Source organism: Melopsittacus undulatus, chromosome 4 (assembly GCF_012275295.1).
Source record: "Melopsittacus undulatus isolate bMelUnd1 chromosome 4, bMelUnd1.mat.Z, whole genome shotgun sequence".
In the NCBI taxonomy this organism is placed as follows: Eukaryota; Metazoa; Chordata; class Aves; order Psittaciformes; family Psittaculidae; genus Melopsittacus; species Melopsittacus undulatus.
Window position 1 is genome coordinate 64,616,459 of NC_047530.1, and position 288,358 is coordinate 64,904,816.

Below are 288,358 nucleotides of genomic sequence, written 5' to 3' on the forward strand. Positions count from 1 at the left end.
CAGCCTAGATTTTATGTTGATCCTGTAACACTGAATAAAATCAAACCTGACAGAACTGCTACTGCAGCTGTTACAGATGTAATTGCGAAGAAGGCCATTTGAGACAACTCTTGTTTCCCTGAATATGCTGTTTGGAAAGTATGCAGATTATATAAAAAATGGCTTTGTATGTCCTTATTGTGTGTTTTTTTACTAGAAGAAAAAGATGCTATATTATTAAGTGGTTTATTAACATTTCTGATCACAGCTTTTTTTACTTTGAAAATAATTGTTCCATTGTGTGCTGTGAAGCTGCCTGTAAACAACTGACAAAGGGGTATGCTGCTTTGTATTCTTCATGGAGAAAATATCAAATTCAATTGATTAATCAAAGGGGACATTCTTTGATGGAAGGGAATCTTTTCAAACTTTATTAAAAATATTGAATAAACCATGAGCAATCAAAGTTCATAATCTGAACTCCTGCTCTACTTTCTCGGATACAGTAAACCTTCAAAATAACTCATAAAGTGGCAGATGAGATGTCTGTAATAAAATACATATATATAAATATAAGAAAAAAGGCAACTCAGAGCAGCATATTCCAAAACCTTTATCTTGGTCTGGATATCAGCTGCACCATTGTGCTTCCTCTGCTTGTACTGGAGTCACTCTGTATTTCCACTATAGAGGCTGATAATAGGAATTGAGCTTTTGACTTTTTTCACTGAGTAATTAGGAGCATCCTTGCACACTCTTGTCTTTTCATGGAGGCTTTTCCCCTTATTCTAAAAGAAGAAATCAGATTGCTATCAGCAAAGCTGCCTAGTGATGAAAGATAATCTAGGTATATGACCTGCAGGCTGAATGACTGTCCTCTCTGTTTCATGTTCCAGGAAGGAAAGCGATCATATGGCCAAATGCAGGATGGCTGGTGGAAATGAAGACAAGTGAAATGGAAATTCCCAGAGCTGAGGAGAAGTCAGAACTCAGACAGGTGGGACTATCATATCTCTATCTTGCAGTTAGCACTAAAATCATGGGCCCTATGTGAAATATTATGTATAATATTGTGCTGTTCAAGATCAAATTCAAGTGGACATTAGCAAATAAAATGCTCATATTTAGCAGCAGGAAAAAGTTACTGGAATTCTTCCAGGTATTTTGATGGGAAGAAAAAGAACTAAAAAAAAAAACCAAACCAAAAACAATTTAGGGAAAGAATAATTGAAAATATATAAGCCGAGAGTGAATGAGAGGAAGTGAACACACTGATCATGACACAGTAATCTGATGCCATTTTTGGTTAGGTCACAAGATAGAGCAAGCTCAGAATAAGAAGCATTGAGACAGCACAGAGTGAAAGGTGTCCTCTGTGGTCACAGGGGCCCAGGTGTAGACATGAGTGAGACCCTCAGCAAGCCGTTAGCCCATATAACTGTATGACAGCAACAAGAAACACAAGGATTTCATGGGCACCCTCTGAACAGGCTGAACCTCACAGAGGGATTTTCACAACTGCACCAGACCAGGAGGTGAGAGGGGCTAAAGTACAACTCCTGCCCAAAAGAACTGTTTGGCATCTGTCAGCAAAGCCTCTGTCTCTAGTTGAGTCCTTTGCACTGGAAGCAGAGATTCGCAATGAAGACTCTTGCCAATTCTCCACCAGGGTAAATACAAAACCTGTAAAACTTTGATTAGTTGTTCGGGTTGAAAGAGATCATACTACACAAAAAACAACCTTCCTGCGTGTTATCCCACCCTGTGCAGTACTCCTATTGAAAGGGCTTATTCTAAATACTCCATTCTGATACAAAACACATTACAAAGGAAAAAGGACACTTTATTAAAAAAGAAGCCCTTTCACAGAGTGACAGATGAATGTAATGACAGATTAATATAAATTTTAAAACCTGAACATTATCCTCCAAGGGAAAAAGCTCCTAAATACACATGCAAAACAAAAACGGAAGAGAAAAATCTCTGACAATGCATTGTACAGAATCATTAGGTCCCTGTAAGTCATCATTTACATGAAACTTGCATTTAATCTAGTATTCAACCATTCCCTTTTATCTTTTGGCCACATATGTTTGTGGAAGACAGTGGTCCTGCATCCTGTCTCATCTCCCCGTACCAAGCTGCTTTTTTTCACTGGAGTGTACATGCAGGGGGACATAAGGCAGAGAAGGGAATTTTAATATCCCCGTTTCAAACTCTTTCTGATTCTGGCTTAGACAAAAAAGGAGAATAACCACCTCTGCTTTAGAGGTGAGCAGGTTCTTTCAGAAACAAATAAAGCCTCTGTTGTCCTTTTGGCAGTACAGCCTTTTTGGGTCAAAGCACAGGGGAACTGTATATAAGCTATAATGCAGTCTAGGGTGCAGTGCACATAAATATTAGCTTCATTACACTTTGTTGATAGACTCTTTCTGGGATGTTAGTAATAGCATGTGGGCTAAATACACAAATTATTTACTTGCACTGCTGTTGCTAAAGCATCTGAGTGAGGTATTTCAGAACTAGCCCCATGTATCTGCACATGTGGCCATCACTGAAATCATTGCAGTGTGAACTCAGCCTAATACCCTGGATTTCATCTGAGAACTGTTGCACACCTGGGTTGAGAGTTAAAGCCATGTCCTTTACCTGCTCCTAAAACTAGTTTGCTTGGGGAAGTCAGCATGATGTGAAATGGTCTCCTCTCTCAAAACAAGGTGGCTTACTCCTTCTCTAGGCCAAACTGACACCTCTTGTCAAACATAGGTGGACAGCACAGGTATAATACTTGCTTTGGAGATCTCAAAATCTAAGTGCTTTCCCATGTAACCCCTTGTGGTGTGTGCCCAGCTGCCTTGCTAGTCTCCACCACTGACTTCAGTGAATGACAGCCAAAGGCATTTCATACTGAAAGGAGGTATTTAAATACTGTCAGGAACAACAGATAAAATGACCTCAAACAATCCCACATAAAGTCCTTTGTTATTTTCAAAGCACTTTCACAGCTTGACACCTTTGCTTTTTTATATCCAATATAAAATTCAAAATGTTTTATTCCAGTGCAGTACATGAATATAAAATAAAAATATATCAAACTTCACACTACAATTTTTGTGCTACTGCTTTGAAAAGGGACCTGAAGTAAACCCAGTGTAAAGATTGAGAAAATTATTGAGAAAATTCCACTTCTCAAACTTTTGTTTCTCATTGTTTCTCATTGTTGCCCATGGCAGGGGGGGTGGAACTAGATGATCTTCAGGTCCTTTCCAATCCTAACTATTCTATGATTCTATGATTGTCTTGTATATTTTTAGAGCAACTTTGCTCAAGCAAGCATGCTTACAGCAGTGAGGAGCAGCCTGGTTGCAGATGGCTCTGTGGTGAACAGCTTAGGACTACTTGGGGATGAGCACAGTGAGCTATTTCAGATATCCCTTACACTGGGATCCCACAGATAGACTGGCTGTCCACTCCCCCAGAACACCATCCCCTGACACCTGTGCTGCTCCTCTCCATGCCCATGGCTTTTTTCCTTTACACATCTTGTCATTATAATACTCTAGTTGTTGCCAACTTCTTGTCAAAGACAGAGGTTTCTCTTATGCAGCTGCCAAAGGGGCAGAATCTGTTCCACTCACCTTTATATTCTCTTAGGCTCTGTATTGCTCAAGTATGACCCTCACTACCACCTCTCCTTTCTTAGTTACTACCATTACCTGTGTTATTGATATTACTGGGGAACTTACTTCCATGCTGCTGCCTTCCTCCTGTCCAGTAAACATGGCATCCTGCTGGTGCTCACTATTTTACAAGGTTTCTTCAGACCTGCTCAGTATACAGATTAGTACAAGAAGCAGCATAATGAATTCCATGCTGTGCATGGCTTGGGATAAATCAGTCCTTCTGGTCAGGAGCAGGGGAGAGAGCTGGAGTGAAGAAACACAGTCCCATCTCTCAGAAAAGTACCGGGGGCTGTGCAGTGAGGACCAGCATGAAGGTGCAGGGGCTGGAAATCCTGCTGGTTTCCTGACACCCTTTCTCTACGATGCAAAAGAACAGTAGAAATGGTCTGTTACGGTACTACACCCAGAAAGTTGATATCTGATTTCTTTCTCTTCTGCTAATTGCTGTTATTAAATGGCTTTGAAATTATCTCAGAGTAACTGGTTACAGGTTTGGGGGCCATGTGCACACAGAAATTGAAGTAAATCAGTTCAAAGATGTTTGGAGTAGACATAGCTGGCAGCACTCAGCAAAGCAAATAGTTGGGTGAATTTGCATCTTACTTAGTATGTCAAAAATTTTTAAGCTGTGACTTGGAGAAATCAAGCCAGGAACAATAAGCTTGTCTGGAGAATTCTGGTATTAGAAACTAAAGGATATGGAATTGTGTCCAAGGTAAATATTGACATGACTCAATATGAACTAGTAAAACTTTTAATGAAGCTGAAAATAAGGCATCTGGGATAAATGTTTATTGTTAAAAATGAAACATTCAAGCAAAAGTAGCATAGTGATGATGGAGGTTATTCATAGGGAAGCCAAGTTGGGGAAACAGCATCATCTGAAAGAAACTGACTCCAGCTATTTGTGAAACATGGAAAAAAATAGAATTATAACAGAGCTAAAAATGTAAGTGAATAGAAGCAGTCGTTATAGACATTCAGAGTGGATTGTGGAGAATGAATCATACCAAGGGACAAATTACTCAGGTGTCAAGAATAACTCTATTAACTTTGACAGATTTCTGTGTATTTGCCTTTGTGCAATTGAGAGTTTAATCCCCTGCACCATGTGAGGACTGAATATTAAGAAACTTCGAGAAAAAATACTGACTTTTGTTCATTCCAGTATCATTCTCTTGCTGATAGAGTAAGTCACATTAGCTTCACAAGGCATTTCAGGAACACATTAGGAGCTTTTTTCCTTTTGTGCAACAGGGAAAAGAAAAAAAAACACAAAAAATCTTGTACAGTGCTGTGAAAATAATCAGAAAAGCTCCATTACACTGGAAATTGGAATAAGTTGTGCTGCTATATTGGAAGTCTTACTCACATGCAAGTCTATGGTGTTATCAAAATGCTCTATTGTGAAATCCATTACGCCAGACAGTGGTGAGCCAACATTACATTCACATGTTCACCAGTGGTGGAGATATTGGGGAAGAGATGCCAAAAGTTGAAATTGTCTGCTTAGGAGTGCACTGAAAACCAGCTGTTTTCTACCTCACTTATGCAACACTGATGCCTAACGACTGATGCATAAGAACTGATTACATATGAAAGGTATGTTCCCATGTAGCATGCCTATAGTTGTAGTGGCATTGCTATGTTATATATATAGAAAAAGTAGAGCGTGAGAACATATATGTATGTGTATATATAAACTCAACAAACTATCTGGTTATTATGTACATGCAGCTGCAGTCCCCCAGACGTATTAAAGCGCAGTACAAGGGCACGCATTCCCCCAGCCCCAAGGCCCAAGATAATCCCTATGGCTGACCATGTGGCAGAACAAATAGAGACAGGGCAGGAGGAGAAAGAGGGAGGGATGCCCAAGGAAGATGGCAATCAGGAGAGCCTGCCATGCTGGTGCAGTGCTTCCATCTTTGCTCCTTGGCTGCTTCTGATGGATTCAGGAAAACAGGAATTACAGAGTTTGGCTCTGCTCTATTTCTCAGAGCTTTTATCCTAGGAAGTGGCAAATGCTACAATTTCTCTTTGTCCCCCAAGCAATCTTTTGGAAAGATGTGGTCCAAAATAATGTAAAAATTTAAGCGTAACTACCAGCTTCTTGGACTAGATTTAGAAAATCCACAGCCAACCCATCCACTTCCTTCATCTCCTGTTTATTGAGAAGGTTTCCTTTGTCTAGGCTTCTTGTTAAGGCCATGATCAAATCATTGTTGCTGGCAGATTTTATTACTAACATAAACAAATAGCAGGTTATTTTGTTATTGTCCCAAAGCTTCAAAGCTGAAGCTGGTCTTAGCATCAGTAGGTTCTACCAGTACTGACATGCAATTGGAATACAAAGGAAATGTTGATAATATAAAACATCTTGTTTATGTAGATCGTTGAGAGTCACTTAAATGTTCTCTGCAAAGCACCTCGGCATGTTGATTGACTAGTAACCCCAGCCAAAATAATGCTAGAGCTGCAAATTCTTTGAGAGGTGGCAAAGTGGCAGCCCAAAGGGTGCTCTTCCCACCACTGCTCACACCAGAGGAGGATGTTGACACAAGTGGTAGATATGTAGGATTACTCCTGGCACTGCTCTCTGAAAGTTATGATGCTGCAAAGGTCTTCTCTGGGCATAGCAAGAAGGATTTAGTGGTTATAAAAATACGTCATTAGCAAATAAGGGCTTTTTGTTGCCACTGCCCCTTCTCCCACTTCCCCTTCCCCCCACAGTACTTTATTGGTTATATGCTCACAAAAAAATTAGCTGATTAACTCACTATCAGAAATGCAAAGCTGCTAACTAAAAGATGTGCACAAAACTAGATAGGTGTAATGCCTTGTTAGTGGTAGGGTGAGATTTTTCTTTTTCCTGCTTCCTTAATTTTAAAATCCAGCCAATATAACTTTTCTCTGCCATCGCAACATTTGGTGCTACTCCCATATGTACAGGTTGCAACATCTGCAAGTTTTAAAAATTAATATAAAGTTCTGTAATTGTATAAGCCTTGCTCATTTTAATGGTCCTAAACAAGCAACTTAGCTTTGATGCAAACCAAGATGCAGTCAGTAGATAAAGCTCTTTACTTGTACAAAGCAGATTGTTCTAATGGGTCTGGTATGTCCATTTAGTTAATGCTTATGTGAATGATGATCACAGTGAAAGATCATGCTGTTGAGGAACAGAATGTGGACTTAAGTTGCTGGCACACAGAAACTTAGTAAGTGGAATCACAGGTATTAAATTGCAAGGCAATTGCATTTGTTAGAGCTTATTTCTGTCACTCACTGTACATTGAGATCCAGGAGGAAGGTATTCACAAGGAGATGATAACCTGTTGTCTTCTGCACTGCTAGAGATATTTGTCATCATTATGCATTGATCACAAGGTGATGCACAAGCAATAGGAAGCTTTGTGGAGGCCAGACAGTCATGCAGGAGGTGACAGAGCAGGCTGTGAGTGTCCTGGCTCTACTCATTAGCCCAAGTCATTGCATTGAGAAGTATTGTGCTGATTACAGAAGAGCTTTCCATCATGAAGGGAGAGAAACCTGTTTACAAGTTGCCATTTATTATCTGTTGCCATTTATTATCTGTGCTTCTCTTTGCCATATAGATTTAGTGTTAAAAACTGAAAGTTAAACATTTAACTCTTTTAACTGTGTCTAAAAATACGATGATTGTGTTGTGGGGGAGAATTTGCCACAATAGAAGGATTCCTGGAACTGCCTGTTTATCTGTGGCTGCAGCCAGTTAGCATCCTGCACTGGGTAGCTTGTTGTTGCTGTGATGCATGTTCTGGAAGCAGAGAGGCAGCAGTCTGAGACTGCTTCCCAAGAGTAGCTGCTCCTGTATTTGCAGCTCTAGCACTAGTTCTTGGTACTGTAGTCACTGTACTCTCCTCCAGCATCTTCCTGTGAAGAGGGGGCTTAGCATCAATGTGGCTGATGTTACAGTCCAGATAGTTTAAAAGTTAAATCAAACAAGAGCATAAATTGTGGGCCGTGCAAGACACAACACACGTAATCACTGCTGATGTGTTCCAAGGAGCAAGTCACCTGTCTCTGGGCTTCTTTTTTTCCTTTAATTCTTGTATTGCTAGGTTTGGTGTTTAAAGTTTCATTTTGTCTCTCTGAAAAGCATATTGCATGTGGCTGTGTACTTGACTTTGCATGTATCTTACTGAAAGCCATAAAATGACCTAGTCATTACAGGTTCAGAGATGTTGGAAGTATGGTTCAGTATTCCAGGTTTATTGAAATAATGGTCCCTCGTTTGTTTTCCTAGAGGCAGGCAAAGTAGAAACATAGCAAAGAGCAATAGCATAAACCTCACTACTACCAAGCACTTGTCAAGCAGTTTTAGGAATGCTTCTGCTTTTCTTATATGTATATAAAGCCTTAGAGAACTCTCTGACTGCAATGTATTTCAGTGTAAGGGAAGAAGAAATAAAACCCAGGCCCTATATTTCATGTGTTTGGTAATGGAGGATCAAAGCAGGAAGAGGCAGGTGCTTTTCGAAAAGAATGAAAGAGATGAGCAGCTGATTCATGGTGAAGTAATATGCTTTTAGGTTTATTGTAGCTGAACCTCATGACATCCCTCTAGCTGATATCTTAGATGAATCAGCAACTTGCTAGTTTTATCTCAGCTGTACCAATAGAGTTTATAATATTGTTCTGTCACTGCTATTTATACATCATCACATGCCTGACTACTCCAGGCTCTGCTTTTTTCGCACAGTCTTGGATGATGTCATTGTGAAGTAGGCAGTTGTATTGAACAAAGGCTTTCTCCAGAACAGAAACAATTAAAGCTTATGGCAGAGTGCAATGCCAGATGCCATTGAAATACAGAGACAAGCTCCCTTTAGTTTTAAGGTAGCTCTAGACAGGGCTTCCAATGCTTCTGTAGCTGGTTCCCCTGGGGAGTAGCTTGAAGAGAAGTACTGCAGCTGACAGAGCCACACCTGACCTTGGAAATGTGTAGGGAGCAGCATGCTCTGCACAGAGAACTCACTGTGTAATTATTCAGAGGGAAAAAAAAACAGCCTTCTCCAAGAAGGGAGATTTTCTGCTGTGAACCCAGCCTAAATCTTCACTCAGCCACAAACAGAGAAATGGGGTTTCTCCTTTCTTCTCCCTGAAGATATTCATCCACCTTAAATGTGTTTTTTTTCCTGTATTGGGAGGTTTTCAGGATGCCTGAGTGCACTTGGCCAATCTGGAAGCCTGCAGCCCTCTCCTGTGTGTCTTCCCAAAGCCAGGGTGCTGAAGCCCATTCTAGTATGAAGCAGTGAAAGATCTACAGATGATTTTCAAAGGAATCCTCAGTTGATTGCCTTTTCATTTGTGATGTTCCAACGAGCCTGAAATTCTTCACTCCATCCCTTTTCCCCAGTGTGTCACGTGCATTTCCAGCTGTTCATCATCATTCCACAAGGCCAGCAACATGTCAGCATCAACAGCTGTGCTCTTCTCATCTGCTACTTGTATTTGAGCTCTTAGTTTTAACCACTGAAACTGTTGATTGGTACTGTTCAGATGCAGTGTGTACAGGTTTTTCTGGAAGCAGTTTCTCAGGATCTCCATATGTCCTCCAGCCAAGCCATGACAAACATGTCACTGGATCACAGATGAAGGCAAAGGACAGAAAGTGCTAACCTCCACCCTCTGCCTATGTTTTGCAGTATGAACACAGTAACTGAGCAATTTATTTCAGAAGTAGTCATCAGACACAATTACTGGCTACCCCAGAGACAGAGCTGGGACATGCTTATGTTGTGGTTTTCAACCTCTCTTGATTTGAAGACCTCTACCTCCATTTTCCAATAGAAGTTTAGAGCCAGGTGTGGAAAGCTGCTGTCAACAAGGTTAGTCTTTTCCCCGTTAGCCTTCATAGACTTTTCAGGATGTTCCACAGACCCCCAGGGACCTGCTGGGTCTTGCCAGGCAGAACACTGGCCTAGGCCTTCAGAAAACCAACCCAGCTGCCTTTTACAGTTACAGCAGCCACCCCTCTCTTGGGTGCTGCACTTCCCATGCTTTGGCATTTTTTAATGCCCCCTTAAATGACTTCTTTCCAAAGTCTGACTCTGTATAACACATGTCAGCATATGATAAAGGCTCAAACCAGAAACATTATGGTATAAATAGAAATTTAGTAAATCAGGAAGAGGTACCAAATGAGCAAAACCCTAATGGTACTGTGGCTGAGTGTGCATGTGCGGTGCAACCTCCAGCACTCCAGCAACTTGACACTGAGTGTCAAGCTGCCCCTCAGTATTCTTAGAAACATGGCTTGGACAAGCTTTCCCAGCTTCCCACAGACTCTTTAGAAAGCTTGAGGTCCTGCTGAGATTTGGTACCAGAGCCCCCACCAAGCCTCTCTGTGGCTGGATTGTTTTCCTACGCTTGGTAAGTTGTGCTTGCACCATCTTGTCAATGCAAATAGTCTTACCCTCCAACCAAATTGTGTGGAAACTGTGGTCTACCTATGTTGTCAACTATGTCATGATACTGTGTGGTTTACTTCCCTCATGAACCAGATGAAACCTGGGCTAGGTTCCCTGGTCTTAGAAATCAGCATCACTAAGTTGAAGTAATGTGTACTGCTTGATGGTCTTCATTATAGCCAGGGCTGGAAGGATAGAGCACATTATTTGCTACTTACTCATTATTGATGCTGGGTTTTCCACAGGGTCATTGATCACAGGAGATAAATCAGTGACAGCCATTCCCTGTAAGTTGCACAACAACAGTGATTTCCAGGTTGAGATCCTTCCAGAAATGTGGTGTTGGGTCTGCTCAGGTAGCCCTGAGCCCTTCAGCTGGGCTCCTGCCAGTTTTTGCCTTTCCATGGAGGGCAGCTTGCAGTTTGGTCCCCACAGAGCTGTGCTGGATGTCACCCACCCCAGGCTTTTGTCAGTCTTGTTTTTCATCCTCACTTCTCTTTATTTTGCAAATCAGGACATTCTTAGTTTGAAAATACAGTCAAGATTTTAGGAAAGCTTTTGGGATGAGAAGAAGATACAGAGACTGGGGAGGAGGAATGAAACAACATGTCACTCTTGGGCTGCTAAGCCTATGCATATATTTTGGCCCTACTGTATATTGAATTGAGGACCTGTGTTTATAAGAGAGAAAGGGAGATTTATTAGGTCTTTATGGGATGCTGCCTTGCTTGAATTTTTGCTGATACAGATTGCCTTGTGCTGAATCTTTCTTGCCTTTTGCTGTGTCCTGATGCTCCTCCTTGCCAGCTTGGCTTGCAGGTATGTGGGAGGTGGAGGGACTCCGGGCATGGGAGAGGTAATATTTGCTCTTCTGTGAAAAGCTTTGGTCTCCTGAAGCTCGAGGCAGCTGCCAAGTACAAGCAGAAAGCAGACACAAACTGGAGGTTGTCTTCAATGCCACAAAAGAAATGGGGAAACTGAAGTGGTGTTTTAGGGAAAGATAACATCTCCTGTTAGACCAACTGATGCACTCAGGAAAAAGCGGACAAGGTTTTTGGGCACATGATCCTGTGTAATTAAAAGGAGCATGCTGAATGAATGGGCCTGGAGTAAGGGAGGCAAAAATAGAAACAGCCATCTGTCAGTGCACTACTGGATGGCTAATTAGGAAGCCTCAGTTCTCAACTGCTAAATGTCCTGCCTCATTTCCTTGCAAAACAGAGACAACATCAGCAACCTCTCCTTGGGGACTGGGCACAGCTCAGTGCAAAGGGGTATGTGGGTGAGCTCGCTTAATGCATTGCTGCAGCAGGTTGGATGCTGCAGCATGTGCCAGGAAGTATTTCTGTCCTGAGGACCACCATCTTCCTGTGGCCAGGCAACAGGAAATGTCCTCATGGCAGAAGAGGTAGCAAAAGGACTTGAGGCAGGTTCATATCTGCTGTCTCCACCTGCTTGTCCAGGAGAATTTACTTCACAGTGAACAGCCCAGCTGCAAAGCCTAAAACAGAGAGGAGGCAGTCCTGTGGGGGCTGTACTTGAGCATTACAAATATACATGCAACCTGTATGTAATGGTTGATTTCATAGTCACCACACATGCTGGAAACATCATTAATGTTATGCTATAGACAGGATTTAATCGAAATTAAAGGCAGGAGATTCCAAGGTGGTGGAAACTGTGATAGCCAAATTATATGGGCTTCTTACGGGACTAAAGATAACCCCATTCATAGGAGATAAACACATTATGTACGAACAAGGAAACTGGATTGCAGTTGCAGTGGGAGCTGTAAGTCTGAATATCTTGACTATTCTGTGCAGTAAATAGAAACTTCAACATGCTATTATATTAATTTGGTACTTCTTATTTAGGGACATCTTGAAATTCTCCATAGAACTCCAGTGGAGCTAATGGAGAGTTTTTAATCTAGAAGGATTCAGACATGGGGATTCAATGTCCGGTTCATATAGGTAAGATGAACTTCTATCTTGATTGTTTCTTCTGTCTTGGCTTGGTGGAAGGAAAGCATCCTGTGTAGTCTTCCTCATTGCTGGGAGGAGGCTGTGTGACATGTAAACAAATACTGGAATTCATTTCTTGCTGATCACAGTCTCCCCTTCTGGGACAAAAACTCCAGGATCCTGGAGAATAAAAGCCATCTGACAACATCCATGGTGCATCCCAAGGGTCTTGTACCCCTTCCCACCACACTTGTCTGTTCATTAACTGGGCACTCACAGGCTGTGTACAGCTTCTCAACACTTCTTGGGATGACCACTGGGACAAATGTCAGATATATCTGTTGCCATCAGCCCTGCTGTGCCCTTCCAGCTGCCAGGCAGTTCGCTTGGCAGAGGAGCACTTTGGTCTGAGGAGAGCATCCTCAGTGGAATTCACTGTTACCTTTGTTTGGGGACCACTAAAAGAGGCAATGGGTTTTGGTATCTGCTGTTCCTACAGAGTGTTCATCCAGAGGGAGCATCCTGGCAGCTGCTAAGCCAAGCTCCAGGCAGGCAAGGGGAAGGGATGCCTGTGCTAGCAGATCTGCAAGGGGATGCTCTCCTTCTAGCATCAAGTCAGAATTTTACAGTATGAAAAACTGCTCAATGTATTTCAGCTGGTTGTTCTTCATGCCGTGTTTGAAACCTGGCATCCATGCACTGGCTGCAGTTCTGAGACCCAGGGGAGCAGCCAGTCAGTTGGGCTTTCTCTCTGTGCTGGGCTCAGGCTCAGGCTCTGCCCCAGCTCTGGCAGAAAATGATGTCTGGGTTTTCCAGGGTGGCTATGGGAGAAGTTTTTCTGTGTTTTTATTGCAGCACCCCAACCTCGCCACTGATGTTCCTGCTCTAGGGCAGGAATTGGCCTGTTTTTTTTGCCATAACATTACACACCTGGAATTTGAAACATTTTGCTTCTGCTTTGCTTTGTTTTAATCAGGCTTGCTTGAAATGTCATGTTTAAATGAGACAAATGCCAAGCTGTAGAAATCTCAGCCATAGACGGCAAGGCAGTAACTGTGTACAGAGCTTGGCATGAGGCACTGGGACTACCTGAGATCTCTAACTGCTACCTATAAATATCAAATATCAGTGCATATAAAGGTGAGTGCAGAGGACAGAAAATAGTTCTACTCTATGCTGTAGTATGATTCATGCTTTTAAGATCAAGATTAAAAGTCTCTGTTAGGTTCCAGACCATGATTTTATTTTCATTTACATCAAAGGATTTAAGAGCCTTCAAAACCCAGCATTTTTAAAAATAACTTAAAACATACTGTCTGGCAATGTGAGTCCCAGTTAGCGCAGAAGCAGCCAGGCTCTCCTCATACAAAGCAAATAACTGAAAAATCAGAATTAAAGAAATGCCTTGTCCTCAATTTAACTCTAACAGCTTGCATTGTACTTGTGTTTCAGGAAAAATACTTCATGAAAGGTAGGCCCCTGTAGCCAGGACATAGCCCTGGGTGGTAAACCCTGCAGATCACCAAAAGCCACGCACCATAAGAGCTCGTGCTTTTATGCAAGGTTCGGAGCCTTCATTTGAATTTTTGGGCTTGTTTGTGTTTCAAATCAAAGCTACTGAAATGCAACTTGAAAACCATGTTCCAGTGTAGGTTTCTTCAAAACACAGCCTAGGTTTGATCAAAAGGTTCTCAAGTCTGCAAACCTTTTGACAAACCCAATGAATGTTTATGTTTTCTAAATAAATTCCAAACCAAGTGCATCTTCACGGACTCTGGCACCTTGCTGTGGAGCTTTTTGGTTTGAACTTTTTCCCCCAGTTCCTGCCAAAATCCCATCTCTGCCACGGAAGTGGGCTTTCAAGGTGGGAATTCTAGCATTTTTATTGATAAACAGGGCAGCAGGCACAGAAAATAAACATCTAGACCCAAACAAAATATTTAGCTGTATTTGTACAGCACCGAATGAAAAGCAGGTTTGTGTTTTGGTTTAATGTCCGTTCCTGTGGATCAGACTGCACAGTGTTCACTTGTCCAAACCACTGAGATAATCCTTGCTGCATATAGAAATACATTTTAATTACAGAGGAATAAATAATGTGGGATTTTTTCCTTTTTCTTTGCTCTATGAATTTTTCTATCAGCAGACAAAAGCTGACATTTATTTTACTGATAGCCCTGTATTTCCCCTCTCGCTACCACTGCAGCAGAATTTCTTTTGCCCAAGGAAATTGAGAGGATCAGAGCACATCTGATGTCCCATTAATTTAAAACGACTGCCGGGACTTGCATATTGTAGCAGCTTTAAAGTGATTGAATTTGGATTATTTCAAACTCTGGAAAGTCCTGCCTCGCCTGACAGAGGCATATCAAGTGACAAAATAAAATACGACCCCGGTGCAAGATATCTGCACTTACATGCGTTCTCCTCCCCGCACATGCAGTCGTACAGCAGACAGATTAGAGGCAATAGAAATAAAACCCCGAATGTATTTCCCCCCTGTTTTGTTGGGTTTTAAGTTGGTCGCAGCCCCCTTTCTGGAGCTGTAGCCCAGCTAAGTGGAGACACCTGGTGTTTGCTGCAGCAAGTTCACTGCAAAGCGTGTGAGAGGGGGCGAGGAGAGCAGGGGTGCCCGGGGTGCTTGGCCATGCAGCTGAAGGATCCATCTCATCCCTGCTGCCAGGGCCTGCTAGCAGCCCGCTGCCTTCCTCCGCTCTCAGCGCCCGGACACAGAAGGGCTGTTACACGAGAGCTGTGTGCTGGGGGGGGGGGGGGGGGGGGGGGGACGGGACGGGACACACACTTCAGCCTGTCAGGTGTTAAATTTAAGCACTAACTTTTGGGTAATAACTGTTTTGTAATGCTTGGTGAGTAACTTGTGCAACGTAGGTCCAAAAGCAGAAACAGTTTACACACGGCCAAAGGAATATTAAAGTTTCACTACAAAAGAAATAGAGTGGCTGCCAAGGCCTGATTACTCATAAAATCCACAGCATTATCACCATCCATCACTGCCGCTCTTTTAATGACCAGACTAAAAAGAGAGACATCAAAGTTGGGGGGGTGGTGTCGTCGTCATTTTTTGAGGGTAAGTTTCCCTAAATACAGGATGAATACTAGAGCTCAACATATTTTTCAGCAAAAAAAAAAAAAAATCTTTTGAATGAATCACAAAACATATGTTATGTTTTGCTGTAAAAGCCATGAAGTTTATGCAGTGCTCTATTATGGTGACTGCTTGGCTTTTCATGCATTCCTAAATTACCATGTAATCTAAAACCTTGTTTTCAGCTGCTCTATATTGGAAAGTCCCCTGCAATAATCAGGATGATTACAGGCTAGTGCAGAGAACAAAACTTGTTTGTATTATTGCAAATAAAAATGTGGTTTATCAGAAATTTTACCTTTCAAGGGAAAAATAAAAACAACAATAATGATAAACTTTCTCTTTTCTCTTGCTGGAAATATTTTAAGCATGAAATTAATTTTGGCCACTCTACAACTTAAAAACACGTGGATACTTGATGTAAAAATATGTTTCTTTCCTGTAGGGACTTGACTCTAATCAGTGAGCCAAAACTATCTCACAGAGATTTCATTGTCTTATCTACTTACATCATCTTAATGTGATTTTATTTTACTTTGTCAAAGTCATATTAATGTAAATGTGTTCTTGATAGCAAACAGAGTTCTTTTTTATGCTAAACAGGATTCAGCTGACTCTAATAAAACAGCTTGCAATCCATTAGACTATAACTGTAATATAGTTATTTTGTTTCCCAAATAGAGACTGTGTCAGAAAGCTGTATAAGGATTTTTGTCTTGTTTTTCCACAATAATTGCTTGGGTGGGGTTACATTCTGATCTTTAAATGAATAGTATCGCTTGGAACAACACTTCATATATCTTTTATCTTCCCCTTGCAATACAGTTCTGAGTTTTCTTTGAAAATGCAAAGCTACTTTTCCAGATAAGTCATCAAAATGTTTCCAAAGTATTTTAACTGCCAGATTAACTGTATCTTGAATACAAAGATAGATGGCTTACATTCTTTATGCAGAAATCCTGCCAATGCATAGCAACTAGCAACAAATTAATTTCTTTTGCAACAGTGGGGGGGGACGGACGAAGGGGAGAAGAAAACCCTGCTTTGCTATGCAAAGCTCAAAAAGGTAAATAGATATTTAAAGAGAAAATAAGGTTACTCGTTCTGAAAGAGTAATCTGTAAGCAAAGAACAGAGGATTAAACACACATTTGCTCTCTTTTCAGAGTCTGTGTTCTAGCCTTCTCTTAATGTATTCAGCTAATTAAGGGCTGCAGTGACCTTGTGGCAGATTTTGAAATCTAGGAATTTCTTTTTTATTTATTTATTTGATTTCTTTTAATGCTGCCTCCCCCACAGAGCTTAATACAATCTGTTTCAGGTCAAAGTCTGTTTATGTCAGCAATGTTCATCCTACACAACTAAAATGTTTTAACGCATTTATCAACTGGAAAATATTGCAAACATTTCATTTCCTTTGATACAGACACAAAAAACCCTCTGCCTTCATTGCAAATTCTTGTTCATATGAATCACTCTGAGTAATATTTGCTTTAACTTTCGTGTGGTTCTACAAACAGCCTTTATATGGCTGGACTTCAAAGCTGGTAGAAATAAAGGTTAGAAATGTGATAGGAGTAATCTATTATTAGGCATGAAACATTAAACCACTTTTAGTTATAAGCCTTAAAACCTGAATAATCTGGGTTTTTAACTTGCTGCATATTTATTGTGTTTTCAGTTACTTAAGTCATTTAGAGTGGAGGGACTGTTTTGAACAGAAATATTTTCCATAGGGATACGAACCACAATTGGGTTTAATTTCTCCTAATATTTAATTTAGAAAAACTGCAATATTGTAACAGACGTCTCATATGTCAAAGCTGAAATACTCTGCTCCGTGTTTCTCGCAGTGCAAAATTAATCTCTTACCAGCACACTGACCCAAAAGGCAGGTTTTAGTAAAACAGGCACAGGGTGAAGGCAAGGGGGTGGGACGGGAAGATAAAATCTAGTTCTTCATATGGGGGGGGGGGGGGGGAAATAGCACAGAGGAATGTCACAGCCCACCACTGACATTGAATGACAAAACCTGACCCAAATATGAGTGTGAGAAGTTTCTTTGACCCAAACACCCCACACCATCCACCATTCATCCCTAGCTGCCCCACGTAAGGGAACTGGTCATTGTTAGCTCTGCACAAGGGCATTGCTTGTAAGGGAGTGCTTTGGTCTGAGAGCCGGATGTTGTGGGGGGACTGCAGTAGGTTTGGGGGACTTCAGACTGGTTCAGCTGATCAAGGGGTAGGAGCCACAGTCCACAGTGGCAATGTTTTGTTCTTGGTTAAATCTGTGTACTAATACAGTAGATTAAAAATAAGCCCAACAGTCAAGAACACAGAGCAGTTCAAGCCAAACAGGTCAGCCAGAAATAAATCACCATTTGAAATCCAGATTTTTAGACCCTTATTAGTTTGGGAAAGTGCAGGGGTGCAGCCTGGTCCTGATCCTGGTCCCACAGCAGCAGTGGGCATTTTACCATTGACAATGTGAGCCACGTTTCTTTTTCCTGTTGGTTTCAATCCTAAACAATTGATTTTGTTTCCCCAGGTCCTGCTGTGCCAAGTAACTACAGCCACTGGCTTTCTGGCTTCCCTGCACAGGGTCGGACTGGGGGGATTCACTCATCCCTTCCCATGGAGGAGGTATAGTTGAACTCAGCACCACCGTGGGCTCCAGCCCCTCATCAGGACATTGACTGCCTTGCGTTGCATCACCAGAGAGACCTCAGCAATGTGGAAAACCAATCCAAACCATCATCATATCACCTGTCAGAGTGGGTAATATTCATATTTACAGCATGAGTGTGGTGCAGGCAGCGTCTTGGGCTGCCATGCTCTCCCATTGGTGTCATGGATTGTGAGGAATTTGGTGGCTCCCCACAGGTGCATGCAGGACGGTCCCTGGGTGGGCACAGGGGCAGAGCCCAGGGTCACACCTGAACCTGGGTCTGAAGGAGGGAGGTGTCTCAGGACCTTTAGACTGACTGAGCAGTCACCCATGTGTGAAGCTGGAGGCACCAAGCGAGTCCCCTTATGGCAGGGTGTCGGGAAGGTTCCCTTGGCAGCGGCTGTCCCGACGGGGAGTGGAAAACTCTCGCTGGCTATTTATATTTTGTTCAGTGGAAGAAAGAGGCCACACCCCCATCTCATTAGTGTAAAAAAAGCATCGACAGCTCTGTAGCCTCCACCTTTCCTTCTCCCATGCTCTGCTATCGCGCCTGGTCCTGAGCCAGCCTGGTTTAATAGGTTACCCTGCAAACACGGGGACTGCGGTGCTGTGCAAGGTTGCACATTCACAGGAAGCATATGTGCACGAAGCCGTAACAGCAGAAAACTAAGGAGCGATAGCCCTGGCCAGCAACGGCAAGAGATGTTAATATTGCTGGGGAAGGTGAAAACATAATTGAACCCATTTATTTGGGGGCATGTGGGACTGGATGAGGTGATAGTTTCTGAGCAGCAAATATCTGTAATTCACTTGTACCGGTCTTACAGACTTTCTAATTTGCTCTACAAATTTGGTTAGTTGGAGAACATGTAAACACCAAGAACTGCACAGGGCAATCCATTAAACATTAACTTATTGTAGACTTAAAAAAACTCAACCACTCTTATGATATTAAAAACATAAGGGGAAAGAGATGCCAGGCTAGTGAATGAAGCCAGCTGACTGCTGAGAAGAGGCTATGGTTTTGCTCCATAGCTTTGCCGTTTTCAGTAATCTGACTCACTGAGGTATATTTAGACACAGTAACAACCTCTATTGTTAAGTAATTCTTCATTTGAATTTTCCTCAAATTATGCTGTCCTCCTGGCCCCCAAATTCCTTTCTTCAGCGAGGCAGTGCTGCCCTCCATGCCCTGAGGAGGAAGGGGAGCCATGGAGGACTGATGATTTGGACCACATGGTGGAATAAGATAGATCTCAGTGTCAGGTTGGCAGGATATTTCTCTTTCTTCAAAGGTCTCCAAGCCCAGCAAGCTTTTCTTTGATATCTTTCCAAACGGATTTATCCGCATTGGGGCATACATTTGTTTAGATTGTTCCTGTAGGGTGGGACTTTCAAAAGAGCAGAAGAGTGCCAAGTGCCAAATTCTCACCAAGTTCTCCATAAGGATTCCCTTAACTCCCTTTGAAAATCCTTGCTACGTTCCACATTGCGCATCCCCACTGGAACGGTGCCTATGGTACCCTCACAATGTGGGGACAGGGGATACAGGAAATATTGTGACATTTCAAAAAACAGGCAGAGGAAGAACTGGATCTAGACAGAGGAAATGCATGAAAATGTGGAGGTTGGGAGGAAACAAAGAGGGAAATGGAGACCATACTCCCTAGACCCGCCATCTTTCTTTTCCTTTTTTTATCCTTCCTTTCTGTTTACCATTTCTTCTATTGGTTTCCCCCAACATGTTGTTGTTATTATTACAAGAGAGGGGATCATACACTGTGTATAGAGAGCGTGGGCAGAACTCAGATCTCACAGACACCTGCTCACGCTCTGGGCTTCGGGTGTGTTGAAACAGATGCAGGTGACCTGGTGGTGCCAGGTCTGATCCTCCTTTGGTCTCCTAAAGAAAAAGCAGAGGCTGCTGCACTAGGACAGAAGCCACAGAGGTTTGGCATCTGATCATCTTATGTACTTTTCATAAGCAGCAGTTGAGACTGCACCAGTTTTTCTGCACTACCTCAGGAATAAGTGAGACATCTATGGGGAGCTGCATAGGAACATCCAGGCTAGTAGCTACTGAATAACAAATACACTGATGGCCAAGCAAGGGCTGCCAGAGCCATTGTTCCCCTGCCCTGAGGAAAGAGCCTGATGAGGGCTCTTTGGAAAGGATGTCAAGGAAGGAATCTTTATTTTATGAGTAAGGAGAAACATTGGCCATTTCAGATCTGTTACCTGTGCATTAATGATTTGTGAGCTACAGCAGGGTTTGTGTGTCCTGTTTTTTTGGGGCGGACTGGGGGGTGTCAGATTGAGAAGATCCTTCCAAGTTCTCTAATACCATGTTTGTAGTCATGTAACTGGCTGGGGTTTTTTACATAGTAAGTACCTAAGGATTGCCGAGAGCCACATCATGTCTTAAATCTAGTTTCTCCTTACTGCCTCTTGGTTTCCAGATGGAATTTAAGATGCTGATTTTGCTCCCAAACTCCCATGGCTTGGCCTTGGCAAGGAAAAGTGGTACTGTTAAGATTGGTCATACATTACAAGCTCAGTAAGCCTCAGCACATCCCTTCTTGTCCCACATGCATCCAAGGATTAGATGTCAGCTCCCTTATTCAGCCAGGTTGAGCACAGACTTGCTGCAGCAGCTGTGCCCTCTGAGGAGGGCAAGGGCAGTGGGGTGCTGGGGCAGGGAGGGCACAGGTACCCTTGGGTCTGTATCACTCACAGAGAGATGGGGGGCAGAGGCGAGAGCCTGGAGGAGCTTTGGAGGGACTCCCCAGTTTTCACTGGGGCACTGGGCAGTGCTGGCATCTGACCTGGGAGGTTCTCAGATCCCAGGAACTGGTGTTTGAAAGGAGCTTGGTTGGGCACTCCTGTTGGTAAGCTTTGAGAGATCAGAGTCCCTCTTTGATTCATTTCAAACATTCAGCTACCAAGAATAAGATAGGGACCTCTCTTATGTGTTTTGGAGATCTAATAAAACAAGTCTGAAAAAGTCCTTTGCTGTGTGCAATCAAACCAGCATTGCAAATCCATCTGAACGTGGCGCTCCAGCCTCAGCCTCCAGATGCCATGTAATGTGTTTGTGGTTTGATGGTCTTCACTCAGAACGCTGGCTAAAATATTTTTATCTTTAGATTTATTTTTAGAGTTTATGGTTGAAAGATTTCAGCTCTGGGCAGCCCTGCCCATGGCTTTGAGCTGCGACACTTGCAGTTGTGTTTCACATAATTAAACAGCCAACAATACTTAATGAAGAAATAAATAACATCAATAAAGTAGTAAATAATTATATGCAGGCAAACACCAAAGACATTATCCGTCAGGCAACAGCTGTGAGCGTTAGTTTTGATTAATCAATAATGTTGTACAATAGGAGCAGGAATGCTGGCCAGGCCTCTGGGGGAATCACCTCTGCTTTTCCAAGCAGCAAGGTCTGTGATTTTAAGCAGAACTTTCAGCAGAATCCTTAATTAAATGTAACAGCCAGGAGCTACTCCACCAGCAAATGCTCCACTTCCCAAAGCAGGCAGAGTTTAACCAAGGCTGATTTAAGGCCTTGTCTGTATTTTGTTGGTGTATCTGTGTAACGGGGTACCACGTCCATCAGTAAAGGGGCTGTTTGGCTGAGGATGCTTCTGCAGAGTCTAGGCAAACTTGGCAAGGGGTTGGCAATGCCTGGCTTGTGCTGCCTGGGAAGAACAAGCCAGCACCACTTTTTGGCTGTGCCTTCACAAAGGCACCAGCCCAGCCTGCGGCTGGTGGCTGCGGGGCCTCATCCCAGTGCAGGCAGCTTCTGGAGCAAGTGCCAATCTGTATTTGGTTTCAGAATGTAAATAGGGCTGAAATTCCGCACGTGTGGTGTGACTCCTCTGGAATCCAGCAAGGCAGGCTCGTGCCGGCTTCATCTTTAGGTGTCCCTCCTGGACAGAGGAGCTCAACAAAGCTGTCAGGAGAAACGGATCTCCTCCTGAGCACATCCCTCTTCCCGAACGCTCCTGCCACCAGCCCATTGATTTCTGTGGTGCCGCTGCCTCCTCGGGCAGCAGTTCTGACTTGTGCTGAGAGGCTCCTCTCCAGTCGGTCAGCCCGACTGCAGGCTTCTTCCTTGCCTTTTTGGTTTTTTCCTTCTTTAATATACACAGAGCTTTTAAGAATGCAAACCTTTCAGAAAGACTGATCACAGCACTAGATCGCAGCCCAGATAACAGGCACAAGGTTTTACAGCCCTTACCCCATTAAAAGAGAAAGAGAAGGGACAGGAGCGGTTTCTGGTGTGTCAGGGACAGGTTTCCAGAACCCATGAGGGGTTGTTCCTCATGAAGCCAACCATTGATGGCTTCCTGGTGTCTGAATACACAACAGCACCACATCGCTTCCACCGTAAATCCAGTACTGGTGCTACCTGTCTACCAGCAGAGATGGGAGCTCAAGGAGAAAGAAGAGAGCAAGGCAAAGGGCTGTTGCTTGGCTTGAAAGATGGAAACGAAACAGACATGCAGACCCACATCTGAAGGTTATTTTAATTCTGAGTGATGGTGGGTGCACGTACGAATGTTACAAGCCTGAGGCACACAGGTTTGTTGAGCTAGAAATGGCGATGCTTCCCAGAGGTATGGACAGGGAAAGCCCTCAGCTCTTGTTTGAGAAATGGAGGTTTGCAGAAGGCAATGGAGGAAATATTGCGCTGTTTAAAAGCCCGAGCACTTCCCAAAGATCAACCTTGGAGTCGATTTTTTCCAAATGTTATCAGAGGGAGGACCAGGAACAGAAATCTTGCATGATAATTGCTGATAGCACAACAAAACCCAGAGGGTTTCCTTACCCACTTCTCAACGTGCAGGCACTAATAAACTGCTGTGATAACATTAATACTCCTGATAGTCTCTGTGGATTTCTACCAAATGTGAATTTCATTATCATCTGCAAAAGTGAAGTACATTGTGGGTGTTTAAAGGTGTAGCCTGTAAATTGTGGTATTGCTGCCTGTTCACAGCCCATCATATAACCCATTTTCAAAGCACCTGCCAGCAGGTATGGTAGCACTGACTGCACTCCCTGGTCTGGCACAGCAAATAGGTATCACCAAATCTATGCAAATCCAGTCCGGTCCCAGATAAACAATACCATGTGAAATCAAGTGAATAGTGCTCACAGTTCCACTTCAAGATCAGAAGATATGATTATGGGTCTCCTCCTTCACCTGTAAAGTTTATTGAGCTTCCTTACCCCAGCACTGTGCAGAGCCAGTGTATGGTCAGTCATCCCCCACGATACCTGTTGTGTATCCAGGGGCACAGGATACACACACACACGTTTCTCTGTGTGAGCACTAAGGTTGATGAGGATAAATCAAATTTGTTTCCTGCAAAACAAATTTGAATGTCTGAAACATGTTTAAAACAGTTGCATGTTTTAAAATAATGAATGCAGTGTAGGTAATGTATAAAATTTCGCTGCTTTTCTTTTCTTTAGAAGACAGGAAAACATCAATAAGCCACAGGTAAGGGAAAGGTCTGGGGCTGTTTTGAGTTCTTTGTCAACTTCTTTCACAGAGTACCCCACAGGCTGCAGGAGCAGTGTTTATGGAAGGTATTGGTTTGTTCAATGAGGTAAATTAAAAATAAGTACAGACAAAGAAAAGCTTTTGGTAAGATACGGATCTCTCTCCAGAAATCATCGTAATAACAGATAATAATAACAGATAATATTGGCATGACTTCAAAATAAATCCTTATTCTAGGTCCAGAATAAGTACCTTCATAGGTACCTTAATATTTAAGTACCTTAAAGAATTTTTTTTCTTAACTGGAATGAGGTTTGTGCAACCCTTTTTTCCCAAGCAGACAATATTTGTCATCTTGTGCACTGCATCAGATAAGACAAGTGGATGATATTCAGGTATTTCTCTGCAATCCTGTTATTCCTGCTTTGTTTTATTGAGATGAAGATCTGTATTTCTAAACCCAGGAAGGGCAGATCTCAGCAGGCCGCCTCCTTTCTTGCTGTCCTGAGCCTGCGGTTCCCATTGACTCTGCTCAAAACAGGTTTCACTGAAGCTAGTGTTTTCTGATTGTTTCTTGTACAGGGTGGAAGTGATCCCCCCAGATGCGCAGTGTCAGGCAGCCAGGTCTCACCTTGCCTTCAGCAGATGATCCTGGGGCTACCACCATGGACCTACCTGCCCTCTGATTTCACCCAAATTCCGGGGTTGGAAATAAGATCTTTTTGAAGAACCCTTTTTGTTGCAAAGCAAGGTAAAGCACCTCTCGGGATCATTATTCAAATGTGGCATATGTTTTGCTGTGAATTTTCAGTAGAACTGTCTCCAGTGATTTCCAAAATAAATGAGACTTTGCATAGTACTTTTTCCGTATTTAACACTGCCTTCCCAGTGTGGCAGCCAAGGCTTCCTTTTAAAGGCATGTGCATGAGATTATGCAATCGTAGTATTCCGGATACCCAAAGCAATTAAAATAAATCAGGCTAGGTATAATGAAGATGAGCCAAAGCATCTGTTTCTCAAGAGGATTTTTTAACTCAAACCAACTCTATCATCCCCATACGCTTGGATCCATGGTGGTTAGACCTCAGAGAGCCTTGCACTTCGGAAACGTGTCCAGTGCTCACTTGGTAAGAAAAGCTGGAGCTGGGAAGGAGAAGAAAGACTTTCTGGTACGGCAGATATCTGTGCTCCCTGGAAACAGCAGCTGGATAACCCCCTGTGTTTGGCAGAGCTGGACTTGCAGATCAATTATTTTTTCCTTCTAGTATTTTAGTTTGATGTGTGTACCTGAACTGGGGGGAGGAGGGATGATTTCCGTATCCTCTCCAGTGTTTACCACACAAGTCCTGTGTTTATTATCAGTATTTATTTCAGCCCGACTGCAGGGCTGGTTAAGGGCCACAGAAACCACTTTCCCCCCTGACACCAGCACCAGGGACCACAGCGACCCGGGACAGAGGAGCACTCTCTAATAGGGCCAGTTGTCCTGCAGGGCAAGAAACAGCCTTCAGGACACAGAGCTGAGGTACCAGGAGCTATTTTGCTTTGTTTCTCTCCTGCTGCCACTTGGTACCAGATGCCAATAGCCTTTTCCAGGCAAAATTTGGGAGGAAGGGAGTCGCTGGGCAGTCCCCAGCAGATTGTTTGCTGAGCTGCCTCAAGTATGTACTTAGGTGGGAATGGCTTGAAGACAGCTTAGCCAAAGGTTAAATGTTGCTAAACTGTGCTGGATGATTGACTCACCAGTTCTGTTGCATTTGTAACTCAGATAAAGGATGAAGACATGGAAATAAATGTGTAGAAGTGACTGCTACAGTTTGCAGGGGAAAAAATCCCCAAGGTTGTGGTGGGGGACACAGGGACACACCAGCCCTGCATCCTCCAGCTGTGAGCACAGGACTGGCCAGGTACATGGGGGTGTCAGGAGCCCTTCCTCTGTGTTGCTGTATCTCATCCTAGTGATGTTCGAAAAGATCTTGATAACTGAGAGATCAAATGTTCTTGCACAAACCAAACTAGTTAAAAACAGAAAAACTCAATCCCTAAACAGGAAAGTGAGAGTTGGCAGAAGCAGTTAGACAGGCGCAAAGCATTCAAAGTCAATGAAGATGTAAAGTCCTCTGCTTTCGAATGAGGGCAGGGGTGAAAAAAGGCCAGTTTTGAGTTTGGCTGATGCATCCCATGCCTGGGAAACCTGCTTTGCCCTCCCTGGCTTGCCCTCTGGTAGCACTGGCAGCTCCCTCTGGGGTAGCTGCTTACTCTCTCTGGAGCCCGACAACTGTATGAAACAAAAGGGCCATGACGGCTGAGACCTGCTAAACGGAAAGAGGTCAGCTTGTTTACTTAAACCGGGTTAAATCTGGCACACTGAGAATAGCAACTTGCTTTGACCACTGACTTGGGTAAATACGGCCTGGCATTCTTAGGGCGATATTTCCAGCTCCAGCTATCCGCATCACGCAGGGATATATATATACGTATGTGTTTTCAGTAAAAATGGTTAAGGTAAATTATTTGACAGGAGCTGGATGTGAAATGGCTGGCGTGCATTTCCTACATGTCGTTTGGAAACTGAAGCCCATCTGAAGCCTTACCAGGTGACATCCCCTTCTGAGCTTTATGATTAAGGTAGAAATAGTTTTGGTCCAGTGGAGAGATTTTATTTGGGATTTTGTGAGAAGGCGGCTATTTTTAGCAGATAAATTAGCATGTTTTCTGAAGGGATACAGGCAGGGAAGGATAGCCAGGGAGAGCTGGCTGGACAGTGACTGTGCTCCAGCTTTGAAATGACAATTCAGCCCTTCTGACTCAAGATTAAATGATCTCTGTGGCCTCAGCTCCCCTCTTTCTTTCACAGCCATCCACGCTGCCACTGCACATAACAGGACATAATTTTACATAAGTAGAAGACTGTGCTCTAAGCCAATATACAAGTCATACCTGATTGAATATTGCCATTTCAGAACCGCCATCTAATCATATTTTTCGGGTTGTGTGAACAAAATAATGTTGTTATAATTACACACACTGTTTGTGTGTATGCGCGCGTGTGTATTATATATGTATAATGACATTAGGATGATGATATAGCTGTTTCTATTAGCTCTGTGGTATTAATAAGGTATGACAGAAAGTTATTTGATACCATTTGAAATCCCACTTGCATTTTCATATTGCTCTCAGATGTAATTCAGGGACTTGATTTTTATGAGTTATGGCTCTGATGTCACTTGAATTTTTGCCCGTAATAGGTCCCACTGGAGCAAAATTCATCAGACTCAATTAACAGCATCTGAAAAGTGTATCTTGGTTAGCAACCGATCAGGCAGAAACTGCGTGGGCTCTGTTTTAGCTGACCCATCACCCTCTGCCACTACATGAAACCAGCTTTCCAGGCAGCAGGTAGCAGCCACCTCAGCTCACTGTTACCAGGAGACTTCAGCAAGTATTTTGGGGGCTGCTGAACCACTCTTCCCATCCCATGGCTGCACCCGTTCTTATGGGGCTCCCAGTGCTCTGTGACCATCTGGGCACTCTCCTAGTTTCTGCATTTGCAGGTGATTCATGCCCCCACAGTCACTTTTTTACCATTAAAGCACTTGATATTCAGCAATGTTTATTTTTATTAACCAGCCTGGTCCAGGAGCCCTGAGGCAGTGGGGTGCTGCTAATAGTCCTACAGGAGAGCTTCAAAATATGGTGCCAGGACAACAAAAAGAAATGCAAGGTAAATAAAAATAACTCCAAACGCACATGTGAATTAAAGGCTGGGATTTGAAAGCTGATCTCACGTCAGGTTTTATGCTTGGTTAGGTCACTCACTGGGGCTGGTGGACTTTTTGAAGGGAAGATAAATGCTCTGCTCCTGGTATTTTTAATGCTTCGAGCTGGTGATTCAAATGTCTGAGCTGAAGGGCTCCCGAAGAGAGAGACCAATCCTAAAACCTGCTGAATGAACACTGAGCTTCCGGGCACCACCAAAAGGCTTTGCTCCCACCCTATGCAGGAGCAGGAGCAGAGGCTGGCATCACCCTCACAGCTCCACCATGGCTCCAGCTCCCACCCTCAGCACTCACCACAGAACTCCTCCATGTCTTAAAGGCCTGGAAGAGAAAAGCTTCAAATAGAAAATCACCAAGCACCTAAAGCACCCCACAGCAATGCTGGCCTGCCAGCCCCATGCCAGCACAGCCCTCCTTGCAGAGTGGGTCAGCCTGGATTTCCTACAGAGCATCAAACCAGGCTTGAAGGCTCCAATTGCTTCCTGCCTCCCAACATGCCTGACCACAACTATTTTTAATTGTAAGGCATTAAAATAAAGCTATTTAATAAATTAACACTTTGAACGTGTTTTAGTCTGGCTGCTTATTAGGACCAGCCTTATTTGGCTTCTATGTACTCAAATCTAGCTACTGCTCAGTCTGATCCCTATCTTATTCCCTTCGTAATCTACTGATCTTCTGTTGTTATTGTTGCTGTGCTTTATGGTTTTGCATCACTTTATTGACCCGGCATACTGTAGGCTGGTTTTTTTTTCTCCCTCCACTGAAAATAGCCTTTTATGAGAAGCTTAAGCAAAAGCCTGGAATGTCCAAAGGAAAGCACAGAAACTACAACATTTTGCACATTTCTTTTGGCCAAAGAAAATTACAAAATATTCATATGAAGAAACTTATCCAGTGCCTGCAGGACAAAATCCAGCATTTGATTATATGTGGAATTTCAATTTCTGCTATAAACAGGCTGGGTATTTTTTTATTTATCATTTTGAAATATAAAGAGGTTGTTAGGAGGAGAAGGCTCCTATACAATTGATGTAAGAGCAATGATGAATACACATACCCTCGCTGCCAGGATTATGTACTCCTCACACTGCTCCAGACTCTGCTGCTATCCCATTCAAAATGCTACCAACATTAGAAACTCAAGCAGGATGCTGAAAGTCCTACCAGCCAACAGCACTGGCCAAAGAGGCACCATGGGCAGAGGGCTGGAGCTGTGAGGATGGAGGGTGAACCCCTTCTATTGCCCACACTGAACCCCTTCCCCTGCCCTACAGAAACGGAGTTGGGGCAGCAGGGAAGGAACCTGCAGGATGATGGATAGATGAACATGCACAACTCATCCTCTTCGAGTGAAGCAAATCTATACCTGCAGGAGACTACATGTCCTCCGTGAGTGGTGACTGGCCCTCAGGAATTGCCTTTTGCTGCTGTCTAAAACATGAAGTTGGGCCACTAGCTCACTCTGGACACCAAACCTTCGGATAATTGAAGTTCAATGAGAAGAAACCTGCTACTTAGGGGACCTTTTACATCTGGGTCTTCAAGTGAGCATCAGATTGTCCCACCATCTGATTTCTGGCTTTAGATTTAAACTTTACAGACATAAGCTCAACTTTGGAGTTGAGCTCCCTGGAATCTGGAGGTGAGATGGAGCCCTGCAGAAGCTCGGTTCATGGAGTGTTGGCTTGGGTCATCACGCATAAGCCCTGCTTTCCAGCATGTTGCACAGATAAGCAATCCCTATTCAGAGGACCAAAATGTGCCATTGCATGGTTATCCAGCCTCACCACCTTCTTCATAACAGTTACAATGCCATGGCTTAGAGGGGTGCTCACCTCCTGTAGAGTCAGATTGTGGTTGGAGGAAAGGATGGGGCTCTGCAACCCTTAGAGCCACAGGTGATGCTCCATGCAGTGGAGCCAGCACTGAAGCTGCCAGTGATGCCTGGGCCCCAGATGCTGGGGCAGAAGCAGAGGGATTTAGGCACAAATTGAGATGAGAAGTTCTCTTTGCTACTTGGTTATATATTGTGGGAAAGGAGCAGCCCTACTTGCCCGAGATAAAGAAAATGAATAAACAAATAAAAACCTGTTTGTGCCCAATATATTGCAACAATCCTTTGAAAATGTTTTTATCTGTGTGAGAATATAGCCCTGATTAAACACGCCAAAGCCAGTGAAAACAAAGGTGAATTTCTGAAGATATGCAAGTTATTTGTGCCAGGAGTTCATTGGGGGTGAGATGGAGCAGTGCTCCCCATTCTGCAGGGATGTGTCAAGCTGTGGGTCTCACTTGCATCACCTCCCATACCTATCCAGCCTCTGCAAAGCATCATCCCCTAGGGAGACTGAGCTCCCAAGCACAAAGTGTCAGGCCTTAGTGGTCAAAAGAGCTGGCTACACATAACTGTCCTGAGCTGTTCTGCTGGTTTTGCCCATCCAGGACAGACAAAAGCCACTGGTGGCGGGTGAAAGCCCAAGCACTGGTACCTCTGCTGGCTTCCAATCTGCTCCATCCAGCGTTCCAGCATACCCCCAATGCTCACAGACAGCTGCTCTGGCGCTTGTTCTGCCTGCTCCTGGCTTCTGAAGCCCTGGGACAGCACATCAGCTTTCCCACAGCCTGAGCTCCAGCATCTTCATCTCTGGCTCACCAGACACTGGAGGCAAATTCCCCTTCCCTGGCACTGAAGATGCCAATCTTCCACCTCGACACAGTATGAGCTCAAAGGCTGTGGGGCCACAGACTGGACAGATGCTCAGGGCATCTTAGAAGGGCGTAGGGCAGGAAACGTGACACTTTACAAACCAGAAGGAAGAATTTGGCATTTCCTCTACAGGAACTATAAGAAAAGCAGGCTCCCCCTGGAGAAGCGCTCAGCATCCGATGGGAGCCCAGAGCAGGTGCCCAACCAGCACTAAAGATGTTGGAGTGAAGTCCCTTGCACTCATGGTGCCACGGCAAGCACTGCCCAAATTCCCATACCTTCACTGTGCAGTCTGCCCGGGGCCAACAGAACCTTCACCCACACCTCGCACAGGGACTGTTCCTCATTTCCCCTCCCCAAAACCCACGTTTTGTGACACGGAAATCGCGTTTCTTTGCTAAATGTACCCAAAACTGCCTTGGAACGGGGCTCGAAGGGCCGGAACGGAGCAGCGCTGTCCGCGCTAGAGCCGGGGCGGCGGCGGCGCAGAGTACGGCGGGCGGGCGCCAGGGGTCGCCCCGGCAGCGGCGCCACCGCCCGCACTTGTTGCTGCCCCCCGCGCCGCGCTGTGTCGTGATGCACGCAGAGCTGACGTCACCGCTGTCGTCATTAGTAAGGATTGGTATTTATTTATTTATTTATTTATTTATTTATTTATTTATTTATTTATTTATTTATTTATTTTTATTTATTTATTTAGTCTGTATTTATTTATTCCCGTTCCCGCTGTGTCGCGGCTGCAGGGCCGGACCCGGCCCGCTGCGGCAGCTACGAGAGGGTGCCTGTCCCGTCCCCCCCCCTCCCTGGGAGCATAGCCCGTGGGGGGGGCTTGGGGGGAACGAGCCATAAAAGGGGTAGAAAGTGGCAGTACTGGGGAACGGGAGAGGGCAGGTCCCCAAGTAGCCGCTTCGTACCGATCCCCCCGCACCCTCCCTCCCCCCGGAGCCGCGGTTGGCTGCGCTGGCGCGGAGCGAGCAACACCCGAGGAAAAGGACTGAAGCCCCCAAAGTGCCCCTGCCGTCAGTGCGCAGGGGTGGGTGGGGGCTCCGCAGGCGCGGAGGTCCGCGCATCGCCGCAGGACGCACGGGCGTCTACCTGCGGGGCGGCAGCTCATGGGGCCCCCATGGAAACTTTCCGTGCCCAGTGCTGCGAGAGGGCCTTGCGCAGGTGCGGTGCCGGGATCCGCCGGCGCTGATGCTTGCCCACAATGGAGCAGGAGGAGCCTGCCCCTCTAACTCGCCGGGGCTGTATGCAGATGCAGGATGCGCAGAGCCTGCGGCTCTCCCCGACGTGCGGCGCTGCACGGGGGATCGGGCTGGGCTCAGGTGAGCGGCCGAGCCCCCTCCGCGGGGCGAGCGGCCGCCCCACCGGCCACCCCTCGCACCCTTCTCGTCCTCGGGCTGCCGTTGCCTTCAACGCCCGGCGTATCAGCAGTGCCGGCACGTCCCGCTGCGCGGGTGCGGAGGGAGCGCGCCCCCTCCCCTTGTTCCGTTGCTTTTCCAAGCCGAGCCGCGTCCCTCCGCGCGGCGCATGAATATTGATGTGTTTATATAATCGATAACCCACTTTCCTCCTTTCCCGAGGATGAACGATAAGGAAATGACTGACAACCCGCCCGCAATCCCAGGGCTGCCCCGCTGTAAGACACGAGGGTACGGGGACCCAGCGGCCGCGCATCCCCCGCTCTCCGCCCCGCTCCGCAGCCCCGGGCGCTGGGAGCGAGCAGCGCCCCTCGCGCCGCAGGAAATGGTCTTTATATTAGACATATACACGCAGGTCCTGTCAGATCCGCAGCGCGCACGTACCCCCTTTCGGGACCCTAAAAATCACCGGGCGCCCATAGAACCTCCGCCGCCGCCCCGCCGGCCCCGCGCCCCTCTCCCGAGCCCCGTCGCCGCCCCGTGGCATTTTTGCCGTCCCGGCAAAAATGCCACGGGGCGGCGACGGGGCTCGGGAGGGGGGCGCTGGGGCCGGCGGGGCGGCGGCGGAGCGACGGGGAGAGGGGCGGTCGTCGGGGGGTGGTGTCTCCGTGCGCCTTGGGGCGTGGGGCGGCGGTGGCTGCGGGGCGGCTCGGCGTCGGCGGCGACGGGGGGCGGCGGGCGGCGGGGCCGGCTTCGCCCTGCCAGGACCTGCCGGGCTCCATTCACGCCAACAAGTTTGGGAGAATGTTGAGTTCAATCACGCCGGAGCCGCGATGGAGCGCAGCGCACTGCAGGTACCGCGCCGCCCCGCGCCCCGCCCCGCGGAGCCTCCGCGCTGCTGCGCGCACCCTCCCCTTCCCCACCGCCCTCCCTCCGCCCGCCTCCCTCCCTCCGCCCTCCCTCCCTCCCTCCTCCTGCGCGGCGCTGCGCGGCGCGGCGCGGAGCCGGCGCTGATGCCGCTGCCGTGTTGTTGTTCCCCGCAGTGGGTCGGCGCCCCGTGCGGCTCGCACGGCCCCTACGTCTTCTACAGGGCGTTCCGCTTCCAGCGCCGCGGCGGCGGCCGGGCGAGGGTCCTCTCCCTCGGTGACTTCTTCTTCGTGCGGTGCCGTGCGGAGGAGCCCGCCTGCATCGCGGAGCTGCAGCTGCTCTGGGAGGAGCGCACCAGCCGGCAACTTCTCTCCAGCGCCAAACTTTATTTCCTCCCCGAGGACACCCCCCAGGGCAGGACCAGTGACCATGGCGAGGTGGTAAACGCAGCGCCGGCTTCCCCCCTTCCCTCTCCCGTGCCCGTCCCCACCTGCATGCCCAGGCTCGGCTCCCACCCGCGTCCCCTCCCCGCTGTGCGTGGCGGGGCAGCGCGGAGGGGCCGCGCCGTCGGGGCGCACCGGGAACTTGTACGACCGGGGGGGGTGGGAGGGAGATGGGGTCTGGGGCGCCCCCAGCCCGGAGGACAGCGGAGTGCGTACGGAGCTCTCCCTGACCGTGTCCGGCTTCGTTAACAAAAAATCCCTAGAACACACAGAAAAGAAAGAAAAAAAGAAAAAGAAAGAAAGAAAAAACCCAAACCGAAATGGTTGGGGGGATTTCGATATTGTTCGGGGCTTTTTTTTAGTATTAGATATGTTTAAGAGGGCGGAAATTACGAAATGGAGGCTGAGGGAGATCAAAAGCTATTGAGCTGGCAGGGACGTGTTGAATAAAGTGATAAATGACAGGTACGGGAATAATACATTCAAATAACTTGCAGATATGTCTGGGCGTATTTGGGAGCCGCCGTGCGGCCGGCGCAAACACGCTGCTCGCCGGCACCCACCGCCGGCTCCCGCGCAGCCCGGGATGGGGCCGCGCAGGTTGCGCCTCCCGTCCCCGCCCCGGCCGCTCCCCCCGCCCCGGGCCCGCTCCCTCCCGTTATTTGCCTCTCAGGTTTATTGCTCCAGCACGGGCCGTGGTCTGGGGAGGAGGGGGACGGGGGTACCTGAAAGGGCTGCGCGGATGGGGGAGAGGGTCCCCGGGAGGGGCTGGAAACCGGAGGAGGGGGACACGAGATGTTGTGGAGGAACTTGTGTTGGAGATGTGAGGGGGGTGGGGAGTAGGTCCAACGAGGGGCTCCTGTCCACAGGGGCTGTTTCGGAGTCACGCGTGCCGACGTAGCTGTGTACCCTTACACATGCGTACGCAGTCGAAAAGCGTTTCAGAGCCACCTTCACTCGCTGCCACCTCTTTACTTTAATTTTCTGTGCGTGCCACTGAGATAAGGCACCGTTTTCCTAAGAATCAGGAGATGACAGTGAGCAATGGATGCTCTGAAATTGCCCGTGGTGACTATTTAAAACTGTGCCGCTGTGTGTCTCGTGTGTGTGTGTGTGTGTGTGTGTAAAAGGAAAGATATTTGGAAGGGAGGGGGTGGGGAAAGGGACACAAATCATTTTAATACGCCTTAATGATCAGCTCATGTTACTGTGGTAGGAACATCAGAGAAAATTAATCCTACCATTACGAGTAAAACGCTGCTCCAGTACGAGAGTTCTTAGCTGCATGTACCTTCCTAATATTGTGCACAGTTTTATTTATTTTTACATGTAAACACCGCTAGTAATTAGCCGTGTGATTATACTTGTGCATTTCATTGGGGCTTTAACTGATGTCATTCTGCATTATTCAACCATATGAAAACAATTTTCAATTAAGATAATGGCACACCTTGAAATTATGCAAATACGGTTGTATTGTGCAGAATAATTATGACAAATGTAAAGCAGGTAAAAAGTTTCCTAATGCAGTTGTGTTTTACACCCCGGTGATGTCATTTCCCCTCTGGCCTAAGTTAGTCATTCATTAGCAGAGTAGCAGCAGCAGCAGCAACAGCAACAGCTCTGAGTGATACTTCTCTGGCAGGGAGCCTACAGAAACCGGCACTGAGAGCCAGGGCCTAGAGAGGGCAACATAACACTCCCATTAAGAAATGTATTTTGTTTTCACTTACTCCATTAACTTGTTTATAGACATCGGAATGATTTCTTTTATTATTGATTTTTAATAGTTTGGAACGATCTGAGCTGCACTCAGGGACTCGCAGCCAGGCAGCCGAGAGACAAAAGGCTGGGTGCTGTCTGGCGCTTTGCAAAGTGCTGTCTGGGTGGGGGTAATTGGCTTCATCATTGTACAGGGCACCCAGTTCACCCAACCACACCACGGGCACGGTTCCTTACGTAAATGACATCCATTTCTGGCCCCAAAGCAGTGGCAGGGTCTCCTCTGGGGTCACAAGGGCTCCTTCTGCAGGGGGAGATGCAGCTCTTGAGTCAGAGGCAGCTTATAGCCATCAGGGTAGACCTAAGGTGTGGGACTGCTGAGAGGGTAGAACTCCTTGTCTTGCATTCAGAGAGTGGGGATGAAGTGAGCCAGTGCTTAAACATGTATTTCAGATATGTGGTGTCCAAGGCAAGGGCTGACAGAGGTGCTCACTGTCAATAAAATTGTTAGTGAGGGGAGTGAGTGGTTGAATCACAGGCTTGTGATCAAGCCCACTGGAGATTTAGGCATAGTCGCTAGCAGCTACCTGCACTAGCAGCAACCTGCACTAGCAGCATGATTAATAGAAGCAGCTCGCTGCCTGTTTTCTGTAATAGAAGCATTGACACTATAACAATATTCAGCTAGTGGCTGTGAGGAGCAAGGAGAAGCAACGAGATACGTAATGCTTCTGTTACTCAGAAATTTCTGATGGCGTATTTTATCTGATTGCCAAATGTTTGAGCTAATCAGTGATGAGTGTAAATATAAGTCTTTTTATAGCTACCTGAATTCATCATACAGATTTAAATATAACCCCAACTGCTGCTAAAACTGGATGTTTTCATATGCTGTGGCCCAGACCCTGTGAAGGGTTTAAGCCCAGGGGTGCTTCTGCCAAGGCACTCCTTCTTGCGCCTCAGTGTCCACATCCCAGTTAGTATGGCAGAGAAGCTCTCCTTCGGCCCCACATCCCTACGTGTCTCAGTGGATGGCAAACTTGGGATGGGGCTGGTTGCACACTGTCAGTACAAGTGTTCCTGGCCCCAGCTGATGCTCATCGCATTCCAGAGCAACAGGCTGGGACCAGCTCCGGATAATGGTGAGACCAGGAGTCTTACTACACATGAGCAGTGGAGACATTTCTGTGAGAGCAGTGGTGTCGTAGGGGACACTGTCAGATGAGGTAGAAGAGTTTTTTGCTCTTCTTCAGTGAAAAGTTTGTTGCTGCTTTTGTAACACAGGGGCCTGGGTGTGTTGCTTCTGACCTGCCTGTCAAGCCCAAACACTGCAGCAGGTGCAGCACTGGTGAGAGGGCAGGAGCAGCCCTCTCCCCCTTCCTCTAGCAGGGAAGAAGTGGCTGTCCTCACTTCCTGGGAGGGCCACCGCTAAAATGGAGAAAGTGTCTGTTTTGCTGGAGGAAGATGCTGCCTTGCCCTGGTATTCTCCTCTGCTCTTGGGCTGGTGTGGTCCTCCATGTCCTCTCTCTCATGGGATGGGAAGACCTCTGTGACAGCAGGTGCCTGGTTCAGGGCTTAGAGGAGCATGCTGGGATTGCTATGAAGGCTGGGAGGGAGCAGCTGTAAGAACATACAGTCGCTCCTGAAACAGTTCCACAGGGTCTGTGGTGAAAGCAGACCCCCAGCTTTTATAGTGCCCACCTATGAGAAGTAGATGCTGCCTGTCCGCTGGCAGAAAGCCCTTGCCCAGTGTCCTCACACAGCACCCTGGACTTGTGGCACTTGAGGATCATGAGGTGGGCTCAGCCCCAGGCCCTGCAGCCGGTGGGATCCTGTCCAAACCTTCCTCCGGCTCATTTACTCCTCTCTGCTCCAAGGGGTAGCATGACACTATGGAACGACTGACCTTTGCAGAAGCAATTCTAGAGCAAAATGCTTGTTAGTGCCTTGTATTTTCATGTTTTTAAAGGTGTTGGCATTAATTAAACTGGGCTTAAACATATATATCACAGCTCATGCTCGTTAAATCCAGGGATGGTATTTGATGTGATGTGTACAATTTGTAAAACCCCCCAAACAAGGAACTAATATGACATTCCCTGCATTGCCCCCAGTTGTCATCAATGCTGCTTCCACTGAGGCTGGACTGTCAGTAGGGATCTGCCTTTGGTTCATTCATCAGCAGCTAAGTTTACTATGAACTCATGTTGATTTCATCTCTTCTCCCAAACTGGGTATCTGATGCAATGCTTTTCGCCTTGCAAATAATCCTTACTCATGCAAGTAATTTACATGAGTAAGCATTGCTCATACACAGAGGAGAGGAGAGAGCTAGTTTCCTGTAATTATTTCCCTAGCAGTGTTTTGCATTTTCAGACTAATTGGGGGGAAGAAAAAAAACCCAAAGTCACTCCATAAATGTATGTCATTTATAATTGTTGAAGAGATTCTTCCAGAAAGTAATGGGAGGCCTCAGGTTTGGTCTCTCTTCATTTTGGGACAGCTGCTCAACAGCATCCCTTGAAAGCCCTGTTCATTTCTGAGGCACTCTGCGTGTGTGGGAGGTCCTACCCCAGTGCATAAAGGTAGCGCAGGCTGGCCCAAGTGTGGTGTCTTACGCTGCTAGAGCTTACTGCCACCCCCATTGAAAAATGTGCTACTCCCTTTGCACAGTAATAGATTTTTTTGAGAGACGTAGGAATATGTATGCTCTTATTTGAAATGAGAATGGCTCCGTTTTAGTCTCCACGGTGTGTGCCTTATGCTCATATCTGTCAACACTGGTAATGACAACATGTTTCAAACATGCAGATTATGATTATTAAAGGGTGCTTTAAAAATCATGCTAATAGCATCAATCTCCAATGTACACTTGCTCAAATTAATTTAGCTTTGGAAATCAGGCGCACTATAATAGCAGTGTTAGAGAAATGGCATTTGTCATAAAATATCATGGTTTTGGTAATTGCATATCCACTCTGTGTATTTTTTTCTCTCTTTGCAACCAGTAGCATATGCTGGCAAAGCAAGAAGAGGGCAATGATATTACTCAGAGAAGCCACATGTTGCTAGCCATTAGCCAGCAATCTGGCATATCTGGTCACGTAAGGCAGATTCTCCCTTTTTGTTGTTTTTGTTGTTGTTGGGTTTTTTTTCCCTTGTCCCTCCCCTTCCCTGCGCATTCAGACTGTAAAATACACCCACTGCTCTCCAGAGTTGCTGTTCCCAGTCTGATCAGTGGCACTAAACATTAAACTCTTGTCTTTGGAGAATAATAGGCCTCACATGGTACACCCTCAAGCATGTTGAGATACTGTGCAGGCTGGAAAATAAAAATGTTCTAATTGTGTCTTTTAAATAAGCATAGGAGTGAATTAATTAGACTATATTTTGTCTTTAGTTGCTTAGTTACACAATAGTATTCCTAAGCACAAGTAAGATAAATTGGCTCTTTTTGTGCTGCTTGTCCCTTAATCATAATTACTGTATTGCTCAGGAGAGTAACGCATACATAGATTTTGCATTTTTAATAATATTCAAACAATATGCGAATGATATAGAAAGTATGTTCTGATTCAAGCTCTTGTATGCTTTTATTCGGGAAGAAGTTCTAGTGCTATGGGAGCAATATTTGCATTAGTTGCTCAGAGATGTAGTTCTGGGAAATACATAATTGAAATATTCTTGCAATGCTTGTTCTGGCCCTTTCATTCGCATTCAAAATAACAATGCCTTAAGTCTCTGAACAGTCATCCACTCTTGATTTAAGAGCTTTTTTCTTTGTGTGTTTGTGCGTGTGCAGTGTGGGTTCACACCCAGTGTTAACCCTGCAGAACCTAGACGCTCGCGTGATTCATAGTGTCGTATCAAGTTGAGCTTTTTATTTTGTAGCTAAAATGCAGTCAGAAGGTCAGATGAACATCGGCATTTTATGGCATCAATCCAATGACCTTAATGCTTGGCAGGCGTCCATGTTTCTATGCGAAGGTGCCAGGGTTATAGATAATAAAAGAGTTTGTTTTCATTTTCTGGACATTTTAATCTTCCTTTGCAAAGCATCGTCTCAGGTTTGCAGGGCTTGGGGCTGCTCCTGGGGTCCACAACTTTAATGTCTTCCTGGATTGTTGAATGCTAGCTGCTAATGACGGGCAGATTGATACAGATACTGAACAATGGAAGGTTCTGGCAAGAAACCCCCTAGACATGCTCAGTGGATGTATGTGAAAATTGGCTCCATTGTTCTGCTGTATGAAAAGCAAGTAAATTATTTACAGATATTTGCTAATTAAAGCACATATTGTTTTACCAGCACAATAGAACACAATATAACAAAAGACAAAAGAATAAGCTTGCATAATTTAAACCTGCTAATGCAATGTACTCCTTGTTAAGAAAAATATAATTATGTAATCTATGAGGAAAGCTTTTCATACTGTAACTGTAGTAGGCAAAATTAGGAGTGAATTGCTTGTCAACTTGCCTAAACTAAAGCAGCTCTTTGAGATCTGTGAACTATCTGACGGGAAAACATTTTGACTGAAGCCTGTTTTCTCAGTGGTCAGAACTTCTATCTGCAATGACAGATATAAATTCAATTTGAACCTCTCCTCAGGAGTGGGAGGAGGGAATAAAAACACCCCAGAAATGAAGGAGGAGGCTTACAGTAGAAATGTCAAGTCTAGCTGCTCACAGCTGACCGTCCCCTTGTGTACTCTACCTCCACCTCACTTGTGGCCCGCATGTACCACTATCCCACAAAGCATCCTGCAAGAACATGGTGCTGCCATGCCCCAGGACATTCTGTGTGCTTTGCTCTGGAAATACTGAGTTGTGCACAAAAAACTGGTTGCTGATTACAAGGGAAAGTGAATACCATAGGACTTAACGTGCTTCATCTGCATCCTTTGTCTTGGTCTCTTCTTTGGGGTTTTGGACCCCAGCAGAAGGGGTGAACATCTCAGGATGTAAGATTCTCTGTCAGCATGAGTTTCAGACAGCTTTGTGCAGCTGTGCTTAGGCTGGGGAAACAGTGCAGTAGGCTGGGGAAATACCTGTCACCTGAGTTTAATAAGATCATTATAGCCCTTTAAAGTAATTAGTGAAGGATTAACAGATGAAAGGTTTTACCTCGGCCTCTTTAAAATTTTCCCATGTGCCAGGTAAATTCCTTGGCTGTGTTTCCATTGTCAAGTCTTTCCTGTAGGTCAATAGGTAGAGAGTGGTGGTCTCTGTAGGTTCCTGTGTGCTGGTGGCTCTGGGGAGCATTGCAGGCTCAGACCCCAGTGGTCAGTTCTGCTTCATATATCCTTTGGGACATCTCTGTTCACCCTGGGCGAGGAGATGCATGAGGAAACAACACCAAATGAGGTATGCAGCACAGGTAAAGGGGAAAACAAAGCTCCACCTGCAGAATGGGAGCAGTGGTTCTCACCTGGCAGAGCTGTGCCCCAGCCACCCAGGTCTTCAGCCTGCTTAGAAAGGTATGCTGGAAGAGCAACTTGTAATAAGGGAGTATATAGCAGTATTAGTTTTCGTTGTAGGGTGGTTGAATAGGGCACTTCCCAGAGACAGACCTTTACTATGAATCAGCCACAGTTTTTCAGCTAGTCTGTGATCTTGCAGTCTTCAAAGACCCCATGTGTACACCGAGTCCATAGCAGGCAGCAGTGTAATGGGCCCTCTTACTCTGGAGAAAGGCTCTGAGAGCAAAGCAATCTTGTACAAACATTCTCTGCCCCTCTTGGGCTGAATATGGTCGCTGAAGGAAAGCTTGGGAGAAGTGCTGCATGTAGGAGGTGACTCTGGAGACCTGGGTTCAGGTTCCTGAATGACTTTTGGTAAGTGGGTTAGGGCTGAATTGAGATGACCTGGTTTGCACCAGTGTCCCAAAGCCCTGGTAGCATCTGTATGGCAGAGAAGAGTTCTGGACTACAGACTCTGCTAACAGGGGCTTTTGGTTGATTATGCTGTCAAGTAAGGGCAGTGGTGCTTTCCTCAAACACCCAAGTAAATACACTGCTACAGGAGAGGTGCTTATTGGAAGTAAGCCCCCTCTTTCCTTTCTCCACCTCCACAACATGACTTTTCACTCCTCAAAGGGGTCTAGAGCAGGGAACTGGATTCTCAGGGCAAGAACTGTATTGTTGCTCAAGGTGTGGGAAAGTCCTTTTCACCTAAATCCCCAAAAACTAAAAAATACCTGGAATGTAAAAAAAGCCCATCATAATAGAGGCCTTTATGCCCAAATGAAATATGAAGTTCTGTTATCCTTGGTGAATGCAGTCTGTAAAGAGTTGCTCTATATTTTTTGCTTCCATGGATGAATGTATTTTCAGCAGCAGTTTACTGGGCTGTAAAATATGCATCCCCAGCTATCTAGTGTGCTAAAGGTTTCAGTAAAAAGGCTTGAAGATGTTTTTTAGTGCAAATTGTACTGATCAGATAAATGACACACAGTGTCTCCTGTAATTATCAGCAAGAGTTTTCACAGTGTACCTCCTGTTTCTCTCTAGGCCATGTATTTGATGTTAGGAGACAGCCAAGCAGGTGTTCGACTCACTTGTGCCCTCCAGAATTCCTTAAGTGACCTCTGGAAGCACTGGAGTGAAAACAGCCTCAGCACGTCAAAATTTTGAGATATCTCAGTTGCCGTAATTCTTTTAAAGGCTGCCTCGGCGTCTCTAAAACATAAATCTTTCCTAGTTATTGGCACTGTGACGTACCATATGCTGGTGTGCAATCAAGATGTACGACCTCCCTGTGCTGCCCTGTGACTCCCTGCCTTGTAAGAGTTAATATTTCTTCTAAAAAATAATTATCTGCTTTAAACTATTATAACTACCTGACCCCTTTCCCTGAATGTAAGTATTTCAACCATCTGCTGAGTCAGGCAATATAGCATTCTGTGCTTTCGGGAGGCTGTGATGGTTGCTTAGACAACAGTGACATAATATTTAAGCATAACGGCTCTCAAGAAGATGCTGTCCCCTTCTCCCTGGATGACTTCTCTGAAAATGCAAATCTGATACGCTCTCAGAAAAACAAGAGAGCATGACAAGGGTTTATATCACCATCTTTCTTAACCATCTCCCCATTTCCCACTTGATAGGTGAAAGTATCATACATTGCTCCAGGAGTCTCGTAAGATGTGCTAAAAATTGCAGGCTGACTAGGTACCTGTTTTACAGAAACAGAAGACAAAGTGCCTCTTTTTTATGGTCAGTGCTTACTTAGAGATTGAGGAAAACTTTGTGGCTGGGAAAAGTGTTGCCATTGGTCGGTCAGCATCCAAAAAGGCCCATCCAAGAATAATCTCATTCCTGAGCAGAACTGAAATCAGTGCTGGCTGTTTCCTCTTGCAAACCTCATCTTACTGTAGTGGGAAAAAACTGCAATTGAAGACTTAACCATGCAATGGAGTCCTCATAAGCATATCAGAGCATAGCTAATACACCATCAGTTGATTTTTGTATAGATATATATGTAATGTATGCGATGAGGGTGGTTTTCTATGTTTACACAGTTATAATTATGAATGACATGAAGGTTATACAGCAGATTTCTTTAATCTTCTAAAGGTTTGCTAGTCGTGTCACTGTGTACCTGGTTTTTATTTATTCAAAATCTGTATTCCTTTGGCATCCTGTTGATAGTGTTTCTCTAGAAGGGCTGCAGCAGTAGGTGCGCAGCGGTTGTACCAAATGGTTACAACCTGCAGATTCCAAAGCAAGTTTTGTTGTGACACAGGGCTGCAAGATGTTTTTGTTAACAAAAAAGGAGAGGGTCCCTTTTGTCACCTGCTGCTCCAAAAAAACCCAAACCCAAAACTGCCCGCAGCTCATGGTTTGGGTCTGAGTGCTTGGAAGGGTTGCTTAAGAATGTGTGAAAGCTTGGCAAGGGGCATTAAAATCCCAGACCTGATGAAATTGTTGGGTGACCTCTGTTTAGGTGGCATTGGGGCAGATGACCTCTTGTGTTAGCAAACAGCCAAGCTGTGGGGATGACAACCTCTCTGGAACCTGGCTGGGGTTGGGCTCCTCAGAAGGAAGGGGCTGAAGCTACCCGCTGTGTTTCGCTGGGTCACAGTGTTTGTATGATGAGGTACCGTATCTGGAGATACGGTCTGTTGGCTAGCAAGATCAGAGTTGGCAGGGGTGCTTCCAGGAGGACCATGGTCTGACCTGTGACTGCGGTGGTGTGTGGGCATTTGGGGAGAACAGGGATGGTTGTCTCTGAATTGGGCACAAAATGAGCAAGAGGTAAGAGAGAGCAGGTCTGCTCAGTTCCATTGTGTACAGGGTAAGGCAACCTAAGGCAGGCCCCAAAATATATGGGGTATATTTTTGTTTGTTTGGTTTTATTTGGCTGCAAGTGAGCTGGTACATATTGTCCTGGTGCAGCTGTGGTGATCACTAGCGGAGGTGATCATAAGGGGAGGACACGAGGCTGGTGCTGGTGTGGAGCATTCCCAGGCCCCGGGGAGCCACCGCCGCTTGGCCTTCCTCATGAGGGACTCATCCTGCAGCCATGTTTCTGCACGCCAGGCCTGACCTTGGCCCTGTTTCCTTTGACACAACCCCAAGATTCCACAGCAGTGTCTTTAATGTTAGGAACAGCTCTTGCTTTTGGAGGAGTTGATGGCAGTGGAGTTGCAGTTACAGCAGGTGCAAGATACTTCTTCTTAACCCAAAAGCCATAAAGCAGGAGCTGCCACTGTTTGTTAGTGGCACAAGACCCAGACTAGCAGCCATGAGGGCCTCCCGAGATGATCCCAGATGATTTGGGGGCCAGCCTGGTGCCCCTAGGAACATGGCTGTCACAGGGGTGATGGGGATTGATCTCCTGGGGACACAGCTGCTGTGGGGGCAGCGACAGCAAGGGGCCATTGCCTAGCAGGGCCTGCATGGGGAGGTGTAGCCCACGACCTGTGCCATGGTGCAGTAACAGCCCGAACTTCTGTATTTTATATTTGTGCCCTCCTCTTGTATGCTTAGCTCCCCTGTGGTGCCATTCTGGGTGCCCTTTGTGCCACGGTGGCTGTGCTTTAAGAGTCCCAGTGCCATTTTGTGAAAGGCTGAGGCAAGTGCACCATGGTCTTTTCGCAGGATCTTTTCCCATCCCTTCACATCAGTGTGGGGATGCTACACACCATAGGTTTGCATGGCCATGCCACTGCCACAGAAAGCATATGGCGGGGGTAAGTTTGCCCCCGCCTCTGCTGTCCCCCTCCATGGCAGCCTGGGCAGAGGCAGCAGGCGAGCCAACACTGCTTCACCCTTCACCCTTGTTGCAGTAGGGTTTCTTTTTTTATGCCCCTTCCTTTTTTTTCCCCCGTGTACACATCATGTGCGTGTGTGCGAAGGTTGTATTCTCGAAAACAAGTTTATTCATTGATGATGTAATAGTGATTGTACTTTTCTTTTGGTTAATAAATTGTCTGCTCAGCTTACTTTGTATGCCAGCCAAAATTAGTCATACCAGTTCTTGGAAAGGATATGAAGAAACTGGTAATTGAAATCATAATCATTTGATCGTGAAAGCTATTTGGAAAATAATATTTTAACCAAAAACACATCTGATCTCCAAGTCAGGTTGTTTTGGGTTTAGTTTGGGTTTGTTGGGTTTTTTTATACCGTTGCTAAACAGATTTCTCTAGTGTTGAATATTAGAAATTGTGTAGTAGCTGGTGACTGTATTCAACATCCTAACAGAGGATTTAATCCAGAAATTGCTGAGACTGTCTTCAGGCAGGCTGATATTTATATATATGTATTATTTTTTTTCCATCCTGACATTTAATAATCACCATGTAATAGCTATAAAATGCATAGCAACTAGAGCTTTTTTATTTCAAGTGGATGTTGTAATGAAATTGGGTGAAACCATCCATTGAAATTGTAGTACCCAACGCTTGTTTACAAAGTATTGACGTTTGTCATAAACAGAGATTTAAAACATGACTGTTATTGTTTGTTGTTCTGTGGAAGCTCTTACGCTGTGGAGTGATAAAGGCAAAGATTTTATTACAAGCTTGCTTAGCATATGAGCATGCCATTCGTTTCTGACCAAATATTTGTTATTGCACTAAAGGTAATGAAGGTGCCTGCTTATAAAACGATTTTGTGTTATATAAGGGAGAATGCAATATCAGATCTGCTTTTTTTACTGGAGGTACTTCAGGTTTTGTATTGTGTGTAACTTGTCACAATAAACCTTTTTTTTTCCTATTGAGCAGTATTTTATTTCCTGAGGAATGTGTTCAGTGGAAAAAAAAACACACAGAGAGAATCAGTCGTGCTTTTCTCTTTGTTTAATAACTCAAAGAATTTCTCTCCCCTTTGCAAATACTTGTGTTTATTTGAGAGAAAAATTGGATTCTGGTTTATTTATTTCAAGAAGCTGTAACCTTATTTAGCGCTAGAAATGTGCAGTGTGCAAGGTGTGGTCTGCACCGAGCTCTCATTACAACATAAATGATTTCTGATGTTTTAACTAAAAAATCAGGAGTATATCTTTCTGGATATGTGTGTATGTTTGTTTATTTTTGAGGCTTTCTTGAGCTCTTGCTCGCTGGAGTCAGCTATAAAACATTGTGCTTATTCATCATGACTGAGAGGAGTTGATTGTTTCCTGGAAGGTTAAAATCCAGCAATTAGAGCTGTTTAATTCAAGTATATGTTCTGGAAGCTAAACTAAGTTTAAGTGCTTTTCTTAGAATGTATGTTTAAGAAGGGGAAAAAAAATACAGTTCTGATCTTGAAAAAGGTTTTAAGAAACATGAGAATGTGCAAGTTTCTTTTGGTGGGAAGCACATAACATTTATGTAGTATTTCTTTTGGGATTACATCACAGTTTTATTTAATTTTTAGGACAAAAGTTAAATTCAGTATTTGTGTATAAGCCAAGGGAAAATGTACCATAAACACAGGAATTTTCTGGTGAGTCAGAGTTCCAAGAATCTGAGATTTACTTAGTCCATTTATTTCAGGACTAGCTATAACCATTAGTCATCCAGCCATGAATTTTTACATTTGCAGCTAATTGCACCTAAAAAACAAACTTTCCCTCCAGGCCTTGCGTTATATAGAATGTGATTTGGCAACCGGCATTTCAAATGCCTTTTAGGATCAGTGCGCTGGTCCCAGAAATTGTCTTTAGATCGTGTGCATTTGCTGCAAGTAAACAACTAATATTTCCACTTATGTGGTGGGAGGAATAAATTAAGTACTAGCTATTTTGTATTACAGAAACATTCATCTGCCAATAGCAAGATGGGTTTTTCCAATAGCCTATGGCGGGGTGGCATTGTGGGTTTATCCGTCATCATGGAGCCCTGCGTGACATGTCATGTTTTCATTTGCCCACTTCTTGCAGGATGAAGTTATTGCTGTTTCAGAGAAAGTTACTGTAAAGCTTGAGGACTTGGCAAAATGGGCACAGTCCGACTTCTCCAAGTGGAAGTGTGGTTTCCGGGCTGAGCCGGTCAAGCTGATGGATGTGGGGAAGAATGGGCAGAAGGAGGCTTTGATGAGATACAGACAATCCACGCTCAACAGTGGCTTGAACTTCAAAGACATCCTGAAGGAAAAGGCTGACCTTGGTGAGTATCCCACACTTTCTCCCATGGGGAGGGGCCTGTGGGTGGACATCTTTTGAAGACAGATGAGCCCAATCCTGCCAAGCCGTTGCCAATTCCCATTGTGTATCTGTGCTCTGGGTGCAGGTGTGTTGGTGGGATACCCGAGCAGTATGGGTGGTGGTGGGCTCATCACAGGCTCCTTTGAGATTAGCGTGGGGTATCTCTGTGATACCTGTCTGCTCTGTAGACATGTCCCTGAGCACTAAGGCTCAAACCCTGAAGATGAGCACATGAATAATTGTCAAGGGCTCTCCCTGGGGCTCTGTAGGCAGAGGGATCAGGTCAGAGCTGTATATTGTGGGGAGAGGAGCCTGAAGACATCTTCCTGAGGCCTCCTCTGACAGGGAAGAGCAAAGGGGACACTTCTCATGTCCCACCTTCTGGAAACGCAGCATTGTAAACTGCTTCTGGTGCTTCTCCTGCCTCCATATGATTGGCTTTGTGTCTCATTCAGGAGGGAGATGTCCCTTCCATAGCTTTCTATAGCATGTCCGTGTGAGCTGTATGTTACTATACCGCATAGGCCTCCATGAGCACCTCACTGTTTTCTTCAGATAGACCTGTGCTTTCTGTCCCTGTCCATTTTTAGGAAGGAAAATGGTAGCACTGCTACTTTGGATGTTTGCAGACAGGTTTGCAGCTCGGGGGCTTTTTTGGTGTGCAGACACTCACATCTCTAAAATCCAGGGCCCAAGGTCTGACGGAGATGGTCTCCTGTTGGTAAATGTGCCTGTTTGTGATATTAGGACCTTAGATGTGTAATAGCTGTCAGAGATGCTGCTTTGAAGTGCATCCCAAGGATGTTTCTCTGTTGTACCAAGCTTTTAACAAATGTTCCAAGTTTGAATAGCATCAAGTTTAGGCCTTAATGAGTGGAAAGGTAAGAAATTAAAAGCTAAGGCTGATGCATGTGAGGAAATGCTTTTGTACCTACATGAACAGGAGGTGGAGGGCCAAGTTCGGTTTTATAATGGCATGACTGTGTTGGCATCGAAGCCAAGTTACACTAAGCTGAAGATATGTCTTGGAGGATTTATCTTCTGCATCTCATTTTTCTGATCTTAAGTGATTCTGTCAATCTCACATTTCACCATTAGATATGTAGGTTGGAAGTTTGAAGTACAATTGGAAGTTGATCTGATTTTTCATTACAACTCCAAGAAAAAAAAAGCCAACAAAAACATGCAATTCCTTCTCTATTCCTTTGCTTTTCTGTGTGGTTTCTTCTGGATCATAATTACATGCAATAATTTTCTTGGCTATTGCCCTGGCATCTTCTTTATGTGTTACATTTATTTGCATTTGTTTGTTGTGTCAGAACAATCTTCATGTTTTTCAGACAGACCTTTTGTGTGTTAGTGTTTTCTTGGTTTTGTTTGTAACAAACAAAAAACCCTCATGGTAAGTTATGAAATTGCTGTTATGTACCCTAGGAGCCAAAGAAAATTATCTTTAAGCCTAAAGCTTATAGTTACATGTTAAGCCTTTGAAAGTAGGGGTTATACTGAAAACATGTATGGAATGCAAACTATATGGTATAATTTTGATAACCCACATTCTGATGTTACTCATTTTCAGTTGGTGACTCTGGCTTTACTGTTGGTTCTTTATTTTTCTCATTGTTTGGGTTTTGGGTTTTTTTGTTGGGGTTTTTTTTCAGTAGAAAAGAGTATTTTGACTGATGTTTGATTATGATTGCTTTTTTCTCCATAATGACTGGTTGGCAGGAATGATAGGAAAGGTTCAAGAAGACCTCTAGCTGATTAGGCACATTGATACAGATAACTGATGTAGCCTGTTAGAGGCAATCAAAGAAATTCCTTAAATCTAGTACTGAGATGATTTTTTTACTATTTGAGAGACACAAGAATTTAAGCATATTTTGCTTCCCAGATCTGAGAAGAACTCAGAGTGGTGATCTTCATTGCTTGTGAAGCAGCCCTACTAGGTTGTGTCCTGTAGGCAACCGATGAGCTTTAGTGTTTGGCTTAACTGTGGGATGGAGGTTTATCACACATGAGGTGAAGCAGATTTACTTCTCTCATTCAGAGTCAAGGTTGGCATTGGTGTCTGGGATCTGTCATTTACATACCTGCAGGGAAGGGCAGTAGCATAATGTGCAAGTGTCCAAGGCATAGAGATGTGAACTGCTGGAGTTGTATCTTCTCTGCTGTCAGAATGGTGGGTTTACTGCCTGTTATGATGAGTGCCCGCAGATCTTTTTCAATACTCTGCATCTTGCCAACAGAGCAATGCTCAGCTGCAGTGATCAAAGATTTATTAGCAATAACTTCTGCAGTAGGTCTCCAGCACAATGGGATGGGGTATTTTTTCTCTTAAAATGGGGTTGTAAACTGTGAGAGAGTGCAGTGCACTGTCATGCGAAGGTCCCTCTGCGAGAGCATCAGCACAACTATATTAGCACGGCTGGTCAGCCCAAATGGAGAGGTAATCTGCATATACACCATTTCTCACCACCATAGGACAGTTTCCCTCCCAATCAGTTAGTTACTCAGTGATGCATGAATGGGATGTTTTATGAAGGGCTTCCTCACTGAGCAGAGTGGGGTGGCTGTGACAAGGCAGACCACTCTATACAGAATTTGGATCTGAAGGGAAAAATTCCCTTCTTGTGCTAGTCTGGCAGGCAGTGCAGGGATCTGTAGTGATGGCCATATTTAACCCTGAATGTAGATGAGGAAGTTTCTGAACCAGGTATTGAAAAGGCCTAGATAAACAAGGTGATTTCATGGACCCCTTTTTTCCTATGAAACAGCATGTTCCCATTACAGAGAAATCCCTTGAAGGTGAGTAGATTCTGACATTCTTCCTGCTAGATATTTTTGAACTGAGCTGTAGAAGGTACTAGGAAATTATTTCCCTATCAAAGAGCTCAAAAAAAACTTTATAAAAAAATAAAATCAGGTTTCATACACTATCCAGGAGTGGTGCAGGGTGAAATAACCCGGATGAAATGAGAACACGATTGATACAGAACCACAGAAGTGGCACTGCACAAACATATTTAATTAAACACATTGTTACTGGGAGCAAGGTAGCTTTAAACAATAACCAGGCAAAGTCTGAGCAGCGTATACTCTGTGCCATACGTTCTGTGGCACTTGGCTTAGCCAAAACAAAGGTGACACCTGGTTAATCCACAACCTGGAGAAACCAGTGCACCCATAATTGAAAGTTGACCCTAATTCAGACTCGCTAATACTGTTTCCTGTTTTGTTCTTTTTTTCTCTTCTTTTTTTCCCTTTTTTTTTCCTCCTCTTTTTTCCCCCTCTTGTCTTTTTTCTCCCTTCTTCTTTTCTCTCTTTTCTCTTTGCTTTTCTTTTCTACAGTAACAGATATTTTTGTCTGTAAAATGTTGTTGTTTTTATCACCAGTGAATTATGCAGAACTTTTCCTTAGGACTGTATTAAATAAAAGTTCTAGCAATGGCATATATTTTTGTGTGAGCTTCAAGTTTTCAGCCTGAAAAATGATATTAAAGAACTGTTTCTTTCTGCCTGTTGAGATATTTATGTTATACATTCTGTCCCTTTCTACAAATGCGTCAATATTGAGTGCTAGCAGTTTATGTCTTAAGACTATTTATAGTTTTCTGAATATATCTTTCAAATATTGAGAAAAATAAAGAATAACAACAATGCAGCATATAAAAATAGAGTTGCTCAGGAATGTATTATTCATAATGAACATGAGAACCTGTTTTTCCAGAAGAATTGGTCTGATAAAATCATTCACCACTGAGGCCGCTAGTTATTTATTTTTGTCTTTAGTATTATTTAGGGGATTTTTCTTTGTAATAAATGGACTTGTATACCCATATTTGGTAAACCAGTGAGAAGTCACCAAATGAGGAATTACTTCATTTTACAAAATTTTTAGCAACTAAGCAATGTAAACACTGTTGGTTAAATATGGCAAAGTTGCATATTTGTATTCCTTGGGCTATAGTTTGAAAAAAAATTCAAATTATTTTATATAACACTGCTTCTTACAGACTTCCTTTAAGTGAAGTATGAAAGCTGCAGTGTAAGCTTTATTGGCCTATAAATATGTCATTATAGTTGGACTACATTTATATGCTTTGGATTGTTGTTTAAGCCAAGAAAATATGTCTCTACAGGTTGACTTTTTATTGAAACCCTTTGAGGCATACAACAGAATGTATTTTAGGCCAAGGTTATTAAAACAGCATTTTCATTTTTGCAGCAGACTCATTGTCAATTATGCTGCCACAAACTGTCTGTGGATAGGCAGTTATGAATGGTTTCATCTCTAAATGTGTCTTTAGAAAAAGAAATAAAAGATAGAGGAGTCAGAGCTGAAATTGAGAGAAGAGGCTGAGGGGAAAATGACTGAATTTAGTGTTCACTGGCTCTGTTGGTTTGGGTTAGGCTGGGCTGTGGTGTGGTGCTGCCTGGGTTTAGCTGAGCAACAAATGGCCCCTGTGCCTGCACTGGGCGGGGGAGGTGAGAGCTCCTGCTGCCCTGGGCTGGGCAATCTGCATCCCTCTGACACATGAGTCTGTCATGACAGAGGTCTAGGTTTAGTCCCTCAAACTGTCATTGCTGCTCTTTCTGTCCGTCCTTTGTGAGTCTTTATCATGCCAAAATGGATGGTTGATGTTGTTGTACAGTGGATACTCCAATTCCTGCAGTGGCAGCATTGGTAATGGGGATGAGCAAGTTCTGGTGCTTACTGAAGAGGGTCTTGCTGAAGTTATTGCTTGTTTGTTTGGGAAGCCAAAGAAAATTTAGCAGTCAGCCCTGTCCTGTCTTTCATTCTCCACCCCTCCACCCTCCACATTTGGCGGTGTAGAATCTGGATCTCTGTTATCTGAAATCCAAGAAAATCAAGTACGCTAGCTGAGGTTTATATTTTAGCAGTCATCCTTTCTTAGTCTATGGGTGGTGTTCTGTCAGTTGTTTCCTACTTCGCTCTCTTGAACCTTCCAGCAGAGCTTGCTGAGCAGGGGATGGATGCCGTATGACTGGCTCACCCTTCTCATTTCCTTCTCTTCTTTGCCAGTCTCATAATTTGCATAGCTTCACCCAGGAGATTGTGGCTCCTCTTCAGATCTTGTGTTGCTGTATAAACTGGCCAATCTGCAATGGATTGCAGAGAGTTTGGAAGGAAAAGTAAAGCAGGGATGAGCTGTCTTGCAAGAAGGTGCCCAGTCCTCAGTGCCTGGCCAGCCATGGTTGCCTAGCCCCAGCAGGCACTGGGCTGTTGCACAGACCTTCTGATTTCTCCGGCCAGTGGCCTTACAACAAGCATGACTTCTCCAGATGAAGATTATCAAGTTGTAATGTAGTCAAGTCATATTATTATCAAAACTGATATCTGCAGCTGTAGTGTGCAAGAGACACTTGTGGTGACTTCTGAACTGATGCTGACTCTCCTTTTTCATTGTTTGTCGTGTGCTGCTGAGTTCAGGCTTGCCTGGCTTAACTTGATGCAATAATTTTCTGACCAACTAATTGTTAGTCAGAGTACAGCTACTTTGGATACTTTGTGCCTAAGTCATGCTTCTCACTCTCTTCCCCTCCCCTTCTTCTCTGTCTGACTCTGCCTCTTCCTTGTGCCTTCCTGTCCCCGTTGCCCTAACTGAATGCTATTTTGGTCTTGATAAAGGTCATGTAAGTGTCCCATTATCCCTTTTTCCCCTCTCTGCCCTTGTGCACTGGATGTTGGTTTTTGTCTTGTGGATCAAAGTGACCTCTCTAACTCATTTTAACTAGCCCAATTGATGCAGCTCTTTTGCTGTAGATGAGGCTATTACATGGCTTGTCTGCTGTGCTCCACAGAGCCTGAATGGAGGAGGATGGCTCCCTTGGAGAAAAAGGAGTGTGGCCCTGCATTTTCTTCTGTGTTTGTGCAGCTCATGTCACATGTCAGCCCTGCTCCAGCAGAAGAGCACCAGCAGGCTGCAAAGCAGCACTGGGAGAGGGGCTGTGGAGCAGGAAGGCTTCCTTTAGTTATACATTTTTTGTTTTAATTAACACTTACCTTCAATGTTAGCATGTTTGGGATTACAGATAACCTGAGGTGCTCACCAGGCAGGCAAGTTTGTCTGGCCTTGCATGAAAAAGGCAAGAAAGATGTTTATTTTTTTTTTCAACTGGTTGGTTTAAGATCACTGATACTTGCTGTCTTCAGTGGCTGCCTACCTTTTAAACGCTAAAAGGTGATGCTGTTGTTAGGTACAGTGTATCCCTAATACTCTTGTGATAATTACTTTCTTTTTTTTCTGGAGGTGGTAGCAAAAATAGGTACTATCTCCAGTATCTCTAGTAGCAAAAATAGATACTATCTCCAGTAGCAAAAATGCTACTATCTCCAGTAGCATTTTTGGGGTCCCTTCCTTCTCTTGAGCCACTGCTTCTCTCCCCTGCAGCTTCCCCAGCTTCCTTGGGAGGAGGTTGGTGGGGTCCTCAGCAGACTGTCCATAGCCACCTGGTCCTTTCTGAGGCCACGTGTTTGCCTGAGCAATGCTGTGGTGATTTAAGTGCTGTTAATTTCTTCCTTTCTCTGGGGATAGTCTACTTCATTACAGTGGAAGTGTATGGGGTGACAAAAACATTTTAATATGCAGTACTGGCTATGGAAGCCTTTCATTCACCACTGGACTGTGTTGGGCCTCATCTGTTTATGGCTCTTGAAAGGAGTTTTAACACCATGCATCTCAAACTTCAAGTGTGCCTTATCAAAGAGGTAAAATTTGGATTTCTTCTCAAACTTTGACCTGCCTTTGAGCTCTTACAAAAGGGGGTGGTAGTGTTGCCCCTGGGAATTGAGGAGGTGGGTATTTTGTTCTTTGAAATGCAGAGGATCTGCCAAGAAATGTAAACAAAATCCCACATAACTTCTCTCTAGATAGCCCCTAAATCACAGTGCTTGTTCCCCACCCCCACTGATTCCTGCAGCAGGAGCAAGCTAACATGATTATCAGAATTGTGCTGATAGCAGTTGTCACTGTGTCAGCGTTTTCAATTATGAATTGGTATGACAGGGCACTTTGTCGCTGGTGTAGAGCACAGCCATTTGCAATTTCAGTTCTGGTATATTCAGAAACATCAGGGAAGGAGCCACTGCTGCAAAATGAGAAGAGAAAGAGTTAAATTTTACTGCCTTGTGAAGCCAGAGGGAACTGCCCCACGTTCTCCTGAAGCTGAGGTTGCAGAAGTTTGCACCATCAGTAAAAGTTTTGTTGCAGCCTCTGGTTGGAAAAGGAGTAGCCTCCATAATTGCAAAATAAGTAGATAAAAAATAAAGGCTGTTCCCAAACAGTGTCAAAGCAGCCGGTGTGGGACAGTGTCCCTTTAAAAATGTTTGACGGCTTTTTTTATGTTTGTCTGTTTTTAGCACCGAGATTGACCTTGCCAGGCTGTGTAATAACCCACATGTGTCTGCTCTCCAGGATTTTTTCCCTTCTAGTCACTGTTGGATCTTGCATTTAATTCTTACTGACCATGAGGTTTTGTTCCAGTAACTGGAATCGTGTGCCTCCTGGTGCAGCGCTGCTGAGCTCTGAATCTGACTTTATCTCAATGTCTGCCTATTTTTTTTCCCTTTTTTTATTCTTATTTAACTTTCGGGTTTAGAGGGTGCTGTTTTCCTCCCCAGCTTTCCCTCTAGTTTCCGTCCCTGCCCATATTGTTTCTGGGTCCCAGGGGGACACAGTTTGGGATGTCTATTGTTTTGTACTGTGCTTCCCTTACCCAGCACCATGGAGGGAGGTTATCAGCAGTCTCCTCTGTGTGCCACAATTGATGGTTAGAGCCATCAGTCCCTCAGAGATCACCAGTGCCTTTTTTCCTGCATTGTGTCCTTTCCATGCAGCCAGCCAAAAACTGGCTGAGTACCAAGATCTGTAAACGGAACACCTATATAACATGGTATGGTTGGGTGGGCCTCGAGGACATCCTCCTTCTCCTGCCTGGCTGCTTTCCTGTGTTGTAATTCTGCTCTGCAGGAACCCAGGACTTGGAGTCCTCTAGTTAACTGACTCCGAGTGCTCCGTTAATCAAGTTGAAGCTGTCTTCATACCAGCTCATGAATCATTCTAGCTTGTGACCTGTGCTGCAGTGCTGAGATGCTCAGACTTCTCTGTGGGTGCTGTTGACACCATGGTCAGACCTGGGTGTCAGTTCCTTTCCAGTGGGGAGGAGAAAAGCCAGACCAGACTTACTCACCACCTCCTTTCCAAGTAGCTCTTCTGAGTTGCTTTTCATTACTCCCATGCCCTGGAAGATGACTTGCCATTTGTTTACACGTGCAGTGCAGCATGCCTGGCTTGTCATCGTCTGTCTTCCTAAATATCTTATTCTGTTTCTGACTGCTGTGTTGCAGAAAAGCTAGTGCTTGTTCTCTGAGATACAGTATTCATCTTCTTATCGATGACCCATCTTGTGCTATGGGAGTTTGTCAGAGCATCCTGTGTGCATCTGAAATTGAAGGAGGAGACTTGCTTTTTCTCCCCCTTCTCCTTTTGTTCGTAAAATCATTTTCTATGACAGGCAAGCAGGAGCAAAAGCTGGGCTCCCCCAAGCTGTACGGGGCTATAATGCCAGTGAATGGATGCATACGTCAGCATTTATGGGGTCTTCAGCAGGAGGATGTGGAGCTTTGCTTGCAAGGGAAATTGAGTGATGGGTAGGCTAGAAAGAGAAAGAAGGTGTTGGGCAACAGTGTGGGAAGAGTCTTGGCTCCAGCAGCTGAGTGGGCAGTAGCAAACCTGCCTTCTCAACATGGGCAGCCTCGGGGTTCTCCCGCAGCATTTTGTGTCACCTTTGTGAGCACCTAGGGGGGCTGTATGGGTACACTGGAGAAGAGTGTGGTTCAGGCATCCTTGTCCTTGTTAAACTAAGTTTTAAGACTCGGTATCAGTATTCTGACTGCTTAATCTTAATTTGGTTCATGTTTATCTTTGCTGGTTTGGTGATCCTTGCATGATGAGAACACTGATGAGGATATGTGGGAAAGGAAGGGTTAAACCCAGTATATCTATAAATTTGAGTGCAGTTTGTGGGATTGGGTGATAGAGAAAGCATATATTTGAAAAATGTAGTAGCATGAATTATAACTTACTGGGAAGGTTTTGTATTGGAGAGCATTGTGGCATAGCCTTTATTTACTTCATTTAGTAAAATCTGTACCATGTAAAATAAGTTCCTTCTTAATTTTACTGCTAATAGTAATTTGCGTGTAAACATGAATCCTCAGCGCTGTAAAGCTTCAGCTTAGGTCTCTCTTGCTCTATTACATTGTGAAGGACAAATAGTTAACACCATAAAGAAGCTTTTTTTAGTGATAGATAATGTGTATTATTTTAGCAGGAGTATATTTTAGCAGCTTGTGAAAAATCGAGGTGAATTTTTACATCTGTGCACTGCTGCATAATTAATGTATGTAGAAGCTGAAATTCAAAATAAGCTTCTGGAAGAGCACGCATTTGATTTTCCTAAACATTTAAATATATGTATCACACCCTCATTTTAAGATGCTGGTTAATGACTTTATGAGCATGTTGGCAGCCAGAGCATTACATGTGGTTTGAGAAATGTGTCTGGATATGCTTGGTAAGCAGTATTGTTCTGACAGTGTACTAAAGGCCATCTTCAATTTGACTGTGCTCTGTTTTGTTATGCTGTGAAAGAAAAAGATAATTCAGCAGAGCATTGTGCTGTCAGCTGGAGACGCCACACTTCAGAATACAAATACTACTAAGGATAAATGAATCATTAAAAGAACAGTAGCATAAAATATCTGATGAATGAACTCCAGGAGTCCCTGCTGGAATAAATTTAGCATTCATGGACGGTACCATAATATGTGAAATAATAGTATCAGTTCTACATTCAGATGCCAGAAACATTTATGGACCCAGAATAATTGTGAATTACAAGGCTATAAATACATAGAGGGGATTTGGTGATATCATAATAAACCATGAGAAATTCGCTAGGCTGGTTTCTAATGTTACCAGAACCTGGAGATATATTTACAACCTTGTTCACACTCCTGCAGTTTTAGGGGGCAATTCTCCTCTCACAACACGTTCGTCATTCCCATTAGTGCCAAGGGGAGTTATGCATGTGTGTCATGAGTGGAATAGATCCACGCATGTTGTACAATTCAAGGATCCTATAACAAATTGAAAATCTAATTTAAGAAAAAACTGGGAAATGCTCCCTCTCATCTTCCTCCAAGTTCCTCCATGTCCTGTGTTTCTCCTGTGAATGAGGCAAGTGAAGGGAAAAGAGGTGAAGGATCACAAGGTAGCTGCTGTGTTCTGATTGTTTTATCCACAGCTGTATAATTATTTTTTTTCCACACTTTATTACTGAGAAACAAAACAACCAAAGCCCAGATGTTTTGGTTTCTTTAAAGTGCAGGCTAATGCATTTTAAAAACATGCTGTAAATACCCAGAGAAGGGTGGGATTGTCAGCCTGTCCACCAAAAGGAGGCTTTGCTGTTGTGATACCAGATCCATGCCTGATAAGAACAGTTAATTGGGAACTGGGGCTGAACCTGACGTGATATTCAAGAGTGTGTTCAGCTTTCAGCATGTCCCACATCACCTGTTTGTAATTAAGCCTGATGTCCCGTGCCTTCCTGAATTGGGGCAGCGACAGAGTCTCCACAGGTACTTAGTGTCAGTTCACACATCTCAATATTAGCTGGGTTACAGCCCCTGCTGCAGGACCCCCTCCTCTCACCCCCAGCCAGCTGTACAGTGTTGCTGGCCTCATCCTTCTTGTAAATCATCAGCAAAATATGCATGTTCAGCATGGTGCAGAGCAAGTCTGCTCAGTAATTCCACATTCCTTAGTGTTGCAGTTCTCTTGAATGACCAAGCTGCAGTCTCTCTGCTCATCCTTCTTGCAGGTTTGTGCTCCTGGCTGTACACCCAGGCCTTCCAGAGCATTTGTGGCATTTGCAGTGAGAAGGGTGTATGGCTTGGTTGACATCCTTCCACACGATTCCTGTTTTGCTTTTTGTGTCTTGGTAGACTAACCCCCTGATATCAGCAGATGAATCACGTCCTTGAGGTACATCCTGGATCTTCTATTCTTGTCAGCTGATGAAGCGAATGGAAGATAATTACAGGACCAAAAAAAAACAACAGTGGAGTGGTCATCAGGAAGAGGGGGTCCTTGGCAGCCTTGTAGGTGACTTGTAAGCTTTGCTGTGTGTCAGTGATAGGTCCTCACCCCGCTAGTCACTGAGCCCGAGTTTTGTTCGATCGCTGCCAGTTTGTTTCATTCTCTTTCTCTCTTGAATTTGTACATGGGTTTGCTATGGCAAGGTCATGGGATTATTGATTATTTGTTTTAGTTAACTGCTAGTGACTTTAACTTGATATTCGTAGCAATATCTATGTGAATTTTCATGGCAAACCCAGTAGACAGGGTGTAATACAATCTTGATGCATGCTTTTCTCTTTAATTATTTTAAAACCAGTCTCCACTTTTCTTTCACACTGACTATTTCCAGATTAAAAGCTTTGTGGGCTGGAAATTAAATGATAAGGTACTATAAAAATCTATTTCAAGAATCTTGAATGTTTCAGCTCCATCTTTATTTTTAGTTTCCTTACTCCCTGAATGACCCGTATTTGTGACAGTGTTTGTCACTATACACTTCTAGGTTTTTTGCACAGAGAAAATAGCTGGGAAAGTCCTTTCACGCTTGTGATTTTATTCCTCTGTTCACATACTTAAAAATGTGGCCCCATAAGTTCTGTGGTACAGTAAAAGAAAAAGCCAACCCAAATAATTTTGGCAGTTCAAATGCAGAAACTAAAAATAATTTAATCTGCAGTGTGAACATAGTTTCATATTTATACTAGCATCTGGCCTCAGGAATTGAATACTCCATTCTTTAAATAGCTTCACTCCAGCTCTTGAATGCTTTGTGACTAGAACATTACCCTACAGTCATACACCTTGTTTACATATTTCTGTTAAAAGGCGAAAGAACTTAAAGTGCTTCAAAACATTGGTACAAATTCCCTCCTCCCCTCTTGCCTTGGAAAAAGAGAAGTTAAAAAGAACAAAATGAACGAGTGGTCTGGAAGTGTGTTTTAAATTTAGTTCTCTCTGTTTGCTGGTGGGTACATATTTTACTGTCATTTGTATAAAAAAAATGGAAGAAAATTTTCCAAAGAAAATGTGTGCCATTCCAGATGCCCAACAGTAGTCAAACACAAATTTATGTACACTTTATTTGTGTGTTTGTTTTTCATCTGGCAAACGTCTTTGTCTTTAAAAACACTTTGCCTAGAGGCAGTGGATCTTTTTTGTTACACATATGGTATAAATAAGGATTAGGTCCCTGTGAAGGAAAAATATCAGAATAATGTAATAAAAAGGTAAACAGTATAAACGGGTAGCTAATGATTAGCTTCTTGCAGTCTTTAGGGACAAAGTATCTTTTTATAGTTTTATGATCCTTGCCCAGCCCAACTTCAGGAGGGGATTGCATTTTCAGAATTATATATTTGCAACTTCAGCTGAGCTTTACAAATTTAGTAGATCCCTATTTAGTGTGTGTTGGTGAATGTAAGTCCAGCCTAATAGTCTTATTGCTACTTTTTCATTCACATGTCTTGAGGTGAACCTAGGAGCAGAAGAGAAAATATCCCATTTTTAAACCTTAATTCAGAATCCATTCCTATGAGTCATTGAAACAAAATCGTAGTGGTTTGGCTAAAAAAGGCTTCGTGTCCAAAGGGAATGTTCCTTAAAATGCTGGCACTTTTGCCACAATGTTTCTTGAATCTCTTTATATGTTGTCATTGTGCTATTGTAAAGCATCAAAGATTGGATCCCTTAGTTTTATGTGTGGGAGGCTCCTGGTATTTCAGTGGACTGGTCAACTTGCATGAGGGCTTACTCCCTTGAGAGGTATTCAGCTCCATCATCTTCCTGCTCCCCTCCTGCCTTAGGGGACACTTGCTGCTCAGGTAGGGAGAGCTTGAAGGAGTATTTCTTTTTATTGTGGTAGCTATTCAGTGTTGTACCATGGGTTTAGTCTTGGTGCTGCGATGCTTGGTAGCAAACTTTGCAGCCGTGTAAGTGGCAGGAAAATCGGGTTCTGTCTGCCTTTGTGAAAAACTTTGAGGGAGGGTTTGTTGTTCTGTTTTTTTCTACCCAGCTATTATATCCCTCAACAGGAAAGAGCCTCTGGGATAATCATCTCACTTGGGTTTTGGGTGATCAGTGCCATTTTCTGTAGGCTTCAGACTAGCCTGGGATGCGTGAGAATGTCAGTGCCAGCCAAGGCCGTATTCCACCGCAGCCATCAGCTTTGATCCTCCCATGATGGAGCAAGAAAGAGGCAACACAAAGCTGGAATAGGAACAGGGATGAGTATTGCTGCAGATAGCAATAAGGGCTGCTTCTCTACATTGTCACTAGTTTTTGTGGTGTGTGTGGCTTGATTTTTTTTTTTTTTGTTAGCCTTCCCTGCAGGGAAGGTTGGTGCTGAGTTTTTACTTTGATTTTTAGACCTGGGCCCTCTGACTTGCATAGAATGAATGTGAATGGTACAGGATTTAGCCTTTGGTCATTTTAGGTACCATGTGATTCCAAGGCACAAATCATGATTTATTGGGTAAAGCCAATTTAATATCTTAAAAGCATAGAGCAGGAGATCAGATGTGAGCATAGCAGCCTTAAAATTTATTCCCTGACAACATACTTAAGAATGCAGAGGTCTATATGAAATACACAGGAAATGAGGCCAATTTTGTCCCTGCTATTTTGACGGCAGGGTGCTCAGGAGAGAGTGTGGACAGGAATTCGTGTGTTTGATAATGTGAGACCAGCATATTTGCACAACTGGAATAGGAGCATTTTTCACCCTCTGCTGCAGAAACGCTATTGGTAGTTTCTCTGCCTTTTTGAGAGAGTTTTAACTGGTCAGACTTACCAGCAAATCCATATACGTTAATATGAAAAGTCATTCCCTCATCTCTGGCCAGTTGTGTACACTGTTTGCACAAAGCAGTACCTCTTTGCCATATCTGTTGGCTTGGGGCAGCACAGGGACCTGATTCTTCACAAGCGGAGATAAAGTAAAGCTGCTATTCTATATTAAACACTTTATCCCTCATCACTTTGTAGACAAAGTTAGAATAACAGTGAGAAAAAGTTTACATACTTTTTACCAGTTAAGTGTTGTTCCTGAAACAAGAGACTTTCAAGAATACTGAGGCATAGTATATGGCTGGTTTGCTCAAATAAGCACTTTGCTTTCTACATTTTAGGAAAACAATGCGATTAAAGTTCTTATTTGAAGAGGAAGATTGTAACAATAGTGCTTGGAAATTTTACTGTCCTGGCTCTGAAAACATTTTGAGTTCATTTGACTGAAAGCGCCATTTACACCTTGCTGGGCATTTTTACATATGCAAATTTCTTACATAAAATAATGTAACATTTCTTGTGCAGCAGGTATTTTTAGTTGGGCATGTAACTAAGGTTTTACAAATGTTTGATTGGGTGAGTAGAAACTTGGAAAATAAGCTATGGTTCAGTTTTCTCCTGTTTTTACAGTGGTTTTGTCACTTGTGCTTCTTACGGTCACAGCATCTCTAGCTACAGCACAAGCTCTCAGGAAACAGCAGTCTTTGGGCCCAGTCCCATAAAGTACTGAGTGTCACAGGTGGTGTAAGGAATGCTCTGAGCTCATTGAGGCTGACAGGACACTTACTCTGCATCACTGGAGGTTATCAAGACATGACAGAATGGGATGGCATTCACAGAGAAAATGGGACTGCAGTTTCCATTTTGTTGCTCCTTTTCCTTTGGAGCACATCTGTGTGGATTGCATGTAGGACTGCGTTTTCTCTGTGCCTCCTTGAAATCTTTCCCCAGCTATCCATAAGAATTTCCTTCCATCTCCGTTTCCCAGTAAGTTCACTAGCCAGATTACCCATACTAAAATAGGACACAAGGCTCCTTGGAGGAGTAGCTACAGAAACAATTTTCTTTGTCGTGTGCATTCACCAGAGGAAGTGATACCAGTTCCATGCCAATGATTGCTAACTCTGAAGCCAAGAAGCCCTCTCGTGTCTAACAGAGATCAGATTTGTACCAGGTTGAATCCTCAGTTTCGTCTGGTGCAGGAACCATTTTGATATCTCTGCCTAAGATGCAGAGGCATCATGGTATTAGCAACAGAGCTATGGTAAATCTCTGCCATTGCATTCTCCGTTTGTAAACTTGTAGGGATAACTAGTAACTTACGTTTGCCATCCTCACAGCTGTTGACGGCTCCCTCCCTGGTCAGAAAAGCTATGTGTTGAGCACAATAACGCGTTGCAGTCACAGTCATTGCTAGGCACTCTGAAGCTCAGACTACCCTGCCACAGTGTCTCAAAATGAACGTCTTGAGGTATCATTACATGTTGCTGGCTAAGTGTTGGGTAATTCCCATTGAGCTTGGAGACCTTGGGTGATGTACTGTTCCAGTATAGGAATTCAAAGAGCAGCAAAGAAGGAAGCTTCTCCAGTGTCATTCCTGGAGTTGTTTGCAAGATTCAGAGTTTGGGAGAGCATTTTTTCAATCACTAACTCTGTTTAGGTGACAGAGTTAAAACTTCCTTGTACTATCAAGTGAAATGGGATGCTGAACCCAGGACATGTGGCTTGGCAGTCATAGTGAAGACTTCACTGTGGCACATATTGGCTAGCGTAAGAAAAGATCAGTATTTGCGGTTCCTCTAGTAACTGTAACTTTTCCAGATTTTATTATCTGGACACTGTCACTGCCTGTTTTTCAAAGCCCCCTGATAATCACAGTCTTTAATTATAGGGGGGCTCTAGTGTTCCCAGGCTTGTGCTGATGCATGAGGAAGCAGCCCATGAGCCAGGAACAAAACACTTCGCATCTCTCAGAAATTCCTGTCTCATTTGCATCTGGCATAAATGCAGTTTATTGAGTTGCTCATCATGGACACCATGGTTACCATGCAATAAGTAACTATTTTTTTGCATGTTCTTTTCTTCCTTGACATTGTAGGCATTAGTGGATCAGTTGAGTACTGGCGAGAATGACTAAATGAGAGTGAAATGTTACGGGTCATTAAACAAACAAACAGCCCCACCTTCATGTTATTTAAGTTACCTATAAATCTCATCAGTTTTCTTCTTTACAGCTGGTGGACCTGAGGGTCTGTGTGAAAGACTGGGCTGTTAGCTTAGGCAAGTTAGATGGCTTTAAGCAGCTATGAACTAGTTTTACAGGGCTACCAGCCTATTTGGTTTCCAGAAAGTGAAAGTTTGAAGTAGGTCCCAAGTCTGGTTTCTCACATGCAAGATCATTTTGCTACCCATGACCTAGAAATCAACAATGAATGTATAAATTACAGTCAAGAAGAAAATTCTGAATTTACTGTAAGGTGAGTGGAAGTTGAATAATTCCCTGAACTTCAACTGGAAAAAGAGAAAGAGATCACTAAAACAGCCTTCAGTATAGACAAAGAAAATGTTATTTTAGTATAGATTAAACTTATGACTAAGATATAGAGGGATTATTGTGTCTGTTTCAGATGTAATTTCATGCCTGAGAATTTACATTGAAGGCAAACTGGTCTGGATCACATTAGCGAGGGCCCTGTTTTGCTGTCAGTTTAATTAAATGGAAACTGCTGGCAAGGAGACCCGAGTAGTTTTATAGAAGCAATACTATTTTGTATGTTGGAACAGGAAACTGTTAGGTCTTCCAGTTTGAAAGGGACACAAAAATGAAACCTGTGATTCATTTTTGTTTACAAAGTCTCAGCTATATACAATGACCTTAGTGATAAATTAACTGCAATTACATGTTATATGTAGGGGGTTCTACAATAGCTGCAGACTTTGTCGTTACAAAACCCATGATCTTTGACAGGGAGGTTAGAACATGAAGTTTTTCCAAACAGCGCCTAGATCTTCAAAAGTATTCATGTTTCCTTCCCCGTTTCATGTGAGTAGATTGACAAGATGTGTGGTGGGTGTTCTGTTTGCTCACCACAAGATTGTTGTCAGGCAGAAACCCCCCAAAACAAAAAAGCCCGCCCTTCGGGAACATTGATTTATCTGTTAACTGTGCCTGGCATACTGCCTTTTGGCTTTGATTTCAGAGAGAAACATATTTGGTTACTTTAATAGGCAAAAGCACTGAACCTGACTTGTAGGGGAAAAAATTGTTTTCTTTCCCTTTTTCAGTTCTGTTTATCGTATCCTGACGTTCTGTATCGTAATTGTGCAACAGTTCCAAGTTGGAGTAAGGAAAAGTAGAACTGGATGTCAGGCTCCATCAGCCTCATTATTTGAGAGTCAGCTTTTCTAGGTGACTCAGTGGGACTGAAAATTAATGTTTATACCGGTTAATAGCAACCCCGTGACACCAACTTAGATGGTATCAAATGCCTTTTTGTTCTTGAGAATTGTTCACATCACCTATTTATATAGCCTCTTTTTATTTATACTTGCTTTTAGCTTTTAGAAATTTTTGTTGAGCTTGAGTTGACTTGCTTCTTCACCCCAAATCTGTTTGTTCATCCTTTTTTGCTTCTTTCACATATATTGAAAGAGAAGGGGGTTTTCTTACTATTATTCTTTGTTTGAGGAAATTCGGATCGTACCTATTTTCAGCTACCTCATGGTGTCACAGTGTGAGAGTAAAGGTTGAGAATTTCGGGAAGTAAGGATTTTAACCATGTTACAGTGATTATATTATTTATTCTGTATGTATGTACATATAGTTGTCTATGGATATGTGTATACACACAACTGTGTACATTTCTGAGCTCTGATACCCATAAAGCACTTGACGCAAAGTGTATCTTAATTAAATTCTCCACATTCTTCACACAAGTATCGAAAGTAATAAAATACATTGTTTGAGACCTGCAAAGATCAAAAGAGAAAGAATGGAGAAAAAGATACTTAAAAAAAAACCTCCAATAGCAGCAAGAAAAACAGAACAAGAGGGTTCTTGGAGATCTCCATCCCTGTGAATGCAATGTGTTTTTTTTTTCAGTGAAGCTGTAGGAGGAATCCATGTTTTAATATTAACTTCAGTCATACTGTAGCCCAGTGCCTCCAGTGAGCATGAAGCTCTGCATGGCTGGAAGGTAGGTGGAGATGAGATTTGAAGAACTGTTGCGTAACTGTAGGTGAGGGGAGGGAAGAAATGCCTCAGCCAGCAACAGTGCTTTCCCCTCTTACAGTAACTTAACACAATGCAGTCTGTCCCAGAGCACTTGGTGGGGTTTTCATATGCTGGGGGAAGCACTGAAGGGCACTTGTGCTCATCTCTGGACCTCTGCCTCAGCTGGACAGTGGTCTCCAGAGGGCTAGCTCCCGATGGCAGTCGCTTAGTAGTAATTAGAAATCAACGAACAGACAGCAAACTCTCTTCAAATCCAGGGGCTGTCCATCAAAGCTTTCCCCTGGCTCTCACCTCTGTGTCCTGGGGGTAGAAAAAGAGCAAGAAAGGGTCAGTTAGTTTTGATCCTGACTGTGGTGAGGTAAGAAGTGCAGAGAGGTCAGGGAGGAGCTAGTACATTATTTTGTGCAGATAAGCAGCACATGTTGGGACAAAGAATGCTCAGTTGACTCTGCTTCCACAGCAAGGAGGACCTTTAGCTATGTCCCTCAAGGGTTTCTATCATGACCAGCTGGACCAGCAGCAATGACAGTACTCAGCCCCTGAACCTGTGGCCCACCACACAGTTAGATGGCTGCAGGGAGCTTTGAATAGCTTTGTTTCTTCCAGCCGTGGCTCCCCATTACCCTAGACTCAATGGCTGCAGTGCAGACACAACCATCATACTACAGAGTTGTGGAATTCCTCAGTGCAGGCCTGCCAGTTGTGTTGGAAGGCTGTAAGGAGGCAAAGTCTTTCAAGGCAATCTAGGAAGGAGGAAGGCTTATGCAGTTGTAGTAGTGGTGGTGAGACTCAAAGCTAGGAAAGACTTCCAGTCTCTAGAAAGTGAAATGAGATTCTTTACCAGCTAGTTTAATTTTTCTTTTTCTGTTCTGCTTCGTGACAGAACTTCAAATAATTATGTTGATTTATGATTACAGGTATTTTAAAGCTTCAGTATGCTGAAACAAAGCAATGCCAGCTTATTGTTTCTGGCCCTATCCAATTATACAATTGAGTGTAGGCATGTAATAATGTTATAACAGAAATATCCATCATGATGGATTGAATTTCATGAAGTACGACACAAGAATATTTATAGCTCCATTCTTAAAGCCATTTTTGGGTCAGAATATGCCTCTTTGGTATAGCCTTTAAAACCAGGATAAAATCTAAACCTTTTCAGTGTATGGCCCCTACACCAGTCTACCCCAGCCCATTGCCTACATGGGGAGGGCAGTGTAGGTGGATGGTAAGCAGAAAATGATAGAATAGAATAATTATTTCCACTAGAAAATGAGCATTCGGTGTTATTTTTACAGTTACACAGAGTCATTATTTGACTGTGCCACTGTAATGAAACAATAAAGATCATGCTTAATTTAAGTATCATCTCCCAAGACACTTCTTGCTCTCCTTCTACCATTTTGACTATTAAAACAAATTTAAATTGCTGGTCTAGTTTCCCACTGCTTTTCAGAGAGTGGAGTGGGCAAAGCCTCCCCTCCTCCCAGCTCTGTTTAAATGCAGACCTTTGGCATTCCAGAAATCTGACCTTGTTTGTAGGGAATAGCTCATTTTTCTATAATGTAATATGAAGCACTCCTGTGTTTTGATTCCATGAACTACAGAGTTTAATGTTCCAGCTTGCCATGATAAGGATATGATCTGATTGAGATAGAAACACTAAAGGAAATTAGCTATTGTACTATTCTTTAACATATTGTTTGCTTAGCAGTTTCGTTTAGAATCATTTGGAATAATCTCAGAGTACTTTTTTAAAAGGTTTTTTTTTCATTTTTTTTCATTTTTTCTTTTTTTTCGTTTTTTTTTTTTTTTTTTTTTTTGGCCTGCATAAAAAGTGGGGCTTTAAGATATTTCTCCTAAAATAAATGTGAGGCCGCCTCATTTATAGTCAGCATGCCTTGATTACTTGCAGACATGCTGGAAATTTACATGCGCTTTTCTCCATTATAAAACACTGATCTGTTCAGATCATTAGCTCCCTCATGACTAGAGTTTGGCAGCAAGCCAAGCCAGGCTAAATCTGTAGCTGTAAGTCGTGAGTTGAAATAGCAGAAAGTAGATTTGTAACTTAAAAAGTGTAAACAGTTTGGAAAATGAAGTAATTTTAGAGTATGATTGATTGCCTTAAGATTACACTTTAAATTAGCCTAGGATCTCCAATGCAGATATAGGCACTAACTGCTCATTATATATTTTCACTTTTCTTTGGAACAATGGCATTGTTGGTAGGCTTCTAAACAATGTATGCTTCTCCTAGAGTGACCTTTGAGGAAATGAATAGTTTTATTGTGTGTCCATTACTTCGCCTGAAACAACATTTTTGAGTTATTAATTTGGTGTGGACTATAAATAAAGGAATCAAAATGCAAAGCAGCTGTATTATGCTGCATACAGTTCATCAAACTTGTGCTTCAGCATCACCATTTGAGATTGATAATGCATTGTACAAATAATGTTTTTTTCTCCTGAAAAGTAAGTGACCTTTTGTGTAACCTGTGGTTGCTAGAGATTGGTCCTTGAATCTCATGGAAGCAAAAATGAGGATTATTTTTAGCACAGTTAGTCAATGTTCTGGGGGACTGGCACACTGCATTCACTTTTTCAAGGACCCTGGTTTGCTTAATTGTCTAGTTGAGTGTCAGAAATGCACTGCCAAGGGTTTCTGGAATAAGAAATGTGAAACTTGTATGGTCAGTGCTCTTGTCTCCCCGTGGATCTCATGTATGCCGGTGTTCTCAGCACCTCTCTGGAATAGGAGCGATCCACTTATCACCCTGCATTGTGGCATGCTTAATCCTGGACAGTGCTGAGCTCTTACCATGGAGGAAACATCACTTGCCTGCCCATATGAGCAGTGGGCATATGCCAGCATAGCATTCCCCTGGCAGAAATGGGAGAAAGGTAATCCCAGGTTCTGCAGCCTGTGACCAGTGGTAGTCAGTGTGGGTTTCTGGGAGGCAGGCATGCCCAAGCACTGGGTTGTAGTTGCCTGGTGCTGGTGATCCCCAGTGGCCATGGCTGGAGATGAGGAACTATGAAGCATGGGAACACAATGTGGTTATGGGGAGCATAAGGAGTCAGTGGGATGGGGGACTGTGGGCTGAAAGGGAAGGTGTCACTGAGAGGCACATTGTGGCATGTGAAAAACATGTATTAGATTTGGAGTCCTAGTGGTTTAGGGTATAATCTGCCCAGCTCACTCTGTACTGGTCAAGAGGTGTAAGTAGTGGGATCTACAGCATGCAGATGGTTCAAGGAAGTGTGTGCTGTTTAATACCTGGTGTCCTGCGAGCTCTGGCTGTTTGCCAATGGTGGGTGAAACCATTTGCTGCTCATCCCAAAGAGATAAAAAATTCACCAATTTTTGTATTCCTGCCTACCAGGACACTGTGGCATCTAAAGTCACAAAGGTTTCTAGCATGAAACAACGCCTCAGTGTGACTTTATGGGTGTGGGCACATAACTTACGTGTACATATGAAGTGTATTTATTCTGTGTATCCAAAGATTGCTGCCTGCTGCCCTTGCATGTTTGCCATTGTAGAAATTAAGAGTCTAAAGCTATTTGACTGACATTGGTGGTGGTTTCAAATCACAATAAATAGCTGTGGCTGCTTGAAGAGGATATGTAACAGAAACTTACAATTTTGTATCAGAGTGTGCTTTTCATCTCTCTCCTTGTTTGGTATCTGGCATTCAGTAGATACAAGGCTCTGTTTTGTTGCTGTTCTGGAAACTTCTTTCCCAGAGAGTATTTTTTCCCATTGTTATCACCCCTCCTTGATCTTCTTTCCTCTCTTCCTCCACGTTTGAAATGAAGATTTTACATTTGTGAAAGAGGTATGGCTGAGAGGTCTGAGCACAGGTCTGGGAGCCAGGACCTGCTGGGAGCTGAGCTGTGACTCATTCGGTGGCCTTAAGCAAGTCAGAACATCTCTGATGAGGTTATTTCATATGTAAACATGGGAAATAATACTTATCTATCTACCTGCTTCATAGGAATGCCCTGAGGACTAATTAGCGTCCATTAAGTGCTTTGAAATAGACAGCACTATCTATTATTAGAGCAGGTTCCATACTTGTAGATAGTACATGAGGATTGTTTTCTACTTGGGAGCCTTCCTCTCTGATGGGTGTCCCATCCTAAGCCAAGTACAAGCTGCCTGGTGTTTTCTGGTAGATTGGCAGTGCTCTGCTGGGCCCTTCCTGGATAGATTCACTGGAGATTGACTCTTGTTGAAAAGCTGGAAAGAGAGTTTGCCTAGAGAAAGGAGTGGGAGGATACTTGCTTATTCTTTTCAGCTCATAGGCATAACTTGTCCTGAAATCCTTTCTCACCCTGCCTCCACCTGAGGCCTTTTCAGATAATTCAGGTAGCACAGCTTCTCATCTTCTTCAGGAATGATTCCCTGGTCCTGCAGAAGAGGAAGAGAAATCATGTATGAGTTCCCAGGAGGAATATGGGTCTGGGCTGGTAGGTTCCCATCGCAAGGAGCCCTTTCATATTCAAAAGACTGTTCCTCTTTCTTGAAGAGGAAATGCTTGTATTCTTACCCTTCACTGGGTAACACAGTCCTCTGCAAAGTGGTTAGAAGGTAAAATCTGATTTTGGGGATAGGATACTAAGCTCTGCAAGTGTGTGTCAGCTGAAGTCTGTGAGTATTTTTGTCATTGTAACGAGGGTTGTCATCTGACAGGCAGCTCCTTTTGTTCTCTGGTGCATCTTCTCTCACCATATACTTTTGTACCTCGTATGGATGCCATAATAATCTAGTTCAAAGGACCCAGCCCTGTTCTCACTGAAGCCCACAAGCCTGTCTTTCTACCAGTGAGACTAGGACTCAGTCCAAATTGACTGCAGAGAAGCTTTATTTCTCTCCATTTGCTCCTCACGCGTCTCTCAGGCCATGAGTAATGTGCAACGAGACGGCAAAGCCTGTGTGAAATTTTCCAAGGGAATTTTCTGTGTTTTAATAATGTTAATGAAATTGCTTAACACTTCATCAGATTTTTCAGCATATATTGCTTTGACTTTTCTTCAGGCACTCTGACTTTTCTTCAGTACCAAAAGACTCTTCCCTTACAAACAGACTGAAGGCTCATGTGAGCATTTTGTCCAATGATTGGCCCTTAGCCCAGCAGAAACCTTTTTTTTTGCACAGGTATCGGTAGATACCATTTGGAGGAGGCTCTCTGCACCTCCTCTTATGCCTGCAGGAGGGGGAAGGGATCAGGAGCAACTGGCCCACAAGTTCTCACATGCCTGCAGCTAACTCCTTTTCCACAGAAATGAGGCTGTGCCACGGAAGGACCTAATGGTACAACCTTAATTCCACAGGAAGGCCATGGCATTGCTGAACTTCAGCACAATTGGTTTGTTCATTTTGTCCCTACATATCACTTAGTTCTTCATCCTCGTGTTCTAGATGGGGGAGTTCATTGGCTCCCTTTTCCTTTTCACATTCTTCTGTTACTCCTCTTCAGCTTGAGTCTACTTTGTTGTGATGCAGAATTGGATCAAGTGAGGAACCACAGATTTATTCGTATACCTTTAACAGCTATTGAAGCTACATGTGGTTTGTTTCTCAGAGCAATAATTTGGGGTGCAGCATGAGAGGTTCAGTCAGGAGGTGAGAATCCCCAGGTAGCTGAGGGAGTGTGGTGTGGGGGAGTTGGGTCAGTCGCTTGGAGCTGGGCAACTCCCAACTAGTCTTCCCTCCTGATAGTCCTCATGCTGAGTTTCATGCTGCCGCCAGGAAGGGGGGAAGCAGAGTCAGGTTGTATTGGGGAACAGGTATGTACTACATTGGGATGAGATAAAGGATAGCAAATACTTGGGAAAAAAGCACATGGTGCTAGCATTTTTGTAATTGCCTTTTTTTTTTTTTAAAGAAATGGCATCATGCTAATTCTAATTCTGTGCCATTCCTGGATTTAAGCGTTATTACACTGCAGATGATAACACAAGTTTATCTGTAAAATTCTTTAACTGTGGTTTTTGTTTCCCAGCTTGACTTATTTTTCTCTTCTTGTCTTTGATTGGCTTCCAGAAAAGTTATTAACATGTTGCAAAACAAACACAAGGGGCCACTGAAACTTATTAAAAATGGTTTCTTTTGTTCATATCTGGCAGTTGACAAATTGTCTTGTGCTCTATCTTATCTGCTCCCGTGTGAAAGGTTACGTGAGAAAATGGCTGCAAATAAATTGCCATTGAATGTTGTTGAAGACTAAGCATACAGCTTCTCTATTAAGGACCTCTTTTAAAGCTTTCTATTCAGGCTCCCCCCCTGCATGTCTCTCTAACACTTGTCTGTTATATTATGTTTGGCACAGAAGGAAACATTAAATAGAAAAGCAATGTCTGACTGTGGTGTTTCTAGACCCTATTATCCCTCTGTCAAATGTCCACATGAGAAGGGTAAAATTTTTGTCCATATTGATGAAGATTTCTGAAGGTTTTACTAAGTGTCTTCAGAGGGAATTGCTAAAACAAATGAAATTGAAAAGCACATTTTTGCAGCTTTGGAAATCTTACTTAAATCAGTGTAATGAGACACGCTTAGTAAAATGTAATTATTCTCACTTCTCCATGTGTCAGAGAAATCAGCAGTATGGTTAGGGAGCGTAGGGTTACAGTGAGCTTGTTATTTTTGTATGGAGCCAGATACTGCTTGTGTGTAGTAAATTGTAAATAGTAGATAATGCAGTTTTTACGTGTACTAAATACCCTGCAAGAATTAACAGTGTTGTTACTTCATTAAAAGTTTCACAGAGGGCATAAACGTCAAAAATGGAGCTCGACTGTTTAAATCAGTGGACCATTCCCACCCTCCACCCCTCATGTCTCAGCTTTGAGTCCGGCAGCTTCTGCCATTGCTATTTCGAGGAGGGCGCAGTTCCTTTGAATTTTCAGAATGATAGTGAAAGGGCCCCATGTGAAACACCAAGATAAGACTTTGACTCATAGTTTTGTGGGTAATGGAAAATGAAGGCAGTTGATTTTGCTGTGTGGAAGAGGTGGTGTTAACAGTCCCTTATAAATAAGGCTGTGTATGCCTCTCATTTGTGCTTGGATGATGTGTGGAGGTGAAAAAGAGAGGAGATGACTGGAGACCTGGTTACTCTGATGTTAAGCCCAGGTTTTTCATGCCTTAAAATTTTCTCAATCAAACATGGATTTGTCATGAATCTCTAGCAGAGAGGGGAAATAACAGACCACAGATGAGGCTGGAGAATATCTTCAGGTAAAGAAGATTCAGTCTTGAGCACTGGATAGGGGAACTTGTTATATCCGTGTGCTCATTCCAGCAATCAGTTGTCATTGCTGTAAAAATGTGTGTGTCCCTCTCTTGCTAGTGGCTCCAGTTGCACACTTCTCTGCAACACCAGTTTTTCATTCTCCAGTATTTTCTCTGTGCAGTGCTACACATCAGGAGGGAGACCAAGACACATAATCATAGTAATAGTAATAATAATAATAAAAATGATGAGAAGGTGTTGTAGGAGAAGTTACTGGATGTGACCCTCCCTGTGAAGGTGCTTTAGGGAATGTGTAACTTCAGTAACAGCAGCAGTGGAAGTACTTGTGTTTGTAGCATAACTCCCATACTCAAGTATTTGAAGGATCAGGCTTTATGTGTAAGTCCTGAAGTGTAGTTCAGTGGTATGTTGGATGGTGTTCAGAGATTGCTGAAAATGGTGCATTAAATAGCACTTTGAATTGCAAAGTGCTGGTTCAGTTTTGTCTATGAGAATGATAACACTTATTATCTGATTGTTCCCTGTGCAAATCTCACCTCAGGAAAAATTAAATTATGTTTGAATTCAGCTAAAGCAAAGTATATCATTGTTTCCTTTCGTTATTAAAAGGGATTTTTACTGTTCGTTTGTTAAAACTAAAGCAGCTGCCATGTCAGAGCCATGGATGATTTAAAAGCAAATACAGAGGCAGAGCCATTTACAGTGCAATTGGCTTGTTTAATGTGATTTAATTTCTCTTCTTGGCTTCGTCATATTACCAAATTATGTTTTCAGCCCCCTCCCCTTTTTAATTCTTTCTTCTTTTTGTTATCAGCGGAGTTGAAGCTGCTTATCAGTAACCACGACAACCAGAATAAATACTTGTTTTAAAGCTGATGCACATTCAACCTGAATGGTCCACATGACCCAGAACATTCAAGAGGACAGGCAGCATGTGCTCCCTTCTACAATCAGTCCTCACCCCTCCCTCTCCCCCCCCTTCTCCCCATCCCCATCTGCTTTAGAAAGCTAATAGGGCAGTTTAAAAACCTTTTATGTCAGAGTGGTTTTCCATAGCCACCCATGGCTGTTTGGACATGGGCTGGCCCATGCCTGTGACCTGAGCAGTAAGGACAGAAGGAAATTTTGGAGGTAGAGAGACGATTTCACAGCCCAGCTCTGAACTTGGCTGCATCCCCAGCATGGGGTCAGTTTTCTTGTGTTCCTCCAGTTATCATTGCAGCCATCACCTACCATTCTGTGGAAGGGCAAACTACTGCTTTGTAAACACACCATGAAGGGGGAACATAATCCTAGCTGGGCAACAGCTAAATAAAATGAAGGAATGACTGGGATTGTGTGAAACAGTGAAAATAGCTGTGTTAGGAGACAAGCCGCTGCCTGGTTCATCTCCTGACTGTTCTGGAGGCAGGTAGGCTGACAGGGGTGGCCAGAGACAGACAATTCCCTTTTATGGAAACTCAGGAAACTCTCTCTCACCCAGAAATCCCCCCAAAAAGGATTTTTGCCTGGCTTATTTGCTCTCTCCCTTGCCTTCTAAGTTGCTTGATGCTGCAGAATAAATCCTTTAAGCTCTCTCTGTTTCAGTTTCTCTGTGTAATGGGGATAATAATTTTTACTCATCTCCATGAAGCAGTTTGAGGCCTGTGGAAGGGATGTATAACAGTTGGAAATGACGATTGTCAGTCACTCTTCTTTTGATTCTAGAAGCACCTCATAAACCTGCTTCCTAAGGTACAGGAGGATCCTGGGAGTGCAGGGTAGGAGCTGCAGTTAGGAGGAGCTGAATATTTGATTAGGGTCTGAAAAAGAATGTTGAATGCCTGGTTGGAAACTTTTTTAGTATTAAATTTCTTTCACCTTCTTCAAAAATTGGATTTATGATTTGAATTCTAAGTGTTTTAATGAAGTAAATATTATGGAAGATTTGGGGATATGAATGTACTGTCAGTTATCGATCAACATACTTGGGTTCGTCTCCATCAAGTAGCAGAACTGAGATCCAAATCACTGACTAAAATATTCAACCATGTGCTGTCCTTTTTTAATGACTGTATTGCCATTGGTTTGAACAGTAGTTTCAATCTCCAGTAGATTTGTAAGTATTCTCTTTCTTTCAAATGTTAAACTAATCTTAGGAATTCTTTGAATGGCTGATGCTCTGCTGGCACTGTGACAGAAAACAGAGGGCTGGGGAAGTGGCATGAAATTCTGAGAATTAGCTCTGTCTCCTCTTTAAAAGGAAAGACATATCTGATACATGCTGAAAGGCTGTGCATTTATTCCGTACATTGGCAGAAATGGCTTTTGCCTTTTGATCAATTTAAAAGCAAAATCAGGCAGGCAAATGTCCACCTAAGAATTACAGGCAACTTGTTAACAGCATTGTCGTTATCAGGTAAACATAAATGTAATCGCTGTGTTCCCTATCCTGCAACATGTTGCCTTTGTTCTTGATTGCATTAGCATTAAAATAGAGGGGGGTTCTCAACACAAGGATGAGTCCTTCCAACAAAGCAGTATTCCTGTTTTGTCAATAATTTACCCAAATTTATTTAAACCCAAAACCGCAGATTTACTGTCCCATCTCATGGGGCTATATCATCACTGTATTTGCATTTATCTACAAGAGAAATATGATTCTTAAATTAATATTTTTAGGTCTTGTGATTAATTGGCCAGCTAAGGCACACCAAGTGGTGTTACCAGAGTGAACAAAGGCTGTGGGAATGAAAAGGCAGGGTGGATTGGAAGAGCTGTGTTTGATAAGTCTTCCCTAATCACTGGAGAGAAAGTAGATTAGTGTGCTAGAGCATACAGAAGTAGTTTTGTGACAATGATACAGCTATCTGAACCCCTCAGCTGTTGCTCCTAGATCACAGCAACCTGGTGCAAAGGGACGTGAATTCTTGCCTTCTTAGCCTTGTGTCTGCACAGATGCTTCAATGAAATGAAGACAGGCTGAGAAAGTTGGAGCTGTTCAGCCTGGAGAAGAGAAGGCTGCATGGAGACCTCATAGCAGCCTTCCAGTATCTGAAGAGGGCATAGAAGGATGCTGAGGAGTAACTCTTCATAAGGGACTGTAGTGATAGGACAAGGGGTAATGGGTTCAAACTTAAACAGAGGAAGTTTAGGTTAGATACAAGGAAGAAGTTCTTTACTGTGAGGGTGGTGAGGCACTGGAATGGTTTGCCCAAAGAAGTTGTGAATGCTCCATCCCTGGCAGTGTTCAAGGCCAGGTTGGACAGAGCCTTGGGTGACATGGTTTAGTGCAAGGTGTGCCTGCCCATGGCAGGGGGTTGGCACTAGGTGATCTTAAGGTCCTTTCCAATCCTAACTATTCTATGGTTTTATGTTCTATGGTTTTATGATGGTTATTTCATTGGAAGACCCATCCTTTCTCTCACAGGAGTACCCTGAGATGCTGATAATGGTTGTTATTGCTTCTTGGCCAGCCGTAGTTACCTTGGTGATGATTTGGGGGTATTTGGCAGATTATGACTGTACTGTGATATGGGAATGTGTTCTTATTGAACAATTCACCGTACAGGTTTTTAGGTCATGAAGACCCAGTTTCTTTGTCTTTCTGGTTACTCTTTCATTGTTCTGCTGTGTCTGTTGCTTTTATACTTTTTGAGAAGTTCAGGGGTTTTAGTAATTGTGTAGCAAGTTAATTTCTGTCTGCTGGAAAGCTGTGCTATCTCCCTTTGGGTTGTTGTTAGAACAATCCATTTGAGAGGTGCAGAGCCTGTATGACTTGCAGTCACTGATTTTGAGGGGTCAGCTATGCATATCTTTGTCTTGTCTACACCTGTGTTCTCATCCCATACTGCAGAAAGACCTTGACAAAGGAGTAGCACAAGGGAAGAACTGGATCCTATTTTAAGAGCTGGAAGAGCCCAAGTCCATTGCCACAGATGAGATTGACCTTTTTTATCTTGATGGCAGGTGTATCAGCTGGGAGAGGATATTTTACCATGCATTTGGACCATCACTTTGACATAAAGCAGAGTGCTTTGTCACTTACATAGAATTAATTTCACTTGCTTAATTCAATCTACAAGTGAAGACTCCAAACTAAACTAGTTGTTGTTGATGAGGGAGTAGTAGCTCCAAAGAGTGAATTGATCCATGTCTTAAAAAACAGCATGTTGGAAGGCGATCTTTCTGATTACAGAGCAATCTGCACAACTGTCATAGACTAAAACTGCATTATTAGATGTAATAAGTCCCATCATGTGTGTCCTGTGGATTGCTGAGAGTCTTGGGAGGGCAGTGACACTTGAACACTGGTCTGCAATAGTCAAGAGACATCCTATCTTCAGAGTTACAGCCACAGTCATTCAGCACAGCTAAGACTTGCTGTTCCCAGTCCCTCTGGACATCCTGTGTTACCTCTGTGTCTGCTACATATTGATGGTATGGTCAAAGCCATGCATATAAGCAATGATAAACTAATTATGATATGTGCATCCCCTGGGAGACCCCCTTAGTAACCGAAGGTAATGAAAGAAGGCAGAGTAGCGAGGGCATCGTGCAGGAGAGGAGCCTGATGGGCAGAGCCCTGCAACTTCTCTCATTTTCGCTCTGTATTCCAAACAACTCCCTTGCTCAATTTGCTACCCACACACCAAAGCATTGTCCCATTTTGTCTGGTTCCCCTGATACTTCCATTGCTTATCTTATGAAGATCTGTGTCAACATTTATCAAAACAAATGACAGGCCTGGGACCTTTTAAGTAGTTTTTTTAGTTAATAAAACCAATCTTCTACTTCTGTTACGTTAAAAGTACATTATCTTTTTATTACAAACTCTCTGCAGCTCTGTCTGTTTTCCTTCTTGGCAATTTCATGACTGCTCCAGTTGATTGCTGTATGGAGAATTACAAAATCATTAAGGGTGGGGTTTAACCAGCTGACTTACAGTACAAGCCATTTCTCAAAATAACCACAACAGTGCAATACTGATGTGTAATTTACGTCACAGTATGTTTTTATGAAATAGCTTGTGGCTTATTCATTTAGATTTAGAACCAAATATCTCTTCTCTCGCTTTTTAATCAAGCTTTCGTCTTTCTTTTTTTTCTTTTTCTTTTTAATATTTTCCATTCCTCGCCTTGGCTTGCCTCCAATTTACCAACTACAGTCAGGAGAGGAAAAAGATCCTTTTCTTTTTTTTTCCTTTTGACTGCAGTTTAACTGCAAGTCTGTTTTCCTCTTTGATGTACATATTTGTGTTAACTGCCTCAGAAGAGATGGTAGATTTGTGATAGAATATATTGCACAAAGCCTGAGCAGGGAATTGATAAAAGAGATGCAAAAGTTCAGAATTTCAAACCATACCAAGCGACTGACGCTATTTAGCCTCCTGCTCTAGTACATTTCCTTTTTAAAAATTACTTTCTGTATAATGTCTTGTAATTAGAACAGGAAATCATTGAGTAACTGTAAGAAGAATAAGAGCACTTAAACTGAAAAGAAAATTACCTTCCGAGAAATTATATTCACAATTTTTTTTTCCCTTCAATCTTTTCTTTTTCTTCCCTTCACATGAGTGTGTTGGTAATGTTAGTAACAGATGTACATATCCTTATCTGTATCATTGTTCTGCTTATGTTTTTCTGAGTGAAAAAAAAAGGCATTTTCAGTAATACAGAAAATGAATGGACAGAAAAATGGGAAGTGCCTAATTACAAAAAATATTCTGTGTCACAACAGAGTAGCAATTAAATTGAAACTTCAATATAATTATCAATAACAGTCAAGCCTGGAAGGGTGCCAGGCGCGTAAAGTTGGTGCTCAGCCTTTATGTGGTTGCTAGGAGCACGGCGAAAAGTATAAAGCTTAGAGAAAGGAATGTCTAATGTAATAAAGTAACAGAAGGTAGCATAAATCATTGTGAGAGCAGTTCATATTGACATTATTTTACTTAAATTGGGTTGAAACTAGACATTTAGTCTTACAAGAGGCACAAATTCATATTTCTTCCGCAGAAATAACTGTGCTTTCTGGGAAGAAGTGGAGTGTGCTTTCCTAGCACCAGCCTTGTACATATTTGGAATCTTTTAAACAAAAATCTTTAAATGTTTGTTTCTGTTGGCATCCAGATGCATTTGCACTAATACGATTAAAAGAACGAAAGGGCAAAATACTTGGCAGCTTTTGCAGTTGAGGTAATTAGGTACAGGAAGGAACATGCATAGTTTTTCCATCAAGCTCTATAAAATCCTGGTGTGAAGGTCTTTAAAGAAAAAAATGCTTACTGATGTTGAGAGTAGATTATGGCGGTTAGCAATAACATTATAGGCTGATGTTTCCGAAACAAGCAAACAAAAGGCGAGTTACAGTTTTTTATTTCTCTGCTCTCTCTGTAAATAGTTCTGGCTCTGGATGGATTTGTTAAGAATTTGTGCTTTTAGCAGGCTTACTTTTTTTCTTTGGGGGCTTTTAATTGTCTTGTATTGCATATTAAAAATGGTTGTGCTGATTTGAAAGTCAGTTCTTGCATAGATTCATTGTGTTTGGCATTTCATGCATCTCTTACTTACAAAGACAACTTGAAGAACATGTAATCCAACATAAATGCCAGGCTGTGCCAAATCCCGGCTCTCTTTACCCCTCACAAAAGGAACTGTTGGATTACATGTATGCATATATAGGCAGTGCTCAGAAGGCAGAGGTGGAACTTGACTCCTAATTATGGTTTCTCTGTTTTCAGCCCCAAAATACATAAATAAATGAAAAAATGACATTGGAGTGGGTTATTAAAACACATAATTATGATATAAGCATGGAATTAGAGTAATTTCAGTGGAGCCTTACAAGCAGTGTACTGTAGGTGCCATGTTCTCTCAACTGAAGCTAAAATGAGATTCAGAAATAAAGCATCTTGGTTTTCTAAGATCTCAGTTAAATGTTTTTAGAAATGACTTCATTTTTCTTGGTTTTAATGGAATGTGATCCACATTTTGATCACTGCTTCTCCAAAGAGTTAGCTCTAAGATCATATTTATGAAAAGTATTCAGCAATATACACTCCACTGTTAAAACAGCACGTGTTAGATTTTGCTAGAAGAAAAAAAATAGTTCTTTGCATTTGCATTTTATTAGGGATTGTTCTACTTTGATTTATCCTTTCTCACGTGGGCATGGTTGAGAAAAAAAAGTCTTTGTTCCAGGAATGCTCTGTTTGTCTTTCACTAAACAAATCTTCAGTTTATTCAGCCTTTGTTCATTCTTAGATTTATCTGTTGAACCTGGAATGAATAAGGAAAGGAAACAAATGCATCATGAAGTACTCATTGGAGTTGCACAAGCATGTATAAAAGTGATCCTGTAAAAAATTACTTGATTTTAATTTATGCCAGGGGTTTGAGTCAAGTCATCAGTTGTCAGAAGTAGAAAGTTTGTGTAATTCTGCACAGGGATTTACAGCACATTTGTCTAGAAACTAATGGGTTACTACAAAGGCACATGGAATATACATTTATATACACCCTGTTTAGAAAGCTGACCACAACCTGGCATAAGAAAAGTGCTGTCAGATCAACAGATTCAGCTCTCTACTATCTACACAAAGGTATAAAGTAGTAATAATTGTCAGGCAGGCATATATGAAACTCTCGAAAGAGCTAAAGGATGGATCATGTGCTTGTTAATTCCTAGAACAATTTTCCTGATCTGATTTTAGAGTTTCTTAATAAAAGAGCATATTATTCCCAAGAGTAATTGGCTCAATCATGCTGTTGTAGCCTTATGGGATACTTGTTGAAAACAAAGAAAAGTGTGACTTTATTGACCAAGGCATCCTTATTGACTAAAGTGGTTATAGGACGTACATTTTATTTTCTTAGAAAAGTAACGTCAGTTTCCCAAAATGTATTAATGTTACTTTTTTACACATTATTTTTGATCTCCCCACCTACGTCAGGGTAGTGGTGAAAGTTCTGAGGTTTTGAAAGTGATGGCTTTCAGGAGCTGTGCTTGTAAAAACAGTACTTCCCAAGTCCATCTGCCATGCTGATTTTTTTTGCAGCATTGCATTCATCTGCAGTGACGACATTCTAGGTGATTTATCTGCTTCCAAAGACTTCTGAAAGTTTAGCCTTTTATGTGTCAACATTTCCATTGCCTCACCAAATCAAGATGAGTTGTGGCACTGTGTTTAGTTGGGGTGAACTGATACGACAATTTCTTTCAATATCTGAAAGTGATTTTTACTTTAAGGGTAAGAAAGATGATTTCAGTATTGGTAATGGGATTAAACAGACTTTTTGTCTCTGGCAGAAGAAATAGCTGAGTTATTCAGTAATCATAGTACAGGAGAAAACATAAAGTGAATGCTCTTGCTTTGCCTTCATTGGTATGCATGGAAAGGCATGTTCAGTTACCCCACCTGAGGAGATAAATGAGCATAAAAAGAAGCGCTGTTAACTATCAGCTGCATACCTGCAAATGAATAATTTCTCATGTTTACATCTCTGGTTGGGTTTTTTTGCTGTTAGGTTTCCTGCTGGTTATCATATGATGAAACTTGATTGTGATATTTCAAAATCTGCCACCTTTATTTCTAATATTAACTAAAACCTGGGGGAGTGGAAAAGTCCGAGCTCTAGATTGCTTTATATCTTGATCCCACATTTCAACAGTGCGAGTTGTTTGAAAATTAATTTGCTCATTGTGCTCTGCAGGTGTTTTATTGAGTCCTGCTGCATTTGCAGTTAATGTGAGGAAAGTTATTTCCACCTGTTGGGTTAGCTTAGCATCAATGACCAGGTCAGATCAGCCCACCTCCCTGGCCCAGGGCCCTTTAGTAGTTGCCAGTATGAGATACTTCAAAGGAGAATTGATAGTTGTATGCTCCTGGGCTTGTATATTATTAAGATACACTAGCTGGTGTAAATGTGAGTTCAGTAAGGCTGTATAGGGAGCTGAGTGAAAATGACAGATAATATTTCTATCAAAGCAGCCAAGTTGGCAAAGTAGAGCACTTCTATTCAGGCTGTTGGCCAACTTCTGCAGAGCGGTGTTTTCTTACTCATACAGGTAGAGTCCTTGTGGATAAGCATGGAAGGATTGAACAGAAAGCCAGAAAAGAAGCTTTTTCAATAATATTTTTTTTTTCTATTTTTAACCTTTCTTTTGAAAACCACTGTCCCATAGAAGATAGGTCTTGAGAAAAGATTGAACCAGTGGGCCATGGGTTTTCTGACATGTTTGAGTTACAGCTCATGTTTTGTGTTTTTCTGACATACTAAGAGGGTGGTTTTTTAATTTTCTTCTTCCAGGTGAGGATGATGAAGATTCAAACCTACTAATTCTGAGCTACCCACAGTACTGTCGATATCGTTCCATGTTGAAGCGCATTCAGGACAAGCCTTCGTCAATACTAACAGACCAGTTTGTTTTAGCCCTGGGGGGCATTGCAATAACCAGCAAGAATCCCCAAATATTCTACTGTCGGGATACATTTGATCACCCTACTCTAATAGAAAATGAAAGTATATGTGATGAGTTCGGTAAGTTACGTTACAGCTATTTTTCTCAAAAGTAAAGACATTTTCTTCTTTTTAAATTTCCATTGATTTCCATAGGGAAGATGTGATTCCTGTGAAATGAAACAATACTATTTATGTTTGAAATGTTACGTACCGAATGCGCTCTTTCCTCTGTGAGACTGAAGGATTCTAGTCACTGGTGATCTTCATATCGCAACTTGAGTTTATCACAGTTAAAGATCTTGTTACATGGGTAGAGCGTGTAACATGGTTACTCTATATGAGTGAAAGGGTCCCTTGTCTGGATTTGAAATTTATCTACCTTATCTTTTCACCTATAGCTTCTCTTTCCAGAAGCTTTACAAAGTGTGTTGGGGTTTTTTTGAAGTCGTTGTTGGTGCAATATGCTAGCAAATGCAAAATACGAGAGAGTCCCTGCATGTCCCTTTGCTGTTGAAGAGCACTCATCAACTGCACGTATGCTCCCAGGGCCCAAAACAAATGTCAGCTATAGCTGATGTGTTTCTGGCCTTCCTGGAATGTGAGCTTTTTCAGCAGCAGCTTTGCCAGTGCAAGGAGCTTGATTTTACAAGTGCAGGTACACTTCTGGGAGGTGATTTCTTAATTCAAAGGTTTTAGACAATACTCTTCAGCTCCTTACAGCTGGGAGAGAGTGTTGCAAGATTTGATTCCTGATCTCTGTCAGATGATTTCACACTTTTTTTTTGTTTTGTGTCTGATCAACCCAAGGGCAGCAGATGCACTGCTAAATATGTGACAGAATGCACGTTATGTACACACCCAGGGTTATTCTAGCAGTGGGTCCAGTGTAATTTCTTTAGCTGTGAACCTGTGCTGTGAGAATTAAGTTTATTACCCGTATCACCTGATGTATGAGCACTGCACCTAACGCCAGCAAGGTCTGTTTGCAAAGTGATGGGTGCACCTTTGCTGTGCAAGACCCCTGCATCTCTGCAAGGGAGCTCTTGTGATCTCTTAGAGAGAGAATTTCTCATTATGCATTCAAGATGTAATAGTGGGAGTGAGAGGTAAGGCGTTCAGTGATGTCTGTGATCAGAGAATAATCTCCCCCTTTCTTCAAACTCCAGCATGCTGGCTTTGAACTTGATGCCCAGTCCAGGCCTCCTTATGTGACAGAGAAACACTGACCCAGCTGATGGCATTGGTGCATTTTGTGGGTAGCGCAGGACTGCTCCTCTGCTGCTGCACCAGTCAGCTCCCAACAGGCAGGAAAGATCCTTATTCACATGGTGTCATCATTGGAGCACATTACTGCTGTGAATAATTATGATTTTGTCATGTCAAGCTTTTGCAGGATCAGGCCCAAACTGTCATGTCTGCTCACTCTCACACAAAACATTTACAGGCTTTGAATGAACTATGGATAAAACTGCTGGCTGCTCTTAGGGTGGGGGTGGTGAAAAAATGAATGAAATGCCCTGGAAGTTTGGTCCAATAACACAAAAGTATCATGTTGATTTTTATTTACTCTGAGCTCCAGCTCAGAATATAAAGTTCAGTTTTAATTGACTATCCTTTTTATATGGAAAAGGTTATTTTAGGCTTGAAGGCGTTTGATGAGTGTACCATCTGCTTTCTGTGGAGTATTTTATTCAGGGTCATTCCTTGATTACAGGTTTGTTGAAATAGTTGGATCCATAATGTAAGCGTATCATGGAATATTAGTAATAGATGAATCAAAGGCATGTGGAGTGATGCAGAAACTACACTTAGTGAACCATAGCAAGTGCTTTGTTCAGTCTCTGAAAGCTAACTATACCATTCTCTTGACCTTTGCAAGGCAATTATCTCATTATCAAACCAGAGCCACAGAAATCTTAGCCATAGAAAGTAATAATGTGTATTTAAAATTTAGTTTGGTTTAAGAAGCGGATTTTTAAAATGCCTATAAAACCAGGAAAAAAACCATAGTCTTTAAAAGTATTTCCTATGAAAATAATGATGCAGTAAAACTTGCAAGACCTGCTATATTAGGAAGAAAAAATGGCCAATGTATGGTTCCATTTCTGTATTGCAAAGTGTATGGTGTCAATTATACTACCTTTGTTAAGGCAGCAGGCAAAGTGCTATTTTATCCTTTTCTTTGCCAGCAGGATAATAAAATGTACAACACTTTGTTACACAAACAGGTTACATTGATATCATGTAGATTGATGTCACATGTGGAAAGTGATGACTGCTAAAGCTAAACAGAGGCAGGGTGGTACAGTAGATAAACGGATTACTCTAAGGCACTTGTATTTATCAGTCAAATCCAAGGGAGGACCAGATTTCAGAAATATGACTAAAATTCTTAAAGTTGTCTGTAAGGAGATCCAGACACATTTAATTTGAAGAGCTTGGCTATTTCTTACCTTGCAAATGAAGGAAGTGTGCCGAAGGAGCAAGATAGGAACATGTATATTTCCTTATCACATAAAATTCTCCAGATTCTAAAGTGAGTACAAAAGTTGGGAAATACAGTCTACTAATGTCTTTATGTGGGAAGCACTGTCTTCCCATACAGATGCCAGGTCTTCTACAGAAACACTGCTGTTGGGGAAGGTGTTATATGTTCTCTGCATGTTGGAATACTGTGTGACAGATATAGCATGTAACAAGTGAGACATACAAAAAACCTTTACAGAAAGCCCCTCTCACTGCAGTACATAAGCTGTTGTCCTTGTGAGGCAGTTTTAATAGAAATGTTTTTTCCAGGAAGTAGTCTCTCTACTTTTATTATATGTTTAGAACAAAACCAGCTTTAATTTCTGTTCTGACTCCTTCTCATACTCCCTCCTTTTTTTTCCCCATTCTGTGAGGTTTAACAAAAATAAATAAAGAAGGAAATGAGGAAGAAAAATTAAGTTTTGTTGACAGTAAATAATGTGGGGTTTGGTGTGTGACTTTTTTAAGTAGAAAGGGGATGTAGATGCTGTCTGTGAACTCTTCCAGGGCTGGCTGGAAGAGATGCTTTGATAGCTCAGGCAGTCCAGTGTGGATGGCTTCTGTATTTCCATAGAGCTTTGGTAAGGGTTTGGCTGCAGTAAGCTTCTCCACCAGTTTCAGTGTGGGCTACCACAGTCAGTGCACTGCAGCTGCCTGTATTTGCCTCTGTCCCGCCTGTGTGCTGCTCTATGGCACATGCCCAAGTGCCATATATATGCAGGAATACTCGGTCTGTTTTTCTTGTAGAGTCCTTTTCTGATTCTCCTGTAGCTTGGTTCAGTGTGCCACAGCATCCCATCAAGGAGGCCACTGGAGAAGTAGGCTGCAGAGGAACTGGCTTAGCATCTGGAAGGCTCAAAGATTTACATCTATTTCTTTCAAGCCTGACAGGGAAGAACTTGCTCTCCATTTGCAAAGGAAAGACTTCTCCATTTCCAAAGGAAATACTGCTCAAAGTGGGAAGCCTCCTTCTCCCATTCTTCTAGATGTAACTACTGATTAGTTAATATATCTTCCTTGGAGGTTCCCCTCCAGAATGCAGATAGGCATGAAAGCTTCCTTCTATTCAGAACACAGAGGATATAAGCCATGCTTGATGTCTTGATAGCAAAAGTTCATCGATATGACTACAGCCAGATTGTATACTTACTCCCCTCATGAAATATGAGTAATTAGAGGTCTTCACCAGCATGAAACTGTCCAGGTGGATAATGAAATGCTGGTGTTGCTGTCTGGGAACAAGAAATCTGAGATTTTGGACCTGCGCAGGAGGCTAGAGTTGTCCATGGTTGAACTGATGCCTGATGGTGCTGGCAGCCTGTGCAGGCTTACACGTCACACTGAGCAAGGGTCACAGGGAGAGCTCAGGCTGGACTCCATCAGCAGTGGCAGCAGCATCAGGACCAGTGGCACAGCAGGGCAGGCAAATGGGATCAGTTTTCTTGGTGGCCTCATTTTAGTTCTCTGCACAGACTAGAGCTCACCTGTGCATTCTTTTATCTAGCTGCTCCTCTTTATTAGCATGTGGAAAAAAACTAAACCCTATTTCCTCATTCCCCCACCTCCTTAAAATGAAAATGGTATGTGCCAGCTCAACAATTTATTTCAATTCAAGACATTTTTTCAAAATCTTTTTCATTTGTCAGCTGTTTGGGTTACTGTTACTGAATAACTTTTGTAAATGCTTATAATTCACTGGCATTTGCTGTGTGGTCATACATGATGCAAGAGAGAAGGAATGAAAAAATAGGGATCTTAATACTTTTCGTTATAGACCAAAGAGATCTAGCTGGAGGCAAAGCTGCCTGTGTGTCCAGAAGATGTATCTGAGGGTCACTCGGCAGAAACCAGTGTGCACTTGTTGCTAGAGAAGCATGTATTCTCTGCATTTGCTTGCCTGAAGGTGACTTGGCCTTCTACGAGACTCATGCCCGCTCCACTGCATTGACTGAGTTCCTGGGCACATCAATGAACATAGATCCTTTTGTGCCCCAGCTGTGGGCTATGTTGCATGTGCAACATGCATGTGGGCAAATGCATGTGGGCCCCTACAACAAGGGAGTGCAGAGATCTGTCTGCACGGACATCATCAACATGACCTCCATCTTCTGCAGGCCTGGGGACTTAGGGCAGATTAGAAGTAGAAAGGTCAGGTTCTTGAGTGGTGGTGAATTTCTACAGCTCCATCAGCTTTGACAGGTGAAAATCTCGCACAGAAAGATTTTGTCATGGTGCTTTGCTAGATAAATATCAATCCTTCCTGCTAAAGATGAACCAGAAGGCTCACTTTCATTTGTGAGCATGGGGTTGCTTTTTCTATAAACAGCAGTGGGAGAGAATACTGAATACCTTATTTCTTCTTGATTTTTAAAATCTATTTGGTAATTTTTAAACCATTCTGGATTATTTTTACAGCATGCTGGGTCCAATATGCCATTAAACAAGCTGTTTGGTCCCGGGTGTACTGTAAACACTTGTTCACCCCCAAAACAAGATTAAAAGTTTTATTTTTGTATGTAAAGACCATTTTTTTATACAACATTTCATACGCAAAAGTAAGAGAACTACATCCTGCTGTGGCATTAATATAATTTTTTCTCTGAAAAATGAAACTTCTTCATTTTACCATAACGTGAGCAATGCAAATGGAAAAACTGCTCATCGAAGAAAATTATGTATAAAGGGCATTGCAGTCTCCACTTCCCTCCTCTCCCCTTTCCCCCACAAAAAGAATCCTTAATGTGGTATCACTTGCATTGGAAAAATCTTCTACATTCAAAACAAAACAAAAACCAAACCTTCAACAGTTTGGATCTCCCTGTAAACCAGTGCAGAAAGCAGGTTCCCTTACTTCCAGGGCTGGAAGGGAGTGGGTAGGAGTGAGGGATGACTTACCCATCTCTCCTAGCCACCAAGTTTCTGAGCCAAGAATTTCAGAAGGACTTCCATCTTGTCATTGACCAGGGAAGCCATTGCAGGACAGTGCTATGAAGAAGAAGGGACTTTTTAGGGGTAGGTCACGTGCCAGAAAAATTGTGTAGGGTGTAAGCTGATGACTTGAGAATATAGAGAGGTACCATTACTCCTGCAATAGCTGAAATTTGGTCTTTGCTTTTGTTACACATCTCAGTTTACACAAGTTTGTGACTCACAGATAAAATCGGTTGTTTAGGGGAAAAACATAACAAACCAAAACCTTGGCAAGGAATGAGACTTAACAAGAAAAAAAAAAGGAAGAAAGAATGTTTCCAGTCTAAATGAAGTACAGTTTTCCTGTTGGTGGCTTGCTTTATTTGTGTGAGAGTGAGTCAAAGTTAGCTTTTCTTTTAAACCAGCTCTAGTACAAAAAATGTACTTTGGCCTGAAAGGGTGAGGGTGTTTTTAATGTTTCTCAACTGTCATAAAGTATCAGAATTATTGCTATTGACTGTTTTGGCTACCTGCAGGATAATTAGTATCAGTGAAATTGAGAACCCCCTGAAGTTTCCAGATAGATACTTTAGGCTTCGTTTTAACACAAATATGATTTTAGAGTGGGATTGGTGTTAGTGCTCTTCTATGACTAGAATGTTCAAGCATTTAGAACTTCAATAGGAAGAGCATAGAAGCTTTTTATTAGTGTGGATACTGAGACTTCTTTAGCTGGATTTTTATGGTGGCATCTCCAACAGTCTGAAAAATATGCAAATCTTTTCCAAGGTCCTGAGCAGGGTGGCTTAGTTAAATATTTCAAATTTTAGCTCTCTCAAAACAAAAACAGGACATAGCTGGAGGGGAAGTAATGATTAATGCATGATAGTGCTATATACAATATAGATAAATGTACATTTCCTCTTCCCTCCCTCCCCACCTCTGCAAACATAAGCTTTTAGCATGAAAAAGCAAATCTGGAAATGTTCTGGATTCTGGTCAGACGTCTTTCTTATTTTGTTAATTCAACTGTGGAGTAAGATGTTAATGAACCCCAGATGTTGTTTATAATGATTGATTTTTTCAGTTGTGAAAAAATACTTGCAGGTTTTTTAAACAATTGATATTTCATAGTGTGCTCTGCAGCATTTGAATAAAATGTCTGAAGGCAGAGCTGTTTATGTGCCCAACATAATTGCTTCTGTTAAGTGATTTCTTCATTCTTAACATTTTTAGCTCTTAATTGCTTTTCCCCCATACATCTAAAAATAAATATTTGCAAGTTTTGCATTCTGTCACTCATTGAAATGCATAAAATATTTGTATACTCAAAGCAAAAAGCACCGATAAGGGGTCACATTCTGTCTCACTTAGTGGCGTAAATCCAAAATAGCTCGATCCACTTCAGTGGCTGTTACTCAAGATTTTCACCAGTTAACCAAGGGCAGAATGTCACCCAATGTTAACAGCAAGCTGTTAAGCGAACGTAAGTAATGTGTGGCAAAGTAAGATAAAATACCTTTCTGTCTGCAAGAACTTCAATAGAAACAAATATTGTTAATTTGTTTTGGGTGGGGGGTGGGTTTGTTTTGTTTTGGGGTTTTTTTGGTACATTTTCAGGAGCAACCATAGCTGTAACCTGGATGAATATTAAGATAAGGTAATTTTTCACTTTATAATCAAAACTCCTTTATGGACAGCACTGACTTTATTCACGTTGCACATTCCCACTGCCCTCAGGAAAACAGCAGATACTGAGTGGAGGGGCAGGAGCTTCCTGAAAAGCTGCTTACTTCTGAAAAACTGCCTTATGGCTCCTTACTTCTTCAGGTGCCCTTGGGTAGCAGTGCAGGAGGGAGAGGGGCTGACGCTGTGAGCACAGAGTGCCACATGCCCAGCTGCTCAAGGAAGCACCAGGGCTGTGAATTGTGGAGTGGCCAGTATGGCCTCCCTGTGGGAACAGGAGGGGAGTTGAGGTATCCTCACTCCCTTGAAGACTCCATGGGAAAGCTGAGAGCTGCACTTTTAGCTGCTTCTCCTTTCTAATTTTTAATTGAGTAGTGACTGTGTGATGGTATTTTGGGGTTTACATGTTTTATTGGCTGGAGTTTGGCAGAGAATTAGTGTGTCATTCCAGCAAATGAGGGGTTAATAAGTGAGCTGTTGTTCTGTGCCTGATAAATGTAACTTACCACATGGCGTTTTGTCATCTATTACACAGGCGTTGGTTTTATTGGTGTCCATTCCCTAAATGATTGTAGATATAAATTACTAATTCCTCCTATATAAGATTCCCACTCAGTGGCTAGTTTTATGGTGCAGCTATCAAAATGACTTTCTGTCATTATAGTGAAAAGTAAGCCCAGCTGCATTCGTTGTGAGTGTAAGCCATGTCCATCATACATGTTCTCATTTCTGAAGCCATCTTTTCCCCCCACCCCCCAATATCCCTTCATTAGAGCATCCCCATTTGACTGTCCTCCCTGGTTTTGGTGCCTCCCTTGGACCACTGGGCCTGCCCAGACACTTGAGCTTTGTTTTTGGAGAGCTTTTGATCCATTGGCATCCCGAGCCTCATGAGCAGCATCCCTGAGGTGCCAGCGCTCAGAGTGGCTGGGAGCAGGGAAGACCTTTGCACACAGGGAAGGGCCCCTGTTCCCGTGCCTATACAATGGAAAAGAGAAGTGGTTTATGTCAGAATATGGTCACATTCTTCTGATTAAACCCACTCAAAAAAGACAACATTGTAATATTTTCCAATGACTGTTTATCATGAATTACGTCAGCCTTGTTTAAATTGCTATTATTTCTCCTTAATGCTTCTTGGTGCCTGCATAATTTACAGCATTGGCAGCTGCGGGACTATGAAATAACCTTTCACAACCACCATACAATAGTAAAGAACATGAAGTTTTTGTTGTTAATTATTATGGGACTACTTTAAGTTTTTTACAAAGTGACATAAAATATTGTTGAGGTATTTATGGTTAAAGCTACTTTTACATGGATCTATTTTGCTTCTGGCTAGTTCTTAACTAAAGCAGTCATTTGTGGTTATTATGCCTTGGGAGATATTATGTCAGAACTGGTTTAAGAGTATTATTATGTATCACATGTCATATATTACATGTCAGCACTTGAGGCTGTCTTTCAATAAAAACAAATGTAATTTTAGTTAATGGTCTTTTAGGTATAGGCCGTTTGTAAACTTACCTGAGTTCATTTGAAGGTATACTAAAAAGCTTTGTTCTCCCAGAGTGCACTTGAGTAATTTCATTCTCTCTTCGGATGGAATTTCCAAAATATTTATCATTATTTCAATCAGAGGGTGCTGCCTCTAGAAAGCAAATAGTTGCCCAATACTGAGGTTAATGTACACATTTTAAGGAGCTGTAACTGTTACTCATTACTTTGTTTACTTTTCCCCCCTCCCGAGCTGTGTTTCCCAGGTTCCCTACTGGTCAGGCTGACAGTAGTATCCCAGGCAACTAAGCCACCTAATGACGATACTTCACTGCGCTATTTCAATTAACAGTTTATACCTTCTAGATAATCTGGGGGTGAAGGGGGGTAAAGCTTGCAGATGAAGTCTAGGTTCCCTTAAAGTTTCTTTTCAAATCTGAAAAATGCAAACTTGCACAAAGGAAACTTCAAATTAATATGTCATTCCCCTTGGTTCCAAATAGTATGCATATTTTCCAGTACTTTCTTATTTAAAGCAAGAAATGAAGCATACAGGGTGTGCCAGAGCGTTTACAAAGAATGAAAACACATAAATGACTCATGAACTTTTTTTGATTTTTTTCTTAATATGTAATTAATTACTTACTGCTAGGCAAAGGGGGAAAAAAATAGCATGATTTCTTCCACCCTGTCCAATCTATGTTTGAGCACATAACAATGATCAAAGCCCCTGTCCTCCATGGGACTACTCATTTTGGTGACTCTAGTAGGAAAAGGAAACCCTGCTGGGCAAAAAATCAGTCTCTATCCTCCCCCCCCCCCCCCCTCCCCCCCCCCCCCAATGTTCAGGCTGGAGATGTGAAGTTGCAAACATGAAATTAAAAAAGCAAGAAAAGAGCAGGGTGAGCATTTAATGTGTTGCTAAGGTGGAATTTAATAAGAGGAACGTAAAATGGAGCTAAACTTGCCTGGATGCTGTGAGATTTTTTAATATTAGGCAGCATGCTTGATTTCCCTGGAAATGAGCGAGCAATCTGAATTTAGAGTTGTTTGGCAGGGGGAGGGGATGTTTCGTTCTCTTTTTTAATCAAAGGCATTTCACAAGCCGATTGCAAATCAAAGGGGAATCTATCATTACGTAAGAATGTAGCAAACTTTTCCATTTACTGAATGAATATTAGGTATTTCAGGAGCAGATAAAAGAGGAAGACAGAGCTGAAGTCTTAGATATTTTTATAAAGATTGAAGTTAGTAGTGAAAAGGTCAAAGTGCCATTTGTTGAGCCCCTGCTTCTGGCATGGTTTCAAAGCTCTCAGTGCTGACTGGGGGCTGTGATTTGTGTTAATGAACAGTTGTGGCACTTAACTGAGATCATGGGTTGGTCATATGAATATATATAAAAGATATGAGTGAAGATTCCCCCTCCCTTTTTGCTGCAGTTTGGCTGTTGGAAGGACTAAACAATTAAAAGAAATGTTTGAAATACTTGAACACCACATTAAGTCTCCTAGTCTGTAAGGAAAATGAGCTATGAATAATAGAATACTGCTCTAGTTAAATATAGTTATTCAAAATTGTTTTTAGCTACAGATGTTATGCCATTTTAGAAACTTAGACTAAATAATGTCAGATCGTGTTTGCTTTTTTAGTATGTTATTCATTTATTGGGAAATTCAAAATTTAAAACAGCTGGGAAAGGGTTTGGTGTTCACTAAGTAATCTTTAAAATGTGTACATTTCAGCCTTGCTCTTATAGAGCTGTTTAGAAATGACTGAATTGTATATTATAGTTATAAAGTTCTGTAAACATGCTCTACCACGCAGATGACAGGGAAACATGAAATGGGAAAATGAGATAATTCTGGAGCCAAATTTTATATATTGCAGACTTGATAAAACAGCAAATGGCTTTCTCAATTTAAATAATTTGTAACTTTCCAGGAACATGCATGAGTGTTATGAACAGTATGTGTAAAATAGCAGCAGAAAATAATGTTAATTTTCCTTTAATTCTCCCTTTGATGTTTATGTCAAAACGAAGGAGTTAATTTATCTAAGAGTTTCACTGCATGAGTTGGACTGTACAAAACCAATCATGTAGAAATAATAGACTACCATTGGAAGTGCTGTACTATTGCAGTTTTAATAGCTCTTCAGTTCTGCTCAACAATTAGTCCATACATTTTATAGCTGTGTCTTTAAGAAACTGGCACACTCAGCAAAATCACAGTAATTGGGAGATGATGCAATGTGGGGAGAAATCGGAGGAAGAAAATAATTGAAAAATAGTGTTTTGTTCAGATTTGGGTTTGTTTTCTTTTAAAATTTTAAACACTGCAGTAGTAATTACTGATGGGTGAGACTTCAGCAGAATTTAAATTCCATGTGGCTGGGTTTTTGTGAAGTTGTTTTTACATCAAATTGCAAAAGAGGCAAAATTGCACATTAAAATTCTTGCTATGGTTTTCTCTGTCTGAAATCAAGTGAGGGCATTAAGAGTGATCCGGAGGAGGTTTTTTTCCCCCTTTATTGATGTTAGCGCTGTTTGAGTAAGTTCTCATTACCTGTCAGATTCTTCGTAAACCAGGCAGATCACGAGCAATACGTGAATTAGTTTATCATTAACTCAGACAGCTAAAGAGGCCTCAGCAATCCCTTTTTGCTTGTGTCCAGTGAAGAAGGTACCAGTGTGTTATGGTGTGAGCATCCGTCTTCCCAATGATGGCCAGTGGATGCTGGTAGTTTCTTCATAGGGCCTTGTTTTTATGTGTAAGTACTTCATGCATATGAAGGCAAATTAGTAAAGAAAGAGTTGCTTTTTTCTGTAGGTTTATCATTGGCAATTAGAACTCTGTCATGTTTTTTAATTGATTTATTATTCATCATGGGCTAAAGGTCAGTGAAGCAGTGAGAGTTTGCGTTTCAGTTGGAGTTTGGGCCTTGGTATTATATATAGTTGTGTTTTAGTCTTCTAGTGAGCAGACAAGAATTTCAGTGTGCCTCAGGGCTGCCGTGTTGGTCTTAATGCCATTAAATTACTTGAGGGTAATGATAGATAACCAATTGACTGGAGTAGGAAAGCAAACCTGGTTCTTAGATGAATAATCATGGGAATGGTGAGAAGAAATAGAGAGGTATTACTACTGCTGCATAAAATGCTACAGGAAATCATTATCAACCCCCCTAAGAGCTAACATTTTGGTAAGTCAGTCAAATGATGATGGCTTTCTGTGAAAAGGATGATAAAATTTCATGGGATAACTGCACTACTAATACTCAAATGTATTATTCTGAACTATGAGCTGCAGAGGTGGAAGAACATGGAAGAACAGGAAGAGTTTATTAAAGATTTTTCCCCACTTTCAGCTTTGTGCCCGATTCTACCACCCATGCTTTGCACATTGTATTAAAATACTGGACAGGGTTAAGGAAGGACCCAAGAAACAGTTCATAGCACAAAGAACTTGCCTTCAAGTGAAAGACTCTCAATCCACTTAGTGCATGGAGGAGAAGGCTTAAGAAGCAACCTGATCATAGTCTGTTGGTATGTCCATGAGGAGAAAAACCATGATGGTAGAAGCCTCTCTAATTTGCCAAACAGACACATATCAGGACCCCATGCTTCAAAGTGCAAGCAGATAAATTAATGCTGAAACTAAGGCACAATTATCTAGCAGCAAGGGGTAATTAGCGATGTGAACAACTTAGCTAGGAGTAACATAGATTCTTTATTACTTGAATCTTTTAAATCAAGACTGATTTTGAAAAGGCATGATCCTTACTCAAGGAAGAGATACTGTCTTCATCTAGGAATTACTCTTAATTAGCAGTATTTGCAGAAAGTAAACAAAGCACAAAATCCTACCAATTCCTTCTGGTCTTTAAAATGTTACTGTGTTAATATATGTAATTTGTAATATCTGGCCAGCAAAGGCTAGATTATACTGGATCTTGTGTCTGTTACACAATAAAACAAAGCTTCCTAAAATTTGCTTACACTGTTAAAAAGATAAGGCAGAACTTTTCATCTTCTTTGTGGACCAGAAGCTGAGAAACAGGGTTACGGAGGAAACTGGTAGGTTAGGAGCTAAACACCAGTGTCTTCAGTAGTCCACCTTGCTGGCTGCTGATACTTCATGTCCTCTGTTCTCCTTACCTGTCTCCATCCACCATAAGCAGTTGTGTGTCTCAGCACCAACTGGCAGTGTGCTCCTCTGCTCTGGTTTCTGGGGGCCTATCAGTCTCGTGCCTGTTCTCTTTTGGGGAGATCAGCTCAGACAGAATTGGATCTGGTCCATTTTAAGCCACTTCAGTAACTTCTACAAAGGGCTGTCTTCTCAGTTGAAGTATAGAAAGCTATCTTAGTAGCCTCTTATTTAAATGGGCAGCCACACACTGTGGGATCATCAGCAGACTTACTGTACCAACTTCATGAGTCTTCACTGATGGGTCCTTCACAAACATCTCCAGTCACCTTACTGTTTTGCATAATAGCTTTGAAAAACATGTTAATTAAAAAGCAGGTGTTAACAACAAGTAAGTAATAGAGAAGGAGGAATTTATTTGAAATAAGCAGTTTCAGCCTACAGAAAGGGTAAGAGAATATGTGAAAAGGCTAATGGTGATCATCCAGTTAACATGGGTAACACTGGCAGATGCTGCTGCTGTTGCTTCAACAGAGAGGTACTGTGCAGCCTTCCAGCCCTGTCATCACCCTGCAGTGTTTCACTCTGTATTTGCAACTGTTGTACTAGAAGTTAAACTCCCAGTGAAAACAGCTCTTTGCTGTGGGGTGGCATGTTTACTTTAAGTAGGTGTTGATGATTCTGCTTCTCACTTCATTGATAAAATAAGTTGCTTCATCTTCATCTTAAAGTCTTACAAACCTCAGCTGAATTTTGCTGAGATGAGCTTGTGTCCCATTACATACTTTAACAGAGGTAGAGCACAAGTTTGAAAAATGGAAAAGATTATTCCCAGGGTCTTTAGCAGCTCTTACCTCAGAACACCATGTTCAAAATTAGCAATATCGTTGCCCTCATTCTTCTATAGCGTCCCGATTTTGCAACGAACCATAATAATTTGATTTGCCAAAAAATATTATGGTTCTTCAGGGCTTTTTCAATATTTTTTGGTGTTGCTTGTTTTAAAAGGCAACCTGTAATTAAGATGAATACGTGTACATTGTGAGTGTTTAATTGTGGTAGAGATGGGCTTGTTATAATTCAACAAGAACAACAGAAAACACCACCAAAATTACCTAACTGCAAATTATTGCAGTTGTTCCGTTTAGACATTTAAGTCAAGTTATGGAAGTCTGTGTTTACTGTCTTTAGAGCTTGATCATAACATTGGAATGTATTTTGGAAAAAAAGACCCCATAAAATAAAATCCACATTTATGGGTAAGGAGCGCAGAGCACTTAGGATCGGCAGTGAGACTACAATATCTCTTTGAAGTATAGCAAGGAGGAGTACTTGCTGGTGCCATTTTGGGCTTAGAAAGTAGGGAATTAATATACTTGGGTAAATTCTGACACTAGCTGTAACAGCAGCTGACCCAACACCATTAATTTCATGAAAATGTGGATTGTAATATCCCAATGACAGCAGTCAGAAGATAAAACTAGATCTGAAGCTCTTCATTTAAAATAAAACTTTATAATAAAGTCAGGTCTCCTAAGACAATTCTTTTGTGCTTCGCTGCATGGGAATAATCTTGGTGAGTCATCTAGCCTCTGACATACTGCAGCCATCAACATTCCCAGCCGCGAGTGTTGCCCTGCATAAGGGAAATATCCTATTTTTGGTATGGCAATGTCCTCAGTTTTAAAGAATTTTCCTCTTTTAAAGTGCTCAGACAATTAATGCCTCATGCATGTATTCAACAATAGTTGCCTAGCAACCATCAGAAATATTCGGGAGAGCAAAGGAATCCGAGATGAATGAGCAGAAACATCAGCTCCCATTTCAGGTGAGCTGGAGAAGGCGTCAGGGCAGTGCTGAATGTTTAGGTCTAAGCATGAATATCCATTAAAATTGGACAGTCCCAAAGTAGCAAATACAATCTCCAACTTGCATGTCCATCAGATGCAGAGGTGAGACAAATCTCACAGCCGCAAGCACTTGCAGGAGGTTGCAGTCAGTTGGGCTTTCTTAGGTTTAGAGCCTAGACCAAAACAATGTAACAATGATTGAAATAAATTATAGAAAGTCAACTGTGTTGTATTCCACCTGCAGCTAGAGAATGGTTGAACCACTTCCTTTGGTGGAGTTTTTTGGACATGGATCTAAGTATCAGGCAAATTCCCTGCATGGGGCTTGGCTCCAACCCTTCTCTTGCATTTCCACCTGGTTCCCACATTCTCATTTTGCATTTTAGTTCTGGCATAACTTTTACATCACAGAAGGTTTTCTCACTCTTCTGTGTCAAGTCCTTTGTGCCTTTTTTTTTATATCAGAGAGGTTGAAATTAAATGCTTGGACTAGGGTTGGATGGACTGAACTTTATCATGCTGGGTTGACATACTGTGGGGTCAGCTCTGCCACAGTAATGTTGTTGTGGCCACGTCTGGTGCCTGTCCCTGTACCAGATGAGATTTGGTGCTGCTCCAGTCTCCCTAGTGGTTGCTCCATCACAGCGGCTCAGGGCACTCGGTGCTTGACATAGTGGAGTATGGGAGCACAGGACCCTGGGACATATGGTTTAATGAGACAAAAGAGTTTTGATCTGTAGAAGTATTTTCAGTTGGTTTCTTTTCATTAGACACATTAAAATTGAAGAGCCTGATAGTTGCCCATTAATGTTGCTCAGGACATTCTTGACTGCCTGCCCAATTTGAAGAAGATGATGAAATTCTGACATTTTCATATTGGATAGAAAAATCAGATTTATGACCATCTCTACTTCAAAGCTAAAGGTTAAGAGCAGGATTATGATCTCCTTTCCACTCATGTAAATCCACAGCAGTCAATTACTTTGGATTGACAGTGACTTGATTTAGATCAGAATCTGGCATTAAAGCTTTTGGGGGTTTGCTCCTATACCCATTGACTTCAGTGCCACTTGACTGCCGACTCTTTGCTTTTGGTATGTGGTGGTGGTATTTGCATGTGGAAGCGCCTCAGGGGCCCCGCATAAAACACTGGTTCACTAACTTTAGTGGGGTTTTTAGATTAGATGTTAAAATGTTGAAATCAAAATATGTAGGGGGTAGTTGGGAAGTAGCAGATGCACAACAGCGATCAGAATAATGTAATTTTTTAGGTTGCTAACTCATGACTTAGAGCTGAAAAAAATCCTTTCTGTATCTTGGAGATCAGAGACTTACTCTTTCTGATTATAAAAGGCATTTATTTCTGGCCTTGATGGTTCATGAGATATCAAACTTAAAATACGCCATGATCCTATAGTCTGGTAGTGCTTTCTGGCACTGGGCAGTGACTAAATATAGCCAGTTTTGAACTGCTGTGATAAACGTGGAAATAACATTCAGCAGAAAATTCTCAGACAATTCCATAGACAAATGTGGAATATGAAATTACTTTTCTGGATTGCATCTGGTTCATACTGTGTATGTTTTTGTGCCCTGTCTCTCTCATCCCCATGTTTTCCACCATCTATCCTACAAATATTTTGTGGTACAGATAAATCTTAACTGAAGCATCTCAGTGATTCATGTTGGTTCATGCTAAAGCACCAAGTAACAGAAAGGATTTTTAAATCCCAGTTATTTCACGCATTCCTTTTGGCTTTGTAAGCAGTGTTTCTTTGTTTTTACGAAAAGGTGTATTGTAAAAAAAAAAAATTGTAGCATGTGTTTCCAAAAATCAATGATTCAAACAAGCATAGTCCAGGAACATGCAGATTCTTGCGTTGTATTATGGGATTAGTGGTATTCATCTGTCATGCATAATGTGAAGGTGATATTCAGAGGAGGAAAAGAGCCTTTCTGAAAGGATTTTTTTTCTTTTTTTTTTTTAATTATATACTTGCATTTGGGGTTGTTTTTATTTGTGGGGTTTTTTTTCCTTTTTTAAATTCATATATAGTTCTACTAGGCTATGCTTAATTTCAAGATGGTGTCTTTGCTAGAAAGATAATAAAATGTAATGTCTTCCACAACCTCTTCATATGCATGACTGCATAAAGCTTGTGTAACAGTTTATTATTGTAAAATTAGTATAGCATAGCATAGAGCAAACTGGGCCCCTGGCCAGATGAACTAGACAATGAATAGTTATATAAGGTTTTGAAGCACATGTATTAGAACACAAGCGCCCTGTATTTTCTTCTCAATTGTCTGCTGTTTGTTAATGTTTCCCTTTCAACGTGATTGCATCTCAATTTAATAGCACTTGCCATTTCAGGGTTTACTGTGCCAGCGCTCACATAGTTACATCCCCTCTGTGCTGCAAAGCCTGCATGTATATTAAAACTGAACTAGGCATGGTTAGCTAATGGGTACTTCGAGAGATATGCACTTATAGAATTAAGTGATGTATGTAATTGTTAATTTTGTGTTAACAAGTTTGAAAAATGTGTTTCACCAATAATTGTAAAGCTTTGTTCTGTGCAAAGTCTGACATTTTAATTCTTGTAGAGCAGTTTCCTACCTCTGCTCTGTGTTTTCCTGGCAGGGTATTATTTTGCAATCAAGGTAAAAGCGTTATTTATTAAAGTTCTAAAATATTACATTACTGGGAATTTTAAGCTGCAGATAAATCTCCTGTTTCATAAAAGCATTTCATTGATTTATTTTTTTTAATTGGTCTTTGAATGTAAATTTAAGTTCCATGTTATAGATTGCGTATGATTCCAGAAGCAGAGGGATATTTAATTGAAGACTTATTGCAGTTTTAAATGCAACGATGTACCTGTCACAGAACTGTGACAGAACTGTGGGAAAGGCTTGCATTTGGCATATGCAGCTTTGGTACTGTCAGATCCCAGCCTGCTGCATTTTTGGCACAGGGAGTCCATTGACTTGGGCTGTGGGAAACCTACATTCAGCACTATCAGTCCTTGTGTCTTTTTCTGCGCCTCCAAAGGAACTTTTGTTAGAGACTTCACGTCTTTGGGGGTCAAATAACTCTTCCATGCTTTCTGTGGTGCAGGGCAGCCTTTCCACAGGGAGAGGGTGCATGGTAGCCTCTGGCTGCAATAGCCCAGGTGTCACCCAGTGGAAGAGTGACACTTGCACCTGCCTTCAGGGTTTTACTTGCTTTCTGTGTGTCATTCAAACAGCCCAGGAATCTGAGTTCCCCTGTTCCCCATTGCTTCAGTCCTCCTGCTCATCAGTTCCTTGTGCCAGGCATTCATCTGTTGCCCTGCTTCATCACATGGTCCCATCCCTGTCCTCATCCCCACCCTGGTCCCTCTTTGTTATGCCAGAATAATGCCATTTCTCTTGTGGCAGCCCTTGGGGGTTCATTCATGCCATCGCAGATGTTGGACCAAAGTCTACCTGTTACTTCCTCTTGTGGAGAATAAACTAATTCTTGCATCCCTAGTAGGCTAAAACTATGAAATTGCATAGAGCAAGGCTCACGCTTTTCTTCCAGCTAACAATTTGCATGTTCTGTGTCATCTTATCTGTGAAGTCTGACCTCATGCAGACTTACTTGGCTGCCAGTCAGCAAAGGAAGGCAACTGAGAACGGGAGGACCACCACTGTCCCCCACTGAGTTCAGGAACAGCTGTGGCTAGGATTTGACTTCCCAGTAAAGTAAGATTTTCTCATTTGCCAATAAAGATAAAGGGCAGGGTGGGAGAAGCATAATAGGCTTAAAGCACAATAAAAATAGCAAAGGAAACAAACAGTTTGTGACTAATTTGAAACCAACTGATCTCCATGGTGATTGCAACAAATCTGTGCTATGTTTGACTGTTCAGTGAAGACAGAGGTTAGAAATAGGAGTTCATGCAGCATGCTAGACCATTTGAATGAGCAGAGGAGTAGGAGGGTTGGTACTTTCCTGATCATTGAGTGGCTGTGTGAAGGTGCCGAGGACAATTCAGGGAATAACCTCCTTGAAACTCCAGAGGATTTGAGTGTCTTTCTTCCTCATGCATCTTCAGAAAAATCAGCCTTTATAAATTTCCTGGAATTTTTGTTTTCAATGGTGCTGTTTTATGGAAAGAAGAGTCTGTAGCACTGTGGCTTCAGACAAAAATAACATCGGGAGAAGACAGTCAGAAACCAGGCAGTAAGCTTGAAACCTTAGATAAATAATAGGACTAACATACTTGCTACAGTAAATGATTGGCCTGTAACTCCCCCAAAATTCTTGATTGGCATTTTCTCAAAGTAACTCCTTATGTGAAATAGAAGCCTCAGATAAAATTTCAGCCTTAATTTACAGATACTTGAGACGGAGGGAGGAGGGAGTGCATTAATCCTTACCAAAGAGGAAATTCCTGTTCATGGTAGTCTGAAATACTGTCATGTGATGAGTCAAAGTTTTTGTTGTTCCCATCTTCAGAGGTCAGAGCTAATGAGTTTTGGCATGCAGACTGGGCAGGTAGCATTTGCAAATCAACGTCTCCTTTTGCTGAGGCCACAGACACGGAAACCTTCCTGTTTGCAGTAGGTGTGTGTAAGTTTCTGGGGGTTTTAAATATTCATTCTAGAGGGCAGAAAATTATACTTTTGAAATCCTTAGTCATAATGAAAAGATGTCCAGAAGCAGCTGATGAAGACATTCAGAGTGTATGCTACACTACATCAAGATCTAGATTTTCTTGAGTAAATATTGACCAATTTGACCTTTGCTTTTTCCTCGGTCAATATTTATCTCTTGGGACAATGACTCTTCATAGTTGAAATCCAAGTCTACTTAACAGTGTACTTGGAAATTCAGGAGTGGTGCTGATTTGCCTTTTATCTGTTTAATATTAGATATACAGAGTGTTTGGCTACTCACATCACTTTGTCAGGTTTCCTGAACAAAGCAGCATCAGGGTCATGGCTAGTGGGGAGCCTTCTAGGAAAAACCTAGATCTGGCAGCAGGCAGAGTGAAGTGGAGCAATCCCTTTATTGGAAATGAGGGTGAGGATTGCCATACAGTATCAAAGCCCTTCAAGATGCTATCAGGAGAAAGGGACTGACTGGAATTAGTCAGTGAAATTCTTGCTGTGTATTTCATGAGGCAGAAAGAAGATGGTTTTGAGCTTTTTGAACCTCCCACAGTCTTCCAGCAGCCTAATCCCACATTACCCTAATCAGGTATTGTGTAATACTAAAGAAAGGCCCAACCCAGGAGACCAGTCTGTAGGCAAAGGAGACAGTGGGTTACCAGGGGTCCCATCCTTTCTTGAGATACAGGTGTGCGCAGGTAAGTCCCTACACAGCTGGCTTAGTGACCAGTTATTTCCCTATTTGAAATGGCCTTTACAGGTCAGTATTAAAGTTACTCCTCAGCCGCTGCTCCCCACTGCTGGGCTTGTTATGTCCCCCTGACTTGAGAGCTGGGCTTGGAAACCCTGGAAAAGCTTCCTGGGACTTTGAGAGCCAGGGTGCAGTCACAAGGGGCATAGAGCAAATAGAGTAGCCCTGACCACACATGCCCTGTCAAACAGAATGCTAATACCCTCCTTACTATTTCTGTAGCAATTTCAGTATTTTGGGGCCATGGCTTAGGTGAAGCTGAGAGACAACTTTCCCCTAGAAAGTGCAGATGCTGGGGCAGCTTACTTGCTTGATTGCTCTGCATCTCTTCACCGTGTTCCCCAGCATTGCCGGGTGCTGCCAGAAAAAGCCTCCTGTCACCAACAGGGGCAAAACTTTAGGGTAGAAAGTACAATTCCTGTGGTTGGGAGCTACACTGTGGGTGTGAGAACAACTGGAAAGTGCTGTTCAGGCTGTGGAGAAAGGCAGTGCCTTACAGATATCTCCTTATGCAGATCAAATCATTTGTCTTTTCAAATGTTCATTTCGCCTTTTCCCTGATGATATTTTCTGAATTGCCATATGCATTTCCTGTGATATTTCAGTCTTGTCAAATTAAGAAGAGAAAGCCTTATAATTAACTTAGGATATATACCAAATAAAGTAATGTTTGTCATTTTTACTGTGTAATCAGTCAATAATATTACAGATGGCCTGTAAGTTTCAAAAAAAAGGAAGAAAAGTAATCTTACAACTAAAGTTATTTGTTTTGGGTAAGGCATTGAGAAATAGGGTCATTTTAAAATTGCACAGTTACAGTAGAAAAAAATCAGAGCAGGCAACATCATGCATTTCTGAAGAGCACACTGTTTAATTTTATAGAAACAGGATTTTAAGGACGCTGATGGTACATAGGAAAGAGGTGAATACTTATTGCAAAACCGCGATGGTTTGACGTATTCAAAATGGTAAGACTTAATCAGCCCTGGATTTCTTTAAGAAAAAGAGGACATTTGGGGAAAAAAAAACTAAGAAAGAAAAGCCGTCTGAAGCAGTAGTGATTTATCAAAGCAGCATTCAAATAAAACAAAGGTTTGGCATCCTTGCTTAGGCTGGAAAATGCATTTATGTTTTCATGTACCTTTTTTTTTTCCTGATGTGCCTGATTGACTTGTTTTAATACTGGTGTTATTTACATTTCAGGGATGGGCCTCTATTATGCAGGAAATTGTCCAAACCCCTACAGCTGTATTTTAAATTGAAATGATTTTTTTTTATGAAGTGATTGTGCAGACTTAATTTAGTAATCTATTATTAAATTTATAGTTTCAGGCTGTATAAAGTCTTTATATAGAATGAAAATGGGCACATACGAAGATATAGGCTATATATACACCTGGTTTTGTATATTAAATCTTTTACATATGTTGGCCATTTTCAGAAACAAATAAACTGCTGCGTTTGAAAACTCAGCTTCTCTTCCATATTAGGGAAATTTGCAGACTCCCTATGTTCCTTAGCTTCAGTATAATGCTAAATCAGTTTGTACATTAGTCTATTTTTAGTTATGAATGAACTTTATGGAGTGCAGCGCACAGAGTGATTTCAGAGATTCTAGCTCATAAAACCCATGTGTCATGTGCCGCAGTTACAGTGGTAAACATTATGCAAGCTCTGGGCTTACAGGGGCCCAAGCCCTGAAATTTCCAGGAGAGGACAAGCATCCCCTCTCGCTCTTTTATATGAAACATTACTCATCTAGTAAATCTCATCACGTGAAAGCAGGTTAAATTTTGTGACCTTGGCTTCAGCAAGCGCCGGGCAGGCTGCCTTGCATGGCAGCCGGGTGACACTAGAGGGCAACTGAGAGTTTTCTTTAAACCAGCCAAGCTGGAGATGGTTTTAATATCAACTAAGTGTTTAAACTTGGTAAGGATTTATTTTCCTGTCTGCAGATTTCACATAAGTAACCTCCGAGTTTCAAATGACAGCAAGTAATAATCCAACTGAAGTTCTTCTGGGGGAAAATACAGTGGGAGCGGGTCCGAAGCCTGCTTTTGCCCAAATAAGGCTTTTTTTGCAGACCCCATGTGTGTGTGTAGATAATGATCAACTGACAGTCGGTCATGAGTTAATAATGCTGGATGCTGAAATATGCATACCATGTGCTATACAACAGTTCTGTGGGGAGAGACAAACACAGCTATAATTAGACATCTGAAACACAAGGAAGTGTGTAAATTGTTTAATAGTCTTTCCACTTAATTCACTCAGATAATTTCCTAAGAACCAGTATTGACTACGGAAGAATATTGCACAACCAACTTCATATTTAGTTTAAACCCTGACCTGCTCAGATAAATTAATAGATACAACTCAGATTTATTTGGATTTTTCTGAGTGCTAGAGATTTACTGAGGCTGTTATGCAGAGGTGGGCTCAGTTTGGTTTGTGGTGGTGTTTGGGATGATTACACTAAGTTCACAGGCTTGCACTTGTTTAAACTGGGCACATGATCTTACCATCAGGACTTTAAAACCATAATTTTTCACGTGTTTTGGCGGTTATACAGATTCCCTTTCTACTAGTATACAACCTGACAAAGTTATTGGAGTTCCACTACTGTGTTTTACCAATGAAAAAGTGCAGATCTTTCCTCTGCTTAGCAATACCAAGCAGCATCACCTCTGCACTCCAGCATTAAAGAGCTGTGTCAGGTGTATGCAGGTCCCAGGGGTGCCAAGGCTTTGTCCCAGACTCTGTACCAAAGCAGAGTTATTCCTGAACCTCTTTACGGCTATGTGCACTGTGATGGGATGCCTGTCCAGCCAACTGCTGCTGTGAACTTGGTGATGACCCAGAGATATCAATGGGAGCAGGGCTTAGGCTACAGTGGCAGCTGCTCCTGTCTCCACCTAATGCACTGAGTAGTCCACATTGTGGAGGCAGCTGAATGTAGGCATCAAGGGGGAAGCTCTCTAGTTTCTGTGTCACTTCATTAATATCTTCATACAGGTTGATTATGCCTAACAAATTTTGATTACTTCGTAGTGCAATGATCAAGTGCAAAGAAAAAAAAAGAAAATTATAATATTCTTACGGTAAAGAAAAAAAATCTTTCTTATATAATCAGTTACAAATCAGAAATGCAAGAGATGTAAATAATGTATTTGCGATTTTCACGTTGTGTACAAGTGGGTAATCACTGCTTCGTACCTGCTGTTGTCATTCCTGAAATCAAGGTCTCAGGAAAACTATCCATTTTATGCTTCTTGCATTAATTTCTGCCTGTTTAGATTCATGCACAATGTCCAGTCTTTACCAGTCAATTAGCCCCTCTCATCTGTCTGTCTACATGTGTACAACTGGCTATGTGTCTATTGTATTTCTGAGGTATGTAGGTCATGTCTCCATTGGGTACTGCTGACTCCACTAGACAGCAATTTCACAAATGCTGGCTTTTACTGGAGAGAAAAAGAAACATTGCTAGGAAAGCCGCCTTAAGATTTGCCTTTTATTTTCTAAAGCCCTCTAATGGAAAGTCTGCATTGGGTGTTCTGCTGAGTATTGATGAGATAGGCTGACTTGCATGGGTTTGCTGGGCATTTTCACTTCTCACTGCCGTGTTTGCACTGCTTTTCTCTTGGCTATTACATAACCTGTTTATGCCTGCGCAGTCTTTCCTCTCTTTTTTTCTTTTCTTCCTTTTATTTTTTATTATTTTTGTTGTTGTTGTTGTTTAGCCCAGGCTACTCTGAGAAGTCAGATCTGAACTTTTTGAGTATTGCTATGACTCTCCTAAAGAAACTGGAGCTCTTATCCACGGGGTGCAGGGTCCCATGAGCTCACCTTTGGGGGCAGAGGGTTTCGAGGCTGGAGATTGACTGCAGATTTCTGAAGGCAGGGGAAACTTGGTGAACCCATGTCTGATTCTCTGATGCTGCCCAAGCACATGGTGTTTCATAATGAAATATGACAATTTCTTTGTTCAGGGCTTGAATGCTTCTTTCCCACTAGTGACAGAGCCAGTCATGCTGGCTTGGTCATTTTCGATGCTTAACACAGGCTCAGCCTCAAAGATGTAAATAGCTCCAGTGAAGTCATCAGAGGTCCTTGCATGCTCCAGGTCTTTACAAGTTAGGCGTGCACTTTGCTGAATCAAGGCTACAGCTCTTCATGTTCCTTGTCCTGCATAGCACAGTACTTTACTGTATTTGATCCTATACTCATGCAGTTTCTCATCAGAAGAACCACTGAGTCATCTAATATGGTATGAACCCCAAGTAGTGGCTCATCGGCCAAAATTACCAGCAAATGCTTTCATCCAGTTCACCACCTTTTTTCTGCAGGAGAAGGGAAACAGCTGTTTGAGCAAGGACCACAGCCAGACAGCTGGACGCCTCCTCTGTGCAGCCAGCCAGGCTGCAGCAGCCGCCTGCAGTGGCGAGGCTCTCCAGCAGCAGCTTGGACATGGCTCTCACTGTGACTGAGGTGGGACGTCCAGCTTCAGTCTGATACCTTGACAAAGACCCTCAGATGCATTTCTTGCATGCATTTCTTCCTGCACTGTGCACACCAGCTTGTGTCTGGCTCAGGCTTTTCCTGAAAGCGGGTCATATGCATGCCTGTGTGTATTGGCATTAGATGATATGCACTGTCTAGGCATGCCTGGTTATGCCTCCTCGCTTTTTCTCACCTTTGAGGCACTCAGATTACCTGGTGAAATCGCTTCTCAGTCATTTTTGCTCACACTGAGCACACCTTGAGTTATTCAGACTTCCTCCTTGAAGGCAGACCTCCCTTTGGCCACAGCATCTTCCTATCAGGTGTAAGTTGAATTTCCAGTGTGGGGTAGCCTGTGAAGTGTCACCCTTGGCTTGGTGAGTGGGACCTGTAGTCCTTGCTCACAGATTTCATGCTGGAGCCTACAGCAATGAAGAGTATTGTGTTTGCATGGTCCATTTTTCCTTCTGATTACTCATTTGTATGACTCAGTGTTAGCATTGTGTCAGTCCTTTTGTCAGTGTGACTTACTGTCAGGGACTTTATATTTATTTCACTGACAAAAACACAGAATACTAGCAAGACTAAGAGCAACCCCTATAGAATCCCACCAGAAATACTTTCATTTGATAGAAATTCCTCCCTGATGCCTGATTTTAGCTCTGTCATTTAGACAGTTCTTAAACCATTTGATATATGCTTGAGTAAAATTACGTAGTCCTCTTTTTTAATCAAAATGTTATCTAGTATTAAATCAGCTGGCTTACTGAAATGCAGGTAAGTTCCATGCATGCAATTAGTTTCTCTAACCAGGTTTATAGTTCTAAAGTATAAAATAAGGTGCTTTGGTTTTCTTTTCTGTTGTTTTAAGATCTGGTTTCTGTAAAACTAAGTCAATTGACTGGCTTTAATTATATTCTTTTGCAAGCATATCATCTGGCTTTTTTGCAAATACGGAACAAATATTTACCAAACACCTCTGCCTCTTCTTGAATCATTAATAACAATCCGGTCATCTGTAGCCAGAAATAGGCCTACACTGGATTTTTATTACTATTATTATTGTTTTAATTTGCTGTAAGGTCTGCTTGAATGTCATGTATTTATCAGCCATACATTTTTCTCTGAAGTCTTTAGCTTCCCTTTTCAATTTGCCACACTTCATAATTTCTAACACATGTATAGATTATGGGGGAAAAAAACCAAATTTTTTCAGTTTTTTTTTTAAACCAGAATTAGTCAGCAGGACATAAAGAAGCCCAGATCAAGCTAGAAACTTCCAACCATGCTGAAATGAAGAAAACAAGACTCCAAGCCTCATCCTGAATCTTGTCCCCATCTTCCCTGGGAATTAAAAACATGTAATTTTGGCATAATTGGCCAACCTGATATTTGTAATGCCTCTAACTTTTCTGTTAAAAGCAATGCTAGTCTGAACTGTAATCCATGAAAAATACTACCTTTTTGTTTTTTTCCAGAGATTGTCTGGACAGGAGGGGGGTCAAAACAACAGTCTGCAGCAAGTCATGTGTCTCCACATTAATCCACACAAGGAAGTGTCTGTTTCACTTATTTCCAAATGAGGAATGTTTTCTTTAGAGAGGTAGCAAATTGATTTTCCCCACATGGAGCATGGGATATCTCATTTCCAAAACAAAACTTTGAGAAATGGCTTCACAAGTCCGCTCTTTCTCAGTGTGGGTTAGAAAGCAGTGTAGGTCCTTAGTGTTCCCTGCAAGACTGATCACTGCAGCATCTCCAGGTCAGGTCTGGCATGTTCAGTTCTAAAGAAAGGAATAAACAACAGTTTGCACTTTTAAAAAAGTCTAGTGAAAATAATATTAATACTCAAATTATGTGCAGTTTGAGTAAGCAAGAGGTGTGTGTTTGTAGATAGGCTGTGGGACTCCCAGAACTCAATAAGAGCTTCAGTTCTCGATAAGTGCTCATCACTCTTCCACAGGTGTGTTTAGGATCCTGTAGAGAGTTTCCCAAGATCAGCTGATGCTGTTGTTCTTAAACAAAGGTCTGGGTTTCTTTTAGTGCAGTCTGATCTTTTGCTTTGGTTTCCTGTTACTTCAATTTCTGATCCTTTGATATAATACTAGGTTGGTTGCAACTTGCTTCTCTCCACCAGCTCTGCTCAGTGTGCCTGCATAATAAATGCTCCAGGCCCTCTTTCTCAGACCCTGCTTCCAAGAGGCAGAAGCTTTTAAATAAAGTTTGAGGGATGCAAGGAAAAGAAATGAAATGTAAGATCCTGAACTCAGGATGCAGAAAAGAGAATGTGGTGTAGGAGAGAAAACAAAGAGATGGAGACAGTGAGAAAAACAAGGAGGCAGCTGGGACTCCAGAGCAGTATGTGAGATTAACTAACCTTTGAACAGTTTTTGAGACAGTGCTTAAATATAGCAATATGCTTTGCTTAACTTTCAGATATTGCAGAATGCCAGAAGCCCCCTAGAGGGGTAAGTGTTAAAACCATTAAAACTGTTAACTTTCTATTCATTACATTTTAAAAGGTGCAACATGGAAGCATGTTTTTCAGCCAAGAGCTAACTTTTGCTAGGCTGCTTTAGGGGTGTCCTCAGCAACCAGCTATTTGCCACCTGCTAGCAGGCATGGTCACTGCATGGATTTTCTGGAGATCAGGGACCATTCTTCTCACCTCGACATTGTCAGGCACCTACATATGCCACCTCCAGCTTCTGTTTGGCACCTGAATCATGAATAACTCTGTGGTCTGACACATCTTGCCATTTCCACCTGCCTGAGATGGAAAGTCTCCTAGTTTGCTGAGTATCTACTGATACTGGTTTTGGAGCTTAGGGCCAAGTATTCTGGTATCACAGCTTGTGTGTGTGTGTGTGTGTGTGTAAAAACCAGAAGGCTTATGAAGGACTGGCACAGTGCAAAAGGATTCTGTGAGGAGACGTTCTACGAGGTGTCCTACAGGGAAGCAACAGTGTTGATGTATTTAGTAGGTGTGCTGCAGTTTGCCTCTTGCGAGCACACTTTTCTTCTGAATCCAGAACCACAGTACATCCCTGTTTGTTAACTTCTTGCACCTTTCCAGTGCTCCACCTTTGTGGTGCACTTGCACTTGTCATGTTTGGAGTTCGCCTGACTGTGTAAACCCACCCTAAATGTATACCCACATCTTCCACTGGCCCTTCTTTGCTGATGGCCCTGGACATTTTCACAAGCTTGGTTGGGGTTTTTTGTGTTCTCATACTCTTGCAGTTGGCAAAAATGCTGTTCCTTCCTTTTCCTTCATCTTTCCACAGGGCAGGAACATGGTCACAAAAACAACAGGCAGCCAAAATTTGATTGACAGTGTGAGTTGTAAGTGCATTAGCAATGCTGAGCAGCTATCTGGGTACATTCCTCAGTGAAATATGACAGTAGCTGTCCTTTCATTTTCCTTTCCTCTTTACCTTTTTTGTCTCACTTTCTAAGTGTTTCTGAGAAACTGGAGTACCAGCAAGCCAGGACCAGAAGTCCTATCAGGAAATAGTTACACAGATCAGAGAGGCCTGGAAAAGGCAAGAAATTTGATCATGGGCATAACAGTGGCTTAGATGTTGTCTAAAGTAAGTAATGTGGAGTGAACAAGGAAAAGGTACATATTTGAGTCATGAGTACAGTACTGTTTGCTTACATGGTTTTTTGAGCAGCCACCAAGGTCCAAGGTTATTTTGGACTCAGCATGAGTAAGAGATCCAGGTACGACAAATGAGGTAATGCATTCCAGGCTCATTAAAATTGCTTGGCTACAGCACTGATTTTGACAAAGTGCCAACATAGCTTGACCTCAGCTGTGTGAAGGCCACTATTTTTTAACACCCTCCCTATAACAACATATCTTTTACATCAGCCTAAATATGTGCATCTAGAGAGCAGTGTTATGGGGACAGTTGAACTCATTGGACTTCTGGTGATAATCAGAGTCCTAAAAAAATAATAATTCTACTGTATCTAATGTGCTAAAGTGAGGTACCCCAAAACCACAACCATTGTCTCCTGACTTATTTATGCACCTAGCAGTGGCACTGTGTATGCTGTACACTGAATTCTTGGCATGGACATACCTCAAGTGAGGCTGACTTGATCACAGGGAGATGGTAAGTCCAGCAATCACTTCCCCTTCCTGGGGATACAGGTAGAGAAGGTGGCTGGTTGAGATGCTGTCTTCTTGTGGCCACCTATGCTTTTCAGTCATATGTAGTGTTCAATCATGGCTGGCCTCATCAGCTTGCATTCTTTGGTATGTCTCTTTCCCCTGCGTAGAACTTGCATCACTGGGTTTAACTCGGAGCTGGGAGTTGTACTAGGCACTGAGGCTTGGAACTGCTCCTGTTTCCCATGTCCTGAGGAGCAGACAACTTCCCTGAAATCAGAGCAGCTGAGGGTGGTGAAAGTTGAGCAGTATTAGAGCAGTGACCTTTAGAATTTTCTGAATAACTGTCTCCTTCCTCACCTTCTGTCCCTTTCCCAATCACATACAGTATTCTGATGCATGCACAGGCTGATGAGAGTGCTGGAGGGGAAGATGTAAGTTTTGAGCAATGGTACTGTTTCATGGCTTCATGAACAGAGAAGACCTCTAGCTTCAAGAAAACATCTAGCTGCTCTGAGCATTAACCTTGAACTCCTCTCTTTTCTGTGTGACTCTCTTGCTTTGTGGGTCAGAACCTGATACTGAGCTAATCTCCAAAAGCTGGTCTGTAACTATCTGCCACAAGTGCCTTTGGATTCTCCTTGTTCAATTGTGGCGGTCTGTAGGCAGCTTTTAAGAACAGGCTCTGGGCTTCGGGATCACCAGGTCAGCTTCTTCGTGGGGCACATTTTAGTTAGCAGAGATTTGCCAGTATGTATCTAGAGGCTCTGGGCTGCATGTAACACAGGGTTTACATTTAACCTCTCAGGTGTGATGGTTTGTAGTCACATGTAGGGCATTGCTGGTGTTTTGGCACTTAAGAGCTTAGCCACAGTTGGAGAGGAGGGTGCAAGATACAAGTTTCCATCTAGGAAGAAGAGTGATTAAACCTGAATTTCAGATTTTTGAGGTTAGTTACATTTCATCAGGGGCTAAATGCTTTTGATTTTGATAAAGGCAGTTGTGCATGTGAGGATTTGCACAGAAGAAATGGCAGTGGCAGCTTCTGGCCCTTCACCTTCCCTTTCACTCCCTGCTCATGAAGACCATGGCTGAGTGCTCCTCCTTTTGCTCTCCTGCAGGCCAGCAACAGTTGCTTCCCCCACCTAAACAGAAAAAGCTGAGGGCATACTCCTTCTCTCCCTTTCACCCCAGAGCCACATGCAGGGGAGGGAACAGCTGGCCAGGAGGATTATGGCTGCCTCCTCCTGCACCCTACTGACATCACACACTGGAGACTGGCACAGCCTGCTGTGGCCTCTCCCACTATGTGGCACAGAAGGAGCAGGCTGGGGCCACATCTCCCACCTCTCCCCTCTCTGGCTCTCCATCTTCCCTCTGACTTCACTGGCATGGGCCCAAGCTGTTCCTGGTTTTTTCCTCCCCAGTTTCCCTGGGTCCCACTCAGTCATGAGTTAACATTTCATGGTCTTCTGAGAAATACTGATCCCCCATGTTGAATGGCAAACATCAGTCTCTGTGTGATTTTCAGTGAGTACCTATTTCCAGGCAACACCAAGGGGCCCTTTCAAACACGGAGGGGAAGAAATCATTCTTGTCTCTGGACAGATTCCTATAGATAATTTTCTTTTCCTTGAGAATTTACAACCAAGATGGCAATAATGTATATTCCACAATGGGAAGAGTTGTTAAGATACAGTTGTCGTCATGGCTTGTGTAACTGTTGATGATACACATGACATACTCATTTCACATGCTTTCCCTAATAGGGAGCACAAGACTTGTACCACCAAGTAGTAGTCAGCTGAACAATGAAGTCCACACCACATGCATATTAGTTAATAATCACCTTTTGATCTTTATGGTTACAAATGCTTGTGCTTGAATTAGATCTTTGTTTATCTTGGATTCTTGCTTGATTCCTTGTGAAACCCATGTTACAGTCTCAGCATCCTCTGCCATGCTGGGCAGCATTGCAAGCAGTGGTGGTTATGTGGCAGACAGCCAGGTTGATGGGCTCTGAGGGACAGGTTGGTTTAAATGATGCCAGCTGGATCTGCTGCTAAGGGAAACAAGGAATCAACACTGATATAGAACTGGCATCCAAGAAGTGCTGAAATTGTCCCTTTGAACTTAAAGGTAACAGGCACAACAGGGATGTATATGAGAAAGATAACTAGCCCAAGGTGGGAAGTGTGCCCTTGTGCTCCTCCAGCTTTCCAAACAGGAGTTTTAGGTTGTGCTGTGAACATTTTGCAGCAGGGTGTGTTTTACTTGGTCATACGTTAAATGTTTGCTAGGTTAGCAGGTAAAGTGGCTTTCCCTGCCGGGCCCTATAGCTATTGCACCTACAGATTTTGCAGGGAAGATATTTTTTTGTGTGTTGTTGCTGTTTTCCAAATGAACTTGCCTTTTGTGATGACTAGCAAACTTGGGATGAGCTGTAATCTTGAGAAGAGGCTCCTTGAGTCAGCAAGGCACAGGCTTGTGTGGGCTTCAGGTGGATGAACATCCTTTTGCTTCTGGAAGTCTGAACTTGGAGATTTAGGCCATTTGTATTGTACCAAGTGCATGTCTCTGTTGACAGCCCTTCCTTGCCTGCCTACATTGAACAGCAGCAGCTCTCCTCAGGGCATTGTCACCTGCTGATTGCAGGCATGAGGGTGTTCTGGTTTGCATCCCAAACCTCAAGCATACAGAGCACCTATGCTGTGCTAATACCAGTCCTTTGAGCCACACCAAAGTAAAGGCAAAAAAAAATTCCCAGCAACCAGTCAAGCAACCAAAAGTCCCAGTGGATATTTTAGTAGCTGATTTTCCTCCTCTTTCAGATACATCAGGAAGCAAAGAGAAAGAAAGGAAGGTGAAAAAAACACACAAGTTGGCAAAAGCAAACATCTTGTCAAATGCACAGGAAAGAAAGTATTTAAACTGGTGCTACATCATATCTCTAACACTCCTGCTTCAGGCATTTAGACTAAAGAGGTGGCAAATTAATGTGAACTTCTTCCTGTGTGTATTTGTTCCATTTTTACTTTAATTTACTTTGCTTATGTTCACACCTTCTGGGAATGTACAAGTTATCAGGTCTCACTGCCACAAATGCTTTCAGAAAATGAATTGAAAGCCATATTCACAAACATGTGAAGAAATTAAATTGTTTCACATATTCTCAGGTAGTCATGCCAGAAGTTCTTCTCTACCAGAAAGCAAAAGAAAACATGTGGTATTCACTTAGCTGTCCAGTACACACTGAACATCCGGTATCATCAGGAAAACAGTCTGGGACTAAACCACAACATGTTTAAATTTAATTTAATTTAAAATAATTATGAATAACAAATTCAAGAAATCTACAGTGTGCTCATGAGTATGTCATAAATGAAACAAAACCTGAAAAAAATTAAAACAAGTATGTGACGTCCTAGTCATATTTTCTAGCTCAAGAGAACGAAATGGATATAGCTGAAATACAAATAATCTTTGAATAATGCATTTATTTATAATGATTTAGGAAGCCAATATTAATGGCTTTGTTTCAAGTGTGGCTGGAACTATTTCAGATGTTTTCTTTTCTTCAAATGTTTTATGGAGTAGATACTAGAGAGAAGGACCTTCTCTTCTGTTATTAATTCCTGTTGCTACTTTCTTGTTAATTATGTGTCTGATCTGGAATGGCTTAAAGTGATTTACCATGGGATGTGTAGGATGGTCTTCGTGTGTGCTGCAGGCAGACTTTCCCTACTGCAGCTCCTGAGCCACAGGGAGAATACAAATACCCCATTTCATAGTGAGTTTGTGCCAGGTCTGCCATGGAACCCTCCAATTCAAACAGTGTTTATATGCAAGCTCAATATACCTGGAATTTAGAAACAAATGCCTTCTTGCTTTTAAATATTTTAGCAAAATACTAGGAGTGCTTTATAGTATGATACAAAGTACAGAGTACAGTGCCAAAACTCAGGATAACAAGTATGTTTGGAAAACATTAAGCCTTGAACTAGTTTATTTATTAAGAAGAAAGAAAAAGTAATTCACATGCAAGTATCTTTGATCTTAGCTGAACCACATCCCCCTCCAGCCGCTGATTGGACTGGGCTGGGGGATCCGTTCATTCGAAGGTTAACGTTTTATTGTGTGTGCCAGTGTAGTAAGCCAAGGGAACATGGCTGTTTTCTTATTTTTAAAGAAGGTGTGACTGCTGGCGCTAACCATGGTTTGGGATCTGTCCATCCCTTCCAGGTCATGTGCAAAACAAAGTCGGCATCAGGAAGACATCAAAGACAGAGGGATGAGGGTTTATAAATACAGGAGGGCGGCGTGGCTGGGGCTGGCAGTCTGGCAGCCGGCACTGGAGTCCTCGGAGTTCATCCCACGCTCCCGCCGAGTCGCTCATCTCTGTTTATATGAGTAATGGAGCTGCTGGGGGAGGGGATTTGTAAGCACGGAGCAAATACTCTTAGTGTTCATTTTGTGTAAGACTGACATCCACACCAAGTCAAGACTTCCAGCGACGTAGTGTGCAGTCACATGCTATAGCATTCATGAGTACAGATATAAATCAGGCAGATGTTTGTCGACTGGAATGGGTAATAATTTCTTTCTCTCTTTGTTTGATTTTGCATGTTAGCCTCAGATGACAATTTCAGAATTGCTTTCTGACGTACTTTTCAATAAGCAGAATGTGCTTCACTGGAGATAGATGGAGATATTTCTGTAGGGAGATAAACATATTTTTATATAGACACAATTATAGACTTACACACACATTCACATGCATATATATATATTCTTTTTTTTTTTTACCTTGTGGCAGTGCTGGGGGAAGAAAAAGGACATCTCTTTTGGTTTTAAACCCATGGCTTTTCCTCTGAACAGACCAAATATGACACTGTTACTCAAACTATAAGATCAAATTAGCACCCTTTATTGTGTTTTCAAACTAATTAAAATGTAAAATGTCGTGAAACCACTGGCTTACTGTGTGACAAATGTAAGATTAGAAACAATTAGAAGGCACTCAAGAGGTTTGTGGTGTTTAAATTTCTGACATTGTTCTAATCATCCCTTTAAGTAATGAAAACAATGGTTACCTAGAAATTAAAGGTTTAGAGGAAATTATGTTCTTCGGTACAGTGATTAGTTAATGATTATTTATCATTTTAAATGTTGCTATAGTAGTCTGAGGCTGATTTTTAAATCTGAAAGCAGGCAGGACACGTAATAATGAGCAAACATCTGCCTCATCTATTATTTCTACATGTGAACATAATTTATATTGTAATATCACTATGGAAGGATGAGTCTGATATTTTTGATGATGATCCATATCCCATTCTATGTATGGCTCAGAGCTGTTAGAATTTAGTCACTGTGTTATTTCAGAACTGTTTTATCTTAAGAATTGGACAACGCTGAAAGTGATTCATGTTAATTTATATGTGTGGTATGTAACCCTTATGAAACAATCAATCACTTATTTCAGTACTTGTCAAGTTCCAGAATTGTTGTTAAGGGGCTTTTTTGATCCATTTCAGGACTCAAGGGTAATTTTTAAATATTTTTTTTTTACTTTTTTTAGAACTTTGACAAGAATGACAGGATATATAAACATTTCTTGGAGCTGTAAAGAATTTCAACATTTCAGAACATTTCCAAAACCAGATGTTTCCGAAGTTGGAAATTTTAGTTAATACTATTATTTGAAAATTAGAAATAATAAAAGCAGCAGGCTGATTAATGCAAAGTTACCTATTAATATTCTGGGTTATTCTTTTTTGTACCATGGAGAAATATTTGTGCTTTTTCTCTGATTCCTTCGGAGACCAGTGTTTGACTTTATATTAATTAGCTGGGTGAGAGATTAGCTTTGAGGTATATTCTATAGAAACAGATAGCGTGTCAAGATGTAACTCATGGAGGATGGGAATCTTGTAATAAGCATTTACTGTAGACAGATGTGTACATTTCTGTGATGATTCTAGTGGAATTATTTATTATGCTTTCAGCTGTTTAAAATCTAGTATAAGACAGTGTGCTCAAATTGTTCTCCATTAATTTTCAGCACCAAATCTTAAAGGCAGACCACGCAAAAAGAAGCCTTGCCCACAGAGAAGAGATTCATTAAATGGCATTAAGGATTCCAACAATAATTCTGAAAGCAAAGCTGTTGCCAAGGTAAATCACCTAATAATACTCTTTTCAGCACACTCTTCTTTTTTAGGTACAGCCCTGCCTTTGTTTCCCAGCATGCTGTTTCAAATTTAGAATGTAACTTACTTTCTTCGGGGGATAAATGTTATTTTTTTTCAATAGTTTTATTCTTTACTTTAAATCATGTCTGTGTTCAAAGTTACCAGCAACTATAATCACCTAACAACCTACTGCTATCAGCTCATTGGTAACTGGTAGTGCTTAAGCTTTCTTGGCATCTAGTGTTAGTTTTCACATTCTGTGACACACAAACATAGTTTGTGACAGTATCTTTGAATTAAAAATAAACCTGGGAGCAGCTCACGCTCTTACAATGTACTTCTAAATATAAGTTTGACGATAAACAGGCTGTGAAACAAGAGCCACTTCAGTAATGGTTTCTAAGAAGCACACACAAACGACATTACCCTGATGTTACGATCTCAACCTTTTTAAATTAGATTAGGAAAAAAAAAAAAGATAAAGAAATTCAGTACAAAAGCTTTAAAAAAAATTGGGCCATTTCTTTAATACTTAGTGAGCTGTGTGTTCCAGGGTTTGTTGAATAGTGCATGCTTTTACAGAGTCTTCTGTATGTGCTGCAGTGCTTAGCCCATGTTGAAAGTAAAAATTGGATCATTGATTTGTGTGTATAGGCTTAATCATTTAGATATTTATGGGTTTGCATCTCTTCCTTAAAATATTTTAAAATGGAGTTTCTGTAGTGTAATTTACGTCCTGTTTTCTATGTTGTCTAAGGGACTTTAAATAGGAATTTGGTTTCTTCTTTAAAAAAAATCAGCAGCACAAATGGCTCCTTTCAAGATGATTTAATTTGAAACTAAGATGCAAAGATGGAAAATTACTTAGAGCAATACTTACAGATTTTTATCTGAGGCAGAACTTTGTCAGTGTGATACTTTTGAGCTGAACAGCTGAATAGGTTTGCATAGACTGAATTTTTAGGTAAACTCCTCCCAAATCCATTATTTCAATAAATTAGATAGATATGTATCTGAAAAACGCCTCCATTGTTGTGGCCATCTCTTTAGGAAATACAGTGGATCTCTAGATCCATTTGCCTTGGTATTGTTGTGCGTAGTGAATGTCCTGGGAGATTAGTAGGTTAAAGAGGTCAAGTGGAAGTGTTCTGCTCTCCATTTCTCATAGGAAGGCAAATTAAATTCCACCTCCTCCTCCTCCTCTCTAGGAGTTCAGTTAAAATTGTGCCTTCTGTTGATGACAATAAAAGAGGCTGAAGTTCATGATGAAGCTCTGCCCTTAAGTCACTGTTTCTCTTCTTTTTGTGCCCTATTGTGCTCAGTTGGAGCCTACTATCATATTAAACAGGCATGGTAAAAGGCGATGGAGCCTGGTGTGTTGAGTTGCAGGGTTCTGCCAGATACTATAGAGTTTGCCTGAATGTTTTTGCTCTGTGGAAGAACATGAAAAATCTGTGGTGTGAAAATGTCTCAATTTACCTCAATTTGTCTTTCCCCCAAGCAGTTTTTCATGTTAAAATATTACCAGCAAGCTGCAGCCTGGACTATGTTGTCAAAGCACCCCAGACTGTAGCACAAGTAGTTCTGCCTATTCTGCACCTGATATATAGGTATTAGATAATTAAAAACAACAGTAACACTTCATACCAAATTGTTTATCCTTTCTGTTTATATCTGGGTTCACACTGCAAGTCAAATGGGAGGATATTTCAGATAAGAAGTAATTCCACCTATTTATCTAGTCATACTGTGCTCATCATTGTGCAGATATTAATAGCATTAATTATCTTGGCCAGCTTAATTTCATTATAAATAATAGACATGTTCATGATATAATGTCCTTGCATGTAGTCACACTGACTTTACTGTGGTTCTTCACATCAATCTGTGTCTCAGGGCTTTGGATATACTTTAATAAGAGAACAGTGAATCATAAACTCTCTACAACAGATGCACCGCACTTCATACAAAAGCTGCCTGTTGGATTCTGTGGAAGGAGAAGTGTATTTGGGAAAGGGAATGGAGACTCACCTACTGTCTTCTCACTGAAGGGAACTGTTGGGATGTTAAGTCATCATGTTGGGCTTCACCATCAGTTTTCCTCCTCTGACTTGTGCTGGCAATAGGTCTATGGAGAGCATGTTTGAACACTTCTAGTGTAAACGGGACAAATCCACTTGTGTCAGATGCTGAAGCATTTTGGCAGTGGTCCTGGCCATATTCCTGTTCCGGCTAAAATCCCTTTTGATAAGAATTTGTGCTGCTTTCATCCTTAGATATTGACACCCAGTGTCTGACACCAGCTTCATTTCTCATGGGGCAGGGCAATGGCTCTGATGGAGGTGCAGTGGTTGAAATGACTGACGAAAATGCAAAAAGGGCACTCTGAAGACAGTGAGTTTGAGCCTATCAAGACTAACATGAGCAACATGACTGTAATAACTTGCTGTATTTCATGTTCTCAGCTGCCAATGGCTAGAAAGCTTTATATCTTTTTACAACTTCATTCTCATTAGGCATGCTTACATTGAACCATTAGCAGATCACTTTGTAGGCTTTTACTGTTACCTGACACAGAAGAGTGGTTGAGTAGGAACAGCTATGAGTAAATCTGAGTGTAGGTGGCTTGTTAAAAATAGAGTGATAGCGGGACGGACAGTGTGGTTCTGGATATGCAGGTGATGTCAGGGAAAGTGGATCTGTCTTGTACCACTTACTGCTTTTTATGTCCTTGCTGGTCACTGCATCCATTTTAATGCCTCATGGGGAAGATCCCAGGGGAGATCCCTCCCACACTGGGAATGTAAAAGGCACAAGAATATGCAGCCATCTGCTGAGGCAAGATCAGCTCTCCTGGAGAGGCATATATCAAGCTCTACTCTCCAAACACTCACAGGACTCTGAAGGCTTTCATGCTTCACATGTCATCAGTGCTGGACAGGCTTTTGGGACTTACAGGATCCAGCATGACCCTTGTCATACCTGCTTCATGCTCCCAAACAGTGTTTCCAAAGTGTGCAGAAATGCACTGAAAGATTTTTTTAAAACTGGGTGATCTGACCATTTTGAAGAGCTGAAAGGATTAACGTGTTAAACATGGAAATTGTCCCCACATTAATCTACTTATTACATATCCTAGTGCAAATGCTGAAGTAAATCTTTCACTTCATTTTTACAGCCAGGTCTGGGAAATTTGTTTGAAAGTTGCCAGGATACACTCTTCCTGTGGCCACAGGTGGCCTGACATGCTCTCAGACCTGGAGATGTATTCCAAGCACCTCAGCCATTATCTGATTGAAACTTTAAAATGCAAGTCTATGGTGGTCTGTCTTGAGTGTGACCTCTGCCAGAAGACAAACACATGGGTATACCTCATGAGTGTTCACAGGCCATTTGGTCATGGATCATAACCCTGACAGAACACACAGTAGGAGGTGGTCATATGTTCCCAGTACCTGTATCAGTGCACCCTGGCATATCCATGCCGTGGCACTGGGTGGCCTGTCAGGGCCTTAGTCCTCAGTTTCATGTTGGAGGTGTTACATGGGGGCTACAGTAAAAGAGCTTTAACTCCTCTTACAGAAATTGAACTCTGCCTTTATAATGGAGACGTTCAGACTTTCTGAGCAGAAAAGAGAGCACAGCCAAGCAAAACTCTGCATTCAGGACCTTTCTTCAGATTTTTGCCCTCTAAGAACATTCAAAATTGTGTTCTGAAAGAGAAGGGCATTTTGTGATGCCTGGTGCAAATCATGCAATCGTAGAATTGTTTCGGTTGGAAAGCACCTTAAGATCATCCAGCTCCAACCCCCTGCCATGGGCAGAGATGCCTCACACTAGACCATATTGCCCAAGGCGCTGTCCAGCCTGGCCTTGAACACTGCCAGGGATGGAGCATTTACCACTTCTTTGGGCAACCCATTCCAGTGCCTCACCACCCCCACAGTAAAGAACTTCTTCCTTATATCTAACCTGAACTTCCCATGTTTAAGTTTAAACCCATTACTCCTTGTCCTATTGCTCATCATGTCCTAGTCCATGATGAAGAATCCCTCTCTGGCATCCTCGTTGGCCCCCTTCAGATACTGGAAGGCTGTTATGAGGTCTCCACACAGCCTTCTTCAGGCTGAACAGCCCCAGCTTTCTCAGCCTGTCTTCATACGGGAGGTGCTCCAGTCCCCTGATCATCCTCGTGGCCCTCCTTTGGACTTGTTCCAACAGTTCCATGTCCTTTTTATGTTGAGGACACCAGAACTGCACACAATACTCCAAGTGAGGTCTCACGAGAGCAGAGTAGAGGGGCAGGATCACCTCCTTTGACCTGCTGGTCACACTCCTTTTGATGCAGCCCAGGATACAGTTGCTTTCTGGGCTGCGAACACACACTGAAGCCAACTCATGGTCATTTTCTCATTGACCAACACCCCCAAGTCCTTCTCCTTAGGGCTGCTCTGAATCTCTTCTCTGCCCAACCTGTAGCTGTGCCTGGAATTGCCCTGACCCAGGTGTAGGACCTTGCACTTGTCATGGTTAAACTTCATGAGGTTGGCATCAGCCCACCTCACAAGTGTGTCAGGGTCCCTCTGGATGGCATTCCTTCCCTCCAGCGTATCAACTGAAATACATCTTAGCATTGTTGGCAAACTTGCCAAGGGCGTACTCAATCCCCACTTGTCCGTGTCACCGACAAAGATGTGGAACAGGATCTGGCATTGCTGTTACTGGCTTTGGTACTTTTATGCTGGATTTATGCTAGTGTTACCCAGAATGTCATTTAGCCCTTTTGGTTCTTAGTCATCGGTCATTGCATTCATCCATATCTCCTGTCAGACAGTGGGGAAGTTCCAGAGTGAGGCTTGGGCCTTGAGTGCCAAGCAGGTGAGCATTGCAGCCTTCATCAAAGCTTTGTTGAACCTGACACTGCTTGGAGTCAATCCATTGCATTTTGGCACCCTTTGAATTCCACAGGCACTTTGACCTCACTTCTCTGTACGCTTGAGTGAAGGAGGTTGTGTGTAACACAGGGTATTCTCACTCCTGGTGACTTTTTTAATCTTACTTCTTTGTTTTCTTTTGTCTATTTGGAAGTAACATCCCTTACCATTAGTTTCCTTATACAGCAGTGAGCTCTGATTTTATTTAGCATTCGTGCCTACCGTGTTTTGCAAACATAGTTCTGAATTGTGCAGTTTGGAAAAGAAAACACATTTAAAAGATCGATTGATTGAGTGATTGATTGGCTTTACCTAGCAAATGGGTGACAAAACTGAAAAATTGTTTCCAGTGAATTTGTTCCAAGTTTTAGTTTGCAACAAATTTGCAGCTCAAATTAAAACCCTTAAATTTATTTAAATCATGAGTTCATATTGGGAGTGTTAAACCAGTCTTTGGTATAGCACTGAAAACTATGACAGTGTAATCTAAACTTTATAAGGAGAAGCTGTTAAATAATTTGTGAGGAGCCAAAGTAAAAAAGTCAAGGGATTTTTCTGAGCTGAAAAGTAGATGAGGAAATCCAAAGTTAATTTAATAGGAAAAAAATTCCATTAGCTCTGTGGAGTTTTGCATGAAACCCAGGATCTTTCTAGAACTTTAATCAACAAAGATACCTGTTACTAAAAGGCAGAGCATGGTGTCCCGTGCCATAGGAAGACAATATCTCTTTGAACCATGCAAACAGAGAATATCAAGCAGTAGAGCAGATATACTCTAGCAGCAAGCGATGAATAAAACTCCTGCAGGAAGACCATTTCACAGTCCCTGCTGCATTGCCTGGGAGGTGTGAGCCTGTACCCTGCAGTGACTTAACGGTGAGATTTTTCAGCAGCATTGACTGCCTTGGAAGATTTTGGCCACTTGTCTCCTTTGGTTGGTAGTTGATGTTGCTTTGTCTAACATTCGTGGAAAACTATGGAGGCAGCTAACCTTAAGTCAGTGCTTTCTGCAAAGTTAATACTGTGGAGGAGTAGAAAAGATTTTGCTTTCACTGAGCCCGAAACACACAGTAGCTTTATTGAGAAAAAATAAGCACATCACAGTCTTCGCAATTACATGTTTGTTGTTTGCTTACAATCACTCCTGTAATGCTCTTCATGGTATTACATTAATGCTCTTCATAGCATTACTTCCAAAATGCGAACAGGTTCCCAGGAAGCACTTGGTTTAGAAGTGATAAGAGTGAAGGAGGGTCAATGACTTCCTTGACCAAGAGCTCCTGTCTTGTTCAGCAATATACCTTGCTTTCCAATGCTGTCTTCCTAAAATACCAAATACTGGCTTGTACAGTCTCCCTGCTCCATCTGAGAGCACAAAGGACATGTCTTGGATGGGGTGTGGAGCTGCTAGAAGGCTCTTTGCAGCACTCAAAAGCATTGAAGGAACACTGCAAATGAAAACACCATAACCATCTCCACTACCTTGTATTAGAGGACTTCCAATATTTCATTGGAAATGCATCGGTCTTGGTCATGGACAGCTTTTAAATATCAGTTTGCAAAATTCTGCTCTTTTTTGTTGTTGTTGTATGCATAAATTATGGGAATGCTTGAGTTGTAATTTGCTTGATTCAATGAGAGGATTATCTTCAAGAGGACTGCAGGATTAAGCCAGTCTTGCTGGATAGTTTTCCCATGTTTGAATACTGATGAGGTAAAGTGGTTCCAATTTGTTGACTTCCTGACTGGCATTTGTCTGCTGGGGAGGCCAGTGGGAGACCTGAAGCTCTGGGACTTGTGTGCATTTGGGCTGCTGGTGTCTACCAGTAAAGCTTCGGCTACCAGCCTCTTCCATCTGCTAAATACTTAGGGCTGTGCTTAAGTTTAAGCAGATGCTGAAACCCACTTGACTTAAGTCTGTGCTACAGCAGAACCTCCACTTGTGTGTGCTGAGAGCTCTGCCTGGGTAAGGCCTGCCAAGGTTTGCTTCTATTTTGATGGGCCAAAGGAGGGAAAAATGTGTCATTTTAGAGCTGGCTGCTGAGCGTTCCTGAAAGGGGCTGAGCACCCTCAGCTCCGAGGGTTGTCTATGGGAGTTGACAATGCTCAGTGTCAGTCCTGGAACGAAGGTTATTATTAGACTTGCTAATGGCAAGTGTATGTGAGAGATGGGAGCTGTCTGTGACATAGCGATGTATAGTCATAAAAATTGCAGATCTGGAGAGCATTACCAATGGGTTATAATGATTTAAAGATGTGGCTATTTAAAAATGTTGTGACTAAGATTCAGAACAAGACATTTAGCTCTATAAATAGCTTCCTTTGTTTCCCCTCAAACACAGTTGCGTGGTTTGGCCTTCATTTTTTTTCAACAAACCATTCTGCTAGGAGAGGATATTTATTCCTTAAGTGAAAATTAAAGGTTACCCAGATCTGATATGACATCTTTTCTTTTCCCAGGTAAAATATGAGGCTAAGTCAGCTTTGCCCAAACCCAAGAGTAACAACAGCAACTGTAAAAAAGGCTCAAGTGAGGATAAATCAAAGATTGCCATAGGTGAAGAATGCAGAGCTGATGAGCAGGCTTTCCTTGTGGCTCTTTATAAATATATGAAAGAAAGAAAAACACCAATTGAACGAATACCCTATTTAGGTTTTAAGCAGAGTAAGTATCTTTTTTCTCACTTTCTTGTTGACATTTTAGAATGGTTTGGCTTCTCTGGAGAAAGCATTTGCACACAAAGCCTAATTTAAAGCCTTATGGATGGGGGGACCATGTTTATATCTACACATTTTCCAGTCCAGGCATTTCACTTTTATGCCTAGATTTTCATTTCTTCCTTCTTGGGGTAGTTGCTGCCAGATATTTATAGGTTTAAATCCGCTGATTATGACTAGAAATAGGCATGTCGAAAACTCTCTAGTTTTCTGTTTTGTAAATCTGCAGTGTCTGTAATGCCTTTCTTCTGAGTTAATAATATGACGTATCTTTATTGTGCCCAGATGTTCCTTATGAAGGGACAAATATTAAAGGAAGACATTTAAAGGTGGTCAAGAAAGGCACAAAAGGGATCATATTTTTAAGCCCCAAAATGTGTTTATTGTTAATAAATTACTGACTTTGGAGAATATAAAACCAGACTGTATCTGTTTAATACAGAATGCAGTGTTTAGGATTGCTTTGGCATGTACAGTTTGTAGTGACACAATCTGTAAAGCAATTGTAGGTGGAGAAGATACAGTTGCAAGTAAATTTTACATAAATATTGCAGTGCAGAGCAGAGCTTTCAGAGTTTCCAACAAAAGCTGTAAATGGGGGTATTTTTGCTCCTTATCTATAGATCGAATGATCTATATTTCCTTTATTTCCTTAAAGGGAAAACTTCATGGATTGAAAGATTATTTAGTCTAATTTATCTCCCAGATTAAAACCATGTGTTATTTTGATGAAGAATGTCAAACCTGTATGTTTTACATAACAATTTACATACCTAATAGCAATTGGCACTGATTGCAACAGGCCTCCAGCAGCCATTATAAACTTAAATAACTCCGAATGATTACAGTGTTTGTCTGAAAACTGGCTGCTTGAAATGGAAGTAAAATTAATGTACTATGAACAGCGTTGTTGCATTATGCATTGATTCAGATTAAATCAAGGCCTAAGCAAAGCTCTTGATAGCTTTGAAATAGTACAAGGTTCAGTGAGGCTTTCAGAATATTTTGTGTTGAAGAGAGGATTTCCCCCCTTCCACCCCATTTTATTCTGCACTTGTGCAAGAATGGGGACAGTATAAGCTTGAAAGACAAGCTGAAGTATTATTTCTAAAATGCTCCACCAGGGGTAGGGCTCTCTGCTAATTTTTCACTGAAAAACACTGGACGTTGCCTGACATTCATTACAAATTAGGGGCCTGATCCAGCAAATACTTAAATGCCGAGAGAAAGTATTCAGAGAGAAGTACAAATGTTTGCAGGACAGGGCTTTGTATTTGTCCAGCAAGACTTGTGCAAACATTGCCAGTATAAATAGGTTAGTGGGAAGAGGCAGTATGTACACACAGGAGAATCCCCCTGTGAAGGAAGAGATCCTGTCCTCTGTGGTCTGCAGCATTATTGCTGAGCCTAGCCTGAAGTATTTGTAGTGCATCTATGGGGAATCACTGTTAGTGAAGTTGTGCATACACATTTCATAGATATTAATTTTTCTCCTAGCAATTAAAATAAGATAAAAATAGAAAATAAAATAAATAAAATAAAGACAGCAGCAAGCAGTGCCCCATGCAATAGTGGGCTAGGATGAAAAGCACATCGGAGGGGAAACATTCTTCCAGGAAGTAAGAAGACTTAACACATCTTTTGAATTGAGTTGCCTTTGCTCCTCCAACCCCACAGCCATGGGCAAGGCGCAACCATTCATACCATAATTATTATGGTAATTTTCATTTGTGCTCCCTCTGGGTTCATTCATGCAAGACCTGTTAGAACACAGCTTATTGTTTATTGATTATGGAGGCCATTATCTGAGCTCCAGTAAATAGTGGATATTGTTGTTTAATCAATAGTCTTTCCCTGTTATCCAGTGTGTGGCTCATGCTTGCTTGCTGATGAAATCAGTATTAAACAAATAATTAAAAGCAACATTCTATCCAATGAGTAATTTTTATTATCAAAGTTATGGAAACATGCTACAGTCATTACACCGTGCCTCTTATCAGCAAAGTCAAATGAGCCCATTACTTTTGTCTCAGTGTATTTTTCCAATCCTGTTAAGGAATCTTAAGTGTGTTCTCTCATATGTAATTAAAATTATATATAGTATGGGCTAATATTTACTCTTCAGATTATGTAAATACCTCTTTGGAAAATGTTTCACAGAAGCTTTTTCAAGGACTGTGAGCTTTTTTTCTCTATTTTTTTAATGTTTAATTTTCATTTCTTTGAAATATGTTGGTTAATGCAATGCTTATCTAAATACTTATTGTCCCTCTAACAGTTAACCTTTGGACTATGTTTCAAGCTGCTCAAAAACTGGGAGGATATGAAACAGTAAGTGTTTAAGTAACTTAAATGAAATAATTGTGCAATCTTAACTTTTTCCCTGTTAGAAAAAAATGTGAAAGCAAACAGTCATTTGATGCATTTTAGGCTAGCTGTACACATTGTGGGTTTATTGGACCATTTTTGGAAGCAGTCCCAATTAGTTCCAGGTTTGGCAAAATTGTAAACTTGTCGTAAAAACTACAAGTGGAAAACATATGTAACTCTTCCCTGTCAAGGAAATTAGTTGGGTCTGTAATTTTTTCCCATGTTGAGAAAAGGCTATTATTGTACAACAAGCCAAGATTGCATAAAAGAAATTTCACTTGGCAACATCCCTGACATCTGTTCATGTCTAATATGGGAAATGTATTAAAGGCTTTCAAAAGTAATCAGCATTGTCCATTAAGAAATAGTATGCTGCAGTATCTTCTCTTACTCCAAGTGTAAAAGATCTTTATTAGACAAGGGTCAGTACCACATAAACAGGAAGTTATCAGAGTAATTCAGAAAAGCCTCTGACACTTTTTATCAGCTAACCATATCTGACAAGAGCAGTATATTTTTAGTTCACAAGAAAATTTGATGGCCATGGATTTTACAGCATGTATTTTTAACCAATAAAATATTAGAGCAACAAACTTAGATTAAAATCTTGAAATGGGAAGAAAGAGCTGCATTAATATGGCACATCAAGATGACATCTGTAATAAAAAACAATTGACATAGGAAGATGTCGTCATTGGAAATATTTTCTTTGCACACAATGATCAGATTAAGTCGCTCAGTTCCTGCTGCAGTTGGATGAAAGAAATTATTTTTGCTTTGTTTACGAAGTAATCTAGGACATATCTGTGCTGTAGAGAAATAACAAGGAGAAATGTACTATCAAGAAACTGAAAGTCGTTTGAACCAAAATTCAAAACTCACTGTTTTCCTTCCTTACAATAAAACACATTGTTCTATAAATCAGCAGCCCAGGTTGATTAGCATGGGTGTGGCTGGGATTTCATGAAACATAAAATCTAACATTCTAGACAAAAATCTATACTTGATTTGGCTTTTATTGTTCCTTTATCTTTCATTAATCAGCACATACCATGCTCATGTACAGGGGTGTGTGTAGGTGTGCTCACAGGTATATATGAATGAATAGCTACGCTAGGTAGATTGTTACAGCAATTATGAGCCAACAGTAATTGCTATGAGTTGTAAAGTGCAGTGAAAATGAGGGCTAACATCTTGAATTTGATTCAGAGCACAAGGGAAGGCTGGGAGGGGGAGATTGAGAGTGGCGTGTTCAGAGTGCATAGGGTGGTAGGGGATATTCACAGCAATGTTTCAGGTCTGCTTGAAGGGACCAAGTAGGAAAGCAGGAATGCCAAAGTGGTGACTTCCTGGAGAGAGATGAATTTTAATGCCAGAATGAGAGGGAGAGGGATAGGGATGTATTTAGAAATGCTGGAGAAGGTGAACCTCTGTGCCTGGAGCAGAGCAGGAACAGGATGGTGCATTTGTGAATACGAGGCCAGAGAGCTGGGTCCAGTGGCAGAAACATGAGAGGATTAGAGGGGAAGGATCACATACGTGAGAATGTCATCCAGAGTAGCATCAATCCACCCTTGCCTCAGAGCTCCTGTCCTTTTCTTAGAGACAGACGCTCTCTGTTGTTTAGGGGCATTTGCCACCTCTGATGAAATGTACCAGGGCTGCTTATTTCTTCATAGACAAGAAACTAAGCAATTGCTTGCTGGTCAGTAAATGGCAAGACAAGCTTATCTGACACCCTCTGACACATCTGGGAGCCCAGCTTTAGTTTGAGACTAGCTGAAGTGGTGGGCCTGATACTGTTTTTACGATGTGAATGGCATCTGTGCTCTCTGCAGAAGAGCTGAGGTTGGGAGGACCATTGTGATGTAACTTTAGTTGTGAAGCATGAGATTTCCTGACCTCATTGTCTTCTGTTAGCAATCTCATCCTCAATATTTATCTGCCTTTGCTTTACATTCCTTGAATGTTAAACCAGTAACTGTTGCAATACTTTGACCTGTGCACACCCTGGTTTTATTATTTTATGACCAGTTGATACTCATTGAGTTTGCCAAGCTGTGTTTCTTTGTATATATTTTATCATAGCAAGCATTGCTAAGAGGCTTTTGTGTTTGATTCATGATCCATTTTTCAGCAATACAGTGGATGACTGGGGTGACATGGACCTCAGTATCATTTCCAGAACCTTAGGCAGGTCTGCTTAGATACAGAAATTTTGAATGAGTGCTGTAATTCAATAATGACCAGAATTCACCATTCAGACACACTGTGCCAGTATCTGTTGATAATGCAGGTCAGAGGCTTTCTTGAACTTGTTCTGAGTAATACATGTTTATCTATGGACCCTTCCATCTGACTTGAACAAGTGATTTGTCCGTTATAAGAGCTTCATCATCTTTAACTTGTTTTAAAACTTCAAAAGCTTCTGGTTTTGGCATTGAGGTAGAAATGAGTCTTTTGTCTTGGAAGTATTATAAAGAAAATAATATTTGAAATTAGATATTTGGCTTCAGCGTGTGACAGCTGTTTTACAAACAGGAAACAAAAGACTGGTTAAAATCACATAAGGGTTTCCTAGAGTGGTCAGATGACTAGTTCTTTACTAGTAAGTGTAGAAACCTTCCCAATTAAAGTAGTTGTAAACTTTACAGCCTTGTGTTTGGTAGAACAATGATAGTCAGCCCATTTTCAATTTCATCTTGGCTCTGTCCTCCTTGTCCATGTATAGATGCTTCAATGGAGTTTTAAAAGCCTTTTTGAGAAATGAGCAGACATTATGTACGGTGTTTTCCAGCTTCTGCCTGGTCCTGTTCAGTCCTGTTGGTTAAGGATCTGAAAGTGAATAAAACAGCCAGCGATCGGATTTGAAATGCAGAAAACGACTTTCTTAGCCGTCTTCCTGACTTTCCTTTATTATCATGTATCAGGGGCTGGAATGTATCCAGTGAGGCTTGACAGAGAGTATTACCTATACATATGGGACATACATACAGGATATCTAGTAGTGTCAAGTCATGATTGTGTGTCATATTTAAAGGCTCTCCTGTTGTAGTACTTGCAAGGGTCATTTCTCATCTGTCCATTATCTGTCTGATTACTAATTCTTAGTTAGCTGTCATTTGTAACTGTGAAATGCCATACTCCTATGCACTTCTTGTTGAACATAATACAGGCTTAATAAAAATAGCAATCTGTATAAATTGGTTTAGGTCCTTAACAGATGAATCTGCCTCTTTGGAATTGGTGGGATCATGTTTCTCTTAAACAAAAGATACATGATATCAGCATCTTTGTTACTAATAATAGAGTGCATGGGTAAGCACTGTATAGCAGGACTTCACAGTATGAATGATTTAAAATGTCCCAAATCCCTGGATGAAAAAAAACAATGTCACATTCTAGAGGGCTGAGCTGCAGTGCAATTTAACAACCATTACCTGGAATTTTTTCAGTCAGCCTAAGTCAAGTGAGTATAAGGTTCATAGATGGGAAACTTCCAGGACTTAGGTAAAGAATTGTCCTTGGCAAGTCATGAAGTGGTGATTTTTATTTAGAGCCAAGACAAAAGGAGTGCCTTGGCATGTTTGCAGAAGGCTGCCGTGCTGAGTGGACTCTACCTGGAGATATCTGAGAAAGATAAAGGTTAGAAATAAAATTAGGTGGAATTTAACCTTTGTGTGTAGCAGCTTATTTTTTGTGGAAGGTCAATAGGATCCCATTTAGCTGCTGCTCCTGGAAGCAACAGTAAAGAGCTTTAGTTTTTAAAAATTAATGATTGACATGTACAGCAGTTCTGCATCTGGGCAGACCCAAAGAAACTGATATATCAGTGGAATGCAAAGCTACCTGGGTTTGTTTCATACAGAGCTAATACCCAGAGCTCTGTTTTGAAGTGTTGTGAACATTGGATACCATGACCAGAAAATCCCCCATTATATTTGCAGCAGGAAATAAGCAAGAAGCTTTTTCATGAGGAAGAGAGCGGGGAGCTGGGATTGCAGTACAGAAGACCTTAAGATCTGTCAAAGCAGAAGACATCATTAAAAGCATATGTGTAAACAGTCCTGTAATAGATAAGATCATTGCTTTAATTTGGTTGTTCTTGAGTACCAGTCACTGTCTAATACTGTGCCTATAGGAACTAGATCAGATCTTCTGTCAGATCCGTGGGTAGAGCAGTCTTTTGCTTAACTCCAAATTCTATTGATTGGGAAAGATGTCATGGAGATTTTTGAAGTTCCTGGCTTCCAATGGGCCCAGCTCTATAACAGTGAAGCTATAGGTTGGAGCAAATTTTGGGAGGGGTCTGGAAACCGGAAGACTACTTTAAAACTAAAGCCATCATCAGAATCTGAAGCTGTCAGAGATGAGACTGGCCTGTGCAATTGCCTTGATTAATGTGTGAGCTGCACTTTCAGAAATGTGGCAGGCACTGAAGGGATGTGTATACTGGTAGGAGTAGGGAAAATGAATTGGAGAACTAAAGCAGCAAAGGTTCTTTGTCTTCTGTATGGTTTCTGCTGGAGCAGGTCAGCTTACATCAGAAAACTGAATTAATCAAAAGTGTGAAATGAAAGTGGTGAGGACATTTGTCAAAGCTTTTGCGAGATCTTAGTTGTCTTACACCACTACAGCTCCATACCCTTAAAAGAAACAACACTTTGCTTCTGAATATTCACTGCCCAGACAGCTAAAGTATATTACTATTTTCTTACCTTTTGTTACTTGCCTTTCTGTTCCTCATGTGGCTTGGTCATAAACATAGTACTAACAAGGAGCACATATGAGCCCTTTCAGTTACAATCACTGTGTAAGAGAGCCAAGACTGGCATTTTTGGTAGGAACAGTAACCATAAGCAGAGCACTGCCAAACACTGCCCTTTCCTGGGTCTTCAGAAAGTTCTTCATCACTGTGGTGGCTGGGACAGCCCTGTATAAGAGAAGAAAGCAGTCCTCAATTTGGATGTGGCCAGCGTGAGCATCCAGCTTGAGGATGACAACTGAGAAGTTTCCATAGTGCTGCATTTTGCTCAGATTATTTAAGAATGTAATTTACCAGTTACTTTAGTCCACTGAAGTTTATTAAGCATAAAAAATAAAACATCCCAGAGCAGAGGAAAACTCAACCTCAGGCTTTGCTGAGTTAAGAATAACAATAATTTCAGGGAACGTCAAATTTAAGCTCAGGTCTGTATGTGGGAGGACACAGCTCTGCTTATTACCAAGGGGTTCTGGTCCCTTGTAGAGGCAGAATTGGATAAAACTGGGCAAATGTTTGTGAAAATGCTATTATTCTAAGCAGCACAGAGGAAAGAAACACCAAAAATTATGCAAGGATCTCAAAGGGATTCACTTTTCCTGTTGATTGTGTTTACTGGTGTCCCAGCTTGAGGATTGACTCTTGAGTCAGCTCATAGTTAATGCGACTTGGACTCTGAGGTTTACATTTTACTGTTGAAAATAGAGACCATGCTTCTTAGTCACATTGGGATGTTTAAAAAGGGGACTCGTAGTAGTCCTCTTGCTGACTAATCCTTTACTTTCACGTATAGCTTCTGCACAGCATCACTGTACTTAGCCAAAGCATCAGGTTCTGGCCCACAGCCTTGCAAGCCAGCCAGGCTGTGCTTGCCAGAGGGCCAGAGCATAGAGCCCAAATCAGCTTTGTGCATCTTTGTTCCCCTGGTCTGCAAAGCTGCCAGAGACTTGATTTAGTATAAAACTGCTTGCAGCAGTCCTCTGGGTATCTGAGCTACATGAAGGTAATGGTTGTCTAGCCATGCCTCCGCCCTTTGCCTGTCCGGATAAGTGTGGGAGGCAGGACCAGGAGTAGCTTCACATCCAGGCATTCCTCCACAGCATAGTAGTTGGTCCAGCTTTTTTTGACCTTTCAGGTTGTAGAAGATATATCTGTTCATATTCTCAGAAGGTGATGTTCTTTATGTTTCATTCATTAGGACTCCAGTTCTTCAAGACTTTTAGCAGTAATAATAGGTAGAAGTGTGGGTAGTCTAGGGAAGAGACTGCATAAGAACTTACACAAAATAGACTTAAAATTAACCTGATCCTCAGATGAGTGTTCGTGTGTGAATAATTACTGTGTGCAGGATTTATCCTTGAATTGCAGTCCCTCTGTTGTGCCTGTTGTCTTTGGGTTGGTTACAGAAGACAGAATTAGTGCATGCAGTTATTCAGTAATGCAGTCCATTTTGCTTTAAATAAGGTTTAAGATAAAATACTTTTTTTTTTAATCTATAGGTGCAAAATACGTAAAGGCGTGCTAATAGTGCATTGGAGATGGTGATGTTTACTAAGGAGAACTGTATAAACAATAAACTTGAAGAAATCATAACATTATCAAATGATAAGTCTCCAGCCATGCTTTTGGCTTTGGAGAATAATTTCTGCAAAGAAAGGGTTTTCCATTTATATTGAGCAAAAAAGAAATGCCTCATACCCTGTAATATTTAATGATGGTAGCTATCTCCTCTTGTTTAGATTAAAATTACAGGCCTCAGATTGCAAGTTGTAATATTTGTTTTCTCCTGATTGCTGCCTTTAGCTCCTCAGTAAACGCCATTGACTGCTCTGTGGGTAACTCAGAAGAAGCCTCCGGGGCTGAATATATTAAAATCCACAGCATTCCACAGAAAATGACAAAATTCTCCCCAAATTACCCCCACAATTTTCCACTGGCCTTCTTTATGAGCTGCAGGCAAAAGAGGGTGATCTGTTGCGCTTGTCTTATTCCTGTTTTTCTTCCTGTTTTAAATATAGCAAAATATATAAAATAATGAAGTGGTATTCAGAAACAATTCTTTTGCCAGGTCTTCCATCTGTTATTCTGTATAATCCTAATTTCTGTACAGAAAAAACAGAACCATGGTATGCAACTCAATATGTTACGAGATGTTTATTTTCATCAGCGTGGTCCAATAAAGTACATAGCTCAAAATATTAACATTGGAGTATGTTTTCATTATTATTTGATCTATATATTTTACTGACATAAATGGATAAAAATAAACAGCTTGTAACATATAGAGTTACGGACTATGCTTTTGTGGATTTACAGAATTCTGTGGTGGATTTGGGTTTTGCAGCAGATTTATTTTCTCTAATTCAGTTAAAATAACTATGTAATCATTATTTGTGCTGAGTATGGTTTGAGGTTCATTTTCATAATTCACCATGGGATTTGTCTGCATAACTTCTGATGGTTAATGACCCTGTATTGATTGAGATTCCCTTTTGTGAGGCTGCATTGCTTGTGACTTGGTAATGAATCAGTCAGAACACTCCATTTTAGAGAGAAAGAAAATAGACAGAGTGCTAACTTACAAAAAAAAAGACACCCAAAGCTCTGTGTACTCTATATATTCTGTAGGGACTTTTATAGTGCTTGTAGTACATGCTGTTCTGAAAGTGTCACACATGCATTTGTTGTTGTGAACTCAAACGCTGTAGAATCTGTAAAGATGCAAGATTAAATTTTCCATTGCCATTTTTACAGATAACAGCCCGTCGACAATGGAAACATATTTATGATGAATTAGGTGGTAACCCTGGAAGCACAAGTGCTGCTACATGTACTCGCAGACATTATGAAAGGTAAGATAACAAATCTGAAATGCTTGTTTAATAATGTAAAAATTAATTTGGAGAGCTTTCAAAGCATTTTATAAAGAATTAGAGAAAGAGAGAGAGAGTGAGGCTCCTTAAAGATATAGTTAATATTCTCCCAACAGTTTAGTCAGATAATCCATTGTAATTTAAACCAAAGTGTATGTCTCCAGCAACTAAATAAATAAAACGAGCATCTGATTTTTCTTTAGTACATATCTTAATTTTTACAACAGCTTTCCAGTTAAAGAAGCTGAAAAATTGAGCAAAACATACTCAAGGAATAATAAAAAACGACAGCTAATTGATGCAAACACTTGTCTTCTGTCATATTTGAGGAATACCAATTAAGCAGATTGTGGTTGTGATCAAAATAATGGGGTGGCCCACAATGCAGGGTGTTGTTAATGTTGTAGGTCATGCAGAGCGTTGCATTTCTCTTCTTCATTGCATTCCTTCTCTCCTCCCTGCCTGCAAGCTGCTGCCAAACGCTCTTTCTCTGCAGCCATTGTTGCTGGTCAGAACTGTTGATTTCTTATTCTTCCCATGTAGATAATAACTTCCAGGGCTTGTGAAGCCAGCACACATTGAATAAAATACTGGAGCTGGAATGTTATTTTGGTTTGATATGGTTTTTAGAAACAGCTCTCCCCCTCCCTTTTTTCCCTTCTTTTTTTTTCTTTTTTTTTTCTTTTTTTAATTTAGGCAAGCAAATGTTAGTAAAAGCTCTCCAATTTCAGGCTCAGATAAGGAAAGTTCAGGCTTTTGTTCGTTGGTCATAAACAAGTTACTTTGCTGGGGTCAGGAAGAGATTTCGTTTGCCTGTGCACAAGGTGGCACAGCAGAGCTGAGCTCAGTGGGCAATTGTTCACCTTCTTTTAATGCCTTCTGCCTTGCTAATGGAGGGGAAGGTTGATCACCCTCACTTAGAGGAGATATCTCCAACATAAGAGCTTGGGTGTGCAAATAAGTTGCATGTAATGACACCATGTAAGTTAGAGTTAGAAGCTTTCTGGAGATCAAGCCAAGCAGCAGGGCAAATTGAGTGAGTTGCTGTACATGTCAAACAGGGCTTTTCCCTGCCTTTGTGTTGCAGAAAAATGTTATGGATTGTTTTAATTGACTCATCAGATTGTACATATTCGGCTCTTCCCCTCCATCATTACAGCCTGAGAATCTCAGGGCTTCCTCTTGCACCCAAGCCAGCTGATGGGTTTCCAACTGGCAGTCTGGGTCTTCCCTCACCAGATGTGCTTTGTAGGATGCTGTTTATTTGACAGAGAAGTCTCAGGCATTCATGAGAGTTAGGTCTCTGCAGGCTTAGGTCAGAGAGGGAGCAAACATTGCTGGGCTCTGTGTTGAAATCCTAGAGTCACTGAGAGACCACATCTCTTGTAGTTTTGGAAAAATAAGTGAGCCATTCACAAATACTCCATGAACCCCTGTCTCTTTCTTCTGCTTTCATGAGAGTGGTTTGGTTTTTTTACATGCAAAACCCTTCAATTGTACTCCTCTTTGATGCATTGAGACTTGTCCATGTGACTTACTCAGCAGTTACTCAGGGGTATGCTACATGCTATGAAGTGCCACAAAGCCCAAGAAAACCTGAGAAGATTCATGATGCCTTCAAAATGGAAAAGCCTTTCCAGGCTACCCAAAAGCGATTCTGCTTGCCTTGAGCCAGTCTGAGGAAAGAGTCTTTTAGTTTATGGTTGGATGGGTCTTAGCACACCAAAGAGCTCAAATCTGAGTTCTCGGATGCCAGTCTATTGTGTAGTTCTAGGTTAAGTCTGATACAAGGCAGCACCTATTTTCCAGTTCTCTGGCAGGCTATGGAAAGATGGCATTTGGAGAAAGTCTTGAAGGATTTCTGGGTCAGCCCTGAGCTTACCTAAAATACACTTTACCAAATCTGGTCTGAAAACCAAGACAACTATACAAAATAAACCTCAGTGACTGGTCCAATCTCTAGATTTCTCGTGTTAGACACTTCTTTTTTTCCACCATAGGAAAGCTGTATTAAGCCTCAGACTTGGAAAAAAGTAAATGAAATTGTCATGGTTTGTTTCAGCTGGTAATTCTAACTACAGCACCTGTAAATGTAAAGCTCATTTGTAGCCAAAGTGCTCAGATGACATTTAATCTAAAACTAGAACTGCAGTGCAGGAATACACGTTCATGATTTAGGACATGCATTTTCTAACTTGAAGGTGAGCTGTAAAGCTAAACTGGAAATTGAATTAAGCTGGGAAGTAAATGTTGAATAAACCTCATGATTTTTCCTTTCTGAATCCCACTGGCCTTTCCTTGCTTACTGGAGGCATAACAGACAGTACCCTGACTTCACTGATCCTCTTGGTGTTTACCTTAGCTGTGCCATTCATCTCTACAACTAGATCTCAAGGGCATCCATGGTGTGCTAACTAGCTGTCTTCCAAGATGACAGAGAAGCTTCTAGCTGTTTGCACCAGCGTTAACATAGCAAGGCTGTTCAGGTGTCAGAGACCTTTCAGTGAGATACTTAGGATGCTGAGGCACATATGTCCCATTCAGGTACTGCATCCCACCTTCCTGCCCTCTCCAGGTTCCCCTCTGCAAGGTGAAGTTTAACAATACAACTTCTAAGGACAAAAAGGAGGGTAAAAAAAATAAAAAAAAAAAAGGAGAAAAGAAAAAAGAAAAAGGAAAAAAAGAAAAATAAATCAAGAGGACGGAATTTGCTCTGTGGCAAACCCCAAGAAATGTTGTTTTTCTCAAAAGGTGCTTATAACCCCTAAAAAGCCAGCATGTTGCTGCAGATCCATGGTACCAAGGACGGCAAAAGCTGAAACAACGCCAGATTTAAAGGCTGTGGGGAATGCTTTGCTCCCCTCTCCGCGCCACTCTGTCTGGCAGGGGTTGTAGTGGTTGCTACTGCTGTGTTATAGGTAGGCAGAGTCCTTCAGTCAGTGTGGTGTTTGCTTCGTTTCCCTGGTAAAAGAGAAAAAAAGATTTTGTGTGCATTATCAACTGATTCATTTTTCATGTAGTACGGTTTGTGTTTCCAGTAACTGGTTTCATTTTAAAACAAGGCGAGCCTGCCAGTGTTTCAGTAAGTGTTATTTGTATATTAGTTAGACAACTTTTGTTTTATTAATGAGTATAATAATGAAAGTGCAGGTTGCTGAGTAGAAGCAATGGGTGTTTTTATTTAAAGCTTAGCAGGCGTCGTATAATGCCAATGAATGCGTTATTGTCACTGTAGGCATGGCTGGTCTGAACCTGCCTCTGATTGGGTTATTCCAAATAGGCCCAAGCACTTCATAAAAATGTCTTTGTCAGCCTAGTTTTCCCTCCAAACCTATTCATCTCTGTCAGTTTTTAATATTAGTACCAGGCTCTTGGCTATAGTCCATTAGTACTGTACTTAATTGCTCATGTTACAGATGATTACCAATATAAAAAGCATTAATGTTTTCCCATCGTTGCTCTGTACACAACTCAAGACTGTACAGAGCTTATGAGTTGTTGTTTAGTCGTTACTTTCTTCATTTGTGTTCCTTTAATGCACTTACCTTGTATGATCACAGAAAAGTAGAGGCGTATGTGGTTGTTATTGACTGATTCAGCCTGAACCTTTCCTGTGAAACTCTTACAGCCCTTGTCAGTACCCTACATCTTTCTCTCTCTTACCAAGAAACCCTCAGAAACGGCTACTTTTCTGCGAAGCACTCTTCTCCATTCTGCCTTCCCCTAATAATGCAGATGTGGTTTTCACATACAGGGTTTGAGGTTTCTTTTGCTTTTACACAAAACACTTGATCACAGCTTTAATTTTCCAGTGTGAAAGATAGGCTGTATTTCCTCAGTGCTCATGACATTGTTAGGGATTTCTCATAAATATTACACTACCACCACCTCCAAAAAAAAAAAAAAAAACCCAAACCAAAAAAAACCAGCATCCTATTTTGCAAGGTATATAAAGGTCCCAATAAAATGCATTGAACAAATATTTCAAGCAGTTGCCTTTTTCTGCATCCAAGTATAGCTGTGATTCATTTTGGCTTCCTCCAAAGCAAGCCTTGAGCACAAGCTATGCACAGCCATGCAGGGGACGGGGAACTGTGATGTGCAGTGGCACACAGTAACTCCTCAGCTTCTTTGGTGGACAGACATGTTGATGTTCGAAGACGTCATGGCAGGCAGCTGGACAATGCCATAGAGCAATAGCCCTCCTGGCTTCTACAAGTGTTGCAGGGAACCTGGGTCACTTAGGGTCTCCAGCAGGGACGGACCCAGAGCATCCCACTGGCTGTCCTGCTCTTCAGCAGTGTATCTCATATCCTGACCCTCAAGAATCACTAATGCCTTGAAAACCAGATAGTCCTGGTCAAACTCATCTGGAGAGGTGTTTGCCAGGCTTTATACTCTCATCAAATTCTGGCAGCCAAGTGGGAAATAGTTTTGCAGAGCTATGACCACATGGGATTTGATGAGGAGCAGATAGGTGAGATGGGTGCCCAGAGCATGCCATGGTTCTTCACAATCCAGCAGGTTGTCTGGGCCCTGGGTTTTGGACACAGACCTGCAGAGGGTTTTTCTCTGGCTGTGAATGTGGCCCCTGGGCACTTGCAGAGCACCCTGCACATCTCTGTTGCCAGGGGACTAAATGCCAGGAGGTACAATGTCTTGTACGGTTCAGAGCCAGTTCTACCATTTTTCTGTCTAAATCACTCACACAAATGCTATATATTATCAGAAACACAAGGCAGGTCAAAAATAAGTCCCTTATATGGTTTCCCTTTAACAGCCGTTAAGTTTCTCTACCCTAAGGATATTGTGCAGCAATTCAATATGCGAGAGCCCCATGTTCCATGCAAATGCTGTTCGGTTTTGTTAAAGCATTTGAATAACTTTGGTAACATGTAAGCATTTCAGTGGAGTTTTGTAGCAGCCAGTCTTTTAGAGGGGAAAAAAAAAAAGTAGGAGTCTAGTATAGCATCTACATGAAAATGTTCACAATTATCTTTTAATACACATCATAATTAATATAAGGTTTTGATTTACACTGTTCAGCGTGAAAACATCCTCAGGCAAAAATTAATCAAACGTTATGTCATGCTGTAAACTACAGCTCGTTCTTTGTTTGACCCAAAGAAAAACTTGCCAAGCAGCAGTTTTTTCTTGTCATACTAACTGGGTTGTTTTATTTTCGTCTTCACCCCACTTTCCTGCCCCCCTCCCACATCAGCTAGTCCCAGAAAACTTTGCAAGTTGCAAATTGTCTCAATAGTTTTCCATCAAGCATGAATTTAAGCCTTGAGATAGATGAGGTGTCTCAGTTCTCTCTTTCTTTTCCTGGGTTTTTGGTTGGGTTTTTCTTTTTTTTTCCTTTTTGATAAATAACAAGAGGTTTCTACTTATGATTTTCTGCCCTCAGGGCTTTATCATTAAGATTAAATAACTGTACTCTCAAGCATACCACTGAACAAACATCTTTTCAATTATGTGAGTAACAGATGCTTTAACAAAGGAACTATTGAAAATTCAGAAGGCTTCCCCCCTCCCCAAAATTTAAAAAGTATCAGATGACAGAGGAATGTAATTGTTTACCATTAAAACTGTCCATTCAAAACATATGAAAACACACTTTTATTTCAAAATTTCTGTGTTTTTAGTCTCAAGAGACTTACTGGCCAGCACTGGAGTCCTTGGCTGCAAGAGTGCTAGACAGTTGGGCACTGCCTTGGATCTCTCTCCTCACAGGGAATTGTTTTCCCCATCACGTCTTTCTCTCCACCCAGGAGTTTGTCCTATGAGAATTGGGTAATGCTTTGTGCTACCCAGTGCTCCTGTGGATGGGTTGTCACCCAAGCAGAGGGAAACTTCCCAGACATGCCTGCCATACATACGCACATCAACATGGTCTGGGTGCTGAGGCTCTGCAGTGTGCTTGTGGCTGGCCAACATGAGGTAAAGTGTGTCTCATATGGTAACCTCATTTCTTGACATCCAGGAGTAGGGACAAGAGCCTTTTCCTTGCTGGGAGTTGAGTTGCCCCAAGAGTGTGCTGTGTGATGGGAGATGTGCAATTCTCCTTCGCAGGAGCAGCAGCAGAGATGGAGAGCAAAATCCCCCTGATTCCCTTCAGATTCCCCAGGTCTTCTGGGAATCTCCACCTTATACTGTACTTACACTGTTCTGTTAGCAGAACTTTGCTAACATGGCAGGGGTTGCCTGTCGTTTGTTCAGCCTTATGCAATGGAAATGTGGCCTAGAGCTCTTAGAGGAGGGTCAACAGGATTTTGGAGTTCCTGCATCCCGTAGGCTATGCAAAACAGCATCTATAAGTTTTCCTGAGCATAGGGACCAAGCATTTCAGGGACTATATGGACTTTCCAAACAAAATGTGTGTCTGTGTTTAGATGTAGAAATGGTGACTGTGGCCAAAACAGAGGCTTATAGCAATTCTAATAGAGTGACCTGGGGAAGCCATTCTGCCTTTGTCACCTTTGAATCTTTCCCATGCAGTAAATCTGCACCAAAGGCAAAAGACTAGGGTTGTTCATTTCCCCCTGCTGAGCTATAGGATTGAGAGAGTGCCTGAGCTTCCCTTGCCTGCTATGCAGCTAAATCAACAGCTGTGTTTGTAATGTCACTAATTTCCAGTTTACTTAAAACAAAGTGTCTTTGAATTCTTTTACAGCACTGCAGTTCCCACCTTTCGGCAGTGAGCCATTCTCATTACCCACCAGCACTCCCAGTGGGCTGTGAGGAAAGTTGTTGATGAAAGGATGAAAGAGCCATTTCTTTAAGGAAGGAAAGTTATTTGGGAAGAAAATTGAACTCAAACATTTTTTGTCTTTGCTGATAAAATACATGCCAGTTTTATACTTCAGACAAATTGAAATAAACCCATTGCTATTGTGTTCTGCACAAAAGCACGAGGCTTGCTTTCGTAACCCCTGGATTGTACAATGAGGTCCAGAGAGGTCAGGCTTGAGGAGCACACTGCTTGATTTCCTGAATGTATTTTATGATTTATAAGTCTGAGACCTTAGAGTATGGGTTATTCCTCTCCCCTCTTCTCTGACGAGAATTTGTCCATGCCCATGAAGAACTGCTTCATGGTCCAGGCCATCCCTACCAGCTGATTGCTGTTGAAGGTGGCTTGTTTGCCTTGCTCATGCTGAGAGCACTGCTTCAAGATTTCTGCCTTTTGAAGAGCATCAGGGTAAAAAAGATAAAACTTCTCTTGGCATCAGAGCTCAGGCATTCCTGCTGTTCCCTTAAAACAACCGAATGCTTACACACTGAGTTTCCAGGGAACAAGAATCAGGTTTCTGTCACTAAGGTTATCGATACGGGCCCCTTTGCTCTGTGGGGGCTGTTGCTGGAGCTGCCCCAGCTCGGCAGCCACTCATCCCAACCCTGCACTAGGACCCTCTGGCTGCAGGGGGTGCAGGCATTTCTGCCCAGCTACTGTGAGGACCTATTGAAACAGACGGTTGCCCTATTAAACCAGGCAGACCAGCTGTCCCTTCCCCAACTCCAGCAGTGCCTTCAGAAGAAGGAGGAAGAGCCACTGTGGCATAATGTGCCCAGGAGGGAAGTGTTTTCCGAACTCCTACCAGTAAAGAGATTTATTGCCCATCCCTTTTCACTGTTTTTGAAACTCTAAGAGCTTAATGTTCTCATGATTTACATTAGCATCTAATCCTTGCATAATCTCACTAATCCCTTGGCCCCAAGATATCCATTGGCAGTGAGTTCCATGGGTTAACTGGTTGCTATATTCATTTGGTGGAGCAGATTTAAATCTTTTTTCCATTCCCGTTGCAATCAACCTTCTTAACCTTCTGGCCAAGCATGGGAATGGGTCGGCATCTCCCAGGGAATGAGCTTCGGTATTTTAAGTTCTTCCAAGATTATTCTTGTGGCTGAGAGGCTTCATTGCACACTGTTTCGTGTTGGAACCCTTGAGAAATCAAGATGATGTCAATGGGAGACGTACTGGAATATTTTATTTTGCCAGAAGGAAAACAAAAATAAACACCAAAACAAGCGATATAAAGATTAATATAGGGATTGTGCTGAACTGCCTCCTTCCCTCCTTTACCCTGTGTGTCCTGGGCATATGGTTCCTCCCCAGCCTGAAAGCCCCGTCATATCCATACACAGTGGGGAGAATTAAAGAGGAAACTGGCAGCCTTAAAATTTAATTTCCTTCCTGTTTCTGGGCTGGTCAGATCCTTTGCATTATTGTAACTACTTTTTTTATCATGTCTATATATAGATGTGCTCTCATGTGTCCCGTGAAGCAGAGTCTGGCCAAAAGAGTCATTCATTCTGCATAATCAATACATGAAAATGTCGTGGTTACTGGCACAGATGAGATCTTGTATTGTTAGTTCTGTAGCTGGGAAAAAAACATGTTGACTAAGAAAGATTAAGGGTGTTTTTTCTTTTTATGAAACGCTGCTGATGAAGCCACGTTTGATATACTGTGAAATGCATTTCTCTAATGTGAAATTCCTGCTTTTTGTTGGGAGAGAGATGCAATCCCTGGAGGATTTTCGAATTTGTAAATATAAAATTATCTGCTTCAGTGTTTTTTAAAAAAAGATTGGCAGAAAGCCAGATTACTTACATTACTGTAATAGATTTGCTGACCTCTGACATCTGCTGCAGAGAAGTACATTGAATTTTTCATAATATCAGATGATGCAGATCTGAAAACTCGGTACACTCTGCACCATTATTTAATTCAAGACTTAGTAAAGCTAAATCTTTTTTTGAGTAGCAGTTTATACGTGATTAAACTTCATATTGCCGATTGTAATAAATCAGGATTAGTATAGTACTGATTTGTTAATCTAACTTGTATTGATTTTAAGTTGTCTTTATTTAAGAAAAAAAAAAAAAAAAAAAACAGAAAAAAAGACTGGCTTTTCACAGTGACTGAATTTAATAAGAAGCCCTGTGATAGCAAAGACTCCCCTACTGTTTCTGCTCTTGGCTGGAAAATGTTATTCTTGTATTATTCCAGGAAAAAAAAACCTTCATGCTGCTAAAAATCTGCTGCCTGTGGAAAGATTTTTTAATACACTAGTGCTTACATATTCTATTTATGTTAATTGACTTATAAATAATACATTTTATTAATCTTAATATTGGAATCTTGATCATGATAAAGACCCTTTTATTTGGTCTCTTTGCAGGCTTTACAAGTAAATATTCTTTAGACCACAAAATATTCCCCCTCTTTTTCTTTTTTATTAATACTTTGATACTTCCCCCCTGCCGTGAAGCACAGTCACAGTTCAAAGCGACTCAAAACGCGGATGTTGTTTCCAAAGTGCGATACAGTCAAGGTATCTAGCTCTGGTTTTTTGGACGTCGACTTTGCGCAAAGATTGATTAAATCTTACCTGTGCTGCAAATATTTGTCAAAAAAAAAATATTGCGTGCTGGTTTCAGACATGTCGCATTCTGCTAAACTATTTGGCTAAGAGCAGATCGCATTCTTCCGGTGTTGGGCAATATTGACCTTAAATTGGCTAAGCCAGCTGCTTTCATGGCATGTGAGACGGCTGCTTACATGTTCCGAGAGCTGTATTAGCTTTATTACTCCTGCACTATAAAAACTTCTAATAATCAAATGATAAGATCATATCCTGTGGGTAATTGTGTTGTACCATGACAGGATAACTGAAAAAACATTAAGTGAAAATTACAACCAACGGAAATCTCTACGTGTAGCGGCAATTGTTGACGTTGCTTGACTCGGTGCTGCTCCCCGAGGTCTCACAACCTGTGTTCCTGCCCAGCTCCTCTCCAGCTGCCCCCAAAGGCCATCTCAGCAGCAGCAGTAGGGAACAGCAGCCTGCTGGCCCTCATTTCAGACGAGGAGGAGAAAATCCTCGAACAAGCCATGCTTGTGTTTTGATTCAGTTTTACCTTAGTCATGCCGCCTCCCCAATACACAAAACGTTTCATTCCAGATTTCCTGCCTCTGGCTCTGGGCCTTTGACTGGCTATGTGAAATGTATTTTTACTGCTGTCGGCCTGCCAACTGCTGAGCTCAGTGAAAAATAACTAAAATGAAAACCTTGTACTCCCACATGAATCCTTAATATCAGAAAAGGAAATTTAAGCCACAGTTACTAATTAGCACCAAAGCTAATGAGTTCTGGTGAGGTGCAGCAGGAGGAGGAGGGGTTTGCGTCCCGCATTACCCTACAAGGCTCGGCAAAGAGCACATGAGCAGTGATTAATCGTGTCGGCCTGGGCCTTGCTCCCGTCCTGGCTGTAGCCATGGGGTTAATCACACTGCATCATTGACGGAAAGGCCCATTCGTGGACCGGGAGTGTCTCCATCTCCCAGGGGGCACGGGACAGTGTCTGAAACCTTTACAGATAGAATATGTAGATTTTTAATGGGTGATGCGTTCCCATGGAAACAAAACAAAGTCAAACACTCCCCTTGCAGTGCTAACAATTATTATAATAAAATGTGTTTTTATTAAAAGCAATTTTAAATATTTAACACATGGCAGAGTGGCCTAGAAATTGCCCTGTGTGAAACCCAACCCTGTCTCTAGTGAAGTCCAAAGCGCTTTGTGCAGTGCAGGGAAGAATTCCGTGTTTTCACCAATATTGCAAATGAAATGCAGCAGCCTCAAGTATGAACAGGATTTTTTTTCCTTATTCTGCTTAGTTATGCTTTTTATTATATAAACATTAACTGTAATATTACAGTGGGAAGCAGGTATTTGGCAACTACGTATTATTTTGCTAAGTTTGCATAGAGGGAGCAGTTTCCAGTTTTAGCAGCTGTAACATGTTTAAACTCAGTTTGTAATGGGATCTGAAGATGAATATTCCCTGTGGGCTCTGCTTAGCTTCATTACTGGAGCCCTGCCAAATTCAGGGCTACAAAGTATTATTCACGCCTCTTTGCACATACCGTGTCAGAGCATGCTCAGTTAATGAATTTTGTTTCTAATATAGCATAAATTAGGTTTATATTTTAACATAATTTATGTTGTATTTTATTAAAATGTAAAATATTATGATCACGAGCAATCTAATTCCTGCTCTCCTAAGCCCAAACTGTGTTTGAACATCTAAGTATGTAAATCAAAAATGCATGCTTAGAAACTGATTCTAGGATAACAAACGAATATCTGAACCAAAGAGGTTTTTGCCTTGGAGTCTTAGATTAAAGATAATTAAGGATTCCTGGTATTTGAACAGATTTATGTTGTTTATAAGCGAAGTACATTTTCTTCATACAGTCAACTTTTTTTTTAACAAATTATGTTTGCAGTATTAAAGTTTGTATTTTAAAAGTCTGAGTCTTGTATTAATTCCACAGTGAGTCATTAATCATACCAAACACATTATAAAAACTTTAATCACTGAAGTTGAAACTGAGATTGTAATGCAATCCATCCCTTTTAATTATATCTGTTTTTTCCCCTTTCAGATCAAGATTGCAAAGGGAAAACAGATAGATTAAAACTCAGTGTGTTTGGTGCTTTCAGGGGAGGACATTTTTTTGTTTGTTTCTTACTTTTTAAAAGCAATTTTGTTCATTTTGTGGTGGACAGTGAAAAAATCCTTCTCATTTAACTCTTTTCCTCTCCCCTTGTTCTTTAAACATGACTCACTGGCGAAGGCAGGGAGTGTGGTGACTATCACCGTATGGGTGCGTTGCAGTGGTGGCGTTGGGCTGGTGCTGACTGCAACTCGCTGGGTGCTGTGCCCACCACTGTAGGTTTCCTGCAGCCCTACTCTCATCTTCTGCCAGGTTCCTCACACTCGGCCTTGCACTCAGGGGAATCACCAGCCTGGAAATTGTGTAGCTGTTATCAGCTTGGCTGTGGCTTTGTAGGTGTTTTCCTGGCATTTGTTGCATGCTTTAAGGGTAAGGAGGGAAAACAAAAATAAATGGTGGAATTTTTTTAAGTCAGTCTAAAACACAGTGGTTCATATTCTCATCTGGTACAAACTGGTGTAGCCACACAAACCACTGCAGCAGTACTGACAGCCAGTCCACACCAACTCCACTGAATTTGTGCCACATGATAATCTTGCCAAATAAATTGATTTATCATACTTGGATTTATAGATGTACAGTTTACACCATTGCTTTTATGGTATGGGAGAAAACGGATTTATTAAGTAAACTGCTCATAGTAGATACATTTTGTTCTTTGCTAGAATGACAAACCCTGATCAATTATTTGTTCCTTAATCCCCTAGATTAATCCTGCCATATGAAAGATTTATTAAAGGAGAGGAAGATAAGCCACTGCCTCCAGTGAAACCTCGAAAACAGGATAACAGTTCCCAGGAGAGTGAAGTGAAAACAAAAGTGTCTGGAACAAAACGCATCAAAAATGAAAACCAAAAGAGCAAGAAGGAAAAAGATAATGTGCAGAAACCCCAAGATGCATCTGAGGTTGGTTGCTTTCCTGCTTTTCAAATTTTCAATTAAAAATGTGCAGCTTTAATCACATGAAATCCAATGATAAAATACATAATTTAAACTGGAGAATTCTAGCCAGTTGGCCTTTGAGTTTGCTTGGAAATTCAATTGTTGTGGTATTGTCTGGGTTGGGATTTTTCTGGCCTACAAATGACAACAAGTTAGCTCCATACTGCACAGCAATGATGGCAGAATACCAAGCACTGGATGTAACAAGTACCATTTCTGCTCATTGTATTATACAGTGGTCACCACTAAAAGATCAGCAGCTGCCAAAAGGAAACCACACAACTACCACAGCTATTTCCTAATCTAAGTATAGGGTGCGGGAACCTCTAATACTGTTGATAATACTGTGGTAACTGTTGGACACAGCTGATTTTTATAATGGTAACCTCTGATCAGCCCTTCGGTGCTCACAGATGTATGCATATCTGTCAAAAAACATACGACTTCACAGGATTTTTATCATGTTATGCTAAATTTCTCTTTAGTCTAAGAGGTCAGAGTTTGGGGGAGCCACCTTCCAAGCCCTACCCAAGACTGACTTCCCTGTCACATGCCACAGATGGTTTTCAGCTGAGATAGATTCCTAGTCTGTCACCAGCTTCACCTGGTCAGGCTCTGGTTTCTACATAAAGCCATGTTACCTACAGACATAGGACAGCCCTTAATAGAAGAGATTTTATATTCACAGCTTGGGGTAAGACAGATCAGTAGAATTCATATTTATCTGCAAATAAGGGCAAATTTCGTATGTTGTTAAGTGATATAAATCAATGGAGGTTTTGCTACAGTATTACTTAAGCACTTTCTTTTGCACATCCTGCCCACTCTCCTGTGCCCTGCTTGCGCCCTACGCGAACAAGGCAGTGAAGTTCCTCACACACAACCCCTACACAAGACATTGTTTTTCCTGTCTCAGTCTGCCAGATCACAGCTGCCTTCAAGGCGTTGCAGTGAAAGTAAGTACTTAAAGAATGTCGAAACACGACATGTCTAGCAGACTGTGGCTGCTCCTTTGACTTCATTGATGTCTGGCAGGTATGTAAGTCTTGTACCTAAACCAGTTTAGTATTGGGTCAGCTACCAGCAATCCTCCTCCATTGTTTAAAAAACAAAACCATTGCAGGACCAGTAAACATGGATGCCTCAGAGACTTTGTGTACCCAGTTTTGAGAACAGGAGATTTCTGTTTTCGAGTTCCACTACCTCTTTAAGTTGTGCTTACAATTTCAACTCCTGTCCAAACCAGAATTTGTGTTTTAAATTGCCTTGATCAACAGTACCTTTAATAAGACCATTCCACAGAGAGGGGAGGTATTTTTGTTTTCTCTCACACTGTAATTCTGAAGCAGGGAATCCTGTTGGGGGAAAACCTACCAAATTCTGAAGAAAAATACACAGAAAGTGTGCACAAGCCTGTGTCAGTGACTGGAAGGTTGCAACACAAATTGCCCAAAGCAAGGAGATGTACAGTGAAGATTTGTCCTCCCTTTCCCTGTCATTTCTTCATGCCCAGTTATTTATTGAGGGGTCTGGGATCAGCACGATACATTGCACACTGTCCATACTGCCACTGCGAAGCACAATGTAACAAATCAGCAACACAGCATCTGCCTTAACTTTGAATTTCCTTGCTTTTGTTGTTCCCTATCTTAAACTTCCTGCTGCTTAAACTGCAGTTATTTTTGTGTGGTTTGCAGGAAGCGCTCTTAAGCTGTGCTTATCGGAAATGTAGGGAGCCTAGACGAGACAATAAAAATGTACAATTACAGCAGTTTCCCATTGTAAAAATGGTGCCTTTTATAGCAGAATTCACGTCTCTGCCCTAACTGGGATGTAAGACGTGTCCTGCCCCTCTTTAATGAGGGTGGGCTATTCAGGACCCCAGCCTTCACACATATAGGTAGTTGGTCACATGAAGTCCAAGCAGCAAAGGGGCCTGCAGGGGCAGCTGCTTCCACCCAGGGTGAGTGCAGGGCTGCAGAGCTCATGTGTGCTGTGCCACAGGGAGGGCTCCCTGCCCAGAACATGGCCCTCATGGGGCCAGCAGAAAGGAGACTTTCAGCTTCTTTGGCTGGAGCAAAATCCAAATCTGCTAGAGCCAGGCAGAAGGTTATATGTTGCTCTCACCAACCAAGCCACCACTTAGGCCATTTTTGCATGTCGCCTAGAAGCCAGCCATAGCCATGAGCTATGAAAGAGTAATCAAGTTACAAAAATGTGTTTTCCTCTCAATTGCATGCTCAATTTATACACTGTTAAGAAGTCTGCAGAGAGAAAATAGAACTTTAATTTATTAGGGTTGCATTTGCTTTTGTGCTCTTCACTGTTTTCCTGCCATCACAATGACATTGTCAATGTAACGAGATACCAGACAAAATGCTATTAGCCTTAGACTGCACATTTCCTCAGAATAGCTGAAACTTCAATCAAAATGTTGCTTAACAGAAACAAAGAGGAGAATGTACAGTTATTAAATATGATTTCTCTTTTTTTCTTCTCCTTGCTTTGCTCATCTGTCTGGTATTTTCCTGTAATTTTATAAGCTCAAGAGACTAGTGATGGTACTTTGTAAAGGACCTAATGATGGTGTTTGGCTGCAAAAGGCAGCTATGAGTTTAAAAAGAAGTTAGAATGACTAACAGACAGTGTAACTAATAGGCCAACCAAACAGGAATATTTAAAAGCAGCTGTGAAGAAATAAATCTCTGAGAGGGTTAGATTTGTTAGGACCTTCTCCAATCCCCCGCTCCTATGACAGACCATAAAGCAGCATTTAGATAATAACTTTCTCAATGCATCTTATCTTTACAAGGAAGAAAGAAAGAAAACAATAATAATAAAGGACTCACACAATGCTGCTGTTTTATGACTGTCTTCTGCCACAACCTGTCAGAGGAGAGTGACAGCAGTTTTGAAAAGGTCTGTCAGTCAGCTGGATCACAGATGGGACGCTCTGGTGACCTCTGCGGGTCACAGTTCAGCCAGCTACATAATGGGATGAATAGTGTGAATTGTGCACACAAGCTTTATTAATGGGGGAGCAGAAAGAGCTGCGGTCCCATTGACAATAATGTATAAAAGCCATGTTTGTAATAGCAGGCACACACACTTACTGAATGTTGACAACTTCATTTTAATCTGTTAATAAAAAAATGTGTGTCCTAGTTAAGCTGTGGCAGTGATTTGCTGCCTACAATAGGGATTCCTAGTATGCCATTTCTATCATTTTCACACTTTAATGCAGAACTGGGTGTGAATGATCTCCTCTGTGATTACTGAATTTTAAGATAGCTATGCTGGAGAGACTTTATGTAAGAAAAGACATGGGAATCATGTCATTTTCATAGGTGAAGTTGGCTAGTGGGATAAATTTCTACAGCTTTATCATTTGTGTTCTGAAATCCGCTCTCCTGCGTTTCCCTAATTAGTTTTAAAAGAATATAACCTCAATGTTGAGCTGTCTGCTCAAACTCATCAGGTTACAAACACCTACTGTTCTGAAATGCCTTATTGTGACCCTGGCAGGGGTGGTGTATGTCTTAATATTTCCAGGAGGTACATCTCTTTGTTTGAATCCAGTACCTGGCGTTAAGAGCCTTCACATTGCAGCAGGGTGATTGACAAGTACTTCTCTAAAAGTAGCCGACGGTGTACTGTGTATAATCTTATGAACAGTCTGCCAAAATGCACCACATTCTTATTACTGTCTGTTGAATCATTTTATTAGGTTTCATCAGAACAAGAGAAGGATCAAGAATCAGCAGACCAGAAAAATTTCCCTGAACACCCTACAGTGGGAGAGATGAAACAACCTGTGCAAGGCCCTCCATCCCTTTTACCAGAGACAGCTCGGCCACTGCCCCTGGAAAAGACAGACCTGACAGAAAACAGCATGAGCAATGAGAAAACTAAGGAGGAGGTTCAGCACTCGTCCTCTTTCTCAAGTACATCCGTGCCCCCAGAAGAAGACACTGTTCTGGATGCCACCGTCACAAAACGATTACACCCCCCAGCAGATGCCCTGGAAGACAAAAAGCCTGAACAAAGATTACACAAAGCTTTTACTGACAGCTTAGAAAACGAACCTGCAGAAATGCCCTTCACAGCTTACCCAGTCCAGCTGCCCACTCAGAACGACATGGAAGACGACAAATTGCCAGAGATGGCCGATTACATCGCAAACTGCACAGTGAAAGTGGACCAGCTGGGAAATGAAGATATCCACAATGCACTAAAGCAAACACCCAAAGTACTGGTGGTGCAGAACTTTGACATGTTCAAGGAAAAAGAGCTGCCCGGATCAATGAACGATGACTCCACTTTTGGTTACACACCCCTGCTTTACTCGAAGGGTAATCCAGGCATCATGTCACCCCTGGCAAAGAAGAAGCTGCTGTCTCAGGTCAGTGGGGCAGCCCTGTCATGCAGCTATCCTTATGGTTCTCCTCCACCTTTGATCAGCAAAAAGAAACTGAACAGCAGAGATGAACTGTCCTCAAGCATGTCGCAAGGTCCCCATGCCCCTAATTCTGATCCTGTAGCAATTAATAGGCCCTCAGTCATACAGCACGTACAGAGTTTTAAAACCAAGGAAGAAAGGAAATCAATTAATGATGTTTTTAAACATGACATGCTCAGTAAACCAGATCCTCAGCGCTGTGATTTTTCAAAACATCACCTCAGTTCTCTTGCCGAGTCATACATACCGAAGACAGACGTCCAGGACTGCAAAGATAAAATGAGTGAGAAAAGGGGACTGCAGCACTCCCATGTGCCCACTTTCTTGGCAGATTTTTATTCATCACCTCATCTGCACAGCCTTTATAGGCACACAGAACACCACCTTAATAACGAACAGACATCAAAGTACCTCCCCCGGGACATGTTCAGAGAGTCTGAAAATATTTCTACTTTTACTCAACACAAACACCCAGAAAAACTAAATTTAAATTATCGCCCATCTTTGCATCAGCAAGAAAAAAAGGCAGCAGTGGAAGCCTCTTCAGATGATCAGCCAACAGATTTGAGTCTTCCAAAGAGCATACACAAACAGACTGCAAAGGCTCTGGGCTCCAGCCTCCCTCATTCATCCATGGCCCAGCAAGAAGGCAAAGGTATCTCCCCTTTCCAGGCTGCGAGCAGCCAGGCGGTGAGCCTAGACTGTAACCCCAAAGCTTGCCGTGTGTCCCCCATGGCCGTGACAGCCCCGAAGAAACACAGTGAGTTGCTCCACAGGTCTGGGAAGCAGCAGGCCCAGAGGCTGGAGAACCTGAGGAAGATAGAGGGGATGGTGCATCCTATCGTCAGCCGCAGAACAAGCCCTCAGAACGTGGGGGCTGCCCGGCCGTTGAAACGGAGCCTGGAGGATTTGGACAAAGTCATTTCGGAAAAGAAAATCCGAGCTGTGTCTCCTCTGCACTTACCAAAGGAGACCGCGGGGAAAGACAAGGTTCCCGACCCAGAGGGGGAAGGCAGCAAGCCGGTGCATGGCCTCCATTCTGGCAGCATGCTGGAAAGCCACAAATATCCCCTTTCAGCCCCCATCTTCCCAGGCTTGTATCCGGGAAGCCTGTGCACAGGGCTGAACAATCGCCTCCCGCCTGGGTATTCTCATCCCCTGCAGTACTTGAAAAATCAGACCGTGCTCTCCCCACTAATGCAACCTTTGGCTCTTCACTCCTTCATGGTGCAGAGACAATTCCTCACATCCCCTGCAAACTCTCAGCAACTGTACAGACACTTAGCTGCAGCAACACCTGTAGGAAGTTCCTATGGTGACCTTTTACATAACAGCATTTATCCTTTAGCTGCTATAAACCCTCAAGCCGCATTCCCACCTTCCCAGCTATCCTCTGTACATCCCAGCACAAAACTGTAAACCCCCTCGCTCACAAAAGAAGGTCTGAGGAGAAAAGTTAAGTTAGCATCATTCCTCCCCCTGTGACGATGCCTCGCAGATTTAGTGATCTGTATTTCTGTCAACCAGGATGCAGTCGTGTCTTCCCTAGAGGAGGGCTTCAGCGTCTGATGGAGACAGGACTGCTTCTTTAAATCTGGCTCCCACATCAGTCCCCTCACCCTTTATCCCTGCCCCAGAGACAGAAAACCAACAAAAAAAGAAAAGAGAGAAAAAAACCCATTGGATCTTGCATATGTGTTCTCTGAAAGGACTTGTATATGGTAAGAGCAGATGTTCAAAGGGAGCCGTGGAAATGCAGGCCCAGTCCTGAGCTCACTGAAGTCCTGTGCGAGGGCTGCGTTTGCCTTTCACTGAGCCGAGGACCAGAGGCCATGCGTTGTTGCCAATGACTCGAGGACTTGAGATGAACCTGGAAAGGAGAAGTGGGCCGAGAATCCATACAATCAGTGGATGTGCTTTTTTGGGTAACTTTTCCTGACTTTTAAAGATTCAATCAATGCAATGTATAGTAAAACGGCAATAGATTCTTCATTTTGACACTATTAGAACAGAAGGGTAAACACTGTTCAATTTGACTGTACATATCCACTTCGTAAACTACCAGTGTCACATTTGGTCACAATAATTTATATAGTTTTGTTTGTCCAGTATATTCTGTGCTCTTTATGTTTGGTTTTTTGTTTTGGGTTTCTTTTCTTTTTCTTTTTTTAAATTAAACAGTATCATTTTATCTGCAACTTTTTTAAAGGCTGTGGCTGTCCTATTTTTTTTCTTTTATGTGTCCATAATTTTTCCAGTTTCTTTATACTTTTGAGCATCATTTTTGTTTCATTTTTGTGGTAATGTTTACTGTTTACAAACTGAAGCAACTGGTTCAGATTAATCGTAATGGCTATAAACATACTGTAGGTAATATTATGGTGCAAGGGTGCCAACAAGGTTCCTTTCCCCACGATCTGCCCATGTGAGGTGCAGAGCACCTCTTGCCCTCCTCCCATAGTTGTGATGGCTCTCACGCTGCTTCTCCCCTCCCACTGAGCTTTGCTTTCCCGTATCGTGGTCCATGAATTTGTCGAGTGTTGTACTTAACCTTACCTAGGCTGTGAAACCTTCCTGCCTACCAGAGAAACAGTCTAGACAACAGAACCTCCCTGGCACGAGCTGCTGGATGACAATAGAACCCAGAAAATGGATGTGTGGTTTGTGAGAATGTCGAGAATTTCAGAAACCAGGACAGGGGACAGTGCTGATTTGGGTCCTGTGCCTCATGAGCAGGCCGGGCTCGGTAGAATGGGTAGGGGATTGCATGCAGTGGTTGGGATGGACCTTCCACATCCCCAAGGGTATCTCAGCCTCTCCCTGGGCATCCTTTCATAGGGGAAAGCCCGGGTGTAGAAGGGCTGAGTTTTCCTAAAGAGCGAGCTTCCCTATGGTTGTATATTCACTTTGCAGGACATGACCACCACGGAGCCAGGCATAAACATCGATAAAGCAAAGTGTGACCTGGAGGCTTTTTAGAATGTGAAAATTGGTTGTGATTCAAACCATCTCAGTTACTGTTCAAAGACAACATAATCAATATGAAAAGAAAAATGGAAACTACTAAGAAACACTTTGCATGCTAGGCATGTCATTAAATTTTCCCGTGATATGAAGCCAAATACAGTATATAATGTATCATATTTAATATCTGAAGGTGGAAACCAGAATAATATACTCATCTACTGTTAAAGATCCAGCTTCTTCAATTAAATACTTTATATTCCTGTGGTGAAGCTATATTTAAATGATCGATAAACAGACTAGTAGAACTTAGAACATGGATGTACCAGTGCAGAGCATCCTGCTGCTCCACAGATCGTACAGGAAACAGAACCACAGGCTCGTCCAGGCAGAGGCCACAGTGTGGAGGACATCTGTAGTAAAGTTGCACTAGATCTTAATCATGTGAGAATTGGGGGTTTGGGGGTAGGGAGGAAGAGGGTGGGGGTAAGGGGAGAGAATATCAAAATCTACAGCAAATGCAAACAGAAGCTTGTTGTGTGTTTGGCAAAGCAGACGCTTCTCTTCCGTCTTTTGGTTGTGCGTCCTGGAATCATGCATTTGTTTATGCGAGTTGTCTGATTTCCCTTTTGGTCACATCCCGTTGGAGTTCCATGGTAGGCTTTTTGGAGCTGTGCTGGGGTAGCACAGGGCTGGGGGATGGGGAGAGAGGAGGAAGGATCCTCGCTTGCCCCATGAGGAGGCTGCCCACTGCTGGCTGGGGAGGCTCATCATATACTGTGCAAATAGTAAGGGCAGTGGAAAAGAAATGATAGCATAAACCCCAACAGAAGCATTGTTTGTTTAAAAACTTTTAATAGAAATCTTGGAAATCTTTCAAAAGACTATTGAATTCCCTATTGGCTGAAAAGTCCTTTTTTTTAATGTCTTAAATGGGGCTTTGTTTGCATTGTTTGAGTTCAAGGGGCCTTATTATTGAATGAAATTGCACAAGCTTTTCTTTGTGCAATCAAACCATTGTTATTGGTAAGTTTGTAAAGGAAACTGTGGAATCTAATTGGTAATAGAGTCATAAATCTATTTACCAGGAGCCAGTTCCAAGAAATGTTGCAATTCAAACGCACTATGTCCAGGATTCATTAGGGATGCTGAAGGTTATGAACGCAAAGGAAAAGGCCCAGCAGCAGACAGCTCGCGTGTAGCTTCTGGCCACATGCTGAGCCAGACTTTGTGGAGCACGTGGGAAGTAGGGTCCGGCTCCCAGTAAGATCCAACCCCCTTGCTGGGCTGGGCAGGAACAAGCTGTGTTCTGCAGCAGGTCTGTCCTGCCGTGAGATGTCCCCCACTGCATCCACTGTTAGGAAGCAGTTAGTCCAGGCTGCAGAGGTCATCTTGGCAGCGCCTGGAGCTGGTGCAGGTGCAAGTGCTGTGCCCACCCCTGCTGGCACCTGTGGCCTGTTCAGGGCACCCCTAGGGCACCTCTGGGGTGTCCCCCGGTCCCTTCCTTTGTGGTGGCCAGTGAAGGAGGTCACAGCTGGCCCGACTGTGCAGGTGTTGTGGTGTTAATGCTGCAGGGGACTTTGTGCACTGGTGTGAAGGGGCAGCGTGGGCAGTGCTGCCGTGAGCGCGCCCTGGGTGTTTGCTGTACGTGTGGTGGATATTTCACTTGTTCTCTTCCTCCTCCTCCCCTCTCCCCCCAGCCCCGCAGTTTTAAATATGTTCTAATAATGGCAGCATAATCTACTAGCTGTTTATACTTTTTTAACTTTCTTTTGTTGTAAATATTGTATACTTTTTGTGATTCAAGTTATGTAGCCTATATGCTCTGTAAGGTGATGATTTGTATATATAAAAATGGCCCAGTAATATTATATAGTTTCCCATTTAAAAGGTTATTGAGTAACCTTTGCGTTAGTTTAAACACTACCAGAAATAAAGCTGAGCCAACTATAAACACTCAATTTTTGTATGTTTTCCAAATTGTACTTATTAATGCTTTTGATACTGTATTATGTGCCAATAGTTTCCCAATCACATAGCAGGCAAAAGATATTTTGTACTTTTTGATCCACTGTAATATTTAATAAAAAATGTTACTATCTGTTCCCTTTTGCATTTGATTAATAATTCTGTAAACAGCCCTTATCGCAATGGATTACATATTATCCCATCCGACCTTTCAGCCCTCTTATATTGGCTTCTCTGGAGAAAGTATCTCCTCCTGCAAATGGTTAGATTAAAGAAATGGAAGTCTGCAATTTCCTAACGGAGGAAGAGACAAGATCTTTAGTCAGTGCCCCTCTATTTTTGCAGTGTGCTCACATCAGAGTGTGGCTGTGGTGAGGCTGACTGGAGGAATGGCTTTGGAGGGGATAACATCCATGCTTAGCTAATGGCTTCTGCAGCGAGTTTGCTCCATTTGCATCTTAGAGCAGCGTTTTTTCCCACCAGTGCTGCAGGCTCGAGCCATGATGTGAAAATGGCCCCATTCTTCCCAGTACAACCATGAGTAAGATTCTGGAGTCAGATTCTAGTAGTAATTTTGCAATCACCAAGTAAACTTAATGTGTATTCTGTGTCTTGATGGGTTCAAGAAGCCCCCGAAACCTGGTGGCCTTTGAGGAGCTCTTTACCACAGCAAGCGCTGTCCGAGTGCTCTTACTCTCCTGGTCTTCACAGATGAGGAAACCATCTGGTTTTGTGTGGATCAGAATTGGCACTGCCCTCGCCTGGCACATCCTGGCCACAGGGCCAGAGCCACCTGGTAATCCTACATCATGGCTTAGCTCTACAGTCCTGGGGGAGCGTGTGTGGAGAGCCCTTCCCCATCTCTGGGGGTCCCAGGTGAGTGGCACCAGGTGTGTGTCTGAGGCTGTTTGCTGCACCAGCCTTGGCTGGCACACAAGGAGCTCCCTCACACTCAGTGCCTGTGAGGGCAGCCCAGGCCCAGGGAGCAGTCCCAGTGGGGAAGCATGGGAGCACCATGAACCACAGGGAAGTTCCCCCCCAGAGCTGCTGCAGTGGGGCGAGCACAGCCCCGTTTGATGTCACCATTAGATGGGGCTTCCAGATACGTGCTGTGGTTGAGGGGAAGTCTCAAGAAACCCACGTTTCTTTGTGTGTGCTGGGAAATGAGGGGAAGTACCACTTGGGGAAGAGCAGCACTGGGAGAGCACAAAGCAGCACGGTGCCACTGCACATGTGGGGCGGTGTGGATGCCCCCACTGCTGCTCCAGAGATGGTCCAGGAACAGGCACCAGGCGGTGGTGTCCAGAGCTCCCACCAGCACAGCTCCCAGCAAGGCACTCCCTGAGCCAGTGAGAGGGTTGTCACTGCACTTAATTGCCCTCGATAAGTTCTCTTCTGATGTCTGAGTCTTTGTTCAATCATTTGCTCTTTAGGGTGTGCCATGGTTTCAGTATACACTGTGTATGAACAGACAGAATAAACCTTCCTCTGGTTTAACCTGCTGCCTGGTAACTTCCTTTGATGCTTGTATTGTGAGGAATGGTAAATAACCACATCGTATGTGCTGTCCCCACACCAGCAGTGAAGCTATGGGAGAAGATGGGACCCCCTATCCTCCATCCACTTCTGTCTTTGCCAAGATGAGGCGTTTTATGTTTCCCATGTTGAAATATTGCCTACTGGTGAGCACCCGAAGGAGGTGGGGTGAATGCAGACACATGTGTTCTGGTCTTAGCAGTACCTGCAGAGGTTGCCAACACAACTTGGTTTCCAGCACCATGCTCTCTTCAGCCCTTCCGAGCCTGTGGATCAATGTGAGCCAGCGCTGCCCGTTCCTGCTGTGGGGGGGTGCCTGCTGTGCTGCCCGTTCCTGCTGTGGGGGGGTGCCTGCTGTGCTGCCCGGCCCACACTGCACAGCACGGCTGGAGGAGCACCCCTGGAGCAGCACACTGGAGGTTTGCACACCCGGATGAGCCTGGTCTGTGATAGCACTGAGGGGTGCAGCACCCTCCCTTGGTAGGTTTGCTGGGGTCACTTGGGTGTCAGTGACCCCACACACACACGGAAGTGATGGGGCCGAGGAGTCTGTGCTAACGCGCCCCAAAGGGCTTGCAGGGGAACACAGGCACCCCCTTGGGGCTCAGTGGACCCCACCATGTGCTGGTGAGGTCTGCAGATCAGAGCCACACTTAGGAAGAGTTTGTTACTTCATTAGCGACTTGCAACCACCTCTGGGTTTCAAAGTGAGATGTCCCATGGTCTGTGGGAGGACAGGGGATGCTGTGCCACTGGCTTGTCACCTTGTCACAGCCGGTTAGTTCAGCTGCCAGCAGTGGGAAGTGAACAGTTTGGGGAGTCTTGAAGCAAAGCAGAGGTGCAAAAGGAGGTGATGCTGACTGCAGTTTAGTTCTCCAAGCTGAGCTGTGGGTCTCTGTCCTGCGGGCTGCCATCCTGTGATCGCAGATCAATGCCCCATGCCGCCCTCCTTGCAGTCACAACCAGCGTATGAGAACAATCTGAAGCAGTTCCTCTGTTCTTCCCTGGTTTCTGGGCCATGGCAGCCTGCACACCTGATACCCCACAGGACCTTCATGAGACTTTCACCAGCAGGCAGGGCACAGACGGCTGAAGGTGGACATGTTGTGGGGAAGGATTCCCCTGCCCTGGGTGGATCCCAGGGTGTGTGGCTGATTGCCTGGGCCTGCGACTGCCAGAGGTCCGTGTTTCTGCAGGAGGAGCTATGGCTGAGCCCTGGTGCAGGCATTGCCTCTCCTGCCTGCTCCTGTTGAGGCGGCGCATGTCCAGAGAGCAAACAGGGCTGCTGGATACAACTTAATCTGTGCTTTCATTTAGCTTTTCAATTTATCCTTCATGGGATTAAGATACCCAAGTATTCGCGATGTCAGATGCTCCATCTAGTGTCTCACCTGGGGAATGAGCCCCAGTGCCACGGCAGAGCCTGGGATGGCACATCCATTCCCCTGTCCTGTAGTCGGTACATCGGGGACCGGACCCTCCTTCCCTGCAGTGCAGAGGTGAGGTGAGGGCCGGTAGGCTGTGGTGCTGCGGACAAACGTGTTCAAACCGAATCGGGCAAACGCATGAAGACTTTTGTGGCTGCTGAAAACCAATGGCTCAGGTTCAAGTGCTTCATTACGGGGAATCAGAAGCCCTGAGCTGCGCAGCTGTGAAGACCTCCCTGTGTTCACCAATGGGCAGGAGGTGCTGGGAGCGGTGGCCATGGGACAGGATGTGTACCTTGTCCTTGGGTGCTGCACATGGCTTTTGGGAGCTGGGGGTATGATGAACATAAAAGCATTTAAAAAATTGCTGATTACCCAATTTGCATCTCACGGCCATCACTGTGGCATCCGGCCCAAGGAAGGTCCTTCAAGAAAGGCAAAAAGGGAGGAAAAACACCAGAACTTTCAGATTTTGTTCAGTTTGCTCTGAAATGTACTCAGGAAAGAAAAAAACTCCCCCCAGTGTCTGAGGCAGTCCCATCCCCCAGAGCACATGTGTAGCCATAGGGTGGTAGTGGTGGGCTCCCTCCTCTGCTGCAGACCGTGCCATGGGGCAACATTGTGCTTTACGGTGATACCACAAGGTAATGCTGTGCCATAAAGTGATGCTATGAGGTGGTGCCATGCCATTAGGTGATGCCATGCCATTAGGTGATGCCATGCCATGAGGTGATACCATGAAGTAATGCCATGCTGGGATGTGGTGCTGTGAGGCAATGTCATGCCATAGGGCAATGCCAGGCTGTGATTCAATGCTACAAACCTCCACATCTTGTACAAGCCATGAGAGATGCTCTTTAGCCGTTTTGGTGCCAAAACCATTTGTTCATTGAAATAGCCAGTTTGTGACCTCCAAGCACCTGTTTTCTCAGCAAATGCCCCCTCGTGCTAGGAGACACCAGAAGGATGAGCAATGGCCCCTGTTTAGGGACCCTCACACCAGAGTGCAGGAGCTGCAGTACCAACAGGCAATACTGTGTCCCTGGGGCCGGACACTGTCCCTTGTGTGAGGAAGCCACAAGTGGGGCTGAATGTGTAAGTACCACTGGGATTTTTCTGGTGGTGCTTTAGTCTGCAAGCTCCCCAAAAAGCAGCCAGACAAAGCAAACTCTCCGCCTCCTGCCCCCCAGTGCCTGTGCAGCTCTCAAATGAGGGATAAAGCCATTTGTTTCTAATTATATTTGGCAGCCGCTCAGAGAATTTAGGACTAAAGCACGCACATTTTCTTGCTTCTGATTAAAGCACTTGACCTCGTAAGCAAAAAGCAAAGATTTCAACACACGCCCACAAGCAGGCGAGGAGCAAACTGCACAGAAGAGACCAGAAAGAAAAACCCCTTCACTCAGACACAGAATAATCCAGTATGAAACAAAAGGCAGAATATCTAGTGCATAGCTCAGGCCTGCCCAGGGCTCAGCTAAACACCCAATTACTGCTTTAAACACACAACTCTCTGCTTTAAAAGGCAGAGCAGAGACCTCTTATTCTGAGCTAAGGCTTGATCAGCTGAGGCCCACATGCTCCATTGGGCCCATGGCACGAATGTGACGAAGGCCCATTTGCTGCCCATGGGAAGAAAGCATCTTCCATGGGATGGCTCAGCTTGCTGGGCTGGCAGGACTGGGGACAGAGGGTATGTGAGCTGTCATCGGGGGGGGTTATCCCACATTCCCAAGCTGAAATAGTTTCTGCCCATCAGAAGAAGGATGCATCATCCTCAGCACCTAATCCCAAGTTGTGGCTGCCCTGGGGTGCCTGGGACAGGGAGGCAGAGCCTCCTCCTTCCACCCATTGACACTGTGTGACGCAGCGTCCAGCTCTCGTGCTTACTATTTTCTCCGTCTCTAATAACCACTTAAGGATGTGTCGCAACTGCAGAAGAGTCGTCTGGCTCCCAACCAAGAGAAATAGCAGTGATCTTGATGGCACCCTTTAAAACAGCGGAGAAAATAGCTCAAACAGAAATTAACTGCCCTGCGAGGTTCTGTGGTCTATAAAACGCTTCCCCTGGCTCCATGGTTTTAAAATAACATGAAAGAAATACTTTCCATAAAAAGCAGTTAACTGGCTTTTTTTTAGTCATAATTCTGAGAGTCACACCCAAACAAAATAGTTATACAAGCATTAAATTATACATGAAAGAAGGCTGATAAAGGCAGTGAGTTACAGAGCTACTATATAAGATTTCAGATACACAGATAGCGTTACCAACATTTCTATTAAAGGTGACCTACAAAAGAGGCACAAAAATAATCTGTGCCACTTCTGATTTCTTGTGATGTTGGAGAAAGTGAATGTGAAACGGCTCCAGCCCAGCTGCCACCCAGTCCTCTGTCACCATCCCTGTCGGCCTCCGCTCTCCATCCTCTTCCCCAACAACAAATGAAGGAGAGCAGAGGGTTGCTTTCAGCTGGGACTGCAGATATGGAGCTGCTGATGTTCTCTGTGCTGGGGAACATGCTCAGGGGGCAGAGAGAGGATGTTTTCCTCAGCACTCACCTGGAACAGCTTGGGGGGGGGATTTAACAGGATGTATTCACTCTGCTTGGTGGGCACCAGGGCTCTGACCACAGCAGCAAGGGCAGCAGTGGGCAGGGCTGGTTGCAGGGCTGGGGAGGTTGCCTTCTGATGGGTATCTCCTCGCAGAGGGCTCACTCTGCATGTATCCTCTGGGGGCTCCCCAGGACCTGTGAGGGTTGGTCCTGTGCTTCAGCTGTCCCTCGGGTGGGGGTACCAGCTGCCTCCCCGCCAGCCACCTGCAGGGGTTCATAAAGCCTGTGGGCATTAGGGAATGTGCAAATATAAAAGTATATCACAAAATACATTAGATTTATATACATAAAGGTATATAGAATTTCATTATGTATAAATACATAATGAAATATGTAACTACCTCCAAGACTGCTGCTCCTCCATCCCTGCTGGGTGGGATTGTTTAGCAGGTTATGTGGTTGCTGTTAGTTTCAAAATATATTTGGAAGAAACCAAGGAACCAATTGAAATGCACAGGCACACACGGAAACACACCACAGCTGCGCAAGCAGCGTGTCTGGAGGTGATCGAGCTCACAAAATGAGGCTGCCTGATGTATTTGCTTTCCCCTTGCAGCCCATGGGCTTGGCTGTGGGGTTGCTGCTTCCATTCTGTCCAGGTCCCCCCAAACCACTGGTCACATTTGAGGACCTTGGATAGATGGAGCTGAATTTCTGGTGAAGAAAACAGCCCATAAGGAGCAGAAAACATTGGTTTTTCTGTACAACACTAACATAGGGAGTGTGTGTGCTCAATGCTGCTACTGCACACTTGCAAGAGTGCATCCCTGTCAGGGTGGCAGGGGCTGCTGTCCTCGCCTCTCGCCTGCTGGATGTGAAGGAAAAGTCATTTTCTAGATGTCTCTTAAGCAAGGAAGTGAGACCAATACAAAATAATGCAGACAAGAGGGTTTATTTCTGTTAGCCCCTAAAGTTGCAAGGATGCAGCATTTGCCACCAGGGCCATGAGGTTAACAGGGTCACTGTGGGTTTGCATCTGAGTGACTTTCTGCAATGGTGATGGTTTCTTGTGGTGACGTTGCCCAGAAGCAAATCATTCAGCTTCGGTTTTCCCGACCTTCCAGTACATTTGGAGCAGGACTGGGGATGGGGAAAAGCCACTGAGGAGGAGGAGGGGTGGGAGAGGTTGCTCCCATGCGGGGCAGCCATTGGCAGAGCCCATCTCTGTCTGTGGCAGATCTGTGCAATCAAACACGGACACTGGGGGGTCACAGACCATCTGTGAGTGGTGTCAGCCCTGCTCTGTCACTGCAAACCAAGCATCTTTGTCCCATAAGGGACATGCTTGAAGCCAATATCTCGCTCTGGTGCTTGGTCTTTGGCAGCAAGGAATGGAGGAAAATGGATTATATTTTCCTACCTGGAGTTATATTTCAGCCCAAGCAAACATTACCCAATAACCGATATAAAATAAACTTGAAATACATAAAATGAAGCCTGACAACAACCACTATTTTATGAGTTTACCTCAGTGAGGTCAGGCAAAACCATTTCAATGTGGGCAGGTTTCCAGTGTGGAACAAGGTCTCCTGTAAGGCTGCTGCTGATGCTACTCTTCTCTAAACTATTACAAAACATCTAAGGGTAGAAGAGTCTGCACTTCAGCAAATGGACTGGCCTCTGAAGCAGGAATGGGAAGACAGGGGTGTCAATCATTGAAGTGTTAAGTATGCCAATGGGAAGGCAATCTTTCTCTCAGTAACTTAAAATGTGGATGAAAGGCATTCGTTCAGGAGGATGGATTTGTCTCTACCACCATGCCCTGAGCTGCTGGCTCTCCAGGGCTGCAGAGGAGCTCTGAGAAAGCAGCCGTTATCCCAACAGTCCCACCATCCTCTGCACCTTCTGCTTTCAGCTGCTAATGGAGACTGAGGAACAGCTCCAGGAGTGGAGCCACTGGTTGCATTTTGCACTGGCTGCAGTAGGGGTGTGTGTTTGTTGGTTTATCCCCTTCTCCCTCCACTGGTGCATGATAGCTGTGCTCAGAAGGAGCATCTGTTCTTCATTTAGAGCCAGCATTAAGCTACTTTTGCAACAAGATTGATGGAGGCAGGAGGAGGTCAAATGATTTATCCAAGTTCAGGAGTCCCACTAAATAGCTTGCCCATAGCACCTATAGATTATTGGTCCTCCTCTGTTCAGAGGAATTGCATGGACCAAGGAACTGAAATGAGTATGGCAGGGAAAAGCAGTTCCCAACTCTGTCCAGAATCAGCTTTTCAGACTGGCTCTTATAAGGCTATGTAATAAAAATCCCAGAGAAGGAAGAAGGAGCTGTATGCTAGTAGAATTAAGCTACATCTCCATATCAGATCCAAAGGAATTACAGCTGCAAACTGCATCCTTCAAAGAAAGCAACAAGGTTACATAGCCAGCAGGTTGCAGCGGCCCCTCCATCTCCAGTGGGCTGGCTGGGGCTTTGCAACCCCCTGCATCCTCCTGGTGCCATCCGACTCCTTGGTGCCATCCCTGCTCCTCAGCACTGCTCCCTTCTCTGACACAGCAGGGTTTGGATACATTATTAATCCTCATTCTTATTGAACTTTTCAAAACCAACTTTCTCTGATTATTCTACTGTATTGCTGTATGCATGGTTGCTGTGCTTCCTCTCTACACAGAGACTGAGTTAGGCAGGGTGGAATAGCTGTGCATCACTCTAGAGGCAGGTAGGATACCAAAACCTTCCCCAGAGATACCCATGTTTTAAGCAGGCACAACAAACCACAAACTCTCCATACTGAGAAGGAAGAGGAGGACCAAGAGCACAGGCAGCAAGGTCAAAGCAATAAACCGTGATGGAATACTTCAGCAATGGAAAATAACTTGGCCAAGCAGCATGGGGCACTGATGGTTTCCTTTTACCCCCATGCCTTCCCCAGGCAGACGCACACACAGAGGTTTAATGGGCAGTAGAAATGGACACTGCCTGGTGATTTCATAGCTGAAGCTGCTCTTCCCCTGGTCTTCTGCCCTCGTTGATCTTTCTGTCCACCAAAAAAATGCATATTCCAGTTTTCCCCCTTCCAAGGACTTCCTTTTTCTCTGTTTGTTTTTTCTTGTGTGCCACCTCACTTTTTGTGTTAATCTCACTCTTATTCGCTGTCAAAGGGAGGTTTGTCGGTTTTTGTGATGAACGTCTCCCCTCGGAGCAGGCAGCCCGGTACCTCTTGCACTGAGAGTGCAGGGAGCTGCTTTGCCCAATGGGAGCAGTGTGGCCAAGGGCTGCTTGCCACTTGCCCTGCTGGTCAGGGGTGCACCCACACCAGGGCCCCTGCGCTGCCCATCACAGTGATAGAAGGAGTTTGGTGGTGAAGGGATACATGAGAGGTGCAGAGCAAAGTTGAGCTGTTAGAAGAAAAATGCTCAAGCACTTACTACTACTGCCGTGGAGAGCGGAGGGATATTAGTCAGGTTCAGTACTTTGTATGAAGACAATTCATTGCAAATGACTCTCAGCTGAGCCAGGCTGGACGCCCTCCAGGAAGAAAGACCTGATAGTGCACATGTGCTCCACGGATTCCTAATTCCAAGCGGTTTGGAGGCACCCATAATGCAGACTGGCTGATGCTGACTGCTGCAGGAGCATGGGAAGACTGCGCATCCACAGCCATAGTGGGAAACCTGACCGGCAACATTTCACTGACTTCCATTAAACTCTGAAGGAAGTAGGAGGGAAATAAGTGCCTGGCAAACCTCTCCAGGGCTTCTGCTGAGCCTGAGCTGGGTACCCGTCCCAGGGAAGCTTGGATTTACCCAAACAGCACACTTCATGGAGCTGTGACAGACCAGATCTCACTGTGCTGCCCAATTGTGTCCCCCCTCCCCGCACCAGGAGCTGCCCTCCAAGCTGTGCTGCAGGCAGGACCCACCCTTCACAGCCAAAACCCTCCCAGCTGGTCCTGCTCTACTGGGGCCTGGCTTTCTGTGTTGTCCTTACATGTGTGAACAGGCCTCCGCCTGGAGCCTCTGGGCATGGAAGCATAAACACGGCTATTCTCATTAATAGCTGTGCAGAGCACCGTGTGCTGCAACTTACACAATCCTGCTCCAAACGAGAGTGAGGAATCCATAGAATTCTCATAAATCTCGATCGCTTCACTTTCACTGGGGGGTTTATTATTCCTTTTTTAATTCTGTTTGCTCTGTTTTCCTCCCCCCATTAATCATTCTCTTGTTCAGAAGTTTCCTCTCTCCAGCAAGGGAGAATTAAAAAGCTCTGCTTGGCAGAGCTGGTGAACCACACCAGCTGCATACTAACAAGGATGAGGATGGCTCTCGAGCAATGTGTGCGCAACGAGGGGATGCAGCCACTCAATCCAACATGCAGTCTTCAGTATAAACCTGGATGCTCTTCGTAAGCCATGCAGCTCTCTGAAGGACTAACCCAATCCTAACCTCAGTCTCACCAGCTTGGGGGATGCCACTGCAAGCATCATGACATTTGGCCATCTACATCATGCTCCATTTTTTGGAGTTCTGCAGTTAACCATGATTTTATGTGTATGATCTACTCTTTGGCTAACCTGCTCAGTTTTAAAGGGTTCAGTACCTTGAAACACTCTCCTAGATAACCATTGTCCTTAGATACCACACCAGGAAAAGCAGAGAATGGGGCACAAATAAGGTGGAACTGAAAGATCCCACTGTCACACTGGGAGCCAGCCAGGAGGGAGAAGATGAGTGGGACAGGCCCTGAAGTAAACTACAGAGGAGATGGGGCTAGAGGGATGCTGGAGCAAGCCCTGGGGTGAAGCTGGAAGTGTGCCAGCACTGGAGCATGGAGAGGTTTGCTTCAAACAGGCACATTGTGGGGTTTTGTCTAAAAACACCATATTCATGAGTCTCACATTTCATTACAAAATAGCTTTGAAGGAGAAAAGTCCCTGAAGTGTGACCTGCTGGACTGAATAGCCAAAACGTCAATACAGGTATTACTCTGTTACTTTTTCAAAGCCTCAGCATTAGGATCTGAGGTTGGCCAAGACCTCATTATTCTTAGCGAACAGCTGAACTTACAAACCTGCTTTATGAGCACATGCCTGGTAGCCTCTAGTCCTGGTCAGACACCCATCCGGAGAAAGACATTGCGAAAGGAGCATCAGACTTGAGTCCTGCAGAAACCCAGCAGCACCATTGCCCCTTGTGCTGGCAGAGCACCCCCAGAGGTGGGCCAAGGGTGCAAGGGAGCCCACAGATCACACCTGACCCCCATCCTCCGAAAAGCAAGCAAAGAAAGAGCCGGTTGGGGCTATCAGCAGCCTCTGACCAGGCAGTGTCACCAGCAGAGTGGCTTTGACGTGTCCTTGCCCTGATTATTGTATTTTTAACAGCAGTTAGGTGGTTAATTACCTGAAAGCTGCAAGTGAAGTCTTGTTTTTCATATGTGACCTAGTAATTAAATTACTCCAGTTGCTGTTACATAATGTAAGTAGCAGCTATGGGATTTTAAAAGAATAGTCAAAGTTGGCAAACAGTTTAATTTCATTTTATATTGGAGCCTAACACTAAGAGATTGCACAGAAAGCAGAAGGCAGCTGCCTGGAATGGTTTGAAATTAGCATGTGGAAACCAACAACTATTATTATTGCATTACTGCTTGTAATTCCCAAATGGAAAATTAAATTTCTATAATAGATACAGTTTTTTAACAAAAAAAAAAAACAAACCCAAACAACCAAACAACAAAACAACCAAACAAAAACCTCCTTTTTCTGGCAAAGAAAATTCTTTTAGGAAATGTTACCACTGAATGCACCTTTCCCAAGTAAGAAGTGAGGGGGGAAAATACCCAGACTTGCAAGATTCCTCTGCATGGGGCTTTGGCCTTCTGCAGATGCCGCTACCGGATTGTCTGAGGTTTCTTCTAAAGGGCTGGCAGAAAGGTAGATTTATTACTTAGAGAAGAAAACAAGTTACTTACTTAGCTTTTGAGCTGGAATACACCTTCACGGCAACTCCATTTAGCTTGGAATTTTGCATTCACTTGCCCAAATATGAGATATTCCTTCTCCCCTACAAACTGACGAGCCTGACAACATGCATCTGACCAAGAACAGTGCAGGGAATTACAGGGCTGGTATTAGGAACACAGGATCACATTTCTGGCTCTTGAAGCTTGATATTGGCCAGTAAATTTTTTACCTTAATTTTTATAGGCTTTTACTTCTGCATATCAGTTTCTGTGGGAAAGCTGGCTCAGGCATGGGGACCTGGCCACCAACCTGGTCTCCCAGTCGGACCAACAGTAACTCGAATAATCAATGCATCTTTAATTTGAAATGCTTGATGACTAATCTCTTGTTTTCTTTAATTAACGATCTACAGTTAATCATTATGAATGGTAAATAGTCTATTTCAGCATTGGTAGCAAGATTTCCTATGGGAAAATCTTCCCCTATAGCTTTAATTTAAATATGCATTTTCACATCACACTTACCAATTCCTTACCTTTATGCTATTGCATGATTACAGGTCCATTAACTAATCACATTTGACAACTTGTTTATTGAGGGGAGCAACTACTTTACATCTCTTGCCTGGGAAAGAAAACACTCTAACAAACAATTATTCAGCAGCTGCAATCATGGAGCACTGAATTAATTGCTTTGAAGATCTCAGTCAAGATCTTGATAAAAATCAAAGAAGATGTTATTTGACAGAATGGATGAATGAGAGTGCCAAAAGGGACTCTGGCTACAGAAGGTACAGCCCTGCTCTCAAGGATCGCACCTTGAAAAGCCAGACTGCAACAGAGGAGGAGGCAAAGGAAAAGCGCATTTGCTTGTTTGTTCTTTTATGATTTAGTTTATCAAAACCAAAACTCATACATATATTTTGATTATAGGATCAAGATGGTGCTAAAAGGGCAAACAAACCTGAGCATGCTTAGGTCTATTAAGGCTGACACATGGATATTTCATACATGTAAGCTCTGTAGCTGATTTCTCTTCCCATACAAATAATTAACCCAAAGAGTAATGTGAGGCTTAATGATTATAAAGCACTTCAAGACTTTCTGTGGAAGGGAGCTGCTGTAATTGCACTGGTGTGGGATAAAAAGCAGAGCAAGGCTCTGGGCCTGGCTGGGCAAAAGTGTCTCCATGCACAGCAGTGCTCGGAGTCATGTGCTGGGGAAAAACAGCAGCGCTGGTGCCATTTGCTCTCTGCCACGTGTCCAGGGTGGTGTCAGGAGAGTTTGTGTCTCAAGTGCACATACTGGTGTTTTGCAAGGATTAGGGCATTATGGAAAACAGTAGGACCATTGCTGAATGAGCATCACTTGGAAAGGAGTTTCAGGTATCTCTTCAGCTCCCTTGTCTGCTGGGTACCCACTGGAGTAATTGCTGCTCCTTCAACAGCACAAGGAGGATCACAGTGTCTCACAGGAGACAGTCCCAAACTCTGCTCCATGGACAAGACATAGCCTGCAACACTGGCCAAACACAAGGCCTTCTTTCAGCTGCTGTGCCTCATGTGCTTTGAATGTCAGCTGAGATGAAATACGTTCCTGCCAGATAAAACTAATTCCTATAGTAACACTGAAAGGGAAGGAGAGCTTAAAGGTTCAAAACCCTCTGTTGTAAGGGGCTTAAAAAGTGAAGTAAAAGGACTAAACAATATCATTTCTGAATATTATGTCACTATTAAAACCTGAAAAAGCTGCCCAGTAAGCTGAAGGACAGTCATAACACCAGGTGGCTTTGCAGAAAACATCCTAATTGAGCTGTGGGTCACATGAAGCTCCCAATAGTCAGCTTTTCAAAACTGCCCTGTTCTCACATTAGAAATATCTTTGTTAGTGTCATCTCTCTAGAAACAGGGAGAGCCTGAATTCTTTTCTCTTTCCTGCATGCTTTCAGTTCAGAAGAGCCTGTGAGGAGAGTAGTATTTAGGTCATGGCCATGAAATGTCTTTACTGTTTTGCCAAATCCAGCACCATGAAGAACTAATGCCTCAAAAGGCGTGATGGAAAATAGTCATGACTGTCCCTATTAATAAGTGAGGAGCTGAGAAGCTGTGGCCCTTGCACTGGCTCTTGTTCAATATAGGTGAAAGCCTACATTGAACAAAATTTATACAACAGGATTATACATTTGCAATTATGTATCCTGATTCAAATAATTGTTTCTGCAGTAACCCCTTGGCTCTCTTTCATGCTTCAGTAAGAGACAGATGGAGCCTAACTAAATAATTGGCTCTATCTTTTGCTTTTTTTTGCAGGTATGGTTGACAGAACTTGCCCTGCTGAAGGAATGTAGAAAAAGTAACCAAATTGTTGCTAAAGTTTGTATTAATCATTCCAGCAAGGTGTAGAGTAGAAGACGACTGATACATTCTGGTTATCCTGATGAAAAATGTAAATAGCAGGTTACATATTAGTGCTTGGAAATCACAAACTTTATTTGTCAAGGAATTATACAATTACTTTAAATGGATGGCTGGAAAAGTGTGCCTCAGTCTGTAGGCTTGCACTGGGATAGACCTGGGTTAGTCCCAAGACAGCAGACCTTTACTGAAGTATAATGATCAAGCAAATATTTAAGAAACTTTCTAATGAGGCCAGGAGTAAAATGTGATGTATTATTAGACACACAAATGAACTCTTATTAAAATAATAAAAATTGATATATTAAAAGCATGGTATAATAGATTCAATTTGACCTGCAGCTGTGTGTGGAATACCATTATTAGGATTTGTCCTTAATAACAAGCTTTCCATTTGCTTAATAAAATTTAAGTGAGACTCTCCTAACTTTGAGTTTCTTCCATGTTTGAAGAGCTAGACTGCCCCACACCATTTCAAATGGCCTATGCAGTGAGATAAAGCTATGCTGGTGCGCAGAGCAGCCCTGTCCTCTGTTTTCAGTCAGTAAGTCCAGATTCAGGCCCTCAATTTTCCTACAAGCCAAATACATGGGGCTAAACATTTGGCAGCTCAGTACTCTGACAACTGCAACCCTGGCTGATACATCCACATCATGAGAACAGTCAGTTAAAATGTGCTCAGTTCATTTTAAAAGCTCTCAACCCTTGCATACAGACATGAGGGATGACAGACTAACGATCATCCAAAACCAAACGAAGCAAAGCAGCTGCTGCCATCTGAAAAACAAATGCAGTGTGGACAAAGCGACTTCCTTGTGCCAGCTACACCTCCCTATTTGTCCTGCTGTTGAGAAAGTTGTCAGATGTTAAACTCACCGTAACAGAGCTAGGATCTTACCTAAGGTGCACTTTAATTTAAGCACAGACCATTCTGGCCATAGAGCGATGGCCAATGAAGAATGAGCAACTAAAATGGTGATAACACCAATGAACACATTATGTTCTTGTAAACATACAAGGTATCTTGTAAACACACAAGGTATCCCTGAGCTAAAAGTGCGTGTTCAGCTCTGGACACCCAGCTCAAGAAAGATATCATTAAAACACAGGAGGGATTTTGAAATAGACAATAATTAGAAAATGGAAAATACAATCCAAAGAAAAATGGAAAAGAGTGTGACTGTTTGCCTTCAGGGTGACAAAACTTAGGCAAATATATCTGTATTTTGGTATCACCTTTATAGCCAGTGACAAAAAAAGGAAGATGATGGACTGACCCTTTCCGTCTTAGCAAAAGAAAATACTCGAATTTTTAAGTTTGGAAAGAAAACTCCTGTGGCATATCATCAAACTGCAAGTTCCATGAGGCAACAGTGATGCCAAAATGTAATTATATTTAAAAAAATACAATTTTTTACTTTAAACTGCCACTATGAATTCATGTCCAGACACAGACATGCAGTGAAACTTTGACAGGATAAAAGGCTTTCCATGTCTGCATATAAGAGCCTGTAATTACTAACGGGCTAGGAAGAAACCGTTTGTGTCTGAAACATGACTCCTCAACTTTCTTTTGCAGGTATTCCTGTATCACCTTCTGCCACAGGTGACACTGGACAATATCAAAAAAACCTTCAGGTGAGACAATGTACATTATAAATTATGTTCTTTTGAAACTATTTTGGAAGAATTTTGTACAAATGTGAAGAAAAGCCTTAATAGAATAAAAGAGGCTTCACTACTTACTATAATTTTCTCCCTTTGGGGAAGTACATGAAGAACATTTAGAAAGCTATCTTGTGATAACAGTCTGGAAAGATTGGTTTTTCCCCCATGAAAAGCAATTTATTTTGATGTCTCACAGATTTTTTCTGTGGATATACAATACATATATGGAAGGATTACACTTTAACCACTTGCTAATGGTTATACGAAGAGATCATCTATGATCCCTTAAAGCAAACTGCAGCATAATTTTCATTAAATCACTCATCTGCATTAGCTTGTCTTGCAATTATCAATCACACTGTTTTTTCATGGAGTCTTAAATCAGTCACATATTCTGAAATTGAAATGTCTAACAATTCCTTCTACTTTTATTACCGTTCTTTTATGATAATTTGGCCAAAAGAACACTTTACTTGAATGGCACAGTTGGTTTTAAATGAGCAACGCTACACCAGGCTCTAGCCGGTGAGGCAAACAGGAGTTCCCCTTCAGCACAAGGCTGCCTATGAAAGAGAACAAATTAATGGCTGGTATTAGTAGTATCAGTGACTCACTTATGAAGTCACTTTACACAGCAGATGGAATTATGTAAATCTGCTCCATGACACATTTCTTGCACGTCTATGAGAGAAGCAAGAAAACCACCTAAACTATTTAGGCACATTTGTGGAAACAAGGCGCAGCTCATGTAACATTTCTAACATTACACATTCACGCAGAGATCTCTTGGACACATTGGACAATTCATTGAGCAATCATGCTAGCTGCCAGATGTTTGGGTTTTTTTCTCCCTTCCTCCAGTTCAGAAAACTGAGGCAAACACTGTTTGCTACTGTCAGCACCAGCCTAGAGGGGTACATTCAGCAGGCCCAGCAGAAAAGTATCTACCTGTAAGTTCTTATTTTACAGCAGCCATCACCCATGGTTTATAAACTGAAGAAAAGCTTAATGCAGTTTTAGATTGAAGAAAATTACCACCAAAAGCCTTTTACTCTAGGAACTTTAATTTCACTTGCATATTTTAACAGAAATACATTATGTTAGCAGCAAAAGATTTCTATTCTAACATTTCACAATACATTAGTGTCCAAATCTGACTTTTTCTACCAAGGCAATCTACATTAATTGTACATCAGCTCTCACAGTATTTCCAAATATGTACACAACACTGTAAAATAACTATTAATATAATTACCATAGAAAAACATAAAATCACAATACTAGTAAAAATGTAAACATTTTAAGCTAAAGTCTTTAAAATTGCAAAAGGTACCGTCTACCATTCCAAGACCAAGTGAATAGCTGAAGACATTAGATACAACATAAAAGTTACTAAATTAAGTCTTTGTTCAGTTAATATTTCAAAAGTTGTTCCTGTTCTGTGAAATTTATATTCAAGTTTGGGATAGCAGCTGCTTTCAAGTTGTACTTTCTAAAAGAAGAGTTCGACTATTGTCTCTGACCAACTTCAAGACAGTAATCCCACTACTTTCTAAGCAGCAGTTAATTCATTCCAGCAGTGAACAAGCAGATACAGTTTTCAGAGTAGGCCTGACATACTCCTCATAAAAGTCCCTAATCACATGTGTAGTTCAGCTGTAGCAGATGCTACCGATGTCTTTACTGTGCTACACTGGGTAGTTTGAGCTGTTCAGTCTGAGTGTAGTGACTCTGAACAAATGCTGTGTTTCCATGGATTCTACTGCCAAGCAGCAGCATACCAACTCGCCTGCACACATGTGAATATGGGGCAATGGGACCTAAGGTCTACAAGAAGCCACAGGCCTCTTGCTGTCTTCCAAGCCTTGTCCCAGCAGGAGGCTGGCTAATATCACCTATGCCTGTGTAAAACATTTCCTATTTTGGCACTCTTTATAAATACTAACCAAGTAACTTCACTGATATTTTGACTCATGCAATTAAAGCACCCTCATGAGTGAATGCAACTGACAAGATGACTTAATGGGTACATTCTCCCTTCAGTGCTGAGAAGCAGCAGTTTAACAGTTTCCGTCATGTCCCATGAGGAACAGGCTGCTTTTACCCCTCTGCTTCTTGACTCCCCTTCACCTCCAGTCTGAAGGATGGAAGCCAACAGCTCCCCAGCCCCACACACTACCAACAGATGGGCTTCCGTTGCTGTCTTGGGCCACGATCTTAAGCCTGGGAAGAGAATCAGTCTAAAATGTCACTGTACCACACTGCAACATAGCTGCCTTCCTCATATTAGCTCATACATTCCTCATATAGTGCTTGGATACAAGCAGGGTATTAGTTTTAATTCCTGTTTTGAATATTCATCCTCATTATGGCCAGGAAAACTTTGGAAAGAAAAAACCCAAACCCAAAACCAAAAAACCCCCAAAAATCTCCAAACAAACCCAAACAAACCAAAGGAAGAGTTCAATTTCTGAGCAAGCCTATGCAATGATAAGGGACCAGTATCAGTAATAACATATTATAATTTGCCACTATGTGGAAAAGCCAAAAAAATGACCATTTTCCTCACAGATATATCTTTTAATTACACTTTTGAAAATTTCTTCTATTTTTATTACTAATATTTATGTTCTCTTGCATAGACAAAAGCTGAGTACAAATGTATTTCCTATAACTGACTATTGTATAGCTAAGATTTGCTGGTAGCCTGCAGTTTTTATCAGTTAAACCAACTTGCTTAACAGAAGATTCAAAGGCAGTACAAAAGAGAAAAGAAAAAACCAACCCAAAATCAACTGAGTCAGTAATAGTAAATACTAAAACCTGAAGTCAACTGATGTTTCATAATAGGGATTATATAGTGGTTTTTTAAAATAACAGAAACTACTTTCAGTAGCAGAAGCCTTTCAAGCTATAGGAGCTTAAATGTGCAATTAATTAAACAAGTCTCAACATTGCCATGACATTTCACAGGACTGTAAGAACAGCACTGTTGTTCTGAAGCAGAATGATCCGGGTAATTAATGGCCTAGTTTGCTTAGTAGGGATTGGGGTAATATAGTGAACTGGCTCATATGAGTCTAATTTAAGGATAGATATAAAATGTCAGTCAACACAGCTTCCTGGAGAACAGGTCTTGAACAACAGCTTGAATTTTCCTCTTCGATACAGTAAGCTTGGCTTGCAAAGACACCTGCCCTCAGGTGTTACCCATAAGAACCCTAAGTCACGTACTGACAACCAGATGAACATGTCATTTTCTTTAAATATATCAGTACCAGACCAAATCAATATAGAATGTTATGCTGGAGACAGAAAACTAATTTCAAAATACAGCATTAACAGGGAATCCATAAGAACTACAGTTGTTTTCCATTTTGTTCAATTTTTTAAAGGTTCTGGGGGAAAAAGGGAAGCAAACTCAATGGCCTGTCTGTTTGCTTTTCCCCACCCCCTACCCATGTCACTGATGTAATAAAAACTTATCACTTCTCTCTACAAACCTTGCCTTGCATTCAATTTTAAAAATCAATGATCTGGAAGAAACTGTGAAAATCACCTGCAATAAATTTGCAAAGGACATGCAGACTGCTAGAGTAGTAAAGAATGAGGACAGGTCACTTACACAGAGCAATCTGGATTGCTTCATGGGCAGTATTTTAATGCTGGTAAAATACAGTGTAGATTTCTAAGAAAAAGTAAGGTAGGATAATAAGAGGATGATGTACCGCATTCTTGGAAAAGGCTCTGAAGAGGACTTGAGCCATAAAAGTCAGTATCCAAGGCAATGCTTCCACAAAAAAAGGATAATACCATTTCTGAGAGAAGAAGGGAACAAGATATTAATCAGAGTAAGAGGATCACATTATGTTTCTATACAGTCCTGATGGATCATTATTGACATGTGGCATCTAATTCAGATGTCACACTTAAAAATATTTCAACACATGAGAAGTACAGAGAAGAATGTGAAGATTAATTAGTCTTGTATAACATTCATTGCCATAAGAAAGTTAAGGGATTCAGTGCATCTCATCAGAGAAAAGGTTAAAAGGGACATAATCATGATTTATAACTGCACACAAGCAATTAGAAAAGCTGATACTACGGAGATCAATATAAGCAATCAAATGCATAAAAAGACCAAAATAACTTAAGGTGGAGCTAGAAATGCAAATAGAAAATCAAGTGTAAAATGTACCTGGATAATTAACTAATGCAACAGGAGGTATGAGTGAATTCTCATCACTTGAAGGCTTTAAATTAATATTAAATGCCTTCCTAAAATATGTATGTTCAGTTCAAAACAAAGCCACTGAATTTAAGAGAAACTGCTCGTTGAAATTCAATGGCCTGTTGAATTTAAAAATAAATCCTCATTACAGTGCCTTCCTGCCTTATATATTTATGAGATTTATTTTTAAATATAACAAATAAATGGAAGGGGGTTACCAGGAAAAAGGTATTCATTCTTTCCAGGGCATGGTAACATTTAAGGCTAGATTTAAAGCTAAGTAAACTGCAGCTGCATTTTGGAAAATACGGCTTTTCTTCCCCTCTTTATTTTTTCCTATTTCTTGCTCAGAGTTGCACAGTCCACTTAGTCGACTGTGTCTGATTTACATAATCATGTAGTTATTCTTCAGTTTTTCTGTTCCTATTTATAAACCATTCACAAACCATACACTTTAATAACAGCATGATTTATTGTAAGAATGATTATGGTTATTTCAGAGGGAAAATGGAATGTGATTAAATGAAGAATGAACAAGGACATTCCAGAAACAAAGGGCTCTAATCCTGCAAAAGGATTTGTAAATGAAACCTGCCTCTCAAACCCTATCCCAAATAGGCAATGAACTACTGAGGGAATTCAGCAGACACCTTTACAGCTGTGCAGCCAAGAGCTTAGCAAAAGACAAAAATTAGATAAAACAAACCAACCATGCACACAATATCTTCTGGAGAAAGAGTAAAGCTCTCAAAGCCATCTGCATTTTAGAAAAAAAACAAAAATTAATGAACTGTATGTATACAGTTGCTCCTGGATAACTTCCAGCATCTGACATAAATGCATCAGCTAAGGAAAGGGTTGGATACTTAAGTTGTGGATCCAGGAAAACATAATCTTTCCCATTTGCAGTAGATGTTTTTGCAGGTGCCACAGGAACCCTAATAACCCATACTTCTTACAAAAATGGTAAGTCTAGATGGAAGAATAGATGGAAGAATAAGATGGAATAATACCAAAGTTCAGTATTTTGACCCGAAGTACTTACTCTCTCCTATTTCAGAAAATAACAAGTGGTGAAAAGACCTTACTGCTTACCAGTAACACTGTTGTGTTTACAAACCAGGAACAGCTGAGAGGCTCCACAAAGGAGAAGCTATGCTACAGAGCCCTGTTTGTCAAAAAAAACCCAAACAACCCAACCATAAAAATGAAATCCTGAATAGGTGTTCATATGTAGTACAGCTTTTAAATGTTCACGTTAGACTGAGACAAGTAGCTCATACAGAGATAATCCTCAGCTACTTGGACAGCACATGCACCAGCAAGAATGTAGGCGATCCCGTGCTAAATTGATAGAACTGTTTCAGAAATTCATACGGAGTTACAAAGCTGTTCAGAAGAGTACAATAACTCCTCATAGAATATCACATTATAAGGAGTGGTTCCCAAACAGTGAGGGAGAGAGAAAAATATTTTAGGTGGTGCCAAGCACGAAGCCCAAGAAAATTGATTTTGCGAGATCTGTGCCGAGTCTGTGTGAAATTCCCACTTGGACCAGCCTGAGAAGATGCAGATGGGCTAACCTAATGGTCTGGTAGAAGGTAATGGTAACAACCCTGCTGCAGGGACACTGAGTTACCCTGAACACTGCAGTTTTTTCAAGGGGAGCGTACTGGACCACTCCTCAGAAGTAGCACTGTTATTTCAGATAGAGATAAGTCCCCCAGTTATTAGTGCAATGATTTAGATGTTAGCAATACTGAGTACAGCTGAGAATGCAGCTAGTAGTAATGCCCTACCTAAAAGGAAAAAACCAGCCAACCGAACAAAACCAAACCCAAATCCACTTCTGCTTCAATACTTATGAGCTATATGCTAAAATCTATTTTCATTCAAGAGATGTAGAAGGCTGAGAAACTTAAAATTCCAGACACTTCTTTAATTATGATGTCTATGGCTGTAACCAGGATCTAGGGTCTAGCATTTCTCTGATGCATTTCTGTCTAGGGGCTGGTACCGGTTTGGTTTCAGACTCAGTCTTGTTAACTAATGAAATGGGATTCCCATGGCCAGCTAAAGTGCTTTTATTACAAGGACCGATTTTGTGAGGAGCAGCAGTGGGTGTCTGCAACTGCTGCAGTTTTGCAGATAACTTTGAATCAAAAGAAGAACTATTAGTAGATGTGCAGTCAGACTTCTCCCAGTTTTCTTTGCCCACTTCCTCTGTGTTCACCTGTGCTTTTGCACTGTAGGGTGACTTATCAGAGGGTGGAGGTGGAGCTCTTCTTTTCTTTCCTCTGCTGTCATTAGGACTTGTAGTATTTCTTTTGGGGCTCAGATGCATGTTTTTCTGAACCACCATCTCATGAGATCCATCAAAGAGTGAAGCCCACAGGGAAGATGCAGACTCTTTTTGCTGGCCAAGCAGGAACTCACCATCAGTCTCTTCAATTTTTCTTTGTATGATATCAGCTAAGCCCTCATGTTTCACTGGAGAATCAATGCCTATAATATTAAGAGACAGCAATTAATTCAGATTAAAATGCTACCAATGATTTTACTGCTACCTATTTTGTTATTATTATTCAGAATACAAAACTGTATTAACTGCATCTTGTGAAGTTCTGACTACTATTAAGAGTATTAATGGATGAAATGTAAAAAATTACATATGCTTTCAAAGATTGCTCTGAGGCGACATGAGGGAACTGTTTTCATGACAGCTGGCATTCAGGCAACAGTGTAGGGCATTGATATTTCTTCCCAAGTAAAAGCAGAAAAAATGATGTGCCATCAGAAAACCTGTATGTATTAGATATTAAACATCTTTTGTTGTATAGTGCTTTGAAATTTTCATTTCACAGAAGGCCTATAAAAAAGTCTATGACTAAATATTTTCATACTTTCAGCCTGCAGAAAATGGGATATCTTCACATATATAATTTTTCTTTATGTGCTTTAAGACTGTCTTTTCCCATTTCTTATCCATCATATTGAGTTTTCTACGTATACCGCAGTAATACTAGCCTCAAACAGCAGCAGTATCCTTTCTATTGCAGGCCACATGTTAACAGTTTTCAGCACATTTTTAAACCCAGGGTTTTTATCTATAGAAGCATAGAACCATTTAGATGGGAAAAGACCTTTAAGATAGTCAAGTCCAACCGTTCCTCTGCCACTGCCCAATCCACCACTAAACCATATCCCTAAGTCCCATATCTACATGGGTTTTGAACATTTCCAGGGACAGTGGCTTCACCACTTCCCTGGGCTGCCTGTTCCAATGTTTGACAGCCCTTTCAGTGAAGAAATTTTTCCTCATACCCAATCTAAACCTCATGTGGCACAAGTTAAGGCCATTTCCTCTTGCCTATCTCTTCTTACTTGGTAGAAAAGACTGACCCTCATCTCACTACAACCTCCTTCCAGGTTGTTGTAGAGGGCAATAATGTCTCTGTTCAGCCTCCTTTCCTCCAGACCAAACAACCTCAGTTTCCATAGTCACTCCTCATCAGATTTGTGCTCCAGGTGCTCTATCAGCTTTGTTGTCCTTCTTTGAGCCTGCTCCAGCACCTCAATATCTTTCTTTCAAAACCAAACACATTATTCAAGGCACAGCCTCACTGATGCCAAGTATAGGGGTACTTTGAGTACTATAAATAAGCAGGAAAATTTGCATATTAAGAGTGAAACAGAGCATGCTGCTCCTCACTGATGTTCTTGAGTGTCAGCAGAATTATGCTACCATGTTACCTTTGTAAAACTTCCATATAGGTGATTTACTGCCTTTCTGCTCTGCATTCTTAGCTTAGATAGGACTCTTGATTGTTCAGTGCTCTGATGCACAGTAACTCAATGACCCACATGGCATTTTGAGCATCCTCGCAGTTCCAATCTTAAGCAGCAAGCAGTCAGGCATTTATAGTTATACAGTATTTCTCAGCCAATACTGCATCAGACCCATTAAAACAAAGTGACCTACTTTTTCTAGTCTGTAAATATTTCTGTAATGAAACTGTTAAAATAATCCTGCTGCATACTACTTTCCTCTGTAAAAATACAAGTCTCAAAGACATGCTAGCTAGATTTTCCAAGCATATTTTCCAATATCATTACCAAAGACCAAAAAATTTGATAAGTTCTGCTTAGTAAACTTTTAAATAGCTTTAAGAACAGCAGGTTAATTTCATGCAACTAGTTAAAGACATTATCAGTTTGCAGACTGAACTATTTAACCTTTACATTTCTTGAGCTTTATATTACTCTTACGATGAATGTTTACTTCTAATGACATCTTTTTGACTATGCTCAGGACTCCCTAGTCATAACTCAGATTACAGATTTCTTTGTCTCAAGGTATAAAAATGCATTCATTATTTGTCCTCTTACAAACTCAGATTTATTATGTACTCCTTGGTATGCAATTTTGTTGCTCTCTCATTGTCTGAACTGTCCTTGAAAAACTCAGTGTTTCGACACCAACACCAGAAGCCATCTGAATAGAGACAATGTTGTTTCTGTTACCCTGCAACTTGAAAAGACAAATCCCACTTACTCATATCATGGTAGACGGAGGTCGCTTCTTTTGTCAAGAACAAAGGTGGTTTCCGTGGTGACATAATCTCAATTTTCATAAGTTCTTCACAACAATGTTTCCACTGGCCTGAGAGAGAAAAAAAGAACAATGACTGGAACTTAAACACTTTGGCTTGAAAAGAGTTGATGTTATTCGATTGTGTTAGGAAACTGTCTCCAATGAAATGCTAATCAATACACGTTTACTTCTGTTTAGCAGAAATGCTCAGCATGCATTTTTATTTTCAATTCTGTACTCACTCTCTTAGCACACAGGTCTACCTCCAATTTAAGCATTCTAGCAGTATTGCTATACTATGGAGGTTAAATATCATAATTTGCCTTCAAATCCCCGCACACAGTATAAATTCACCAATAAAAAAAGCTTCATGAAGTTATCGGGGACAAACTCCAATACACTGCAAGACGGATGTTATACAACTATGTTACAATGTTCTAGTAACGGAACATTCTGTCTTTAATAGAGGATAACTTGCCTTTTATCCGTTAGCAGACAAGGAAACCTCTTTTTCTATTAATAGATTTTGACCTTAAGGAAAACAAGACATGGTAAAATTACTTTGCTCATACCAATCATTCCAAGTTTTCTGAGCACATTAATTTTAAGGGAATTTTAGAAGCAAGGAAGAAAAAAGGCATTTAAATGTCAAGTGACCCATTTTTTCTGAACCTAAGGAAAATGTCTCAAAAAAATCCATGGGTATTCTATCTATAATGAATAAGAAGTAGTCCTTTTACCCCACTCTACAGCTAATTTAAAGATGATGCCCTAGTTTTTGCTTGGTGTGTTTCTTTAATTGATGGAGCCTGTTCTCATTGTAAATCAGAGCTAGAAAGGACTAGAAATACAACTACAGTACCGAGTTTTCACAAGCTCAATTCACTGATTTTATTGATGTGGCCTCTGACTAAAGACTAATATTTCATTCATTGACCTGGTTCTGTTTTTTTGAAATTATAAAAATTACTATCAGGGACCAACTAAACCTGTCAATTTTGGCACAGTAACTGGCACTTGTTCTCTACTCTCAATACACCTGTGAGTAAACTACTAAAGCAGAGGAAAAAGATGGAGAGGAATTAATCTATATTGTTCTTATAACAAATATTCGGTGTTAAAACAGCAACAGTACACTACTTCAATACCATTTCACTGTTTTACACCAATAAATGAGTATCTTCTCTCCTGAAAGAAGAGTGTTGCCCCAGAGGTTAGCCAAAAAATTAGGATGTCAATTTCTCATCTCATTCATATCACCTATTACAAAGTCTCAGGTACAGATTCTACCAGGTTCAAGAAGTATGTATTTGCATGACTGAGCTGGAGTGTGGCTGGATGCATATTCGTGTGTAACGAGGGGTACCAAAATGTTAGAATTACCAACAGAATCAAGTAATCCCTATTACAAAAATTACAATTTAATTCAGCTATTAATACTGCTGAGCAAGAGTTTCCCCAATAGATGTGCCTCCTTGCAAGGGCTGGCTGAATCTGCATCCTAGCCAAAGCCCGAAATGAATCCAGCATCTTCACCACTTCCCACTAAGGCTTCCACACCCAAAGGTTTCATACTTGCAGAGTCTCACAAAACCAACACAACACTGGCATGATGCCCAAGGAGAGGTTGACTCTTCCTGCTACAGTGGAGGAAGAGACAGAGAGAACGGAGCAATCCGTAAAACAAATTAACTAGAATACTGCTAAAAGAAACCAAGTTCATTTGAGATTGATGGACATATTCTGCCTCTGATTTCCTGCAAAAACACACACCAAACGCGTTGACTTTGGTTAGTCAAATGTTGCCTTCCAACGCCTTAGACCACCACCCAATATTATCCCAGAGAACATTTTTCCTTCTCTTTCCTTACAAACAAAGGCTTACGAAGCAGTTCTAATTCATGTTAACAATTGATGTTACATAACAGCCCACTTGGAGGGCACACTGCCAGCACTGCCTGCTTACTTACTTAGGTCATAAAAGTGCTGCCAGAAAGCCTCCATCCACTCATGAAGTTCGTCCCTACTGTCAGTAGCAAAAAGTTGCGTCACAGCCTCTCCAGACGCAGGGTTGATAACAGAGAAGTTATTAGTCCTTCTCTTGGAGTCCTTATCCACAGCTCGAATTCTGGTTTCCTGGGAACAACAAACTGTGATTAATGAGTTATTGCTTCAGCTCCATGCTGGTATCACCTTATGGCCAATGACACTATAAGGGATGTATAATTTGTCTTTTTATCTAATCCATATTATTTCCAAAACAACCAAACAAAAAATCCCCCCAAAACATCAAAACTAATGTCAGGAATCACTTATGAAAATATTTTCCCATAAAACTATTAAAATGGCACAAAATACGAAAAACAACAGAATGAAGTGCAACTATTGCTGTTTAGTTTAGAATGTACATTTTACGTTTTCCCTCCCCTGCCTTCAACAGCTCATCTCACACTGCTCATTCTTCACAGTAGTTTAGTGAATCTAAAATAAGAGCAAGAAGCTCCTTTTCTCCAAACTCTTCAGCTGGACAACCACATTGTTACAGCCACTGTTTATGTCTCCTACTGTACTTCTGTGGGCTGCTGATAATGCAATCTGTTCTAAACTTGTATTATTTTATGTTCATCTTGGTGAATCAGGACATTCAGGGCTTGTCCTATAGAGACAGGAAAGGCAAAAAATAAGCTTATCTAGTCCACATTTAAAGAAGCATTTGTAGCAGTTACCCATGCAGTTCTGAATGAACAAATTTCCAGGATGAAAAAACCACTTTGCTATAATATAAAAAAAATCCTACTTGTCATTTCAAAACAGACATTTTTGTTATGTCTTAGCTAGGGAGAGCTACACAGAAACAATTAAAAAAATGTATGTGAGAAGTATATCACAGGTCTATCAAATTTCTTCAGCTAATGTTACAAAGACTTTCAGATTACACAGCAACACCGTTACAGCCAAGGTTTCCCCTTCTGTCTGGGGATGTAGCTCCTGAAGTGGGGAAAAGACAAAAAAATAATTAATATGTAAAATACCAAACCATTTTGGTAAAAGTCTGGTAAAACACAACTGAAGAACTTTCCAGAACACAACTGGTCAACATTGCTGCTCATCACAACCTGATGAACAAAGTAAAATAATTAATGTTACTTTATTTACAAAAGTAAATGCAGAAACCTTGGGAATATCTTTGCATATACAATTCAACCTGACTGAACAAGCAATTACCTATTACAACATAGCCCTCAAAAGGATTTTTGGCATACCCAGGAGAACAGCATAATCCCAAATCCTGTTGGGATGATGAGTTTCGGCGCCAGGGAGCCAACTAGCACCCTACATCTGGCCAGCCCTGGTGCTTGCCAGGACATGAGGCTTCCTAACATATGTTAAGACCACACAGCAGCCCCTGACAGACAAGGGTGTCCCCTGGCATGGGGAGTGCCCCAGGTTTTGAAGGAAGCCAACAACACAGGCAGGGCTGTGTTCGGACATCTTCTGTCTCGCAGGACAGTGAATCTGACCACAAAGGTGGCCTCAGGCATTCCTCAGTACAGTGGGGGCAACTCAAGCATGTTCATTTTTACACAATTCAACCAAATGTCAAACATCTGTTAAAGATGTTAAACATACGCCTACAGAAATTAAGTTTACACATGGGATCCCATGGGGATAAGTGGATAAGCCTAGTTCTGACACTCAGAAAACCAAAAAATTATTCTATAGAACAATCCTCAGATTTTAAATGCATTACTGAAGTAAGCATTTGAAATACCAACAGCTGCTTATAGCATATCTGATGGATATGCTCATTTAAATTCTTCTGTCTAAAAATAGGAGATGAAGTAATTCATCCATAAGTGTTCTATATCCCATTAACTCAGGTAACCATAGATACCAGCAAAAAAATTAAATCAAATAGATTAACATTTGACAGGTAAGAACTTCAAGCATGCCATACACACAAGTTTATTTAATGATGTTTGCTGCAGGTTTTATCCCACAACTATGGTATTATTCAAAGGAGATAAATCCTCAAACAACTATCTATATCTGACGCTTGAATATTTAGGGAGTGATTCAAGATGCCCTTAGAGTAATGAGCTTGATGACTTTACCAAGCTTGGACGAATTACACTACATGTCCAGTTCAACTTAACCACAAAACAAAACCAAACAAACAAAAAAACCCACACCCAAAACAAAACAAAACCAGAGAGAGATAGAAGAAGTTTTTGTATTGCTAAGATGCAACACTTTCCTGCTAGGCCAATCCCAACACACTGAGGAGCAATGGTTATAAAGGTCACTTTAAGACATCAAAACAAACTACAGTTCTTGAGAAAAATATTGAATAACCTAAGATCCAGACCTGTGTATTTATTTAAAGATTAAACAAATCAAATCACATATAACAAACTTCCATCATGTTTTTAGTACTAAAAAATAAGCTAAGAAATAACACAGCACTGGAAACAAAATACAATCTCTTCATGTGCTGGTTTCTGTAATGTTAATAATTTCCATGGGGTCTCTTTTAGGCAAGCAGGGAAATTCAGTTAAATTTAAAATTGGCTTTCAAACACATTAATGCACAAGAGTGGATTCACCCTATAAGCTATGAATAATGAATACTTCCTCCTTTCATCTTCATTGTTTCGTGAACTTCTATAACATCTTTGTGGCCACTGGGTGGTGTTATGCGTAAATATAATATGGAAAAGCAATATTAGGATTTCTATGTTATTTTAGGTATCTTAGGTACAATGTAGCAGCTAAAAACCAGGAGGAGATGGCCTTATATGACCAACCAGCATTCTGCGGAGCACCAGGGAGCCATAACACATAGTTTCCAAACCACTCAATTCGAGCATGTATGTCATAAGGTCCACTGTGTGGGATCTAGTTATTATATCTGCTTCCCCTGCCCACATTCACAACTTCTTTCAAGCAACTGCTAGACTAAATTGAGCAATATGATGTGAGATACCAGACGTTTGGAGGCACTTAACTACTCTGTGCTTTTCCAAATTATTTTCACATGTATGAGGGCTTGTTGAAGCCAACCAGTGGGTCAAAACCCTTACTACAAGACAACATAGATATTCTCAGGGCTTCTCTCATTTCACCACTGCTGGAGCTCCCTGATGCACACAGAGAATATTGCTCACATTGCTGGCTCCCTAAATGTTCACATGGTCAAGAACTCAAATCAATATACTTCCACTCCACACCAAGACTGAACACCCTGGTTGCCTAGAAGTTATGCTGCTGCAGCCATCATTACCTTTTCCAACAAACTCTACCTGACCTAGCCCAGAACAGATGTTCCAACAAGAACTGTCGTTCAAGGTAACAGTTTGCAAAACTCACAGAACCATAGAATGGTTTGGGTTGGAAAGGACCTTAAAGACCATCTAGTTCTAACCCTCTGCCATGGGTTAGAACACCTTCTACTAGACCAGGTTGCTCAAAGCCCCATCCAACCTGGCCTTGAGCACTGCCAGGGATGGGGCAGCCACAACTTTGTGCAACCTGTGCTACTGTCTCACCACCCTCACAGTAAAGAATTACTTCCTAATATCTAATCTCAATCTATCCTCTTTCACCTTAAAGCCATTTCCCCTTGGCCAATCACTACATGCCCCTGTAAATAAGTCTCTCTCCAGATTCCTCATAGGCCTCCTTAAAGTTATCAAAAGGCTGTATTAAGGTATCTCCCAAGCCTTATATTCTCCAGACTGAAATACCATCTTGATTTTGCCCTTTCACTCCTGCTACACTGTTTAGCAATCAGTCTATGAACCCTGAGCCCAAGGCTGCAAACATTCACTGTTTCTCATCCTGTTGACCTCAACAATTAGTGTGAACAGAGATAGCTCTGGGCCTGCTGCACTGCATGTCACCACAGCAAAGACTGCACTTGAAAAATATGCCAGGAAGGAAATTACAAGCCTATGATAATTTGAAACGACATCCCAGAATTCCTCAAGCTTCAGGCATACATAGCACACACAAAAAGTTTTATAATCTATAACCGGGATACAATAGAATAAGTATTCCAAATACTGAGCCACTAACATGAAATGCTGGCACACACCCCTATTTGCTAAGCTGTGAGGTGTAGGCAAGGCCTTTATTATTCATTTCAAACTAAAGAAAACTTGAAAAAAATTCAGGAACTGGCCCACAAGGAATATTTCTTGTTCAAATTGGATTCCAGCAAATTTTCTTTGCTATAGAAAATATCATTTCTCTTTTCCTACTTAGTTGTGCAATATAATATGTTATAATCACATTTAGCTGGAACAATAATAGTAACACTTGCATAATAGGAACTGCAGAACCATTCTTGCTCAACAGCAGGAGCAGTGAAGTCATCTGAAGTTGAAGTAATGACTTTGCTAGTCTTAATGGTTTCTTTGAGTCTCGATTCAAAAGGAATGGGAAATAAGGCTATCAGTGTGAATATTTTCCAGAGAGTTTCTCATAAATCCAGATGATTTCATTACTTTTCAAAAAGTATCTTTCAATTACATGTAGAGGATCAGCTCCACATTACAAATGAAAATGCCACATATGCAACCAGAAGAGATTTTAGTTAGAATGCTTAGAGTGGCTGTTCAAGCTCAAATTTCATTTTGAAATTGCTGTTTCTATAACAACACATAACAGACAAGCCCATATGATTAGTCTGCCTTCATTTAATCTGTAAAGAGAAATTTCATAATAAAGAAGTAAAAAAATATCTGCAGGCGTTAAGTTATTTTCAAGAGAAACTGTTTAAGTAGTAAAGTATCCAAATACATCTAAGGTTTTTTTTTCTGGTTTTAATTTAAATTGAAGAAGGATTCACAGTCATATTCTCCAGCAGTCCAACATTTCTGTAAAATGATATAAGATACATTGTTTTTGTACCTTCTACATGTTAGCTTTAAGGATACTCTGCAAACATTTCTAGACAAAGGCTTATTAAACTGGATTTTAAGTTCTGAGCATATTGGTAACTTGGAGGGAACAAAATACCTTAGTAGAATATGGATATTTTAAAAGGAAAAGCAAAACTGGGATATTGACCAAAACAGAGACAAGACAAAGATAGATATGAGGCAGCCTGATAGATACTTTTTAAAAATAGTCACATTTTAGAATATGGATTTAATAATTCTATAATTTACTAAAGTTTAACATTTCTCAATTCATATTGTGAGCAGCTGGAAAACAGTATTATGGCAAAGGCTGAGTAGAGCAATTAAAAGTGATTGAAGATGCATTCAAGTAAACTTGCTTAAATAGTTTCACTATAGTGGCATTCAGATATTTAATGAAAACGCATGAACAACTGGAATGAAAAATTACTTTGTTAATAGATACAGCTCTAGCAGGATGGTGGCTTTATTTAAGGAATCAATTTGAATCTTAGCAAATTAAATAAGAAGTACTAACACAAACAGGTGATGTTGTTATACCTGGTTTAAATGTTTGGTTTATATACAAGTCTCACTATAGGTAAGAATACAGTCATACTTTCCAGAAACTTTAAAGCCACCAAAAGACGATATTGCTGTTATAAGAAGCAGTTCTTTATTAATCCATGTCCCTACTCATTTCCAGTCATAGCCTAGCTCCTTTCTTGTACCACACAGGCATTTGTGTAGCCATGTAGTGAACTGGCTAAAAGACTTTATTAAAGGGAATCACAGTTGAAGCCAACCCTCCTACTGCACCCAAAAAGAGCTAATTTTTAACCCACACCAGTTCTCTTGTCCAATTCATCAGCCAGCTGCCCTAATGCCTGCCCTGGGTATAAAGCAGTGCAGTAGCATTAACAAGTGACTGGACAAGAGGAATATTTCTTTCAGAATTAGTGTTGGCATCAAGCATCCACAGCTGTATAGCCACAGAATCCAGATTGACCTGTGCTTAACACAGTTTTCAAATGGGTCTGTCCACTTAGGTAAGATGAATCCACCTATGTCAATTGCAAATAACACTAAATCTCTCAGCTAGCCCTTGTGTGCCATTAACTCCTGATAACTGCACCAAAACCAGTTTTTTAAAGCATCTGTTCACTCTAATGATTACCATTCTAAAAAGTCCTTCCAATAATATTGAACAGTTAAACATTACTTCTAATTAAATACGTTATGCTTCTTTAGCCAAATAGTAAGAAACATTTTAACTTTACGCTTTAAACTTAGCCTTTCTAACCAGGGCATGAAAAGCAGCAATAACATCATTCTAGGGAGCAGAACTTCCAAACTTATTGTGCCTTCTAAAAAAACACTATTAAGAAAAGCAGCTTATTTTAAGGCACTGAAATATTTTGAACAATTTTCTAGCTCTCCTTCTGATTAAGACTGTGGCCAAATAACACAAAAGCAGCTTTTGTTAAAATTCCACCTTGCTGAGGACAAAATTCTACCAGAGCTTTGCTAAGGGACTGTAAGCAATACATTTCCAAGGGCTGTCTTACGGAACTGTCATATAAGAAGTTACCACTTTTCCTAAAGAAAAACATCCACTGTTTTACCTTTATGTTAACCAGTCTAATGCAATAGAAGGAACTTACCTTCTCAGATAAGAAATGTAATATCCTTGCTAAAAGTTCTGTGACTGCAAATTTCAGTGAAGTGTATCCCACCCACATACTAACTATAGAGCATTCTGCATGCCAGCAGCTTAAAGCCCAAATGACAGCATGTCTTAAAAAACATCAACCAACCAACCAAAAAAACAACCAAAACCCAAACAAAATAAAAAGCCCGTACAACAAATTTTACCTTGTTGATGGGAACTGTCAATGCTGGCTCCAGTTTAGCCTCAATTTCTTCTGGTGAGTTGTAACAAAAGAGTTTGCCACCTCTTAGAATGCAATACAGCCTCCTCCAGCTAGTTAGACTTCCTATCATTTGCTATGAAGAACAAATAGTCAGAAACTGCCAAACAGAAACTACAAATTAAAAGCATATTATAAGGTTCAGATCAGCCCTATGTGAATAAAACTTAGCCACACCTAATTCTTTCCTAAAACAAAAACTTTCTGTTGCAGAACATTTCAGAGTCACTGACTTTGAAATGTTAGCAATGCTTTAAATGCCTTTTGATGTTTTACAGTTTTTTCAGAATTACTGCCAGGTTACACTAACAATAGAGAATTTGCTGGTTCACACAGAATGAAATCTAGAACTGGTGTCCACTGTAAGGAAGAAACTACCTTTTATTAGCTATAGTAATTACACCGTAAGAGAAATAAAAGGAGTATCTCACTTTGGAAATACACGGTACATTCAACAAATGTCAAAGACATTTGTCTAGCATTTCCACTTTCTCAAATTAATTTTATGAACAGCTTTCATAAGTGTATTATAGTTTCACAACAAGTTTAAAGCCTGTAATTCAGCACTCCTGACAAATAACCCAGCCCCTCTGGCCCTCCACTAACACCTTCCCATTTGCCTAGTTGTGCAATGAACCAAAATAGAGAAGTAAACTGAGTTCACATGAATCATTTTTGAAGGGATGAGTTTAAATACAGCTTGGTTCACCAGTCAGATTATCCCATGCTGTGATATGAACTCTTGTGCTAGCACAATGAGAGGCAGATAAAAGGATGAGAGCCATAGGTTTATTAAGACTATTGCCATCAAGTACCAGCCTAAACCAGTTCTGGAACAACTACTATACTTGATGTTTGGGTAACAACCTAAATAATTTTATTGATAAGCATGCCAAGGAAACATCTATTTCTTCACACTTGGCCACTGAAGATAGTGTTTGTGAACAGTGTTTTGACATAGAGTTTTCCCCTTGCTGTAGAAAGAACACATGAAAAATAACAGTTCTCAAGAAACCACTTCAGGTAAAAGCAAACGTTTTAACAATTGACTCTTAGTGACAACTATTAACAGAAGACAATGTAAACACAAGCAAAGTCTTCTTACCTGTTGATTAAGAAAACCTGCCATCATATCCCTAGCCATGCAGGAAGGCTGAGCCACTAAACGGCAACACATGTTTCCGTACAGGGGTAGCCAAAAAGAGGATTCCTCTAGAGGAAAAGACCAGGCAAAAGAAAGACAACACTTAATTCTAAACATTTGCCCTATGTACATAATTTGACTTTTTCTATCAGGTTTTACATTAAATCATGAATGCAAAAAAATACATTTTTATATTTAAAGAAAGACTTTTCATCATGTAACTAAAAACTAAAAATCAGGTTTAGTCTAATAAAGTTCTTTTCATTAAAAAGAAATCAAGTAAAATGAGATGAGATTCTACAAGAACAAGTTGTTTTTACATAAAGTATAGCTCTAAATCTCATTTCACAGCTAGAGACATTTTGAAAGATAAATACACTGGTCACCTCATCTAAGCAGGATCCCTGAGCCCATCCCACTGCAATGCATAGCTACATTTAAATATGAGCACTTTGCTGCAGATTGTTTAATTAAGGCTTAGAATTTGTGTCTACTTCTGTCTTCAGCACCAGAAGAGCATTTAGGATTCCAAGGACTTTCTAATGAATTACAATATCCCTCCTCACTCAGCTCTGCTACACAATAGGCTCTCTCTTCTGTGATTAGAAGCAGGTAATACAAAATTCCATTGATACTACTCTGTCTTTGGCCATGTTTTAGAAATGCTTGTAATAAATCAAAATTTCCAGGTATGCAATTTCTCACCAGACTAAGTTATGTAAATTAATGACAGAAAAAGGAATTTGAAGGAGTATAAAATATTAATAAAGAAAGGGTTACAAAGATATTCAGAATTATTCATCCAACCCTTCAAGAAACAAATGCCCCCAAAATCTTCAAATATGTACTTATTTAGAATTAGTGCAGTGTAAAGAATCAAATTCTCTTTGAGGTCAAGTTTACCCAAGTAAAAGATAAAGTTCTCAGATGCTACAGTGAAATACAGTGGAAGTCCCATGTCTGAAGTTAACAACTAGAGGGTGGCTTACGGGAGGGGCCATCCTTTCTGAAAATAATGGACAAAGTATCAAAATCAGTACTCTTGCTACTTAAATCATTAACTTCGGCTGCAGCATAAACATAGTCCCTGTGTTAGCAGCTAGCTTGACTGCTGCCAACTTGTGCTGCCCCAGAGGTTAAGTACAGTGAAAAACACAAAATGCAGGCACACATGCTTACGTCCTCTGCTAAATTTGGGGCTGAAACAACCTAGCTGAACTGAAGCTATTTTTCTACTTTCTTCTTGACTACAGAGGAAAAAAGCTTTTTTTCATTCTGGTACCCTTCCTCGGTTGTGAGGAAGGGGAAATAATTTGTATATAGCTATAACTCACTTAAGACCAAGATGCAAATGACAGAAGTAACTCCCAAAAGAATTAATTTTTCATCTGGACTTGAAATTTTATTCAACTTATTGTTTATTCAGCTGTGTACAAATGCCTGTTTTAGAGCCATTAAATATTTTATTAAAGTTGTTCTATATTAAGTATCAAGAAAAATAATATCCTTAAGCCTTTAGTTTACAAGAGAGAGAAATGCAAAATGTTACTGGCTTTTTTTTCATTTCCTTAAATTAGTACCACATGTACTTACCATTTCCTGTAACAGTAAGGTTGTGAGTCCTAAAATTGTCCTCAGCACTCTCCAGCCCCAAAGTGGTATATGCTAGCATACTGTATTTTGCTCCACTAAATGTGAAAGAAAAGGCACATTTAAGACATTTTTGCTTCTCATTGCTCAGGCAGTAATTAAAGAGAGTTTTCACATGCCTGAGTTAACACATTTGGGTACTAGGGAATGCCAAGGTGCAAGGCAGCACCTGTCAGTGATCACAGATTGCTACCCCTCAAAACCTCTTCCCACAGACCTCCTGTATTGCTGTTTTTCCTCCTTAAACCAACACTGCCCCACGGTCTGTTCATTTGCCTCCTATAAGCTTATCTCCTGCCTCCACTCAGTGAATACCTCTAGTTCCCTCCCACCCCACAACTTCTAGCCCAATGCCACAAGCCTCCATCAGGTGGCTCTTTCCATAGCCTTCTCCTGGACCTGTCTGCCAGGAGACTTCTGCCTAGGGCTGCCAAACCCATCTGTAAATGTTGTGCTATCCATACTCTCTGCACCCTGAGGATGCTAAAAGTATCTTTCTCCTCTAGTCAGAGACCAAGTAACTTAAATAGCTTTACAGCTTTTATTCCTAGGCCTAAAGCAACTAGATTTGGTGATAGGTTCAAAAACTGCTATAGTTCATAGAACAACAGATGACGTAAACTCCATCTGAAAATACAGGTTAAAAATTAAAAGGCTTTCTACTCCTCCTCCATGATGCTCTGTTCTTCTATTTTGCCTGTGTAGACTACACTTTATAGAACAGTTGTTTATATATGTATTTTTTAATATTATCTAATAGCTTGATTCTTTGCATGCAGAAATCTGTGCAGAAGTCCAACAGTCAGTTTTGTTGCATAAAGGACTCTTTCACTTGTGCTTACAGGTTTCAGAATGTTATATCTTTGGTTTGGATTTTGCCTAGGGAAAAAAAAATGCATTTACAATTCAGCACAGTGTATGTGGAATGCAATTCTTGGAATAAACTAGGATAAATTTGGTACATGTTTAACCTCTTCCCCCAAATACTCTTCAGACCAAGTAACAGATTTACAGTTCAGTGATGCAGTAAGAATTCCACCTGGCTAATGGCTGTTTAAACAAAATTCACAAGAAAACAAACCCCTCAAAGTCACTAACTACTCTCCCTAACAGGATCTAGCATAAGATCTCCTCAGGAGAGCATAAGACAGCTTAGTGGTATAAAAGATAAGACACCACTGCACTAACATCACTAAAATAATAGTTTTCTATCGCAATATTTTTCAAATGTTATTTTTCCTAATAGCACATTGGGAACATATGTTTTTACAGTCTTTGGCTCTTCAGAGAAACAGGGCAGATGCCTACCTAACCCTAATGAAAGAAGAGAAGTAGCAAGTTTGTTAGCAGGCAGATCTGTTACACATCTATCTCAAGGGAAGAAAGAGAAAATTAAATATGATATACCAGTCTGAGTGAAGAAACAGTACTGTGAAACATTACAAGAGGGCAATACGAAAGAAATCTTATCAGCATTTATATATATTCCCTGCTAGACTGTTCACTAACAGGAGATTCTCCTCTGATTATTTTCTGCTATGCAGTTGAGCAATACATCGCTATTCTATTTAAACTATATCAAAAAGTTCAGTTTCTTCTCACAGATAAAAACCTCTTTGCTGATTTTAAACTTACTTTTTTCCTAAACCATGACTAATTACCACAACAACCTTGCCAAAAGAAATAGCTACTTCACTTTTAAAATATGCTTCATGCTAACATTTTCATTCTAAAATACAAGTCGCTCCTTTCAGCCAGCTGCAGCATGATTTAGGAAAGTTTCATCTGCAAACATTTTTCAGATTTAACAGGCTACTCAGAATTGTTGACTACATTTTGCTTCTACATTTCACAGAATTAACTAACTGCCTGAAATTTTGCTATCTCTGTATAACAAAGAATAATCTGCCTGCTGCATCTCATTCAGTGCCTTGCAAATCTATAGGATTCTTCCATGTACTAACTTTATTAAAAAAAACAAAAACAAAAAAACAGTTAATTTCCACAACGTGCCTGTGGCAAAGGTGCATTGTTAAATCTGTTTACTGATCAAGAGACAGAGGGACCAAAGTTGCCCCACAGACACTGGCATGGGAAGGTGTAACTATATTACCCTTTCTATCAATGCGTATTAATACACCTCAGATTCCAGAATATTAGCCCCAGTATTAGAAAACCCAATGTTAGTTTGCTCATCCAGATATACAGAGTGGAGGGTTTGTGAGTTAAACAAAAAAAAATTCTGACAAAAGTCTAATATGCTCACCTTTCAATTAGACCTTAAATAACAGAAGGCAAAAACAAAGATAATCTTCAGGTACTAGAAAGAACCCAGTTGTAAAAGTGAGGCCATTAGAATAGACTATGTACTTCTAGCAAAATATCACTATGAATTTGCCTATTCAAAGAGACACCACAACCATGTCTCCAGCCCACTGTAGGACAATACATAAGAGGCAATAACAACTCTAGGCAGAGGCCCATTCTTCAAGTGAATAAACATGCACTTCATGGAGTCTCTCTAATGATTTATCCAAAGAGCAACCTACTCACTCTGGAATTCAATAGTACAACTTCACTACAGCAAATATATATATATATACTAAAAAAAAAAAGCTAGAATAGAAAAAATAAACAGCTGTATAGAAATTAAAAGACAGATAATTAAGAGTAGAGAGGATATGAGCATAATGAAAGCTAACCAACCTAAGCAAGCATTCAAAACACTCTGTCACTAAGCTTTTACAAGAAGTTACAAGGCTGACAGTTTCTTCACTAACCAGGGAGATTTCTAAGCTAAGAAGTTTCACACAGAGGGATCACAGTTTTTGGAAAATGAAGAACTTCACCCATGGGTGCTCTGAAAAGAAAAATGCCTGTACAAATTAAATCTACTGAGAAAAAGGTGTTAATGTAATACAGAAAGTTCTTTTTTGTTGCAGCTGAATTTCACCTGCTGGACTAGCAAAGTGCTCTGGGAATGCTTGAAAGATCTCCTGTAATCTTGCAATCTCTTCCCTTTTATAAGAGCTACATACCAAGATCTTACAAATACGTATCTTAAGGAAAGTCTATTAAAAAAAAAATTGTCAACTTATTTTCTGCCTATAATAACTTCCTTCTTTTCAAGAATCTTTTTTAATCACCCAGCAACGCCATCATTAGACCCATCACTGTTCATTTAACTTTGTTAAACAAGTAACAGTCACTGTGAGATGATTATTTACAGTAGAAACAATAAACTTCAAGATGAAGGAAAGGAAAATGCAATTACAATCAAGAAATCAAAAGCTAAACAAAAGGGAAGAGGCAACTATTTAGATTATCTACTGATACTTCTTCTTTAAAAGACAGGCAATCTATATTCTAGAAAGTATGGTCATACAATAAGCTAGTGGTTATATCTGAAGCAAACTAATGATAGTGTGTCATTGCCCAACTGGAGCTTGTAGAAAACACAGTGACCTGAGATGATGTAGACTGAAAGATACATTGTCATTAAGTGGAACACACTGGAAAGTTAGCAAAGAAATTTGCTTCCCTCTGTGAAGCAGATCTCTTAGATGTGTATTTGTGATTGAAACAGTAGTATCAGTATACAGTAATATCAGTTTGACAAAGACAGAATAGGCTTGAATGTTTCCTTTTAAAATCCAGGCAAATAGATACATGAAGGTAGACTAAGACTACATTCAATAATTAGAATTAGGCATTGATTCTTTATTGTTCAGCTGACTAAAATAAAGTAATTCCTTGAAAACATTGCTTTCTTTGAAAAAGATAATAATAATTTTAAAATAAATATCATTAGTATTTACAATTTAAGTACTTGGCCTGCTTAAGCCTTAATGAAATTAAAGTAGCTACGAAATATTAGTGGGCAGTTAGCTTCTTTTAAAAAATGCATGAAAGACTTCAGATTGTTTTTAAAAGGAAGCAGGTAAATTACTGGGAACAGCACTTATTTCTACAAACACTGAAAACCAGCAAGATATTTTAAAGTGTTCTGTGCTGAAGTCAATTAAGAAAACTCCTGTTAAGCAGCCTGTAACTGTAAAGTGCCTTTGACAGCCCAGTTTTACTGAAAAGCCAGCAAGTGGAATGGTCCCCATATGCACAGCATATACCCCAGACACAACAAAAGAACTTGGTCAGCTTCATTAGGGGAGAGGGTATAAGTAAGGGTTCTCCTGCCTACAAACCACACTTCTTTATTTGACATAACCTGTAGATTTTAGACATGTTTACCTCTCTGACAAGTACAAGTAAAATTGGCTAGGTGCAAAAATAATACTGGGGAGGGGGTAAATGGTAAATGGAAAAGGAGAGGTAGATGGACAGAGGAACCCAGACAGATTGTACAAGCTTGATTTCCTCCAGAGGTCAAACTAAAAATCCTATAGGGTTTGCAAGTCACAGTGGATTTGCCAGCTATTTAGCTGTACAACAGAAAAATAAAGCCTACTATTGTGTTTCAAGATCAGAACCAGGTCCGAGGGTTGAGCAACATAACTGGAATTCACACCTACTTTCTCATTTCCTATTTAAAATGTAATTTTTTTTCACCTGGTAAGTACAGAAATAAACAATTCATTGGCAATTTGCCAAAAGATTACAATACATTTGGTTGATTTCTATTTTAAAAACAATAAAACCAGAATATCAATATGTATGCCTTACTGGATGACAGGGTCAGGAGGCAAAAGGGATTCAGTGCTGTCTTCTTCAAGTGAAGCTTTGAGTTTCTTTCCTGTAGCTTTGCTGAGGGATGTTTTAAGCTTCTTTGCTAGTTTCTTGGGGGTATTTGTTACACATAAAGACTCCTCTGTACAGCAACTATACACTTCAACCTTCAGCTGAAAATCTGGTCTGGCTTCATCACTGAAGAGGAGGAGAAAATGTCAGAGCATTTGCTAATAAACAGAGTATGCAGGCAAGGAATGCTATTGCTACTTTATATAACAAATAACATGCATTTCTAATCAAGGGAAGGAATGCCATAAGATTCAGGCAAAGACATACATTAATATGGAATTAAAGACTAGAGTACACAGGAGTAACAGTGCTGAAGTAATGAGATGGATGTTATAATTAAACCACAAACAAATGCAAACAGGAAATTCAACATTTAGGCTAAAAACTGGAAAAACCCTCCATGTTATAGAAATACACAGGCTAGACATTCAAACATACTTAAATCTGCCCTCTACTGTTATGCAAAAATCACGATCGAAAACCTACCCATGCCTATGGCCCTAAATCACATTGAGCGTTTTAAAGATATCTTAGTTGCACCCAATTCCCTTCACATTTACAGGAAAAAAAAAATCCTATCTCACTTATAACCAACAAAAATTGTCATTCATAACTTCTGTCTGCAGCTTATGCTTTCTCTTTTCATTTCTATTGATTGTCTTGTTCTCAAGCTCAGTCATCAGACTGGAAGCCTGACCTCATCTTTCAGGTACAAATCATTTAATTACGCACATGCCCATAATGAAATCATCCTAAAGGCTTTTATAAAAGAAGGTCTGTCTGTCTCGGGGGACACAAGGCAAGTTAGACTGCCTCTTCTGCTTTTGTTGCAGTATTTCACAGAATATTCTAATGGTCAAGTTTCATATCTTTGAAGAAAATCTGATTTAAAGATCTACTTTCTCTCAACCGCTCAGTTTTCAGGATCTTTACTTAAAATTTTCAGTAGTTTCAGCTTTCCAGTCAATCTTCCTCAAGAGACCAAATTTAAATTGCTAATACAAAAAATAAAGGGTGGAGGAGAGGGCAGTTAAGTACTTCTCAGGACCCTATTAAAAATTCTAAAGGCACAAAGAATTATGAGAATACCTTTCTACTGTTTTCCAGGTTACTTTTGAAGACAAGTGAATAATTTCCTGTCTAGTGTTCTTCATATTCTTCAACTATATAGACTGTGGTTGTAGCACATGTTCATATAGGTGTAACAGAACATAAAGTGTGGAAAGTGATCACAGCCTTCTGTACAGAACAATACTTAAAATGCTGGATGCAACGTCCACGCCTATACTTTCATAATTCTTTCAGGTTCTAGTAATAAACTAATTCTGTCCTTGAGGTACAACTTTGTTTATCTCTTCATATAAAGAAAAATGTTTCAGCATAGCAAAAATGAAAAGAAGTACAGTTCAAGCGGCACAATCAGCATCATTATGTATATGAAAACTAACCTTCCAGAAAAAGGGGTTCCACCATCCACAGAACCTCTACTGATTCCTTTGTCCACAGAAAAACTTAGTGGACCTCAGTCAACCTTACTCATAGTCATACCCACTTTCAAAAAAACCAGCAATATTCATACTTCATTCAACAGAAGCAAATTATACTCACAATATGGTTACATTTTCAAAACAGAGATCTGTTATGGCTTTATCCACAATAGCCACCTCTGTATCAAAAACCTCAGCTCCCATTCTGAACAAACAAAACACTGCATAGCGCTGTGATTCTGGAAAAAGCCAAAGAAATGTTTTATTAGCCTTATTACATATTGCAATACTAAATACTTCCAGTAAACAAAAGTAGAAGAAATGGTAATTCTGACCTCTAAGGAATTGCCCTCCAATTCTTCCCACCATAAATTTTCAGCACTGGATTTTATGATAATTGAGCTATCAAAGCTGCTGTGAAGGTAAAGCAACATTCACAGAGGAAAAAAATGCCTACCTCTGCTCAACTTTTTCTTATAGTTTGTGGTAGCAGCTTCAGAAATGTTAGTAAAAAATACAATTTTGTTAAATAAGCTGATACTAATCAAAAAAACTCTAACATTCGATCCAAAGCCTGTATCATTTTATGGATATACTATATAGAATTAGAATATTTCACCATGCTTTGCCCCTCTGACCATATTGATAATCAAAGCTAAATCAATGCCAAGTGACAGCTGGAACAGATTTAGGGTTAATCTCCGTGACACAGCAAAACGCGTTTACTTGAAGACTACACAATAGTATATTTAACGCTAGCAGATAACTTTTATTTAAATTTCTCACTGGAAACAGGCTCCAATATACTTTCTCAAGTGTAAACTAGACATAGAACAACATGCTTAATCAGAATTTTCTCAGCTATCAATTTAATAGCAACACTTGTCTGTTGCTTCCTCTGGAATTTCTCCTTATGAGGATTTTTTAGATACCAGGGTCTAAACATTCAAAACCACAGGATTTTGAACTAACTCAGCTTGCCACAACTAACAACTTCAACAGGAACTACAGAGAGTAAAATGTGGACCTACTGAAAGGTCAAAGAAGGAGTTAAAATGAGTACAGATTTCCCCATCCAGTTTAAATTTACAAGCATAAGCAATTCTTTATCACAGTGGTTATGACATCTTACATACTTTCTTTATTGCTGAAGTGATCAGAGTCTTTCCACATTAATGGTATTCGAATATCTAAAGAAAAAAAAAAGGTAGGGAAATTAAGTTATAGCCAATACTGTAGATCTGTGATCAAAACAAACTACAAAAAGTGTCTTGTTTCCTTTACTGATGTTCTGGAGGTAACAGGACCTTCTACCCAAAGAACAGTGTAACTATTTCAACTTTATTATCCATTTCAAAAGAAAACTCATCAATTAGTTCATCTTGAAATGTCATTTTCTTTTAGAAATGCTAGAATAAACAATATTTTAAATCTCATTTGAAAGTACCTGAAACGACATTTCACAGTGGCTGTGTAACAGTTCTGAGAGAATAAAGAAGTTCTGAGCCCATTATTATGCACAGATGTAAACTGAAACTCTCTTTGCCTTGTGCTGGAAACCACACATCCAACTGCAAGAATAAAAGCTTCCTGGTTTAATGGAAAGACTGGGATACTTACACTGCAAAGACTTAAGTCTTGTTTTGCTAACCACAGAGAAAATATCACTTATAATCATATTCCCAGTTAGTATCGTCTAAGTTGGCACAAAAAGTTTAGAACTGGTTTGCTTGGGTTTTTTTTCTTAATTCAAATGTCCTTCTACTTCAGAATCATACTAGAGAGGCAATTACAGACCATTATTTTAAGTCATGCTCTTGCCATTTTAATACCAGGAAAGTATTTTCTTCAACAAATTTTCCAATTTATCTACTGACTCCAGCAGAGCAGAATGACATTCTCCTCCAGCTTTAAAGACTCAGGTCTAGTCACAATGTTTCTCACTAGTCCCTTGCTGAAAGACAAATGCAGTGGGGCCTTTATAAATCCGAAGTTCTTTTTTTAAGTACAACAGTGTTGTTTAAAAGTATATGCAATATATTAAGTGACACATGATGGCAGCAGTGAACAGCACTAGCTCAACTGTATTTTGGTTAAAATCTTTAATAAGGAAGGACTGCCGTCTCCAGTGTTGATCTCCATAGGAGACTGATGGAAAAATACACATATAATATGCTAAGATGCAAAACAGTAGTGGTATTTTGGCATGGTTGTTATGTATTCTGACAGGGTTTTAAATCAACAGTAAGTTCTGTGGGTAAGTGAAAGTGCATATAGTCAGAGTGTTTCAGACGTTATATTAAATAAAAAAATGAAATTTAAGCTAATCTTGATCATATTATGGGACATCTTATTATACACACTATTTCAATTCTGAAACTTGTAAATTCATCTGCTTTTAAGTGTTCATGAAAACTAATGTATTTCCAACAGTAAACTGCCAGTATACAGTTTTAGACTGCCACAACTTCCTAAAAATCAATACATCACCACGTTCTGAAACTGCTATTCAAAGACACATTTGCATAGTAAGAATTTCAAAAATAGTTTTTTTGAATATGGAAACAAGTAGTTTCATAGAATCATAGTATGGTTAGGACCTTAACATCATCTAGTTCCAACCCCACTGCTATGGGCTGGGATGCCTCGCACTAGACCATGTCACACAAGGCTCTGTCCAACCTGGACTTGAACACTGCCAGGGATGGAGCATTTACCATTTCTTTGGGCAACCCATTCCAGTGCCTCACCACCCTAACAGTAAAGAACTCCTTTATATCTAACCTAAATCTCCCCTGTTTAAGTTTAAACCCACAACCCCTATTGCTACATTTTCATGTTTCATTAAAACAGTTACAGAAGTCTCTCTCAAAGTTTAAAAACATAAATGTATTTTTGTATCAGAGACAAAGCACAGAATGCTTCTTTCTGAAAAGACAAAGATCTTAGATTTACACAAATATGTGAAAATAGTTACAACAAAACCTTTTTTTCACCTTTAATCATAGCAAACTCTGAATGACAATTTTAGTGTGCTCAATAGGCCTTGTTAACAATTAGATTACTAGGCTAAAGATTACTTCTGTATGCCACTTTCAATATCATGCAAGCTGAAAAATTTGTACCTTAGAAAATCATCAGGCTACAGATAGTCAATTGCTTGAACAAGTTTCCAACATGTTACTTGTAAATCGGTTTTCAATTCGTTCTTGGATTGAAAGTGCTGCCATTTATCAAAAACAAAGATCAATTTTCACACACCTTAATTTCAGTTACCATTAGCTGTAAATCCATGTGGATTCAAATTGAACACATTCAAACCCTACAATTAATCAAATTTAAAGCCAATGATTTCTTTTTAAATTTACTTTAAATTATGATTGTTTTTCGATCAACATTAAATGTATTATCTTCTGATACATTTTTGATAACATATTATCAAAATAATTGATAACATAAATACATAATTTATTCACACATGTGGGGGATACATAAGTAAAAATAATACAAGTGTGAAAATCTGCAGATTAAGGAATGCACTCCCCACACAGTATCTGACATACAGTTGCTTTCTGTGGGAGTACATTCCTCAGTACTCCTGCATAGCTGTTCCTGAACTTTTAGTGTTGGCCACATGATCACACTTTTTTTTGGTAATAGTTTAAGCTTCTGGCATGTACTAACCATATGATACGCTAATATATTTATAAGTAGATGGATTACTTTCCTCTAAAAAAAACCCTGTATCTTCAGTTCTTAAATTACATGTCCTGTCATATTACATGGACTACCACTCACTCCTTTATTTCCAGCCTCTCCCAGACAATTCAGTCACGACATCTCCTGATTCACACTGCTTGTACTCGCAACTGCATTCTTAACAAGGCAGGCACATGCACACACATGTGTGCCTTCCAAACATGCAGGGCAACTTCAGTTTCAAAAGCACTTAAGGTTGGCATACAAGAGAGGAGAAATGGAACATGCTGGTTTGCTACAAAAGGATTGGGAAAAACAGGGAAAGAATAATAATGGGACACTACAGTATGCGAACATATTGCAGCTGTGGAAGCAGACAGGACCTGGTTTGGCATGCTAAATTGACACAGGGTAATGGGTGAGAGGGCAACAAAAGGGGAAATCAAGGACACATTCATCTGTCTTGCCCAGAGGCTCCTCCCTTGCTAAGCACAAATGAGCTTGTCCCCATAATTACTTCTCATGTACCAAATTTTTCTCTTCTTAGGCAACAAAACATGGAAAATGAGTTAATTACAGTGGATCTATAGACAGCATAAATCTCTCAGCAAAGGTCAAAAACATAATTTAGGTTTTCCTGCTGTAAAACAGAGCTGGCTAGGCTTCCTGGCACAAGTATCTGAATGGGACGAGGCATGGCAGCATCCCAGCACTCACAGATTTGAGTTCACAAGGTAGCTGATGTCTCTCTCTGCTCTTCACCTCAATCTGTGTCATACTTTTGAGGATCATAACCTCAAGCTTGAGAGCCGCTATGTTAGTAACTGGATAGAATCATTACCAGACAGCATATAATAGGAAGTGGTGTATTTCAACCTTCTGCTCTCTTGCCCCATCAAAAAACTAGCTGTTTCACATCTTAAACATTTAAACCTAAAAATACAGTCCTTACACAATTCTGATTTTCTAGAGATAACAAATGTATATTATATGATCCTAGAGACTTCACTGCAGGTAACTCTATAAATCCAAAGAAAGGTGCAACCACAGCACAGACAGACAAACAAATGCTTTCATCCAACTACCATAAGGAGGAAGGACAGACGCATTCTGCAAACAGCTGTGCTGGCAGAAAACATTATTGAGCCGAGTGCTCATCACTCTTCTACTAGCAGTTACCTTGCTTAAAGATATATCAAAATATGCGGAATTAACCCAAACAGTTTAAGTAGTGAGCCCTCCAACACTGTTCTATTTTTAACTAAGCAGGTAAGGAAGCACAAACAGATCTCTTTGCAGAGCTAGCATAACAGCCACAGTGAACAACTACAGGATTGCTGAATGTAGCAACATCCACTATTGGCACAGGCAAACAAAATGGTTTGATTGTGTGGGGAGTGCATTCCTTAATCTGCAGATTTTCACACTTGTATTATTTTTACTTATGTATCCCCCACACATGTGAATAAATTATATATTTATGTTATTAGTCATTTTGATAATATGTTATCAATTCATAGTGCTGAAGTTTGAGAACTGGCTAAGAAATAAGTATATCGACCAACTGGAAATGACTGCTAAATATTCTTGCTAGTTTGCATGGAAGCCATACCACTATACCTTTGTTACAGTAATGTAATCTGCAGTAATTAGATAACATTTGCATACTAGTTATAATTCTGCCCTCAATTGGTTAGCCACACCCTGTATGATCCCTTCAAAGTTTGTCTTTGTTGGGAGAAAAAAAATAAATTATCAGCACATTCACACTTACATAGCTTTGAAATGTATTCAGTATCTCATGACAAATAGAAAAAAAGTATTTTCCACTGTGAAAGCTCCTGAACATAAAATGGAAATACTAGATAGGATCTTTAAAAGCAGGTGTGTGACTTACAAGCACAAGTCCCCTTGAAGTACAAGAGGATTTATGCCCCCCACATACACACTTTAAAAAAGCAATCTTGTTCATACAGTTTGTATTACAAGTTACTGTCCAGCAAACTAGATCCCATAATTAAGAAAATACCCATCCACTTACCTGATATAGCAACCTTTCCTCTGCATGCCATCCGGTTTTTTCTCCCATTTTCTGAAAGCCTGCCAAAAAGAAGAAAAGAAAAATGAGGCTTGAGATCTGTGCATTTAGACTTCCAAAAGTCAACCCTTTAAACATCAAAAAGTGTCAGGGCTTTCGTATTATAGCTCATTTCAAATGCTTTTCTTTAAAGTTAAATTTGGTATCTCTGGTTTAAGATATGAGTCATTAAGATTCTTGAGGATAATCTAGAAGGAAGGTACATCATTAATTTTCTTAATTCCCTAGAAGATTTTACTCCAAAGCTTATTTAACCCAGGTATTTAAAGACAAGAAGATTCATCTTTCTTGTCTTTTCCAGATCCAATAGAATTAAATACATTATCAGCTTTTTCTCCTACTGTACACATCAATGAATAAGCAATTTAATTTATCAGTTCTATGATTGGTTAGAGAATTGCTACCTCCTTTATTAAAAGACTAACAATAAAATGTTGCATTCTTACTATTGTGATTTTACATGGAGGCAGACAGTTTGTTAAGCAGCCAGAGTGAAGATCTCAAAGTGAACCTTCAATTGAATCAAAACAATCTATAGATAATGAATAACAATAAAGCGCTTTCCTTGTATCTGCTACTGCTCCTAACTCCCAACCAAATAAGGTGAAATGAAAATTTTTATCTGTAACCAATACCCTGACTGCGAGAGACAGTTCTAATATTTTCTGAACTCACAGATTACAGATGCACATAACAAGAAACAGGCAAAATTCATTTGAAAACCCTAGAATTTCCTCTCTAAGACATCATCATTTTATCTGGATTAAGCTTTAACCAAAATCCAGTCTTGGGCAAATGCTGAAAGAAGTGCAAATGCATTATCAACTGTCAAAGAAATGATCTAAATGGTAGAGAAATAACTCTATAGCATGCACCTCTTCTTATGACCTCCACTGACAATTCAAAGTACCCCTTATGACAGACTCTAAGCAAAGCAAGACAGATACAAGTCAAGCAGAAAATACAGCTCAATATTACTGTAAGAAAGCAATACAGCTGTTCAGATATATCTTCAAGTATTTCAGCCCTGTTCTAGACATGTTCTAGCCATCACCATTCGGTGGTCAACAACATCAAAGACAGAGGCTTGAGTAAATACCTGATATTATTCCATCATTTAAAACAATATAAAGATGAATTGCTATAAAGGTCTTCACCTTAGTAGAAAAAAAACAATACAGTTTTGATAATTACAAACACTACCCATTTTAAGTGCTAGTTTCCAGAATCAGCTTTCATGGTAATGGTTGATGTAGTCAGAAAACGCAGTTCTTTCCTTCAATAATCTCCTATAAGGTCAAATTTGAAATAGCAAAAGTAGCAGGACGGCTCCTATAGATACAATTAACTGGAGCTAAGCACATACTCCAGGAGTTTCTATGCTAATGTACAGTGTAACATTTCGTTAAAGCAATAACATAAGAGCAGTAGTGTCTGCACCATGATTCTCAACACTGTACCCAGAATATATTTCATTAGGCAAAAATTACGACACTATTCAAATAAACACTCTTCAATCAAGAATTATAATGTAAGAATCTTTTCAACTAAACTGATTTTTCTTCGTATTTATTACTTTGCTGTAGTTAACAGTAGTGGCCAGCAGAGGGTACCAATTAACCATGAAGCTTCCATCATTAAAGTGACCTTAATAACAATAGAAAGAATGAAAAATAGATGTATTCTTAGACAGTTTTGCTCCTTCAGATTTAGTTAGGCTCCTTTTCATATCCTAAAGGTAATAAAGTAAATCTGACTATTATGTTACCTGATATTCAGATGCTGAATTGCAGTTTAATTTCAATAAAATCTATACAGAAAAACATGACTTGTATTTCATTTTCTAAATTAAAAAGAAGATACTGGAATGGTCTTATAAAGGAACGTTTTAAGGCAACAGTAATGTATGCTTGTATGGGGGAAGACAGAAAGAAGGGTTTAAATCTACTTTCCTAGACAGGCTGCTAAGAATTCATGTAAGCAAAAGCCTCCTTCCTAATGCTTCAGTTGAATTTGAGCTGTTACTCACTGTTCTTTGGTTCTGCATGAGAGCAGCTCTTCTTTCTGGTTCTGTAGCTCTGTCCTGTACGCAAGTATACGAGCATTGCAGACCATCAGGTTTTTAACTGCTTGTAAGAGTTGGTCTTTTTGTGTGCTCACTGCAAGTAGTTTACAGATACCTTCTCGCATGCGGATTTCAAAGTTAATCTTCTCTTGAATGTCGTACTCCTAAATATGCAAAAAAAAAATGGACTAAAAAACCCAACACTATCCTGATTTTTTAAACAAGCTCTACTTATTTCACAGTTGGAATAGAAAACCCTATGTTTTAATTATACGCAGCCATTACAACAGTTATTAAACATAAAATGATGTTTCTCTTTTCAGGAAAAAAAAAAAGCAAAACACAGGACATAGCAGATTGATTATATCCATTATGCATATAAATTCCATGGTAGCTAACCACAGCATCTAAAAGTTACTAAAAATTTACATGCCTCAAGGTGTCATTCATAGGATCATGACATATGGATCCCTCATAGGGTCACTCAGCAAAGCTTATAATTTAATAACCCACTTTTTATAGTAATCCCTACTAGAATAAACCCTAAACTCTGGAAAAATATCAGAAACATTTCTGATTGAACTTCTGATATTTTAAATCAGAAATTAAATCACGTTGCTTCACTGACCATCTTAAAAAGGGTTAAAAAAAGTGGTTTTTTTTCACTTCTGGTTGATATAAAGTTTGGGTAACACAGGAAGCAAAAGAAAAAAAATAGTATCACAACACTTGACTGTTTCAAGTATGAACTGAAAGTCAGACAACTGTGGTAGCTTCAACACCACACAAGCATCTCACCCTACTTGATGACACAGTCATAGAGTAATTAAAAGTTTTGGGCTGGAAAGGACTTTAAGATCATCTAGTTACAGCCCCTCTGTCATGGGCAGGGACACCTCACACTAAACCATGTCACCCAGGGCTCTGTTCAACCTGGCCTTGAACACTGCCAGGGATGCAGCTTTAACCACTTTTTTGGGCAAACTGTTGCAGTGCCTCACCACCCTCACAGTAAAGAACTTCCTCCTTATATCCAATCTAAACTTCCCCTGTTTAAGTTTGAAGTCATGACCTCTCGTCCTATCACTGCAGTCCCTAGTGAAGAGTCCCTCCCCATCATCCTTGTGCAGGATAAAGTGCTTTTTCCACGTTCAGACCAGTGCAGGATAAAACAATGCACCAACACCTCCACATTCGCAGCATCTGCTTCTCTATCCATTCTTTTTCTCAGCACTTGTCCCTGAAGGGAAGCAAATAGCTTTCATCAATCTTCTTTTATACAAAGTCAAATCTTACACAGCCATGGAAAGCTAAGCAAGGCTCACACTTGTCCCTAAGAAATAATGACTCATTCTTTAAGCCTAAACTACTAATACATCAGCTCTTACAAACCTAAATTTCATTTCAGAAAGTAAAACAGTACTTCCCCCTAAGACTTCCCAGGACAATAGGCCTCTGAACTGACCCAGTACAGGCTGTGGCTCTTCTCCAGGTTTCCCATCTGGTACATAACTATGGTGAGGAGGTAAACTCTCATAGTTCAGGGCATCTCTGCATATCTGGACTAGCATTAAATGGTTGTTGGATTACAGCTTAAGTAATTGCACAATATAAATCTCATCTGAAGGAATGACTTAGCAGCCTGATTTGTAGTGTATAAAGTTCTTCATGTCTACAAAAAAATAAAAGAATAAATTGGTCGGCTTTTTTAATTTTGTTTTGAGTTTCTTCTAAAAATACAAGCACACCATCTGGACTCGAGGAATGATGCAGCACTGTTTTGCCATATGCTGTCTAGTAAGGCACCATTTCCCTTGTGGTCTCCATCCTTTCCCACCAGTGGCAGCATAACCCAGACAAGATTACTAACAGCTATTGAGATATTCAGCCCCACACTCAGGAACTGCCTAAGCAATACTTAGGTATTCCCCACTTAAGTGTACCTAGGATATAAGAAAATTTCAAGGATTGTCAGTTTTACACAGTGGTGGAGTCACAAAACACAACAAAATCCAACAAATAAGAAAACTAGGCAGGACAGACTGAAATCTTACTTTATTTGATATCTTAAAAACAAGCTTTCAGAATCTTATTCCAAAGGACACTTCTGAATTATTAACACTGTCACTTACACCTAAACCCTATAGGTCTATTAGATTTATTTAAAATAAGCAAGTGGTCAGGCAGCAAGTATTCTTCTAAAACAGAGTATGAAGGCAAGATACTAGCCCAGGGACTTTTCTAGCTAGACACAGGAACGAGTATTTGTCACAACTGATAGCAATAGCCTTACAGATACAGTTGAGCTCAACTAACTCAGTTTTTTTAAGTGATTCGACGTTTAAGAAAACCCATGTGAACAGGAAAACCAACGGCTAAAAGATTCAGGAGTTCGAAGGGATCAGCATCACACACCGAGCCCCTGAGCAGATTGCGCAGGGAGCTCACCCCAAGGCAGCATCACCTCTGTCCGGGCAGCCATCCGGCAGCTTCCCCAGCATAGGCCGTGCCCTCACCGACCTGCACACCTCCGCTGAAGGACTGATGTACCGCCCCAGCCCGGCCCCACGGAGCCGGCTGCCGCAGGGGCCATGCTCCAGCCCCACGAGCAGTCCGCTGCCGGAAGGGACACGCCAAGCTCGGGGCAGCACAGGCCCCTACCCACCGAGAGCCAGGCCGCAGCCCGCTTGTACCAGGAGGAGGCCCTGGTCGGCCCCAGCCGTTAACGGACGGCACTCAGCGCCCTGTCCCCCGGCGACACCAGTCCCGTCCCACTGCCGCTGCCCAGGGGTGCGGAACACCCGTGCTCACCGGCTCACTGCCATCAGCAGACAGCACACACCGCCGCATCCTGCTCCAGCCGCTGCCGCCGTTCAAACCTCCCGCCCCCCGCAACGGCCGCCGCGGTCCCACCCACCGCCCGCCCACTGCCCCCGGCCGCTCGGGGACAGCCGCGGTTTGCGGCGCCCCGGGGGCTTCGGCAGCCCACGCGCGATAGCAACGCGACAGCAGTGCGACAGAGCCGGGGTCCCGGTCCGCTCCCTTGTCCTCCGCGGCGGCAGCGAGTGGGCAGTGCCCTGGTGCTGAGGGAGCTGCAGTATTGGCTCTAACTGATAGTGGTGGTGGTACTAACTCCCAGTTACTTACCTGGAGCAGTGAATCATACCGTATACATATTGCCATATCACAGCAATACCTTTGTCGGCTCCCTGCGGCTTTGTTCTCCGCTGATTTACTTGTCTGAAACAGGCCGATGCCACTTCTCTCTGGTGAATGTTCTTTAAACGAGCGGGAAGGAGAGCCTCGGAGCCGCTTCCCCATCGGCAGCTCCTTACACAGACACCCCTGCTATGAAACCAGCCATGAGTTTTTAACCATGTTCTGAGGTTTCTGCAGTTCATTTAATTACGCATCTTTAATATGATGGTACTTCAATAGCTGAGCTAATAGCACGGATTGTGGAAAGTATATGACACTATTATAGATTAAAAGTGCGCTAATGATTCACTGGATTGACTGGAGACGAATAGGAGCCATCTCTCTTTGCTGCCAGTTCTGCAGCTCTGGTTGTCTTCAGCTCATGCAGCAAATGAGCCAGAATTATGTCTTCCATCCATGCCTCATCCCTGATTTTGTGGCTTTCCTCACTGAATTCCTCCTCGGTGGGTGATGGTCACAAATACGGATCCTTGTCACTTCGCACATGGTTGTCAACATTTGCGAGAAGTGAATGTGCTGGAACAAGTGAGATACACAGTGTTGCTAACAGCTTTCCACAGAAGACAGAAGTCTCCTGGCTAACATATGCTTATTTAAAATATAAGATAATGCAGTTAGAAGATTTGAAAAGCCTCTTTTCTTAATCAGGATTCCACATCCTGGCAGCTCTGTTTGCCCCCTGACATTCACAACCAGGGCACAAATGCAGGGGCTAGCCTTCAAGGAAAACCATCAACTTCTGGACCAAAGGAATGTATGCCTTGGTGGAATGCAGAGGACAGGGAGCTATGCTTCCCTTCAGGGCGTTTGAGTCTCACCTCGGGCAGAGACAGCAGCAGCAGCTGTTCAGCAGTCACTGTTTCCATCTTGGGCCACATTCCTGAGGCTAAGGAGGCATTCTGATATTTGTGAAATACCTTCATACCATGCTGAAGTCTTCTGCATAGCACTGGCAGGTCGCATGCTACAGCTGGGAAGCCCTACCCTGGGTTATATATTTAGAGATACTACAGTTTTTTTTCCTATTTTTAGATACTCCCCCCTGTTCTTTAGCTGCTACAGGTTTCCCAAAAGAAGTCTTTCTGCACTACATCCAGTGGAGAAATCCTGTCAGGAAGCCAAAAGGCTTTTGCATGATTCTTACAAGGTGTGTATGGACAGCCAAGATATCAAAGAGTGGCTTTGATGCAGATTTAATGTAATCCTGGTGCTTCGTACATCCTAGCAGAAGCCTCATGTTCTCATCTCTGCTAGAGTTCAGGATTTCAGACACATCAAGAAACCCATCAAAAGAGGGGAGAACAGGAGACTCCAAAGCAGAGGACACTTTTGCCTCACAGTAAGGTGAGATCTGACCTCTCCTAAAGCAGTCAGGCATGGGATTTGAGCCTCAAAAAATCCCAAATAATTTTCTGGTCTACAGAGGAAAACTAGAAACAGGGACATGTCATGGAGAGGCTTGGTGACAGCCAGCATGGCTTCACTAGGGGGAAATCCTGCCTGACCAATTTGGTGGCCTTCTATGATGGGGCTACAAGAGTGATGGACGGGGTAGAGCAGTTGACGTCATCTACCTGGACTTGTGCAAAGTGTTTGACACTGTCCCACATGACATCCTTATCTCTAAATTGGAGAGACATCAATTTGATAGGTGGACCACTCGGTGGGTAAAGAACTGGCTGGATGGTTGCACTCAAATAGTTGTGGTCAACGGTTCAATGTCCGGCTGGAGACCAGTAACAACTGGTGTCCCTCAGGGATCAGTGTTGGGACCGGTCTTGTTTAATATCTTTGTCGCTGACATGGACAATGGAATTGAGTGTGCACTCAGCAAGTTTGCCGATGACACCAAGCTGTGTGGTTCTGTTGATACGCTGGAGGGAAGGAATGCCATCCAGAGGGACCTTGACACGCTTGTGAGGTGGGCTGATGCCAACCTCATGAGGTTTAACCATGACAAGTGCAAGGTCCTACACCTGGGTCAGAGCAATCCCAAGCACAGCTACAGGTTGGGCAAAAAGGAAATTCATGGTAGTCCTGCGGAGAAGGACTTGGGGGTGTTGGTCAATGAGAAAATGAACATGAGCCATCTTCAGTGTGCACTCACAGCCCAGAAAGCCAACTGTATCCTGGGCTGCATCAAAAGGAGCGTGACCAGCAGGTCAAAGGAGGTGATCCTGACCCTCTACTCTGCTCTCGTCAGACCTCACTTGGAGTATTGTGTGCAGTTCTGGTGTCCTCAACATAAAAAGGACATGGAACTGTTGGAACAAGTCCAGAGGAGGGCCACAAGGATGATCAGGGGCTAGAAAGTTGGGGCTGTTCAGCCTGGAGAAGGCTGTGTGGAGACCTCATAGCAGCCTTCCAGTATCTGAAGGTGGCCTACAGGGATGCTGGGGAGGGACTATTCATTAGGGACTGTAGTGATAGGACAAGGGGTAATGGGTTGAAACTTAAACAGCAGAGGTTTAGACTGGATCTAAGGAAGAAATTCTTTACTGTGAGGGTGATGAGGTACTGGAATGGGTTGCCCAGGGAGATTGTGAATGCTCCATCCCTGGCAGTGTTCAAGGCCAGGTTGGATGAAGCCTTGGGTGATAAGGTTTAGTGTGAGGTGTCCCTGCCCATGGCAGGGGTGTTGGAACTAGATGATCTTAAGGTCCTTTCCAACCCTAACTATTCTATGATTCTATTCTGTGATTCTAATTGAAACCAAACACATGAATGTTTCAAGTTAACTGAACTGCATTATTGCTGATTCAGTGCTTGGCAAAAGTAATCAAGGAGGAGCTCCAGTCTCAACAAGTATCAGTGACTGAGCACTGAAACACTTTCCACCCAACTGGTTCATCACTCCACATTAGACTAGAATGAACCCCTGGCGTAAGTTTTCCAGAAGCACTCCTCCCTGTGATAAGGAAAGCTGTCTGAGAAGCTGCCTCAGGTGTGCACCAAAAGGGCTTTGTTAAAAGCCAGGGTGGCTACCACAGATGCAGTAAAATATCACTGCAAAAGGACACGTTATGCCCCAACCTATTTCAGGCAATCAACATCTCTAAAGCCATCTTTGCTGGTGGTTTAGACAGCTCTCAGGAATCTGTGGCAGCTTTCCAAGAGTTTTAGATGCTAATTAGCATGGTTTTGCAGTACAGTCTGTTCAGAAAATCCTAGTCCCACAATGTGACTACTAACAGCATAAAGAGCCCGTGCCTGCAGCCCTTACACATTTCTACTGACATTGACTTGAATTGGAACCCTTAAGAAATCAGTGGGAGTTAAATGTGTAGGACTCAGCCCTAATTAACTTGAATAGTATCTTCTCAAGCTCAGTGCATATCTGCTCTTTAGCTAGTTCAAATGCCCAGTTTTCCACTACATTAGAAATGTTACTGCAAAATCTGCTTTTCACACTCTTGCACCTGCTTCTGCTTTGGTCCTTCTTTGCATTCACTTCCTAAAGACATTCAGTTTTTTCTCTATAAAATTGAGCTTCATAATTCACTTGATCTGTCAAATGCTTAATTAAAAAATTAAACATTTCACCGAACTTCTAGTCCTTTCTCCTAAGGGAACATGAGGCTTAGGCTTTAAGTGGCATTTCTGCAGGTGTTATACCATGCGAGAAGTTCTCTATGCATACGATGTCTAGCTCCAGCTATGCTGTCCTGCTGTTGAAGCAGACATCCAAACTAGAAATGAAGAAGGCTTTATGCCCTCTACATTATTCAGAGATTTGGGATTAAGCTACCAACTATTCTGTGCCCTAATTTAAGAGTAGCCCCACCAGACAGCAACAATAAGGAAGGAAGCATTGTAACTGTGTATTCTTCAGCCAAGCCAGCAAAGAAGCACAAGGCACAGCTTACAAAACAAGGAAAAACCTGCGCAGTCACTGCTTCACTAGTGCAGAGAAACCAGAAGCAGGTAGGGTGAATTAAACAGGGGATCTGTATCCTGCATCCTGGGGTTTCTCAAGTGATTTTTTTTTCAGATGAATCACACCTTCACAGCATTCTTTTATTTGCATTGCAAACCATTTGGCTTCCTTCTAGTATTAGGGAAATTGGATAGCAGAGGAAAGATCATTGTCTATCTAAATCACTATTCTGCTTGACTGTTACATCAGCATATTATTTTAAATGTTAGGCCCATCATTTTGGTTTAGCAGGTACAAAATGTCTACACCTACTCTTGACAGCACTGCAGTATTTTTCTTAATTTTTTAGTTCCCACAGCTTGCTACACCTACTCCTTGAATATCATCAGAGTGTGCCAGTAGAAATCTATTCAGTTCCTATTCAGATTTATCCTAAGTGGAAATATATGAACGTTTCTACTGGACACATGGACACATAGACACATGTACTGGACACATGGACACATGTACTGTACACATGGACACATGGAAAAGCATTTTAATTTTTTATAACTGTCTTCTACTTCTTTAATTTTAAACTGAAAACCAAATTGTTCCCATTGATTGCCACTGATTTTGATTACCATGACATATGACCATTATAGCGTGGTTAAATGGGCAGAGACTCTAGCATTTAGGCTGTTTACCTGAATGCTTAGGGGTACCCCTAGCTTAAGTTAAAGGCAAAATGATTAACCTAGGTAACTTATTTCTTCATTTCAGCCTGCTGAGGTCAGTTAAGTCTTTCCATTCACTTAGCTGCAACAGAAGGTCAAGATGTAATCCTACAAAACATTAAATATGGGTAACTACCTTACTAGCATGTGCTTGTGATTCAGTTTGGATAAGGTGAAAATTAATCCTCTGTTCAATGACAGTGAGCTAAAACCTAACCCTATCAAGGCAAAAGCAATGACAAGAGAAAGGTTTGTGGGCTTTATTTTACTTAACTGAGCACTGTTAAGTAGCTATCTTCTCTAAGGTCGTCATGGAGTCAGTCACTGAAGATGACAAAACATGTGGATGCCTAAATTAGCTAGGATGCATCATCCTTATCTTCCTCTGATAATTAGACACAGAAGCCAGAATAGCTTAGAGTAAACTCTCATTACTTCAGGTGTTTTCAGATTAATCTTACCCTGAGAGCTTGCTCATCTTCTGCTCAAGGGTTTTTAATATTCTGCAGTCCTCCTTCAACTGCTTTGGTGCTCCACATTGCACCGGGGCCATGCCTCTGCATGATGCCATCAATAAAACACTGATACCAGGTGCTTCAAGGAACTATTTTATCATTGTACATTCCTGTAGGATTTCTAAAATAAACTGTAAAAGGCTGAAAAAGTACAAGGAATTGTTTTTCCTTTTTCCAGAAAAGTGTCCAGAAACCAGCTCCTCCCAGTATTTGTGATGTCTGTCTTTTTTTTAAATACCTCCATACTAAATGACTGTAGCCTCTTTAAATCACCATATATAAGTGCACTCAAAATATATTTCATAACAGAAATACTAAGTTACAAAAAATGTATCTCCATATGAATTTGGGAAACAATTTCTGAGATCAAACCTAAAACCTTAAAAGTCAAATTAAATACTACATGACTTTAAACTGCAATTTGATGATCTTCTATGTCTTAAAGTTGCTCATGTACAAGACGAGTTATAAAGTGTGGTTTACTGAGGTAGACCAGCCACATGTATTCCTCTTCTTCTTCTTGGGAGCCCAGGGGCATTGGTTTTGAAGCCAAATCACATGTGGTTGCCACATATGTACAGAACCAACGCCATCAGAATTATCCTGTGGACAAGGATCCTCACAGGTGATTGACAGCTTCACTAGATGCCTTCCTCCAGCTGAGAAGACACTTAATGTGGACACGCAGTGTCTAACAAAGCATAAATTTTGCAGCCTTTCTCTAAGTTTAGAAATTTATATTGTCTCTCTTTTATATGTGACTTCCTATCTCCACAGTAGTTGAAGGAACAAAATTATCTACAATGCCTCTCAACATCAACACTGGTTGAAATTGGCTACTTAGATCCATTACTAATAGGGGACATTTGCACACACAGAGGAATTATGGTCATACAAAAATGCTGCTGTTAGGTAAACCCAGAGAGGCCCTTTCAGCTCAATATTAAAGGGATGTTCAGTATGAAAAGGATTTCTCAGAAGTTCTACGCTATCACTCCTGTGTTACACCCTTATACCAGTATTTCTCTGTTGGGTATACAGTCCTGCTTTGATTCCTTGTGCATTTACTGCAGGTGGCATTAGGTGTGCAAAATATACAGCGAGTCGGTTGCATCCAACTGTTTGCTGGGCAGTCTGCTTGGGACATCCCCATTGTGTACCATGGGAGAATCTAACTGAGAACAGTAAGTTCTGGTTTTAGGGCCAGGTCTGTTATGAATTTTTCTAATTGATTTTGCACAGACAAGTGAAATGTCACTGGATCACCTAATGGGTTGTCATTTTGCATTTGAAACATGGAGTAAATACACTGAGAATATAACAAATCTAAACTCCTATATGAGAAAGTAATGACAGAAAATCACCTTTTTGATTGCCAGAGGACTACCATCTATTGCTGGCAGAGCAGATGTAATCCTGCTTCTGACAGCAATCTCCCAGGAAGAAGGAGAGATTATCCAGTTAGCTCTCAGGATTGGCATCAGTTTTTTTTTTGTCTGAAGGTGGATAAAAGCTGTGTATTTGCAGATGGTCTCTTTATTTTTCTTTTTCCCCCATACAATTTAGACTATCTCTGCAGAATACAATACATGGCAAATGGTCTCTGCCTGAAGTGAGTATGTAGTCCAGTCTGATTTTCCGAGTACTGGAGTGTAGACATCTAGGGAGAGAAAAATGGCACAGCAATGTGGTCTTGAGGCCAAGCAGCATCAGCCACCATCTGGGCAGCCACAGACATTAAAGCTCCCCCTGCATTGCAAAGGAAGTAGATGGTAATTGTCCCTTATTGAGGCACGTTTTGAAATGACAGCTGTTGTAAATAACTGAGGCATGATATCCCATGTCTGGTCGGTCAAGTGACTCAAACACAATTCCTTTGCATTTAACAAAGTTTTAGGACTGTTTTGATCCCATCTCAAGGAGGATACTCAATGGGGCATGGGTAGGAATATATAGGTTACTCAAACTCTCACTTTGCCAGAAGTATTTGTCATTGGTAAGCAATTGGTTTGCCTCTGTAGCTTTCCCAGTTACAGCTAGGGCTGTAACTGTCTATAGCTCTGTAGTTCTCCCTGTCTTGTCACAAAACTGTGGGTTTTCTGCATTTTTCTGAGTTGGGTACCTGCTGCATAAACAAGCATTTGTCATATGGATCAGGCCGAGACAGAGAGAGCCAAAACAAGCAGGATTAAGGCAAACGTTATTTCCTGAAAATAACACAGCAAAAACCAAATAGTATCTCATTACTATTAATGTACTTTTTAAAAGCAGTATAATAACCATTTGTGGTTGGAAATTTCTACCAAGAGGTTTTAAGCCTCTGGTCCTTAAAAAAAAGCTGGCTTGCAATTATGCCTGGTTTCTCACAGAAACAGATACTGAAAAACTACTGAAAAACTATTGAGCAGTTCATCCACTCACATGCTTAAAGAAATACATCCATGGGGATAAAAGGATTTAAATTTTTAAAACTTCCAGTTAATTTTCCATTCTGAGCATCCCTAGTTCCTGTGTTTCCACCAAGCTTCCCCCTATATCCAAACCTGGCTGTGCTTTTCTCCTGCCAGCAGTGACTAGAGGCAAGGCAGTGCCCTTTCCTCTCCTCCCAGAGTGCAATAGCACTGTGAAACAACTTCCCTCCATGAAGCCTCAAAAAGCCATAATGCGACAAAACACTTTTGCTACAGCACAGCTGATTCTGGGACCCTGCTCAGGGACGTAATGCTGGTTCTGGGAATAAGCCCAGTGTCAGACTACATCTTTATACAGGTGATGATTTTTGCTGAATCACTCCAGTGTTGGATCAGAATTGACAGTTCATGTGTAAGAGTGACTAAAATATCTTTTTTTTTCCTAAGGCAGAAATATCTAAGGAGAGAAACCTCCTGCAAAGGACACTAGGCCCTGTGAATGCCCCACAGTTGAGGTGACAGGCAGCACAACTTCTTCAAGCTCACCACAATTTCACTGGAGGAAGCCAGTCCAGCTATTTTTTCCTGCTACTCCAGTTCCCCTTGAAAACGAACCACAGGGAGAGGATGACATTGGGCTATACCTGTGTTCTCCTCAGTTTGAAATGGAAACACTTCCTGCTAATGATAGTATTTTGGGGCTAATAAGATGACCCATTTTTACTCACCATTATGAAAAAGCAGGGTTGAGTAGCAAATATGAATAACTACATTTAACTGAGGTTGGTTTGTCAGAGATTTCTGTTATCCTTCTAACCATTTCACGGCCTGTTAAATGAGCTGAGACAACACTTCATGTCGCTGTTAGCATTTTAAATTACAAATAATGGTAACGATAAATAGCACCTCATGTTTTTACAGGCAATTTTATTTGGAGGAATAAAAATAACTAGTTCTGCCTAGATGCATGCATGACTTACAAGCACATATTTACTTGCTTATTTTAAAAAACAATTTGAATGCTAGGAAGCTATTCCTAGCACTTTATTCTAACCGTGTGTTTGTATCGTGTCAGCAAATTATAACCAGACTGTTTAAAGAAAACCCAACAAACAGCAGGGATATTTTCACAACAGGTTCTTTAAGGAGCTGACACAGACCCAGAGGGGAATTTATCTGGGACACAGAGGATCACCTTTTTACAGAATTCCCAAATATTTGCAAACAGCTTTTATGCACTAAGGTCTGCAACTGGCAGTTTTAACCAACAAATTAAAATCTCTGCCTTCTCTTATTCTTTGCCTGTTGGGGAATGTCTTCCTTGACCCCATCCATCAACAACCTCTGCAAAACTGGGTTATCCCACTTACATATACAGGCATTAGATTTTGTGAAGGAAAACACAAAAGTAAGCCAGTACCTAACATGAAAACTATTTTTACTTCATCTATTTCATACTACAGCCTTCATTTTTTAAAAATACCCCTGCTGTATCATACAGTCTTTTCGAGAGCTGTTTCATCTTCCATCTTTAAAATACCAAGCCAGGAGGGAGCTTGGAAAAGCACGAGTGGGTTGCTGCCCTTTGTGTCACTCAAAGTCTCTCCCCAAATGTACATCTCTCTCCGTATTTCCAAACATGTTCTTTCACACGTGTGTTGCTACATCTGTCTGCTACACAGACAAGAACACGCTCTTGCTGAATTGATTTAAACAGGTGACTGGCACTAACAGGCACTGAAACACCCAGAACTTTGTTGGCAGCTTTCTTGCAGGCAGCTCACACATTAATAATCTGAACAGGTTTTTTTCATCACCACTCCAGTCACACAAATTTTTAGTGATTCCTTCTAAATTATCTTACTATGTGGCATTGCTGAGTTGGTGAAGAACAACTACATCTTTGATAATTTAGGGGTAATAACCTTCATGCATAATTGGGACCATATTGGTTTACATGCCACAAATCGAATTTTACTGGCAGTCATCTCAATAGTTGCCTAGAAAGTCAACCATAGCATAAAGGCTTCTACAAGCAGTGTCTCCAAGGGCTCAGATTTTTGTAAGGGACAAATCATTCTTTTGTTGTTAATGGTTTTACCTCCGGGCATTTCTAAACTAAACTTACTGATCTAACCAAATAACCTGAGTTTAGGATAAAATGTTTCAACAAAAAACGGGAAGCTGACAGTGTACCATAACTTGAATCTTTTGTAGTACAGTAGCTTTCATGTAAGCTTTCAAGAGAAACTACAGGTAAAATTTCACAGGCTGGGAAGGCTCACTCGAGTCTAACATAGGAATGAGTCAATCTGGAGATGGGAGCAAGCCCCATTTGAATGGGAGCAGTCTGGGCTCTGTTCCTGCTCCCTGTGGGAGGCTCCTTGGCTGCAAGGTCTATAAAGTTAACAGCCATGTGGGCGCAAGAAATCTGAAGAAAAGAGAAAGCACCACCCCACAGTACTTTTTTTTCCTTTGGTGAAGACATGGTTCCAGTTTCCAGCCTCACATGGAGCTAGAAGTGTCTAGTCACATCTAACACATCTGTTCTCAAGAATCTTTTTACACAGCAGCTGTTACTTACCTTTCAAGTTGTAAGTGTTCCCAGGTTTTCATTGTAGATGAGGCAGTGGCAAGAGCACAGGATTTCCTAAGGACTGTGCCTTTTACTTATTTATTTTTTCCAAGGATACATATCTGAATGAGAACGCCATTAGCTTCAACATAAAACTGGTAGCTAAACCTGCTCACATGCTCATAGTTCCTTCAAGGTGTTAAATATTAAAGACGATACACCAGTTTGCTCTGAGCACTGCAGATTTAACAATTGCAAAGGATAGCATTCATTATAACAACAAAAATAAAATTGTTCTTCGAGGGACAATGAACTCATGACTCATTTTGCACTACACAAGACATTGTTTTAATATAGGCCATATGGCACAAAATACAAGCTATAAATAGAGGCCTATTTTTGCAGCAAGCTAGCACCTAACACTCCTGCAATGAGTACCATTTAGACAAGAGCAGGGCTGCAACAAGGGACAAACAAAGCCTTGCTTTCATGCTGGCCCCATGTGCTCAGGTGAATTTTATCCTCCATGTCTAACAGATTTCTGTCCTTGACACATACAACCTGTTGCAGAAGAGGCAAAGGACTTCAGAATGGCTGTGCACCCATATTGCTTTTGTTGCCCACTTTTAGCTGTTGTTTGACTGTGATATGAATATTGAACATTTGCCAACAAAGCAAAAACACCAGCGAGAACCACACTGTTTCATCTCACTACCCTTAGGAACTAATAAGTGTTCTGTACTTATAAGTTTGTCCCTTAACTGTAGATCGTACCCTCCTTCTCTTCATCATGCAGGAATCCTGTTGGTTTAAGTGAGCCCTTTTCCAGTTACTTTGAAATCCCCACTAGTTCTCCCCATTCAGTTCCCGCCCAATTGCAGGAACCTCCAGCCTACCAGTCATTCTCCCAGGACAGCAATAACTGAGCCCCTAGAAAACCTACACTTAAGTTAAACTAGTAAATGTACTGCTTGTGTGAATATCAGAAAAGAGGAAAGAGGAGAGATCATGAAGGAATAGAAGCAAATTGTCTCTAAATATCTGATAAAATCAATATACTATTCTGTGTTGCTATGTGATATCTGGTGTCTGTCCCAGTAGGACCAGGTGGAGGCTTTGCCTGTTTGGCTCAGTGTTGCTTGTTGGCTTGTTCCACTTTGTTTTCACATTATGTTGAGTTAGGCTATACTTCAAAGGCAGATTCTGGACAACTCTGATGTGAGCTACTATCACATGGCATTTAGGGGACCTTTTGTCCCTAAAAGAGGTGAAACATAGTTCTGCCATACTTTCTCCCTTCTGCAGAAATGCAATTCTCTCTTCCTCAGAATGTTCCTTATAGCAAGGGTACATCTTTGATATAGATACACCAGCATAACATTCCTGCCCAGCAGGAGAATTCCCTACTTGGTATTTGCAGGCAGATAATTGTTTTCCATTCTTGATACTGTTTTCCATCACACATGGGATGTGAAAAATGATCCACCCCTCAACGTGGACTCTTGCTGTGCTTTGCCTATGACACTGATATGTCTATTCAAAGCCAGGTGCAAACTCCAGGAGAAGGGAATACCTTTGCTTTAAAGGCACTGGCTCTCACATCCTTGACAAAAGATATTGCCATAAAAAGCAGCCCTCTCTGTCCCTGGGTTGGATATCAGGGATGTGGCAGAGCAGGAGATGGGGAAGCACAGCTGCACTGCTTCCTGCAGGGCTTGGTACTGCTCTCTCACGTGGTTGGATATGGCAGAGGACTGAATTGCCACTGTAGCTTAACATCGTTCTTTTTATGTCTTTGGTTATGTAAAGTAAAAACTTTTAAAATCCCTGTGCATAGGCTTAGACACCAAAGCAGCTAATTAAGATGGAAATTCTCAGCTCCTTTATAACCTTTTTGGGCCCTTTTTTCAGTTGGGAAATAAGTGTGATTTTTTCACACGTAATTCCTCAAATATGGAAGGCATGAAGTTTGAACTTTTAAAGGCAATGTTCTTTACCATCTGATGTCCATTGCAGAAAGAATGGTGGCATAATGAAATAGCTTGAATTTCTGCTTTCATGGTGTGCTTTGTACTTTTCTTTCCTTTGGAGAAAGTGCCTATATTTTAATAAGTCCCACTGAGGGAAAGGCTGTACTGGAGGGAGAAACTATCTCTGAAGACATTCTGATGTGGTTTTTTGCTGTCTTTCAATCTCTTTGAGTGTGACAGCTTCTTCAAAAAAAAGAAAATCCCCTCTCTGCTGCAGATTGAGTCTCATTTGGAAGAGGTTTAGGAAGAGCAATTGCTGTACAACTCTGTTCCATCTTCTTTCAGTGCATAAATCTGAACAGGGAATCACTTGCTGCAAAGAACTGGCTTAAGCCAGCTCAGTCTGTTGCAGCCATGTTGGAAGGCTGGGCTAGGTTTGTCCCTCACTGCCACCACCAGTGATGCCCTGACCCTGTGCAGCTGCTGTCACTTCTCCCTGGGAACCTGACCTGACCTCCAGGTCCCAGTGCTGTTGCCAGAGGTGCTGCTACACTGTGGAAGATTTCAAAAGGTCACCAGTGTGAAGAGCAGGAGCGAGATGGCTTTGTTAAAAGGCTCCAGGTTATTCTTGTGCACATTACAACTTGGAGCTTAGACTCTCATCCTCTGAGGAAAAGGCTTTGGAAACTTCATATGTTCGTCTTCACCTTCAAAATAAGCATAGTAAAGAGTAACTCAGTTGGAAGGCAAGTCCTCCCAGTATCTCCTCTTTGGAGAGGTGTTAGTTGCATTTTGGTTATCCTCCTAACTGAAGGAACTTTCTTGAGGAAAAAAACAATATGGTTGAAGTGCAGGCCAGACCCACTGCTGACACTCCTCCTCAGCTCTTCTTCTCCTGTCTTTTGGAAAACATGCCTGCAGCCATCTCACACCTGACAGCTCTCACCAGATATGGGCTAAATGGTGAAAATCAACCCAGAAGAGAACACTTTGTTTTCTTTTTTACTCAGAAGAGTGTGCAAAAGTAAGAGTAGAGAAGAGGAAAGCTGAACAGTTTTCTGGAGTCAGCTCCCACCAGGGGCTACCTGTGGGAACACTAATGAGTTTGGAGAGTCCACAGAAAGGCAGCAAGCTGCTGCAGGACCAAGAACACTCTCACAGCATGCTGCCTCTCTTGTTGCTGTGACAACAAAACTCATTTGAAAGCAAAGATTTGACTTTGTTTTTTATTTCAGGATTGACTTCCAGTGATAAGACTGAAGCTCCTCCCCCCCACCCCGAAAGAGAAGGCAACAACTAACCAGCACCACTCAACAACTAACCAGCACAAGGCATACAAACCCAATCTATACATTCTTGTTCTCCTCCTTCCCCTTCACTCTCTTAGCAAGCAGAGTGCTAGTCAATCAGTATGCTAGAAACGCACCACAGAAAGGCTCTTTCTTACTGAGTGGGTCTTAGTGCCTATGGCAATAAAATAAACTTTGTTGTACATTTGATATATCCTGAATATATCTGCATGCAAAGCTAATATGAATCCTAGTCTAAGGCACCATTACTGTAAGAGTCACTAAAATACTTCTTTCAAGTTTCTAAAGCCTTTCCTTAGATTTTACTTCTCACTTGTTGCTTGCTTGTTACATCCTCTCAATAAACAGAGAACAGATGATAAATATTAGATGCAGGTAAGTTTCAGCAACTCAAGCTATCATGTGCATTTGTGGTTCATGCTCAAATGTTAAGAAAAACATGGCACTTCCCAGCATACGAATTAACTGAGCTGAATAGGCATACCTATTACGGGCACAGCTTTTACAGTGAACTGGGGGGACTGTGCTACTTGCCAGAACCAAACTCACAACTCCATCTGCATGCAGTGGTAGCAGATGTGCAGTTGTGTGCATCTGTCTTTATATATCCGTACGCAATTTCAACAACAGAACCTATGCAGATTCACGTCTCCTATAAACTGGGTAGATCACACACTGAAAACCTGGGTGGGGAGCATTGGTGTGAATGGGAGAAGCAAAAATTTCTGACATCCCTTTTCAAAGCAAGCCAGTAAACAAACGAGGGAAAACAGAGGCTGCCAAATGCAGCAAAGTAATCGTAGTGAATCCAGTTATATGCCACATGAAAAAGGCCCCCACAAACATGTCAGCACTGTCAGCCTGAAGGGGAAACTGGCTGCAAGTATAAACAAAACTGACTCACCTATTTTCCTTGTCTAGGATAAGAAAAAACTACTGGAAGATAAACAGCTACAGTAATTCTTGAAGAGCAAACTGATTTTATAAACCCCCCTTTTCTAGCCACGTTAACTGGAATCATCAGCCAAACAAAATTTACCTCACTTTTGAAGTATGATTTTTAAGCTTGTAAGAACCTTCAAAATAGGAAGAGGCCACCCAAAATCAGCAAGTAGGAGACCCAGTACAGCAGATACAGATCACTACCTGAAAAAGAGCTGAATATTCTAAATATTCCACCTTGCTTGCAGCACCAGGCAGGTTAGTACATGCTGGTTTCATTTAAGTAATTTTTATCCTTCTGGAAATCTCACTGCAAAGTGCTTAAAGCGAACTTGAAAGAGAGAGATGCATGCAAATAAACTGGATAATGTCTCCCCAGCACTTGGCAGAATTTCAGAGTTGAGTCATACATTATGGCTCTGTAAATCTGGGCTTTGTGTAAGTGATAGTGTTAGATTCTACCCACTTCAGATTTAAATCACAGGGAATAAAGCTCAGACATGTAATGGTTGATATACATCCTCCACTGTAAATGCACACTTACTGAGATACATCAAAGGGAGACTGTTCCTCTCTGAATGCTGGGAGAACTATTGAACATCCAAATGGAAGCATCGGTAATAGATAACTGAAAAGATAAGGAGTTGGATCCCAATCCAGCGAAACAAATAGAGTGCAAGTAAACCTTGAGAAACTTTGAAAGAAGAATTGCTGGGGCTAGATGGTTGCTAGATTTCAGATCTAACTGACCAAAACCACAGGCTCAGGCTGCAGACCAATGGGCTTCTTCAAAGCCATCAACATACTCTGTTCCCAAGATCATGAGGGCTCTTGTTACCATCACCTGGAAGAGGTGGGTGGGTGTCAGCTCCGCTAAATGTGGATGGAGCCTCAGATAACATTCCACCAGACGGAAGTTCACCTCACTTGTATAGCATTCATCTGCACCTTTGATCATCAGCATCAAGTACCTTCCCTTAATGTGGAGGGGAAGGTAGAAAGGCAGCAGGCACAAGAGAGAGATAATGGAAAACAGGACAACAGCCAAGAAAATAGGGACCAAAAAAAGAGTCACATCCATACATCCAGTCCTGCCAATGTCAGCCTCCTTCAAAGGCCCCAGATCTGGGGCAAGCAGGGGTCAAAACTGTTCCCTCCTGACCTCCCTTCTGTTTTTTTTTATATTGCTTGCTAACAAAATAAGAGAAAATCACCACATTTAGAAAAGGTAATACAGGACAACAAACTCATGCAAAACAGTTGCATCCTGGATGGTAGCCCACACACTTCAGAGATTAGCTGAAGCTCTGAACTGCAATTTGAGTAACTTCTTTTGATGTGCCATCTGGTGAATCATTTACTGGGAATGTCTTAATCACATCAAAGGCATCCATCAGTGCCCGTGGATTTTGTCAGTGTTCAGGGCTCTGCCTGTATATTGCATTCAAGAAACAGATATATTAGTACAGAATTAAGCTTTAGCGCAGTGCTTTCTCCCATAGTAATAAAAAAATATGCCGTGTATTACCACTATGGCCTCCAGCACTGGTTTTCAGAAGAGCAGTATTTCACTAGAACATCAAAAAAAGCTTCTATTCTGCAATCAGACCTGCTCGTATTTCTGAAAACTTGTAAAAATAGACATGCATCTGTGGAACAAAACAAAAATTTAAAAGCATATTCCCCTATTGAGAATACCCATTGGCAGCAAGCTCTAATGTCAGTTACATTGATGTAGATCTAAGGCGGATATAAGGAAGAAATTTTTTACAGTAAGGGTGGTGAAACATTGGAGCAGATTGCCCACAGAGGTGGAAGGTTCCCGATCTCTGGATTCATTCAAGGTCAGGCTGGACAGGGCTCTGAGGAATCTCAGCTACTTGAAGGTGTCCCTGCTCACTGGGACTAGATGACCTTTAAAGGTTCCTTCCAACCCAAATTATTCTAAGGTTCTATGACATCTGTTCCTCATACTCAAAATGCAAATCTTGTTATTACTGACTCCCCTTCCCTAAATTCTGAAGCAAAATTAGGGTCATACTAAAATAAAAAAAATAAAGTCTTCCTGGCTACTAAATACAGTTTTAAAGAACCATACACAATTATACTGCCAGAAAGCCAAAGCCAGGTTATACTTATTTTCATGTCAGCTTTGTCTTGCTGTGTAAGCACCTTCAATTGTCTTATCCTTCTGCATCTCCCCAGGATACTCCCCACAGCTCACTGCTTTCCCATGGCCAACAGGACGCCCTCAAAGCCCCACAGACCCCAAGACCAGGTGACCACGTCAAGACAGCTCCCCGGGAAGGGAACAGCCCCGCTCGGCCCCGTCGCTCCCTGCCCCGCTGCCTCCGGCCCGGCCCCGCTGCCGCCCCAGCCCCATCCACCCGCTGCCAGCCTCTCCGCCCCCCGGCCCTGCCCCGCCCCGCGGCGGCGGCAGCAGCGTGTGGCGGCGGCGCTCGTCCTGATTTACGGCTCTGCTGAAAACGGCTCCTGCCCCCGCACCGCCACGGCAACAAGTCCCGTAAGTGCCGCGGAGCGGGGCGGCGATCTTGAGGCCGGTTGTGGCCCTCGCCGAACCAGGGCCCGGTACCGGTCCCACTCCCATTCCCATTCCCTGTCCCGCTCCGCCGCGGCAAGGCCCGGGCGGCGGCTGAGGCGAGCGGAGCTGCGTCGCTTGGCCGGGGCCTTGTGTCTGGCCGCGCGTCCCCGGGCGGGCGCCTCCCCCGTTGGCTATGGCGAGATCCCGCTGAAGATCCCTGGGAAACTTTGCCAAGTTCCCCGCGGGCCTGCCCGGCTGCCCCGACCCCGGGCGGCCGTGGATGCGGGCGGCTTCTCCCGGCCAGGGCCCGGCGAGGAATGCAACAGACGGCCCGGGATGAAGGCAGGCACCTCTGGCAGGAGCCGCTCGGCAGCGTCAGCCTTCCCTTCCGCTGCCCGCGATGTGGCGACCACACCAGGTTCAGGAGCCTCTCCTCCCTGCGGGTGCACCTGGAGTACAGCCACAGCTACGAGGAGAGAAGCCCCCTGGCCAAGAGCAGCTTCTTTTTACCCCTGAAAGACGCGGAGCTGATCTCCCCACCGGACCCTGCACCCCAGGGCAGCCTGGGGAGCCCCAGCAGCGCCATACAGCAGAAAGGGCCCTACCTGAGTTTTCTAGGCGATGCATCCTGCGAGAGCACGAAGCGCGGGCAGCCTCTGGAGGTGGAAGCTGAACGGCCCGTATCCTGCGTTGCAAGCTATGTGTCGCCCGACTCTCCCAGCGAGCAGCTTTCTAAACCGGGTCTCCCGGCCACTGACTCCAAAGCCTCCTTCGAGGAACATGTCAGAGAAAAGTTTAACAGGATGGTAGAGGCCGTGGACAAAACAATTGAGAAGCGAATCGACAAGCTTACCAAAGAGCTGGCGCAGAAGACGGCGGAGCTGCTGGAGGTGCGGGCAGCTTTTGTGCAGCTGTCCCAGAAGAAGCAGGAGGTGCAGCGGCGGGAGCGGGCCCTGAGCAGGCAGGTGGATGTGGCAGTGGAGATGATAGCGGCCTTGAAGCAGCGCCTCACCGAGTCCGAGGAGGAGCTGCACCGGAAAGAGGAGTAAGTGGGGATGTGAGAGCTGATGGCTGTGCGCGGGCTGGCCAGCACCTGTGCGAGTGAAAGCCTTCGAGAGAGGACAGAGGGAATGGTTTGGTCGCTTGCTGCTGCTGAAAGGGCCTGGTGCTCTCCAGCTTCTGATCGTTGTATTTCTAGAGCTGTAGCCCATGTGACCGTGTCCCCTGCAAGGCAGGATGCCCTCAAAACCCCGCAGACAACAACTACTAGCTGCCCCTGCAAGGCAGGGGACAGCGCCCTGAGCAGGTGGCTTTCATGCCTGACTTTACAGTGCCTAACTTTTAGCCTCTCTAGTGCCTCTGTTGTGTCCCAGGTTTCATGGGAGGAGGGACAGGTATAAGCTATCATCAGCATGTAATCTGATTACACAGACACCTCTAATCCATCTTCTTTTTAAGAAGAGATGAGTGGATAAGTCCTGGAGGAAGTATGTAAGAATACTGAATAGAACCTTCTCCCTGAAGTCATCCCTCCATGTTCAGCAAGCTGCCTTTAGTATGGGGTGGTCTCCCATGCAGCAGCAAAGCTGTACTGGAGTCAGTGCTGAAAAGGCCATGTCCAAGTAGGTCTTTCAGAGGGACACAGAACTGTGAAACTGGAATCACTTTTTATGCGAATGGGAAGCAGATGTCAGAGTCATTCTGACTAACCTAGGCCATCTAAAAATATGTTTGTGATGCATCCATTAAAAATGTAGTGATAGCTGATATATTATTTATACATGAACTACTTAGTTTATTCAGCACTTGCTGAAACCTTTTGGGCTCTTCAGAGCAACACAACTTATTTTACAGGAATGCAAAAAACAGCCTTGGTAATGGAGTGCCTCTAAACCAATTCATCAGCTTACTAAGGGAAGATGAGAAGTGCTAGTTGCCATGACGCTGATCTTGGAAGAAATAAGGAAGGTGGTGTAGGAGTTCAGTGTAGGAAGTTTGCAGGGCTTTCATAATTCCTTCCTGTAGTCTAAGGACTAGAAAGAAAAGACTGTGATGGCTCCAGTATCAGTAGGAAAGCAGAAACCATTCGATAGAGAAAAAACAATAGTTCTGCTGTGCTGCAGAGGAAAAGGGCTCATGGAAAAAAGGAAGGGGGGGAATAGAGTTTTCTGTGTAGAAAGAATGGGTATGGTATGGGGGGGTTGACAAAGGACTGATCTGAGAAAAGAACAAGACAGTAAAAGTTGTGATTTTTTTTTTTACAACTGTATTGGGTAAAGGTACAAGGAAGAGGCTGCTTCCCCCTTTGCAGACTGCTTTACAGCAGGAAGGACTGAACACAGAATGAAAGGAGAAGGGGGAAACACTGTCCTTCCCATTAGGACATTGGTAAACTTGGGAAAGGGGCAGGAGCTCAGATGATTGCAGTTAGAATTTTAGCCATCTCTTAAGGAAGAGTGTGAATGTGTGAGCAGATGAGGAGGTAGCTCTGAAGTTGGTGTTACAGGGAAGACTGAAAGTTATTTCACTGGTAAGAAATGCTAACCAGAAGAGGCAGCTGCACAAGAGACTTCACCTGAGTACCCAGGATTACTGCTAGCTTGCTTCAGCTTTCAGTAAAGAAGATCAAAAAACTTGGCAGCAAAAGCATCGATACATACACAGTAATATGTTAATTTGTAAAGGGAAATTGGCCTAATGCATTCTAGTGCACAGGACAAAAGAACATCAGCCCAGAGTACCAAGGGGGAAAAAAGGGGAGTCATAGTGTTTTGCATGTGCCTGTGCCTAGTCCCATAGTATTACCTCTTCTAAGAAGGTGATTTGCACCAGCAGCAGGGGAGCACTGAACAGTATGCTCCAGTAAAGGGCAGAAGAAAGGATGATCATGACTTTGGTAACAGTGGTGCACTTGTCTGGTTTTCTCATGGACTGCTGGTAAATTCTGAGATCTGTTTATATATTCAGTACATTGTGTGTTCAAAAACTTGTTTGGTGTGCTGGAAAACTTTCTCCTTCAAAAAAAGAGAATCCCAAATTTGGCTTTGATTCCTGGAAGAAGTCCAGATGATTAGAAAGCCAGACACGACTGCTTAATGGAAATTGCAGAAGCAGGAGTTCTCACTGCAGACTGGAAAGTCAAAGGCAGCCCTTGGGGACTGCTTTGATACTTCCTGACCTTCAGAAATAAATGCTTTCATCAGTTTCTTTGGTTCTTTTTGGTGTTTTTAATTTATTTATTTCATATGCAATCTTGTGAATATGGGTAAGTTTTACCAAAGCTAGTATTGGTATTGAGCCACTGTAGCTGAAAATTGTTCCTCTCTCTTCTTTGGAAAAAGAAAATGCCACTTTCTCAGAAATGCCTCCTTATCCAATTTTTAAGGAAATAAAAAAAACAGTCTTCTTTTGGTCTCTCACTGGTTGTCCTTAATACCAGAGATTATGCCGTATGGTGCATGTGAAGGCAAGAAAGGGTTCATAATCAATATGCATTTCTAGATCTCAGATGACTGACACTCTAGATCAGTTGGGGGGGGAAGGGGGAAGGTCAAACAAGCAAAACAGTAACACCCCTGCAAACTATCCGAAAAAGGAAAAAAACTTCTAGTCCAAACCTTAGATAAGGTCACAAAACCTCTTCTTTGGAGACTTTTCTAGAGAAGAAGCTGAAAACTCTTATGAGGATCCCTTCAAATAACTTGAATAATAACAATGTTCTGATAAAAAAAGTTACAAATGTTTGTACTGTGTTCATATTAGAATATTCTTCCATGTCCACCTATTCTGTCAGTATCGTACATGAATGGACAATCCCCATAAGTGATCAAATTATCCATAATAGTAAGTTTAACAATTCGGTGTATTTTCACCTTTATAAAATGTGACCAGGCTGTTAAGCTAGGCCTGCTTCTACGTGTAAGAACAAAAGAATTAACCATATCTGGGAGGTAGGAGAGGATGTATTTGCAGGTTGAACTATCTCTCCTGACCTATAAATTGGCGGGAGAGGAGGGAAGGAGGAGCAGGGGAGGAAGTTGGGATTTAAGAAACTTCCTCTTTAGAGGAATATGATACGATAAGATGATGACAGAAAACAGTTGCACGTTGGATGATGGCTCTGATTTTGGATCTGATTGTGAAGTCAAATGGGAAAACTAAGGGAAAGTTAAAAATGTGCATTAGCAAGAAGAATTTCGTTAGGAAGCACTCAGAAGGCTTAGGGAGGGTAGATCTAAATTCTTTGTTTAAACATCTGGGTTTCCTGAATATGGAGATGATGCTCTTGTAGGCCTCGCGTGTTTCCTTTGTGTCCAGTTTTGTGAAGGCAGACTTGGCACTCCTGTGACTCTGGCAGTCCTCAGAAGAGGCAGTAGATCAGGGGTCACTTTGATGTGATAGGATTTAATTTTGACCTCTCTGTTCTACCTGTAAAAGCCCATGTCCTGAGCCTTTGCCTGGACCAAGCACTGAGATAGATACATGAAAACTTTGACCCAAGTGGCCACATTGTCAGAAGCTGGTTTCTCTGATATGTTCTTCAAAGCAAGCGGAGTCTTTAAACAGGGAGTAAATTCTTCTCAAAGCACTAGCTTCAAATAACAGCACTATGAGATTTTACTGTTGACCTCTCATTCCATGAGCAGGAGGAGTGTTGGCTTAGGCCACCAAGCAGGTTTGGGTCTGCCCATTTGAGGCATTTGTAGGGTCAATAAGGTTACTTCTTTAGACTTGTCAGTTGATTTTTTTTGTTTAAATGAAGCCCATAGCAGTCCAGCAAAGGCAGTGCTAAGTGAACATAGCTTTTTAGCTAAATTTTATTTTTGTTCCCTGACAAAAATGGTTGTGCTAATATGCATGAAGGTACATGCTGTTACATTCATGTGATGCCCTCATGGAGATGAACTGTGTTGAGGGGTAGGACAGGTGAAGGTACATCACTAAGTATACCAAAAAATACCTAGTTGAAGTAGTATTACTCTAAGCATAGAAAAGTTTTACAGCAGCCACTCTTGTGTCACTCTTATATTTAAAAGTCCAAAGGCCAAAGCTTTTTTTTGGGGGGGGGTGGGGAGATGGGGAAGAAAAGGAAACCGTATGTTCTAGAGAAGCAGGTACAGCTACCAAGGACAGGTCCCAGTTCCCCAGCATGCCTCAGTTGGGCCCTTGGCAGTTTTGACAAATGATGGTTACAGGGTCAAGCTTTCAGCAGAGCTGCTGAGCACAGGAATGATTTAATTAGAAAGTGTGTCCCAAAAGGGATTATTCAATGTTTGATGAAGGAGAATGCAACATGAGCAGGTACTATGATGTTAAAGATAACACAGAAGCCTGCCTAAAGCGAAAACCATGTTGCATAAGATATCAAGAAAACCATTGAAACTACAACCAGCTATGAACTCAACTTCTAGAGGACATTGAAAGGCTTGTTTCTGGAAGTTACATAAGAAAATGAAAGCAGTAGAGTGATTTTCAGCAAGTCTGACCAGGGTAAGCATTTTATGTTATGGTCCTCAACTGGAAGCTACAGTTGACATGGTGACTTAAACAATTTCACTTTGTCTCCTTATTATAGGGTCAAAGCATTGATGTAGTACATTGTCATACCTCTGACACTAATTTCTTTAACCAGTGTAATGCATTTGTATTGAGAATGGTCATGCATCTGGTTCTGGCATGGCCTGGAATGCAGAGGCTATTTCAGAATAGCTGTGGTGAGAAGTAGTTACTCCTGCCACTGACTTCACCTTAAATTTGCAATTAATGGAATTATCTGTGCAAGTAACACCTCAACAATGGGATAAAAAGTTGGCTTTTAAAGTTCTCTGCAATTTATGCTGTAAAACAACAAGTTTCCTTAAGGTACAAATTTTAGTTGTATAGCAAAACAGTTTTGATTTAGGTGTAAGTAGAATGCAACCACAACTATGCATTGTTCTTCCACCCTCCATTTCAGGTGATCCCAATCCCTCTTCCCTGTTTCCTTTTATCTTCCCACTTGACAGATGGCTTCCCCCCAGCAGCATTGGTTCAAGCCTTAGCATGACTATCCCACAGAATGGCTCTGTGAAATAAAGCATTTTAATCTTCACAGTGTCACCCCCAGTAAGTTCAGGGCTCAGATATAGTGTAGAGTTCACTGAATGCGTGTGACTGGTAGGACAATAACTTTATGAGGGGAGCAGGTGTGAACCACTTAAATTGAATGTGCTGATAGTGGTGCAGGAATTTGAAACCTAATGAATAGCAGATAGCAGCCTTCAGGCAATAACACCAATAGGAGGATGGATGAGGTCAGTGGTGTTAATACTTAATGAATATACATACTAAATATTTTCATTAGTAAATCACTTTAGTACCTACTGTAGTAGGAATTTCCCCATCTTCAGGTAAAATAATAGTTCAGGCAGACTTATTCCAAATACAATTCTCTAAAGTGATTTGATACTTGGGTGCAGAATCCGCATAGAGCCTCCACTTGTTTCCACCTACAGAATAGTTGCAGGTGTCGAAGATGCTGTAAATAGTCCTGGGACCAGTGCTATGCATCTGTAGGAGGGCTTGGTCGCAATATGAGAAATCATTAGCCCTTCTTGTCAGTTGTTAAGGAGCTGGATCTGTCCCAACCTCTGCATCTACTCTGTATCACACGCCTAACTGATGAAAGCCATACAGATACAAAGGGTATTTTCAGGGTCCACATGCCAGCAACTGCTCCAGTAAGAACTGCAGCTTACTAGTCCTAAAAGGAGCACTGTATGTGGTAAAGGCAGATGAATAAATGTCACCTAGTCAGTCCTGTGAATTATAACTTTATTTATTACATTCCGGTTTATTACACAGCCTCCATAAAGAAGGTTTCAGGGTAAGTTTTAAGGCAGGCTATCTGCAGTTTTTCTGTGAGGGCAGCTAGGCTGCAGTTGGAATGCAAAACACCAAATTACTTAAGTCTGGTTAATTATAACAGGTTAACTTCCTGGAGGAGTCAGATTAAAATAAATGCTTTTGTATCTGTTGTCCAGCAGTTTGGCAGTACAAGCACCTCCTGCTCTTCTTGGACACCTCCCAGGGTGTATCCCCCTTGTCTTTCCCACTCACTTGCCTCACAAGTTCCTGGCAGTTTGATGTACCCTCTGCTTTCTGAGCAGCAGCAGTTATTGCTCTTCCTAAAAGGTTTTGTCTGTCAAGAGCACCCATGATGAAAAAAGAACCACACCTTTTTCCCTGCTGCTCAGTCGCAGCCCTTTAACAAAACATTTTGCTATACTACATACCTTAATATTAGTAAACTATGAGCAAACAGATGAAATCGCTATTACAGAGATATACAGAGATCCAAGCTGTGCTGAGCATCATCTACTCCTCAAAAAATTTAGTGTCAGGATCCAGAGCTTACAGTACTAAAGCAAGTGCCAGGGTGCAGCTGAGTGAAAAGGGACAGAAGGCTGCAGGCTGATGGATATAGAGCAAAAGAAGGAGCAGAGCAGAGTGGGAAAGTGATTGCTGAGAGTGGAGTAAGTCAGAAAAGGAGTTAATAATGCCACATAACCTTTTCTCAATAGAGCAGCAGTGCTCCAGATGTAGAATAGTCAGTACAGGTTAGCAGAGACCTCTCATTAGAACAGGCAGTGTTTCAGGTCTGAGCTGGACTTTAACAAATGATTCCTGTTTCAGGTGAGTGCTGCTGACAGAGTTATTCTGTCAAGACACAGAGCCTAGTAGGCCCAGGCTGCTGTGTCTGCTTTATGCCTCTACCAAGTGGGCCCCACAGTATTCACGAGCTCAACTTCTCCCTGACTTCATGAGGAGCAGCATCTGACTTATGGGAACATCCATCTTTCCACAGGCAGAATGGCTGAGAGTAAAAGATAGAAATTGTATCACATAATCCCAAAAAACTTGACAGAGGCTTGGAGAAATAAATTGCAAGTAAAATAAAGAACATAAACAAAATATCACAGACATCTAGAAACAGAATTGAAGAGAGAAGGTCGTCAGTATGGCTAAGAAAAAGTCTGGGAAACTACAATAGACAAGAAAGGCAATTAAACAGATAAACAGCAGCTGCAGGAAACTGCACAACTTCTCTGAAACATCTTCCTGTTGTTCATGGTGGGAAGAGGGTAGAATTCTCAAAACTCCCTTTGGGTAACCAAGGCATAGCTGTGCACAGAGTAGGCTCTCTGAGGAAGAGATATTGGAGCAAGTAGAGAGACTTACTAGCAGTCACTCCTCAGGGCTTGATGTTGTACGAGATAAGAATGAAGTGGAAACAAAGGAAGTAGCTGAACTGACAGAAGTGCTGCTTATCAAGACAAAGCATGTGACTGAGACCTAGTTGGAGGGTATATTTTGGCTCCTGTCTTTCTGAAGGGAATTTACAGAGTGCAGGTACCATTCCAGTCCAAAGGAAAAATTTTAGATGAAAGTTATTAAAAGTGTTTTATAGGCTGTACAGAGCAGCAAAACAGAGAAAAATATGAAAATGCTACTATTGCTGCTAAAAATAGTTCCTACAAATAATGACACGTAGGATGCCAAGTCATCTTGAGTAGTCTAGAAAGCAAGGAAAATACTAGGGAGTTTTTTGACATTACTGTCTGTTCTCCTCCTGATAGTGAGATAAATCTTCAAAAAAACCCCACTGCTTCCCCCTGTCCTCCTTATGGCACAGCTGACTAAGGAGATATTTGAAGGAAAGGAAAATCTGTGATTCATGCTGTGGAGCAGGCAATTAATGAATGCTTTTTAATTACCTTTGCTGAGACAATTATAAATGTTAGCATTCTTGAAACCATCACCCTTTAAAAAACAAATGCCAGGTACTCAATGTATGTGGCCTCATGCTATAGCAAAACACACAAGCTGACTATGGCCCCAGGAGGGATATCCTTGTGGTGTCCCAGTCTAGCAGTTCCCAGCTTTGCCCAGCCTTCACACATGGAGAGCCAGCAGCCTGGAGGGCCACATGCAATTCTCCTTCCTTACCCAAGGGGTAAGGGATTTGGAGCCAAGCTGCTGAGTTTCTGTCCTTTGGAGCTTCCTGTCAGCTGTAAAAGAGGAGCCTGACAGAGTGCTTCAGGTTGCTCCTGTGCTAACAGAAACCCATAGTGGTAGCATGAAATCAAAGAAGTTACAATGACTTAAGTGTGGTGAGAATAAAGGCCTAAAATTGACCTTAATGAGCTTAGATTGGCTTCTTCCTAAGCATTCCTCAGTGACATTATTAGCAGGTTGCTCTGGCAAGCTAATAATCATAGAAACTGTACAGAGCCTTGAAATGGAATTGATTAGCTAAGCTTAATAGCAATGTACTTGTCTGTTTCTTAAGACAGATTTTGTGGATGATTTAATGTAAGATTCATCAATGCACTTCATCCAAACAATATGTGCTTGCTTTTACCTCATTCCTACCATTAGATCAGCCATGCAGACAGCCTCTTCCTGCACTGTGCTGTGGTATAGCTATTTCTGCAAAGCAGTCGTGCTCTTCCTCATTTGGCAGGCATTGGTTCCCCCAATTCCCACCCCCTCAGTTTTGTACAAAGCAAAAATTAACATGGTTCCGCTGGCAGAGCAAGAACTATTTATCCAGGCATTCATTAACTGGGAAGTCTACAATCTCAGATTTGCCAGTTTTCATAATATATGCTTCAGTCTGTAACCAAACTTCTCCCACCTAGCAAACCTGTCTGATACCAGAGGGCCAAATAGTGGCTCGATTACTGATAGAAATCTGATAGCATGCAGAGCACTTCAGTGAGCTCTATCTCAGTACAGAGCTGGGACCTTTCACAGTCAGTGGTGCTGTTTCCTCCAGTTGTTACCAGATAATGAATATTTCTAAACTTCTGACCTAAAACTTATTGTTTGCACGCACATACTCATTGGTCTGTAATCTGTAGATTATCTGTTAATCTCCCGTGTTCTCACTAGCTCCAGATCATAACACTGCACTTTGATGCACTTGCAGGATTGCAGCCAAAATGAGTTTAATGGCCACAGTAGCTCCTTTAAGTTAGGAACCACCTCAGCAGCAACATTGAACTACCATTGTAAGATCGTGATAAACCAGGAAGATGAATTTGGGGATTCATGCATTTCTCTTAATGTTTCAGGGCTGATATTCACATGGATAAGTTAAAAAAAAAAAGAAAGTGGGTGTAGTTGTCTCCAGGTACCTCAGGAGGTGATGCTTCATGACATTCCTACCCTGTGGACCACTAAGCACTATTTCTAAGAGACATAATAATGCGATAAAAAACCCCAAACCCATTGCCCATAAGCGCACATTTCGTATTCAGGTCTCCAGATACTCTGTCTACAATAAGGTTGAAATCTTTTAATAGAGGTGAATGAATGAGAGTAATTAGCCACCAGGAGCTATTGCCATGAAAAAATGGAGAAACATCAGTAAATTTTTGACAGCAGTGAGACAAGGGCCTTTCCCATTATTTTAATGTGGCCACATTGCAATGTTTCTGTCCTGCAGAGAAGTTGTTACTTTCAACCACTTCCTGGAAGAAGCAGCAGAAAAAGAAGTGCGGGGAAAGGCCAGGCTCCAGCATTTCATCGAGAATCTGTTGCAGCGTGTGGATCTGGCAGAAAGGCAGCTAGAATACTACCAAAATCAGCAGATGGTGTGCAACCACACCGATGTCAGCGAGCACGTGGTAAGCCAGCAAAGCCCTTCCCTTCATTGTTGCCCTCTACCAGAAGGAAAGTACTTAAGTTTGAATACATGTGGAATCAGCGGCTTTGGTTAATTGCCACCCAAAACTGATCTGGATTTGTGAAGTGTTTCTTCAGATGTGTTTTACTGATGTTTTATACTGCCACTTTACATGAGTGAAAGGAGCAGGGACTGCAAGAGCAACAGTAGCCAAAGATGTCAAAGGTAGAGCAGAGAATCACGAAATATTTGCCAGATTTTTTTTTCTCTCCCAGCTTTAGCTCTTGCTGCTGTTACCTTTGCAATAAACACTTTCCTTCATGTCACTGAGTGACTTGGCAGTTCTTTGGAGATGTTTAAAGGTTTTCAGGAAAGATGTGGATCCCTACAGAGCACATGTCTGCCTGCTGGCAGATCGTCTTGCTTTCTGTAATTACCTATCATGGGGCATTTAGAAATGGAGAATGGATTCTTACAAGCCTGTACCCCACCAATTAGTAACCAAAAATGTCTGAACATTGTTTTTTTAACTACATTATTGCTTTAAATGCTCTCATTATTAATACTTAAACTAAGTATTTTCCCTACAATGCATTACATTTATATGGCAAGTTTTAGCCACATGACTTCCAAAGAACCTTTCAGTTAAATGAATACCCCATGCTGTTTATGCTAAATAATTGCTCATCCTAGGATGTGAGAGGAAAGACATTTGATGATGCACAGCACTGAATAGGTATTCAGTGGTGGAAAGAAAAGTTCCAAAAGAGCTTTAAAGACCTGAATAAATGTAGGTGTGCTAAAATCTACCACAGGACAGCTCAAAACAGTGTGAGAACACTGAGGGGGGGACCATAAGGATGAGCCTCAGTATTACATCATCTCTTTTGCTCTTGATATGTTTACTGGGATCCCTGTCTCAGCAGTGTCCTTTGAACAAGACACTAATTTTTGAGACAACTGCCCTGCGTTCTGAGTGACTTCAGCATTCCTTTAAAGTCATGCATCCAAATATTGACCAGCCTGACCTTCAGAAAGTAATTACAGAATAGCACACTATGAGGTGGCTCCAGGCGCCATCCAAGACAGATGACAGCAAAGTTAGGCTGGGCAAAAATCCATCTGCAAAACATGGAAAATAGCAGGGACAGAGGGAACATTTACAAGAACAAAATCATTTTCAGATGCCAGATCTGACTTGCTTGGCTCGGTGACTTCATTAAATGATATTCAAAGGCTCAGTCTAGTTGCACTGATGGGAGATCAGTACAAAGAACTGATTTAGTACCCAGACCTATTAGAGCTGAGCTGGCATTAAACACATCCTTTCATGATCCCCGCTAAAAGAGGGACTAGACAAAGTGCTTCAATGCTATGAACTGAACTGTGGAGAAAAATTAAGTCATGCAAAGTTTTGCTGGCACTGAGGCTATGCTGTCCTTAGTTGGTCTCAGGATTAGGAGTGGAAAGGGGAGAAACTCTGTAAGCAGAGCCCAGGGTTCGTAGCTGGAGTTTCCTATCTGCTTGTGTAAAGAAAATGTATCACTGCAAAATTAAACATTCTGAGAGAAAGTTAATTTAATACAGCTTATTCAGGCAGTGTCCCTTATTAATGCTCTTGAACACAATAATTACTTCTCATTGTATCCATACTGTTTAATCTCCTGTGAAAGATCGCTGTTCAGCCCACACTTCTTTAGCAATTTAGTTTGATTATAGTTATGATAAAAATAATGGGGAAAAAAATCCAACCACTAACAACTCATACTTTACAGATTTTTAAAACAGATGTCATAAAATGGAGGAGTAATAATCTGTACACGTTTGTGGGGTTTTTTCAGTTTCTTTCATGAATATTCTTCTAGTTTTAACAGCAGGTGAGAATGGAAATATGATTTTGAAGACTGCACCTATTTTATCCTTGCACTTTAATTACTTGATAGTGTAATATTAATATTAATAACTTGTTTCTGTTTTCTTTGCAGCTTACAGACATTTCGTTAAATAAGAAACCCAGATGCCTGTATGTATATCTTTTTATTTTTCTCTTACTTAAACACACTAATTTGACATACTTACATTCCTGCTTTTGCATTTCATGTTATGCAAAAGCCTGAGTCAGGTTGGGTTTGGATCAGGGTCTATACCTGAATATGATCTATATTATGTAATAGAATAAAACCAGACTTCTGCTAAATCAAAACTAAAATCAGATATTATTTGAAAAAAAATATGCTGTTAAATGAATGACTCTGTCCTGCTGACTGTAATAGCCTCAACTACAGTAGTTGAACCTTTTCATCAAACACAAGCCAAGTTTCAGATGAAAATATCATTCTACAGGTAGGAGAGAGACAGTTACCATTTCCTAACTGACAGTAATACTGTTGTCTTAAAAATCACATGTAAGCAAACAAGCGCCCCAACAAAGTATGAGCACTAACAGCATCTCAGGTTACTCAGACAGCTGTCCTGGGAGCAGCAGAACTAATTAGGACTGGTTTCCCATGTCTTTGTAACTTGGTCACGAGTCCCAGTGACTGGTTTGGAGCATAGTGTGTGCAGATGGCAACTTTCTTGGTGGGGACATGAGTTTGGGTCTTTTTCCCATTTCCATGAAACTTAATTTGTTGCATCACCACATATCTGGGACTTCAGTCACTCTGCCAGATTTTTTGTATCTGACCAACAGGTTCAAGAATTACTGTAAGACTGAGACACACATGAACAGATGGATGAGCTGGAAAATAAACTGAAAATACAATGTATAGCCTAATGGGAGGGAGCTTTTTGCTCTTTGGTTGGTTTTGGGTTTTTTTCTCATATATCTTAGTCCTAGCAGGCAACTGGCTAAGTACCCTTTTGCTGATAAGCAGTGTTTGCATTAACAGCATGGGGCTTTATCTTTAGTTTTTCTACTTTTTACTGGTTTTATAGCTTTTTTTTTACCTACTGATTTTGAGATTCTGAAAAACCTGACTGGCCAAAGTAGACTTTGAGTTGACTGTGTATACACTTTTCAGGCTTCTAGGTGTCTTAATATGATTGGAATCAAGGAAAATAGAATTAGAATATAACTAGTGACCTGGTGAGATACTGAACAAGTCTTTGGTCTAAATATAATGCCATTTGGTAAAATCCAGTCATTGCTGGTAAATAGTTCAAAGGCATAAATGAAATTATTTAGAGGTTTCTGTTTAACTAATGATACACTTTTCCTTTGAAAAGACACTTTCAAAACTAGAATTCAGTAGTAGCCTTTATTTGGAGTTACCAGCTTAAAATATCCCTACTTGTCCTGTGAAGCAAGGAGGGTAGAGGAGATAATGCTCAGAAGGATAAAGAAGTTTTAATTTGCTCTCCCTGTTCTGTGAATGAATCCAGCATTTGCATTCACCACATCAGATGAGGTTTTAATGATATTTACCAGTTAAAAAAACTGGGAAGTGTTATTACCCATCCAGAAAAATCAGTGTAATCTCAGGGGGTTTGAGGCCACTGATGGTTTAACGTTATTTGGGATCAGTGGCTGGACTTGTAGTCTGTCTTGCTCCAGTGCCTCCACTTTGCTTCCCAATTCCTTTTCTGCAGTCTCTCCCAGCTGTTTTCAGGAAATGCCCCACTGGGGGGGCACAGCAGTCCTTTGCTGATGTTCACTGTTTCTCAAAGGCACTGAGACTTGTGGCACATCTGTGCCTAAATCAACTTTAAACGCCAGCTCCCAGTGTGAAGAAGCTAAGAAAAGGGTCTCTTAGAATCATGAGGCTTTTCTTGAAAAATACTTAATGTTTGTGAAATGCAGCAAGAATAGGATTGTTCTTAAGTGCCTAGGGCAGTGGGGTGCATTTAGTCACATAATTTCAGTCTTTTTCCATAATGTGACAGATTACTTTTGAGTAGAAGTTCAGACTCTTAGTCACTTGTATTGAGGAGCTGCCACTTTCAAGATGAAAACATTTCTTGTATCTGGAGCTGGCAGCATTGCATTTCCTGTGCATTACTTACATCTTCATCCACCTTAGGTGCTTTCTTACCCTGATTGTGAATTAGAGACAGACATCCATCTTCCCTACCATAAACTCGTTCCATTTAAATACAGTTTAGCTCTTTTAGACAATCCCCTCTGATCATACTAACATTGACCTTCTTCTGGTTTTAACAGCATTACTCAGTACAGCAGAGGAGTGGCAAATATAATCTACAGTCACCTGCAATAATGCCTGTGTGTGCTTTGGGATGTAACTTTTTCACTGTAACAACATCTGAGAAAAACAGAGCAGTATATCTTTTAACAACTAACACGAAGAACACTACTAGCAACTGTAACAAACAGTGCCCAACTGATGATAAATCATATGGCTAACCCTTGCGCATTTACACAAGTTGTTTCTAGCCCCTAGCAAGTAGAGTGCAGGCTTGCACCAGGCCAGCATGGCACCGTGCCTGCAAACTCCAGCTTGGACCTGTGTGATATTTCTGCACACACTCCCCCCAGACTTCCCCATAGTGAAGTCTGGTTGTCAAAGCTGCCAGGCAGGTGAAACTGTTCCATGGGTAAGGCTCCTGTGCTGTTAATTGGCACTCACTGCCTCCCACCAACAGACATTTTCATGACACCCCTCTGGTCTTTTTGAAGAGCAGGAGTGCACTTGCACTGTACACACTTGAACAAAAGTGCTTTTTCCAAAACTGGCTCTGTCAAGTGATCAATATTGTTTAACTTCCAGGTGAAGTAATATAACAGATACATGGTTTCCAGAAATAATGAGCTATGGAATATAGCCCTACGGGAACCCTTAAGAGATCAACTTGTACATCAGCACATCTGTTCTTCGCTTCAGTCACAGTAGCTGGGCAGACATGAGCTGGTGCCTTACATTTGTCATGCTGCTGTAACACTACATGTATCAGCAGTAAAACATTTCAAGATTATGTTAAAAGGGACTGTAATGATCTTACTTAGCTGAACTGTGGAACTGCAGTTTCAACATAATATTTCAGAGTAAGAGGGCATGGTTCAGCCTTTGCAGCACCAGGCACTGTGCTGTCTCTCTACCTGAGCTCACCAATTTCAGGAAATCCTGCTGGGCTTGAACCATCACAGGAACAAAGCATTCACAGCTTACTTTGGTCTTTAAGCTTTCATACCCCTCTTCCCACCATTTTCTGTATTGCACTCTCCTCTTCTGTTTTAAATCAAATCCTGAAAGCAAAGCTAAGGTTTCCCTAGATGGGGGGCTAGCACACAGGTAGAGTGTAGCAGTTCCTGAGCTATTCGCCATTAGTAGCAGCGGTTCCTTGGGCCCTGGGCACAGTCCAGGGAAGTTCTGAGATCTCACCAAGAATTTCCTAGAATACCTGCACTTTGTGCTATTCTTGGTGCCTTGTGGTCTTCCAGAGACCATGGGATGTTCATTCTTTGCAGAAGGTTGCTGTGAACATGGGAATTTTTAAATCCCTGTAGATCACCAGATTATGAGACTACAGACCTCAGTAATGTCTCAGCACTCCAAAATCAGCAGAATTCTATCTGAATAAAGTGTAGATGACACTGCATAAAGAATCCACCAGCAACACATGTAGGAGTTCTTGCAACTCTTGTTTTTTACTTTCAGCTTGGTTCTGTAAACTAAGGCTATTTCTGTCTTAAAAAACGTATGGGTTTGGAACATTTTGGGGACCTGCCACTTTGCAAGACTGAATAATAGTTATTAATAATAACTGTTATTAATTTCAGGAGCCGAGGAAGTCAACACGCTTCATATAACATTCCTGATGCAAAGCCTCATTCCTTTCAAAAAGGAAGAATCTTATTGAAAAAGACAAAAGATGAGAAAAACAGCTTGCAGCCAGTGAAGTGCTTCTATGAACCTATTGATTGCTCAAGAGAAATATGGAGAGCACAAAAGAAAGGTGAACAAGTCTGCTCTGCCAGGAAAGTGAGCACAAAATCGAAGATGGTTAAAAAAGCCAAACCGCTATAGGAATGGTTAGCAATATATAGTAACACAGGAGCTTGGCTTCAACTGAACAAATACTGAATGAATTAATAGTCATCCTACTTTTTCCTATCTGGCCATGCCAAAACATATCAGATATAATATATAGAAATATATATAGTATGGAAGATTTATATTATTTAGTCATGCCATTCCCTCTTTGGGCGCTATAAGAGAAGGGATATTTTATTCAGTTTACATGGAGATTTTTCTGTTTATTTATTCATTTATTTATTTATAGAGCTTGTTTTAAATGACTCTAGTTACCTTGCTGGGCAGTACTGTGGATGTATGTTTTAATTATTTTAGTGGCAGCATGTGGCTTGGTAATTTATTTCCATCTGTGCTGTTGCTGAAGTTCATAAGACTCCATTTAATCGGCACCTAAATATTCAGTCTTTCAGTTTAGGTAGGTATAAGATCAATGATTAACTGTTACCTGCACAGATACACTTAGATGCAGAGCATCTACTTGAGTTCCTTGAAGGCTGTTTATAGCAGGTAGATTGCTACCCTTGATTTTCTGCCATAGGCCCAGTTGGGTGCATTTACATATTTTATTACATACATAAACCAGCTCAGTCCTTCCAGCAGCTACATTGTCCATTGGTACAGGTTTGGGCTGCTCCGGTGTCTCAAGACTAGCTTGCAAATTCCAGAAGCTTTGTGGCTTTGTTGTATACCAGCCTCTGGTGTCAGTGAGGAAATCAGAAGCTGGTACCATGGCCCTGACAAGCATGGACTGCATTGAGGCAAAGGAGAAGTTTCAGTACCAAGCACCAGCAGCAGGTTATCAGCTGTGGTGCAGCAAGTGAGCAGCTGAAGCAATGTATTACGTTGCATGGTACCACGTTCAATTCCTATGCTTGGTTTTAGGCATGAGAGGCCTAAAATGGCTATGATCATAACTGAAACCCTCCACATTTTTATCTCTGAAGAATTTTACAGGGCCAAGAGATCCCTGAATTTCGACTAAAACCCAAGAACATGGAAATTAAGAGATGACTGCAGGATGGGAATGTGCATGTTTACATTGCTTTGTGCCAATTAAAAGGATCCTTATTTATCAGAGTATATATCAAGATTTTTTGTGTGTACAGCTTTTTGGTAACATGAATCCTCATGCCATGTTTACAGATACGAACATCCTGTTGATGTTACTGATGAGATTTGTTTTCTCAAGTAAAAGAAACGATAGGTGAGACAAGTCTGTGTAATTTATTTTTTAAATGCTCATGACAGATGTAAATTGTTTATGTGGAAGGTGATTTTTACATGTGTACAAAGATTTGTGAAAAATGTTTTTCATTTTTTATAACTATGACTGTAATCAGAACTGGGTATTAGAAGACAGTGTATCACTAGGATTACTGCTGCAATAAGCACTTGAGTTGCAATATTTTTAAAGCAGAAGATGACCAATCAGTCAGCTAGGATCAAGTAACTACAGATGTCATACATTTGTCAGTGTACAGGACTCCCAGAAAGTAGCAGAGTGAAGAGAGTAGTATTCCTCACTTTTATTTTAGCTATTGTATATGGAACAATCAGATGTTTAAAGTTTCTCAACACTGTTTCAGTAGAAAGTCACAGTGTAAAACCAGTTCAGGTTTTTAGGTTGTAATGACATTTTCATATTTATTTAACTACGTCACAAGGCCACGCTCGGCCTTATGCTAGGCATTGTGTGTGGTAAAAAGGAGTTGTTAATTGTGTTGCATGGGCTTGGCTCAGATCATGTGTTACAACAACTTTCTTAGACAAGCCACAAACTAGAAACATCCTTGATTTTTTCTGTTGCTTCACCCATCCTTTTACAAACCTGAAAAGAATCACCCTTTTTGAAGATAATGAAGGTGAACTTTAGAAAGATAAAGTAAAATATTCATGTTCCTTTATCCACTTGACACTGAAAGAATATTTTTATTTTTAAATGCCTATCTACGCTGTTAGTCACCAAAGTTAAGTGCAACTACAAGTTCACAAATGAGATGTTTATTTTATTATCTATCACGCCAAAATCTTGACTGCAAGTTAGCCTTTTGGGGATGGAAGAGAAAAAGAAAGTGAAAGCAATTGCATGTTCTTTAACTTTTCAAAGTCTAAATCACAGTTACTTGCTGAACAAATGCCAGGTTAATTAATTAGAGAGAAATTGGATTGTACTGTAACCCCAGATAAAAGTTTTTAGAATATAAACATTCTAATAATAAAGATATATTTCTCAGTTACTGTGTTATTTGACTCTGTGAAACACAATGTTTCTTGCAAAAGTCTATCAACAGCAGAGAAAAAGACAAGAAACAGCTGCCCTGCTTGGACTTCTGTTTATTCCTCAGATAAAACACCACGTCAGTGAAGCTGGCTGTGATCTATCAAAACATTACAAATTAACTTGAAAGACAGCTACAGCACCTTGCTCATATAGCTTGCACATGTCACCTGTCCCTCTCCTCTAATGATGCATGAAAATTGTTCTTGAGGTAACCCGCATGGTCAGATAACCTGCCAAAAGCAGAGGTGGTAGAGTGGAGGGAAGGGTGAGGCGAAGGGAATTAAGTGCAAAAGTGATCCTGGGAATGCAGGTGGTAAAGTGTCCCTCACACACTGCCAGTTGCTGAGTCATCATTCTATCAGGTATCTCCCTGGTTAGACTTGGAAAGAAAAGTTTTTCCATTGGGGAGCCAGATTCCTGTTGAGAACATGAGCCAGCAGTGTGCACTCACAGCCCAGAAAGCCAACTGTATCCTGGGCTGCATCAAAAGAAGCGTGACCAGCAGGTCGAAGGAGGTGATCCTGCCCCTCTACTCTGCTCTCGTGAGACCTCACTTGGAGTATTGTGTGCAGTTCTGGTGTCCTCAACATAAAAAGGACATGGAACTGTTGGAACAAGTCCAGAGGAGGCCACGAGGATGATCAGGGGACTGGAGCACCTCCCATATGAAGAGAGGCTGAGAAAGTTGGGGCTGTTCATCCTGGAGAAGAGAAGGCTGCGTGGAGACCTCATAGCAGCCTTCCAGTATCTGAAGGGGGGCTATAGGGATGCTGGGGATGGGCTATTCATTAGGGACTGTAGTGATAGGTAATGGGTTCAAACTTAAACAGGGGAGTTGAGGTTAAATATAAAGAAGTTCTTTACTGTAAGGGTGATGAGGCCAGGGAAGTTGTGAATGCTCCATCCCTGGCAGTATTCAAGGCCAGGCTGGACAGAGCCTTGGGTGACATGGCTTAGTGAGAGGTGTTCCTGCCCATGGCAGGGGGTTGGAACTAGATGATCTTAAGGTCCTTTCCAACCCTAACCATTCTATGATAAGTCGTGGGTAAGGTGCTGTAGAAGAATGGATGAGGAGATGAGATCCCTCTGACACCCAAAAGCTTGGATAATGTTCATCAGGAAAAAAGCCCTCCTTCCCAGTCATGTTTACACTATTTACTAGTTAATGTCTGGTCATCAGCAGAACTTGACTGCTGGATGTGTGTAGCATGTCTACACTACATGTCCCATTAACAAAAGTGGAACACTTGAGAAAGATCAGTACAGACGATAGGCTGAACGTAACTGATATTACCATGGGGCTACTTTATGAGGACTGGAATCAGAAAAGGTCAATTCTCAAAAGTTTTTTTAACTCTGAAATTTGTGACAAAGTTGACCACTCAGATTTGAGAAAGAATTTGAATCGGAGTGATTACATTTGCCCTTTGACACACTTTGAAGACATCTAGGTGGGTTGTATGCTTGTATCAAAGTGAAAATCAGTAGGACCTGGATACCTCATTGCCATATGTATTTTCTGGATCACACCTCATCTATAATTAAAGATATCTCAGAACAGTCTATGTGGTTCCTCATAGGTGAGCTTTCTGCTTAAAACAAAATATTCTGACCAACATATAAGAATTTAAGCCAGGAAAACAATAAACTAATTGAAACCTTGAGTTTTTTTATGTATATGTATATAGAGAAAGCAAACATTTTGAGATGCTCCTGCCAGTTGAAGAGAGAGCATGTTTTTAAAGCACTTGAGGGCATCTGACCCCTCTCTGCCTCAGTAGTAAAAAGTCTCCCCCTGCCCAGAGATGTGACCACATCTGGTTTGTTTCCAGGAGAGTTACTGGAAATATTAAACAGGATATTCATATTCAAAGGGATGGCCACCAACTAGAGCAGTTACTAGGTCAAGCAAATTACCACTTCTATCATCCCTAATAATCCTTTCAATGCCACTGGCTCTTTCAATCTACTTGAGCAAAATCCCACTCCTCTCTCTTCATTCTGCGTCACCAGATAGTTGCCTCTATTTGTTCTTACATCAGACTAATGCTGATTGTTTCCATATATCCTGTCTGAAGTGGCTGGAGTGGACTATTTTAATGCTCTCTGCAGTGGGCATGGGCATTATCTTTTTAATTTTTATCTTTCTTTTTTAGAAAAAATAATCCCGCAAGTGATTTTATGACATGAAACATACAACAAGCTCTTAAAAATAGATCCTGCTGTGACATGAACAAAATGTCCTTTCCCATTTTGTTGCTAATGCCACTCTCTATCTAGCCACGCTTTTTTATTCTGGTCTCTTGAATTTTCGTCTGTACATCTCTCCAAGGAAAGGGAGAAACAAGCAACACAAGTTAGATGCAGTAATTGGATTGACAAGCCTTTCCCCCCTAGCTGTCTCTGTCCTACCATTGCACACTACAGGCAGGTAAAAGTTGGCTTGAATTTTCAATGAAACATACATTTTGGGTTCATTATAATGTTACAAAAGAGGAAGAGGCTCTTCTCAGCTGGGAGAGGGAAAGAGGAGGAGAGATCCTCTGCTTGCCTGAGAAGTCACTTTCAAAGATAAATGTGGTGGGTCAGAGGAATTTACAGTGTGCTGGTGTGAGATGAAGGAAAACCAGTGAAAAGATGGAGGACTCTACTGCCTGCTGTCTTAGAGGCTTTGACCTACAAATATCAGAATATATATGGCCTGACACATTCAGTCCTTAAATCACACATTAGACATATGTCTAAAGCCTAATTACTAATTTCAAAGTGACAGACTTTAGGACCAAGCTTCCAAGAAATTCCCCCAAGGTTTGTCCATAGTGTTTGTTCAGACCACAGTGTGTTGGTAGGTAACTGTCCTAAACGGGGGCTTGCCAGCAGTGGGGATTTCTGTGTGCTTTGGCTGTTTCCTCTCTCATGTCTCTGCTCAGGGACCAGCAGCAGCTGCCTGGCATGAGCAGCTATGCCCAGTGTCATGGTTTGAGCATGTTTTGAGGGTGTTTTTGTTCAAGGTTTTTTCCAGCCAGGGGGAGTCTGGGAGGAAGGAGAGACAGGACACCTGACCCAGGCTAGCCAATGAGGTATTCCATACCATAACACGTGATGCCCAGGATGCATACTGGGAAAGAGAAAGCTGGAGGGGGGAGCTGTGGAGGAAAATGGAGGAAGGAGCACATGGTGCTCGGCCGGGCAGGGTGGAGTGAGTTATGGGTCGGTGGCTGGTGGGGTGTTGTATTCTTTTCACTTGCTGTTTGCTGTATCATTATTATTTGTAGTAGTGAATGGCAGTAGGGGGTTTGTGTTATGCCTTAGCAATTAAACCGTTCTTATCTCAATCCGTGGGGGCTACATTCTTTGGATTCTCCTTCCTAACTCTCCGGGAGTTGGGGGACTTGGTTTAAACCACGACATTTTTGGCGCCCAACGTGGGGCCCGAGGGATTGAGATAAGAACAGATCTGAGCGGATTTATGGTCTCTTGTCACAATGCTGATTTATTGGCTCTTAGAGGTTTTTCTCTGGATCTCGCTGTTTCGGGATTTTACCGGGTACTTGGTGTATGGATTGGATGTGTTCGTGTTTGTGTCGGAGGCTTGTAATACGGTGGGGCTCCGGCAGCAGGGGGGGATGGACGTGGCCGTGGACTTGAACTTGTACCAGGCCGTCCCGCTGCTCTTCGCCGTCCTTGTCCTTATCCTCGTCGTCGTCTGTGTGGAGCTGCGTGAAGCCAGGAAGGAGCGGCCCCGGGAGCTGCCGGCAGCTGAGGCTGCCAGGGAGAGCGGCACGGGGAGCCAAACGGCTGTGGCAGAGCAGCGGGAGCAGGCGGGGGAGGAGCAGAGCAGGGCGGTAGCTGAGCAGCGGGATCAGGCGGGGGGGGTGAGTCCTGCGGCCGTTCCCGACCCTCCGACGGCCGAGAGTGTCCCCCGGAAGTCGCCCGCCGACCCCCAGCAGGATGCAGGAGACTACGCAGCACTTCCCAGCAAGGCAGAGGAGGAACCGAGTCCTGCCGCCGTTCCGAGCCCCGCAGCATCCGAGAATATTCCCCGGAAGTCACCCGCCGAGCCCCAGCAGGATACAGGAGACCACGCAGCACTTCCCAGCAAGGCAGAGGAGGAAGATCTGGACTCGGGAGAAGAGAAGCTGATAGTGGGAGAGCTGGCAAGCACGGCAGCTACATCAGCCCCAGTGACAAGTGCAGCAGCATCATTTGAGAGTTCTGATGGTTTTGAATGGCTTTTGGGTGCCCTTGGGACCTGCCTGCTGATTGTGATGGTTTTCGGCATGGTGGCACACACACAGAGTGTGTTCCATCCACAACCATTTTGTCTGATCCCAAAAGTTAAGCAGAGTCAGGTCTGGGTCTTGTCTAAGTTTAGACAAGTACATAGGTGCACCAGTAGACTGTTCCCAAGGCTGGACAGTCATGAGTGGCAGGGCATGTGGGACAGTATGGCCAGGTATCTGATCCACTGGGCCCCTCCAGTGCTTTGGAAGCATTGGAGGTGGAAGGCAGCTGTATGGAGTCCCCAGCAGCAAGCTGTAGAACTGCTGAAGGGGACAGTGAATGATTTTGAGCCTGTTGGGCCCAGATACTTCAGGCCATCAGTCCAGAGATGCAACATAGAGATGTCTCATGATCGAGGGGTGGACTTAAGAGTGATGGTGTATTGGAAATGTGAGATCTGGGCATGACGTGAATGGTATGGAATAAGGGGTGGATAATGTCATGGTTTGAGCATGTTTTGAGGGTGTTTTTGTTCAAGGTTTTTTCCAGCCAGGGGGAGTCTGGGAGGAAGGAGAGACAGGACACCTGACCCAGGCTAGCCAATGAGGTATTCCATACCATAACACGTGATGCCCAGGATGCATACTGGGAAAGAGAAAGCTGGAGGGGGGAGCTGTGGAGGAAAATGGAGGAAGGAGCACATGGTGCTCGGCCGGGCAGGGTGGAGTGAGTTATGGGTCGGTGGCTGGTGGGGTGTTGTATTCTTTTCACTTGCTGTTTGCTGTATCATTATTATTTGTAGTAGTGAATGGCAGTAGGGGGTTTGTGTTATGCCTTAGCAATTAAACCGTTCTTATCTCAATCCGTGGGGGCTACATTCTTTGGATTCTCCTTCCTAACTCTCCGGGAGTTGGGGGACTTGGTTTAAACCACGACACCCAGGCACTACCCAGGCTGACTATCAGCTGCTTCCACAGCAATGTTTTCCTTTACTTTTGCAGATCTTTCTATTTGCTTTCCCATATCCCTCCCTCTTCTTTTTGCCAACTCAGTACCTTCAACAGCTTCTCTCATGCAGCAAGCACCTTTCCTGGGCCTCAGCCTGCTAATAAGTCACTGCATTGCAGCAGAGATGCCTGCAAAATGCTTTCTTTGGCAGGCAGGGGCAACTGCTGCACTAAAATGGCGGATTACCCAGCTGTGCGCAGCATGGCCACTTCACCTCACCAGGTGGGCAGGGGAGACTGAGCATTAAATACTGCACATGCAAGATACTGGCATTTACTCACAACTCAGCAAAGCTCAACCTGTCTACTCCAGCCATGATTACACTTTCACATACTTTTAAGCCAATCCAGAGAGCAGAAGGCCAGGCAACACTCTTGTGTTTGGATGAAATGCACTTTTGGGCCGTACACACAGAAGGCATTATGTGAATATACAGCTGTGTGCAGTGCAACAGATCTCAATCTTACAGCATGCAGCTATGTGGTCAGCTGCAACTACCTAAATGATAACTCAAAGCCTTGCGTGCAGGCTGGATGTGCTGGGATAAAAGAAGCCCTGCCTTTCAGCGGTGTGCAGAGTTGATGCCCTGGTACTCTCTGCTGCAGCCACATCTCTGGACCAGATGGTTGCTCGGGCTTTTGTCCCTGACATAGTATCCCACTTGCTCTGCCACCTTTTAAGCCACCCAGGTGGTAAGACCGCATGTTGCCATCTGTGCATCTCATGCCTGTTTGCAAACATACTGTAGACCAAGAAAGAAAGATCAAAAGTGTGTGTTTATGAGAAGACACATGCAGCCCACTGGCCCTTAGCTGGAGAATGAGGGTAACCTTGGCTGACCATCCTACACTTCAGAGGTATTTTCATGAGAATATTATACACTGGTAATTGCCCTTCACTGAAGTACAGCTCAGGCAGGCATCACAGACCTCTGCTCCCAAAAGGATTTCTGATCTCCCACCAGGCAGCACTGTTCGGGCTACTTTTATAAGAGAGGGGAGGCTGAACATTGGTCATTTGAACCATACAGTATATATGCACATACACATACCTGTGAACTACAGCTCAGTTACGTGCACTATGAGAAAGTCAAGAAACCAACTTGAAGAAGGTTGGTTTTGATCTGATTTTACTCTTCATTAAGATTGTATGACTATTAGATACCCCAAAATAAACTTTTCAAAATAAAACTACCAACAAGCTAGTTCATTAATTGTATATACACCTTCCACCAGAAGTCACTTTTGGCATCACAAAACATATTCATCTGAAGCAAATTTTCAGCAACTTCTCCCCCCCTTGGAGAAAATGGTAAGCTGAGAAGATACTTTTTAAATTTTTCTTATGGGGAAGAAAAAAGAGCCAGGAAAACTGGAGTAGTTTATCATGGACCAGCATCACCACAAATCCATGAGGCTTGTGCTGAGAAACTCACCCACCAGTGAGCTTTTAATTCCTCCTGTGTCAGCCTGCTTGGCCTACCAACCATCCCAAGGCCCAGGGTATAGAGGTTTAATTATCCCACCCTCTGAAGCTTTGTGCAGGCACCTGTTAAGAGGAGCACGTGAAAGTCACTATTTTTCATGCCGCCAGGGTATGCCATGGTGTTTGTGCCAAGCTATGCCAGGGCCACCCCCAGGCAGAGGCCCTTCATGGGATTACCCTGAGGAGGTAATGGATGGATCAGGCGTCACTCAAATGCCTGGCAACAACAACCAAAGCAATTTAGATTTATAGGTACTGAAACCATTTCCATGCCACGAGCCATGACTCTTTGGCTCCTTGGCAAGACTGTGTAGCTGTGTAGCAGCTGGCATGGCTGCAACTTCCCAAGGCTGCCTAGGGTTTGCATCAACCCTGCAGAAGATTTGGGGTAATGAGAGGAATGGGGATATGCTGAAAAACTTTGTTGCACACAGAAGCTTTGAAAACAGGGTTTAAAGGCATGGACGGACTATCTCAAAGGTCACATGCAAGCTCATCCTTCCCTTCCCTGGTCCCCCAGAGGAGTATTTCAGCCATGCTGGGAGCTGACTAGTCTGGAGAAAGGGCAGAGGGATCTTGCTATCCCAGCAAACACCCTGTTGATGTAGTCTTAAAGGCATGCCATTTTATCCATTTGTATAAGGGCATCAAACATTCTATCTGCATGCAAATCACAAAATTAAAAGGATAATCGTAACTATAATGAAGGAGCTGTAATTTCTTTCTCAGTTAACTTAATTGCCATGGGGAGCGCACTGAGCTTGTCAGGAATAAGTTTTAATGTAGAGTTTTCCTCTATCTGGAGAAAATGTAGTTACCAGACATTATCTGGATTTCACCTCCACACTCCCCTCCAAGGGGGGCAGCTGAGGGCAACAGGCATAACACAAAAACCTGTGTCCCAGTGAACCAGGAAGAACATTTGCCAGGGGACAGGCAGAAGTTTGAGCTTCCAGAGGTGTGGTTGGGAAGAATGAAAATGAAGATTCATCTGAAGCAGTTGAAACAGATTAATGCCACACGTGCTAAAGGGACCAGGACAGCAATATAGTTTCTGTTCCCATCTGTTCTTTATGTGGGCTTCAGTAATTAACTTCTGAGTTTTGTTTGCCATTTGCTGACAAGGAAATGGAGGTACCCATGCTACCGCAATCCTGTATAGTATTTCTACCCTTGTTTTCTAGAGTACACCATTAAAGGACTTGTGAATCAGATGATTTTTTGCTTTAGGGACAAGGGCTTCTATTTCTTTTGTTGAAAACCCATATCACAGATCCCCATGTCCTTGGATTTTGGTATTTGGGTTATATTACGTGTGGCTCTGGGTGGTGTTAAAGGTCTGTTCACCTCCTGAGCAAAAGCTAAAACACTCACGTTTTATTCATGTACACAGTCAAGGTGTCTAGGAGGCAACACACACAAGTCAGCTCAGATGTCACTTTGCACAAAGCAGGAGCGGTTTCCTGCGCAGAAGAAAAATTCGCGTTGCCATAAGAGCCAGTGTGAGTCCCAAATCTGCCCATTAAATGTGTACTCTAGCTGAAAATCCGCTTTTCAGGTGAGAGGAAAAACAAAAGCTCCTTTAAAGAGACTAAATTGGCAGATTAATCCAGATGGGGTTTTTTTGCCACTAGGTGGTGATGGCTGACAATGAATCGAGGCAGCGTGTTCTGCGTCCCGGCCCCGCTGCGCGGGAGAAGTTCGCACCCTACACACCGTTCGCATCCCCTTTGTGTGTGTGCCACTTACACATGCTCCGCTGTTATCAGAGACAGCCCACTTCATCTGACCTCAGCTTGAGTTATACATTAAGTAGAGGACTTTACTAGATACATGGAAGTATCATTTAATTAACTAGAGATTGTGAATGAAGAGGAAACCAACAAATGACGTGCTACTGGTGGGCACTTGCAAGAGAGTGCTAGCAACAAAGGTAGTATCAGTAACTAAGCTAATCCAAAAATCACACAAACTGAACATAAATGATTAAAATTTTTCTGACAGAGCCAAATCTGCACAACATCCACTGCAGTCCACTGGCTACGGAGTTTCCTGTAACAGTGGCCGAAAGCTGGGGCGCAGGGCAGGCTGGTAAGGCACAGGGATTTCGGCATGTGAAGATGAAAGCACTGGTGCCAGAAGAGGCCAAACATACCTTTCTGTGCCCACAGCAGCACTGGGCAGCAACTCTGTGGCCACAAACCCCTTGGGCTGCGAGGCACCCATGCAGCAATCCTGGTGCAGGGTATGACCTTGCACCATGCCACAGCCAGCCCCATTTCCTCTTCTCCATTCCATCCACTTCTCTGAGCTTTATAGCTACTGCCCTTCCTATTAAGCACATAATATTCTGCTTCTTCATAGTTGTAATTAAGGGGGTTTATTCTTATTATAGAAATTAAGTCTACTTGGAAAAAATAGCAATTTTCTGTTATAAAATGATGACTTTCTGAAAGACATAAGAGGACTAATGCACTCAGCAACAGCTAATGACTACATGCCAAATGGCCTTTTGCTTTTAGTGGGTACCTATCCACTGCTTGATGCTCCACCATGGCCTGTGAGTTGGAGTCTATTGAAGACCATGCAAGCCAGTAAGGGTACCTCTAAAACAGGGGTTACAGAGGACTCATACCCTCCACAAGGAGACACCTAAGACTCACAGCCTGTCCTGGAGCAAAGGGTTTGCTGCCTTTTGCAGGGCAGTAAGGCATGGGAGAAAGGAGGGAGAGGGAGGGAGGATGGACCATGAATGGCTGGGAGCCACAGCAGGGGAATGTTCCCTGCAGTCCTGTGCAAGGCAGGTGCCTGCTCAAGCCACAGGCGATGTTAGGGATGAAAAATGACACAAGCTATGGTGACATATTAACAAATTCTATGTACTCATTATGCCCATCTTTATTACACTGATGAGTTCAACATGCATACAAGCCTGACAATCAGCTATTTCCTACCCCAAGAAAGTTTCAAGGGGCTTAATAGTTGCAAATATGTATTTAAAAGGTTAGGGTTTTTTTCCAAACAACATTAGATGACCTAATAATGTTTTTAAACTAGATGGCATAACTCCTCCTTCACTCCAAAAATGACTCCCCCTCTCTAATGGAGTGTTTTAAGGGCCACTCGACCTGTCTTCAACCACCAGCATCCAAGGAGGGAGAGAGGCCTGCCTGGCTGAACAGACCGGTCACCCACGGACAGTGCCAGAGAGTGACAAGCTAGTAAATATGCAGTGTTTGCCACTCTTGGAGCAATCCACAAGCAGAAATGTGTTTTATATGAAACATTAGTAATTTTAGATAACAACAAATCAGTACAAATCCCATATTCACATAAATTACCAGCTCTGAATAGCTGACCTACTTTATATATAACCTTGGCACAAAATCTTGACTATGAAATTTGAGGCAGATTGGTTTCACTTTGGTCAACTTGGCAAGAAAGAAATGAAAATCCTGTTAATATGGGCTCAGCATGAGGGTTTCTTTCCGCTGTAACTCAGGCTGTCTTGTTCATCTTGCAGTGATATAGGGACTAAAATCTTCTGCATCCTGTTTAGATTATCTGCAGCTCAGTTTGCCATGGAAGTAAATTCTGGTGATAGACAAGCTTGAACCTGTCCTTTGAGCACTGTACTAGGAGTGTGGCAAGTGCTTCCCCTTGCCACCATACTCCAAAAACTGCATTACAGGGCTCCAACAAGAGACCATTTACTCATCGCATTGTGCAGGTACTCATAAGGCAGTGCACAGATTTCTGAAGACTGCATTAAGAAGAAAGGTAACCACTCCATGCTAGGCTATACATATCTTATAGCAAAAGCTTCAAAGCATTTCTAATCTGATTCAATCTACCCAGCCACTGGGACCACAAGTCCTTGCTATTTAACAAGCCTTTGTGGCTGTTGCAGGATTGCATGGACTGTCCTACATTTTCAAGGAGCCCCAGCAAACCTGGCTATTGCCAGATTGCTTCTCCTTGTAGAATTTGAAATTGGAGCCATAAGCTGTAAATATATGAGTTTTTTTCATGAAAGTACAAGATAATGGAAAGATTAAGTTATATTCTAGTGATGTTATAGATGAGTTGGAATGCTAGATCTACATCACGAGTTGGCCAAAAATTCAGCTGAGCACCTGAAACATGGTCCAAGTCAACACTGGCTTGCACTAGCATATAGAACTCAGTCTTCAGGAGACCAAATAGAAACCAGACTCTAGTCCATCACCCAGTCCTTTCCTAGATGGATCCAAGACGCAGTGCTGTGTCCTCCTCTCACACTTGCAGCTTCAAAGACACATACCTCGGAACTACAAGCCATCATCAAACCTAACCTTCAGCCTTTGTGCTGAGGATTCAATACAAAATCTACACAAACTTTCAATCAGCAACAGCAGTCATGCTGTATGTAGAAAAACTTTTGGCTTCAATAGCACACAAAAAGAGGCCTGAGAGCAAAGCCATTGATTCACTGTAACAGAACAGCACGCCTGTTTTACAAGTGTATAATTTCTGGTTGGTAAAGGTTGAGGTGAGGGAATACAAGAGACAACTCCCAGGTAACCAGAAGGGAGAACTACATACAAGAGACAGGTCTAATATTCAGAATACCTGCAGATATTAACAATGCAATCCTGTCACTAATCATAGCTTGTAATGAACAGTGGCAATGGGGTTCTTGGGAATTGGACAGACTCACATAGCTTGTTATTTTAAATAAATACCATAATAGGTATGAAAGCCCAGAAACTAAAATATGAAAAACAGTATGAACTACCAGTCTTTATGGGATGGAAAGAATTATCCATAGCTATCCAAAGGCTAGTTTGGCATTCATATACTTGTATATAAACCATGAGTCACTTTACATCATCTTGCCTCCAACTCTTTGCAAAATATAGAGGTTTTGTTAGTGGTGCTTAAGCTAACTGCAGGTATTCTAGGTTTAGTTTGTGTGGGATGGCAAGAAATACTAGCCTTTTGCTTACAAGGAGGGAAAATGTAGATTTATATTGAGAGGAGAACAAGGCGAGGAAGAGCACATAAGCAACTGCATTATGAAAATCTTAATATCAAATACTAGAGAGAACTATGGGTATTTCTCTTCTTACAGCAACAGACAGAACCAGCCCCAATCCCATAAGGAGAATATGGTTGATCTCACCCGCATTCCCTCAAAGAAGGTTCTGCAGGAGCCACCCCTGCACACAGGCAAGGGAATATCTTAAAGCTGTGTGTGTGTCCAGAGCCATGGTATTTCAGAATGTATGCAAAGACTCCTGCCTTAGGCAGTGTCCCGACTGCTTGCCCAGACTTTGTACCTAATGCCCCACAGGAAAGGCATGGAGAAGCCTGGCTCCTGCTGCTTACCCCCTCTGACAGGTCACCACAGTTCTGTTTCACTTTCCCCATTTACAAAATTAGGATAACAAACACTCCTTTGACCACCTCCAGCCCTTTTGATGGAGGCTGGTATAATCAGTCACAACATCACTGTTGCAGGATATTAGATAAGCCTCACTACTCTGTGATGGAGTGTCCAGGTGAGAAACTTCTCAATTTTAGAGACAAACTGAGATACTGAGATGCTAATACAGTAAGTTGGGATGAGAATGGGAAAAAACAGATGATTCATTTTTAGTTTCCTCCCTTAACAGCTACCAAATGCTCATGAGAGGTACAGAGGCCCCATCCTAACAGCTACCCTAAATTTTAAGTGCACTCACTCATTTCAAAGAAATTGATAATACTTCTCTGTTAAATACTCTGTGCATTTGCAACTCCTAAAACTGACACAAACTCCAGTGCTTCACAGCAACCTGCCAACGGCTGGCAGTGAGCTGGCTGCTGCCTCTGCCAAAGAGGATTAATGCCGAATAACGTTGACTAGAGGTAAAAGACCTAATTCTATTTCTAGCTGCACTGGTATAAAACAGGAATGAGTAACGTTGTTTACAAAAGATGGACACAACGATGTAAAAGGATTGCAGTTGGAGAGAATCAGGCTCAGAGGAATTGTTGGTGTATTTTTTTCTAGGAGATACCTGTTTGGGAACTATTGGAAACGCTAAATTTGCTATGAAGATTTCCAATGGAAAAGTAACATTAATTCCAATAATCTTAACTGCTGTGAATAAATGTAATTAGGACACATTTAAATTTGTTTAATAGATACCAAAAAAGGTTGTTTGCAATCTGTAAAGTAATATGTCCCTCAGTGTTAATGGTAACGTGATTTTGTTAGAAGCAAACCAGGCAAAATATATTGCAAGCTGAAATTCCTCCCCCCCCCCCCCCTCAACAAAAGCTCTCCTAACCCTTTATACTAGAATAGTTGCAGGAGAAAAAGGCCTTTAAGCAGTTTTTTTGATTTTGTTGATTCTTTTTGTCTGTTGTTTTGCAGAACAGGAGACATTTCCCAGTCTACTGTGTACCATTTCTTTTCAGGCAAAAGCACAAAAGGACATTCACAATTAGTGGAGTAATTACAAATGCTAACAAAAAATGCAACCAAAAGGCTTGCAGTATCTGTAAGCACTGCCCAGAGTCCCCCTGAGCCCCTGTTTGCTCTCCACTGGCAGAGCCCTTCACACACTTCCTGAAGAAGTCAAACATGCGAGGAGGCAACCACCCTGCAGCTTCTCCCCACCGAAACCCAGGTGCATGAAGTGAGGAAGGTGGGTAGGATACAGGCAGGCACAGGATTTTCAGATGTCTGAGCAGCTTACCCTGGCTTCCCTGGCACATTCAGACCATAGAGCATGGTCTCACCCCACATAAGCATCTCTGTTAGACAGGAGCTGTGCTGGGAGCAGGGATGTGGCCAAGCTGACCAGCTCAGAGCTAACAACTGATTGGGCCAGCATCTGCAGTATTGTGGATCACCCTCTTCCTCAGCATCTTTCTGGAGCTTTTTAAACTCTGCTTTCTGAATTTGCTAAGACCTAATTGTATTTCCTTGAGCTGCTCCAAAGTGAGAACTGGTCTTCAGCATGCCCTGGCCAGCTGGGAGAAGCCACACCCCTGGGCCAAGCACTTCTCTGGTTTTCATCCTTCCCTGCTAGGGCAGGACAAGGCACCCATAGCAATGCTGACTTTATGTGTGAAACTGGGCCTGTATGTATTGCCACCAGGTTATAAATTCAGGCTGTCCACCAGACACATAGCTATGTATGGGCCAAGACTGCAGAGAAAGAGACTTCAGTTTTGCCCTCATCATACTTTCTGCTGAGGAAGTGGCCGTCCTCTGGGAGCCCAGATTTTGGGTCAAACCAGAACCAGCTGAGTGTCAGTCTGGACATGAAGAGGCAGGCTGACTTCCTTGTAGACTAGCAAATGATTTGGTGGTACTTCACAGTGCCCCTTCCCTGTGGGTAAACTAAATGTAAATTATTTCTTCAGTTTATTCTCACTGATCAGCATTGGGCTCAAGAATGTGATGGATCATGGAGAAGATCCAGACAGAGTACCCAATGCCAGGATCTCATCCAAAACCAACAATGCAGCCTCACAGACCTGCCATGGATGTGCTAACCCCAACACCCTGAGTGACTACCACAGAGTAGTACAGAGTGTGGGATGTGAAACCTTGTCTTCCCCACCCCAAATATTTTCAGTGTCAGGAAATTAATAAAAATGAATACAATAAAGGAATACACAAAGGACTACAAATATCCCCTTTGTTGTATCTGATTTAGACCTGGAGTGTTTCCCAGCTTCAGTCTAGCCACTCGACAATCTGAAGTGGGGAATGCTACATAAATTACTCATTATTCCCACCAGATGAGCTGTCAAAGGCTGCGGAAACTAGTTCATGTTCACCTCACCTCTCTCTGCTTGCTCTCTGTTGTTACTTACTTTTCACTTTATTAAGATGTGTTGTTAAACACTTTTCTCTCAAGATGCTAAGAGAGAGAAAGAAAAAACGGAAAGAAATAAAGAAACCTTCTGCCAGCATCCTGGAGTTTTACTTTTGAACAAAATTCCAGAAGGACACAATAAAAGCCAAAGCAATTGTTCTTTCTCCATGAGCTCATCCTTACACCCCACAGCTGTCAAACAGCCTTTACAGCCTCACTGCCTGTCTGGAGTTATCGTCAGTGTTGATACAGGTATTCAGCTCAAGGACTTATGTAAAATGTAGATTAAACTCCCCTCTTGCTGGGGATGATCCATAAGAGGAATAAAGGCAGCTATGGAGCAGAGCTTATGCATTTCTTGAGTTGCAGGTACTGCAAAGCGAATTACAAATGTCAGGATATTGCATAAATACCAAATGCCACTGCTTTGCTGCAGCTGCAGTATCTGAAGCTCCAGCCTCCAGTTCAATCAACACAGAACTTGGCACCACAATTAAAGTAACACCTCACTTTGATTTTTCTAAAATAATCATTAATCTTTGGTGTTTCCAGTTAGTCACAAGAACCTATATTTCTGTCTGAACCTCATCCCTAAGGTTTCCTGTTGTTACTTCCATGCTACAGACAGCACAAGAGGCAGAGCGCTATTGCTCTTGAAAAGGGTGTTTTACATATGGCTCTGCCCCAAACACCTGGAAGTACTTGTAGACCTGGAAAGGCAAGCCCAAATACTGGGTGGCCCTGGAAAGCCAAATGTCGTTTCAAGTTTGCAAATGCTTCCTGTCATCACTTTTGGGCCAGACCAAAGCCCTGGAGTGAGCCATCCCTTGGGTTGGGAGAGACAAAGTTTGAACCTAGGATGAAATCTGGCACCGTAAGTCCCTCTTGTATTATCCTGATGTTTCTAGTATTCCACTGGCTGGCAAGCCTCAGCACAAGCTGCCACTGGTTTTCTGTGCTGTGCAACATCAGGCAATACCTTCAAATTTTCTGCAATTGCAGCATAGTACATTACTGTCAAATGTTGCACGACCCAGACCCACCAGCAAAGAGTGCTTGGCACAGTCAGGCACCCTGGTAGCTCCCTCCAGCCAGGGGGTATAAAGAGCCATAGAGCTCAACAAGAAGCCTGGAGGCCAGGGAACCAACCCAGTACTAAATTCCTTAGGGCAGCAGCAGTAACAAGAGGACGAGTGATCCAGGAGGGAGCCCTGCATCTCCCTATCTCACCAGCAGAGCTGTTACAAAAACACCCAGTGATGGCTGGATCTGCACTGATACTTTTCTCAGTATAGAAGCTTCAGCCATTTGTGGACACCGGCTTGCTCTGAATCCACCACGAGCTGGCTGGATGCATGACAGCTCCAGGCCATGCGGGATCAAAGAAAAACAGGTTTGGAAAGGCCTCATGGAAGTTATTTACTCCAGTCCCTCATCCCCAAGGCAGGATCGATTTTCCCCTCATCATTCTTGGCAGACTAAAAACTAAAGAAGAATAAGGAAACCAAATGTCAGGGAACTGGGGCAGGCTAAGTATAATTATGAAAGTGTAGTCTGAACAGGAATAAGGCTGAATCCACTTATTGTAGAAATCCATGCTGCAAAAACTGTGTCAGGAACTTGAATTTAAGTTTTATTTAAAAAAAATGAACAAACAAATCTGGAAGCCTAAAATCCAGGGTATGGGTTGAGAATTATTTCACAATCCTTAGTCACCTACATAGTCAGCCAATGCGGAAACGCACCATATCACATCCTAATAAGCAGTATGCAAATACTTTTGTAATCTAGTGCTAATGACACCGAATATTATTAATATATCATTTGGCACACTATTGTAAAAATAATATTTAACAATGTATTAACTGAAGTTGTAGCAAATGATGTATTTAGCTAATTGAATGCAATTAAATTAGAATTAAAAAGGGGATGTTTCATAATCTTCCCTGCTTTTCACTAAAAATCTAAGCAGGAAATTCAATAAATGAAAGCTGCTGGAAAATCACGTGAAGCATCAAGCGCTGGAAGATAAATACAGCACAAAGCATCATATGTTGTTCATCTAACTTTATTAAAAAACCCACCAAGTTTAAATCTTTGGACATTTCACTCTGAGCTGAACTTCACTCACTTGGTTTTTTTTCCTGATTCCTCATCCTGTCTGCTGTATCACCCAGGCTTAGATCTGTTGCATCATTATAGTCAGAAATGCAAACTAAAAAGAAAAAAAGAAATCACATTTATGTGATGAAATGCCTATGTTTGGACTGTGGATGGAATGCAGATCCAGTACTGTACTTCATCTTGAATAACTTCTGTAGCATGCATATGTGCTCCTTGCACTTTTGTCAGTAGCTGGTAATACACGTGGGCAAAAATACAAGTGTTACAAACTGCAGCATGGTTTCTGAGTTTGTTCATTGCTGAACCACTGGTGATTAACAGTTTGTGTGAATATTAAATGCCTGGATGTGCTCATGCTTTTAGAGAGAGGGACTGGGAACTCAACCTCTGACTGACCGTTTTTGCAGCTACTTATTTCAAGCGTTACTCTGTGGGCACTGCTCCAACTTTGTACATGCAAGTGTTCTTGCAGTACTTGCAACAAGGACTTGTGCATACAAATTTGGCCACTAAGGATACAAATGGACAACTTATTTTCACATTTAAAATAGACAAAACCAGTTGTTTGTGCAGCACCAAGTCCTCACTTTCTCTTTCCTTTTGGGAAACGCTCAGACCCCTCACAGTGCAGGGACATATGCCTGACCCTACTTAAGAGAGAAGGCTTTGCACTTGCCTTCTCTCTCTCTTATAACAGCAGCCCTGCCCTGGCTCTTGCTGCAGTCACAAGCGATATCAGTGCTGACTGCAAAGGAAGCTAGATCAACCCTGCACGTCATGCATTTTAGCTTGCGTAGATTCAGTATAAAGCTTTGGCAACACATCAGGACTTTCTTCCCAATGACTCCAGCTGCTGTTTCTACAATTTCATGTAGACATCCATACCCATGGAAAGCTTTGGAAATGCATTTTGACTTTTGTATGGACATCACTGATTTCATCTACAGAGATAGAAAGATCTGCAAAGATCCACAGCCTTCCCTTACCCCTGTCTGATTCACTGAAGAAGACAAGTTTGCCTGTGTTTGGTAACCTGCAGCCTGCACCCAGAGATTCCTTCTCAGACCTAAGGAGTAGCAGAAGTTTATGGCAAATGGGTTGCTTATCAGCTCACTAATCCTTATTTCCAGTCCAAACTTACTGAAAACTTTTTCCATGTCTGTACTTACTACCTTCCAGAGAAATGAGGCATGATAGGGAGGTTGGAAGGACAGGCATTTACATAGCAGGAACCTACAGAGGAGTTCCTCTTGCTATCCCTACCTACATTCATGTCTGCCGAGGTGGGGGACTCAGGCCTCTGCATGTGGGACCCCAGTGCCAGGAAGTGAATAAGCATGGGGACCACCTTTCTGTCAAGCTTTGTCCCACTCTGCAGGGAAAGCTTGAGGATCCCTTGATTTAATTCATTGCCTGTAAAACCTTGATTCAGATACCAAGGAGCAGCCTCTGCTCTTAGATGCTTGTAGCCAGATGAATTTTTTTCTAGCTTAGTGAACATGTCAGAGAGCGAAAGTTAAAAAACATCTTTCCTATTTAATCAGAGAAACTTTGCTTTCATACAGTATCGTGGTTATCAGCCCGGACCTGATGGAGACAGAGAGAAGTTTCCACTTCCCGTGCCAGTGCTGGCTGGGGGTCCCAGCTCTTAGCACCTCCTGCCATCCCCCGCCTCACGTTCTTCAACATCCTTCCATCCAACAGTGGCAACTCAATGAAGCACTGCCACATTTAAATAGTTATTTGCATTTAATTAACAATGACAACATTTATTTTAATACAGTTAAATCAGAGTAGCATTTAATTTAATTCTAACAAGATAGTTATTAAGCTAACCAAATATCAATTGATTGCTGAAAAAACCACATTGTGAAACAAATAAGTTGAGAAATAAATCTTGTTGCCAGGCCATTAATGTAAAATCACATATATAATAAATGTCTAATTAGGTTCTCCCTAATGAAGAGCTCCAACTGTTCATTGACATTTTTCAGGAGGGCTGGTGCCATTCCAGGTTGGCTACTGGTAGAGAGAGGCCTGATCCAAGCACTCAGAAGGCTATACAGACTGACCCACATTGAGCAGCTTGGTTTAAAGAGGAGCTCAGACTCCTTACATGCTTCCTAGGTGGGACAGTCTTGCTCCACACCCCTCCAGCTGCTGGGTCTCTGAGACCTGACGCACCTCACTTAGGTGTGGGTGGGATGCCAAAAATCAGAGAGCAGGGATACATCACTGAGGTCTGCTCCTGCCAACACCATGGACTGCGGGGTGCGGGGGTCATCCCCTGAAAATCACCACATCTTAACCCTGTCCTTTTCAGCAGGAGCAGTTTACTGTGCTTCCCTGCAAATTACCCTGTGTCTGGAGTACCAAAACCTGTCAGTTACAGCACACATAAACATTTCCTTTTCTACTATTGCTAAAGGACTTGTAATTTTCATCCATTTGTATGCATGAATATAATTTTCAAGGGGTTTGTTTGTTTGCTTATTTAAACACAGAACTCTTAGGGGGAGTTATTTTCATTGCTTTTCTGGCCATCTGCTCTGTCCAGCTGCACAAAACAGACAAAAACAATCTCACTTGAGCAACTCCAAATCAAGTCTGCAAGTTTTGCTATGAGCCTATTATATAGTACATGCGGGCTCAGTTTAAAGTCTTCAAGTGACAGAAGATCCACTGAATCCCTACACAAATTGCTCTGACTGTTCACTATGCCCACTGTGAAAAATGTGCACCTTTTTCTGAGCCTGAATTTCTCTAATTTTAATGCTTTAGGCTGACTCTGCTCATGCCTTCTTCTGCCAGCTTAAAACAAAAATAAAATCACCAACAGTCAGAAAGTATTTGGTCCTGAAAAATGACACAGGATTATGGTATAACCAAAGTGAAACCAAACCAAAAAGGTTCATCTGTGTGGCAACAAGTGGCCCTTTCATTGCCAGTCCAGCACTCCCACAGCCTCTGCCTCCCAGGGAAGAGAGCAGCTTCTGCTGCCATGGGAGAGGGCAAGGGCTCTTCCCTCTGCCATCATGTCTATAGCAATTTCAAGGAAGCAGGGTCAGAAAGTTTACTAAAATGCAAATCAGAAGTTTCCCTTTTTAAAAAAATGAGAATAATCCACACCTCATATAGACCTCACCTGAAAAGAAGACCTGTGCCCTCAGATAACCCCCACAAAACTGCGCTTCCCCTAGAATTTCCCATACAGGCATATACCCCCCCTTGCAACTGGATCACTGGAGGAGAGGGAGTAATTTTGTGTTCCATTTTATGGGTAGCCATTGGGCTGTGCATATTAAACTTTGGTAAGTGCCCAGTGAAAAGCTGCTGCCTCCACTACAGCTGTGGAAGGCTCAAGAGAGTTCTTTGCCTGAATTGCACTGGAGAGGTGTCACAAAAAGGACCATCACCTCCATGGATGTGCAGTAGCAGTAGGGGGACTAAGGGTGGGAAGGGACATGAGGAAACTCAGACCAGGCATGCATGGCCCCTTGCACCCTGCAATCCTTGAGTAAGCTGTTCTGGGTGAACTGCAATCCAAAGTAAACTGTGATGGATTAGTCATGCCCATTAGATAACCTAGACCTGCAGAATTGAATTGTTGCAGTAAATGAGGCTGTGGTTCACATCAAGGCACAAAGGCCCATATAGCTGAAAGCACACTTCTACTAAGGCAAGACAACCTGTCCAGAGGATCAAGCACTGATACAGGCTAATTTTGCACAATTTTGCTGTACCATGCTAATGCAATGAAGCCACTGCAGCCTTTGACAGTAGTGTCCCAGCTCTACATGACCCTACCACGTGGCATCCAGAACCAAGCCTGACTCCATCCATTGGCTTTCTCCACCCTGCTTGCTTGGGCACCAGGAGTGGGCCTCTAGCAGAGGCTGAAACAATGCAGCACGTACATCCCTAATCATAATAAAAGCAGTGACCTGGATTTGTTGGTGTTGCGTTACACAGATCAGAGACTGTGATTTCTATGAGGGAAGCAGGTGTTTTGGAATATGATCTATTTTTCCAGAAGGATGTGATAAATATTTTTCAGTTAATTATTTTGTGCCAAACCATAAAGAAATCATCTTCAAATAGGACTTGTCAGCTTGGAAGATGGTCAGGACTTTACACCAAATTTTAGGCTTGACAGTGATCATAGGGCAGGTTAGGCTGTGGCAGCAAGGAATCCAGCCTGCCTCAGATAAATCCCTGGGATACAGCTTCACTTATAGCCAATGTGCAGTAAACCATACTTTTTATTGCATCTTTCCATGGCTGTTTTCCAAACAAAGCAACTTAAAACACATTCTGGAAAGAAAACTAAGCAAATAAGCAGAAAATGTCAGGGACCTTGTGCAGTATAGATGAAACAGTTGTTGAAGACTGGCTGAAATAGCCAGGGGATGCATGCAGGCATAGACAGTACTACAGGCTGGGGAGAAAAGGTTGTCAGCCACAGTGCCAAGACTATATGATAATTCCTTCACAATCAAAAGATGTTCCTTTTGTGAGGTCATGGACATCCATCACCCCTAAAATCACCAGCATGCAACAGGTTAAAGCGGTTATGCTGAAAGAGGAGAGAGCCTGCAGTGCAAATATTGTTAGCACATCTGTCACTCACAAAAGAGTAAATTATTAACTCCTCCTAATTAGGTGCCACTCCCATCCCACCTCTAGGTGTTACCAGGGTTTGAAAGGATGGAGCCACCATGCGTGGAGGTTTAACAATGCAATCTCCTCGCCACATGACTAAGCATGTCTGTACCAGCACCACCCATCCACCAGCTCTTTTGGCCATGGCAGATGAAAACTCACTTCCCTTGTTTACCATCTTGTGATAAACCTCCAACAGGAGCATTTTTTTCCTGCAAGCAACAGGATTTTGAGAAAACACTCATAAATCCTTCCCCAGGCTTTTGTGACAGGCCTGAGACACTCCTGCCAGTGCCTGCCAGCACAGGAGGCATCTGTGAGGGCTCTTGCCATCTCTTGCACTTGCAGTTGTGTGGTGACCAGCATAAAGAGCCACCACCAGCACGCAAGAGCCATTTTCTTTTCTTGTAAGGAAACAACTGGTAAGAAGTCTGAGCTTATGGTAACAGGGCTCTTCGTGTAATACCCTCCTATCTTACCTTCTCCCCATCACTTGCATGTGCTTCTCTGCCATCTGACCAGCACTGTCATCTATTTATTATTACATGGGAGCAATGTGATAGGCAGGGTCCAACAGAATGCAGGAGGACCTGCCCGCTCCCTCCCATTTCCAGGGCAGGCTCACCTCTTCTCTCAGCTACAAGGGGCACATCAGCCACTGCAGAGGGGAAAGGCAAGGTGCTGCTCAAGGCAAAGCAGGAGAACTGAGGGAGACACAGGCACCCTGCCCTGATGCACACTGGAAGGCAGGTCCGGGTGTTTAGGAGCAACCTTTGCTCACTTAACTGCATGAAGTGGTACTGAGAACCACGTTACCATTTAATAACTGATGATGGGTAACACAAGAAACTCTGCAATCTCAGGGTACAGTATCATGACTTAGGGATTATCTTCTTTCTCGAGGTTTCCTTTTACAGGGCTTACTAAAACCTGCTTGGCACAGCATTTCAGTTTCCAGGTACAAATAGTTTGGAAAAAAGCGGGGAAAGTAAAGCAAAGCACAGCAAGTGTGCAACATTACTGTGAGCTCAGAAGATGTTAATTGAATTAATTCAATTCATTCTTAAATTTAACTGGCAAGATTTGATGGTTCACATTGAAAGCATGAATAACTATTTTGTTCCGTGAATGACTATAGTTTAGTAACTCTTGATGTCAGTGTATTTTGCCCAGGGTAAAACTTGCTATATGAATTATTCACTGCTGAGTGGATGGAATGAATGGGGCCATGCTCATAGACAGGATGCCAACTGTGGTTATTTGACATGACGGGGTAAACTCGATGCTGACAAAGGACAATAGTTAATTTACAGTGTAGTACTGGAGCTCGGTCATTCTCCTTAAGATCTCTATAGAAAGCAGGGTACTTTTTGTCATGTACTGCACATTAAGATGGATTCTGTGTGCCAAAAAACACTGAAGCATAGCTCACTTTTAAAAATGTTCACTAGTTTAAAGGCAAAAAAAAAAATAATCTACCTTCCTGTCTTCTTTGGCTGAAACATTGCTCCAAAGAAAATGTGTTTAAGAGCAACTTAAAAACAAATGGAAGAACGCATCTATATATCACTAGGGCATCTTGTCATAGATGCAGTAGTTGATAGCCTCTATGACCTCTCCTTGATAGAAAAGGATCTGGCAGCCTCTCACAGGACAGAGTCTCAGACTGGAAATAATAGCGCTCTTACTTAAGCTTTTATTTCAAAGCTGAGAGAGAGGAGACTGGGCAAAGTTTCCACACTATTTACATTGAGCAATCAGAGCAAGGCATTTTCCCCGCCTTCTTAAAAACCTGTTGCTTTAATGCCAGCCATTTGTAATCTGGAAAGACAGGACAATTCAGCTTGATCTGACAAATGGGCCACAAAAGTTTACTTACGCATAATAATGATACATTCATCTTCACTTTATACTTCCCAACTGCACGCTTATTGCAAACATCTGTGTTGCTGAAACGACTGGCATTACAACTCATTTATATGGTTTAAAAATAGAGATAAATGAAAGCCAGGGGGTGGCAGGGTGGTGTGTGTGAGGTGCTTTTGCTTCCCAGATTTCATAAATTTACTTTCATCTTTGAGCAGTTTTCTGTGAATGGGCTGAGTCAGTGCCCTGGTGTGTACAGAAATAACTTCATGGGTAACTTCCAAACTATCAATACAGCACAAGCTTTGCATGCCTCAATACTGCACTGATAATACACCTAATACTTAGAAGAAAGGCTAAAGGAAGGATGACTAAAAGGTGGTTTTGATTTTCCCTCCATGTCACACACGCCCTACCATTCACTTGCTGGAGTGACCACATATGCCAGCAGCTCCCTTCAGCTGCTACATGGCCATGCTCAGATCACCCATAAAGTAGCTCAATTCTTAATGCCATCCCCAAATGCAAGTGTTTTCTTGCCTTATGCTAAAACTGTACACTTTCTTTCAAACTATGATGTGCTGGAGATCGTGCCTACCTCTAAAATGAGCCTGCTTGCCTGAATCTGCTGGTTTTCATCCCTCCCGACACTGGGTGATTTGGCATAAATCCTGCCTGAAACACATTTTGCATGGTTAACAGTGAAATGGGATATTTCTCTTTGGCTCCCAGATCTGTTAGGTATTGCATGTATTTCTTTTTTTGACCAGATGGCACTTCTGCTCTGTAGCTGCACATGAAGTATTGAATTTCTGTGCTTACATTTGGCAAGCATATAACGTCCCCGGGGATCACAGGTACAGGTTAGCATACTAAAAACACTCCCAAGTAGTCTTAAGAGGCTTTCTCTCCTTGGCCATCCAGGTATTATTTGACTGCCTTTGTTTATGCCATGACATCGTGTACTCTTCATAGTCACGTGGAACATCTCAGTTACCCTCTAGCCAGGCTGATGGACAGCTAGGTGTGAGCATTTCAAGCTGTTGCCATAAATCACTTCACAGCAAAGTTCTTTAAACTAGTTCATGGCTGGCTTGGTTGATTGTTTTGGTGTATCTCAGTATTTACAGTAAAATTAACAGGTCTGTTGTATTCATGCCAAGCTAGTAGAAGGCAAGAAGTCAATTTTGAACATGATGTATGATGCATCTCCTTCTCTAATAGTGCTCACGTGCTACTCTGGCACAGTACTCACAGTAACATGCACTGGGGACACTGAGACCACAAGCTAGGCAATGTAAAAAAATCTCCAACTGTTTACACATGCTTCCCACTCACATGAATCCCTGCCTCAAAAACACTGGTCAAACTTTCCACATGATCCCTTCTGCAAGGCATTTCATTTTATCACCTCTTTGCTTAATTGTTGCTAAAGATTTAATGCCAATCTAAGGGCCAACTCTGCCTGGAGGAGCAATGCCTCGAGTGTGACAACACTGCTGCTCTGTGCAGAGGCTACCTGCCAGCTAAGACACCTGCTTTCTACCTGCCTCATGCTGACGTAGCCCCACTCCTCTTTGCTGTTTCTCTAATAGCACTACGTGAATCACCAAGAAACTTGAATAAACTTGGCCAGGTGAATTTCAAACCCCAAGAGCTGCCAAATTCAGTTTGTTTCTTCACATGTAAGCACTTTCAAGACTGCTTTTGTGCATTGTGTGTCACTGATAGGGGAAAGCTGAGTATATCACAGAAGCTACTGCAGCAATTTCCTCCCTGCACATCTGCTCTGAAGGCAGTAAGAACCTTCTCAGAGGCAAGACCCATAGCCATCTCAATTACACACTTGCATTTGACATGACTGCGTTATACTCAAACATATCACTATTAACTAAAACTACAAGAATAAAGAAATAGATGAGTTCATAGGAAAGGTAAAAAGTGAGAGCCTGTTTTGCAGATACCCATTTAAGCAGCCCCCTTAGCCCAGAATTGCAGCCAGCATGTGAGGTTCATTGGCTCAGTCTTAAGTTGCAATATCTCTCTTGCCATTTCTTTGCACACTGTTGTCCTGGGCATAGGGGCTGAAAAAGGAGCAAGTCATTCTCACCCTCCTGGCTCCAGCTCTGGTAGCCACTGAAGCAGCAGGATGGGTGTCTGAGGTTGTATGCACCACCCCACAGGGAGAGGTACGGAAAGCAGCAGCATGCAGGGACACAGCAAGGACTGTGGGATGCCTGCTGCAACCATAAGGGAGGTTCTGATGCCTGGAGGGGCTGGCTCCAACCTGCAGTGGAGGGCACACGAGACTCTCAGGCACTTTTTCACCTTCAGGTATGAGGAGGTCAAGGGGGACAAAGAGCTGACAAAGAATGAAAAGGAAAGTAACCAAAACGAATGCAAATGGGAAAAAAAAAAAAATAAAAAGCCCACTTCCCTGATTAATTTTGATCTCATCATTCACTGAAAAAGGGCTGGATGGTGCAGCAAAAGCAGGGTACACAGCTGTGTTAGGAGGAACATCTGAATGAAACTGTCTCACCACCACCTTCTTATGAATATGCTCTGCAAATATGGCCCACTTGTGGCACAGCTGAACAAGTGCAGCATGTTGCAGCACTTACACAATGGCACAACTGGATGGTACACAAGGAGAATAGACTCCTCTTTAGCCCTTTCAACAAGAAAAGCCTGCATCACTATGAAGCCTACAGCTGAGAAGCTGTTAACTTGAGGTACGTTTTCCAACCCCTGCTATGTTATTTTCAGGGCTGACTACTGCACACTGGAGCACTTCATCAATTTTTTCTCTTTCTGTATGTTCTGAATGTTTCCTTTGCATAGACATTTGTCCAGTTTCAGATAATTTTATGTCTGGAATGTCTACGTAAGTCAGTATGTGGGACCATCATAAGGCAAAAAAAACAACTGTTGCAGGAATTGCTTCTTAACACAGGACTTCTCATGGAGATTTGTGCCTTGGTGTACATGCTATTGATAAAGATTTACTGCAAGCAATGGATCTGGGTTTTGTTTGTTACAATTTCTATCTGTCATGCACAGAAAATCCCTTTCATTAGGAAAGATGAGATACAGAGCTCTTCACTGCTTTCTTTGTTGTCCATCTGATTTCAGGTACATTACCGATGAATAATATCCTATAATAAAATACAAAGATTGCCGTAATTGGACACATTAAATATCAGTGATGCAAGTGGGCCTCTGGATTGCTAGGCAGTAATTCAACAGCACCCTCTTGAAGCAGAAGCATTCTGAACTATGCTATTCCCTGCTGTTTCCATCTCATACTGATGCTGGTAACTATCTTTCTACAAAGCACAGTTGGATGAAATGTAAAGAAAAAGGTAAAAGAGTGTACCTTGCTGTCTATGCACACTCAAGTGCCAATCAGCTAAAGGCCATCTGGGAACAGAAAGACACTGCTATTATCTTCTTTCACAGTCCATACTGCCATTGCTGAGATAGGAATTTTGAAAACACACATGTAATGTGAATCCTGTTATTTAACATGTTTCTTTCTTTCCACTGAATTACATGGGACCACTGCCCTTTCCACACTAGGATTTATTAGGTCTGAGAAGGTAGAGAATCAAACCAGACTTGATATTTTCTAGAACTTTCTGAATTGATGGACAGAGAAAGCTCAGAGCTGGTTACAACCTGCCTCACTGACAGCACAATGCATTGGGAAGTAACAGCACCAGATGCTCACCCCTCTGGCATAGCTACAGCAAGTTATTGCTGGCAGCCATCACTGATGCCTCCCTGACTCCAGTTTACAATTTATATATTTGTTGAAAATCTAAGTCCAGCTATAAACACTGCAATAGTACCAGGCTTCAATCTGGAGGTCAGGCAAGACCTTTTGAAGTTTACAGTGTCCTAGGAAGTTCCTCTAAGTCATAATGGACTGAGTGTCTGACACATGCTGTTTTACTCAATGGAAAACTCACATGATTACTGAATTAAAAAAAAAACAGTGCTCTGACAATTCCTCCTCTTTGAGCCCCATGTGATATTCACCTGTTACCTGTACCATTGCCCACATGCTTAAGGGAAGGATCCCAGGCTAAGCAGGAGTCTTATACCTGGGTTTGGACTGTGTGCTCCCCAGGCAACCTATCACATCTCCTCCTTGCTGCCATGCACCAAGGGGGAGTTTGGCTTTAGCTGTCAGAAAAGCACATGTGCCTCTGTACATCCTTAACCCAGCATTGGGATGTCTCTTTGGTTTGAACAAATGGCTTCCAGGGGCCAGGCCTGCAATTCTGTGTGTCCTGGGCCTGTTTCTGGTCACCATGAAAGTAATCATTCTGCTCAGCTGCTTAACAAGAGGGCAAATAATCTTGTGGAGATGCCAAAGCAAAGGTCCTAAGGTTGAAGACCTGTGTATGCACATACACAAATTTTTCTATTCCCATCACCCAGATCTGCTAAGAAATAAGAGTGGGCTTTCTTCTCACAAATGTCTTGATCTTCCTTAGTTGTCCCCAAGTGTCACAGGCCCTTTGGACAACTGTTACCCACCCTCCTGCCTTGGGCCCTTCTCTTGTGCATCTGCTTGGAGCACAAATGCCAAAGCAAACACGCTAGATATAGAAGCGTTTCTCAGATTGTTACAGAACCTATTTTAACAGATGACTTACGTCTGTGGGGTAATGTATGTGGGAAACAGAGATACACTTCACACTTTTAGGAAGCTTAGAAAATTGCGATACTTCTAGGAATACAAATGACATAGGTTTAGGTACATTGAAAAATCCCTGTTACCACCCCGCTTAATTTCCTTGTGCCTGGATTTCAACTCAGTTTCTATGTTAACTACCAATTAAATGGCTAACTTAAAAAAATCTTCAACTATGCTGATGAATATGAATAGTCCCTGGTTTCTGTTTTACAGGATTTTGTTTACATAGGGAACTGAAAGTTGGTTATGGTTCACATACACAGAAAGTATTTCAGCTATAAACACCAGTTGCTGAAATTGTGCATCACTCATTCAGGATGGTCTTTGGGTGCAAAGGTTATGTTTAAGCACCTGCAATCTCTCAGGCAAATCTACCATTTAGATTTCCATTTATTTAACAGGACGTAAGCAATCAGCTGTAGAAGGGACATTTGTAAGTGTGAAAGCGAATGAAACTATGGGGGAGGAAGAAGGAGGGAGGATGATGAGCACTTTACTGAAGATCTCAAAAAAATATTGTTACTAGACAGGATTTCTCGCAACAAAATGATTCCAACAGAAGGGAGACATCAGGGAGGACGCAGACAAAGCTATGGTCTACAGGAGTGGAGCTCATGTTGTGAATTTGGACTATTCAGAAATACTATAGAATAGACTCCTATAAAGATCATGGTCTATTTTTCAACAGACACCTACACATCAAAATATTGCCTACATTTGGTCAAATCTAATAATCTAGTTCTTGTCACTCGTAACTATTGGAGTTCAGAAGCTGAAACAACATTTGGTTAAAGAAGTGCTATTTGTTTCTATAAAGGTCCTTCTCCACTCTTGTCACTTTGGGAGCAAAGCTCAAGTACAGACTTGATGACACAAGGATGACACTAAACTCCGCTGTGGCTTCTATCCATGAGCAGAGATGAACTATACTGAAAAGCTACTGAAATAGAAAGAGCAAGTCTCTGGAGAAGCCTGAAAGAGAAAAAGCAGCCAGCGTTGTTCTCTCCTATAAAGGAGTGATGCAACATAAGAAAGTTTGAATGTCACATGGATTGAGACTTGCAGAAGGTAGGGAAAAGTATTCTCCAAAGGACATATTTTTGGAGCTGCTGCGGGAAATCTCTCTACAGGCAGATCTTGCTGAGGGGGAAGCTCACACCCTGCCATGAGGGAGGACTGGCCCATTTGGAGCTCAGGATAAACACTTGGCAGGAAAACAAGCTCCATCAGGGATCTGTATCAGGACTGGGCATGTCAGTCCTGCAAAGATTAACACATATGCTAAGCTTTCTGCACATGAATGTTCCCACTCTAATTCCTGGGTGTAAACATATGCGTGTGTGTAGAACCAGGACCTCAGCGCCTTTCTTCTCTAGATCACATGGAAGTTTTCCTGACTGTAAACGTGCAGGAAGGGTTTTGAACAGAGTTAACTGAACAGCTTCTGCTGCAGGTCAGAGTGTTTTGAGACCAGCACATAGTCAGAAATATGACTGGTCCATATGGCTTATTGCAATGAGATTCCCTCAACAGAAATGCCCCTGATAACCATGAACTATTGGTTTTGTTTTTTAATCTAATTTTTTGATTGCTGCTAAACTTGTTTCTCATCTGCTTAAATGTACCTTTATTTAATGGTTCATCTAGATTTAACTACAGGTCAGTTTGTGACATATGGGAGCCACATAAAACTAATCAGAATAATTATTTTATTGAAGTTTTTGTCCAAATTACTCAAGATTGTTCACACTTTTAAGAGAGCTTTTGAGCTTTTGTCTGCATATTCCTTACCAAGGCTAGCTCACTCAAGATTTGATCAGATTTATGTCATTATCAGCAGTCTTGTTAAGGGGATTCAGGACATTTAAACTCAGCTGTTCATTACATGTATTATGGGGCTTTTATTAGTATTCTTATGATTGTGACATTAACTTGTATAATCACATTCTGACATACCCTGTCCAATCTGCTGCTGAGCTGCTGGAACTTGAATTTTGAAGCAAAATGATTACATGAGATGTGGTCAGAGTCGTCAACTCTTTGATCAATGATAGCCTTGATACTCAGATCAAACATTTGTTCACAGTTCACCAACAGATTTCCTTTATAAAAAGGATAATTTGTATACTATCTGACTAATGTGCTGTTTGCAATCATGAACAGAATAGCTGTTCAATGTATAGCAGAAATTAGTCTTCTTGGGTCTCAGCTGACCACCACAAGCAAGAGCGTTTCTCCTGTGTTGGGAAACAGGTCTCTTCGCCAGTTACTGCTGCCTTTTTGTAATCAAAGGTGGGGAGAGAGAGAATTTTGAGGCTTGGATTCCATGATGATTTGATTGAACCATGAGTAAATCAAAGGGGAAGATGAAAAGGATTCCTGGGAAAATATTTATAAACCCGAAGGACTGAACGACAAGCATCCAAGATTGCTAGCAGAGCTAATAGAGGGAAGTGCGATACCTTGAGCAATGAGTTTTGAAAGTTCATGGAGAACAGATGAGGTGCCAGAGGATTTCAGAGCCACAAAATACAGCACTCAACTGAGTTATAAAAAGGGGCATCCAGGAATTTACTAACCAATTCATTTAACTTCAATAGCAAGTAAACTATGTAAGGAGTCATAAAGGAGCCATTATGAGAACTTAGAGCAACCCAGAATCATAAGTAATTGGGTGGGAAAGGGCTTTAAGAGGTCATCTAGTAATCTCATCAGAAATCTTGTAAGAGTAAACATTCAGCAAAATATGGTACTCTGATATCCACATTTCAGCTGGCCCTTTCTATACATCTGAGGAGAGTATTTAACCATTGCTTGGGGATGGGGATCATTCCTTGAACAAAGGCCATTTAAGACGAAGAACTTTCTTGCCTTTTCTGCACAGTTTTGTCTTGGTATTGAGTGAAAATCCCCAAAGGTGACAGGAGAAATTACAGCAGCTGGCACAGGAAAGGAAAGCCGCCTAAACTTTTTCAAATTAATATACCCTGGACAGAGACCTAAGTAACAGATCAACTGGGGTGGTGGTGAACTGATAACATAAGCAGGCAATGCTGGGTGAGGGGGCTGGGAGGTAGAGAACTCTGTCAAAGGGATCGCAAAAGAAAGCCTCTTCTGCTAAACAGTGCAGGGCAGCCAAGAAGTCAGCCTGCCTTGCCAGAGAAGTAGGAGAGGCTGCAGCCAGCCCCAGAGGCAAGAGGAGTCAGGATGCCTCCTAAACTCCCACTTGAGTGGGAGTCAGGGGTCATCACTCTTTTGCCTTAAACTGGGCATTACTTAAGCTTCCTGGAGCAACAGCTATCCCTCCTCATGGACAAACCACAGCTCCCATGGTGAGGAGGGTGCTCTGAGGAGGGACAGGCATCGCATGGGCAGCCAGCAACTGTATGAGGTCTAACACCACCTCAGAATGGCAGCCAGGAAGAGGAGCTCTGCTATGAACGGGGATGAGGGCAAAAGTTACTTTTCTTTACGGCTTGGAAGGCTTTTTATCCATTAATTGGGAACTTCAAAAAGTTTTACTTCAACTTATGTGTCTGCTAATTTTTATATCATTTAGATCCTTCACTGCAATGTTAAATGATAACTATTAGGTCCCAAGTATTGTACTGAGTTTAGTGGAGTAGTTCAGGAGATCCAAAGAAATACTGAGTGATGCGGATTAGATCAGGAAACCAGGATGGGGCCTCTAGCTCTCACCCTACAATGCTGAATTGCAACCTGACCTTGACAGAAAACAACTAACCCTGAACCCTGCCAAGAGCTTTGAGAGAACTGACAATACAAGAGCTTTACCTACCAGGTGAAATTCGGCATCTTTCCTTCTGCTCATACACAGCTGCTTACCAAAGCCAACCAGCCAAACTGCCTGAATTCTGAACAAAGTAGCAATCTGTGATTGCAAAACTTATCTAGGACAATGCCCAGCCAGATGCATGTGTCTTTCCCCTGTAAATGCAAAATGACATGAGGCCATTTTGAAAGGAATGAGGAAAAAAGAACAGAAGTTTACTTGTCATTAGACATAGATAGTAACAACCAAAGGCAATAACCAAATCATGTGAGAAAACTGAATACAGACAAACCACTACACTAAAGAAGAGAGGAGCACCAATTATGTGCAACAGAGCTCTTATTATATGGCATTCTGATTACCTTAAATTATATTTTTTTAACAGACATCCATTTTTATTTTTGCTTCTAAAACAGGTGAAGTTCCTTTCAAGTACAGACGTCAGCTACCCTCATCAATTGTTCCTGTAATAGCTCAACTACCACTATAGCCACAAATGCTATGAAAGAGCTAAGTACTCCCTGGACAAAGGGGATTAGGTTTGGTCATTGCTGCAATGAGTAGGCATGGCTTAGTCTTTTACAGGGTAGTAACTGATATTGATTTTGTGTGGTAGCGGTCCCCCCTCCACACACTGGTCTTTATTAAAAAAAAAAAATAGAAAACCAAACCAAAAACCAAACAAATACAATAACAAAAAACCCCACAAAACAGAAAAGTAAGTTAAAGGCATCATGATCCAACTTGAAAATAAATCTGACTTTTTTTACCCCTTTAAAAAGTGCAGTGAATTTAGTACTCATCAGGTGCTCTGGACCAAGCCTATGGCAGACGTTCAGCACGGTTTGCAGGAGAGCAAATCTCCATGTGGGGCTGCCTGTACTGCTTGGCCATGCTTTTGAGGTGTCCTATTTGTCTAGCACAGCAGCACAGCATGGACTTCAGCATAAAGGCTCCCACCACTCAGAGGCCATGAGACAAGAGTACCATGACTCACTACAACCTGCATCAGAGGCCACGTGGTTGCCAGTTCAATGGTTCTGGGCACATCTAACCCCTGCTGTGTCCATTTCTTCCCCTTCTCTCTCTCACTTCCCCTCCTTCCCCCCTGCATTATTTCCTGTTTGATCTTTCCTTCATGTTTTGACCCTTAGTTATTACTAAAGCTGCATCCTTCTCTTTCACAGGAGTTCTGGATTGCACTATTTATTTATTGTTTCTCTAATTTTGTTTTAAAAGACATCCACAACCTGGGGATGTGGTGGGGGGAGCAAGGATGCTACCATGAATGACAGTTCAATGGAATACTTCAAGCTGTGCCAGGCTAAACAAGCAAGGCCACAAGAGCTGCAGAGGCCAGCTGAGTCCAAGGGAGCACCTGAACATCCTGAGGAAGATAAGGCAAATGACACTTTTGCTTCCTTACTGTTTATCAGGTGAACCCAACTGGGGGTTTACATCCAGGTGTGAAGGTTTCTGCTAACAGGTGGTTTCACATGGCTCCACAGAGCAAGAGCCGAAGGTTACTGATGAGATGGCCATCCCCTGGGTCCCAAATGCCAGCAGCATGGGGCAGCCCAGCAGTTTCCCAAAGCCACGCAGAATCACTTCCAAGTGACCATTCACAGCTGCTGCTGAATCCTGAACCCTTGGGTTCATTTTCTCCTTCACTGTACATGGAGAAGGCTTTCACATTCATTGAAACATCTTCACTGGCCACAGATTTCAAGTGCCCTTGAATGCAGTTTTTGTTTAGGTACTGTTTTCATTTATGTCAATTACCTTTTATGAGCACAAGCTTACCTGTTTCAGCTAACTGATTAACAAACACCAATGTCAGAGACGCAGATTGCATCTGGGTTCTACCCAAGCTTTACAGATAAGAACAATTGTCTTTGATGGTCAGTTGGAACGTGCTCTCCCACAAGATGTCCAGCATCTCTTGCTGCAGCCTGGGCTAAAAATATTACAAGCATAGTTCAGGCTTTTGTCATTCCCACTGCCCACGGGAGCAGGATGTGCAGAGGCAGAGGATCGGAGGATATAAAAAGTTAATTCAGTAGTCTGTGTTTACTACATTCTTAAAGTGACCCCAAACACTGTAAGCTTCCCGTTCAGTTTTGACCAGAAAGTTTGACTTCTTCCTAACCCTCTTCTGGCCAGTGGGAAGCAAGAGCTGGGTCTTGAGCCATCACTTTGATGCTGCTTTCCTGCAACTCTGACTGACCTCCTGGCTCCCATGCCCATGAATTGCCCATGACTCCCCACTCCTGCCCAGTGGAACTGAGCACCTCTACAGCACCTGTGTACCAAGTTCATCAGCAGGGTCACTGCCGGCTGAGACTCATGACAGCCCTAACCCCAACTCTTGCTGGTACCTTGTCTTCTGCCAGACTCCCAGGTGCACCTGGCAACACCAACATAAACTGTGTTCCATGACATAAAGAATAAGACAGACTGGACCTGTCGCATCCTCACAGGACCTCTCAGATTTAGGTCAGGATAGTAACTGAGCCTAGCTTCTCTGAAAATGCTATAAAGCAAGATTTTATGTTTCTTCCTTCTGCTCTTTTTTTCAGTCTAAGATTAAAAGCATTTCTTTCTGAAGCCTGAAGTCTTCCTGATAACCCTGAAGTCCTAACACAAGTGGTGGTGTGATTTGGAATGAGGTGGTAACCATGTATATAAGATGGAGAAGATACAGAGGTTTCATTTCCTACAGATTAATTCTCTACAAGCTGTGTAAACTTTCCTTAGTATAAACAAAGTCTTTACAGACAAAGATGTTAGGGTTTTTTCCCCTTTCAATTATTTAGAGAAAAAATAGAAATGAGATTTTGCTGTCTAGGCACTTCAGCTGGTAGCAGCAGACCAAAAGCTGCTCTTTTTGCCTTCCACAGTGCACTTCCTCACATTTCTGAATATAAAAGAAATGTAAATAAATCTGCAAAGAAAGAAACAACTTTGTGCAGCCGGATATTACTAAGCAGTTTCAAGTTTCTACACTAGACTGACACCAATTTGTAGTTAACCCCCAATACAAACACCATGATCTCTTACTACAGATGGGCAACATACCATAAGGCCAACACAACAGCCCATGGCAACACCATGGTGTCATCTTTTCTCCCACCATTTCTCCACACCCTTTCTTTAGGGAGGCTCAAAAATTCAGCTTTAAAAATGCATCAAACAGTTATTCTGGAAAAGAAGGAATAATCCACATAACCAGCTTGGTGATCTGACTCTGGTTTATGTGTTTGCTCTCCATTACCTGCACACGTACAGTGTGTTCTAGCCTGCCACAGAAACAGGGCAGGGAGCTGCCCATTTTGCTTTGCTCTCACTGTTGCACTTTGGGTCTGAGGAAGCCTCCTGGGAGGAGAGGGGGAATTGTTCCTCCTCAGAAAGCTCAAGGCACCCTCAATTTGGAGGGTGTGAGAGGGAACAGAGATGACTGCAGTGCCTGGGGAGCTTGGCATGTCTCCTGGCAGGAGTGGGGAGCAACCTGGAGCCAGCCTCAGTGGCAATGGAGAGGTGGTGGCTCATTTGGGGACACAGAGGAACGGGCTGGAGGCTGTAACATGAAGGCACTGGGCTCAGATACAAGACTAGAGGAAGAACATGCCTTCCAAGGACATAGAAAAAGCCTTTTATTTTAACCTGAGGGGTTTTTCTCCTTCAAAAAGTTATGCTGTGAGAGCCTGTTTTCTGAAAACGTGGCGACAGGGAGTCCCTGGGAGTCTCCTCATGTGCACACTTTCAAGAGGAACATTGAGGTCTACCAAAGGGCCTGACTCACAGGCCCATTAGACATAGCTTTGCCAGATAGACAAACAAGTCCTTATGGACAAATATAAAAGTACCATCAGAAAGCAGCCATATCATCCTTTAAAAATATTCCAGAGCACTTAATTCCCACTCATATTCAAATGTCTGCAGGATCAACTAGAAATGCTACTTGCTGTTGTTTTCCCTCATTGTATTATTTCATATCAGTACATTGCATTTCATTGAAGATGAAGCATGCTTTCATACATCAGAAAGACATTTTTGTTGCATTAATTCCCTATGTCTAAAAATAAAACCAGATGATTTAAAATGAATGTCCATGGTATTTGCCTACCCTTAAAAAAAACCCAAAACCAAACAGCTCCATGCCTAAAGATGTGATTTCCTAGAGGAGCTGTGGACACCTCCTCACAATGATGCTATTTAGAGCAAAAATTCCTGAAGCCCCTGGTGCTTATGGCTCCTCATGTGGATCTAACCTCTTCTACGTTTAAATATTTTACACAACCCCATGGGAAGCATTTATGGTGTGCCTTTGGCTGAGCAATGGGTCTCAGACACTGAGAGCATCAGTGCTGCCCTGTGGCTGAGAGCCTCTGCGTTTGCCTAGAATACCAGCAAGTGAAGGCCTCTGGAAGATACTGTCATGCATTACTCTGGCTTGTTCTGGAGTACTTGAGGATTAATTCTGGAGAAAGAAATTTCAGAGTGATGACTTCCAGAGAACATAGTCTGCATCAAAAATGAAGTAACTTGAAATATTTTGTCAGTACAACCATCTGTACTTCTCTGAAACAACCTCATTGGAAAATAGTACTGTTACCCAGTTCTCTCTGTATTGATGATGTACATCAGCCATGCATAACAGCCTCATGTGAAGGCAGGACTACCTCCTCCTGCATCACTGCTCTCTGCAACCACTGCTTCTCCAGATGTATACAAGCAACCCGCAGATGAGAACAGTCCATAACTCAGCTTGGGATTTTTTTGCCTTGCCTCTTCATAACAACTGTACTACGTGTTTCTTACAGTGCCAGTGGTCTGACTTTTCAGCTTTCACCAGGAAAGAAAGACAAATACCAGCAGTGAAAATAGATGCCTTAATACTGCCGTTCCTTAAGTTAATAAAGCCAAATATGTATCGGAATCTGATTTCTCTCTTTTTTTTTTTTTTATTAGGTACTTTTATCATTTAGGCTCCATTTTCCAACATGATTTGTTACTACAAGATAAAGCAATTATGTGCTCAAACATGATTGCATTGTAAAACTCCAGCATGTGAATTCATGGTCAAATGACAGGGCTCTTCTGGTGATAACTGTGGTTAGCAAAACCAGATTTATTATGTATGACACTTGAGGAAAGCAGTGATTGAGCATCCATGCTAAACCTCTCCTCTGCTGCTCCCCAGATCTGCCCAGAGTAGCACAGCACCCAAACTGGGTCGGCTGCAAAGGGCAGGGAGGCAGCTAGCATATGGGGCCAAATACAATCCAGACCAAAGGGGAGCCACAGGCAAGAAAAGGAAGGGAATGGTAACCCAAAAGGAAACCAAGTGAGAAAAAGGAAAGCAAACCTTTCTCTCAGGAGCTGCAGAACACTTTTGCCTGACAAAGGGAGAAGTCAGCATGGCTGCTTGCCAAATCCCTACTCAAATGTGCCACATGGTGCCAACTTGCAGCTGCCCCGGTGCTGGGGTGCTGGGGTGCAGCGCCCAGCTTGCTGGTCCTTCAAGCCAGTCCAGTGGGCTCGGCTGCTTTCAAACAGGGTGGAGGCTGACAGGCCTCCTCAGGATGGCACAGTCCTGCAGGGAACACTACCTGGCAGCTCTGCCTGCAGGGGGTTATGTCAGAGACAGCACCCCACCAGCCACCGGCTCCTTGCCCCAAGTGCCAGGGCCTGCCAGGAGGAAAGGTGGCTGCTGGCCGCTTGCCAGCACATCTTGCATTGCCTTAAATACTGTGTTCTGACTATATGTCCTGTTTGGTATGAAACAAACCTACCAGAGGAAATGAACAGGATTTTGCTTTTAAAATTATTGTGTCAGGTACATTAACAGTTCTACCATCCATGTTACTCAGCTCTTCAGAGAGTGCTTGGGTTTCATTTCTGCTGTAATTGTATCAGCATCTTGCTTCAAGCTTTTCCTTGGCTTTCCTGCTACTTAATTTATTTTCCTTTGCAGTCATGTATTGAGCCATCTACAGTGCTCTGGTGGCTGCTGAACCTCTAGAAACACATAGCGCCAAAGTGTTTTAGTGAGTCACCTATTGCTCTTGTTTGCAGTTTTTACTTATGTAGCAAAAACTAACTCTGTGTTTAGGACCTATTACTTCAATGATTGCTCTTTTTTAGCTTAGCAGTTGCTGAGCACAGATAGTAAAACTGAAGATTTCTGTGCTGGAAAAGCAGTCATTTGTTAGGTTTTAACAAAATCTCTGACAGGGAGGTGGCTCACAGAAAGTAAGGAACTCTTGTCTAGTTATTAATACAATAAAGGTGAATATCAACCCAGGTGACATTCAGGAAGCAGTGAGTCATTAAGCAGGCACTGCAGCAAGCCAGTGAGTGGTATCAGTTCAGCTCCCCTGGCACTGGTGCTGGGCTGAATGTCATCCACCCTCTTTATCAGGGACATTATTTATTCTGTGTTATTTATTGTGGAATATGTGAATTTGACAGTGATCTGTCAATGACAAGGAGCTAAGAGGTATATCAAATGCAGAAGCCATACATCATAAATGTAGATGATTTAAAAAACTTGGAGATCTGTCAGAAAGATGAGATGTGAGTTTTAAGGGGGGAAGAGAGGCGGAAACATGTCAGACTATACCTGGGGCAGACATTTGCAAGGGTGTATAAGCCAGAGTCACTTCTATGGAGCAGGAGTGAAAAGAGGAGGTTGACTACCTGTGAGTGCTGTCACAGCCATCAATGCTCTCACAGATAATCCAGCTTCAAGAGGATGAATCTTGACTGGAGCTGGCAGGTATGCAAAGTCAAGGAAAACTAAATTTTGCAGCTTGAGGGAAGAAGTTGCCAAGCCCAGAGCCATGTGGCCTGACTGGTACTGCTGCTGCTCCCAGAGAGGAAGGGGGCATGTATTCTGGGATGGTCTCCATCTTCTCTTATCAACTCTCTACAGCTAGCACTGGCAAAGTGGGCAGCTAAGCTATAGCTCTCCCTCTGTATTCGTCAGTGTTTAAAACAAGGCAGAAGCAGACTCTGAAGAGTAATTATTGATCCCACAGGCTCATTACAGCTGCCTTTAGTCCCCCTACAGTTATTATGAACAGATAGAATGTTTTAAACAGCAGGGTTGTGTCTACATGTCTGCTAAGCGATATTTAAATGAGTCAACTAGTACCTGTGAGAAGATGCGTTTTTCAACGATGGCCTTTTGTTTTTCCCTATTTGGCACAGAGAAAGGCAGCAGGTAGAGTGCTTCCCCCCACCATGGGTGGGCTGGGAAATATCCTGCACCTCCCTGGTGATCCCCCTGCACCTCGCTCATCTCACCACCTCCTCCTGCCCCCTCCAGCCTCTGCATGCTTTATCTGAGTGTATGTCCATATGCAGCAGGAAGGGCTGCAAAGGGAAGGGAAAGCATTTTGTTCACTTCAAGACTTGAAACAGCTTTTTCTGGTCTAGGACAATGCCAGGATCACTGGAGGATGACCTCCTGCCATCGAATTCCAAAATTCAGAACAACTTTAAGATAGCTCAAGTCTGGGGGCCAAAACTGGCTACCCCAAAAATCAATAACCATCATTTAAAATAAACACTAAAAGGACCTTGGCCAAAGTTAGGAGGAGCTGTCACAAGCAGATCACAAGCAACCTTTGTTTAAATGCTTTGAGATTCCTGGGTGTCACAACTGAAAGAAAAAAGGCTCCCAGGAGCCAGAGCTGCGGCACTAAACCAGCCATCTTACAGAAAGTGGGGGAGATATTAAAAGTTAACCACTCTAGGGAGCCAGCAGATGTTAAGTAGAGTAACTAGCCTGAAATTTAGCCTGAAATGGGAGAGCCCTATCATCGGAGAACTCCCGTCCCACAAGCAGGAGATGGGCATCAGCCTGACGAGGTGTCTGAGAAAATGCTTTTCATCAGGAGAGGATGCATGAGAATTAAGGAACAGGTGGGAATATCACTCAGGAAAGGTAGTCATCTTTAACTGGACTCACAACTGTTTACAGGCAAAAAGCACTTCACTGGAAAGAAATTAATGTATCTCAGTTGAAGCAACTGCAAGGGGTCCAATACTGAGGTCTTATAAAGGATATGAACCCAAATAAAAAACAGGATGGCAGGGGCATGTCTACAGCAATGATCCTTGGGGACTGAAGAAGAAAGGTGAACAGTGCTGGCAGGCTGCGAGAGCCAAGCATGAAGCCAGGGACTCCATGCATGAAGCAAGCCTCCGTGCAGCCCTGCCCACAGCTGCCAGCTGGCTGGTGCTTTAAAAGCTATTGCTCCAACTCAGCCCATCCATGAGATGGGATTCACACCCAATAGCAGGGGCCATGGTGAAGGTGGGTGGAAAAAGTCCCAGGGGTCTGTCACAAAAGGCGGGTGGGAAAACATCTGGGAATAGACCCTCTATGGGTTCTTGAGTGAATTCACAGTAACAAAAGGTCTCAAGAGAATCTTGTGGAAGGAAAAAAAAAAAAAAAGCAAAACAAAGGGAGCCCTTCCCCCCCCCCCCCCCCCCCCAGTTCTGGCAGTTTCCAGATGGGAAACTGAAATGAAACTTTTTTGAATGTTCAGAAACCTTTTGAACCTCATTAGTTTTCATTTCATATGGCTCTGCACAGAAAAAGTATATAAACCTGCAGCTCTTTTAGATGAAATGAGGTAACGTTCAGATTATATCGATTGGAGTGGGTAGGGGAGCATTCATTTCAGTAATATTTTAACAAAAGAAGTCATTTTATGCAGTCTTTACAATGCTTTCTTATTTCAGGGGTCATGGGAGCTACATAACACCAGGTCTTCACAGCCTCAGAAACCAAATTACTTAATTTTGAGGAAACAATACCTGAATGCAATTAAGCTCTTAACTTTACTCATGTGAGTAGTCTGAATTAGTGCATGGAGAATACTTGCAGGCTTTCAATTGCACATGTGTAAGTTTTGGCAGGGTTTGGTACTTAACTATGTTAATCTTGAAGCCTTGCTTTGTTTTCAGCAGCAAACCTAGCAAAACTATAAATACACTATCCACTTTGAAAATCCTGTAAAATCAATTTCAGAGACTTCAAGGAAATCAAAGGAAATGTGATAAAATTAAAATGCTCCCACTTAAATAAAATTTTATTTCCCTTCCAGTAACATACAGTATTTAACTAAGAGTTTTAATACATTCAGTAAAATATGAGCATATTATTAACCTCTTCAAAACTACACGATTTACTGTAAAGTCATTACCATTCTGTTCACTCATGTCTGGCCTCTTTGTTTCAAGTCTGTTTTCCCAGCTTACAGTATCAGGTCAACAGACTCTAACATAAATGAATAATGTGTCTGGAATTTTTCCTTGCAATACCAAACCTCAGACCAAATGCAGGCAGAAGGGCCATGCTGTGAATAGGATGGGAAGTGGCTTCAGCTGTACCTCTTCTCTCCATTCTCCATCCTGTCCCACTTTTCCTTGCAAGGGATTCCTACATAGACTGCTGTCTGTCCCTTACTGTATTTCCTCCTCTCACAGCAATCAGAAACAGCATCTGGACATCTGGAAGTCCAAACCCACCCTTTCTCAGGGTTTAGTAGACAAAAACATTGCCGTTCTTCCCACATCCTCTTTCAAAATCTGCAACTGTGACCTTGAAAGTCCTGAGGCAAACTTGTTTCTGCAAGGTGAGACAGTTGAAGGGGATCTACTCAGATACAAGTATTCATGGTCATTTCTGAGGTGCTGCCTAACATTAACTTGGTGAAACAAGGGTGTGCCTGGCTTCTTGCTATCTGCCCAAGCTGGAAATGAGTGCCTGGCAATCAGCAGAGCTTTATTGACAGTGCCGAAGGTGTCACAGCTCAGAAGAATGTCAGTCTCTTACCTCGGCACTTTAAATTACTATAGCCTTCAGGTTTGGAGGAAAAGGGTGTCCTTCTGAAACTTCCTGTCAGTAAACCTAGTGTTTTATACGGATATTAGCAAATAAAACTTAAGTTGTGTGAAAAATGTCAGTTCTATTTTTGCCAACTAAAATATAACAGGAAATTGTATGCTTAACATATGTGGAGAACTGCAAAACTGAACTACAGATACGTACCCACTATTATTAAGAATGGTGAATACGGCTGTGGAGGTGAAATGGATTGTGCCGCTGGATATTTCCCTTAATATGAATTCCAGCTACAGTGTCGCTTTGCATATAAAGGCAAATAGAAGATCCTTATGACAACTTCAGGAAGCAGAATTGCATTCTTAAGAATCAGTCATGTCTTTATCTAGTCCCTTAATACACTGATGAGCAAACAAATATATTATGCTACCCAAAATAAACAAACGGTTGCTGAATACATGGATTTCAGAAATGCACCAATAGCTTTGACAGGAAGGACCTGAATATTAATGTTTTACAAACCAAAGAAAGAAAAGTCCATCTGAGCTGCTAGGCTGTGAGCTATCTTAAATGATGCCTGGAATTCAATGAGCCAAAGTCTGTCACACCCCAGATCTGAATCATAAGTGCAGGTCTCCTTTGGGATGCTCTGGAAAGCCCCACACAGAAATTTTAGCTCCACCGAGGTGTGAGCCAGCAGAATGCTCTGCAAAGGGTGCCCAGATGCTGCTGCGCCAGGCAGGTGGGACACTAGTGACCCTCAGTGTGTCTGCCCACTCCCTCCGCTTTCATCAGAGTAACTACACAAGCAAGGAGTCTTAAAAACACTGTTGCCAATATTTTTGTTTATCAGATGCAAGGGGGTATGGAAGTTTTTGGTTTGTTCTTAGAAAGCACTCGTTTACCTAAAGAAACAGCCAGGCTTCTTTCCACAACCCCAAGGCTCAGGCTAAATATTTTTCACAGCAACTTTTTTCCAGCAAAAGGTGTAGTTACACCAGCAGCTAAAACTCCCCATCCTGCCAACACCAACAGAGGGGCTCTGGTGGAACAGATCATATGCCCAGGAGAGAGGCAGGTTGCTCAACTCTTCCACTGTCCTTTTTTAATGAGGTGGAACAAGTTAGAAGCAAATCCTACTTGTACCTAACAGTTCAATCAACCCAGTGTCCTAAATAAAAGGAGTCCCACTCTCAGATCCTCTGCCAAAAAGACATGGTATGACATGAACTAACAGAAGTGAACTTTTTTAAAGCTTCTAAGCAAAGGAACACTAACTCCCAGAAAAAATAGGGTTTCAGGCAGAACCCTTAAAGAGCGAAGGGAATGGAGACAGTATATGTCAATAGTAATCTGAGGATTTTTCCTCCAAATACCTATTACTGTATTAATTGCACAGGGATGAAGCGGTGCTGAGTGTGAGGTACACAGGTGGGAACTGCAAGCCAGAATTGCCTGTTCCTCACAGACAGCCTCCAGTCATTGCTATTTTGGCATTAAGCTCATACTCAAGGCAGCAATCACACAAAAGAACCTACCTGTGAGAAAACAGAGCACCCAGCAGACCGCTGGCCACTACTGATGCCAGCACTCAGCCCACAGTGTTTCTGAGCCCAAGGGTACCCATGTGCAGCTGGGATGGGGATCCTCTCCCCAAAATACATGTGGGGGAAGGTTCCCAGCATACTCAGGGCTGAGGGCTACTAATCTAATTTCATTTCAGACTGGTAACTTGTGACTCACAGACAGCCATCTATTTTTAGGCATGGCTTCATCCAGCTCCAGATGGAAGTGCAACAGACTGTGGCCTCCAGCAATTACCACCACTTTTACAGCCCAGATCCTGACATGGGTCCCCTCAAAGCTTTGGCCAGCGCAACTCAGGCACAGACTATTACCATGCAGTATTATAATTGCATATTACAACCTGTGGGCCCTCCATCACACAGGTTATTTTGAACTCTGCAAGAAGTGCCTTGGCTTTGCACTGTTTTTGCTTTCCCTGTACCCTCACAAACAAGCTGTGAGCCTTTTCCAAACCACCCTGTCACCAGCACAGTGTCTTCCAGCATGGACTGTCTGATACACTCTGAGTCAGCTACATCCGACGAACCACAGCTGGCCTGGAGCTAGGCCAAAGACTTTTCAGTTTTGCTGCACAATGTGATCTAAATAACTGGTCCCATCTAATTTGTTTCCTTCATGGGTCTAAGGAAACTGTATTTCACTTCATGAGGTCCCAAAGTTAGGAAAACATGGTAAGGTCAGCATTCAAAACCAATTCAGACAGCAATACAAATAAACATCGATCGGAAAAAGAGACACAGTTGAGGGAAAAAAAACCAACAAACTTTTGTGACTAGACTATCGCTTTCATTAGCATCATGCTCTGGAATTTAAGTATCATCTGTTTCTATGAAAAATATGAACAAAGAAAGGTATAACCAAGGAATGAATTCTTACTTGACTGTGTAACCT

At 42.0% G+C, this 288,358-nt stretch overlaps 3 protein-coding genes across 6 annotated transcripts; 2 read left to right on the plus strand and 1 right to left on the minus strand.

The window, feature by feature from the left end:
• The first annotated feature begins 31,967 nt into the window (after positions 1–31,967).
• On the plus strand, positions 31,968–155,272 carry ARID5B (AT-rich interaction domain 5B). 4 transcript variants are annotated; one of them, XM_034061677.1, is made up of 10 exons: positions 31,968–32,078; positions 32,268–32,528; positions 45,630–45,855; positions 80,635–80,865; positions 115,484–115,596; positions 123,008–123,212; positions 125,544–125,596; positions 133,152–133,249; positions 145,511–145,709; positions 149,473–155,272. In XM_034061677.1, exons 1-10 carry the CDS (start codon positions 32,058–32,060, stop codon positions 151,621–151,623), a joined length of 3,558 nt encoding a protein of 1,185 aa, XP_033917568.1. In that variant the 5' UTR covers positions 31,968–32,057; the 3' UTR covers positions 151,624–155,272. The 4 variants fall into 4 exon arrangements, with proteins under 4 accessions (XP_033917568.1, XP_005153717.2, XP_033917569.1 ...); XM_005153660.3 differs by lacking the exon at positions 31,968–32,078 and having other exon boundaries at positions 32,208–32,528; XM_034061678.1 differs by lacking the exons at positions 31,968–32,078; positions 123,008–123,212; positions 125,544–125,596 and having other exon boundaries at positions 32,208–32,528.
• Positions 155,273–171,746: 16,474 nt separating this feature from the next.
• Positions 171,747–208,139, minus strand: RTKN2 (rhotekin 2). The gene is made up of 12 exons (XM_034062393.1): positions 208,078–208,139; positions 205,231–205,430; positions 203,145–203,203; positions 198,541–198,594; positions 197,526–197,643; positions 195,843–196,043; positions 191,106–191,200; positions 189,474–189,580; positions 188,313–188,444; positions 181,503–181,668; positions 179,494–179,601; positions 171,747–177,443 (listed from the first exon to the last, which is right to left on the minus strand). The coding sequence occupies exons 1-12, from the start codon at positions 208,114–208,116 to the stop codon at positions 176,890–176,892; spliced, it is 1,833 nt and encodes a 610-aa protein (XP_033918284.1). The 5' UTR covers positions 208,117–208,139; the 3' UTR covers positions 171,747–176,889.
• Positions 208,140–225,225: 17,086 nt separating this feature from the next.
• On the plus strand, positions 225,226–244,245 carry ZNF365 (zinc finger protein 365). The gene is made up of 4 exons (XM_005153662.3): positions 225,226–226,388; positions 235,836–236,016; positions 238,001–238,038; positions 241,753–244,245. Exons 1-4 carry the CDS (start codon positions 225,661–225,663, stop codon positions 241,997–241,999), a joined length of 1,194 nt encoding a protein of 397 aa, XP_005153719.1. The 5' UTR covers positions 225,226–225,660; the 3' UTR covers positions 242,000–244,245.
• The last annotated feature ends 44,113 nt before the right edge of the window (positions 244,246–288,358 follow it).

Bases quoted from the DNA above. Each gene is read 5' to 3' on its own strand.
- ARID5B (XM_005153660.3), top strand. From the start codon at position 32,238: ATGCCGCTGCCGTGTTGTTGTTCCCCGCAGTGGGTCGGCGCCCCGTGC. The intron at 32,529-45,629 runs GTGGTAAACGCA...CACTTCTTGCAG, and splicing joins GGACCAGTGACCATGGCGAG to GATGAAGTTATTGCTGTTTC. The intron at 133,250-145,510 runs GTAAGATAACAA...TTAATCCCCTAG, and splicing joins ACTCGCAGACATTATGAAAG to ATTAATCCTGCCATATGAAA.
- RTKN2 (XM_034062393.1), bottom strand. From the start codon at position 208,116: ATGCGGCGGTGTGTGCTGTCTGCTGATGGCAGTGAGCCG. The intron at 203,204-205,230 runs GTGAGTAACAGC...TCTTTTTGGCAG, and splicing joins TCATGCAGAACCAAAGAACA to GCTTTCAGAAAATGGGAGAA. The intron at 177,444-179,493 runs GTAAGTGGGATT...TTAATATTATAG, and splicing joins CTCCGTCTACCATGATATGA to GCATTGATTCTCCAGTGAAA.
- ZNF365 (XM_005153662.3), top strand. From the start codon at position 225,661: ATGCAACAGACGGCCCGGGATGAAGGCAGGCACCTCTGGCAGGAGCCG. The intron at 226,389-235,835 runs GTAAGTGGGGAT...TCTGTCCTGCAG, and splicing joins GAGCTGCACCGGAAAGAGGA to AGAAGTTGTTACTTTCAACC. The intron at 236,017-238,000 runs GTAAGCCAGCAA...TTTTCTTTGCAG, and splicing joins CCGATGTCAGCGAGCACGTG to CTTACAGACATTTCGTTAAA.